The sequence below is a fragment of the Bubalus bubalis genome, chromosome 4, assembly GCF_019923935.1.
Source record: "Bubalus bubalis isolate 160015118507 breed Murrah chromosome 4, NDDB_SH_1, whole genome shotgun sequence".
NCBI classification, from domain to species: Eukaryota; Metazoa; Chordata; class Mammalia; order Artiodactyla; family Bovidae; genus Bubalus; species Bubalus bubalis.
In genome coordinates this window covers 24,339,522-24,605,640 of record NC_059160.1, presented here as the reverse complement: position 1 = coordinate 24,605,640, position 266,119 = coordinate 24,339,522, and the positions used below count along the sequence as shown (strand labels likewise).

General features: G+C 38.3%; 3 protein-coding genes, 2 non-coding genes and 1 pseudogene across 16 annotated transcripts; 3 read left to right on the top strand and 3 right to left on the bottom strand.

Annotated features, from left to right (window-relative positions):
• Positions 1-35,897: 35,897 nt before the first annotated feature.
• Positions 35,898-124,145, top strand: PLBD1 (phospholipase B domain containing 1). The gene is made up of 11 exons (XM_006055151.3): positions 35,898-36,246; positions 66,023-66,242; positions 85,888-85,971; positions 87,675-87,813; positions 92,612-92,752; positions 93,356-93,500; positions 111,908-112,108; positions 112,216-112,356; positions 120,280-120,465; positions 121,153-121,259; positions 123,849-124,145. Exons 1-11 carry the CDS (start codon positions 36,141-36,143, stop codon positions 124,014-124,016), a joined length of 1,638 nt encoding a protein of 545 aa, XP_006055213.2. The 5' UTR covers positions 35,898-36,140; the 3' UTR covers positions 124,017-124,145.
• Positions 55,450-59,694, top strand: LOC112577619 (hyaluronan synthase 2-like). Its single transcript, XM_025283296.2, has one exon. The coding sequence runs from the start codon at positions 57,647-57,649 to the stop codon at positions 59,303-59,305; it is 1,659 nt and encodes a 552-aa protein (XP_025139081.1). The 5' UTR covers positions 55,450-57,646; the 3' UTR covers positions 59,306-59,694.
• On the bottom strand, positions 76,843-78,072 carry LOC123465733 (annotated as a pseudogene).
• LOC112584867 lies at positions 111,011-111,117 on the top strand. The gene has a single exon (XR_003109251.1). It is a non-coding gene; the product is annotated as a U6 spliceosomal RNA (small nuclear RNA).
• A 690-nt stretch (positions 124,146-124,835) lies between the features above and the next one.
• Positions 124,836-240,423, bottom strand: LOC102404182 (activating transcription factor 7 interacting protein). 12 transcript variants are annotated; one of them, XM_006055144.4, is made up of 17 exons: positions 240,247-240,423; positions 238,599-238,631; positions 185,326-186,809; positions 177,020-177,103; positions 175,530-175,675; positions 174,022-174,159; positions 166,716-166,781; positions 157,982-158,055; positions 157,306-157,394; positions 154,562-155,200; positions 148,445-148,509; positions 139,726-139,804; positions 138,006-138,161; positions 135,413-135,595; positions 135,257-135,283; positions 133,391-133,503; positions 124,836-129,465 (listed from the first exon to the last, which is right to left on the bottom strand). In XM_006055144.4, the coding sequence occupies exons 3-17, from the start codon at positions 186,800-186,802 to the stop codon at positions 129,046-129,048; spliced, it is 3,756 nt and encodes a 1,251-aa protein (XP_006055206.2). In that variant the 5' UTR covers positions 186,803-186,809; positions 238,599-238,631; positions 240,247-240,423; the 3' UTR covers positions 124,836-129,045. The 12 variants fall into 12 exon arrangements, 10 of the variants coding, with proteins under 10 accessions (XP_006055206.2, XP_006055204.2, XP_006055207.2 ...); XM_006055142.4 differs by lacking the exon at positions 238,599-238,631; XM_006055145.4 differs by lacking the exons at positions 238,599-238,631; positions 240,247-240,423 and adding an exon at positions 220,939-221,377.
• On the bottom strand, positions 153,958-154,063 carry LOC112584763. The gene has a single exon (XR_003109170.2). It is a non-coding gene; the product is annotated as a U6 spliceosomal RNA (small nuclear RNA).
• Positions 240,424-266,119: the final 25,696 nt, after the last annotated feature.

The window sequence follows — 266,119 nt, the reverse complement described above, 5'->3', positions numbered from 1 at the left end:
GATTGAATATCTGGAAGTTCATGGTTCACGTATTGGTGAAGACTGGCTTGGAGAATTTTGAGCATTACTTTACTAGTGTGCGAGATTCGTGCAATTGTGTGGTAGTTTGAGCATTCTTTCGCATTGCCTTTCTTTGGGATTGGAATGACAAGTGACTTTTTCCAGTCCTGTGGCCACTGCTGGGTTTTCCAAATTTGCTGGCATATTGAGTGCAGCACTTTCACAGCATCATCTTTCAGGATTTGAAATAGCTCAACTGGAATTTCATCACCTCCACTAGCTTTGTTCGTAGTGATGCTTTCTAAGGCCCACTTGACTTCACATTCCAGGGTGTCTGGCCCTAGGTAAGTGATCACACCATTGTGATTATCTGGGTCTTTAAGATCTCTTTTGTACAGTTCTTCTGTGTATTCTTGCCACTTCTTCTTAATGTATTCTGCTTCTGTTAGGTTCATACAACTTCTGTCCTTTATTAAGCCCATCTTTGCATCAAATGTTCCCTTGGTATCTCTAAATTTCTTGAAGAGATCTCTAATCTTTCCCATTGTACTGCTTTCCTCTATTTCTTTGCGTTGATCACTGAGAAAGGCTTTCTTATCTCTCCTTCCTATTCAAAAATGACAAAATGATCTCTGTTCATTTCCAAGGCAAATCATTCAATATCACAGTAATCCAAGTCTATGCCCCAACCAGTAATGCTGAATAAGCTGAAGTTGAATGGTTCTATGAAGACTTACAAGACCTTCTAGAACTAACACCCAGAAAGGATGTCCTTTTCATTATAAGGGACTGGAATGCAAAAGTAGGAAGTCAAGAGATACCTGGATCAACAGGTAAATTTGGCCTTGGAGTACAGAATGAAGCAGGGCAAAGGCTAATAGAGTTTTGCCAAGAGAACACACTGGTCTTCTTAGCCAACACCCTCTTCCAACAACACAAGAGAAGACTCTACACATGGACATCACCAGATTGCTAACAGCGAAATCAGATTGATTATATTCTTTGCAGCCAAAGATGGAGAAACCGTATACAGTCAGCAAAAACAAGACCAGGAGCTGACTGTGGCTCAGATCATGAACTCCTTATTGCCAAATTCAGACTTAAATTGAAGAAAGTGGGGAAAACCACTAGACCATTCAGGTATGACCTAAGTCAAATCCCTTATGATTATACAGTGGAAGTGAGAAATAGATTTAAGGGATAGATCTGATAGACACAGTGCCTGATGAACTATGGATGGAGGTTCATGACATTGTACGGCAGACAGGGATCAATACCATCCCCAAGAAAAAGAAATGCAAAAAAGCAAATGGCTATCTGAGGAAGCCTTACAAATAGCTGTGAAAAAAAGAAATATGAAAAGCAGAGGAGAAAAGGAAAGATATACCCATTTGAATAAAATGGGAAAGACTAGAGATCTTTCCCAGTATCAAGGCCTTTTCCTATGAGTCAGCTCTTTGCATCAGGGGCCAAAGTGTTGGAGCTTCAGTATCAGTCCTTCCAATGAACACTCAGGGTTGATTTCCTTTAGGATTAACTGGTTTGCTCTCCTTGCTGTTCAAAGGGACTCTCAAGAGTCTTCTCCAGCACCACAATTCAAACGCATTAATTCTTCGGCTCTCAGCCTTCTTCATGATCCAGCTCTCACATCTGTACATGACTACTGGAAAAACCATAGTTTTGACTAAACTGACCTTTGTCATCATAGTGATGTCTCTGCTTTTTTAAAAGAAACAACAGACCCAAAGTGGAGTCACTTGTTCTAAGCCCATGTACACCAAAGTGAAACTAAATATATATCCTAATTATAGCCCCAACCCCTGAGGAATCTTCAAGCAGTCAACCCGGAATTACCTGGTCAGCACTGAGATAATCTGCCCTGTAGGCGCTTTCACTCCCTTTCGGAGGATAATCTTGCCTGAAATAATGCATTATTTGCTAACAATTTCCCTTTCCTGCCTTCTTTCTGCCTTTAATGGTCTTTTCTTTTTTATGCCTTAGAAGAGGTCCCTTCTATTTTCAAGGATGGATACTGCTCAATTCATTACTTGTTGAAGAAAGCCGATTTGATCCTTAAATTCACTCAGTTGAATTTTTGTTGTTTAACAGTGTGATGGCAGCATCAGGACTGAAGACTCTCGACAGCTCGGAAGACAGTCAGAGACACAGGTGGCGCCCTGTGAGCTGCCTCAGTTCAGTCTTTCTCACTATTTCTGAGGCCCATGGGTAAGTCCCTTCTTGGTTCTCAGCTCTGCCCTCTTTGCACTGAGCTGCTGATCTATTTAGATTTCCATAGTTACTTATTTGATTGGAAACCCCAGCCCTTGGTTTTGTCCCCAGATCCCCAGATTCCACATCAAACTATGGGTGGTTATTGACCAGAGTCGGACTGGGTCAGACTTTTAAAAACCAGACTTGGTCTGGATTCAGACTAGGTCTGATTTAAACTGGACTAGGTTCAAGTGTGAGGCCTTGAGTGGATAGATTTTATGTTAAGGCTATTGGTATTAGGAATCTCAGAAGAGAAAAGTCACAAAATTGGTGGGTGTGGGAAGCACATTTAAAAGCTGTTAAAATATTCACCACATAACCCAAGAGTCTGGTGTTAGGACAGTTTGGTCATGAAAGGGGATAGATCAGCACTCGGTTACCTAACAACCTCAAGAAGACTTCTGTGCAGTGAAAGTCAAAGTTGCTCAGTCATGTACCCATGGACTATACAATCCATGGAATTCTCCAGGCCAGAATACTAGACTGTAGGCCTTTCCCTTTTCCAGGGGATCTTCCCAACCCAGGGATCAAACCTAGGTCTTCCACATTTCAGGCATATTCTTTACCAGCTGAGCCACAAGGGAAGCCCAAGAATACTGGAGACAGTAGCCTATTCCTTCTGCAGTGGATCTTCCCAACCCAGGAATTGAACCAGGGTTTCCTGCATTGCAGGCGGATTCTTTGCCAACTGAGCTATCAGTGCAGTGAGGTACCCTGCAAAACACCACACAGTTCCCAATCCAACAGTACATTCCTTTTAGGAATTATTTTGGCCCTGAGAAACCCAAAACCTTCTCTAAAATAATAACAACAACGGAATCCTTAAAAATTCAAAGAGTTAAGCATGCCACCTTCCAGCACACCTGCTTAAAAGCTATGGTCCTAGAAGCTGTAATTATCTACCAAATGTGGTCAAAATCTTACTAAAGGCAATCTAAATTTTGTGTCTTGAGAACTTGCCTTGGTAACCATCAGGTTCATTGTTATTCAGTCGCTCAGTTCAGTTCAGTCAGTTCGGTCGCTCAGTCATATCCAACTCTTTGCGACCCCATGAATCGCAGCACGCCAGGCCTCCCTGTCCATCATCAACTCCCGGAGTTCACTCAGACTCACGTCCATCGAGTCAGTGATGTCATCCAGCCATCTCATCCTCTGTCGTCCCCTTCTCCTCCTCCCCCCAATCCCTCCCAGCATTAGAGTCTTTTCCAATGAGTCAACTCTTTGCATGAGGTGGCCAAAGTACTGGAGTTTCAGCTTCAGCATCATTCCCTCCAAAGAAATCCCAGGGCTGATCTCCTTCAGAATGGACTGGTTGGATCTCCTTGCAGTCCAAGGGACTCTCAAGAGTCTTCTCCAACACACAGTTCAAAAGCATCAATTCTTTGGCGCTCAGCCTTCTTCACAGTCCAACTCTCACATCCATACATGACCACAGGAAAAACCATAGCCTGGACTAGACAGACCTTTGTTGGCAAAGTAATGTCTCTGCTTTTTAATATGCTATCTAGGTTGGTCATAATATTCCTTCCAAGGAGTAAGCCTCTTTTAATTTCATGGCTGCAGTCACCAACTGCAGTGATTTTGGAACCCCAAAAAATAAACTCTGACACTGTTTCCACTGATTCCCCATCTATTTCCCATGAAGTGATGGGACTGGATGCCATGATCTTCGTTTTCTGAATATTGAGCTTTAAGGCAACTTTTTCACTCTCCACTTTCACTTTCATCAAGAGGCTTTTGAGTTCCTCTGCACTTTCTGCCATAAGAGTGGTGTCATCTGCATATCTGAGGTTATTGATATTTCTCCCGGCAATCTTGATTCCAGCTTGTGTTTCTTCCAGTCCAGCATTTCTCATGATGTACTCTGCATAGAAGTTAAATAAGCAGGGTGACAGTATACAGCCTTGATGTATTCCTTTTCCTATTTGGAACCAGTCTGTTGTTCCATGTCCAGTTCTAACTGTTGCTTCCTGACCTGCATACAGATTTCTCAAGAGGCAGGTCAGGTGGTCTGGTATTCCCATCTCTTTCAGAATTTCCCACAGTTTACTGTGATCCACACAGTCAAAGGCTTTGGCATAGTCAATAAAGCAGAAATAGATGTTTTTCTGGAACTCTCTTGCTTTTTCCATTATCCAGCGGATGTTGGCAATTTGATCTCTGGTTCCTCTGCCTTTTCTAAAACCAGCTTGAACATCTGGAAGTTCACGGTCCACGTATTGGTGAAGACTGGCTTGGAGATTTTTGAGCATTACTTTACTAGTGTGTGAGATGAGTGCAATTGTGCGATAGTTTGAGCATTCTTTGGCATTGCTTTCTTCGGGATTGGAATGAAAACTGACCTTTTCCAGTCCTGTGGCCACTGCTGGGTTTTCCAAATTTGCTGGCATATTGAGTGCAGCACTTTCACAGCATTATCTTTCAGGATTTGAAATAGCTCAACTGGAATTCCATCACCTCCACTAGCTTTGTTCATAGTGATGCTTTTTAAGGCCCACTTGACTTCACATTCCAGGATGTCTGGCTCTAGGTCAGTGATCACACCATCATGATTATCTGGGTCATGAAGATCTCTTTTGTACAGTTCTTCTGTGTATTCTTGCCACCTCTTCTTGGTATCTTTTGCTTCTGTTAGGTCCGTACCATTTCTGTCCTTTATCGAGCCCATGTTTGCATGAAATGTTCCCTTGGTATCTCTAATTTTCTTGAAGAGATCTCCAGTCTTTCCCATTCTGTTGTTTTCCTCTATTTCTTTGCATTGATTGTTGAGGAAGGCTTTCTTATCTCTTCTTGCTATTCTTTGGAACTCTGCATTCAGATGCTTATATCTTTCCTTTTCTCCTTTGCTTTTTGCTTCTCTTCTTTTCGCAGCTATTTGTAAGGCCTTCCCCAACAGCCATTTTGCTTTTTTGCATTTCTTTTCCATGGGGATGGTCTTGATCCCTGTCTCCTGTACAATGTCACGAACCTCATTCCATAGTTCATCAGGCACTCTATCTATCAGATCTAGGCCCTTAAATATATTTCTCACTTCCACTGTATAATCATAGGGGATTTGATTTAGGTCATACCTGAATGGTCTAGTGGTTTTCCCTACTTTCTTCAATTTAAGTCTGAATTTGGTAATCAGGAGTTCATGATCTGAGCTACAGTCAGCTCCTGGTCTTGTTTTTGTTGACTGTATAGAGCTTCTCCATCTTTGGGTGCAAAGAATATAATCAATCTGATTTTGGTGTTGACCATCTGGTGATGTCCATGTGTAGAGTCTTCTCTTGTGTTGTTGGAAGAGGGTGTTTGCTATGACCAGTGCATTTTCTTGGCAAAACTCTATTAGTCTTTGCCCTGCTTCACTCTGTATTCCAAGGTCAAATTTGCCTGTTACTCCAGGTGTTTCTTGACTTCCTACTTTTGCATTCCAGTCCCCTATAATGAAAAGGACATCTTTTTTGAGTGTTAGTTCTAAAAGGTCTTGTAGGTCTTCATAGAACCATTCAACTTCAGCTTCTTCAGCGTTACTGGTTGGGGCATAGACTTGGATTACTGTGATACTGAATGGCTTGCCTTGGAAACGAACAGAGATCATTCTGTCATTTTTGAGACTGCGTCCAAGTACTGCATTTCTGACTCTTTTGTTGACCATGATGGCTACTCCATTTCTTCTGAGGAATTCCTGCCTGCACTAGTAGATTCAGTCACTAAGTGTGTCCAACTCTTTGGGACCCTGTGGGCTGCAGCACTCCAGGCTTCCCTGTCCTTCACTATCTCCTGGAGTTTGTTCAAACACATCTCCATTGAGTTGGTGATGCCATCCAACCATCTCATCGTCTGTCGCCCCCTTTTTGTCCTGTATTCAATCTTCCCCAGCATCAGGGTCTTTTCTAATGAGTCATCTCTACACATCAAGTGGCCAAAGTATTGGAGCTTCAGCATCAGTCCTTCCAATGAATATTCGGGGTTGATTTCCTTTAGGACTGATCAGGTTAGAGGGCCTCAAAATATTTCCAGAAAGAAGTCTGGGTTGCATGAATCGGTGGCCAGCTGTGGCTGGACAGAAATGTGGGTTGAACTTATTTGGTAAGTGTCCTGCCAAACTGCTACCAACAGTCAAGGAACTTAGTAGTGACCATTATGAGGAATGTTCCAGTTGGATAATATTATTTAAGAAGTGTATTAAAACACAAGGGGTACATATTTTAATTGGTAGGAAGAAGCCTCCAAAATGTTTCAAAATTCCAAAAAAGCTCATTAGAAGATTCATTGTAAAAGGCCAGAATGAAAACACTAAGGACATAAAAGGTACCTAAAACAAAAGATCTTAGGACTGATATAATTCCTGCTGCTCCCCTCTATGCTCCTTTGAGTACTTATTCTAACAATCCTCTGTCTGAATTGCCTTTCTACACTGAAAAGACTATTAAACAGTTACCTTTAAAGTAATAGCTTGGCTTGACTTTCTGCCTCCCTGGGACAGGCAGGCTATTGGTTCCTTCTTTTGGCTATCTTTGGGAATGACTCTGATCTTGAGAAGGTAGTAACTTTTTCACTCTCTTTGAAAATACCTCTAGGTCCATGAAGTTGTTTAATTCTGCTAGAAATATGTACTGTTTGTCCTGGCTGCAAACATAGAAAGACCCAAGTGAGAACATTTCAAAAGGTTAATTCTTTCTCTTTATAAAATGAGAGATGTTACACTAACTAGGCTTATTTGGCATATTAAATTATATGAGAGACATTGTTAAATAAGTGATGATCAACCTTAGGTTATATTATATATTATATATATAATATTATTATATGTTATTAATATAATTTCAATTTTATTGAATGTTATTAATATAATTTCAATTTTAGCAAATAATTTCTCCTGCAGAATTCAGGCTGGCGAAGAGAATCACAAATTCATGCTATGAGGTTGTGTCTTTGGGGTCATCTGCTGACCTCATTCCATTTGATCTAGGCTTTGTGCCTCATGGAAACTTCTAACGGCTACATGTGATGCATACTTAGGACCTCTCTTTGATCATTTAAACTGTGACTACAAAATCCACAAACAACAGAGGTCTTCTGTATATTAAAGGAAACCATTTTGGATCTTCCTAATTAAGATCTTACATGGAGTAAAAGTGAAAGTGTTAGTTGGTCAGTCGTGTCCCACTCTTTGCGACCCCATGGACTGTAGCCCGCCAGGCTCCTCTGTCCATGGAATTCTCCAGGTAAGAGTACTAGAGTGGGTAACCATTCCCTTCTCCAGGGGATCTTCCCAACCCAAAGGTCAAACCCTGGTCTCCCACATTGCGGGTAGATTCTTTGCCGTCTGAGCCACATTGAGTAAAGGCTATGTGCCCAACAAATCTTCTTAAGTTAGTGAGTCTTCATATTTAATCAGATTCCCAAGCCCTGCTGTAGAAATTCTGATGTCATAGAGACCAAGACTCTGTATTTTATAAAGTTTTTGAAATATATATATGTATTTTTAAACTTTTTATTTTGTACTGGGGTATAGACAATAAACAGTGCTGTGATAGTTTCCTGTGAACAGTGAAGGGATTCGTCATACATACACATGTATCCATTCTCCCTCAAACTCCCCTTCCATCCAGGCTGCCACATAACACTGAGCAGAGTTTCCTGTGCTATATATTAGGTCGTTCTTGATTATCCATTTTAAATATAGCAGTGTGTACACAGGACTCTGCGTTTTTTATAAGGATCTCAGGTGATTGTGATGCTGGTGGTTGTTAGAACTGATATTTTTTGACACAATCAGAAATTTCCTAATGATGCTTACTTTTAAAATGACACATACCCTGAGAGTTGTGTCTAATCTTCTATTTTCTTGCTACAGTTTCATCTTAGTTCAGTGATCATTCTTTCCTATGTCCTGTAGAGTCCTCTTTTTTTATCCAAGGCAACTGGATTATTTTCACTTGGCTCCAAAGCCAAGGAGAGGATTTTAAAGGAGAACACAGGATGGCTTTAAGGACAAGGGAAATATCTCAAGCATGAGCTCAAAGATACATCTGTCCAGCATGAGTTCCATCAGCCCAGGGTGTAGACGTTCCACCTAACTCCCCTTGACTACCTGGTCGCCTGCCTTTTCACCAGGATGAGGATCCCCTGGGCTCACCCCAGGTATGAGGGCCCAGAAGGTCCAGTGCAGGATGTATTCCACTGCCACACTGTCAGGGGACGTTCAACTTTAAGGGATCCAATACGTTCTTCTTTTGTGTGCTGTTTCTCAAGGACTCTCTATTCCTTATCAGTTCCTGGCAAACAGGAACGAGCAGAGCTGCACACTGCTGTCAGGACTGAGATCATGAGATCTCACCTGTTTGGATTCCTTTCAGTGACCCCCTTCAGTGACCTTTTCAGTTATGCCCTTCTTATGCAGGATATTGAATGCTTTCTGGCCCTTTGAAGATTGTTATTTGCTTGGCTTTGTTTTTGTTCAATTTTTTTACTGCCTAAAGCTGCCTTGTATGAAGATATATAAACATGTGTTTCTGCAAATAAAGTACCCTTGTTTCACTCGAGACTTGGGTCCCCTGCATCCCTCTTCTCTTCGACTCCAATCCCCAGGTCCCAATCTACAAAGACCGTGACACTGCACAGCCTTTTACAGCCTGGGTTCCTCATCCAAATCACAAGATGCAGAAAATTATTTGACTATTTTCTTAATTCCCCCAAAGATGTACATAACTAACTCTAGTCTACATGCATAAAAGAGATTAACTTGTTACATACAAAGGATGTCTTTGGCCATTTAGGGCTAGATTTTCTCAAGGAATCCTGTTGAAAAATTCTGAAAGATGTCTGAGATACAGTCATGCTCACTCACTCCAGCTAGGCTTCTATACTCCTTTAGAAATGAGTCCTAAGAGAATACTCACCCCCATCCTGACTCCTCATGAAAAACTTCAACAGTTAGCTAATTGTCATACAACTTCTAACTGAAATCAAACTAACATCTGTAAATTGGCCCTTAAATTAAAATTATTTTTGTTTTATGGCCATGTCACACAGCTTGTGGGATCTGAGTTTCCCCACCAGCAATGAAACCCATGCCCCTGCAGTGGAAGACAGGAATCTTAACCACTGGACCAGGGAAGTCTCTAAAATTCATTTTTTAACTTGGCAAAGCAGTAGATACTAGGTTCCACTTCATACTAAATGTAAATACTGTAGAAAATGAAATTGATGTGCCCTAATTTGAATGCTTGCCGAATTCAGACTTAAATTGAAGAAAGTAGGGAAAACCACCAGACCATTCAGGTATGACCTAAATCAAATACCTTACTATTATACAGTGAAAATGGCAAATAGATTCAAGGGATTAGATCTGATAGACAGAGTGCCTGAGGAACTATGGACAGAGGTTTGTGACTTGTACAGGAAACAGTGATCAAGACCATTCCCAAGAAAAAGAAAGGGAAAAAGGCAAAATGGTTGTCTGAGGAGGCCTTACAAATAGCTAAGAAAAGAAGAGACGCTAAAGGCAAAGGAGAAAAGGAAAGATATACCCATTTGAATGCAGAGTTCCAAAGAATAGCAAGAAGAAATAAGAAAGCCTTCCTCAGTGATCAGTGCAAAGAAATAGAGGAAAACAATAGAATGGGAAAGACTAGAGATCTCTTCAAGGAAATTAGAGATACGAAGGGAACATTTCATACAAAGATGGGCAAGCAGAAGATATTAAGAAGAGGTGGCAAGAATACACCGAAGAACTGTACAAAAAAGATCTTCATGATCCAGATAACCACAATGGTATGATCACTGACCTAGAGCCAGACATTCTGGAATGTGAAGTCAAGTGGGCCTTAGGAAGCATCACTATGAACAAAGCTAGTGGAGGTGATGGAATTCCAGTTGAGCTATTTCAAATCCTGAAAGATGATGCTGTGAAAGTGCTGCACTCAATATGCCAGCAAATTTGGAAAACCCAGCAGTGACCACAGGACTGGAAAAGGTCAGTTTTCATTCCAATCCCAAAGAAAGTCAATGCCAAAGAATGTTCAAACTAATGCACAATTGCACTCATCTCACACGCTAGTAAAGTAATGCTCAAAATTCTCCAAGCCAGGTTTCAACAGTACATGAACCGTGAACTTCCAGATGTTCAAGCTGGTTTTAAAAAAGTCAGAGGAACCAGAGATCAAATTGCCAACATCCTCTGGGTCATTGGGAAAGCAAGAGAATTCCAGAAAAAAACATCTATTTCTGCTTTATTGACTATGCCAAAGCCTTTGACTATGTGGATCACAACAAACTGTTGAAAATTCTTCAAGAGATGGGAATACCAGACCACCTGACCTACCTTTTGAGAAACCTGTATGCAGGTCAGGAAGCAACAGTTAGAACTGGACATGGAACAACAGACTGGTTCCAAATAGGAAAAGGAGTGCGTCAAGGCTGTATATTTTCACCCTGCTTATTTAACTTATATGCAGAGTACATCATGCAAAATGCTGGACTAGGTGAAGCACAAGCTGGAATCAAGATTGCTGGGAAAACATCAGTAACCTCAGATATGCAGATGACACCACCCTAATGGCAGAAAGTGAAGAAGAACTAAAGAGCCTCTTGATGAAAGTGAAAGTGGAGAGTGAAAAAGTTGGCTTAAAACTCAACATTCAGACAACTAAGATCATGGCATCTGGTCCCATCACTTCATGGCAAATAGATGGGTAAACAATAATAACAGTGACAGATTTTATTTTTCTGGGCTCCAAAATCACTGCAGATGGTGATTGCAGCCATGAAATTAAGACACTTGTTCCTTGGAAGAAAAGCTACGACCAACACAGACAGCATATTAAAAAGCAGAGACATTACTTTGCCAACAAAGGTCTGTCTAGTCAAAGCTATAATTTTCCCAGTAGTCATGTATGGATGTGAGAGTTGGACTATAAAGAAAGTGAAAGTGAAAGTCACTCAGTCGTGTCCGACCCTTTGTGACCCTATAGACTATACAGTCCATGGAATTCTCCAGGTCAGAATACTGGAGTGGGTAGCCTTTCCCTTCTCCAGGGGATCATCCTAACCCAGGGATCGAACCCAGGTCTCCTGCATTGCAGGCAGATTCTTTACCAGCTGTGTGACAAGAGAAGCCCAAGAATATTGGAGTGGGTAGCCTATCTCTTCTCCAGAGGGTCTTCCTGACCCAGGAATCGAACTGGGGTCTCCTGCATTGCAGGCGGATTCTTTACCAACTGAGCTGTTAGGGAAGCCCCATGAAGAAAGCTGGGTGCCAAAGAATTGATACTTTTGAACTGTGGTGTTGGAGAAGACTCTTGAGAGTCCCTTGGACTGCACGGAGATCCAACCAGTCAATGCTAAAGGACATCAGGCCTGGATATTCATTGGAAGGATTGATGCTGAAGCCCCAATACTTTGGCTATCTGATGCAAAGAACTGACTCATTAGAAAAGACCCTGATGCTGGGAAAGATTGAAGGCAGGAAGAGACAGGGATGACAGAGGATGAGATGGTTGGATGGCATCAGTGACTCGATGGACATGAGTTTGAGTAAACACCGGGAGTTGGTGATGGACAGGGAAGCCTGGAGTGCTGCAGTCCATGGAGTCACAAAAATAGGACATGACTGAGTGACTGAACTGAACTGGACTGAAAGGCACACTGGAAGCACCACCCCACAGCTTCCCTAAGGGAAGCACACATAATAAAAGGTCGTATCCCACAGGTGGTGAGAAGCAGCATTTTCAGTATTATGAGTTCTAAGTGTTGTCCGAGTTCCCTCACGATTTATTCTGTCATCCCTGAATTACTTAAATGTGTATTTTTAAAATTTTTAAATGTTTGGGGGAGTATTTCGTTACCTTTATCTAATTGATTCTGTTTTCATTTTATTGTGATGTATACACCGTTAAATTTTTTTAAGTTGTGGATACTTGCTTTATAGCCTAGAACATAAATGACATGAGTGTGCTCGAAAAATAATGTGTGCATTCTTTATGCAAGACAAATATTTTTGTGCCAGTTGTGCCAGTGGGAGGGGCATTAAAAACACTCCTACCAAAAATAGTCCTTCCCCGTTTTTTAGTCCAAACCAAAAAGAAATTCCTTTTTGTGCAGCACCACGGCCCTCGCTATGTGCCACTCTCCTCAGTGTTCCCTACGATCTTAACCTGTTCACATCTAACACCATCCCGGCTGCACCACTCTTAGTCGTTCCAGTGAATGTAGAAGACGGTCTTTTTTTTCTGATGCTAATTTTTCAAGCTTTCTTATACAATATACTTATTGTATAAGTAGTGCATTTTTATTCTAAAAAAAATAGAAATCACAGATAAAGTGAAAAGAAAATAAAGAATACCCCATGCTTCCACCTAAGTTTCTTTATGTAGGAAAACCACTCATAATATTTTATATACACATCCATACTTATGCATCTATGCATGTATACACAATTATTTTATTTAAGTGGATGATATGCCTAATACATGCATGCATTAGTGCTCAGTTGTATCCAACTCTTTTTTATTCCATGGACTGTAGCCTGCCAGTCTCCTCTGTCCATGGAATTTTCCAGGCAAGAATAATGGAGAGGGTTGCCATTTCTTCCTCTAGGGGATCTTCTCAACCCAGCGATGGAACCCATGTCTCTTGTGTCTCCTGCATTGACAGGTGGATTCTTTACCAATGCGCCACCTGGGAAGCCCAATTTGCATAATACTCTGAGTTTATGTTAATATGGTTTATCTAACTCTCAAAGGTTCAGAGACACCCCAATTTCACAGCCAGTGCTGCACTAATAATTTGGCAGGTGTATGTTCCCATGATAATTTTTTTCCCCTGATGTCTTAACACGACCTCAGCTCATGATGCTTGCTCAGCAGGTACTGTTTGTACCAGTTCCAAAAGGCATTCTCATTTGATGCTTATCAGTCTGAGACCTGGCCCTGTTTCCCAAGCTCATCTTTCACATAACCATAGTCCTGAGGACTTTTAAATCCAGGGAATCATATAGATTAAGAACAGGAAATCAGGCCCACGTTCTCAACCAGGCAGATGCCTGTTCTAGCTAATTCCTTTTGCTCTGACTTCAGGCTCTCAAGACAACTGTTCAGCCTGCCTATATGGAGCACATGTACCAGTCATGACAACACGAGTGTTTCAGTTTGCATGACTTTCCTATTTTTATTCTACATGAATGCATTGTCACTTTTATTGTCATCTCCTGTTTTTAAATTGAACCAGTCCATAAGAGATTGTTAGTCACTCAGTCATGTCCTACTCTTTGAGACCCCATGGGCTGTAGCTGACAGTCCATTTTAAATTTAAAAAAATTTTTAATTATTTCTTTATTTTTGGCTGCACTGGATATCGCTGCTGCTCAGGCTTTTCTCTAGTTGCAGAGAGTGGGGGCTACTCTAGTTGCCACGCAAGGGCTTCTCTTGTTGCAGAGCACAGGCTCTCAGGCACACAGGCTCAATAGTTGTGGTGCATAGACTTCATTCCTCCATGGCATGTGAGGTCTTCCCAAGCCAGGAATTGAACTTGTGTCTCCTGCATTGGCAGGTGCATTCTTTACCACTGAGCCACCAGGGAAGCCCTACATTTTTCTTTAAATTAATTAAAGCATGTAATTCTCTTGCTTTTGAGTTGAATTGTGTAGACAGAGGAGCTTCAAAACCTTTCCCCTGTCTGCCTCCTCTCTTTCTTCTGCTCCCAGCTATTCATTTTAAGAATTAGCTCAAGTTCACCTCAACTAGGAAGATTTCTTTGACTCACTTCATCCCAAGATACATACTTCCTTCTTGGAACTTCCCAAAGTACCCTGTGTTTATCAGTCACTACACTTACCACAGTGTATTATAGTTACGTGGTTATCCCTTAACTTCCCTAAGACTGTGAGACCATTGAAAACAGAGATTTTGCCTTATTCTTCTTTGTAATCCCTAAGGTCGGAGAAGGCAATGGCACCCTACTCCAGTACTCTTGCCTGGAAAATCCCATGGATGGAGGAGCCTGGTAGGCTCCAGTCCATGGGGTCGCTAAGAGTCGGGCACGACTTAGGGACTTCACTTTCACTTTTCACTTTCATGCATTGGAGAAGGAAATGGCAACCCACTCCAGTGTTCTTGCCTGGAGAATCCCAGGGACAGAGGACCCTGGTGGGCTGCTGTCTATGGGGTTGCACAGAGTCAGACATGGCTGAAGCAACTTAGCAGCAGCAGCAGCAGCAAGGTCTAACAAAGTTCCTGATACATATGCTTCTTTATGAATGAGTAAGTGAATAACTGAAGCACTAGTCAAACTTGAAGGTCAAAGACAGCTGTATTACTTTATACTTATTTCCATATTGAATATATATACTTTGATATTTAGTTGTAAAACCTAGCCTTCTGACAACATAATTACAATAACAAAAATAATAATAGGTAACATTTACTGGGCAGGCAGCATGGTAAATAGCTTTATATGCATTTTGTTGTTACTGTTGTTGTTCATTTGCTCAGTGATATTCAGCTGTTTTTGACTCCACGGACAGCAGCATGCCAGGCTTCCCTGTCCTTCTCTACCTCCTGAAGTTTGCTCAAACTCATGTCTTTGAATCAATGAACCCATTAGCTCATTTAATTCTCAAGACAGTGCTTCAAGGAAACTGTTGTTATTTTAAATTTTCAAATAAAGAAACTGATTCCAAATCCACATGTAGGTTGTACTGCTTATATTGCTAGTTGTTATTCCAGTTTTAGTCTGTCCTGCATCCCTAATCCTGGTTTGTAAATTATATATATTTTCTGAGTAGATGAAACCTTAATATGGTTCTAAAGTTCAGGGCTAGAATGTTATACCCAGAGAAATGTCACACCTAGCCTCCCTTCCCTTCTGGTGTGTGGGTTAGTCGCTCAGTCGTGTCCAACTCTTTGTGACCCCATGAACTGTAACCCACCAGCCTCTCTGTCCATGGGATTTTCCAGGCAAGAATCCTGGAGTGGGTTGCCGTTTCCTTTCCAGGGGATATTCCCTACCCAGGAATCAAACCCGGGTCTCCTGCATTGCAGGCAGATCCTTTACCTGTTGAACCACCAGGAAAGCCCTCCCTTCCCTTCTGCTGCTGCTGCTGCTAAGTCGCTTCAGTCGTGTCCGACTCTATGCGACCCCATAGACGGCAGCCCACCAGGCTCCTCCGTCCCTGGGATTCTCCAGGCAAGAACACTGGAGTGGGTTGCCATTTCCTTCTCCAATGCATGAAAGTGAAAGTGAAGTCGTTCAGTTGTGCCCGACTCTTAGCGACCCCATGGACTGCAGCCCTCCAGGCTCCTCCATCCATGGGATTTTCCAGGCAAGAGTACTGGAGTGGGGTGCCATCGCCTTCTCCACCCTTCCCTTCTACCTTGCTCCAATTCCCACATTTTTTACACTCCATCCCAGTCTATCCCCTGGGATAGACTATTACTAGGTTTTGGTTTATCCCTCCTATTTCTTTTTTATGAATTGGGAGGACACTCTCAGCTCCCAGCTTCTCCCTGGGGAGGGAAGGAAAGGAATGGATGTTACAGCCAACATGTTGGTTGTTCTGGAGACTGCCCAAGGCACTTTTTTTTTGGTCTTATCTGAATCTGAGCCTGGATAGCAGGGGATGCCAGATCTAGAGACACAGAGAACAAAGACAACAGCTTGTACAAGCTGGCAGGCATTTGGCATCAATCATCCTCCTGGCTTTGTGTAGGGTGAGCAAATGGAAATCCTCCTATCCTAGCTTCTCCCTGGGGAGGGGTAGAGAGAGAGAGAGAGAGAGAGAGAGAGAGAGAGATGGGGGCTTCCCAAGGGACAGCCTTCTATCTTGCTTGTCTCGGAGAGCTGATGAGAGCCAGTGTACTCTCAAAGCCTAGAGGCTGCTGAGAATAAGGCAGAAGTCTGAATCAGCATGTCCTCTGCCAACAGAGTCCCTAACCCTGACTCAGCCCAGCCCAGTCAGGAAGACTCAGCACCTGGCTTATCCCTGAGGAGAGAAAGAGAAGACCTAAACACACAGATGACACTCATACTTTTCAGGAGACTGCCTGAGGGCTGATTTCAGTCTCACCTGTCTCAGAGTGTGAGTGGAACTGACATAGGTCAAAACATGTTTACACTTTAAATTGTACGCTTTCGGTCTGTGCCGTTTATAGTGTATCAGTGATACCTCAGCAATGCCGTGTCTGTCTCTTATTACAGTCTTTGTTTAAGTTGTTTTTTGTTTGTTTGTTTGTTTGTTTTGGCTTCTCTGCATCTTCATTGCCGCACAGGTTTTTCTCTAGTTGTGGCTAGCAGGGCTACTCTCTAGTTGCAATGGATGGGCTTCTCGTTCCAGTGGCTTCTCTTGCTGCAGAGCACAAGCTCTAGGCACGTGACTCAGTAGTTGTGGGTCCTGGGATCTGAGCACAGGTTCAAGGGTTGTGGTGCACAGGCTTAGTTGTCCTGCATCCAAGGAGGGTCTTCTCAAACCACAGATTGAACCTGTGTCCCCTGCATTGGTTCAGTTCAGTTCAGTTCAGTCGCTCAGTCATGTCAGACTCTTTGCGACCCCATGAATCACAGCACGCCAGGCCTCCCTGTCCATCACCAACTCCCGGAGTTCACTCAAACATGTCCATCAAGTTGGTGATGCCATCCAGCCATCTCATCCTCTGTCATCCCCTTCTCCTCCTGCCCCCAGTCCCTCCCAGCATCAGGATCTTTTCCAATGAGTCAACTCTTCGCATGAGGTGGCCAAAGTATTGGAGTTTCAGCTTCAGCATCAGTCCTTCCAATGAACACCCAGGACTGATCTCCTTTAGGATGGACTGGTTGGATCTCCTTGCAGTCCAAGGGACTCTCAAGAGTCTTCTCCACCACCACAGTTCAAAAGCATCAATTTTCAGCGCTCAGCTTTCTTCACAGTTCAACTCTCACATCCAGACATGACCACTGGAAAAACCATAGCCTTGACTAGATGGACCTTTGTTGACAAAGTAATATCTCTGCTTTTTAATATGCTATCTAGGTTGGTCATAACTTTCCTTACAAGGAGTAAGTGTCTTTTAATTTCATGGCTGCAGTCACCATCTGCAGTGATTTTGGAGCCCCAAAAAATAAAGTCAGCCACTGTTTCCCCATCTATTTCCCATGAAGTGATGGGACCGGATGCCATGATCTTCGTTTTCTGAATGTTGAGCTTTAAGCCAACTTTTTCACTCTCCTCTTTGACTTTCATCAAGAGGCTCTTTAGTTCCTCTTCACTTCTGCCATAAGGGTGGTGTCATCTGCATATCTAAGGCTGTTGATATTTCTCCTGGTAATCTTGATTCCAGCTTGTGCTTCTTCCAAGCCCAGAGTTTCTCACGATGTACTTTGCATATAAGTTAAATAAGCAGGGTGACAATATACAGCCTTGATGTACTCCTTTTCCTATTTGGAACCAGTCTGTTGTTCCATGTCCAGTTCTAACTGTTGCTTCCTGACCTGCATACCAGTTTCTCAAGAGGCAGGTCAGGTGGTCTAGTATTCCCATCTCTTTCAGAATTTTCCAGTTTATTGTGATCCACACAGTCAAAGGCTTTGGCGTAGTCAATAAAGCAGAAATAGATGTTTTTTTGGAACTCTCTTGCTTTTTCAATGATCCAGCGGATGTTGGCAATTTGATCTCTGGTTCCTCTGCCTTTTCTAAAACCAGCTTGAACATCTGAAAGTTCACGGTTCACGTATTGCTGAAGCCTGGCTTGGAGAAATTTGAGCATTACTTTACTAGCATGTGAGATGAGTGCAATTGTGTGGTAGCTTGAGCATTCTTTGTCATTGACTTTCTTTGGGATTGGAATGAAAACTAACCTTTTCCAGTCCTGTGGCCACTGCTGAGTTTTCCAAATTTGCTGGCATATTGAGTGCAGCACTTTCACAGCATTATCTTTCAGGATTTGAAATAGCTCCACTGGAATTCCATCACCTCCACTAGCTTTGTTCGTAGTGATGCTTCCTAAGGTCCACTTGGCTTCACATTTCAGGATGTCTGGCTCTGGGTGAGTGATCACACCATTGTGATTATCTGGGTCGTCAAGATCTTTTTTGTACAGTTCTTCTGTGTATTCTTGCCACCTCTTCTTAATATCTTCTGCTTCTGTTAGGTCCATACCATTTCTGTCCTTTACTGAGCCCATCTTTGCATGAATGTTCCCTTGGTATCTCTAATTTTCTTGAAGAGAAAAACCTTTCCCATTCTATTGTTTTCCTCTATTTCTTTGCATTGATCACTGAGGAAGGCTTTCTTATCTCTTCTTGCTATTCTTTGGAACTCTGCATTCAAATGGGTATATCTTTCCTTTTCTCCTTTGCTTTTCACTTCTCTTCTTTTCACAGCTATTTGTAAGACCTCCTCAGACAGCCATTTTGCTCTTTGGCATTTCTTTTTCTTGAGGATGGTCTTGATCCCTGTCTCCTGTACAATGTCATGAACCTCCATCCATAGTTCATCAGGCACTCTGTCTATCAGATCTAGTCCCTTAAATCTCTTTCTCACTTCCACCGTATAATCATAAGGGATTTGATTTAGGTCATACCTGAATGGTCTAGTGGTTTTCCCCACTTTCTTCAAATGTACTCATAATTTTGATGTGGGACAAGGTGAACCTAGCATCTCTCTACTCTGCTGTCTGTCTTCTATTGAGAAAGACTATCCCTAGTCTCTCAATACATCCATTTACTGCTTATTCTTTTTTTACCCTGGCCGTGCTGGGTCTTTGTCGCTGTGCATGGACTTTCTCTAGTTGTGGTGAGTGGGGGCTACTCTCTGGTTGTAGTGCATTAGCTTCTCATTGCAGTGGCTTCTCTTGTTGTGGATCCCAGGTTCTAGAGAGAAGGCTTCAGTCATTGTAGTGCATGGGCTCAGTAGTTGTGGTTGTGGTCTGCAGAACATGGGCTCGTTAGTTGTGGCCTACGGGCTCAGTGCCCCCACAGCATTTGGCCTCTTTCCAGGCTGGAGATTGAACCAGTGTCCCTTGCCTTCAGCTCAAAATAATTTTTATGTCAAAAAAGGCATATTTTAGGGTGACATTTTGGTTTCTTCAGTATATTTTGGAATACAGTATTAGAATACAATTAAGTCAAACTAAAACTGTAAAGATTTTTCTATCGAGATTAGCTCCAATCTAAAGGTTAAATAATTTTAACTCTTTTTTTTCTTTTCTTTTATAATTGTGCATACTGTCCTAGTTGCAGCATTCGGAATCTTTAGCTGTGACATGGAAACTCTTATTTGGGGCATGTGGAATCTAGCTCCCCAACCAGGGAGTGAACCCCAGCCCGTGTATTGTGAGCAGGGAGTCTTAGCCTCTGGACCACCACGGAAGCCCCCATGAATTCTCAAAAGGAATAGTCTTGCGATATTTTCATGCATAAAACTTTACATAAATTGGGAATAGAAAGCCCTTTTTTTTAAAAGGTAAAAGTTACAGAGCTCTTAACATGAACCAGGTTATTTCATAATTACATGATATTAGACATGATTATAGGTTCTTTGGATAGCTGGACATAGCCAGTGACACTTGGATGAAAGGCTGATTTTTTTTTTACAGCTCCAAACTAGGGAAGGATACCATGCAGGGCCACATAGTAGTTTTTGCCTGGAGGCATGGTCAGCAAGCTGGAGCTGTAATGGTAGTTTCATAGCAAATGGGGTGAGGTTAGCTAGGTTTTGTGGCTTCCCAGAGATTGGAAATTTGAATACTTCTGAGGGCTGGAAGAAGAAGAGGCCATTCCTAGGTGTTAAATATCTGAGGTTTCTGGCAGTTGGGTACTGAATACTGTAACCCAGAGGTGTCAGAACCTGATAAGGAAAGAAGTTGAAGTGTGGGTTTAGAAAACTGCCTCTAAAAGGTGTGAATGGGTTTTGTTTGTTTGTTTGTTTTTAATTTTAGAGACAGTTTTACTTTACTGAACATTAGGAGCATAAACAGAATCAAGCCTTAAGGATTTATCACTCAAATAATGTGCAGAATGATATAGTATCCGTTAGAAGGTTTCCAAACCTATGCTAATTGTGAACTTTTTTTTACCAGTGTTGACTTCAAGGAGATCCAGCCAGTCTATCCTAAAGGAGATCAGTCCTGGGTGTCCATTGGAAGGACTGATGTTGAAGCTGAAACTCTAGTACTTTGGCCACCTGATGTGAAGAGCTGACTCATTTGAAAAAACCCTGATGCTGGAAAAGATTGAGGGCAGGAGGAGAAGGGGATGACAGAGGATGAAATGATTGGATGGCATCACTGACTCAATGGACATGAGTTTGGGTAAAGTCTGGGAGCTGGTGATGGACAGGGAGGCCTGGCATGCTGCAGTCCATGGGGTCGCAAAGAGTTGGACATGACTAAGCGACTGAACTGAACTGATAATAGTACAAGTCATGTTATAGTTTATAATAAAATACAGAAATGTTTCTTACGAATAAGTCAAAATTTTCATTAATTCAACTGAGTAGACTTCCAGTAAGTGCAAACTGATAGATATAATAAAGTTTTTAAAAATAAAATTATATTAGATATAATGAAAGAAAGTGAAGTCACTCAGTCGTGTCCAACTCTTTGTGACCCCGTGGACTGTAGCCTATAATGAAGACTGTTATATATAGAATCAGGTTGGTTTATTCAGGTAGACTAGAAACTTAACTCTGAAGACTTCTAATTCTTTCACATGAATGGAGAGTTTTTAGCCCTGACTTAGAAACTGGATCAAGAGAGCACTTGTGAAATCTTCTATCACCTGACCCAGGGATCGAACCTGAGTCTCCTGCATTGCAGGCAGATTCTTTACCATCTGAGACACCAGGGAAGCCCCTTTTATCACACGGGTATTGTTAAATCACCTTAAGTCTATTCACTCTGATACTTACGATACACATGTGAGGCAGGTACTAGCATTATTATTCCCACTATAAAGGTGAGAAAATAAAGATATGGAGCTATGAAGTTACTTGCCTAGTTAGTGGCAAAGTGAAGATTTAAAACCATCTGATTTGGTTCTAGAAACAACATACCCATATGGGTTACATTATGTGTCACTGACCAGAATAAGAGAGGTAAGAAGGAAAGTAAAAATAAGTCATTCCCTAGGCCTTCAGACCCTAGTGTCAACAAGAGTTGTTTGATAGAAAATATAATGTCTTAAAAAAAATAAGAAGAAAATATAATGTCTTAAAAGGGAGAGAATCATGCTCTTAAGAGCATCAGAATATATACATACGGAGCTAGTGCAGCAATGTGTCTGAGAGGAAGAGCCAGGGATCAGTCTTGGAGATCAAAAAGCAAGCTCATTGCTTTTACCAAGCTGATTGTTTATTTGGAGAGGCTTAGTAGAGTCTCTTCTTCAGAGCTTGGGGCATTTCAGTTCAGTTCAGTTCAGCTCAGTTGTGTCTGACTCTTTGTGACCCCATGGACTGCAGCACGCCAGGCCTCCCTGTGCATCAACTCCCAGAGTTCACCCAAATTCAGGTCCATTGACTCAGTGATGCCATCCAACCATCTCATCCTCTGTCATCCCCTTCTTCTCCTGCCTTCAATCTTTCCCAGCATCAGGGTCTTTTCAGATGAGTCAGTTTTTTGCATCAGGTGGCCAAAATATTGGAGTTTCAGCTTAAACATCAGTCCTTCCAATGAACACTCAGGACTGATCTCCTTTAGGATGAACTGGTTGGATCTCCTTGCAGTCCAAGGGACTCTCAAGAGTCTTCTCCAACACCACAGTTCAAAAGCATCAATTCTTCAGTGCTCAGCTTCCTTTATACTCCAACTCTCACATCCATACATGACTACTGGAAAAACCATAGCCTTGACCAGACAGGCCATTTAACCAGTTCTTAACCAGAACAGTAGGTACAAACTTTCTAATTGGAGCTCTTATAGCATCTAGCATAAACCTATTTTTTTACCAGGTGTTCCAAAATGCTTATTGAAAATATCTGATTTGGACCTAGAGTTGAACCTTACATGATAGATTGTTTTTGTTTTATTTATTTTGGGGGCTGCACTGAGTTCTCTAGTTGTGGCACATGGATTTAGTTGCCCCACTGCATATGGGATCTTAGTTCCCTGACCAGGGATTGAATCCATGACCCTTGAATTGGAAGGAGGATTCGTAACCACTGGACCAGCAGGGAAGTCCCAATAGATTGTTTTTTAAAGAAAGAGAGAACAAGAATAAGCCAGGAGAGCAATCACATCAAAAAGGGAAAGGAGAAGATATTTCAGACAAACAGGAGGGGATTCACCCAGGAGAGAGATAATGAGGTAGAAAGGCATACTGAGTCATATTTGTGAAGGCTAAGTTATGAAATTCCAACTTTCTCATGTCAGCTGGTGACTTTTAATAGTGCAGGCTAGGGGAAGTTCAAATCTTCTGAGGTGGTTTTTGAAATCCCAGCCCAGAGAAGATCAGGCTGATAGGGTAATAAGCAACCATGATGATTCTGAAAATGCTTCCTAGATGGTTCATACACACAACTATTGCTTCTGATAATGGAAAGGCTTTGGTGGAAAAAAAAAAAAAAAAAGAAAAACTATGGAAATGATATGAACAGAACTGTTAATTAAAGTGTTTGTTCAAAGTGAAAAGACTTGATGTGAAATATATGTTTCAAAGTGTATAATAGCCAATTTAAAACTTCTGATTCGATTTAGATGCAAGTAAGAGGATTTGTTGTCAAGACACCTTCAAATATTTTTTAAAATAAAATGATATTTCCTATGGATATTTCAAAATAAAAATTTTAGATGAGAAAACTACCATATTCTTGTCATTAAATTTTGGGAAAATACTGACAGGTGAGGGAAAAAAATCAACCCCAAGCCCACAACACAGAGACATTCACTATACTATGCTCATGTAATTCTTTCCTTTGCTTAGCCAGCTTTGTTTTCCCAACCCCACTTAAAAGTAATACCCATTTGAGTATAACATTACTTTGCCAACAAAGGTCCATCTAGTCAAGGCTATGGTTTTTACAGTGGTCATGTATGGATGTGAGAGTTGGACTGTGAAGAAAGCTGAGTGCCAGAGAATTGATGCTTTTGAACTGTGGTGTTGAAGAAGACTCTTGAGAGTCCCTTGGACTGCAAGGAGATCCAACCAGTCCATTCTAAAGGAGATCAGTCCTGGGTGTTCTTTGGAAGGACTGATGCTGAAGCTGAAACTCCAATACTTTGGCCACCTGATGCGAAGAGTTGACTCATTGGAAAAGACCCTGATGCTGGAAGGGATTGGGGACAGGAAGAGAAGGGGACAGCAGAGGATGAGATGGCTGGATGGCATCACTGACTCGATGGACATGAGTTTGAGTGAATTCCGGGAGTTGGTGATGGACAAGGAGGCCTGGCGCACTCCAGTTCATGGGGTCGCAAGGAGTAGGACACGCCTGAGCGACTAAACTGAACTGAACTGAACTTCCATTACCTTCACTATAGTTTGGCCTCAGGTCAAACAACAGGGAGGGCACACAGCCCTGCATATCAACAGAAAATTGGATTAAAGATTTACTGAGCATGGCCCCACCCATCAGAATAAGACACAGTTTCCCCCTCATCAGTATCTCCCATCAGGAAGCTTCCATAAGCTTCTCATCCTTATGCATCAGAGGGCCAACAGAATGAAAACCACAGTCACAGAAAACTAATCAAACTAATCACATGGACCACAGCCTTGTCTAACTCAATGAAACTATGTGCCCTGTAGGGCCACCCAAGATAGACAGATCATGCTGGAGAGTTCTGACAGAATGTGGTCCACTGGAGAAGGGAATGGCAAACCACTTCAGTATTCTTGCCTTCAGAACCCCATGAACAGTATGAAAAGGCAAACAGATAGGGCACTGACAGATGAACTCCCCAGGTCAGTAGGTGCCCAATATACTACTGGAGATCAGTGGAGAAATAGCTCCAGAAAGAATGAAGAGACAGAGCCAAAGCAAAAACAACACCCAGTTGTGGATGTGATTGGTGGTGGAAGTAAAGTCTGATGCTGTAAAGAACAATATTGCATAGGAACCTGGAATGTTAGGTCCATGAATCAAGGCAAATTGGAAGTAGTCAGACAGGAGATGGCAAGAGTGAACATCAACATTTTAGGAATCAGTGAACTAAAATGGACTGGAATGGGTGCATTTAACCCATTATATCTGCTAGTGTGGATATGAAGAAGAATGGAAGAAATGGAAGTAACCTTAGAAGAAATGGAGTAACCATCATAGTCAACAAAAAATCTGAAATGCAGTACTTGGATACAATCTCAGAAACAACAGAATGATCTCTGTTCATTTCCAAGGCAAACCATTGAATATCATGGTAATCCAAGTCTATGTCCCAACCAGTAATGCTGAAGAAGCTGAAGTTGAACAGTTCTATGAGGACCTACAAGACCTTCTAGAACTAACACCCAAAAAAGATATATTTTTCATTATAGGGGACTGGAATGCAAAAGTAGGAAGTCAAGAGATACCTGGAGCAACAGGCAAATTTGGCCTTGGAGTACAAAACAAAGCAGGCTAATAGAGTTTTGCTAAGAGAACACACTGGTCATAGCAAACACCCTGTTTCAACAACACAAGAGAAGGCTCTACACATGGACATCACCAGATGGTCAATTCTGAAATCAGATTGATTATCCTCTTTGCAGCCAAAGATGGAGAAGCTCTATACAGTCAGGGAAAACAAGACCGGGAGCTGACTGTGGCTCAGATCATGAACTCCTTATTGCCAAATGCAGACTTAAATTGAAGAAAGTAGGGAAAACCACTAGACCATTCAGGTATGACCTAAATCAAATCCCTTATGATTATACAGTGGAAGTGACAAATAGATTCAAGGGATTAGATCTGACAGAGTGCCTGAAGAACTACGGATGGAGGTTTGTAACATTGTACAGGAGGCAGGGATCAAGACCATCCCCAAGAAAAAGAAATTCAAAAAGGCAAAATGGTTGTCTGAGGAAGCCTTACAAAACGCTGAGAAAAGATGAGAAGCTAAAGGCAAAAGAAAAAAGGAAAGATACACCCATTTGAATGCAAAGTTCCAAAGAAGAGCAAGGAGAGATAAGAAAGCCTTTCTCAGTGATCAATGCAAAGAAATACAGGAAAACAATAGAATGGGAAAGACTAGAGATCTCTTAAAAAAAAATTAGAGATACCAAAGGAACATTTCATGCAAAGATGGGCTCGATAAAGGACAGAAATGGTATGGACCTAACAGAAGCAGAAGATATTAAGAAGAGGTGGCAAGAATACACAGAAGAACTATACAAAAAAGATCTTCATGACCCAGATAACCACAATGGTGTGATCACTGACCTAGAGCCAGACATCCTGGAATGTGAAGTCAAGTGGGCCTTAGGAAGCATCACTACAAGCAAAGCTAGTGGAGGTGATGAAATTCCAGTTGAGCTATTTCAAATCCTAAAAGATGATGCTGTTAAAGTGCTGCACTCAATATGTCAGCAAATTTGGAAAACTCAGCAGTGGAAAACTCCAGCCACAGGACTGGAAAAGGTCAGTTTTCATTCCAATCCCAAAAAAAGCCAATGCCAAATAATGCTCAAACTACTGCAAAATTGCACTCATCTTACATGCTAGTAAAGTAATGCTCAAAATTCTCCAAGCCAGACTTCAACAGTATGTGAGTGGTGAACTTCCAGGTGTTCAAGCTGGATTTAGAAAAGGCAGAGGAATCAGCAATCAAATTGCCAACATCCACTGGATCTTCGAAAAAGCACAAGAGTTCCAGAAAAACTTCGGCTTTATTGACTACTCCAAAGCCTTTGACTGTGTGGATCGTAACAAACCATGGAAAATTCTTCAAGAGATGGGAATACAAGACCACCTGACCTGCCTCCTGAGAAATCTGTATGCAAGTCAAAAAGTAACAGTTAGAAGGGGACCTGGAAAAACAGACTGGCTCCTGATAGGAAAAGGAGTATGTCAAGACTGTATATTGTCACCCTGTTTGTTTAATTTATATGCAGAGTATATCATGCAAAATGCCAGGCTGGATGAAGCACAAGCTGGAATCAAGGTTGTGGGGAGAAATATCAATAATCTCAGATATGCAGATGACACAACCCTTATGGCAGAAAGCGAAGAAGAACTAAAGAAACTCGTGATGAAAGTGAAAGAGGAGAGTGAAAAATTTGGCTAAAACTCAACATTCAGAAAACTAAGATCATGGCATCTGGTCCCATCACTTCATGGCAAATAGATGGGGAAATAATGGAAACAGTGAGAGACTTTATTTTGGGGGGCTCCAAAATCACTGGAGATGGTGAGTGCAGCCATGAAATTAAAAGACGCTTGCTCTTTCCAAGAAAAGCTATGACCAACCTAGATAGCATATTAAAAAGCAGAGACATTACTTTGCCAACAAAAGTCTGTCTAGTCAAACCTGTGTATTTTCCAGTAGTCATGTATGGGTGTGAGTTGGACTATAAAGAAAACTGAGCACCAAAGAATTGATGCTTTTGAACTGTGTGTTGGAGAAGACTCTTGAGAGTCCCTTGAACTGCAAGGAGATCAAACCAGTCAATCCTAAAGGAAATCAGTCCTAAATATTCATTGGAAGGACTGATGCTGCAGCTGAAACTCCAATACTTTGGCCACCTGATGTGAAGAACCGACTCATTGGAAAAGACCCTGGGATGATGCTGGGATACATTGAAGGCGGGAGAAGGGGATGACAGAGGATGAGATGGTTGGATGGCATCACATCACTGACTAATGGACATGAGTTTGAGTAAGCTCTGGGAGCTGGTGATGGACAGGGAAGCCTGGCATGCTGCAGTCCATGGAGTCAAGACAAGAACTGACAAGAGTCAGACAGAACCGATGACTGAACTGAATATAAGAATATGCATGCAGCAAAACAAATTTGGCTATAATACAATTGGTGATTGATTCCCTTCCTCCTCCCAGTCACCATTTTCATTTCAGTGGCTCAGACAGTAAAGAACTGGCCTGCCAATTCAGGAGACACGGGTTTGATCCCTGCATCGGGAAGATGCCCTGGAGCTGGGCATGGCAACCCACTCCAATATTCTTGCCTAGAGAATCCCCATGGGCAGAGGAACTTGGCAGGCTTTGGTCTGTAGGGTCACAAAAGAATTGGACATGACTTAGAGGCCAAACAATAGCAACAATCTTGCAAAAGGGTGTCCGTGATGTTAAACTAATTTGGGAGGGCTTCCCTGGTGGCTCAGATAGTAAAACATCTGCCTGCAATTCGGGAGATCCAGGTTTGATCCTTGGGTCAGGAAGACACCCCTCCTCCTCCCCTGGAGAAGGGAATGGCAACCCACTCCAGTATTCTTGCCTGGAGAATCCCATGGACAGAGGAGCCTGGCGGACTACAGTCCATAGGGTTACAAAGATCAGACGCGACTGAGTGACTAACACTTTCAGTTTCACTCATAGCATTATCATAGGGTTTTTCCATATATATGCACTTTATCTTTACCAGTGTCAGTGCAGTTTGGCCCCCTTGCAGTTTTTACTTGTGGAAGCCATGTTTCTTCTCTCTACTCCATGGCCCATGTGTCACCCGGCATCAGAACAACGCTCTAATGGCTCCAAGTCTCACAAACGCCCTGAAATCTGTTCCTTCTGCATGAAGCCCCTTTCTCTTCAAGCTTGGAAACCAAGTTAACAAGGCAGGCAAATTATGAAAGAGGCACCATGCTTTTCTCTCCACCCACTCATCTTTCTCCCAACTTATTCTGCTTTCCCCCAGGTACTCAACACAAACCTACTTCTCCAGTTTCCTTCCTCAGTACAACTCAATTCAGGGAGATGGATACATGTGGACACATGCATTCATCAGACATGTTCAAACATGAATCCTAGTTTTGCTTAGCTAAGACCCCACACCACTAAGTGTAATGAATAAGATTGATCATTCCCTAGAAGAACAATAAGAGATTGGACTTCACAACTGCTAACCGATTGCCCCTGACTAATCCGTTTTTCATAGCCAGTTTAAAAAGAAAAAATAATAACACATTTTTGAAGAGGAGTTGCCAGGATGTAGAAAAATCATTGCTCAATTTATTTGGCAATGAAAAGAGCCATTATGGGTTTGTTTTTTTTTAAATGCAACTTGACTTCTGTTAGGTAATTCTTGTTGACACAGCGTTTCAATCAAATTGCATGGTAGGGAGAGATGAGCAGAAAAGCACTTACAAGCTATCAACCACAGCAGGGACTCAATCCACATTGCACTGTATAAAATGCAACCTGAGAAATCCACCTTGTGTCAGTGGGCAAGAAAGGGAAGAGGAAAAAAACACAGTCTTGCTAATGGAAGCACAGAAGGGCAAGCTGCCACCTTCCTAGCAGAATTCACTGGAGAATACAGAACCCCTTTGATTCCTGAATGTGGGGTCCTGAAGTTACTAAACCACGTAAAAGCTTCTCTAAATTTTTACATTATAACTTCCCTATTTTTCTTAATTTTGACTTGTCATCCAGTCTGTTGAACTGTATCAAAGTAATTCTTTCAAAAATGATTCATGCAAGTTCTATTTTCTGAGTCCTTGAACACTGGTTACCTTAACACATGAACTAAAATTAACTCAATATAAAATTTCATGGCCACAACCTTTTCTCTCAACAAAGGCTGTAGAAAATTCTTGAACGGCGAAGTTGATCTGCTTTTTTTTTTTCTTTTCAACTACATTGTAGGTAACAGTTTCCATTTTCCCTTCATTGGAACAATCACAGTTCTTGATTTTTTTTTTTTTCCCCTCTTCTTATATACCATTCAGAACCTGTTTTCTTAATAGTTGATAGGCAGTTACCCCTAGGGAGAGACTTACCTTTTTTGAGTGAAGACTTTGATAAGTTTAAAAGGTAAAGTTTTAACCTCCAGGACCAGGGCCCGTAGGTTGATGAATTCAGGCTTGAGAGCATCTGTGTTTAAAAGAAGTCATCTGCTGGTTGCTGAAAGGGCACAGGGAGGAGATGCCCGGACTTAGGTATTAGTGGCACCATGGAAAGGGAGACTCTGGAGATGTAAACCAATTAGAAAGTCAATGGACAAATACTCTTTAAAAACTCCCCCTTAGAAAAGAAGTTTGCTGAGAGGATTATTGTGGGAGTTCTTTGGTCATATTTATTTTATTGTGTCCATATATGCATTTGGGCTTCCCTGGTGCCTCAAAGAACCTCCTGCCAATGCAAGAGACGTGGGTTCGATCTCTGGGCTGGGAGGATCCCCTGGAGATGGAAATGGCAACCCACTCCAGTATTCTTGCCTGGAGAATCCCATTGACAGAGGAGCCTGGAGGGCTACAGTCCATTGGGTTCCAAAAAGAGTCAGACAAGACTTAGCGACCAAACTACATGCATTTATTTTTACCAAACCATTTGAAAGTAAGTTGCAAACATCATGACACTTGACCATAACCTGTATTGGCTAAAAACTAGGACCTCCTTTTGCATACACAGAATGCACTTTTCATGCCCAATAAATGTTTAAATGTACAATGTCATTTAATATATAGTCCTTATTTATTTAAATTTTTCCAAATATTCTCCCCTAAAATGTCTTTTGTAGATATCCCCCCATCATACACATATACCCACTCAAGATCCAATTAAAGCTTACACATTATTAATATTAATATTTTGGGTCATCACATCGCCTTAACTGCCTTTAACCTGAAAGAGTACTTCTTCATGCTTTTTCTAGGGCAATGGGTTTTTGAGGGGTGGGGAAAGGGATATCTATTAAGTAACTGACATTTTAAAAAATAATATAGGCCAGTTGTCTTGCAGAATGTCCCACAATGTGGATTTGGCAGATTCAGGAATGGCTGTATGATTTGTGATGCCCCACATGATGAAAATGCAAGACTGTCTGTTCAGAAATTAGTAAGAATTTCAGGATAAGTGACAGCAGGGTGTTAAACCAAATGTGGGTCCCTTCTAAGGATGATGATGATGATGATGTGTGTGTATATATATTTTTTTTTGCGGGAAAATTGCTGAAACTTTTATTTTTTATTTTGCTTAGAGCAAGTTAGAGATTGTAAGATTATAAACTGGTAACTTACTATAGTGTTCATTTATAATTTATATTTAGAACACATCTTGCTATTTTTAACAAAAAAATTTTTTTTACTGTTATAAACTGGCTAGATTTAAATTATTTTTCTATAACCTGAAAGAAGATCTGGGACATTTAATACAGAAATGTTTTGCATCTGTAGTCCAGATGCAATAAAAGTCACAAAATATAAAACCTACTATTGTAACCCTATTTAACTGTCCGGTTCAGTGGCACTAAGTACATCCACATTGCTGTGCATCTCTCACCATCGAGGATGGGGGATATTTCACCACACAGGTCATGTGCCCATGGAGCTGGCCCCAGCCAGATATGATCCCCATGATTTGATTTAGGCAAAAATGTAAGTGATGTTGTGCACCTCCCATCACATCATATCAGGAAAAGCACTCAGCTCAGGAAAGTTTTCCTGATAGTGTTTTGATCATTGCTTCTGTTTGATTTTATTTGATCTTAATTTTCAGTAAGAATATCATTCTTAGGTTGGACTGTAGACTCTTTTGTGTCTCTCACCTTTACCTTCCTATTCATTTCTATCTTTCCCCTGTATTTTTTGGAGGGCCTCATCAATTTTTCCATCAAATTCCTGACTCCATTTTCAATGGTGTCAGTTTCTGCTCTTCATTCATAGCTTCCAATGGAAAGTCAATCATACAATGAAATTTTTTGTTTTCTATCAACCCTCTCCTATTCTATCCATCTCCCATTTCATCTCATGCCTTTTCTTCTCAACCTGTTTTTCTTTATAAATTTTCTTCTCTTGATAGAGACAGCCTATCTTCTCATATCCTATAGAAGATGCTAATATTATTTTCCTAAAATTTCTTTGGGTTCCTAAAATTGATAGTTTTTAGAAATTTGAGCTTCCTGGATGATGTTCCTTTTCCCTCATATGGCAATATTTCTAAAAGACTCCATGTTGTACTGGTTCTTTTTTCTGATTACTCATCTTTACATTGAAAGTGCTAGCAGACAATGTGTTTCTCAACAGAGAGAGTATTCAAATTTCTCTTGGCAATGCTCCCTAGTATTCCTTTTTCAGACTGCAGTTTTCTGGAAGATTGATATGCACAGTTGAGAACACAGTTCTCTGTATCCAGGGGATGTTCATCTAGTTTACTCAGCTAGACTGAAATAGGATCTTTTCCTAGTAACATTTTCTTGTGTTTTGACCCTGGGTTTCATTTACATGTTAATTTCTATCCACTTTCCAAAAGTTCATTGCCTAAGACTTGTATTCTTGTTGTCTTCATTTAAAAATATCAATGGCAACTAGACCAACCAAATCTTGATCAAATACTTTTCATTTATTCACTGTTACACGTGGTTTAGGCTTAAATTCTTTTTTATAATCTGAAAGAAGATCTGGGACATTTAATACAGAAATATTTTGCATCTGTAGTCAAGATTAAACAGAACTAAAAAAGGGTTGCATTTTGTTAACTGTTTTTACTTGGCATTGGTATTTCTGTCTGTAGAAAGAAGAGAAAATACTAAGATAATTAAGAATGGGGGAAGGAAAGTAAATAGAGAAATTGGTGGCATCTACTCCAGTAAGTCGGACACTTGATGTGAAGAACTGACTCACTAGAAAAGACCGTGATGCTGGGAAAGATTGCGGGCTGGAGGAGGGGGAGACAACAGAGGTGAGATGGTTGGATGGCATCACCAACTTGATGAAGATGAGTTTGAGCAAGCTTTGGGAGTTGGTGATGGACAGGGAAGCCTGGCATGCTGCAGTCCATGGGGTCGCAAAGAGTCAGACACGACTATGCGACTGAACTGAATCAAGGAGATAGCCACTGAATTTAGAAAAGAAATGGAAAAAGAAAAATTATGAAAAAAGAACCCCAGGCAAAAAAATTGCATCTCTTAAACAATGAAGAAAATGTGCTTGGCCTCAAGGGTGTTCAGCCTTTTTTTCAGCCTCTTTGGAATGTAAAGATGGGGACCAAGATGTCTATCAGCTGGCTAAAAAGTTTATAGTTATCTGTAGAGAAAGATAATGATACTAAATCATCTACTCTATCCCATCTACTCGACTCTACTAAGCATCTACTCTAATCAGTATTCAACTTGTATAGCAACTTCTCTTTTAAACTCTGCTTCATCTACTTCAGTCAACCCATGCCTGATTCACGTCTCATCATTATACTGTGGTCCCAAAGCTAAGATGTGCTAGTGGCCTTATAATCTCTGACCAATGGCAGCTTCTCTTTTATGTAACCAATTTACAAAACACCTGCAGTCTGGAAATTACAATGGATGGTAGCTTATATAAAGTCCGAGCAAGTGAGTAGAAGAGAGGATAGGGATATAGTACAGTTGTTCAGTTGCTATGTCATGGCTGACTGTTTGCAACCCCCATGGACTGCAGCACACTAGACTCCCCTGTCCTTAAGTATCTCCCAGAGTTTTCTCAAATTCATGTCCATTGAGTCGGTGATGCTCAGTACAGAACTGTGTTATAAGTGAGCAAAACAAGCTCCGCGGGCATCAAGCTTGAGCCCAGGAATGTCCATCTTTTCTTTGGTTCTGTAGCAGTCTGAACTCAATAATCTGATCTCAAAGTACCAAGTGGTAAGTTCAACTACCAAAACAATCTGCACAAAAATGAATGTAGGAAAATAATAAATAAATACAAGAAAAATTAACTACAGAAGTAAATATACAGAAGGAAGTTGAATATTACCCTACACATTTAGTAAAACTTAGTAAATTTTCCAGTAGTAGATTAAATCCAAAAAGCTAAGACTTGTTTCTCAAGGAAGGAGGAGACAAAAGTAATGAAAAAACCAAAGAGTAAAGCTTGTGACTTTTTGAGGTCTTGTGTAGACACAAACCATAATATTCAAAGTCATTCCAATGTCAGATGTGTGCATTTGGGAGAGAAAAATATTTTGAAATATTCAACAGTTGATTAAAAGGCACAGATTGAAATAAAGTGGTGTGAAAAATATTCAAGAACAATAAATTGGAATAAGAAGAATACACAATAAGGTATATAGTAGATAATAAATGTTTAAAAGATAATAATGTATAAGAATGTATAATAACTCTTATACAAACATCTAAAAACTTTGAAGAGCTGATAAGAGAAAGACTCAGTGGGTTGATGCAAGGGCCAGCACCACCCTTCCTCTAGGAGATGAGTCGCCTATTTGATGGGTGGGGCGGGATGTGGGAGCTTGGTAATAGAAACTCCAAATAGGTCTAGAGTTACCAGAGCAGAGGAGGCTGTGTTTAAACTTCTCAGAATGTAGCTCATGAATTTGCAAGGAGTTATGTGCCCTACAATGACATGTGAATTGCAGATAAGCAGTGATAGAAGGCACTGTTTGGGGAGGCTGACTAACACACCCCAAGTCAGAGGATCTTTGTGTCCCCACTGCACACGCCCACCCCACCTTCCCACCCTCCACCCTGCCACATCCCCCACCCCCACCCCCCCACACACACATAGAGGTATCGGAGGGGTCTGAGAATGAGCCAGAGGATCCAGTAGAATCCAAGTCTGGATGGAGAGGTTGACGAGAGTGCCAGAGACAGCCAGCTTCCTTCCCCAAAAATGTATGTTTTCTTTCCATGCTGAGAGGTGACATCTGAGCCAGAGGCTGCATTTCCCAGTCTCCTTAGCATCCAGGTATGGCAATATGTCTAGTTACTGTTAATGGAATGTGAGTGGAAGTGAATAAGAAGTAAGAGAGCTGTTCCATATTCTTTCCTCTTCTTCTGGTTAGAAGAAAACATTCCAAGTCCCTTGGGTGATGGTTCCTGTATCCAGTTTGACAACCACAGTGAATTCACAAAGGCTACCCAAGAATGTGGGCTTCCCTGGTGGCTCAGACAGTAAAGAACCCACCTGCAATATAGGAGACCTAGGATATGCTAAATATTCACAGTAAATAATAGTATCAGTGGAAGATACCACAATGAACTAAAGGGAACATTTGAGATATTATAAATCTTTGAGGAAAACATAGTACCATCTAGGACACTGAGGAAATTACTACTTATAAATTGTTTGATCCTAACTAATTAATAAAAGAAACTGTTAGATATTTCTTTTGCCCTGCAGTCCCAAGATTCTCAGGGCACTATGAACCAAGAAAGATGGGGACATCTGCCTTAGGGAATGGTGGAACCACAAAAGAAAGGATACCGGATTCTTAATTCCCACATGAAAGAAAGCCACCAACCAATAAAGAACTCCCACATTAGACTGGTATATGAGTCAGGAATACATTTCAGTTGCATTAACCATCGAACTTTGGGAGTTTGTCATTACCTAACTAATATGCAGAGCATGTAGGAATCCAGGTGTGAGGCCAAGAGCCTCAGATGTCAACATTGGATTCCTGCCACTGCTGTACCACAAGGAGGACCAGAAGAGATGAACTACATCTCACTGGAAGCCACCAAGCCCAAAAGATGACTCACAGAGTAGATGCCTTCTACCCAGTCAATGCATAAGCTCCCTGAAACAAAAATGAACCTTAAGTAAAGGGGCAAACAATATGGAGGAGGTGAAGAATGCTTAAAATTTAGCCCAAATGAGATTGAGTAACAAATTTGTCATGCTAAAATTTTTGCCATCGGTGCATAAGTGTTTAAATGCTGTTAATTACACCTTTTGGAAAGAAATAGGCTTACTTGATGTGTTTAACAATTTGCATAGAGATCTGATGTAATTGTTTTATATCTTTCCTAGCAAGACAATCGAGGGAAGGTGTCTCTTTCCCTACCTTCCCATCTCCCCTCAACAACTAGGGTAAGCTCAGAAGAAAGATGGAGAAGGCGGTGCCTTGGTCCCCAGGTGGATGCAATCATAGGTAATCAGGGCTCTGTTACACACTGATGGCAACTTCCGGTACCTGTTTATTTATAGGGCTTTGTCGCTCCTGGCCTGCTGTAGACCGTGGTCTTAATGGTCTTTATAACACCTGTACGGGACACACAAGGTGGGCTTAACAGAGGTCTTATTGGATGAATAAAATGCCTTTTGCCTACTTCACAATGTCACCTAGGGCACCTTCTGCCACCTTCACAATGTCCCCCAAGGCACGGTGTTGCCTACTTCACAATGTCACTTTCAACTGACCCCGCACAGAAATGGGGACTTCACAGGAGTTTTCTGGGATATTACTGGTTTCAGCCCCATCTAATCTGAATCACTCGCCAGTGGTGGTTCCAGCCAATGAAGTTTTGAAAAACAAACGATCCGAAGTCCTGAGCGGCAGCAAATGGATTTAGGTTCAACAGCGGGGATGGAGAGGGGCACTAAACCCTGAGTTGTAAGCACTTGGGAAGCCCTCTCCGAAAGGGCGAGGAATCGGAGCTGCGTGTAGGCAGGGGTATGCATTTCTACACCGCCCAGGACGCCCCCTCTCCGCTGCTGCAGACCAGTGGCCGGCCCTGGAGGCCAGCGGTGTGGACATGAACTGATCTGTCCCAGCCCTGGGTCGCCAAACCGCTCGACGGAGTGCGGAGAAAGCAGCAAGTAGGTCCCAGGAGTGTAGGAAGGGAACCGGCCCGGCCCGGCTCACGGGGCGCTAGAGGGTCAGAAAGGACCCGCCCTTCCCAGACGGGCCCAGCAGGGAGAAGGTTGTCCTCAAGACCACGTGAGGTTTCCTCGCCCCTAAAAAGCCCGAAACAGGCCGGGCTTATGAGAGAGGAAAGTTAAGAAGGACGCCCGAACCTCCGCGTCCGGGCGCCCCGCTGCCGGCCCCAGAGCCTCTCTGCCAGCAGCTGCCTGGTCCTGCCGAGCGGAGCGGAGATCCCGGCCGCCGAGCAATGTCCCGCCACAGCCAGGATGAGCTCCTCGGGCTGCCCCAGCCACCGGCCCGGCTACCGCTGCTCCTGCTGCTTCTGGCCGCCGCGGTGCCTCTGAGCCAGGCAGGTGAGCCGCGCGCCCAGTGTGCCGTCCCGGCTGGGCGCGCAGGGAGGGACCCTTGGAAGCCTGCGCTCTACCCTCTGCGCGCGTGCCGCCCTGTGCGCTCGAGTCCACTCAAGTTGACTTCCCGCGGGTGTCCGTCTGTTTTCTGGGTGGAAGCCAGCTTCTGCCGGGGGGGACGGCCCGGGTTGTTCCAGCCCTGCTGGCGCTCGGGGATGGCCCCTGACGAGGACTTGGGGGTGTGTTTCTCCGAACTTAGAAAGTGCTGGCCGGAATTCTTGGCAGACAAACAGGTTCTCTCCGGCACGGCTCTTGGCTTTGCTGATTCTTGGCTGATCATAAAAGCGTCAGCCAAAGGACATCTAAATATATTTATTCTCATCATAGAGTGTGATCCAGGTTGCCACTTTTTTTTTTTTTTTTTTTTTCAAATTGACAATGGCTTTGGTTTAAAGTGTTGAGAAGAGCAACCTGGTATTGTTAGCTTGAAATGTGCTGGCAGTGTACCCAAGGATTTATGTTCTTTCATATACTGCTCACTGCAGTCCTAAATGGGCTTCCCAGGTGGCATAGTGGTAAAACAGAATCCGCCTGCCAATGCAGAAAACGCAGGAGGCCTGGATTTGATCCTTGGGTGAGGAAGATCCCCTGGAGAAAGAAACCCACTCCAGTTTTCTTGCCTGGGAAATCCCATGGAAAGAGGAGCCTGGCAGGCTACAGTCCATGGGGTGGCAAAGAGTTTGACACGACTTAGCCACTAAACAACAACAATAACACGATCCTAAATAGGTTTATTATCCCTATTCTACAGATGAGAAAGTTTGAGACTGAGCAAGTTCAATGATTTGCATAACGATACACAGCAAATGGAGGCAGAGCTGAAATGCAAAACGGCATGTACTTGGCTACTCCCCTCTTAATAAAACAGGTTTTAAACAAGGTTTTATCCCTACAGGTATTGACACTGAACAGTACCCTTTGCTTCAAAAGTAAAAGGAGTGGGTGTGTTTGTGTGTGTGTGTTGGGGTGGGGGTGGGGGGAGGTCTGGGTTTTGTCTGTTTCACTCCCAATGAGTAAAACTAAGATTAATTAAAAAAAAAAACAAAACCTGAAAAACTTCAAAAGTAACGCGTAAGAAACAATTTATTTAAAACGAGAGAGGATTCATTTTATTTCCTAATCCCCTTTCTGTGCTGACCTTGCTCGAGACTAGGGTGGGGTTCAGCAGGGCTATCCCTTCCTAAAAGCGCCTTATGGGTTCTTGTTCTACTGTCTTCCATCAACCAGTATGTGCAGTTACCAGATTTCAAAGCCTTCGCTTTCGCAATGTGCCCACTTATCACTCTTAAATTTTTCCAGTCTCTGAAGCTGCCTCAGCTTCTGAGCTCAGAAGTGATCACTCCCCGGCTCCTGATCCGTGATTTGTTTGCACATTCTGGAGGCGGTGGTGTCGATGCCGCCTTGTGGTGGCGCGCTGAAACCGCTCATTTTTGAACACACCTGGGACAGGCTGGGGAGTGCCCCGGAAACGGAAATGGTGGTAGTGTCTGGAAGGATGGCAGAAACTTTTCTCCCTTTCCTGGTCTCCTTTTAGATTCTTGGGATTGTTTTAAATGTTCCGGTAGATGGAGTGGGCAGCCTAAAGAATGAGATGGAGACATTGTTTTTCTGAAGATGGGGCACTGTTTATTTAGGAAAATATCACCCTGCAAGAAATAGCTTCTTAAACTGAGTCCCCGATTCTGGCTCGGTCTATTATAGACTTCAAACATAATCACATTGCATTTATCTTTCCAGACCAAAACTCCCACGTGTGTTTTAGGATGCCTTGTAAATTTTTCTTTTCTTTTTTTTTTTTTTGCCCAGCAGCTTGTGGCCACAACCAGAGATTGAACCCAAGCCATAGACAATAAAAGCATGGAGTTCTAACCACTGGAAAACCAGGGAATTACCAGTTTTTCTAGTCATATGTATAGGGAAGTCAGGTTGTCACTAGGGAAAGAGATGGGTTGGTTGCCAAGACACTCATAAAGTGGCACGTGCCTTGGTAAAGTGAGTTTCAGATCTGGCCCTGGGTTTCTCAGGGATAGACTCTAGAAATTCATTCTTTGCAATTCTCCAGAGCTGATCAGATACAAGGAAACTGATTTTTAACAATCTGGTTATTTGTGTAGCCTGCTCTGGGAACATTCTCACTGTAATCAAACTACCTGGGATAAAAAATATACCAGAGATTCTCAGGCTGAGGACCTGATTCATCTACCTCTCACTAGGACTGGGCATTTCAGGCAGTACATAACTGCTCCTTACCGGTCACTGCTTGCTCAAAACAGCTGGTCACAGACTCCTTTTCCACTCTCCCATGGCTTACCAGTACCACTTGAGACTAACTGACTGCCTGTCTAGATTAGCTAATCCCTTTAAGTGGCTGTCAAGGAGTCTACAGTCCTGGGAGTTGTTCAGGCTCCTTAATTGACAGCAGACTTGTGGTTGAGGCCAATCTCAATTGATCCTTTATCTCTGAGGGCTTCCTTATTTCCAGATTCCCTGTGGAAGTTGCACCATATGTTCACTCTTTCCATGGCAGGTCTTCATTCTTGGAAGTCAAATATTAGAGAGATGGGTTGGAATTCCAAGCAGAAGCCATGGGGCCAGACTGCCTATGTTTGAAGCCTGGCTCCAATACTGACAAACTGCATGACTTTTAGCCAATTATCTAATCTCTCCATGCCTCAATTTCCTCATCTGTAAAATGGGTATTATAATAATACCTATATCGTAAGTTTGTTATGAGGAACAGTGCCTGGCACATAGTGTGAAAGTCCATCAGTCATTTCCGACTCTTTGAGACCTCATGGACTATACAGTCCATGGAATTCTCCAGGCCAGAATACTGGAATGGATAACCTTTCCCTTTTCCAGGAGATCTTCCCAACCCAGGGCTCAAACCCAGGTCTCCCACATTGCAGGCAGATTCTTTACCAACTGAGCTATCAGGAAAGCTTAACTAACTAGGGCACATAGTAGGGGCTATATAATTGAGTGTCTATTATGACCAGCCATGGGAGTTGCTTTTCTCTGAAAAGGCATCGTGGATCTCTTGATAAGAAAGTGAAAGTGAAGTCACTCAGTTGTGTCCGACTCTTTGCGATCCCATGGACTGTAGTCTACCAGGCTTCTCTGTCCATGGGATTTTCCAGGCAGGAGTACTGGAGTGGGTTGCCATTTCCTTCTCCAGGGGATCTTCCTAACCCAGGGATCGAACCCAGGTCTCCTGCATTGCAGGCAGACGCTTTATCCTCTGAGCCACTTGATAAGGCAACAGAACTGCTGATGATAATTCCTGTTCAGTGAAGTAATAACTTGTTATAAAGACAGATTTTCTTAATCATGGCCTAACATTTTAGGGAGTTGGGGTGCCTACCAGTACATTAAGCAGCTCTTTCAGAAAGCACTTTCCTGGGTTATAAGTGTCTGAAGTCATCATGATTATTTTTGCCAAAGTGCAATTTTATTATCCAAGGCTGCTTTAGAATTTCCCAATACTTTCCTGTTTTTCGGGGTTCCCTGGCGACTCAGCTAGTAAAGAATCCACCTGCAATGTGGGAGACCTGAATTTGATCCCTGAGTTGGGAAGACCCCCTGGAGAAGGGAACAGCTACAGTATTCTGGCCTGGAGAATGCCATGGATTGTACAGTCCCTGGGATCACAAAGAGTCAGACAGGACTGAGTGACTTTAACTTCACTTCACCTCACTTCCTGTTTTTCTGTACCAGTTTTTTTTGGTTTTTTTTTAATGTGGTAATGTATTGTCTTTTTTAAAAACACACACACACTTTTTATTTTACATTGGAATATAGCCCATTAACAATGTAATAGTTTCAGGTGCACAGCAGAGCAACTCGGCCATACATACACATGTATCCATTCTCCCCCAAACTCCCTTCCCATTCAGGCTGCTACATAATATTGAACAGAGTTCCCTGTGTTATACAATAGATCCTTGTTAGTTATAAGCTTTAAATACAGCTGTGTATACATGTCAATCCCCAAACTCCCTCATTATCCCTTCCCTTCACTCTTTGCCCTGGTAACCATAAGTTTGTTCTCTAAGTCTGTGACTTTGTTTCTATTTTGTAAATAAGTTCATTTATATCATTTCTTTTTAGACTTCCCATATAAGCTATATTGTATGATATTTCTCTTTCTCCCTGTCTGACTTACTTCACTCAGTATGATAATCTCTAGATCCATCCATGTTGCTGCACGTGACATTACTTCATTCTTTTCAATGGCTGAGTAATATTACATTGTATATATGTACCACAATTTGTTTATCTGTTCCTCTGTCAATGAACATTTAGGTTGCTTCCATGTCTTGACTATTGTAAGCAGTGCTGTAATGAACATTGGGGTACATATATCCTTTCCGATCATGTTTTCCTCCAGATATATGCCCAGGAGTGGGATTGCAGGGTCATAGAGTAGCCCTACTTTTAGTTTTTAAAGAAACCTCCATACTGTTCTCCATAGTGGTTGTATGAATTTGCATTCCCACCAACAGTGCAGGAGGCTTCCCTTCTCTCCACACCTTCCCTAGCATTTATTGTTTGTGGATTTTTTGATGATAGCTATTTTGACTTGTGTGAGGTGATATCTCATTGTAGTTTTGATTTGCGTTCCTCTTATATGGCTGGATGGCATCACCGACTCGATGGACATGAGTTTGGGTGAACTCCGGGAGTTGGTGATGGACAGGGAGGCCTGGTGTGCTGCAATTCATGGGGTCACAAAGAGTCAGACTCGACTGAGTGACTGAACTGAACTGAACTCTCTTAGTCCTATATTAATTCAATCACATCCCAGTTTTTGAACTGGATCAGGCAAAGGCTGAGAAGTCAGTCCTGTGCTAATTAGACCATCATGAGTGACAGCTGTGTGACCACAGAGGCTTCCACATCTGCCACGTTGACGAGGAAGGATGCAGGGTGCAAGCATAAAAGCATCTCATTTTTATCCCCCCCAGTCCCATCAAGCTTCTTCAGTGGAGCCAGAAACTTTCTTGTCTCTTGGAAGAAATCTAGATCAAGTTTTGACTTTTCTTGTCACTCTGTTCATAATAGCAATGCCCTACTCCCTGTAATGGTGAAAATCTCCAAACTCATGAAGAAAAAATCTCTTTCCTTAACTGCTCATTTTTGACTTAGCTGTTGGCATGGACAAGTGACACTGCCACCTACCTCTTAGTCTTCCTAATGCAGCTTCTCCTTCTCACTGGGCTGCACTGGCCCCTCCAAGCTGCAGGAGCTGAGGGGAGCACTGGAGGTGAGAGCAGCTGGCCCCACCCAGGCAGTCTGGATGCTCTCTGGGACTAAGAGCATCAGAAGGACTTTGCTGGCCCACAGTCACTGATTTTTAACTTCCACATGCTACCCCCATCATCACATGGGTAAGTGCAAGTCCTGGGATGTCATGTCGGACTCCTTTCACCCCTGGAATTTCAGGAGCCCACCTGCAATTCCTTTTGTCCATCTAAGCAGAAGTCAGGGAGAAGGATATGAAGCAATATTCTCTGATTTGTTTTTCTTTTTTAGGAATGACTGAAACTTTGTCCTAGTAGTTTGGTTACACTTGCTGACTCTTTTGGGGTGTAAAAACAGCAAGGTATCATTGCAAATACAGTAAGAAAGCAGTAATAAATTTGTGGGCATCTGAATATACCAGCTCCCCATCTAGTCAAGGCTATTTTTCCAGTGGTCATGTATGGATGTGAGAGTTGGACTGTGAAGAAAGCTGAGCACCAAAGAATTGATGCTTTTGAACTGTGGTGTTGGGGAAGACTCTTGAGAGTCCCTTGGACTGCAAGGAGATCCAACCAGTCCATTCTAAAGATCAGTCCTGGGTGTTCTTTGGAAGGACTGATGCTAAAGCTGAAACTCCAATACTTTGGCCACCTCATGCGAAGAGTTGACTCATTGGAAAAGACTGATGCTGGGAGGGATTGGGGACAGGAGGAGAAGGGGACAGCAGAGGATGAGATGGCTGGATGGCATCACTGACTCGATGGACGTGAGTTTGAGTGAACTCCGGGAGTTGGTGATGCTCAGGGAGGCCTGGTGTGCAATTCATGGGGTCACAAAGAGTCGGACATGACTGAGCGACTGAACTGAACTGAATTCTTAGCAATGTTGAATGTCTTTTCATGTGCCTCTTGGCTATCTGTACGGACTGGAGAAATGTTTATTTAGGTCCTCTGCCCATTTTTTGATTGGATTGTTTGTTTTTGATGGTCAGATCAGATCAGATCAGTCGCTCAGTCGTGTCCGACTCTTTGCAACTCCATGAATCGCAGCATGCCAGGCCTCCCTGTCCATCACCAACTCCCGGAGTTCACTGAGACTCACATCCATCGAGTCAGTGATGCCATCCAGCCATCTCATCCTCTGTCGTCCCCTTCTCCTCTTGCCCCCAATCCCTCCCAGCCTCAGAGTCTTTTCCAATGTGTCAACTCTTCGCATGAGGTGGCTTCGCATCATTCCTTCCAAAGAAATCCCAGGGCTGATCTCCTTCAGAATGGACTGGTTGGATCTCCTTGCAGTCCAAGGGACTCTCAAGAGTCTTCTCCAACACCACAGTTCAAAAGCATCAGTTCTTCAGTGCTCAGCCTTCTTCACAGTCCAACTCTCACATCCATACATGACCACAGGAAAAACCATAGCCTTGACTAGATGAACCTTTGTTGGCAAAGTATTAAGTCACATTAGCTGTTTATAACTTTGGAGACTAATCCCTTGTTGGTCACATAATTTGCAAATATTTTCCCCAATCTTTGGGCTGTTTTTGGTTTTGTTTATGGTTTCTTTTGCTATGCATAAGCTTCTGAGTTTAATTAGTTCCATTTGTTTTTGTTTTTATTTCCACTACTCTGGGAGGTGAATCAAAAAAGATATTGCTGCCATTTATGTCAGAGAGTGTTCTGCCTATGTTTTCTTCTAGGAGCTGTGTAGTGTCTTTAATCCATTTTGAGTTTATTTTTGTGTATGGTATTAAAGAATGATCTAATTTCTTTTTTTTTTTTTTTAACATGTAGCTCTCCAGTTTTCCCAGCATCATTTATTGAAGAGACTATCTTTTCACCATTGTATAGTCTGGCCTCCTTCGTCATAGATTAATTGAGCACAGGTGCATGGGTTTACTTCTGGGTGCTCTATCCTGTTCCATTGATCTATATATCTGTTTTTCTGCCAGTACCGTACTCTTTTGATGACTATAGTTTTCCAGTGTAATCTGGAGTCAGAGAGCCTGGTCCCTCCAGCTCTGTTTTTCTTTCTCAAGATTGTTTTGATGATTTGGGATCTTTTGTGTCTCCATACAAATTTTAAGATTTTTTGTTCTAGTTTTGTGGGAAATGTCATTAGTAGTTTGATAAGGATTGCATTTGATCTATAGATTGCCTTGGGTAATATAATTATTTGGACAATAGTTATTCTTCAATCCAAGAACATAATATGTTTTTTCATCTGTGTCATCTTTGATTTCTTTCATCAGTGTCTTATAGTATTCCATGTGTAGGTCTTTTGAACCCTGGGTAGATTTATTTCTAGGTGTTTTACTTTGCTTTATTTTTTTAAAGTAATGATAATGGGATTATTTCCTTAATTTCTCTTTCTGATGTTTCACTTTTAGTGCAGAGAAATGCAAGAGATTTCTCTGTATTAATTTTGTATCCTGCAACTTTACTGAATTCATTGATGAGCTCTAGTAGTTTTCTGGTAGTATCTTTAGGGTTTATTTTTTTGTATAGTATCATGGCAGTTTCACTCCCCCCCACCCCCCAATTTGGATTCCTTTTATTTTCTTCTCTGATTGCTGTAGCTAGGACTTCCAAAGCTATGTTGAATGTAAGTGGCAAAAGTGGACATCCTTGCCTTGTTCCTGATCTTAGAGGAAATGCTTTTAGCTTTTCACCATTGACTATGATGTTATCTGTAGGGCTGTCCTCAGTTCAGTTCAGTTGCTCAGTCATGTCTGACTCTTTGTGACCCCATGAATTGCAGCACCCCAGGCCTCCCTGTCCATCACCAACTCCCGGAGTTCATTCAGACTCACGTCCATCGAGTCGGTGATGCCATCCAGCCATCTCATCTTCTGTCATCCCCTTCTCCTCCTGCCCCCAATCCCTCCCAGAATCAGAGTCTTTTCCAATGAGTTAACCCTTCATATGAGGTGGCCAAAGTACTGGAATTTCAGCTTTAGCATCATTCCTTCCAAAGAAATCCCAGGGCTGATCTCCTTCAGAATGGACTGGTTGGATCTCCTTGCAGTCCAAGGGACTCTCAAGAGTCTTCTCCAACACCACAGTTCAAAAGCATCAAATCTTCGGCGCTCAGCTTTCTTCACAGTCCAACTCTCACATCCATACATGACCACTGGAAAAACCATAGCCTTGACTAGACGGACCTTTGTTGGCAAAGTAATGTCTCTGCTTTTCAATATGCTATCTAGGTTGGTCATAACTTTTCTTCCAAGGAATAAGTGTCTTTTAATTTCATGGCTGCACTCACCATCTGCAGTGATTTTGGAGCCCCCAAAAATAAAGTCTGACACTGTTTCCACCATTTCCCCAACTATTTGCCGTGAAGTGATGGGACCAGATGCCATGATCTTCGTTTTCTGAATGTTGAGCTTTAAGCCAACTTTTTCACTCTCCTCTTTCACTTTCATCAAGAGGCTTTTTAGTTCCTCTTCACTTTCTGCCATAAGGGTGGTGTCATCTGCATATCTGAGGTTATTGATATTTCTCCCGGCAATCTTGATTCCAGCTTGTGCTTCTTCCAGCCCAGTGTTTCTCATGATGTACTCTGCATATAGGTTAAATAAGCAGGGTGGCAATATACAGCCTTGTACTCCTTTTCCTATTTGGAACCAGTCTGTTGTTCCATGTCCAGTTCTAACTGTTGCTTCCTGACCTGCATACAAATTTCTCAAGAGGCAAGTCAGGTGGTCTAGTATTCCCATCTCTTTCAGAATTTTCCACAGTTTATTGTGATCCACACAGTCAAAGGCTTTGGCATAGTCAATAAAGCAGAAATAGATGTTTTTCTGGAACTCTCTCAATTTTTCGATGATCCAGCAGATGTTGGCAATTTGATCTCTGCCTTTTCTAAATCCAGCTTGAACATCTGGAAGTTCACGGTTCATGTATTGCTGAAGCCTGGCTTGGAGAATTTTGAGCATTAGTTTACTAGCATGTGAGATGAGTGCAATTGTGCGGTAGTTTGATCATTCTTTAGCATTGCTTTTCTTTGGGATTGGAATGAAAACTGATGTTTTCCAGTCCTGTGGCCACTGCTGAGTTTTCCAAATTTGCTGGCATATTGAATGCAGCACTTTCACAGCATCATCTTTCAGGATTTGAAATAGCTCAACTGGAATTTCATCACCTCCACTAGCTTTGTTCGTAGTGATGCGACTTTACATTCCAGGATGTCTGGCTCTAGGTGAGTGATCACACCATCGTGATTATCTGGGTCATGAAGATCTTTTTTGTACAGTTCTTCTGTGTATTCTTGCCACCTCTTCTTAATATCTTCTGCCTCTCTTAGGTCCATACCATTTCTGTCCTTTAACGAGCCCATCTTTGCATGTAATGTTCCCTTGGTATCTCTAATTTCCTTGAAGTGATCTCTTTTCTTGAAGAGCCCGTTCTGTTAGGGCTGTCTTATACAGCCTTTATTCTGTTGAGGTATGTTTTCTTTATGGAGAAGGAAATGGCAACCCACTCCAATATTCTTGCCCAGAAAATTCCATGAACAGAGGAGCCTGGAGGGCTACAGTCCATGGAGTTGCAAAGAGTCAGCCTTGACTGAGTGACTGAGCATGTGTTTCCTTTATGCTCACTTTCTGGAGAGGTTTTTTTCTTTTTTTTTTTAATAAACCGGTGCTGAATTTTATCAGGAGCTTTTTCTGCTTTTATTGAGATGATCATATGGTTTTTATTCTTTAGTTTGTTGATGTGGTTTATCACACTGCTTGATTTGTGAATATTGAAAAATCCTTGCATTCCTGGGATAAATCCCAGTTAATCATGGCATTTGAGCCATTTAATGTATTGTTGGATTAGAATTGATAGTATTTTGTTGAGGATTTCTGAGTCTGTGTTCATCAGTGGTATTGGCCTGTAATTTTCTTATCTGTGTGGTATCTTTGTCTGATTTTGGTATCAGAGTGATGGTGGCCTCATAGAATGATTTTGAGAGTTTTCCTTCCTCTGCCATTTTTTCAGAACAGTTTCAGAAGAATAGGTGTTAGCTTTTCTCTAAATGTTTGATAGAAGTCACCTGTGTCCCGGGCTTTTGTTTGTTGGGAGTTTTAAAATCACAGTTTCAGTTTCAGTGCTGTGATTGGGCTATTCATATCTTTTATTTCTTCCTGGTTCAGTCTGTGTCTTTTTAAGAATCTGTCCATTTCTTCCAGGTTGTCCATTTTATTGTCATACAGTTGCTTGTAGTAGTCTCTTATGATATTTTGTATTTCTGTGGTGTCAGTTGTAACATTTTTTGCATTTCTGATTTTACTGATTCGAGTCCTCTCTCAATCTGGCTAAGACTTTATCAGTTTTATCTTTTCAAAGAACCGGCTTTTAGTTTTGTTGATCTTTGCTATTGTCTTCTTTGTCTCTATTTCACTGATTTCTGCTCTGATCTTGTTTTCTTTTCTTCTACTAACTTTAGGTTTTGTTTGTTCTACTTTCTCTCATTGCTTTAAGTGTGAGGTTAGGTTGTTTATTTGAGATTATTCTTGTTTCCTGAGGTAAGACTGTATTGCTATAAATTTTCCTCTTAGAACTACTTTTGCTACATCCTATAGGTTTTGGATCATTGTGCTTCCATTTTCATTTGTCTCTAGGTATTTTTTGATTTCCCCTTTGATTTCTTCAGTGATCCATTGTTTGTTGAGTAACATATTGTTTAACTTCTATGTGTTTGTGTTTTATTGTTTTTTTTCTTGTACTTTATTTCTAATCTCAAAGTGTTGTAGTTGGAAAACATGCTTGATATGATTTCAGTTTTCTTAAATTTACACTCACTTTGTGGCCAGGCATGTGGTCAGTCCTGGAGAATATTGCATGTGTACTTGAGAAACATGTATTCATCTGCTTTTGGATGGAACGCTCTATAAATATAAATGAAGTCCATCTAGTCTAATGTGTTATTTAAGGCCTGTGTTTCCTTATTGATTTTCTGACTGGATGATTGATGAAAGTGGGATGTTATAGTCCCCCACTATTATCGTGTTACTGTCAGTTTTTCACTGTATGGCTGTTATGATTTGTCTTATGAATTGAGGTGCTTCTTTGTTGGGTACATATATATTTGCAATTGTTATATCTTCTTCTTGGATTGATCCCTTGATCATTATGTAGTGTCCTTCTTTGTCTCTTATAAGTCTTTAAAGTCTATTTTGTCTGATAGGAGTATGACTACTCCAACTTTCTTTTGATTTCCATTTGCATGGAATACCTTCTTCCATCCCCTCATTTTCAGTCTGTATGTGTCCCTAGGTCTGAGGTGGGTCTCTTATAGACAGCATATGTACAGGTCTTGTTTTTGAAGCCATTCAAACAGTCTCTGCCTTTCGGTTGGCACGTTTCATCCATTTGCATTTAAGGTAATTATCAGTATGTGTGTTCCTATTGCCATTTTCTTAATTATTTGGGGTTTGTTTTTGCAGGTATTTTTTCTTCCTTTCCTCTTTTATTTTCTTCTCTTGTGGTTTGATGGTCATCTTTAGTGTTATGTTGGGTTGCTTTTTCTTTTTTGTGTGTATATCTATTGTAGTTTTTAGGTTTGCTGCTTCTATGAGGTTTTGATATAGCAGTCTATAGTTGTACAGGTTGTTCTAAGTTGCTAGTCTCTTTCCTACCTAGAGGAGTTCCTGTTGTATTTGTTGTAAAGCGTTTCTGATGATGTTGAATTCTTGACTCTTGCTTGTTTGAAAAGCTTTTGGCTTCTCCCTCAAATCTGAATGATATACTTGCAGGGTAGAGTATTCTTGGTTGTAGGTTCTTCCCTTTCATCACTTTAAATACGCTGTGCCACTCCCTTCTGGCTTGCGGAGTTTCTGCCTGGAAGTCAGCTCATAACCTTATGGAAGTACCCATGTATTTTTTTGTCATTTTCCCCTTGTTGATTTTCATATTTTTTCATTGTCTTTAATTTTTGTCAATTTGATTACCATGTGTCTTGCTGTGCTCTTCTTTGGGTTTATCCTGCCTGGGACACTCTGCACTTCCCAAACTTGGTTGAGGGGGTTTCCTTTCCCATGTTCGAGAAGTTTTCAGCTATCGTCTCCTCAAATATTTTATTAGATCCTTTCTCTATTTCTTATAATTTTTGAACCCTTATAATGCAAATGTTGGTGTGTTTAATATGTCCCAAAGGTCTCTTAGGTTGTCTTTATTTCATTCTTTATTTTGTTCAGTGGCAGTGATTCCCACCATTCTGCCTTTTAGGTCACTATTCCTTCTTCTGCCTCATTTATTCTGCTTGATTCCCTCTAGTATCTATTTAATTTCAGTTAGTGTACTTTTTGTCTCTGTTTGTTGTTCTTTAGTTCTTCCAGGTCTATATTAAACATTTCTTGCATCTTCTCAATCCTTGCCTAAATCATTTATCCAAGATCCTGGATCATCTTCACTATCATTATTCTAAATTCTTTTTCTGGAAGGTTGCCTATCTCTACTTCATTTAGTTGCTTTTCTGGGGTTTTATTTTGTTCCTTCATCTGAGACATAATCCTCCACATTTTCATTTTCTCTAACTTTCTGTGATAGTGGTTTTTATTCAACAGGTTGCAGGGTTGCAGTTCTTGCTTCTGCTGTCTACCTTCTAGTAGATGGAGTATCTAAGAGTTTTGTGCAAGTTTCCTGATGGGAGGGACTGGTGGTAAGTAGAGCTGGTTCTTGCTCTTGTGGACAAGTCTGTGCTCAGTTAAACTTTACCCCACTTGTCTGCTGATGGGTATGGCTGTGTTCCTTCCCTCTTGGTTGTTTGGTCTGAATCAGCCCAACACTGGAGCCTACAGGCTGGTGTGGATAATGGTGACCTCATGGAGGCCTCATGCCAATGAGTACTTCTGAGAACTGCTGCTACCAGTGTCCTTGTCTCCATGGTGAACCATAGCTGCCCCCCCATTCTGCAAAGACCCTCCAGCTCTAGCAGGTAAGGTCCAGTTCAGTGTCCTATGGGGTCACTGCTCCCTTCCCCTGGGTTCTAATGTGCACCAGATTTTGTGTGTGCCCTCCAAGAGTGGACTCTGTTTTCCCCAATCCTGTGGAAGTCCTGCAATCAAATCCCACTGGCCTTCAAAGTCAGGTTCTCTGGGGATTCCTTCTCCTGTTGCCAGACCCCCACATTGGGAAGCCTGACATGGGGCTCAGAACCTTCACTCCAGTGGGAGAAGTTCTGTGTTATAATTTATCTCCAGTTTATGAGTAGCCCACCTGGTGATTATGTGATTTTATTTTATCATGATTGCACCCCTCCTGCTATCTCATTGCAGCTTCTCCTTTGTCTCTGGATATGTGGGACAGCTTTTTTGGTTGGTTCTAGCATCTTCCTGTCAATGATGGTTCAGCAGTTTGTTGTGATTCCAGTGCTCTCTCAAGGAGTGAGTGCACATCCTTCTACTCTGCCATCTTGAAGCAATTCAAGGGCTATACCAGTTTATCAGAATATATACAAGATAATTCCCAGAAATGGGAAAAGCCTTAACTAAAGTGATACATAGGAAAGGAAAGGAAGTAGATAAAAGCGTGAGGACTTGGTAAATGGCCAGAAGGAACAACATCAATTTCGTTTTTAGGGTAAGAGCATTGGGGTGCATGTATCATTTCCAAGCATGTTTTCCTCCAGATATATGCCCACAAGTGGGATTGCAGGGTAGTATGGTAGACCTATTTTTAGTTTTTAAGAAACCTCCATACTGGTCTCCATAGTGGCTATATCAATTTACATTCCCACCAACAATGCAGGAGAGTTCCCTTCTCTCCACACCTTCCCTAGCATTTATTGTTTGTGGATTTTTTTTGATGATAACCATTTTGACTGGTGTGAGGTGTTATCTCATTGTAGTTTTGATTTGCATTTCTCTAATACTTAGCAATGTTGAGTTGAGAATACCCAGATCAAAGCGGGTAGATGTTTCTTGCCTTCATCATGGTAAGAACTAAAGGAAAAGGTGTTTATTTGAGGGTTGGGAATAGGGTGACTTTAGTTTGGGATGTGTGGAGTTTGGGATATTTTGAGAAAATTTAGGGAGGTTCTCTCATAAAGACTAACATACAAATATTTTGACTGAACATTTATTATAGCCTCTGACAGGGCAAATACAAGCATGGCATCACATTTATTGATTAGACCTTAGCTAAAAACATTTTTTTAATAGATAAGTTCAGAAGAATTTCTGGGAGAAGTATTAATACTTATTAATCTTTATCATTAAATTTTGTTTCCTGGTCCTGAAACTTATAGAAAAGATCAAAACCTTTCTCCAGAAGAAAATTGAAAAGACCCTCCTCCTTCAGTCCTGAAATTGGGGTATGTGTGTGTTAGTTGCTCAGCTCTGTCTGATTCTTTGTGATCCCATAGACTAGCCTACCATGCTCCTCAGTCCATGAGATTCTCCAGGAAGAACACTGGAGTGGGTTACCAGTCCCTTATCCAGGGGATCTTCCCAACCCATGGATCAAACCCAAGTCTCCTGCATTTAGGCAGATTCTTTACCATCTGAGCCACCAAGGGAAGCCTCAAAATTGGGGTAGAAAATTTTAAATAACTATTTCTTGGTGATTTACTTTCCATAATATTTGAAGTTTTTATCCATGAACTTCATCTTGGGTCTTGGTTCTGACACACAAAATAGAAACTTTAGTTTTCACACTTATTTAGACATTATTTTCACTTGTGTCACCTGTTATGTTTTGTTGGATTCCAAATTACAATGCATTAACTATTGAAATAGCAGAAAAGGTAGTAGCAGCAATAATGTAGTGAATCTCAAGAAATTAATTTTGTTTAACATTTTAAGAATTGTTTAAGAATACATTTGTTTTACCTTTTTTTTAAAAAAAAAAAAAAAAGAGAAGGTTCCAGTTGCTTCTACAACTTAGGTCTCACAATTTTTTGATAACTTAGCTTTAAGATGTGACTAGAAAATGTATTAATAATGTTATTATGTAGGTTTCTTATACTACAATGAAACAGGAATTTACTTAATGTGGTTAAAAAAATGAAACTAAGAGGTAGTGAAATTATGAGGAAACTTGAGTCTAACACTTGCAACTCCATGTCTGTATAGACAGCAGATATGTTATAATCTTCTTGGGAAAAATTGTGAAAGTCTCTTGATTGAGAGAGACAGGCTTGCTCTGAAGTTTGTCCTGCAGCCTTGCAAACACAGCTACAGTTCTAATATAAAGTAGTGTCAAGTTACTCAAACCAGACCTAAGATATCAAAATTCTAATTTACAGTGAGAAATCAAGAATTAATATACTGCAGATGTGATGTGAATCTGTCTCCAATGGTAACCTTCCAGCCAGTGTAAAAGCTGAGGATTTGAGTGGCCATAGGATAAAACATTATATTAAGCCCAAGGGAGTCAATACAATGAGATACATGATGCCACCCCTCATTCTTAAGAAATTTATAGTCAAATTTACTGCAACAAATACACACAAATTCATATAACTAAAGAGAGATCTAGATGAGCAGTGAGCTTAGTGCTGAATCAGAATGGGGCAAAGTTGACTTTCTGTTGATAAGACTTTTGACAAGAACTCTGAGTTAAGCCAGCAGTGAAGAACCAGGTACACTTCTAGGAGGTGAAGGAAAGAGATCATTCCAGAGCCAAGCAAACCTGCAGCATTTTTATGTACTAGTATTTTGTTTCCTTGAAGCTATTTTTTTTTTAAGCTAATCCGTTTCAACCTGCTTTGTGTATTAGACACATTATTCAACGCACCTTTTATTCTAGCTTCACTCAGGTAAGCTGAGGCACCTCACCTCAGCCAAACTGCAAGAGCCGCCACTTTCTACCTCAGAGCTCCTCTGAAATCATAGCTGTTTAGCACTGGAGCATGTGCATAACTGGGAATGGTCAAAGGCCACCTTTGACCTATGCAGGATGTGAGTAAGTGGATAAATGCTTCCTCTTTCCATCCCTGGGGTGTGGTCTTCAGAGGCTTATTTTGCATACCTCTTTGGACCATCTTAAATGCACCCTGCTGCTTTCCCTCCCTCTGTGTTTCACTCTCCTAGCCCCCTACTCCTGTTCTCCGGAGCACTTTGCCAAATGATTCTCTTTTCATCCAGAATCCCAGGCTCTGATTTCTGGAGAGAGTGAGAGCTAAAATACCAACTTATGATTTTGTTGCCTGGAGATTGATTATTCATTAGTTAGTTATTTTCTTAGTGACTCTGATGAAGAGATAAAGCAAATCTAAAAACCAGGTATCCATTTATTTTAAGTTCTTTCAGAGAAGGAAAGGTGCAAAGCCAGGGTACAGAGAAGGAAGTTGAATGATTGTGCTCATTGAACATGAAAGAGAAAAGTAATTTGAGGATCATAGTAAACTATTAGCTAAAACTAATCTGAATAGATTAAGTTGAAATTTTGCTTTTATATTTTCTCTGACATATGCTCTGCTTTCTCATGTATCTTTTTTCCCTCTATCTGACTGACTATATAGGGGGAAATTGTATTGCTCAGGGTTGAAAACCACTTCCTCTTTCATAAATGAAGTGCTAGCAAACTTAGGTTCCAACTATGGGAAAAAGTGATTTCGGCCATGTATTACCGTTTTACGGATTCTAAGACAGTGTGACAAATTTTTTTTTTTAACTGAAAACAATTAACTTATAGAAAATATTAGAATACATAAAGAAAAGAAATTCAATTTGGGTGTTTGGGTTTTTACTTAGAAATCAAAAATTGATGGGGCTTCTTTTCATCTTTATTTGTGGAAGAAAAAACTTTTTTAGAAAGTAATATTCTCAATCATTCAATAAATATTTATCAAGTGCATTGATTCTAAGGATGTTACTGTTATAAATGTTTAAATCTCATTTTCACGAAGATGGCATTTGCCCCTTGGACATCTGAATGTCCTCTAGGCTTCTTACCCGAGCTTGAGGACATAACGACTTGAGTTATTTTAGACTAACTTCTGTGAATGTTCAGATAAATTTCACTTTGGGGTCAGGAACACGCACATGTAATCTAGATCCATCACAGAAACATTATTGTGCCAGCTCTAGCATTCCCAGGATATGGGGTCACAAGCAAAAGTGGCCCCTACCTTCACAGAGCCTGCATAAAGCAAGGTTGAGATTAGAATTATGTGATATTTTTCTACCTTTTTGCTATTACAGTTTCCACACCAGTCACTTCACAACATGGGGATTTTTTTTTTTAATAGAAAAGCATAAGGCTTAAACTAATCAAGTATTTAAGAAAAAAAAATTTTTTTTAAAGGCATGAGACTGGACAACCAGGAAGAGTTGATATATGGAGAAAACATTGAGGAACGGAGGACATCAATTAGGGGTAGCACAAGAAACTCAGATTTTGGCTTAATTCTCAAAGCACTTGCTAAATTGTTCAGTGTGTTAGCAGTAAATTTTTCTCACTGAATTCTCTTGAGGACTGGGTAAAAAAAAAAAAATTTCCCATATATGGGGGCACATAAATGTCAAAAAAGCACAGATTTGCAGAAGTTTATTATTTGTGGTAAGAAAAGGGGGTAGTACCAGTAACAGTGAAACAGCCATCCTTTCTCATTTCCCTCCAAGTTCACTGGTGGTAAGGGTGGATGAGAATGCAGGAGAAAAGCTGGGAAGGGGCTGAGGCTGTAGCATTCATGGTCCAAGATCAGTTTGGAAAGCATATTTATTATATTTGGGAGGAGCAGAAAGGACGTTTCTGTAGATGTTGCCCACAATTATCCAACTGTGGTCAATTGACTCAGTAACAATTGGACTCTCTTTCATGACCAGAGGTTCCCTGGTGGCTCAGATGGTAAAGCGTCTGCCTGCAATGTGGGAGACCCGGGTTCAATCCCTGGGTTGGGAAGATCTCCTGGAGAAGGAAATGGCAACCCACTCCAGTATTCTTGCCTGGAGAATCCCAGGGACAGAGGAGCCTGGTGGGCTGCAGTCTATGGGGTCGCAAAGAGTCGGACACGACTGAGTGACTTCACTTCACTTCACTTCATGACCAGAAACCTGGTGAATAGGTATTCTGCACCTGCCTATGTTTATCACTGCCATTACTTCCACTTTACCATTTTCAAAGAAAGTCCACAATTATGGTCATGACTTGACTGAGAATAATTGACTTTCCTGCTCAAGATCTTTCTTTAACAGTTATAACACTGGCTGATTAGTGCAGCTTGACCAAGTCCCAGTCTATCACCTTGTTGGGCCAAGGTGCCATGATGCTCTAACATTAAGATTCTAATTTTAGTGCTTATTTCATAGACAGTTTTCCCTGGTGGTCCAGTGGTTAAAACACTGCACTCCCAATGCAGGGAGCCCGGGATTTGATCCCTGGTCAGGGAACTAAATCTTATGTGCTGCAACTAGGAGTTCAAATTCTGCAACCAAAGATTCCACATGCCTCAGCCAAATAAATAAAATACTGAGTCAGTTTTGAATGTTGAAAGCAGATAACTGTATTTAAATATTGTATCTGAGCTTTCTAGTATCTTAACCACTAAAAACTTAGTATGTCCAAAACTAAACATATGCTCCCTCCCAGACATGTTTCCCTTCTGCTCCCTCTCTCAAGTGATGATACAATACCCATCTGCTGAGTCCCAGCCCAGAATCTGAGTCATTCTGGCCTCCTCCCACCTCCCTGATGACCTGAATATAAAGTTTCTCTTTAACCTGAGCAGCTGTGCAATGGTTTCTTAGGCAGAGAAATGAATGCTGTGTATACCATTTCTTTTCTTCATTTTGCTCTCTTCCTATGTCCTCCTCCCTTTTATAGATATTTATTGAATACCTATGGCTTCCCAGGTGGCTCAGTGGTAAAGAATCCACTTACCAATACAAGAGACATGGGTTCATTCCCTGGATTGGAAGATCCCCTGGAGAAGGAAATGGCAACCCACTCCAGTATTCTTGCCTGGAAAATCCCATGGACAGAGAAGCCTGGCAGGCTACAATCCATAGGGTCGCAGAAGAGTCGGACATGACTTAGCGGCTAAACAGCAACAAAAATTGAGTACTTGTTGTGGGCCAGACACTGTATTAGGTACTGAGGAAACAAGTTCACAGACTGGGAGCAGGAGCAGATGTGTAAGTTACATTAGACCAGCAGACCTACATACAGACCAGCAGACCTACATACAAGGTACATAGAGCTTGTAGAGCGAGTCAGTCCCTATAAAGGGGGTGCTGCTTCCTGAGTCTTAAATAACAGTTTTGAGATTACTCGGTAGTCAACAAGGGGGCAAATCTCAGGCAGAGGAAACAGCATATGCAAAGTCAGAGGTGTTGTTGGACCAGCTCATGGTAGGCCGGAGAACTGTGTGTAATCGTTTCGAGATCACATGGAGTGCAAGAGGTGGTGGATGAAACTAGATAGGTAGGCAGAAACCAGGTCATGAAGGACCAAGAGGATAAGTCAAAGAATTTTAATTCTAGGAAGTAGAAGCTGTTGACAATTGAGGGTAATCAAGTAAACAAATTAGTTTTGCATTTTGGAAAGGTCACTCTGGCAAAGTATGAAAAATGGATTAAAGTCAGAGAGACCTGAGGGAAAAAAACCTCTTCAAAGTTTAGGCTAGTTGTGATATCGAAACTAGCATAGAAATGGTCTTCCCTGTGTCTCAATAGTAGAGAATCTACCTGCCAATGCAGGAGACACAGGTTCGATCCCTGGTTCTGGAAGATCCCACGTGCTGTGGAACAACGAACCCTGTGCACTGCAACAATCGAGCCTGTGCTCTAGAACCCAGAAGCTACAACTACTGAACCTGTGTGTGGCAATTACTGAAACCCAAGCATCCTACATGCTGTTCTCTGCAAGAAGAGAAGCCACAATGAGAAACACACGCACCGCAACTAGAGAGTAGCCCCTGCCTGCCACAACTAGAGAAAAGCCAGTGTGCATCAACAAAGACGCAGCACAGCCAAAAACAAATAAATTTATTTTTTAGAAACTAGCATAGAAAGGTAGAGCTAAGGAGGCACTTACTAATGGGAGCGCTATTCAGGAGGTTTTGATTAAATATAAGTTGTGGAGGAGAGAGGAGACCTGGATGGACTTGGGTTTTAGGCTGAAAGACACAGAGCTAGAAAGCAGATTGGAAGAGAATATGAGTTTTGCTTTGGATATTTTTAATTTCTAGTGCTAAAGGAATCATCCAGAAGGTATTAACCATTGTGCTGTTGGGGATAAAGTGGAACTCCTGGGAAAAGTAAGGAAAAGGCAAGTGGAGGAGGTGGTGATTCAGGAGTGATTGTTATTCCAGAGGCCATGGGAGGAAAGAGCTTTAAGAATAAGTAGTCACCAGGGACATGTGCTTTTGGAAGTTCATGTGACATTAGGATTCAAGAATTTCATTTGTGATCCAGAGAGGGCTGCTGTGGTTGGTTAGCTTTGAGCTGCAAGACAGTGGAGCACGTTAATATCCTGAATAGGGATGAACCACTGCAGAGAGGGAGCTTTAGGGTACATGAGCAAGAAGATATAGGGTGCAGTGAAGTTCCTAATGAAAGTGACAGATCCACTTAAGGAAAGTGGTGGGACTCAGAGCATGGGTGGAGGGATGGAGGAGACCAAGATTGGACACAGGAGCTGTGAGGATCAATTCACAAAATTATCAAGAACTTGAGGAATCCACAGGTGATAGCTTCTATCATTTCTACAAAGTCAGAATCTAATGTCATTTGTGAAGAATTAAGCAGGAGACCCCCTTCCATTGAAGGAGGCAGAAAGGCCACAGCCAGAAGGAAGAAATCAAGGCATCTGAAAAGAGTTAACCAGACCTGGCTTCCAGCAACCCACTGACTCAGGACTTGAACCAGGCCCTGTCAAAGACTTTCTCCCAATTCTACACTTCCTGGGTTCTGTTGAGTTTTCACCAGGCCTCTTTTTTTTTTTTTTTTAATACAAAAGAGAGAAGAGACTTTCCAGTATTAAGGGAGGGGAACTAGAGAATAAAATAAAAAAACTCCTCAATCTTTTTTAAATGTTGTGTTTAAAAAAATTTTTTTTGGTCCATTGTCTCAAATTTATCTGATCTCCTATTAGCTCAGTTTTGGATACTGACTGCCGCCGACCCTCCAGGACAGACAGGCTGAGGACAACTTTATGACCCAGAGCCGAACAAGATGCACTGTGGGAGATTACTATGTATCCTGAGAATAATTGGAACCACACTTTTTGGAGTTTCTCTCCTCTTTGGAATCACAGCTGCTTATATTGTTGGCTACCAATTTTTCCAAACGGATAATTACTATTTCTCTTTTGGGCTATACGGTGCAGTTTTAGTATCACACCTCATCATCCAAAGCCTGTTTGCCTTTTTGGAGCACCAGAAAATGAAAAAATCTCTAGAAACCCCTGTTAAGTTGAACAAAACTGTTGCTCTTTGCATTGCCGCGTATCAAGAAGATCCAGGCTACTTACGGAAATGTTTGCAATCTGTGAAAAGGCTAACCTACCCCAGAATTAAAGTTGTCATGGTCATAGATGGAAACTCAGAAGATGACCTTTACATGATGGACATCTTCAGTGAAGTCATGGGCAGGGACATGTCAGCCACATATATCTGGAAGAACAACTTCCACATGAAGGGTCCTGGTGAGAGAAATGAGTCACATAAAGAGAGCTCACAACATGTCACCCAGTTGGTCTTGTCCAGCAAGAATATCTGCATCATGCAAAAATGGGGTGGTAAAAGAGAAGTCATGTACACGGCTTTCAGAGCACTGGGACGGAGTGTGGATTATGTACAGGTCTGTGATTCAGACACCATACTTGACCCTGCCTCATCGGTGGAGATGGTAAAGGTTTTAGAAGAAGATCCCATGGTTGGAGGTGTTGGAGGAGATGTCCAGATTTTAAACAAGTATGATTCCTGGATCTCTTTCCTCAGCAGTGTGAGATACTGGATGGCTTTTAACATAGAAAGAGCCTGTCAGTCTTATTTTGGGTGTGTCCAGTGCATTAGCGGACCCCTAGGAATGTACCGAAACTCCTTACTGCAGGAATTTGTGGAAGACTGGTACAATCAAGAATTTATGGGCAGTCATTGTAGTTTCGGAGATGACAGGCACCTAACAAACCGAGTGCTGAGTCTGGGCTATGCAACGAAATACACAGCTCGATCCAAGTGCCTTACTGAAACACCTAAGGAATATCTCAGATGGTTAAACCAGCAGACCCGTTGGAGCAAGTCCTACTTCCGAGAGTGGCTGTACAATGCGATGTGGTTCCACAAACATCACCTGTGGATGACCTATGAAGCCGTCATCACTGGGTTCTTCCCTTTCTTTCTCATTGCCACAGTAATCCAGCTCTTCTACAGGGGTAAAACTTGGAACATACTCCTCTTCTTGTTAACTGTCCAGTTAGTGGGTCTCATAAAATCATCTTTTGCCAGCTGCCTTAGAGGAAACACCATCATGGTCTTCATGTCCCTCTACTCCGTGTTATACATGTCAAGTTTACTTCCCGCCAAGATGTTTGCAATTGCAACGATTAACAAAGCTGGGTGGGGTACTTCTGGAAGGAAGACCATTGTTGTTAATTTCATAGGACTCATCCCTGTAACAGTTTGGTTCACAATCCTCCTGGGTGGTGTGGTTTTCACCATTTATATGGACTCTAAAAAGCCATTCTCAGAATCGAAACAGACAGTTGTAATTGTAGGAACATTGCTGTATGTATGCTATTGGGTCCTGTTTTTGACACTGTATGTGGTTGTCATCAAGAAGTGTGGCAGGTGGAGGAAGGGACCACAGTACAGCGTGGCGCTTGATGTATGATCTTACATTTGGTGTTTGCAGTTATAGATGCAGACACATGCACACAATCTTCATCCCTCCAGGGGACTGCACGGTATCTTGGCATCAAATATTGCCACCAAAGGAGACATATCGCTGCTGCTAGGACTTAAACAAAGACATTTGTATGGGTTTATTTTAATTCTGCCAAAGTAAAGTGACACGTCAAGAAGGATGAGTCAGATTTAACCTGATATTTCTATGAAAATGGGAAGAATTCTTTGTTCATGCACTCTTTCTTTACTTTACATTTGCCTAACAGTGTTCTGCCCTATAAGAGAAGGCAATGGCACCCGACTCCAGTTCTCTTGCCTGGAAAATTCCTTGGGCAGAGGAGCCTGGTGGGCTGCAGTCCATTGGGTCGCTAAGAGTCAGACACGACTGAGTGACTTCACTTTCACTTTTCACTTTCATGCACTGGAGAAGGAAATGGCAACCCACTCCAGGGTTCCTGCCTGGAGAATCCCAGGGACCGGGGAGCCTGGTGGGCTGCTGTCTATGGGGTCGCACAGAGTTGGACATGACTGAAGTGACTTAGCAGCAGCAGTAGCAGTTCTGCCCTATATACCTCACTAGTGATGACTTACTTGGGTTGTTGTTGTTCAGTAGCTAAGTTGTGCCCAACTCTTAGCGACCCCATTAATGGCAGCACACCAGGCTTTCCAGTCCTTCACTATCTCCTTGGATTTGCTCAAACTCATGTCCACTGAGTTATTATGGAAGAAAAGGATTTTGAAACTCAAGGGAAATTTCTTTCAGCATATACAACCCTAACTTATGGACTGTGTTGGTAGCTATTTTTTTTTTTTTAGAAAAGTTTTCTGTTTAACTACCAAGTGAAATGCCAAAGGATATTTTACAGACTGTACTTTTATATAATTGTACTGTTTTAGAAGTTTGTATGCCAATCTTAAAACAAATTGTGCATATTTTTATATTTTACTCCTCTGCCAAAATTCACCTATTCTTCCTTTTTTAAAAATAAATAGATTCTGAAAAAATTCACACTTGAAAAATGTCTACCCAAAATGTGAAGCTTGGTTGACTGATATTATTCATGATAGAAAGAATAAAGTGTTTCTTTCTCTCTACTTTTAAAATTGAATAGTTAATTTCTGTGAAAAGGTGTTTAAACTTTCAATATTTTAATTTTTTTCATTTATTTTTAAATATTTATTTATTTGGGAGCTCTTGTAACTGTTTATTTAGTTGCAGCACATGGGATCTTCCAACTTCATTGCAGCACGTGTGATCTTTAGTTGAGGCATGTGGGATCTAGTTCCCTGAGGAAGGCCCCCTACATTGGGAACAAGGAGTCTTAACCACTCCCACTGAACCACCAGGAAAGTCCCTTTCTTCATTTGTCTTCAGTCAGTTCAGTTCAGTTCAGTCGCTCAGTCGTGTCCAACTCTTTGCAATCCCATGAATTGCAGCACACCAGGCCTCCCTGTCCATCACCAGCTCCAGGAGTTCACTCAGACTAATGTCCATCGAGTCAGTGATGCCATCCAGCCATCTCATCCTCTGTCATCCCCTTCTCCTCCTGCCCCCAATCCCTCCCAGCATCAGAGTCTTTTCCAATGAGTCAACTCTTCGCATGAGGTGGCCAAAGTATTGGAGTTTCAGCTTTAGCATCAGTCCTTCCAATGAACACCCAGGACTAATCTCCTTTAGAATGGACTGTTTGGATCTCCTTGCAGTCCAAGGGACTCTCAAGAGTCTTCTCCAACACCACAGTTCAAAAGCATCAATTCTTCGGCGCTCAGCCTTCTTCACAGTCCAACTCTCACATCCATACATGACCACAGGAAAAACCATAGCTTTGACTAGACGGACCTTTGTTGGCAAAGTAATGTCTCTGCTTTTGAATATGCTATCAAGGTTGGTCATAACTTTCCTTCCAAGGAGTAAGCGTCTCTTAATTCCATGGCTGCAATCACCATTTGCAGTAATTTTGGAGCCCCCCAAAATAAAGTCTGACACTGTTTCCACTGTTTCCCCATCTATTTGCCATGAAGTGATGGGACCAGATGCCATGATCTTAGTTTTCTGAATGTTGAACTTTAAGCCAACTTTTTCACTCTCATCTTTCACTTTCATCAAGAGGCTTTTTAGTTCCTCTTCACTTTCTGCCACAAGGGTGGTGTAATCTGCATATCTGAGGTTATTGATATTTCTCCCAGCAATCCTGATTCCAGTTTGTGCTTCTTCCAGCCCACCATTCTCATTTATCTTAGAAAAGGCCAATATATCTGTCACACTTTGGAAGTAGAAATTCATACTTACATGTACCAAAAAGAAGTCCTTGAAAAGCAAAGCCAAGTGGGTAGAAAAACACAATTTTTTCATAAGATTGAAAAAAAAAAAAGCGAGTGCTTGATCTCAAAAGAAAGCACTAGGTATCCAGCAATAGATGAAATTTATGTATCAAAGATAGTCTTTGGGGATTCTCATAGTGTTTTTCCAGGCCAAGAAGAAGGAAAGTGGGAAAAATTATCTGTGTAATTTGGACAAATACAGTACAGTTCATCATTTTGTTCTGTGACCTATATTCACTGGATCCTGTCCATATGTTGAACATACTTCACCTACCTTTTTTTTTCCCCAAAGTTTTTTTTTTTCCCAAAGTTCACTTTGTTGTTGTTTAGTCACTAAGTTGTGTCCGACTCTTTGCGACCTCCTGGACTGCAGCATGCCAGGCTTCCCTGTCCCTCAACGTCTCCCGGAGTTTGCTCAAATTCATGTCCATGAGGTTTATATGGGTGAGTGGGATAAATTATAACCAGGATAAAGCATATAGTATGCATAAAGCACACTAGTAAAGTAATGCTCAAAATTCTCCAAGCCAGGCTTCAGCAATACGTGAACTGTGAACTTCCAGATGTTCAAGTTGGTTTTAGAAAAGGCAGGGGAACCAGATATCAAATTGCCAACATCTGCTGGATCATCAAAAAAGCAAGAGTTCCAGAAAAACATCTATTTCTGCTTTATTGACTATGCCAAAGCCTTTGACTGTGTGGATCACAGTAAACTGTGGAAAATTCTGAAAGAGATGGGAATACCAGACCACCTGACCTGCCTCTTGAGAAACCTATATGCACGTCAGGAAGCAACAGTTAGAACTGGACATGGAACAACAGACTGGTTCCAAATAGGAAAAAGAGTATGTCAAGGCTGTATATTGTCACCCTGCTTATTTAACTTATATGCACAGTACACATCATGAGAAACACTGGGCTGGAAGAAGCACAAACTGGAATCAAGATTGCTGGGAGAAATCTCAATAACCTCAGATATGCAGATGATACCATCCATGGCAGAAAGTGAAGAGGAACTAAAAAGCCTCTTGATGAAAGTGAAAGAAGAGAATGAGAAAGTTGGCTTAAAGATCAACATTCAGAAAATGAATATCATGGCATCTGGTCCCATCACTTCATGGCAAATAGATGGGGAAACAGTGGAAACAGTGTCAGATTTTATTTTTGGGGGCTCCAAAATTACTGCAAATGGTGATTGCAGCCATGGAATTAAAAGACGCTTACTCCTTGGAAGGAAAGTTATGACCAACCTTGATAGCATATTCAAAAGCAGAGACATTACTTTGCCAACAAAGGTCCGTCTAGTCAAGGCTATGGTTTTTCCAGTGGTCATGTATGGATGTGAGAGTTGGACTGTGAAGAAAGCTGAGCGCCGAAGAATTGATGCTTTGAACTGTGGTGTTGGAGAAGACTCTTGAGAGTCCCTTGGACTGCAAGGAGATCCAAACAGTCCATTCTAAAGGAGATCAGTCCTGGGTGTTCATTGGAAGGACTGATGCTAAAGCTGAAACTCCAATACTTTGGCCACCTCATGCGAAGAGTTGACTCATTGGAAAAGACTCTGATGCTGGGAGAGATTGAGGGCAGGAGGAGAAGGGGACGACAGAGGATGAGATGGCTGGATGGCATCACCAACTTGATGGACATGAGTTTCAGTGAACTCCTGGAGTTGGTGATGGACAGGGAGGCCTGGTGTGCTGCAATTCATGGGGTTGCAAAGAGTCGGACACAACTGAGCAACTGAACTGAACTGACAGCATATAAAGTCAAAACTGGCAGAATCAAGCTCCACCTATTGTTATTTAACTTTCTAGGAAAGATTTTTTTCTGAATTATACAGATAATTGCTTCATCTCTTCTGTTTGGCCTACATAAATATGTTCACATAGTAGACGTGGTATCAAGGTTTAATATTAATAGCTGTATCAAGAATTGGCACATAAAAAATTGATGGACCAGGTACCCCCAGCCCGGTTCATTTAGCTACTCTGGGATCTTATTTATCCATTTTGATTTTTGAGATGACCCATCTTGCCTTGTAGCTCTGTAGACCTGTGTTAAAAACACAACTGAACACATGAAGAGCTGAATAAAAAGTATTGTAATGAAGCAGAAATGTGGAGAAGTGTTCAACCATGAAGTTCCTGCCTTTCTACTTCCTTTTTATGCAGACACCTATATTCACCCATCTTGCCTAAGAATAAAACTGCACGGGCTACCTTCAGAGTACAAAAAGGATAATGTTCTACAATGTATACTTGCACTGATTGGAGAGCTTGTGGGAAGCAAACAGACCATACCATTAAGTGAGACAAAACCTTGAGTTTGCCTTTCTATTTATGTTCCAAGTTAAACTTTCAGTTCAGTTTAGTTCAGTTCAGTCCCTCAGTCATGTCCGACTCTTTGCAACCTCATGAATTGCAGCACACCAGGCCTCCCTGTCCATCACCAACTCCCGGAGTTCACTCAAACACATGTCCATTGAGTCGGTGATGCCATCCAGCCATCTCATCCTCTGTCGTCCCCTTCTCCTCCTGCCCCCAATCCCTCCCAGCATCATAGTCTTTTCCAGTGAGTCAACTCTTTGCATGAGGTGGCCAAAGTACTGAACTCCTTATTGCCAAATTCAGACTTAAATTGAAAAAAGTAGAGAAAACCACTAGACCATTCAGGTATGATCTAAATCAAATCCCTTATGATTATACAGTGGAAGTGAGAAATAGATTTAAGGGACTAGATCTGATAGACAGAGTGCCTAATGAACTATGGACGGAGGTTCATGACATTGTACAGGAGACAGGGATCAAGACCATCCCCATGGAAAAGAAATGCAAAAAAGCAAAATGGCTGTCTGAGGAGGCCTTACAAATAGCTGTGAAAAGAAGAGAAGCAAAAAGCAAAGGAGAAAAGGAAAGATATAAGCATCTGAATGCAGAGTTCCAAAGAATAGCAAGGAGAGATAAGAAAGCCTTCCTCAATGATCAATGCAAAGAAATAGAGGAAAACAACAGAGTGGGAAAGTCTAGAGATCTCTTCAAGAAAATTCGAGATACCAAGGGAACATTTCATGCAAAGATGGACTCAGTAAAGGACAGAAATGCTATGGACCTAACAGAAGCAGAAGATATTAAGAAGGGGTGGCAAGAATACACAGAAAAAACTGTACAAAAAAGAGCTTCACAACCCAGATAATCACGATAGGGTGATCACTCACATAGAGCCAGACATCCTGGAATGTGAAATCAAGTGGGCCTTAGAAAGCATCACTGTGAACAAAGCTAGTGGAGGTGATGGAATTCCAGTTGAGCTATTTCAAATCCTGAAAGATGATGCTGTGAAAGTTAAGCTTAGTAACATTCAAATGTCAAATTCTCTGCTTCTTATAAAAGATGAATTAATTGCCTGAATTTATTTTAGCAATTATTCAGTGTATTTACATTGAATTTTTTGTAATATTTTTGATAAGAAAAAAAAAAAGAATTAAGAAGGAGAGATAGGGTAGAAAGTGAGAGAATGTGGATGCTTTGGCCCAACTATTGAGGGGGATGAAAAGGGCTGCAGACCAGGGTTGAACCCTATTCTGTTTTGAAAAACTATTTATTTTATTATTTATTTGGCTGCATTGGGTCTTAGTTGTGGCATGCACGATTTTCAGTGTGTAATGTGGGATTTTTTTGTTGCAGCACTTGGGCTCAGTAGTTGCAAAGCACAGGCTTACCCGCTCCAAGGCCTGTGGGATCCTAGTTCCCTGACCAGGGATTGAATCCAAGTCCCGGGCATTGCAAGGCAGACTTTCAACCAGGGAAATCCCAGATCTTATTCTTGGTTGAATGGCAAGGAGGGTGAGAGGTCCAGCTCCTGCCTTGCCCAGAATTCCATCCCTAAGGTTGAAGCACTTAGACCTCCTTTCTGATGCTCCAACTACACCCCTACCTTTGACCTAGTTCTTTGTGCTCTAGGCTAATTGCCTTTGATCAAGGCTCTGGTTTTCCCCCATTTGTAACAAGGACAAGGGCTTGCCAGGTGGCTCACTGGTAAAGAATCCACCTGCCAATGCAGGGTACATGGGTTTGATCACTGGGTCAGGAAGATCCAGTGAAGAAGATGACAACACACTCCACTGTTCTTGCCTGGGAAATCCCATGGACAGAGGAGCCTGGAGGGCTATAGTCCATGAGGTTGCAAAGAGTCATACACGACTTAAGAGATTAAACAACAACAATAACAAGGATAAACTACGGTGTGACAGATTTCCCAACTCTAATAGAATGAAACTCTTTAAAAGCAGATGTACTAGAATTGTTGGTTACACAGAAAAAGAAAGCCATCGGCCACTCAGTTCAATCGCATCCTAGCATTATTCCTTTTTCTTTTTTTCCAGGGGTCTACTATGCAACTGTGTACTGGATGCCTACCGAGAAGACAATACAAGTCAAAAATGTCCTAGACAGGAATGGGGATGCCTATGGCTTTTACAATAACTCTGTGAAAACCACAGGCTGGGGTATCCTGGAGATCAAAGCAGGGTACGGTTCTCAATCCCTGAGCAACGAGATCATCATGTTTGCCGCCGGCTTTTTGGAGGGCTACCTCACTGCTCCGTAAGTACCCCAGTCATGGTAGAGAACTGCAAGGCAACCTCTGTCCCTTTCTTTTTTCAGCAGTATCATTTTTCTTCCTAGCATTGTACACTAGAATTGAAAAGTTACTGTGGTCCTTCTCATATGATAGAAACATCAGAATTACATTTACAGGGACTTCCTTGGCAGTCCAGTTGTTAAGACTCCGAGCAGGGGGCCTGGGTTCAATCCCTGCTTGGGGATCTAAGATCCTAAGTTCTGTGCAGTATGGCCAAAAGTTAAAAAAAAAAAAATCACAATTACATTTGTATCTATAATCATGCAGCCTAGAAGGAGCAAAGCCCCCAGTTGTGACATTTAAAACATTTCCCTCTCATGAAACTGTTGTAAAGACAGCTAAGTCATTTCATCTCACTAGTCATTTATTGTCAGGGAGAAAGCAAAAGGGAAGTGGAGTGGCTCTTTGAGAAGCACAAAACAGAGAGGATTAACTAAAATTTAATTAAAAATAAAATGTAAGAGCATTTATTTTTAACTGTTTCTTAGAATGATACTTTCAAGTGGGCAAATATTTTAAATTGAAATTTTGATGTCTTATCATGAATGTTCTATTGTTGTTTGATTCTTGAGTTCTTCCTTTGTCTAATGAAAATAACAAAAATGTAGTTATAATAATGCAATCATGATGCATCCTTTTTGGAGAATGCTTCCTTGAGGAAAGGAAAGTTGCAAATTATCAAACAAGCCTCATTCTTCCTTTGATATAAAATATCTTGAGGACTTGGCTTTCTTCTTTTTATGCTCTGTGACCTAGATCGCTGAGTGCAAGTTTAACCAAACCTCATTTTCCCCTGTTACAGCCTTAGTCATAGTAAACACAGTGCTGGTCTTAATCTGTTTCTAAGTGCTGGCAATTATATCAAATGTTGAATGGTTAATTACTGGGCTCTGGCTGCTGTGTGTTTTTTTTTTAATCTTAAACTAAAAATTCCTGTTTTTATCTTTCTACCAAATTTTTATTACCTTGCCATACAAATCCCCGTAGTAGGGAACTCTCTATTTGGAGATGTAGAAAACTATAAAGTGAATACGATGTTTAAAAACATGTTTAAAACTGTTATTCTGCATATAACAATCCAGACTTTTTTCTTTTTCCCTCCAAATCCTTATCTGTTTCTGGATCCACTGAATTCTCATTGCATTCTCTTTTTAAAAGTTTTTATCTATTTATTTATTTTTGGCTGTGCTGGGTCTCATTGCTGTGCAGGGTTTTCTCTAGTTGCGGAGAGCAGGGTCTCCTCTCTAGTTGTGGTGGGCAGGCTTCTCATTGTGGTGGCTTCTCTTGTTATAGAGCACAGGCTCTAGGGCCCTCAGGCTTCAGTAGTTGGGGCTCCCAGGCTTGAGAGCACAGGCTTAGTAGTTGAGGCACATGGGCTTAGTTGTCCCTCGGCTTGCGGAATCTTCCTGGATCAGGGATGGAGTACAGGTGGAATCTGTCTGCATTGGCAGATGGACTCTTTACCACTGAGCCACCAGAGAAGCTCCTGATTTCAGACTCTGAATCCGCCTTCCCTAGGATCCTGTAGCAGCAGCCTGGGGACCGGGGATCAGGAGTGAGGGAGGGGCCAGCCTAGGAAGCTCACTTATTACAGGATCCTTGAGGAAACGTTGGGAAATATTCTTGGCAGCATCTCTGCTGCAGAGAACACAGAAAAAGTGATTCAATCATTAATCCTATGGGAGTCTGAGAGGAAGGCACCCCTGTAGACCAGAGCAGCCAAGGGAGGCTTTGTGGAAGCAGTGAGTGATGAGAACCCTTAGGCTTTAGCCAAAATCATTCAAGGTGGAAGGTAACAGAAGGGAGCACTGAAGAAAGGCACTCAGTCTGAAGAAGTTGCATTTACAGTGACCAGGAGTGGAGGCTCCAAGTGAGGAAGCAGGGACATCTGGTTTGAAAAGGCAGATGGCAGCCATGTCATGGAAGCTCTGGGTAGAGGCCCATGTGACAGTGGTCATTCTCTACTTCAAGCAGAGTTTTCTTGAATTGGAAAGACAGCCTCTCTGTTCATCTCCATCTAGGATTTGTGAGTGTGGAAACTCTCCCCAGCTGCTCATGATGGGCTTCCCCTGTAGGTGGTACTAGGAGTCTGAGAGGAGCTCTGCTCTTCGCAGGACTTTGTTGTATCTCACGGAGCCCGAGAAGATGCTGGTGAGCAGGAAGTTGCCTGATAAAGGATAGAAGAGGGTGGAAGGAAGAGTGAGATTAATATTTGTACGTTTGAAGGAGAAGAAAAAGAAAGAGAGGAGGAGAGGACAAAAAGAAAAGAGGAAAGGAAGAAAGGAAGGATGGAACAGAACAGGAAAGAGGAGAAGGAGGAGGAGGAAGAATTACAACCAAGGGATACCCCTGGCTGTTCAGCGGTTAGGACTCTGTGCTCTCACTGCCGAGGGCCCAGGTTCAGTTGCTGGTTAGGGAACGAATTGCCCATGAGCTGCACAACCAAATAAATAAATATATGCTACTATTTTTTTTTTTTATTATAACCAAAACCCTCTTTTTATTTATTTTTTTTCAATGTATGTTTTGGCTATGCTGGGTCTTCACTGTGGCACACCGGCTTAGTTCCCCAACCAAGGATCAAACACAGGTTCCCTTCATTGGAAGGCAGATTCTTAACCACTGGACCACCAGGGAAGTCCCCCAAACCTATCTTTAGAAGGGCATTTCCCATAAGCTCCTTTCAGAGGCTGTCATTCTGACTGCATTACTGAGAAGTTCAGTAAGTAAGGGAATTTCTGAATCAGCACACATTCCAAGGCTCTGCTCTGTTCCTTGCTCAAAGCTCGGAGCCACGGGATACGATGCAGCAAGTGTCAAACAGACCCCTGGCAATGGGTTGGGGAAGAGGGAGGAGAGGGAAGAGGTTACCAGTTTCCTGCTTCCTCTCTGATATGGTCTATGGGGTGAAGGCTTAGTACACATTCTGTGGTGCAAGAGTTTAATTTGAAGAAGTGCCAAATGGAGTAGAGAGCTGGGGCTCACAGAGACAAGAGCTTTTGCAGGGAGATAGGGTGGGAGAGGCGGGGCGGAGGGTGGTGGTGGTATGGTTGGTGAGTGGCAACTGGAAGGATTCCTGGAATCGAGACTCTTAGACTGAAGGCCCCATCAAAGAAGGACTGCAGCAATAAGAGCTCCATGCACTGTCTCAGCTGAGCAGGAAGGCAGTGGGGCTCCCTCTGGGCAAAAGTATCCAGCATTCTCTGAAGCAAAGCAGAAGTAGCTTAAAATATCAACCCTCTGGAAGGACTGTAGCCACAAACCAATGGTGGAGAAACAAGTCACAGGCTAGAGTCTTTTGTTTTCAGCTACACTGCTGCTAAGTCACTTCAGTCGTGTCCGACTCTGTGCGACCCCATAGGTGGCAGCCCACCAGGCTCCGCCATCCCTGGGATTCTCCAGGCAAGAACACTGGAGTGGGTTGCCATTTCCTTCTCCAATGCATGAAAGTGAAAAGTGAAAGTGAAGTCGCTCAGTCGTGTCTGACTCTTAGTGACCCCATGGACTGCAGCCTACCAGGCTCCTCCGCCCATGGGATTTTCCAGGCAAGAGTACTGGAGTGGAGTGCCATTGCCTTCTCTGTTCAGCTACACAAGGGAAGTTATATGAGAAGCAATAGCATCTTCATACCCAGGCATCATTTCATCCACTTAAAACATATACTGCTGGAGACTGTTTTGCAAAGTACAGTCCCACGTACCCAAACACAGCCTTGGTGCTAGGGCAGAGAAGGTGAGTTTGTGCCAGAGGCCAGAAGAAAGAGCTGCCTTGTTTCCCTCTCATTTTACAGAGTTTCTCAGGCAGCTACCAAGAGCAGTGGAAGGTATAGGCCTACCACTTTCTTCCACGTTTAAAATGGAGTGTTCCTTATAGTCTCCTGAACCTCCTAAGGGCAGAGGTGTGTGGAAGGTTGGAGATCGTGGAATGAATGACTTGAGATAGACAAGGATGTTGGTTTGACGACCTCGGAAAATATCATTTGAAATATGAAATATGCAAGAAACCAAATCAAAATGCAAAGACATATCCTCATATGCTCCATCATCGCCTTTGAAGCATTCTGCAATTTGCTGCTTCTCTGAACTTTTACAACATTCTCCTGGGTCCAGCCCTTTGTATCAATACTTTATCCTGAAGCTCACGGCCATCTACCTGCGCTGCTTCTGCAGGGTGATCTTGTGTGGAGCAGCGGCACATCAGCTTAGAGCAGGCACTCACTGTTTTCAGGGGTTTCTCTCACTGGTTTGCTCTTCTTCATGCTATACTCTTCCTCTTCTTTCCCTGCCCCACTCCCATCCCCCGAGGAACCCCCTCCCTGTGTGGTGCACCACGCATTTCACATGTGCCCATGAGCCGTGCCGTGATGCTCCTTCTGCCTCTTGCTCATCCCCTTCCTAGCAACTCTTCGAACTATGATTCCTAAGAGCCAGATGCTACTCTTCACATCTCTACCGATCAAAATACTGCTCAACCTCCAAGACCCATCTCAGATGCTGTCTCCTTGACGAAGCTCTTTCTGACTCCATTTCTACTGGGTCAAAGCCCCATCTTTCTCCTCCACCATCTGTTAGTGCTTTGAGGACAGGGTCCCCATCTTTCATCTGTGCATACCCAAGAAGCCCAGCACAGCACTTCTGCCACCAGCACTTACTTAACAGGCTTGTTAAGTTGAACTGAATCCTGTTGTTGTCCCAGTTTTATTAGAGATGAATCAGAAGTGTGAGCTACCTATTTCCATGTAATGCCCTGTCTAGCAGCCTTGGCCAGATGGAATTTTTTCCTCCTTTTTTCTTTTTTTTTAAACTCTACTGGGGTGGCTCCCTAAGAGTTGCAAATTAAGAGTCTCTGATGGCTCACTAATGAGGTAAAAGCTGATAAACAACCATAGATTGGTTTTTAATAAAATGAGTCATGAGATCTTTGTGGAAAGAATGGTGATGAGGGTGTGGGGACCTGGTCTGCTCTAGTTTTTAGCAAAGCAGCTGATCTCGTGCATTGCTGGAGCAGCTGCAGAAATGACTTCTTCAGGGTTTACGCAGCTTGGGTGCGTGAATTCCATGCAGCCAACACTTGTGAATACTACCTTGTGCTGGGCTCTGGGAACAGAGAGACAGTGGGGAGTGAGTTCCTCAGTACTTTGCTCACTCTTTTTAAGTTAATGTGTTGACACAAGAGTTGCTGAAACTATGATGAAAAGATACTCTAGAAAGATTTTGACACAAGGAGAGAAAGTAGGGAAAGCAGTCAAAAGGTGGAACCTTTTCAATGTTTGTCTTACCATCAAGAGATACTTCAAGAATCTCCTCCATATCCCTAAACTTGCTCCTTCTGATATTAGAAACTGACTATGGCTTCTGGTCAAGGCTGTAGACACAGCAAAGATAAGTAAGACACAGTTCCACCCTCAAAATTATCAAATGACACATCAACCAGTAATTATTTGGAACTTAACATGAACCACAAAATGGTGATGATGATGATAACGACTGGCATATATATATAATTTAAAATATGTCAAGCATTGTTCAAAACATTTTATATATATTACTTGTATGAGGTGTGTGTATGCTCAGTTGTGTCCGACTCTTTGTGACCCCGTGGGCCGTAGCCCACCAGGCTCCTCTGTCCATGGGCTTCTCTAGGCAAGAATACTGGAAAGTGAACATGAAAGTGAAATCACTCAGTCGTGTCCGACTCTTAGCGACCCCATGGACTACAGCCCACCAGGCCCTCCGTCCATGGGATTTTCCAGGCAAGAGTACTGGAGTGGGGTGCCATTGCCTTCTCCGTTAACAGTGGCTAGGCATATTATATTTACTTGGAGCTGGTATACTTGGTGACAGCCTTAGTGCCCTCAGACACGGCGTGCTCGGCCAGCTTCCCAGGTAGCAGCAAGCTCACGGCGGTCTGGATCTCCCTGGAGTGGGTTGCTATTTCCTCCTCTAGGCGATCTTCCTGACCCAGGAATTGAACACACGACTCTTGTGTCTCCTGCATTGGCAAGTGGATTCTTTACCACTGAGCCATCTGGGAAGCCCATTAAATTATTTCATCCATAACAGTGCTATAAGATATATATTATTATTATCTCCCTGTCATTGATGAGAAAACTAGGGCACAGAGAAGTTCAGTCACAAAGCTAGTAAGCAGAAGCCAGGTTTGGAAACAAGCTATCTGGCTATGGAGTCCACGCACATGCACACAACACGTACAAACACAAATAGATTAATCACAATGGGAAATACTAAAGGAGCCCATTCCTGCTAAAGGAAGTAGGAAATCAAAACAGCTAGGAAAGAGTAGGAGAGAGCTCCTGACAAGCACTAAGTGAAACTCACTCAGTAGTGTCCAACTCTTTGCGACCCCATGGACTGTAGCCCACCAGGCTTTTCTGTCCATGGCATTTTCCAGGCAAGAATGCTGGAGTGGGCTATACCATATCAAGTGATATGGTATTAACATAATGCAGATAGATTCAAGGAAAAGTGGGCATACGAGTGTGTGAGAGATGGAAAGGTGGGTGAAGTCTCCGCCAGCTTAGAGGGAAACTTACTGACTTTACACACCATAGGAGCTGGAGCTAAATCTAACACATCCTTGACCTGGAGACTGGTGTGGGTTCTGTTTGATGAGAATTCAGAGACATGGAGAAGCTGGGAGTCTTTCATATGGCCGAAGAGCCCAGAAGGAGTGGGTCGAGCTTTGAGCTCAGAATTCAAAGCCTCTGCTCTTATCTGCTGTCCTGTGTTGCTATAACACACATGAAATATAGAGTCCTGGGGCCAAGGGTCAGAGAAGGGCCTCAGCCTTCTGAGGGGGCTGTGAGTGGACTATGTTCCTCAGGGCCCCTAGATGGGGCAGAATCAGGCGAAGCCTCCATTTCTGATCTCAAGGTACAGGTTTCTCTTCACCTGCTCTGAATGTCAGAATCAAAAAATTTAGCCCTCACCCAAAAAAGAAAGAAGCAATTTTAATAATTCTAGCCTAATTACCCTCCTCTATCTCCATCTGTCCTGTCTACTGTGATGTGGACCTCCTCAGCTCCACCCCCAAGTCAGGATGAATGTTCCTCTGTTTCAGGGTTTCTCAGCCTCAGCACTCTGACATCAGGGATTGAATTATCCTTTGTTGTGCATTGTAGGATGTTTAGCAACGTCCTTGCTATTTACCCACTAGATGCCAATTGCACCTTCCCTCCCCCTATTGTGACAATGAAATATGTCTCCAGACATTGCCAAATGGATGGAAAAATCACCCCAGTTGAGAAACATGGCCTGTATTGAAATAGACTGAAAAGTAGAGAGGATCTGGAACTCTGAATGGAACTGGGCAAGATGCAGTGGTGGAGACCTCAGCTAAAATGTATGACTTTTGTTTCTTTACCTGAGTGACCACTGTGGGTCAATAGCCCACAAATTATTTTTTTCCAAAAAAATAGAACTTCATTTTCACTTAAATCATTTTAATGTTAAGAGCCCATTCCTCCTCGTGGCAAGAAATGTGACCATAGTTATTTCAATAAGAACAAAATAATTTATCATTGAGACTAAGTCAGTTCAAAATAGGCTTCCCAGGTGGCCCTAGGGGAACGAACCTGCCTGCCAATACAGGAGACATAAGAGACATGAGTTTAATCCCTGGGTTGGAAAGATCCCCTAGAGGAGGGCATGGCCACACACTCCAGTATTCTTGCCTGGAGATTCCCATGGACAGAGGGTCACAAAGAATCAGACTTGACTGAGCACGCACCCACAAGCAGTTCAGAATATTACACTCCTGTCCCAAACACTTGTCTCCAGAATGGACTGGTTTTACTGAGGCATCATGGAGGGAGGGGAGATGTTTAAGTAGTGATTGTCTGTCTTGTGTCCTTCTCTGGAGCATCTACTGAAGTGGAAGGATCTCACTGAGTCTTTAGCTTTGGTGTTTCCCCACCTGACATCAGATGAGGCTTCCATGGTCTCCCTGGTCTCCAGTTGCACAATCAATGCCATTGACGCTGCGATAGTCACCCCAAGTGTTAGTCCTCTGCCCTGAGAAGGTTCATCAGCTCCCAATGTCCTCTCATTCCACCCTAGATCTGACAAGAGCAACTTTGGCTGCCCGCTAAAACTCAAGGTGGGTGCAGGGTTTGCTGCATTTAACTCATGAGCCCAGACAGTCCAGGAAGCCATCTCTGCTTCCCCAGGCAACCTTGGAGGGGAAACTTCAGGGCTCTTGCTTCTAAGCAACTAAATCAAGTCACCCAGCATACCTGTAGTTTCTGCATTCCATTCCCCTGAACTATGAGGCCAGGGCAGATGATCTCTTACCTGTCACCCACATACCTGTCTAGCTTTATTGCTGTTCTCTCCCTCCATTTTAGAGGTGATAGAAAAGGCATCAACTTGATAGAGGAATATGGCAGCATAAGAGATATATAAATAAAAGTTAAATGCAATTCCTCAATTAAAAAAAAAATATTTACAAATAATTTGAAGGAAATGGCCTCATGAAGTTTGTTGAAGTCAAGGACCATAAGAGATTTCAAAGGATTTTAATGTTTATTGCCTGGATCTGCTGGGCCCTTGTCCTTGAAACAAACACTTTAAATATGCTTAAGGAAAACTTGAAGAATTGTTTTCTTTTGCTTTGTAATCAGTATATTAAAGAGACATTCATACATTTCAAGAATTGCTTAAATCCTGATACCCAGTTGCAGTGCTGGAAACTCTTAGATAAAGGATATCTAGATTTCCACTGTGCCGAGGGCCAAATTCCCATTTTTGAAAGCTGAGTCATGGCCTGCTTACAGTGCTGAACTCTAGGTCAACAAAAGCCTCAGGCTTCCCATGTGGCGCAAGTGGTAAAGAACCCACCAGATAATGCAGGAGACTCAAGAGATTTAGGTTCAATTCTTGGGTCAGGAAAATTACCTGGAGTAGGAAATGGCAACCCATTACAATATTCTTGCCTGGAAAATTCCATAGACAGAGAGGCCTGGTAGGCTACAGTCCATGGGGTCACAAAGAGTTGAACAAGACTGAGCACAGGACAGCACAGTAAAAAAGTATCAAATGAAAACCAGAACTCAGACTTTAGGTAAACTTCCAGTCCAGAGAGTGCAAGGGGCTCACAATTCGACCTACTCTGCTATAAATTTAGAGCAAATGGTAGACAAAATGTGCCACAAGAGAGCTTTGTGGTAATATAGCTGGTCCCCCAAACAGGGTTGAACAACTCTAGAACCAGAAATGGGGCAGAAAACAAAGAGAGGGAGTATGGATCTGCTGGGCCCTTGTCCTTGGAACAAACACTTTAAATATGCTTAAGGAAAACTTGAAGACTTGTTTTCTTTTGCTTTGTAATCAGTATATTAAAGAGACATTCATACATTTCAAGAATTGCTTAAATTCTGATACCCAGATTTAAGCTTGTGAACATATGATTTTAAAGATACAGTTAAAGCTATTCATCATAATTTGCTATACTACCAACATTAAATTACAGTTACTCTGGAGTATAAGTTCAATGGTTTAAAGTAAGCCTATAACATACCTACAAAAACACCTTCCTATCTCATACATGCAAATCACTTCTCCATGTAAAGGTCTCATCACTCTAAGTTTCCCTGCTCCAGAAGTCACTACTCTAAGGCTTACTGTGGTCTGAAGAGAAGGGGGAAGAAAAAAAAGTAACAAGGACCAATAGCTATATATATTAATAAAAGACGACACAGCAGAAGAGAAGGCAATTCTGCAAATGCAAGCTCTCAAGAAGCAGCATGTTATGATAAACCCCTTCTTTAGAAAGGTATCATTTCTATCACTGATAGCACAGGCTAAATTAAATTGTACAGCATGCCATCTTCAAATAACAGTTGAGGCAATAGAATAAATATAGAAGCATCACAATGAATCCCCCTTAATACAACTATACAGACCAACACTTCTCTACAAATTAAGTTCTTTGTCTGACTGCCAGTTAAATACAATTTTAATTTCATAGCTTAACAATTAAGGGTCATACCCTGAAGTCAATACATATACCTGGCATTTCAGTCTAAGCTGTTCCATGTACATAGCTGAAATCAATTACAAAGTATGGCCTAACAAATGCTATGCTAAGTCACTTCAGTCGTGTCTGACTCTGTGCGACCCCATAGACAGCAGCCCACCAGGCTCCTCTGTCCCTGGGATTCTCCAGGCAAGAACACTGGAGTGGGCTGCCATTTCCTTCTCCAATGCATGAAAGTGAAAAGTGAAAGTGAAGTCGCTCAGTCGTGTCCGACTCTTAGCGACCCCATGGATTGCAGCCTAACAGGCTCCTCCATCCATGGGATTTTCCAAGCAAGAGTACTGGAGTGGGGTGCCATTGCCTTCTCCGAACAAATGCTAGGGGAAATTTTTAAAAGTAGTTTTTACAAGTATTAAACTTATCTTGCACACTGAAGTCATCATACATACAGGGCAAAGTCAGAGCTTTTATATTCAAGTTTATTCTTCATTTAACTTTTAAAACACTATTATAGTTGAATATTAAAACAAAGCAAGTAGTGAGCATATTATGATTATAGTCCTTCACTCAATCACTACTGCAAATAAAACACCCACAGTGAGTGTTATTCACGGGCCCTACTAAGAGGTCTGACACTGAACACCACCCCTAGGATGATGTTCATCATCCACATATGCTTCTCTGTTGTAATGGTGCCATTGTTCCTGATTTGGATCAAAGTCCACTAATTCTACCTGGTCCATTTCATCAGTCTCTTCTACCTCCTTCCTCTCAGGCAGAAATTTTTCCAGCAAAGAGAGTTTATCGGGAGAGAGAAAGCCATTCTCAGGAAAGTTTACCTTAAATTCAATGATTAGGCGACCCTTTTCATATGGCCTATGATAAATTGGCATGCCTTCATTTAGCACACACTTGAGATCTCCATGGGTAACAATCTGACCTGGATGAGAAGTGATGACTATGATTCAGTTGTCAAGAGTAGATATTGGCTTCTGGAAGCCACACAATGCCTCAGTCAACTGTATATCCATACACATGAAAAGGTCTTCTCCTCGTTGAGTAAAAACAGCATTGTCCTTCTGATCTAAAGCAAGGATAATATCTCCTGGCTCCAGTCCTGGTTCTTGGTCTCCTTCACCATGGAATGTTATCTTCTGGCCATCTTTCACGCCTTTGTCAATATGAACTTCTAGAATTTTCTTTTCTTAAACTATCTTCCTTCTGTTGCAGCTTTTACATCTATCTTTAGGACTGATCCACTCGCCATGGCCCTGGCACTCCATGCAGACAGACTGAATTTGCTGAACCATTCTAGGTCTTATTTGATGAATTCTTATTTGTATTCCAGTACTTTGGCAACTGGGACAGCATTCTGACACTCCTTTCTTGCCACTTCAGCCTTCACATTTGTCACAAATCACATTCTTTTGCAGAGCCACTTTCTTGTTGCACCATTATATAAATTCTCCTAAGGTTACTGTAAGTTGACGCACAACGTTTTTACCTCCCTCTCTCTCTCTGCATCCTGTCTCCTCCTCTGAAAAACATATCAAAGATGTCCGTGGGGGAGCCCAAACCACCACCTGCTCCACCTTCTTTAATTGCCTGTTCTCCTCCTTTGTCATATGATTCCCTTTTCTTTGCATCAGAGAGCACTTCATAAGCTTGAGAAATCCATTTAAACGTCTCACCTTCATTTGGATTCTTATCAGGGTGGTACTTCAAGGCCAGTTTCCTGTAAGCCTTTTTCAATTCTTCTTGGGTGGCATTGGGTTTGACCCCCAAGACATCATAGGAAGTGGGTTTTTTTCACCATTTTCACCTGCCAGTTGGCAGGCTGATGCCAGTGTCAGGGAGTGGGGAGGAGCGAGTCGCTGTGCACAGCTCAGGCAGCCACAGCTCCTCCGCCTCTCACTGGGCCCTTGTCTTTGGAATAAACACTTTAAATATGCTTAAGGTACTCTAAGTTATAAATGAAGGAAAACTTGAAGAATTAGTGGAACAAGAAGGAAGATAAGAAGACAGGTAGACATTTAATAAGAACTTGTTTGAAATATCATAAATGAAAATTAGGGAAATTAATTTTTTAAATATCAATAAGTGGGTAAACCTTGGCCAAGACAAAGTCAGAGAAATAATTTCTGAATCAAACACTGGTATTGAGGGATTTACATAGTACACTGCCCAGAGAGAGAAAGGGGTAAAAATAACGAGAGAGCTGTTGTTAAATACAGAGTTTTGATTAGGAAACTCCAACATATGTCTATCAGAAGCCCCAGGGGAAAAAAAAAACAAAACTGGAGGGAATTTCAGATAAGGAGGAGTTAACAGGGTAGTAGTTGAGAATTGATCAAAATTGAAAAAGACGTGAAGGGAATTCCCTATGGCCTACTGGTTAGGATTCCAGGCTTTCACTGCCATGGCCCAAGTTCAGTTCCTGCTTGGTGAACTGAGAGCCTGCAAATCACCCAGTACAGCCAAAGCAAAGAAAGGAAAAAAAAAAAAAAAAAAAAAAACACTTTCAGTGTTCCCCAGCAATCCAGTGATTAGGACTGAACACTTTCACTGCCATGGGCCCAGGTTTGGTTCCCTGGTCAGGGACCTAAGATCCCACAAGGTACGTAGTGCAGCAAAAACACAACAAATAAATGAAAGAGTCCTTGGTTAGAAGACACAGCCTATTAAATTGCTACAGCCCAGAGGGTGAAACTACAGAGAACTGAGGATAAAGGGAATAATTTTATCTTTATCAGCTGAGCTATCAGGGAAGCCCAATATTTTAAAAGTACTAAGGAAAAATAACGAGAGTTTTAAAACCATTTAAATTATCCAAGACCAAAGGCAAAATAAGGATATTTTTAGATAAATAAAATATTTCACCATGCCCAGACTTCTATTAACCTATTGATATTATAGGACACACACTGACAAGAATAGCAGGAGGGAATATTTGGGATATAAGGAACAATCATTAACACAAGAAAGAAAGAAAATAAGATTTAATTGTAAAACTTTGAAAAATTTTAATTTTTTTAATTGAAAAGGTAAAACTAAATCTTCGAACAATAACATGATGGATGATGTCAATGGGTAGGTAAAGCTTGCTAAGATGTGTATGTTTGGAGGAGAGAAATATAAAATTCATTTAGATTTTATATGGGAATTCCCTGGTAGTCCAGTGGTTGACTCTGTGCTTCCACTGCAGGGGGCACCGGTTGCCCCCTGGTCAGGGAACTAAGATCTCATCTGCCACTTTGTGCAGCCAAAAACAAACAAAAATTCACTTAAATTTTATAATAAAATGCATAGTTATGAATGTTTTTGAAATTTTTAATGATGGTTGCCCTCAGGATTGGAGAAGGCAATGGCACCCCACTCCAGTACTCTTGCCTGGAAAATCCCATGGATGGAGGAGCCTGGTAGGCTGCAGTTCTTGGGGTCACGAAGAGTCAGATACTACTGAGCGACTTCACTTTCACTTTTCACTTTCCTGCATTGGAGAAGGAAATGGCAACCCACTCCAGTGTTCTTGCCTGGAGAATCCCAGGGACAGGGGAGCCTGGTGGGCTGCCGTCTATGGCGTCGCACAGAGTTGGACATGACTGAAGCGACTTAGCAGCAGCAGCAGCAGCCCTCAGGGTGGACATACAGCTGACCCTTGAACAATGCTGGGGTTAGAGGCATTGGTACACCCATCCCCAGCCCTACGCAATCAAAAACCCTCATGTAGACTTATAATTGGCCCTCCATATTTAAAGAGTATGTATTTTTTTTTAATCCACAGGTAAATGGACCCTTGTAATACAAACACATGTTGTTCAAAAGTCAATTGTACATTTTATGGCTTCTAAATTAGCAGAAACTAAAAGAAGGATAATAAAATGTTATCTAATAGGGAAAATATAAAAGAATGATGAAGAAAGGGATGGTAATTGGAAAACAGGACAGATTATAAAATGAATATTATAAAAATGAATCCAAGTATATTAAAATCACAATAGATGTAAAAGGATTATTTTCATTAATTAAAAATGTTCAATTGAGGAGATGTTGGTCAAGGACACTAACATGCCACCAGTAGGTAAATAAGTCCTAGAGATCCTGATTATAAACTTCAGAGCTGCTAAGAGATTAGATCTTAATTGTTCTCATCACAAAAAATGAAATTATAATTATATACCATGATAGACGGAGAAGGCAATGGCAACCCACTCCAGTACTCTTGCCTGGAAACTCCCATGGATGGAGGAGCCTGGTAGGCTGCAGTCCATGGGGTCGTGAAGAGTCAGACATGACTGAGCGACTTCACTTTCACTTTTCACTTCCATGCATTGGAGAAGGAAATGGCAACCCACTCCAGCGTTCTTGCCTGGAGAATCCCAGGGACGGAGGAGCCTGGTAGGCTGCCGTCTGTGGGGTCACACAGAGTCGGACACGACTGAAGTGACTTAGCAGTAGCAGCAGCAGCAACCATGATAGAGGTGTTAACTAATACTATGGTGGCAATCATATTGAAACAGATAAATGTATCAAATCATACACAATGTTATATGTCAAGTATGGCTCACCAAAAATGCTTACTGTGTATCATATGAGGGACATTTAATTTTTTAAATACGTTTTAAAGAAGCTCAAATAGCCAATAATCCTGAGGGGAATGGAAATTAAAACAACATATCATTTCAAATACATCAAATTGTTGAAAATTTGAAAGTCTGACTAGGCCAAGTGTTGGTGAGGCTATGGAGCAAAGAGAAATCTAACATGTAGTTCAGAAGAATGTAATTTGGTACAATCGCTATGGAGAACAATTTGGCAATATCTATAACTCTAGGTATATAGAATATTCACCCCAGCATTTTTATATGTGTGTGTGTGTATATATATATATCCATATATGTGTATATATATATATCCTAGAAAAACAAATGTATAAAAAAAGATATTTACAAGAATGTTTGAAGTTGTATTATAATAGTGAAAAATTAAAAACCAGTTAAATGTTTATCATAGGACTGCATAAATGAATTTTTACATAGTCATAGTATGGAATACCATCAGCACATGAAAATAATAAATTTAAGCTGATAATAACATAGATAATTCTTTTAAAATGTCATATGGAGGTGTGGGAGGTGTGAAGGAGGTTCAAGAGGGAGGGGATGTATGTATACCTATCACTGATTCATGCTGATATATGGCAGAAACAAACACAATATTGTAAACCAATTATCCTCCAACTAAAGCATTTAAAAAGAGAGTTGACCATGTCATTTGGACCACTTCCAGAATAAATTATATTAATGTAATTTAATACTATCAGATCAGATCAGATCAGTCACTCAGTCGTGTCCGACTCTTTGCGACCCCATGAATCGCAGCACGCCAGGCCTCCCTGTCCCTCACCAACTCCCGGAGTTCACTGAGACTCACGTCCATCGAGTCAGTGATGCCATCCAGCCATCTCATCCCCTATTGTCCCCTTCTCCTTCTGCCCCCAATCCCTCCCAGCATCAGAGTCTTTTCAAATGAGTCAACTCTTCGCATGAGGTGGCCAAAGTACTGGAGTTTCAGCTTTAGTATCATTCCTTCCAAAGAAATCCCAGGGCTGATCTCCTTCAGAATGGACTGGTTGGATCTCCTTGCAGTCCAAGGGACTCTCAAGAGTCTTCTCCAACACCCTAGTTCAAAAGCATCAATTCTTCAGCACTCAGCCTTCTTCACAGTCCAACTCTCACATCCATACATGACCACAGGAAAAACCATAGCCTTGACTAGACGAAACTTTGTTGGCAAAGTAATGTCTCTGCTTTTGAATATGCTATCTAGGTTGGTCATAACTTTCCTTCCAAGGAGTAAGCCTCTTTTAATTTCATGGCTGCAGTCACCACCTGTAGTGATTTTGGAGCCCAGAAAAATAAAGTCTGACACTGTTTCCGCTGTTTCCCCATCTATTTGCCATGAAGTGATGGGTCCAGACGCCATGATCTTCGTTTTCTGAATGTTGAGCTTTAAGCCCACTTTTTCACTCTCCACTTTCACTTTCATCAAGAGGCTTTTTAGTTCCTCTTCACTTTCTGCCATAAGGGTGGTATCATCTGCATATCTGAGGTTATTGATATTTCTCCCAGCAATCTTGATTCCAGCTTGTGTTTCTTCCAGTCCAGCGTTTCTCATGATGTACTCTGCATATAAGTTAAATAAACAGGGTGACAATATACTATAGATTTGTATTAAATAAATATTATGACACTAAATGCAAAAAAATTTAAAAATGTCATGTGGAAACAAACAAGTTAGAGTGGTAAATAGTATGATATTATTTACTTGTTTATATATGTTCTGAAACATGATAAATAATGCTATACATTCAGTTTAATTCAATCCCTCAATCATGTCCAACTCTTTGCAACCCCATGAATTGCAGCATACCAGGCTTCCCTGTCCATCACCAACTCCCAGAGTTGCTCAAACTCATATCCAGTAAGTTGGGGTGCCATCCAGCCATCTCATCCTCTGTTGTCCCCTTCTCCTCCTGCCTTCAATCTTTCCCAGCATCAGGGTCTTTTCCAGTGAGTCAGTTCTTCACATCAGGTGGCCAAAGTATTGGAGCTTCAGCTTCAGTATCAGTCCTTCCAATTCAGGACTGATTTCCATTACAATTGACTGGTTTGATCTTGCAGTGCAAGGGACTCTCAAGAGTCTTCTCCAACAACACAGTTCAAAAGCATCAATTCTTCAGCGCTCAGCTTTCTTTATGGTCCAACTCTCACATCCATACATGACTACTGGAAAAACCATAGCTTTGACTAGATGGACCTTTGTCGGCAAAGTAATCTCTCTGCTTTTTAATATAATGTCTAGGTTTGTCATAGCATTTCTTCCAAGGAGCAAGCATCTTTTAATTTCATGGCTGCAATCACCATCTGCAGTGATTTTGGAGCCCCAAAAAATAAAGTCCCTCACTGTTTCCATTGTTTCCCCATCTATTTGCCATGAAGTAATGGGACTGGATGCCATGATCTTAGTTTTCTGAATGTTGAGTTCTAAACCAGCTTTTTCACTCTCCTCTTTCACTTTCACCAAGAGGCTCTTTAGTTCCTCTTTGCTTTCTGCCATAAGGGTGGTGTCATCTGCATATCTGAGGTTATTGATATTTCTCCCTGAAATCTTGATTCCAGCTTGTGCTTCATGCAGCCCAGCATTTCACATGATGTACTCTGCATATAAGTTAAATAAGCAGGGTGACAATATACAGCCTTAATGTACTCCTTTCCCAATTTGGAACCAGACCATTGTTCCATGTCCAGTTCTAACTGTTTCTTCTTGACCTGCATACAGATTTCTCATGAGGAAGGTAAGGTGGTCTGGTATTCCCATCTCTAAGAATTTTCCAGTTTGTTGTGATCCACACAGTCAAAGGCTTTCATGTAGTCAATAAAGTAGAAGTAGATGTTTTTCTGGAACTCTCTTGCTTTTTCGATGATCCAACAGATCTTGTCAATTTGATCACTGGTTCCTCTGCCTTTTCTAAATCCAGCTTGAACATCTGGAAGTTCACGGTTCAGGTACTGTTGAAGTCTAGCTTGGAGAATTTTGAGCATGTGAGATGAGTGCAATTGTGCGGTAGTTTGAACATTCTTTGGCATTGCCTTTCTTTGGGTTTGGAATGAAAACTGACCTTTTTCAGTCCTGTGGCCACTGCTGAGTTTTCCAAATTTGCTGGCATATTGAATGAAGAACTTTCACAGCATCATCTTTTAGGATTTGAAATAGCTCAACTGGAATTCAATCACCTCCACTAACTTTGTTCATAATAATGCTTCCTAAGGCCTACTTGATTCGCATTCCAGGATGTATGGCTCTAGGTGAGTGATCACACCATTGTGGTTATCTGGGTCATGCAGATCTTTTTTGTATAGTTCTTCTGTGTATTCTTGCCACCTCTTCTTAATATCTTCTGCTTCTGTTAGGTCCATACCATTTCTGTCCTTTATTGAGCTCATCTTTGCATGAAATGTTCCCTTGGTATCTCTAATTTTCTTGAAGAGATCTCTAGTCTTTCCCATTCTATTGTTTTTCCTCTGTTTCTTTGCATTGATCAGTTAGGAAGGCTTTTTTATCTCCTTGCTATTCTTTGGAACCCCACAGTCAGTCTCTCCCATCAGGAAGCTTCCATAAGCCTCTTAACCTTATCTATCAGAGGCAGATAGAATGCAAACCACAGTCATAGAAAACTAACCAAACTGATCACATGGATCACCGCCTTGTCTAACTCAATGAAACTATGAGTCATGCCATTTAGGGCCACCCAAGATGGATGGGTCATGCTGGACAGTTCTGACAAAATGTGGTTCACTGGAGAAGGGAGAAGTGAATGGCAAACCACTCCAGTAGTCTTGCCTTGAGAACAAAAATATATGACACTGAAAGATGAACTCCCCTGGTTGGTAGGTGCCCAGTATGCTACTGGAGATAAGTGGACAAATAACTCCAGAAAGAATGAAAAGATGGAGCCAAGCAAAAACAACGCCCAGTTGTGGATGTGACTGGTGATGGAAGTAAAGTCCAATGCTGTAAAAAACAATATTGCATAGGAACCTGGAATGTTAGGTCCATGAATCAAGGCAAATTAGAAGTGGTCAAACAGGAGATGGCAAGAGTGAACATTGACATTTTAGGAATCAGTGAACTAAAATGGACTAGAATGGGTGAATTTAATTCAGGTGACCATTATATCTACTACTATGGGCAAGAATCCCTTAGAAGAAATGGAGTAGCCCTCATTGTCAACTAAAGACTCTGAAATGCAGTACTTGGGTGCATACATTATTTATGATTAAATATTTAAATACATATATGTATTAAAATGTGTATGAGAATAATAAATACTGATTCAAGATTGCAGTTGCCTCTATGGAGAGTGAGTGAGTGAAGTCGCTCAGTCGTGTCTGACCCTGTGTGACCCCATAGACAGCAGCCCACCAGGCTCCCCTGTCCCTGGGATTCTCCAGGCAAGAACACTGGAGTGGGTTGCCATTTCCTTCTCCAATGCATAAGAGTGAAAAATGAAAGTGAAGTCGCTCAGTCGTGTCCGACTCCTAGCGACCCCATGGACTGTAGCCCACCAGGCTCCTCCATCCATGGGAGTTTCCAGGCAAGAGTACTGGAGTGGGTTGCCATTTCCTTCTCCAGGGGATCTTTCTGACCCAGGGATAGAATCCAGGTCTCCTGCATTGCAGGCAGACGCTTTACCCTCTGAGCAACCAGGGAAAGGCCAGGAAGAAGGGAGAAGGGAGGACAATTAATGTCAGCACTTCAACTGTAGCTTATGTTTTATATCTTTTTTAAAAATATGAAACAAATATAGTAAAATATAATGAATGATTTAATATAGTTGACTAGTGGATCCTTGGGTGTTTGTTATAGTCTATGCTTTTCTATACATTGAAAATATTTCCAATTTTAAATTGTATGTTTGATTTATTAAAAAAGGTAGGGAAGGTTTGCAATAGGAAACTTCCCACTTAGCCAAAATATCAAGTAATTTACTGTGATGGGAAAATCCCAGAAGAAAAATGGAAATGTAACGATTTTCATCTGTCCTTTCAGACACATGGATAACCACTTCACAAACCTCTACCCACAGCTGATTAAGAAACGTTCCATGTTGACTAAAGTGCAGGACTTTTTAACGTACGTATGATTAGCATCCTCTTTTCATTGCTGCTGAGGCTTCAGGGATTGAGTCTGTCATTTCATACAGCCGTTTTCCCTTAACCAATTTCTTTTCCATTTCTAAGGCAGGACTCCGGAGTGGTTCTTATAGCTAAGTGTAGCACCTCTTGGTGATAGCGTAAAAACTGGTTGCAGACAAATGCCTTCTAATTTATGCCCTTTCAGAGGTCAGGTTAATATATCACATTGTCAGCTGTGACACAGCTAGAGGAAACCTCACAGTACAAGACAGGCAAAACCAAACCCCTGGATCCCTTCCACTTGGAGGCTCCTCTCCTTTATAAATCCCCCTCCTCCCTCTCTAAGGTGCTTCCTTTTTATGGACCTAGTGACTCATGCTAGCTGGGGAGTTAGTGCACATCTTAAGTTATAATTCCTCACATCCTTCGAGAATATTTTTATTTTAGTAAAGCTTTCTGGAGACTAATAATTCTCAATATTCAGAATTTGTTTTACATTTGTGGGAAGGACAGACTGAGACTAATTTGGGGATAGAAGAACTCTTGCTTTGGCCCTCTAAAATATACACCTAGCAACCTGTTTGCCAGATGTGAAGGTCCTTCAGAGCACCTAGGCTAGATCTCATGAAGCAGTGATACTGTGTTTTTAAATTGATCTGGAGATAGCCTGAACAAATCAGAAACTGCTTTTAGTATACAAAGTTATGTCAACTCATCTTGCATAAAGTGCAGACAACTAAAACATGAGATAATGAAAGGAGTATAAAACAACAACAAAAAGACTTTTTTGTAGGCCAGTCACTGAGGCAGTTATTGGCAAAAACTGGAATACAACAAATCATAAACTATGAAAATGATCTGAGAGAAATATAAGCAAATACAAACAACTATGTCCTTATGGATTTAGTGAAAACATTATAATGTTATATGAGATGCATTTGAATAGTCTGTCCTCAGCTTTCTTAGGTCTCAATATCACAGATAAATAAATAAATAAATATCACATCTGTGTTTCTAGATAGTTCTAGGTAAAGCATGCGGAGTTATAAAGAAAGAGTCATAGTCCTTGGGGCTTCCCTGGTGGTTCAGATGGGAAAGAATCTGTCTTCAGTGCAGGAGACTTGGGTTCAATCCCTGGGTCAAGAAGATCCCCTGGAAAAGGGAATGGCTATCTACTTTAGTATTCTTGCCTGGAGAATTCCGTGGACAGAAAAGCCTGGCAGACTGCAGTCCACGGGGTCATAGAGACTTGGACATGACTGACTAACACGTTCACTTTCATAGTCCTTGGGAGAAGTCAAAAATCATTTAGAATTTGCTCTGATATCTTTTCAAAATGACTGGAATGTTACAAGAGCCAGAATTTAAATTATACTAGCCTTTGTGTGGGCTTAGTTGCTCAGTCATATCTGATTCTTTGGGACCGCATGGACTGTAGCCCACCAGCTCCTCCGTTCATGGGGATTCTCCAGGCAAGAATACTGGAGTGGGTTGCCATGCCCTCCTCCAGGGGATCTTCCCAACCCAGGCATCAAACCCAGGTCTCCCACATTGCAGGCAGATTCTTTATCATCTGAGACACCAGGGAAGCCCTATGCTAGCATAGGAATCTGAATATATAATCTTTAAGTACTTGGTTTTAATTTGGCTTTGGATGAACAATCGTAGAGACCACTAGTACAAATCTAATTTGTCTTCCAGGAAGCAAGATCAGTGGACCCGGGAGAACATCAAATATTACAAGAATGACCCATTTTGGAGACACGCAGACTATGTTATGGCACAGATGGATGGGCTGTTTGCAGGGGCAACAAAGAGAGCTGTATTAGAAGGAAAAAAGGTAAGATTTCTAGAAAGCTACTCAGGATTTATATGGTATGGCAAGAATACTGAAAATGGTCTTTAAAATTACATTCCAGTTAAGGAGAAGATCAAATTAGGACTAAAGAATAAATTTCTTGCATAGAAGTACTGTCTTATCTATCTCATTACTAGAACCTGACTCAATGTCTTAACACAAAATCCAAGCCTAACACATAAATAAACCAGCTTGTTTCTGTATCCTCTCCGTCTCGTTCATGTGCCCTGGGTCAGGTTAAAGTCCGATATGAATGTACTGGCTATTTGATTAACCTACTAAAGCTAGAGTTTTAGACAATATGATAAAGAAAAATGTATAAGTTTTTAAAAGTGTACAAGTACTATGATTTCCATCCTCCACAGCACTTGGACACACATACACACACATAAACACACACACGTCATAATTTTTTCTGAAAAGTTTACTGAATCATTGAGGATAGAAAAGTACTGTTTAATATACTTCCAAAAATTAGGAGGATTTTATTTCCTGGGGGTAATATATATACCACACACACACACACACGCACGCACGCGCGCACGCACACTGGACAAAATATACAAAATGACAGTTTATAGAAAATAGGTGCAAAAAGTATTCTTTTTTTTTTTTTGCAAAACAGATTTTATTTTATTTTATTTTTTTAAACTTTACATAACTGTATTAGTTTTGCCAAATATCAAAATGAATCCGCCACAGGTATACATGTGTTAAGTATTCTTAATCACATGAGCTCGGCCTTGGTAATAAAACTAGAAATACAAATTAAAACCATACTGAGAAATGCTTGTTGTTTAGTCACTAAGTTGTGTCCACTCCCTTTGTGAGCCCATGGACTGTAGTCTGCCAGACTCCTTTGTCCATGGGACTTCCCAGGCAAGAATATTGGAGTGCATTGCCATTTCCTTCTCCAGGGGATCTTCCCGACCCAGAGTTCAAACCCATGTCTCCTGCATTGGCAGGTGGATTCTTTACCACCAAGCCACCTGGAAAGCCATACTGAGAAATCTTTTTTTACTTATCAGTTCGGCAAACATTCCAAAGTGTGAGAGCATACTGTGTTAACAGGTAATGGCGGGGAAAAGACATTTTCCTAAAAGACTGGTGGGAATACAAAATGGCATATCTGCTATGGACAGTTTGGCACCCAGCACCAAAAACACATACTCATTTATCCTCTGACGCAAGATTTCCAGGATTATCGCAAAGGTTCACTGGCAGCAATATAAGCCTATTCATTGCAGATAATTTACAGTAGTGAAGAGACTGAAAACAGCCAAAGACATGAAGATTGGCTGTACGAATGATGTGGCTGAAAACAGGAATGAGGTGAATCTCCATATACTGCTATGGACTGACCTTCAGCATCTGTTATTAAGTGTAAAAAGTAAAGACCGGTGTATATCATGTGCTGCCTTCTGCATAAGAAATTGAGATAGATAGATAATAGATGATAGATAGATAGATGATAGATTTACTCATATTTTCAAGGAGAAACAGCAATGAAAGTGTAAACCAATAACTAAAAGATAAATGAAAGGAGAATGGAGGGAGCAGAAATGAAAGCTACATTCCTCTGGATGTAACTTGTTTTCTTACATTTGACTTGAAACCATGTAAATGCTGTTCATACTTACACAAAATTTTTGAAAGCAAAGTGATTCCTAAGACCTGAAAATGAATGCACACAAATATACTTAATGGTACATCAAGTTCATGGTATAACCATATGAGCAACAGTCAGATGACGTCAAAACAGAGTTATTGAACTTCCCTGGTGGTCCAGTGGTTGGGACTCCACACTTTCAGTGCAGGGGGCATGAGTTCGATCCTCGGTCAGGAAACTAGGATCCCACATGCCACACAGCATGGCCAAAACAAACGAGCAAAAAACAATTATCCTCACAAAACAGTGCATCCTCAGTGGAACAGATGCTAAGGATAAGAAAATCACCAAAACAAAAATAGACAGCCTTGACTTGTAATCTTACTTTAGTAAAAATATTATATTGCTATTTTGAAGTCTGATAGATTTTGATAGATAAAGATAAAGCAAAGAAGTATATTAGATAACAAGATTTTCAGCACAAGAAAAGTTAATGAAGTAAACATACTGTGTATTTTTTAATTAACATATAGGTAGGAAATCATTACTTTTGGCTTCCTTAATTAAAAAAAAAAAAGTACATTTCCTTTCTTTGTCCCTTGAAAAAGCCTAGAAGTAATGACAATAGCCTTGACCCAGCAGCATTTAGTCTTCCCCAGGAGAATATGGTCTATCTTAAACAAGACATAGAAGCACTAGCCATGGAGAAAAAGATTGGGAAATTTAACTAATTAAAATAAGAATTTCTTTTTATCAAAAAACAATATAGAGAATGAAAAGATAAGCTGCAAACCAGGGGAAGATATTTGCAATGCATTTAACTAATAAAGGATTTGTATCTAAAATACATAAAGAATGTCAACAAATTTTTAAAAAGAACATACCCAGTAGAAAAATGGGAAAGGGGCACAAAACATCAACAGGAATTTCACAGCAGAGGAAGCACAAATGACCAATAAACGTGAAGAAATGCACGATTTCAAGGTAATGCATCATAAAGCCACAGTGAAATCCTATTACACACCAGAATTGGGAAATCCCAACCACTATTGGTGTAAGTAAACTCTTACAACCACTTTGGAAAAGGATGGGACATTACTTGAAACATTTGAGGTTAATACATATTCTGCAACCTGGCAGATCCACTCAGAGATTAGATACAGTCTTGAACATGGGGTCCACATATGTAAAAGTTCACAGCATCATTGTTTACTGTGAACTGTAAACGTCTCAAATGTTTATCCTAAGCATATTGTGATACCATATGTTCATGTAATGTGATACCATATGGGAATGAACATGAATGAACCATTTCCACACTGTTGACATTGATCCATGTCAAAAAATAATTTTGAGCAAGGGAATGCACATGATATGATTCTATTTATCCATATTCTAAACCAGGCAAAGTTTTAAAAATATATTGCCTAGGGATTTATACATAGATGATAAAATGATAGGAAAGCAAGTAATGAACAACATGAAATTTAGCAGAGTGGTTACTGCTGGTGGGGAACAGAAATGAGATTGGTGACTTTCTAAGGCACAGCTGATAGTCTATTTAAAACAGTCTATTTTTTAACTGGGATGCAGGTACAGAGGAGTTTATTTTTATTATTTTTTCTTAAAATGTGCATTTACGTCTTCATTCTTTCATATGTATGATATCATTCTTGATTTTTAAAATAAATGCAAAAAATTTAAAGGCAAATTACAAACTGAAAAAATCTTGCAATTCATATCGACTTAAAGAGCTCTTAAAAGTAGATAAAAAAGAATAACCTAGTAGAAAAATAAAGCATGTTAACAGTTCACAAAAAGTAAATCCAAAGATTCTTAAATACATACTCAGCTGTATTCATAAATGCCAAGATAAACTACAGTGAGGGGACTTCCCTGGCAGTCTAGTGGCTAAGACTTCATCTTCCAGTGCAGGGGGTTCGATTCCTGGTTGGGGAACTAAGATCCTACATGCCTCATGGCCAAAAAAAAAACCAACACATAAAACAGAAGCAATATTGTAACAAATTCAATAAAGACTTTAAAAATGGTCTACATTAAATGTAGCTACCAGATACTGTTTTTTCCTTATCAAATTGGAAATAAACGAATTGTTTAATTCATTGTTGAGGCTGTAATAGTATAATTGAAATAAGCCCTGTGAAGATAATATGAAAATATCTATTAAAATCAAAATCATCTCTAGAAATCTGTTCTACACAAAGTCACACACATAGGAAATAATGTGTCCAAGGCTGATTATTGGAAGATTGTCTTTAATAGTAAAAGACTAGAAACCACCTGACAGTCCATCAATAAAATACTGATTAAAAACATTATAATGCATCCATTCATTGACATACTGTTTAAAACAATGAGGAAGATTTTTACATCCAATATGGAATGGTCCCCAAGATACCAAAAGATACGAAGAGGAAAAAAAAATCAAGGTGAAAAGAAACACATAAAATATATTATCATTTATGTTTTAAAAAATGTATTTGTAAGACATTTTAAAAAGCTCCCTTGGAGAGGGCATGGCAACCCATTCCAGTATTCTTGCCTGGAGAATCCCCATGAACAGAGGAGCCTGGTAGGCTACAGTCCATAGGGTTGCAGAGTTGTACACGACTGAAGCAACTTAGCACAGCACAAGGCATTTTTAAAAGTCTAGAGAGATACAGTAGAAACCAAGTGGTAAGCTGGAGATAGGATTGAGGTTTGAGCAAACAGAGAAGAGGAGTGAAAAGAATTTCCACTATAAATCTTATGGCAACCCATTCCAGTGTTCTTTCCCAGGAAGTCCTATGGACAGGGAAGCCTGGCAGGCTACAGTCCATGGGGTCACAGAGTCAGACATGACTGGCCATGCACACATGTACATATGTATCACTTGTGCCAAGACTGAAAAAATTTGCAGTAGAGAAATGCAAGCAGAGTGCTCTGTTTTCCTTTCCTAGGACCCACTCTTCGAATCTGTGGATAAAAGGCTAACACGTCTCGTAAACTATAAAGTAATAAAAATTATTTTATAAAGTATAAAAAAATCTTGGTATCTGTTACATGAGGGACTCTTCACAAAGAAATACCTAACAAGGGGAACCCTCCCAATAGAAAATGACATGTGATAGTAACAAATCAATGTTAAGTGCAGGCTTTGTCTTTTCCCAGCCCATAACCCGGTTCCAGATTCAGTTCCTGAATGCTATTGGAGACCTGCTGGATCTGATTCCTTCACTTTCTCCCACAAAAAACTCCAGCCTGAAGTTTTTTAAGAGATGGGACATGGGACATTGCTCTGCCCTTATTAAGGTGAGTCACTTGGTAGCCTTTCTCTTTGTCCTTCTTCTGGTCCGTGGAGATTCTTTCTATATGTCACCCAAACATGGCATCTCATCACCCCTGCTGTAGTTACCTATCACCTCATGGGTTCCTCTGTCATGGAAGTTAAGAACTGGAAGGAACTGATAGAGGGAATTGGATGTACATGATGTTACCTCTGTTTGGATGCTAGTGGTAAAGAACCCACCTGCCATTGCAGGTTCAATCCCTGAGTCAGCAAGATCCCCTGGAGGAGAGCATGGCAACCCACTTCAGCATTCTTGCCTGGAGAATCCCATGGACTGAGGACCCTGGCAGGCTACAGTCCATGAGGTCGCAAAAAGTCAGACACAACTGAAGCAACTTAGCATGCACACAGCACTTCTGTTTCTTCCATCATTTTTCTCATGCTGTATGTACCTGCCACTCCTACCTTCCAGAATTTTCCATTTTGGAAGCTAGGACATAATCTGTCTTGTGTACATTAAAGGTTAATTTTCCACTACCAAATATAGCAATAAACACCTCAGTAGATGTACATTTCCCACATTTGCAGTCAGCTATCTGTTTACTTCACTGTGATTCTGGCTACAGGTTCTCCCTGGATTTGAGAACATCTTTTTTGCTCACTCAAGCTGGTACACATATGCAGCCATGCTCAGGATATATAAACACTGGGACTTCAACATCGTTGATAAAGACACCAGCAGCAGTCGCCTTTCTTTCAGCAGTTACCCAGGTAACTAAATTTAGAGAGACATCTCAGTACTTTGAGTCCTATTTCCAGATGAAACCTTGGTGATTCAGAGTAACTGGAATGGATGAATAAATGTTTAGTGATTAGCATATATTAATGAAAATTGGTTTTTAGAGTGCTGTTTGAAGATATATAACTCTATTACTTTTACTTAAAGTACTATGTCATAAACTATGTTAAGAGGATTGCCAGAAATTCACTTCTACAAATGCCAACTGAGTATTAAGTACAAGTCACTTTCTGAGGCTCTGCAGTGGAAGCAAAGATGAGCAAGAAAGATCCTGATTGCAGTTTCTCCTTGAGAGCCTGTCTCCAGTTCTCTTTTTTATGATTTTTTTAGTCAAAGTATGGTTGATTTACCCATTTCTCTTATTCTTTGCAATATCCACAGGACTTTACCTAGCGTGTGGCAACATGTACTTAAATAAATTTTTGCTGAATGAATGAGTGAATGAATGTACAAGCTTATAGGTATTATACTAACAAGATAAATAAAATACAGATAAGAATAATATTACTGCTGAATACTGTATAGGCTACAAAAGCAGTGTTAGAAATGTTGTGAGTATTCAAAATAGGGATAACTCACATCTGATTGTTGGGAAAAGGAAAAAAGTTGAGATTTGAGATGAACCATGAATGATGACTAGAATTTGAGCAAGTAGAGATGGATGAGAAGGGACAATCTTTGTAGAATAGGAGTTGCAAACTCCTGTGCCTAAAGCAGGGGGCTTCCCAGGGGGCTCATGCCTGCAATGGGCTTCCTAGGTGGTGCTAATGGTAAAGAACCACTTGCCAATGCAGGAGACATTAGAGGTGTGGGTTTGATCCCTGGGTTAAGAAGATCTCCTAAAGGAGGGCATGGCAACCCACTCCAGTATTCCTGCCTGGAGAATCCCATGGACAGAGGAGCCTGGTCGGCTACAGTCCATGGAGTCACAGAGTTGGACATAACTGAAGAGACTGAGCATGCACATATGCATGCCTAAGGGAGACAAGAAGATGATATAAGTGAATAAAAGGGATCAGTAAAAGTAAATAGAAGTGGAAACAATTGTAGCAAAGACAGGGTCCATTGAAAGGGAGTCAGCTGTTCAGCACCTACTAACCGTTGTCACCCGGACATGTCCTGGAGATCAGTATTTCCATATCCTCTAGCTTCTCAAGAGAGAAATATGGATTTAAAAAACAAAACCCACTGTGTAAACCCCTAAAATTGTATCTGATAGCTGGAATTGCCCCCAACAGCTGGTTTGCAACCTCTTCAGGAAACATCACCAGCAAAAAGACAAGGGGGAAGTTCTTACCAAACATCCAAGTGTCCTATAGGGATATGATGTGGATACTAACCTCTAATTACAAATATGCAACTTATAGGGTGGTTATACCAACCACCTGTCATATCTACCTTTGAAAGAGTATTTTTGTCTGAGTATTATTGCCTCTTCTGGTTTTGTTGTTCTTGATAATACTAGCTTTACCCTATCAGGAATTCTGACCAGGGGAATAGTGGTCTGTTTTACTGTCCTTGTGATCTGATCCTTCCTTTGAGATCACTTGGATTTCATCTTTGTTGTTGTTTGCTGAATTGTTTTAGTATTGAGGGGGACTGAGGACTCCTTTCTGCAAGTTAGACCATGATTTGATTCTTTGTTCCAAAATTTAAGGACAGCAAGATACTGAGACAATGAACCATTCCTACTCTTCCTCCTATTTTTGATAAAATGCAAAATTCAACAGCTACCTGAAATCTTTGCTTTCAAAACTCTCCAATCTTAACAGTCCTGGATCCCAAAAGTAGTGAGGGAGAAGGACATGGAGGAATTTCGTATGAAAATGTTTGGCTTGCTAATATTTGCATATATTATTGTTGTTTGATCGCTTACTTGTGTCTGACTCTTTGCGACCCATGGACTGCAGCACACCAGGCTTCCCTGTCCTTCCATCTCCTGGAGGTTGTTCAAACTCATGTCCATTGAATCGGTGATGCCATTCAACCATCTCATCCTCTGTTGTCCCCATTCTCCTCCTGCCTTCAGTCTTCCCCAGTATCAGGGTCTTTTCCAGTGAGTTGGCTCTTTGAGTCAGCCAAAGTATTGGAACTTCAGCTTCAGCATCAGTCCTTCCAATGAATATTCAGGGTTGATTTCCTTCCAGAATAGACAGATACAGAAGTATACATATAACTGAGAGAAAACAAAAGACATCTTTCTTACTCCAAGATGTTTTTATAGGAGCCAGTGGAGCAGTGTAATTCATAATTTCTCTAACTAAACTGCTTTGTTCTCAACAGCAAACATGAAAACCATGTAGAATTTTATTTATATTACAAAGAATTGTTTAATTAAGGGATCAGTCACATCGGATTCATTCAATAGGTGTGGAACTAAGCTTTGCCGTGAACTCTATGCTATGTGAAGGTGCTGTTGATCCCAGAAAAGAAGCTGGGTGACTAGTATTTTTTTGGTGGAGGAATGCCATGGTAGATTGAGTGAATTAGGATCATGATGTTGGTTTTGTATTCAGAGTAGCAGGACCTGGAAGTTCTTCCTAATATGGATAAATATACTAAGAATTGTTGAGTCAGAACTGATAGATCAAGTCATGATATAATTTATTCATCTACAATTTTCCATTAAAATGTGCTAGACAGAGTGTTTGTGATGAAAAACAGGACAAATGGTCTCTATTCTAACAAAATTTTACCTTCTTGTAAAAAATAGAGACAAATAAAAGAAAGCAATGCTTAAAGTGTGATTTGTGTAATAATAGGGAAGAGTAGTTTGGGGATGATGAGAAAACTTTTAAGAGAAAGTAAAGTTTATGTTAAGACACAAAAGCAAGTATAAATTAGGCAGACCAATCGGGATATGTGATGGAATGTGATGGAATGTTCCACATGGAACATAGCACATGTAAAAGCCTGTAGGCAAGAAAAAGTTCAGAGAAGCCCAGAGGGAGGGAATGAAGGGCAATGCAAGACCATTAAAGTGACATTAATAGATTTGCATTTTAAAATTACAAAATGCCAAGCTCCTGAGCGCTGGACAAGAGAGGCTTCCAACAGAACGTGTAGAAGGGTGAGGCAATAATCCAGGCAACTCAAACCATGTAACGTGTTATAGCTCAATATATGGAGAGAAGATTGATATTCATCTTCAAGAAGAAAAAAAATATGACTGCTGAATTACTAGAGCAGATCTTGGCTTTCTGTATATTCCTGTTGTTCCTGCCAAAATCCTTGAGGGATAATTGCCTAGTAAGAATTATTACAAGGGCACTCTCAAAACTGTCCTCCAGCATAGGGGGATAGGAGGAGCATTAGTAATCCTTCACAGTGCCTTGGTCAATATTGCAAAAGGATTTGCTTACCCAAGCACACCCAGACTTATTCAAGCCAATCTCATGCTCTGGGTTCACCAAGAGTCCCAGCTGACTTCATAAAAATAGAGGAGGTTATTCAAGGAAACAAATTAATATAATATCCCCTATTTTAATCTAGAAAGGTTTTAAGGCAGTGTCCAGGGTGACAGAGTAGAAAAATCTGAACTCATGAGCTCTCATGGACACACTAAATCTATAGCTAAGTATGGAACATTTCCCTCTGAAAAAGATCAGAAAACTAGACAAAATGCTCCCCACAACACAAAATAAAAGAAACACACTGAGGCAGGTAGGAGAGGCAGAGACATGGTCTTGCAAAAGACCTCCCCTTATTGTATGCAGCAACACTGGACAAGGAGGACTCTCATGAAGCTACCGCTTCTCCAGGAGGAGTAAGGGATTGGAGCTCCACCCCAGGCACCCCAACCCTTGGGGTCTGCCCCTGAAAGATGAGCCCCCAAAACTCCTGGCTTAGAGACCCAACAGGGCTGAGCTCCAAGGGTTCCAAAGTGCTATAGGAATGTGAAATTCTCCTATTAAAGGATTTTGCATGTGGTCTTACCCCCAGAGCGAGCAGAATAACAGTAGCTTGGAAAGGGCCATACGTGAAGGAGATTCATTGTCAATCTAAAGGCATCGGCTGGAGAGGCAGGGGACAATTGAAAAGCTCCTGGGCTCCCCTGGTAGCTCAGTGGTAAAGAATCTGCTTGCCAGTGCAGGGGATGCAGTTTCGATCCCTGGTCTGGGAAGATCCCACATGCCGCAGAGCAACTAAACCTGTATGCCACAGCTACTGAGCCTGTGCTCTAGAGCCAGGGAGTCACAACTACCAAGCCTGTGTGCCCTAGAGCCCGTGCTCCACCAAGAGAGAAGCCACAGCAATGAGAAGCCTATGCACTGCAATTAGAGAGTAGCCCCCACTCGCCTCAATTAGAGAAAAGCTTGCACAGCAACCAAAATCCAGCACAGCCAAAAATAAATAAACAAGAGCAAAAAAAAAACCCTCCCGAAGGCAGAGGCACTGATGGACCTGGTTGTTGCACTCTCCACCTAGCATGCTAGAACAGGTTGGTGGGCTTGGATACAACACCCTCCCAACTGCCTAACTAAGCAGGCAGGGCTGGATGGTGGTGACAGCGTCCCAGGTCCTTGCTGAAGTCTGCAGGTACAGTGGTTGCACCACTCCCCCACCTCCTGGCTGGGGCTGGAGAGCTGTCTTTCTGAAGCCAGTGAGAGTGCTCCAGCCACTACACTCCTCATCAGTCTTGCTAAAGCCGCTGAGCACGTGCAATCCACACAGGAGACACCCTTTGATCCCTCGGCCTTGCTGGCCAAGGACACTGGCATTCCTGAGCTCCACAGGGCTGTAACCATCAGAAAGATAATTCTCAGCAGGCAAACACCCCTAGGGCACTGCACAGACAGCAAGTGGAAATAAAACCCAAGTATTCCTGTGAAAAAGACCTATTTACTTAGCCTGGAGCTTCAGCTTCAGACAGGCTTCAGGTTTTCCACCCCTCTAGAGGCTCAGGAGACATAGCCAGGGAACATAAGCTGGGAGACATCATGCTGGCACACCCCCTTGGCCTCACTATAGCTCGGGAACACTTCCCAGATAAAAGGTTATACACTGGGACTTCCCGGGTGGTCCAGTGGATAAGAATCTGCTGTCCATGCAGGGGCAACAGGTTTGAGCCCTTGTCCAGGAAGATTCCACATGCCACAGGGCAGCTAAGCCTGTGTGCCACAACTGCTGAAGCCCATGTGCCTAGAGCCCATGCTTTGCAACAAGAGAAGCCACCATAATGAGAAGCCCAAGTACTGCAAATAGAGAAAGCCTGCTTGCAGCAACACAGACCCGGCACAGCCAAAAAATTAATTAATTAATTTGAAAAACAGTTAAAAAAAAAAGCTTATATACTTGTCTGGAGCCTTAGTTTCTGCTACCATCACTAGGCACTTCTGGAGGAGGAAATGGCAACCCACTCCAGTATTCTTGCCTGGAAAATTCCATGGACAGAGGAGCCTGGCAGGCTACAGTCCATGGGGTCGCAAAAGAGTCAGACACGACTTAAACAGACAACACATATGTAAAATAGATGACTAATAAGGACCTTCCTGTATGACACAGGGAACTCTACTCAATATCTCTAATGAATGTGGGGAAAAGCGAACCCTTGTACACTGGTTGGTGGAAATCTGTACTGGTGCAGCCACCATGGAAAACAGTATGGAAGTTCCTCTAAAACTACAGCTATCATATGACCCAGCAATTCCACTCCTGGATACATATCCAAAAAAAAAAAAAGAAAGCCAGAAACACTACCTTGAAAAGATGTGTGCCCTCCAGTGCGCATAGCAGCATTATTTACAATTTCTAAGACATGGAAGCAACCTAAGTGTTCATCAACAGATGACTGATAGAGAAGATGTGGTATATATATTATACACACACACACACACACACACACACAATGGAATACCACTCAGCCGTAAAAAGAATGAAATTTTGCCATTTGGAACAACATGGATGGACTTGAAAGGCATTATGCTAAGTGAATTATTTCACTTATGTCAGACAGAGAAAGACAAATACTATATGAAATCACTTATATGTGGAATCTAAAACAATATAAATTAGTGAATATAACAAGAAAAGAAGACTCATAGATGTAGAGAACAAACTAGTTGTTACTAATGGGGAGGAGAGAGGCTTTACAGAGGGTAGGGGGACTGGGAGGTACAAGCTATAGGGTGTAAGATAGGTTACATTTTACAACTCAGGGAATACAGCAAAGTGTAACCTTTAGAAATTATATTAAAAATAAAATTTGTTCATGTCAAAAAAAAGATCTATTGATTTCTATTGCATTGAAGCTTTAAATCAATCAGAGAATCAACATGTCAGTAAACCTGAGTCTTCCCATCCACAAACATTGTTTCTCTATTTATTTAGGTCTTCTTCTTTAATTTGAGCAATTTTTTGTAGTTTTTAGTATATCGGTCTTACATACCTTAAACTAATTTGAATCCTAAGTGAATTTTGATGCTACTGTCATCAGAATCAGTTTTTTATTCCCTTTTCCAATCGTTCATTGCTTGTATGTATGCATTAGTTATCTATCACCATGTAACAAGTCAGCCCCAAACTTGTGACTTGAAGGCATGACAGTAATTGTTTAGCATTACATAGTCTCTATGGATAAGGAATTTAGATAGGGCCCAGTTAGGATGGCTTGTGTCTACGAAGACTCGGAGACTGAGGGGCTGAAATCTCTGATAACCTAACTGAAGCGAAAGGATGTACTTCCAAGGTGACTCAGCTCCATGGTCAACAAGATGCTGCTGACAAATCGGTTCCCTTCCACGCGCGTCTCTGTAGAACGGCTCAAGTACTCCGGAAACAGGCTCCTGGTTCCCCCAAGCCAGTGATCCATAAGAAAAGGCAGAAACAGCAGTGACTATTACGACCTAGTCTCAGAAGTCACATGCTGTCACTTCCATCACATTCTATTTATTAGAAAGAGGTTGTTAATGATTAGTCCACACTCAAGATGAGGACGTTAGAATCTATCTGTTTAAGGGAAACTTGCCAAGGAATTGTGGAAATTTAAAAACCATCACAATATTGAAATACTATTTTTTGTATATTTACTTTTTATCTTGAGAACTTTCTAAGTTCATTTATCATTCTAATAGCTTTTTTTTTTTTTTTTTTTTTTTGGTAGATTTCTTGGGATTTTTCTAGATGCATCATCAGCCCATCTCTGCAGGAAGACACTTTTACTTCCCCCTTACCTTGTCTGTCTTTGTTTTCTTCCATGAGTGCACTGGATAAGACCTCCAGGACTGTAGACTATAGACTAGAAGTGGCATGGAAATCCTTGCCTAGTTCCTGATCTTAAGTGAAAAAGTATGCAGTCATTCACCATTAAGTATGATGTTAATTGTAGGCTTTTTGTAGATACCCTCTATAAGGTTAAAGAGGATTCTGTCTCTTACTACTTTTCTTTATGTTTCTATCAATGAATAAGTGCTGCACTTCATGCAATTCTTGTTTTCTATTAAAATGATCACCTGATTTTCATCTTGTATTCATATAGTGAGTTCCATTGATTAATTTTCAGATGTTAAATCAACTTGGCATTCTTTGGGTAAGCCCCAATTAATCATACTGCACCCTGGAGAAGGAAATGGCAGCCCACTGCAATATTCTTGCCTGAGAAATCCCATGGAGAGAGGAGCCTGGCGGGCTACAGTCCATGGGGTGACAAGAGTCAGATGTGACTGACTAAGCCACCACCACCATACAGTTTACCATTTTTACTTGTGGGAAGAATCATCCAATTTCTTTGTGTTACTATTGGAATGTTCACCCTATGAGCATTTTTATTGCCTTTTAATGCATCTTACCTAAATGTTTTCCATATTAACAAAAGTCTCACAAGCGCTCCTCTTCGAAGCCTTCCCTAACTTTCAGGCAGAGCCAGCTATCCCTCCTTTCAGCTTCCCTGGTGCCTGTGGGTAACTTCTTCAAAGCCCATGTTCCGTATTCATGTCTGCATCCCCAGGGCCAGTACAGAGGCTTGCATATGGTAATCATGGAATAAATATTTATGGAGGCAAGGAAGGAGGAAAAAGATAATGGAAAGAAAAAGGAAAGGAGACAGCAGACAGATTACAGGCAACCCATCCTGATGTGGACATGTGGAAACTGGAGAGAGAAAGATGGGAAATTCAGTGAGAGGTGGAGAAGGGCCTGCTGAAGCGAGCATCATCTCTATCACAATCTCATTGACTTCTCTTCATCCTGCCCTCCCTTTTTTTTTTTTAATAAACTGCATGTTTTAAAAACTAATTTATTTAGCACCCTCCCTTTATACTGTTGATTTGAAAACAAGAGTCTAAGATGTTCAGGAATTGTTATCAAGGCATCTCAGATGCACACCTGGACAGTGTAGGGATTGGACCTGTAAGTTGATCCTTTGTAGCCACCCAGGTGGCACTAGTAAAGAACCCGCCTACCAGTGCAGGAGACAGAGGAGATGTGGGTTCCATCCCTGGGTTGGGAAGAAATGGCAACCCACTCCAGTATTCTTGCCTGGAAAATCCCGTGGACAGAGGTGCCTGGTGGGCTACAGTCCATAGAGTCTCAAAGAGTCAGACACGACTGAAGCAAGTTAGGACCTTAATAGGAATGACATGAATAGGACCCAACTAGTTGTATGGGAATTAGGCAGCACCCAAGTTTTAAGTAAGTTACTTTAAACTCATTTGTGCTTAACCTGTCTTTGAAATAAAAAGAAAAACAAAAAGCCCCCAAAACTAATGTTTGTTTAGTTCCTACTTATGTGTCCGGCATTATAACTGACACTCAGTGTATGCATAATTCACATTTGGTGTGTTTTATGTCACTTAATTTTCATAAAGACCTAACAAGGAGGGTATTGTATCAGTATTTTTCAAATAAACAGGTTCAGAGAAGTTAAATAGCCTTTTCAGAACCATACTGCTCAGAGGTTGGGAAGTGCGGTTCAAGCAAAACATATCTGACTACAAAATACCCATTTTTTGGTTTGTTTGTTTGTTTTCAGAAATGGTTCCATTTGTATCTAAGTTAAATGGTTAAAACTAAAAGAGACCGTGGACTCAAAGGGCCTCCTGGGATGCGGGTGGGTGGAACTTTTGCGTGGGAACCAAAGCTGGAACCTATTCAAAGTGTTCTAATTGAGGAGTACAGTAAATAATGATGATGCCTATGAGGCTGAGGCTTCCCGCTTAATTATCTGTAGGTGGAGCTCTCCAGAGCGCACTCAGTATGTTTCACCAAGCATGCATGTGTTCCTACTTTGCATTACATCTGGGCGTTCCATTACCTCCCACACACATGTTACATACCCCTTACAGTTTCCTCTGGAGCTTGTTAAAAATGCAGATTCTAAAGTGCCATCCATAGGAATTCTTAACCAGTTGATCTGGGTTGGTACATTTGAACAAGCACCCTAGGCGTTTCTAACTTATTGGGTTTCCACGTCTATCCTTTTAGACTCTGGCAGCCCTTCGGGTTTGGGTAGACATGATTTTGCTCAGCCTTCTTCTGTTTGAAGTTCCAATACTTGAAAGTAGGAAGATAAAAGAATACCCTCAATGCCTGGGGAAAATGTAGCCAAGTCTCCTTCATAATCCATAATATTACTACTTTCATTCATTATTAAATTGCCTTTATAGTTGTAAACATTTTTAATGAAGTACAATCACTTTTATTAATTTCATTTTACCTCTTTTATCTTAGATACTTTGATCATAAGGCTGAAACATATACAAACTATGATTTAACACATGCCAAGATCTATATCTTCTGCCTTTAAAAAGCAGAAGAACCAAAGGAGGAGAAGAAATAAAAGTAGAATTAAATAAAAGTAGAACTCGGTCACTTATTCCAAAGAGTGTAGGTAGATTTTGTAGCACTTCATTCCTGCTTTCCTATGTGCCTTTCTTTTGTTTTATGTTCCTCTTTGATACCATCCCAGGATACTGAGTGGCCACCCAGGTGGCGCTAGTGGTAAAGAACCTGCCTGCCAATGCAGGAGATGTAAGAGATGTGGGTTCAATCCCTGGGTCGGGAAGATCCCCTGGAGGAGGAAATGGCAACCCACTCCTGTATTCTTGCCTGGGAAATCCCATAGACAGAGGAGCCTGGAGGGCTACAGTCCAAAGAGTCGCAAAGAATCAGACAAGCTGAAACAACTTAGCACTGGGATGCTGATAACTTCTGCCAGGCCACCCCTGCCTTGAATCTTGCCCCACCTAGCCAAAGAAAGCTTCTTCCCTTCTATCTTTACAGAAATTCCACCTTATTCTCCACATTTTGCTTGATTGACTGGTCATAAGGTGATTTTCCCCACCTCCACCCTGTTTAAACATGCAGCTCCCCATGATTCACCCTCTCCTTAATTGCTTCTAATGTATTTGCTCCATTGTGCGTATGTGTCGTTGCCCTTTGCATGACTATTCCCCTCAATTTTGTCAGATGTATGTTAAGGTGGAAAAGGCATGTGTTGAGATTCAGTTCTAGATTTATCCCTGACAATGCTGTTTATAAGCTTTAAAAAGCAAAATACTTAAAAAAAAAAAACAAACAAAAAAAACAAACCTCATCTAAGTGCTCTTTTTGTGAAGATCAAATGAAAGTATCCATCCTTCTAAAGCAAAGTTTCTGATGTGTAGTAGGTACTCTATAAATGTTAGTCACCACCATCTTCTCCTTCTCTCTTGTACGTAACAGTTATTTACTGAGTACCTACTATGTGTCAAGGGGCTTCCCAAGTGGCACAGTGGTAAAGAATCAGCTTGCCAATGTGGGAGATGCAAGAAACACAGGTTCGATCCCTGGGTCTGGAAGATCCTTTAGAGAAGGAAATAGGCAACCCACTCCAGTGTTCTTGCCTGGAGAATTCCATTGACAATCCGTGGGGTCACAAAGAACTGGACACGACTGAGTGACTGAGCACAAAGATACTACATGTCAAATCCTTTTCTTGCCACTGGAGTGAATAAGACAGAACAAGTTCCTTACATGCTATGGGATAGATGGAAAAGGAAACAGTAAACAAGTAATATAACCTAAAGGAAATAACTTCTTATTGAAGAAAAGCAAACAATTTTGATTGTTTGAACACTGATTAAATGTACACCCACCTCTTCATATTTACTCTGTATAATCTTTGCTGTTGTTCAGTCACTAAGTCATGTCCAACTCTGCGATACCATGGACTGAAGCACGCCAGGCTTCCCTGTTGTTCACTATCTCCCCAAGTTTGCTCAAATTCATGTCCCTGAGTCAGCAACATGCTATCTAACCATCTCAGCCTCTGTCATCCCCTTCACCTCCTGCCTTCAGTCTTTCCCAGCATCAGGGTCTTTTACAGTGAGGTGGCTCTTCACATCAGGTGGCCAAAGTTTTGGAGCTTCAGCTTCAGCATCATCCTTTCAATGAATATTCAGGGTTGGTTTCCTTTAAGATTGACTGGTTGGATCTCCTTGCAGTCCAAGGGACTCTCAAGAGTCTTCTCCAACACCACAGTTCAAAAGCATCAATTCTTCAGTGCTCAGCCATCTTTATGGCCCAAGAGATTATTATTATCTTAGAATAAGAATTATACTTATTGTTTTATTTGAGCTACTTCAGGATATTCAGACTCCAGAGTATGGTCTTCATGTGCCTGAATATCTAATAGTATGAATCTTTCATTGATCACATTCCTATTGCAGGATAAAGCAGAAATGTGCTGAAAAACAAAAACAAAAACCCAGCCATACTTGATTGAAGAATAATTACTGGAAAGTGAAGGGGGAAATTGGTTGGTACCAGTTAGGTTCTTAGCAGAAAGAGAAGTAAATGAATGCCATTCTGTAAGGAAGGAAGACTGAGTCCATTGTAGAGTAGACAGAACAAGTGACTGGAAGATTTCACGTTGTGGGATGACATGAGAGCATATTTTCTTAGGGAGGAAGCAGAGGTTTTTCCCGCTGCAGTCACCTTAGTGCAGGGCTCCTGGTGGAGACTCAGAGTGGAGCAGAGGTGGGCAGGGAGAGCAGTCTGGGCATGTGACTTTTGGAGAAGCTGAAGGAATTCTACTACAGGGGTAGTAGGCTGGGGTCATTGCACAGCTTGGAATCTGCTGCTGCTGCTAGGTCGCATCAGTTGTGTCCGACTCTGTGCGACCCCATAGATGGCAGCCCACCAGGCTCCCCCATCCCTGGGATTCTCCAGGCAAGAACACTGGAGTGGGTTTTCATTTCCTTCTCCAATGCATGAAAGTGAAAAGTGAAAGTGAAGCTGCTCAGTTGTGTCTGACTCTTCACGACCCCATGCACTGCAGCTCACCAGGCTCCTCCATCCATGGGATTTTCCAGGCAAGAGTACTGGAGTGGGGTGCCATTGCCTTCTCCCACTTGGAATCTAGTAGGTGTTAAATAAAGTTTTAATGAGTATCAGATAGGCTTTGAGACATCAGACAGCCCAGCATAGGTGATTGCCTTCCCCAAGGTCTGAGAAGTGATATTGCTCCTCTTTAGCTGTGGAGAAAACCTGAGCAGAAAGGTGAGTATGGTGCTAAGATATTACTTTGTTTTTTTCCTTTTAAAAAAGGAAACTATTCCAGAAGTGTCACATCCATCTATGTTAAAATCAAATGGCAGTAAGACATTTGAAAACAAAATACGTTGTGTAACTGGGTTACTATTATTATACTAGCTACTGCTGAACCTCCAAAAGTTTGTGCTGTAAACACATATGTGATTAGTATTGCTTTTGAGTGTACAGGACAGTGTCTCAGCTGGGCACATCCATGCATCCATGGTTGGCTGGGGTTGGGTGGGCAGCTCTGTTGATCTTGGATGAACTCTGTCGCACTTTGGGGGCTGCCCAGCTAGAGGCTGGGCCTCCTGCACTTTGCTTCCCATCCCAGAGACTAGGCTAGGCTGCACTAATTTTCTCAGCTGTAACAGGGTTATAAGAGAGTGAGAAGAAGTGTGCAAGGTCTCTTGAGGCCTAGGCTAGAACTGGCACCTTTTGTTAAGCTAAAACAGTTCAGATTTAAGAGGTGGGGAAGCAGACAATGCCTCTTGCTGGGAGATGCTGCAATGTCCCATTGCTAAGTATGGATAAAGCGAGGGGTGAAGACATGCAGCACAGATATTTTTACAATCATGATCCTCATGCCTGACCCTGAGTTGTATGTCATTCATGTCCTTGGCCAACAATGAGTCTACTCTTTTGGAAGGAAGGAAGGTTTTTGGTCTTCAGAGTGTTGCTGAAATTCAGCCTCTGTTCACTGGTGCTGAATAGAAATGCAGAGACCGAGTTTGGGGTGAAGTAGAAAAGAGTAGCTTTTATTGCTTTGCCAGGAAAAGAGGGCCATAAAGGGCTAATGCCCTCAAAACTATATGACCCACCCTGAAGAGGGTAATGAGGAGTTTCAAAGTGTGAGGAGCAGGGCATGATCAGCTAATCGACAGTTCTTGGATTGTGTGGCATCAAGGTGAAGCTTCAAGCACCATCAGTCTTCTGATTTCAACCAGTCTAGGGTCTTTGTCCTTGTGGTCAGGAGTTTTCATCTCTCCAGATGAAAGGGGGAGGGGGTCTGCTTCTTGTAAAAACAACTTAGGAATGTGTGTCAGGCCTTTATCTGTGTCTTTCAGGGAACTGAGAGTTCAGTGATTCTTCTGTGTGGCAGAATTATAGCCTAAATTGTTACCAGTTCCCCAGCCCAACAGCTATTCTTTCTTCTACATCTTCACATTTTCCAGTGGTTAACTCTTGAGTCAATATTTTGCTTCAGAAGACAAGGACACAGGGGCTTATGGTTTCAAAAGCTTTGGAGCAGTTAATGCATGTGATGTGCAAATGAACACATTTTAAATTTTTAATGGTTTATAACATTATCTAAGTGATAGAGAATTTGGATACCTGTGAAGATACCCAATGAGCTACAAGAAAACTTTGAAAGGCAATTCAGTGAGCTCAGAAATAAAATTAATGAACAGAAAGAATACTAAAGAGAAACTGGTATTTTCTGAATACCAACTGAAATTAAAAAATAGAACCAAATAAGAACTTAATAAATGAAGACTGAATTAGAAAGCACTGGAAATACTGGAGACCACATGGAAGAGAGAATTAGTGAGCTCAAAGACAAATCTAGAAATGATATAGATAGAAGAGAGGAAATTAAGGTCTACAAAGAATAAAATCCTATAGAACTATCTGACTCCATTAGGAAATGTATCATTAGGGTAATGGGTATCCCAGAAAGGATAAGGGAGAGTGTATTGAAAGAAATAACAGTTGTGGACTACCCAAACCTGGGGAAAAAAACTGGACATACAAGTCTATGAAGTTAAGCAACTGATGTGTCTTTTTTGTGCCAGTTCCATACTGTTTTATGACCGTAGCTTTGAAGTATAGTCTGAAGCCAGGGAGCATGATTCTTCTAGCTCTGTTCCTCTTTCTCAAGATTGTTTTGGCTATTTGGGAACCTTGCAAGTATTATGCTAAATGAAGTAAGTCAGATGGAAGAAGACCCATATCATATGATTTCATTCATATGTGGAATACAAAAATAAATTAAAAATAAATGAACAAACCAAACAAACACAGAGATACAGTGAACAGATTAGTGGTTACCAGAGAGGAAGGGTGGTAGGGGGAGGGCATTTTGGGAATGAGCACACTGGAGTGTATACAGGAGGAGAAATATAATCTTTATATATACAAAAATTTATATAATGTTCAGTTCAGCTGCTCAGTCATGTCCAACTCTTTGAGACCCCATGGACTGTAGCACACCAGGCCTCCCTGTCCATCACCAACTCCCAGAGTCCACCCAAAACCATGTCCATCGAGTCGGTGATGCCATCCAATCATCTCATCCTCTGTTGTCCCCCTGTCCTCCCACCTTCAATCTTTCCCAGCATCAGGGTGTTTTCCAGTGAGTCAGTTCTTCACATCAGGTGGCCTAAGTATTGGAGTTTCAGCTTCAGCAGCATCATCCAATGAATATTCAGGAGTGATTTCCTTTAGGATTGACTGGTTGGATTTCATTGCAGTCCAGGGGACTCTCAAGAGTCTTCTCCAACACCACAGTTCAAAAGCATCAATTCTTCAGCACTCAGCTTTCTTAATAGTCCAACTCTCACATCCATACATGACTACTGGAAAAACCATAGCTCTGACTAGACAGACCTTTGCTGGCAAAGTAATGTCTCTGCTTTTGAATATGCTGTCTAGGTTGGTCATAGCATTTCTTCCAAAGAGCAAGTGTCTTTTAATTTCAAAGCTGCAGTCACCATCTGCAGTGATTTTGGAGGCCAAGAAAATAAAATCTCGCACTATTTCCATCGTTTCCCCATCTATTTGCCATGAAGTGATGGGACCGGATGCCATGATCTTAATTTTCTGAATGTTGAGCTTTAAGCCAACTTTTTCACTCTCCTCTTTCACTTTCATCAAGAGGCTCTTTAGTTCCTCTTCGCTTTCGGCCTTAAGGGTGTGTCATCTGCATATCTGAGGTTGTTGATAGTTCTCCCAGCAATCTTGATTCCAGCTTGTGCTTCATCCAGTGAATTTGAAGTGTCAAATATTTCTTCTTTAGGTAAAACTTTTTTTCCCCACCTCTTGAGTAACTCTGTTCAGTAGTTTAGTAATTGGGCCTTCCCTCATAGCTCAGTTGGTAAAGAATCCGCCTGCAATGTTTAGTAATTAGATGCCTTTCTTTTGCTTTCCAGTAGGTGGCGATATAGCGCAAGTTGGTTTTGTTGTGGTTTTTTTCCTTTTCTTTTTTATTTTTTGCGACGGGGAGCGGTCGGGGTTCTTTTCCCAGAGCTGCCTCTGGTTATTTTTGAGAGCTGTCACTTCCCACCCTCTACTGTCTCTGTCAGGGATGTTGCCCTGGACCCTTATTGTCACCGGTGCTGTTGGTGGGGCACCTCTGAGATAGCAGGTTCCTCGGCTGTGTGCAGTTCCCTGGGTATGGGAGGGAGAGAGTGAAACGGAACCGGGGTCGCAGGCGTCTCTGCCTTGACTGGGGTTGTAGGTGCTGCTGCTGGAGGCAGTGGGGGAGGGGAGGCTGAGTCGTGGTGCCCTGTAGCTTGAGGAACAGGCTTGCAGGGCTTGCTGCCGCTGCCTTCCAGCTCCCTGTTGGCTGGGGGTGCTGTGACCAGGCCACCAGACTCGTGTGTGCCACCTACCCAGCTATTAAGGCTTCTCCGGGGCTCTGGGCCCAGCTATTGTGGCCAGGGATTCAGGACTACAGGTACTGCCTTCATTGTTCCTCTGGTTCTTCCTCCTCCATGTGGTCCAGTCCACCCACCTTTAGATAACAGATGTGTGGAATTCTCCAGCATCCTGCTGTGTGGGGCAGAGTCACCTTTGTTGAGTTACGGATGCTTTACTGGTTTTACTGGTTGTAGATTGAGGGGGAGAGATAAAGGGAGTGTCTCACACCCCTGTGATGTTGATGTCACTCTTCCAAACGGGGCACATTTTAAATACACTTGGTAGGATAATAAGGATAAACTCTTCTGGGTTGTACTAAGCAAGAGATCTAAATAGAATTAGAGGAGAGTGGTCATTGTTTATAATTCAAGTGGCTATTTTAAAAAAACCTTCTGAAAGTCCATTTTTAAAAAGATTTTATTTTTGTCTGCACTGGATCTTCGTTGCTTTGTGCAGGCTTTCTCTAGTTGCAGCAAGCTGGGACTACTTACTCTTTGTTGTGGTGTGAGGGCTTCTCATTGCAATAGCTTCTCTTGTTGCGGAGTATGGGCTTTAGGGTGCACAGGCTTAGTTGCTCCACGACATGTGGAATCTTGCTGGACCTGATCTGTGTTCCCTGCATTGGCAGGCGGATTCTTATCCACTCTGCCACCAGGGAAGACCTCAGGTGGTTATTTTCTAAGTCCTGGAAGTAACTGTAAGGGTTCTCTTTTGTCTCTTAATTAAATTTAGTAAGAAGCTTACTATGAAATGTAATTTGCCAGCTGGCTTTCATCCCAGATGTTTCACTCTATCCTTATCTAACACAGAGTGCCTTCTGAAGTTGCTAGTGAAAGATTAGAGCAAGAATATAATTTTACATATTCAAAGAACACTTGTTGCTCTTATAATGCTATATTTCAGGACTTTGTCCCTTCCCTGGGCCTTTTCTTTAACTTTAAACTCAAAATTATAAAATTAGACTCCTTGACTAAAGTTTTTTGTAAGACAGTTTATCTTCTTTGTTCTACAACTCTAGATGGCCTACTTTTTTTTTTTTTGGTCTTCTATAAACAGTCTTGCTCTTGAATGAAATACTGTTCCTTTCATGTTAGTATTAGTCACTTACCTATACATATTAAAGAACGCCTGCCCTCTTGTGTCCATCGAGGCTGCTACAATAAGGAGTGAATTAGCAAGAGTATCAGGCCAGAAATACAGCTTTCCATCCTGTGGAGATTTTCTATCAGAGAGCTTGCTCAAGGCTGCCAGTATGGTTGTTCAGATGAAATATTGCAAAATAACTCCAGCCCAAGTGGTGAATGAATAGTCATTAAAATTTGCTTGTATAGTGCTCGCTTCGGCAGCACATATACTAAAATTGGAACGATACAGAGAAGATTAGCATGGCCCCTGCGCAAGGATGACACGCAAATTCGTGAAGCGTTCCATATTAAAAAAAAAAAAAAAATTTTGCTTGTATATAGTCATTAATATGACTATATAATCATATTATGACTATATAGTCATTAATACTTTGCTTGTCAATCATGCATCCTTAGGTCTGGTTCCTGATTTAATGTATTTTCATCAAATCATAAAATCAAAATTTTTCAATGGAGAGCCCAGGGATGGAGGTTCACCGGCATCTGCTGCCGAGGTGAACCAAAGCTGGAGGAGGGCAATGACAACTGACACCCTAGAGCTCGTTATAAACAGTGAAGCAAGCCAGAGAAACACAATTATTGCATATTAACACACACATATGGAATCAAGAAAAATGGTACTGATGAGCCTATTTGCAGGGCAGGAATAGAGTCGCAGACAGAGAACAGACTTGTGGACCCAGCGGGGGAAGGAGACAGTGGGATGAACTGAGAGAGTAGCTCTGAAATATATACGTATTATATGTAAAATAGATAGCCGGTGGGAATTTGCAGTGTGATACAGGGAGCTCAGCCTGGTGCTTTGTAACAACCTAGAGGGGTGGGATGAGGTGGAAGGTAGGAGGGAAGTTCAATAAGGAGGGGATGTGTGTATACAGATGGCTTATTCATGCTGATGTATGGCAGAAACCAACAACACTGTAAAGCAATTATCCTCCACTTATAAATTTTTAAAAACCCCCCAAAGAAATAATAACTAATACTCTGCAAAATGCATTGTATATGTGAAGCTCTACATTAACAATGATGGTTTGATATTTTGCATATATGTATGCTGATTCATATATTCATGTTTCCTGTAGGGTTTTTGGAGTCTCTGGACGACTTTTACCTTCTTAGCAGTGGTTTGGTATTGCTGCAGACCACAAACAGCGTATATAATAAAACCCTACTGCAGCACGTGGTACCCCAGTCTCTCCTGGCCTGGCAAAGAGTCCGGGTGGCCAACATGATGGCTAATAATGGCAAGCAGTGGGCAGAGGTCTTTTCAAAATACAACTCTGGTAAGTGGCCCTGCAGAATAACGTTTACGCATGTATGATTTTTTTAGATTTTGAGTTAACCAGCCAAGCAATACCCATGCCCTGTCTTCATGTCTTCTCTGCTTCAGGCACATATAACAATCAGTACATGGTCCTAGACCTGAAGAAGGTAAATCTGAACCACAGCCTTGACGAAGGCACTCTGTACATTGTGGAGCAAATTCCTACATACGTAGAATATTCTGAACAAACTGCTGTTCTGCGGAGAGGTACTTTCTTCATGCTAGAAGTCTGATGAGCGTGTGTGTGTCTGTATATGATGGATAATGTGTGGTGTGTGAATGTACTATGGGGGGTGTGTATGATGGGGATGCAGGGGTGGGAATGCTGTTGCTTGTCACGCAGGGAAAGAATGACAAGGTTCAGCACATGTAAAACCTACACCTCAAACTCTTACATGACAATGTACTCTTTTTTGTACTATTTATTTAAAAAAAAAGTGTTTTGTACTCTTGATTTATGACCTGTGTTGCATGCACTGGTTAAGTCACAGTGATGATTTTTACTAGTACAGAGTAGCAGCTCAATTAATACTTATTTTGGCCGCACCATGCGGCATAAGTGATCTCAGTTCCCCGACCAGGGATGAATTGAACCTGCACCCCTCGGTGCGTGGAGTCTTAACCACTGAACCACCAGGAAAGTCCCATGACAGTGTACTCTTACATGTGTGTGCATGTGTGCAAAGCCACTTCACTTTAGTCATGTCCGGTTCTGTGTGACCCTAGGGGCTATAGCCTGCCAGGCTCCTCTGTCCATAGGATTCTCCAACTAAGTATACTGGAGTGTGTTGTCATGCCCTCTTCCAGGGGATCTTCCTGACCCAGGGGTTGAACCAGAGACTCTTAAGTCTCCTGCATTGGCAGGTGGGTGGGTTCTTTACCACTAGCGCCACCTGGGAAGCCCATCTTTGCAATTTCACCGGGTTTTATGAAAATGAATTGAGATAATTTCTATCGATTCTTAAGCATATTACCGGTCCATAGCAAGTCCTAGCATCTTGCATTGAACATACTGCTCAGCACACACAGGAAGTCCTCACTGGATATTTGTTGAATAAATGAAAGAGAAGATGATGTCTGGGTGGAAGTTTACAGGCTAGAAAGTTCAGTTCAGTCGCTCAGTCGTGTCCAACTTTTTGCAACCCAACTTTTTGGACTGCAGCACGCCAGGCTTCTCTGTCCATCATCAACTCTTGGAGCTTACCCAAACTCATGTCCATCGAGTTGGTGATGCCATCCAACCATCTCATCTCTGTCATCCCCTTCTCCTCCGGCCTTCAATCTTTCCCAGCATCAGGGTGTTTTCCAGTGAGTTATTTCTTCGCATCAGGTGACCAAAGTATTGGAGCTTCAGCATCAGTCCTTCCAATGAATATTTAGGACTGATTTCCTTTAGGATTGACTGATTTGATTTCCTTGCAGTCCAAAGGACTCTCAAGAGTCTTCTCCAACATCACGGTTCAAAAGCATTACTTCTTCAGTGCTCAGCTTTCTTATGGTCCAACTCTCACATCCATACATGACTACTGGAAAAACAATAGCTTTGACTAGATGGACCTTTGCTGCAAAGTAATGTCTCTGCTTTTTAATATGCTGTCTAGGTTGGTCATAGCATTTCTTCCAAGGAGCAAGCATCTTTTAATTTCAAAGCTGCAGTCACCATCTGCAGTGATTTTGGAGCCCCAAAATAAAGTCTCTCACTGTTTCCATTGTTTCCCCATCTATTTGCCATTGAAGTGATGGGACCAGATGCCATGATGTTAGTTTTCCGAATGTTGAGTTCTAAGCCAACTTTTTCACTCTCCTCTTACTTGCATCAAGAGGCTCTTTAGTTCTTCACTTTCTGCAATAAGGGTGGTATCATCTGCATATCTGAGGTCACTGATATTTCTCTCTGAAATCTTGATTCCAGTTTGTGCTTCATCCAGCCTGACATTTCACATGATGTACTCTGCACATAATTTAAATAAGCAGGGTGACATATACAGCCTTGACGTACTCCTTTCCTGATTTGGAACCAGTCTGTTGTTCCATGTCCAGTTCTAACTGTTGCTTCTTGACCTGCATACAGATTTCTCAGGAGGCAGGTAAGGAAGTCTGGTATTCCCATCTCTTCAAGAATTTTCCACAGTTTGTTGTGATCCACATAGTCAAAGGCTTTGTAGTAAATAAAGCTGAAGTAGATGTTTTTCTGGAATTCTCTTGCTTTTTTGATGATCCAACAAATGTTGGCAATTTGATCTCTGGTTCCTCTGCCTTTTCTAAAACCACCTTGAACATCTGGAAGTTCTGAGTTCACGTACTGTTGAAGCCTGGTTGGAGAATTTTGAGTATTACTTTTTAGTGTGTGAGATGAGTGCAATTATGCGTTAGTTTGAACATTCTTTGGCATTGCCCTTCTTTGGGATTGGAATGAAAACTGACCTTTTTCAGTCCTGTGGCCACTGCTGAGTTTTCCAAATTTGCTGACATATTGAGTGCAGCACTTTCACAGCATCATCTTTCAGGATTTGAAATAGCTCAACTGAAATTCCATCACCACCACTAGCTTTGTTCGTAGTGATGCTTCCTAAAGCCTACTTGACTTCGCATTCCAGGATGTCTGGCTCTAGGTAAGTGTGATCTGGGTCATGAAGATCTTTTTTGTATAGTTCTTCTGTGTATTCTTGCCACTTCTTCTTAATATCTTCTGCTTCTGGTAGGTCCATACCATTTTTGTCCTTTATTGAGCCCATCTTTGCATGAAATGTTCCCTTGATGTCTCTAATTTTCTTGAAGAGATCTCTAGTCTTTCCCATTCTATTGTTTTCCTCTATTTCTTTGCATTGATCGCTGAGGAAGGCTTTCTTATCTCTCCTTGCTATTCTTTGGAACTCTACATTCAAGTGGGTATATTTTTCTTTTCTCCTTTGTCTTTGGCTTTTCTTTTCACAGGTATTTGTAAGGCCTCCTCAGAGAACTATTTTGCCTTTTTCCATTTCTTTTTCTTGGGGATGGTCTTGATCACTGCCTCCTCTACAATGTCACAAACCTCTGACCATAGTTCTTCAGGCACTCTATTTATCAGATCTAATCCCCTGAATCTGTTTGTCACTTCCACTGTATAATCATAAGGGATTTGATTTAGGTCATACCCAAATGGTCTAGTGGTATTCCCTACTTTCTTCAATTTCAGTCTGAATTTGCAATAAGGAGTTCATGATCTGAGCCACACTCAGCTCCCAGTTTTGTTTTTGTTGACTGTATAGAGCTTTTCCATTTTTGGCTGCAAAGAAGATAATCAATCTGATTTCGGTATTGACCATCTCGTGATGTCCATGTGTAGAGTCTTCTCTTGTGTTGTTGGAAGAGGGTGTTTGCTATTAACAGTGCATTCTCTTGGCAAAACTCAGATAGCCTTTGTGCTGCTTCATTTTTACTCCAAGGCCAAATTTGCCTGTTACTCCAGGTATCTCTTGACTTCCTACTTTTGCATTCCAGTCCCCTATGATGAAAAGGACATCTTTTTTGTGTGTTAGTTCTAGAAGGTCTTGTAGGTCTTTGTAGAACCATTCAGCTTCAGCTTCTTCAGCATTACTGGTTGGGGCATAGACTTGGATTACTGTGATTTTGAATGGTTTGCCTTGGAAACGAAGAGAGACCATTCTGTCATTTTTGAGACTGCATTCAAGTACTGCATTTTGGACTTTTTTGTTGACTATGAGGGTCACTCCATTTCTTCTAAGGGATTCCTGCCCACAGTAGTAGATATAATGGTCATCTGATTAAATTCACCCATTCCAGTCCATTTTAGTTCACTGATTCCTAAGATGTCAGTGTTCACTCTTGCCATCTCCTGTTTGACCACTTCCAATTTACTTTGATTCATGGACCTAACATTCCAGGTTCCTATGCATTTTTGTTCTTTACAGCATCGGACTCTACTACCATCACCAGCCAGACCCACAACTGGGCGTTGCTTTTGCTTTGGCTCTGTCTCTTCATTCTTTCTGGAGTTACTTCTCCACTGATTGGAGGGTTTAAACAAAACATTGTGCACACCAGAGAACCCACAGAGACTGAGCTAGACCTGCCTTTGAGTGTTTTGTCTCCTGAGGAGGTATGGGTCAGCAGTGGCCTGCTGACCAGGGGCAGCAGGGGCTCTGGGTACAGCAGACCTGGGTATGGCATAAGCCCTCTTGGAGGAGGTCACCATTATCCTCACCACAGAGCCACCAGAACTTACACAGGACTGGGGAAACAGACTCTTGGAGGGCACAAACAAAACCTTGTGCACACCAGGACCTAGGAAAAAGAAGCAGGGACCCCACAGGAGACTGACCCAGACTTGCCCGTAGTGTCCAGGAGTCTCCAGCAGAGGCGTAGGTTGGTGGTAGCCTGCTGCAGGGTGGGGGGCACTGAGTGCAGCAGTGCATGCATGGGACCTTTTTAAGGAGGTCGCCATTATCTTCATTAACTCCACTATAGTTTGGCCTCAGGTCAAACAACAGGGAGGGAACACAGCCCTGCCCATCAACAGAAAATTGGATTAAAGATTTACTAAGCATGGCCCCACTTATCAGAAGAAGACCCAGTTTCCCCCTCAATCAGTCTCTCCCTCAATCAGTCTCTCCCATCAGGAAGCTTCCATAAGCCTCTTATCCTTATCCATCAGAGGGCAGAGAGAATGAAAACCACAATCACAGAAAACTAATCAAAGTGATCACATGGACCACAGCCTTATCTAACTCAGTGAAACTATGAGCATGGGTCATGGTGGAGAGTTCTGACAAAATGTGGTCCACTGGAGAAGGGAAAGGGAATGGCAAAGCACTTCAGCATTCTTGCCTTGAGAACCCCATGAACAGTATGAAAAGGCAAAATGATAGGACACTGAAAGTTGAACTTCCCAGGTCAGTAGGTGCCCAATATGCTACTGGAGATCAGTGGACAAACAACTCCGGAAACAATGAAGAGACATGTGAGAAAGGAGCTCAGCAGTTTGACAAGAGGACAAATCAAACAGAGAGAGACACGAGACCATGGCATGAAGGAGAATGTATTGGCCCAGGATGGCTGGAGAGGAGGCTGTGATGTGGAAGATAAGGTAGTGATGGGAAAACTACAGCCCTTGGATCCTGCTGAGCAGTTTAGCCTTTATCCTTTAGATTATCAGTCCCCAGCCTTTTTGGCACCAGGGGCTGGTTTCGTGGAAGACAATTCTTCTACAGCCTGGGGTGGGGGTTGGGGATGATTTGGGTTTGGGGATGATTCAAATGCATTATATTCATTGTGCACTTTATTTCCGTTATTATTACATCAGCTGCACCTCAGATCATCAGGCATTAGATTCCGGAGGTTGGGGACCTTGCTTTAGAAAACCAGAGTCTTTGTAAAGGGAGAACACACTGAAGGACAGAGAGAAGACAGGAGGTGAATTAGGAAACTGTTGAAACAGGTCCACTGAGAGATGAGTAGGTACAGAACCAAGATAATGTGTGGATCCTGGGGATCAGGGCTGGTCCTTCATTTCCCAGGTCCTCACATTCATCTTGTAATGACACCCAGGGGGAGATGCCTCACTCCACGGTGGCTCCCGCCAGTGAAATGCACACCACGTGCGTAAAACAGAATTGACTAAGGTAGAAACTTCAGTTGCCAAGAAGATCAGGTGCTACCAAGCAGTGGAACTACCTCCACTTCTTCTTGGGAAATCTACCTGAGAAGTCAGATCACTAGGTGGTTACTTGGTTAGCACGACAGTTCAAAACTGAGGACCCAGCTATCTGACTCTGAAGACTGGTCCATCCAGCTCCTAAGAGCCTGATAGTAATAGCCAGCCTCAAGAGGGAGATGCTTGTTAAAGTGGACTAGTTACCCCAGGCCTTTTCTTCTTGGGACTGCTGCTGATATGATGGGATTTGGGCTCTTTGCAATCCCATTTTTAGATCCCATGAAGAAATCTACCCTGGTATTAAATAAATTGATGATGATGTCTGTAGTTTGGGGGGTTTTATGTTTTATTTTTCCCCCAGAGGCAGAAAATACAGAGTTAAATTCAGAGTGTCTACTGTATACTTGATGTATCTTTTATTTTCTTTTGTTTGACCTTCATAACGTGTTTCCAAGGGCTTCCCAGGTGGCACAGTGGTACAGGATCTGCCTGCCAATGCTGGAGCACAGGAGAGTTGGGTTCGATCCCTGGGTTGGGAAGATCCCCTGGAGAAGGGAATGGCAACCCACTCAGTATCCTTGCCTGGAGATCCCATGGAGAGAGGATCCTGGCAGGCTACAGCCCATGAGGTCACAAAGAGTTGGACATGACTGTGCAACTGAGCACACACACACAACATATTTCCAGATAAGTAGTATTGTTACTGGAGAAGGCAATAGCACCCCACTCCAGTACTCTTGCCTGGAAAATCCCATGGACCAAGGAGCCTGGTAGGCTGCAGTCCATGGGGTCGCTAAGAGTCAGACACGACTGAGCGACTTCACTTTCACTTTTCACTTTCATGCATTGGAGAAGGAAATGGCAACCCACTCCAGTGTTCTTGCCTGGAGAATCCCAGGGACGGGGGAGCCTGGTGGGCTGCCGTCTATGGGGTCGCACAGAGTCGGACACGACTGAAGCGACTTAGCAGCCCCAGCAGCAGTATTGTTACCATCTTACTGAAAGGGAAGAAAAGCTGAGGAAGAAACATATGATTTTCCCAAATAAGTGATATCATACAGCCATTTTTTTAAAAGCACCACAAACCTAGTATTTAGAAGCCACAGTGATGTATCGATAGAAGTCCTGGGTGCTTTTAGTCAGAAGGAAGGCATTCAACCTCTCTGAACCTCTGTTTCTTCCTTTAGAAGGAAGAATGGTAATATTTATACATCAGCAGGTGATTTTGATACTATATTGGGTTGGCCAAAAAGTTCGTTCAGGTTTTTCTATACATTGTGATGGGAAAACCTGAAGAAACTTTTTGGCCAACCCAATACAAGATACTTTTAAATGCTTTTTTAATCATAAAGCTTTATGAAAATGTAAACAGCAACCATTTTTATTATTCATTTGAGCTATTCACATAGAGAACTGTAATAGTTAATGTTCATCTAGTGCTTACAAAGTACCAGACCCTGTTGTAAGCTCTGCCATCCATTTGAACTCACTCAATGCTCACAGCCGTGATCCTTGTGAGGTAAGACATCATTGTTCACATTTTACAGATGAAGACGTGAGCCACAGAGAGGTTAAGTAACTTCTGTAAGGTCACATACCAGGCAGTCTAACTCCCCAGTCTCAATTACCTAGATATACTGCAATAGTAAATGTGATTTTTAGCCTGTACTTTCAATGTTCTTTGTCTGCCTTCACCCTGATGCTGGCTCCATGCCCCAGAATCAGTGAGGTTGAACGTTTTGTCATTTGTTTTGTCCTAATAACTTCACCCTGAGCAGCGGATCCTATAAAATAGTAAGGAGAAAGGAAGTAGACAAGGGCCAAGAGAAGATGCGAGTGGATGTTAAACCCTGAATGGTGAAGGTGGTCCTACATTGGCTGACAGTCCTGCAGCAATACCCGAGGCTACTGTAATCTGAGATGTTCCTGAAATGGTGATTTTATTAAAGTTGTGTCACGTTTGATGCCTAGTGATGAAGGGCTGGCACTGTGAAGCTTCGAATGAAGCTGAGCCTTATGAATGTTTAGGGTCAGAGAAGTTACAAGTCTACTGGAATCTAAAGATCATCTCCAATCCCTTCACAATATAACTTTTCTTTTCCCTCTTCCTACTAAAAAAAGAAAAAAGAGGGGGCAGAAATGAGGTTAACTGACAAAGGCCTAATTATTCAACTCTGAGCCTAGAAGTCAGGTTTTCTTCTGCTTAATAGATTGCCTTAAGACTCTGGGGTGAAAAACCAAAGAATTCTGATGCTCTTCTCCCCCTAATGGAATAATCTAGACTATACTGGTTCTGTAAATTTCTGAGGATCTGTGTGATTACCAGGGTTCACAGGCATTATTTTCTGTGTAATATTACTTTGTAATTACACAGGTGTGCTGATGTTCAAAAGAAAGTACCATTCATGACACTTCGTTTCCTCTCTCTTCTGTCTTCCTCTCAATCCCACCCTTCTCTCTCTTCGATTCCAAATCAGGATATTGGCCCTCCTACAACATTCCTTTCCATGAAAAAGTTTACAACTGGAGTGGCTATCCAATACTGGTCAAGAAGCTGGGTTTGGACTACTCTTATGATCTGGCTTCCCGAGCTAAAATCTTCCGGCGTGACCAAGGAAAAGTGACTGATATGGAATCCATGAAATATATCATGCGATACAACAGTACGTAGCACATTTCTCAGGAATCATTCTTCAAAACTCCTTTTCTTCCCCATGGATAAAGAATCCATGTAAGTTTATCACCTCTGTATAAGAAGGCAGTCTAAGAAGTTATTGAATTATTTAGTATTCAGTTGATACTATGCATATCATATGTTCAACAAACAGCATCTTGTCCTTCTTTATAAAAATGATATGGCAGAAGATTCTATGGATTTAATTGAAAAAAGTCTTATGTAAAACACAAAAGAAATAACCCATACTGGGTACCTTTTTTTTTTCTTTTCTTTTTTACCCTACCATCCCAAACACAGATTTCCTTCCAAGGACAAAAGCAGCTACTAAAACAAAAATTACCCATAAACACTTTGTTTTTGATGAACAATATCAAAGTCAGATTCATATTTGGTTAAAAAAACTGGACACACACTTGTGCTCTGTTATTTCTCTTCTGTCCAGTCATCACTGTGAAGGTTTGTGAGTGCAGGTTGAGCCTGGAGTGGGGGCTCGAGGTTGCCTCCCCCCTGTACAAGCCACAGGGGCCTTCCGTATGTGGGAGCAGGCTGAGCAGAGGAGGCCTCTGGGGTGTATGCTCTGGACACCTAGGCTTGAATAGGGCCACACGGCTTACTGTGAAAAAATGCATCTCAGAATGGCCAGCACTCACTCTGTCCCATCACTGTTCCCTAGATTACAAGCAGGACCCTTATAGCAAGGGTGATCCCTGTAATACCATCTGTTGCCGTGAGGACCTAAACTCACACAGTCCGAGTCCTGGAGGTTGCTATGACACCAAGGTAATGTGCTGTTGGGTTCTGTCTGCTTTATTTTGGCTGTGCTGGGTCTTTGCTATTTGGGGTTTTTTCTACTTATGGTGAGCAGAGGCTACTCTCCAGTTGCAGTGCCTGGGCTTCGCACTGCAGTGGCTTCACGGGCTTCAATAGTTGCAGTTCCCGGGCTCTAGAGCACAGGCTCTGTTGTGGCCCATGGGCTTAGGTGCTTGACAGCACGTGGGATCTTCCTGAACCAGGGATCGAACCCGTTCTCCCACATTGGCAGGCGGACTCCTTCCCACTGAGCCACCAGGGAAGCCCCACCCTATTGGTTTTCCAGTGCCTAGGCCTATTCGAAGGCAGAGCTGCAGAGATTTTTGTGGCATAAATCACAATAACGTCTCTTAACTTACTGTGCCTGTGCTCTGTTGCTAAGTTGTGTCTGACTCTGCAACCCCATGGACTGTAGCCTGCCAGGCTCCTCTGTCCATGGAATTTTCCAGACAATACCCGAATGGGTTGACATTTCCTTCTCAAGGGGATCTTCCTGACTCCGGGACTGACCAGTGTCTCCGGCATGGGCAGGAGGATTCTTTACTGCTGAGCCACGTGGGAAGCCCAATGTCTCTTAAACATGAACTCAATTACAGAATCAGCTTTTTCAGGTTATAGTGGTAGGTCCCTTGGACTAACTTCCAGTCCCTGCTCTGTCACTTCATCACATTATCTCACAGTGCTTCTGTTTCCTTATCTGAAAAATGGAAAGAAGAGTACTTGCTTCCTAGGGTTGTTGTGAAGAATGAACAATTTAATATCTATAAAATGTTTACAACAGTACTTAGCATGTTATTTGTAAATGTGCATAACCATGATGATGATGGTGATGATGGTGATAGTGTTGCTGTCTTAAGTTTTCCCAGACTGGCCCAAAGTCCAAAGAACATATTGAGAGCACAGTGATATCACTTTAAACAGAAATTGAACTGAGCTGAAGGAATAAGTATTGGGCCACATGCTCAAGCACTAAAGGGTTTTCACTACACTACAATTGTTAAGCGCTGTAATGTGTCTCACAATATAGGTAATAAGAAAGTTTATAGTGGGGTTGAAGCCCACTCATATAGGCTTGTGAGAACCAGTTGTTTAAAATGTCAACACCAGTTTGATAGCCTGAAATGGTGGAATATTTACATCATGGAAATCAGCAAACACTACAAATTGGGGTCTTTTTTCCTGAGAGAGCTAATTGTTAACAACTTATTGGCACAGGACTGCATCTGGACTGTCCAAGATTATGTGTTAACTATCTAGTGGGTGGAAAAGAATCATTCTACCACATCTTTTTGTACTTTTGGGCTTGGGCATGTGTCTTTTCATTTGCATCTACGGTCCTAAATTCTGAAGAAATCTATTAGATTTAAGAGCTAACTGTTCTATCTGATGCTCTGAAAACTATTAAAAATGCCAACCCCCTGACACATTATTTTTTCTATCAGCCTAACAGCTAAACAGAAGATGGTTTAGAATGGTTTGAGCCAAGCTTTAGTCTTTAATGACCAAGGTTTTGTGTAATGTACAAAAAATTTAGTGGATGTAGTGAGCCTGGCACACATGAAGCCCCAGTGAATGCTTTTGTATTTATTTCTTTTTAATGGTATTTGCAAACATTCAGTAAAGTGTGTAAAAAGTGTTATATCCATTCCAGAGTACACAAAGAGAATTACTTGAACTGGGGAGAAACCAAGCCAAGCTTTCATCTGCCAAATTTTACCTTTTTCAGGAGACAAGAGCCTGCCAATTTTTCATCAAAAAAGGTTCTGTTGAAGCACATATTTTAAAAATATCACTTCTCTTGAGCCATTTTGAATGAGGAAAATCTGAACTTATGAGACATTTTCTGCTTTCCTCTCTAAGCTTAAGTTCTGCTGCGATCCAATGTTCAAGTGTTTTTAAGAACCATGGACCTTATTTTTTGATATCAAGTTCCATCTACTTTAATACTCTTGTTACTGCCCTGATTAATAACAACTTTTACTGAGGAATTAATATATTCTAGGCACTGCTTCAAGTATTTGCTCTCATTAATCCTCATGACAACTCTTCTATGAAGTAGGGTTATTAGTCTAATTTTACAAATAAGAAAACTTGAGTCAAAATAAATTTTGGAGGTTGAATTTTAAATATGAGTAACCTGACTCCAGATCTCACACTTTGGGCTGTTAGTTTAATACTCTTCTACGAGTCAATGCAGGGCTTCCCAGGTGGCACAGTGGTAAAGAATCCACCTGCCAAGCAGGAGACATGGGTTCAATCCTTGGGTTGGGAAGACCCCCCCCACCCCGAACAAGGAAATGGCAACTCACTCCAGTATTCTTGCCTGGGAAATGCTATGGACAGAGGAGCCTGGCAGGTCATGACTTAGTGACTGAACAACTAGTCAATTCACATTTGGATGCCAAATGGACACAGAAGAGCATATTGTGGAAGCTGCAGGATTTTAAGGGGAGCTAATATTGTGACTTTGGACAAAGAGCAGGGACCACATCCAAAGGGGCTTAGTCGTGTTTTTTTCCCCATGGTTTTCTAAAACATCCCCCTCCTCTCTCTCTGCAGGTGGCAGACATCTACCTGGCATCCAAGTACAAAGCCTATGCCATCAGTGGGCCCACTGTACAAGGTGGCCTCCCTGTTTTTCACTGGAGCCGTTTTAACAAAACTCTCCACGAGGGCATGCCAGAGGCCTACAACTTTGATTTTATTACCATGAAACCTGTTTTGTAACTTGACATAAAATGGAGGGAGATAAGGGAATAGAAGGCTGCAAGTAAGATACCAAAGGCACTATTTTAGCTGTTTTTCCATTCAGAATTAGTTTTAATGAAATATATTCAATTCAGTCTATCACTTTCATTTTCTGCTGCTGATTTTGTCATTTTTAAAACAAGCGCCTACAACTGGGTGGGGCACCATACAAGAAACATATGATAAATAAACAATACCATTTCAGCACACAAGCTTATACACTAGAAAGTATGTAGAAACTGCTCCCTCGCCCCGAGATCCACTGTCTCCATGTATGCCTGGCTGCACAGGCCGCACCTCCCAGCTTCCCTTGGGCAGCTATGCCATGTGACAGAGTCCTTGGGGGGGACACCGAGTTGAGTGCTGCTCCCAGGCCCCGCTCCTCAGACCCTGACTCCCTCATGCTCTTTCCCTTTCTCCTCACTGGATGGTTTTCATGACAAAGCCCTAGGGGATGGTGGAACCTCCAAGAGAAATGCAGTTAGTATGTTTTTGTTTTTTTCTGGTCATTAACAAGCAACAGTCAAAGTCCTTCTCTGGTGCACATACATAATACAGCAGACTTTAATGTTGTCACCTATTAGTTAAAAACAGCTTGTCTAACCTAGCAGCAGCTCTGCCTAACGACGTTTCTTTCAAAGCTGGAGGATTATATGTTGTTTGAGTGCCACGGTGTTGTCAAATTAAGTAAACCATACTGAACAGTCTAACAGTGACTCTTAACAAGGTGAGAGACTCACAAAAGAAAACAATACTCATAAGGTCTGAGGATAACAGAATGAATCAGAGTACTCAGAATGTTAAAAACCCAGTAGTTTATTTCAAAGTATAAATTTCAGGCTTGCTGGACAAAATCCCACTACAGTTAACACTTATACAGACACCACTCTACTGTACATTTAAAAAAGAAAAGAAAAAAAAAACCCACAAAAACCTTCAAAACCTAATAAAAATAGGGCAACTCGCTACAGCCCAGTTTCTATTAGACATCAGAAGGTCTTACATTGTCATTATTTACACTTTCAACTGTAATAAAGAAATATTAGGATGCAAGTTTCCTACAAAGGAATTATTTTTATACTTAATTTTGAAATGGCTGATAAAATTCTAAAGCCAGGATTCCCCAAATGATGTTTGATTGCCCAGTTACCTTATTTACAAAAAAAGAAAATTTTAAGGTAGCAATTAAATATAAAGGGTGGGTATTTGACTCTACAAGTAAAAAAAAAAAAGAATGACAAACTTAGCATGATGAAACTGAAGATGTGTTTGTATCGTTCTATTCCTCCCCACTTGGCTGGCTCAAGGGAAGTAAGTTTTTGGAATTGGATAAACCTGCCACACTAATGAAACACTTTACAGGAATTGTTCTAACCTTTTTTGTTTGTCCCAAAATTTTCAGAAAGGGGAGGGGCCATCATTTACCCAGTAGAGAATAAGGCAGGCACAATTATACATTGGTTTTAAATAGAGTTATTTGCAATAATCTAATACTGGGACATGGTCTTTCTGGAAATCAGAATAAAACAGGTCAATGACTGGTCAATGATTAAGTTAAAATAATGAATAAATCACAGGATATTGAAATAGCCCAACAAAGAAAGTCTAGGAGAACACTTGGAAGTCTTTGCGGTAATGTGCTGTGCCAACATTACAGTGTATATAAGTGAGAGAGGAGGATAACGCAGGTATTATTCTGTTAATCTAGTACAGTACTGGAAAATTTGTGGAACAAGATAAATGCATATCATGCAATATTAACACCTTGCTGCATGAACAATAATTTGGAAAATACAAGCAAAAGAGCAAACAAACAAAAAAACCACGTAAACACTTATTGGCTACAGGAAGAGAACTGTATGGTGCAGCCTGCCTAGGGAGTTCTGCTGACAGGTGGTCCTAAGCTCCTTGTTTGAGGTCATTTTATTCAATCAAACTTTTCATTTCTTATCTGGCAATGGGGGTTGGGACAGTGGGGAACACATGTCTGCGAGGCAAATGGCATCCCAACAAACATTCACTTTTCAAGGAAGCAAGCTCTGCTCTTCACTTCTCTCATCAACTTCCACTTTGTTAAATAGCACACAGTATTCTGCATGTTTTAAAAAGTGAGTCCAGAGAAATAGAGGGATATAGTTACCTCATAAAGTTACCTGTTACCAACAGATGTCTTTGTATGTACTTTATAAATGTACTGGCAAGAATATAATTTTAAAATGTGAGGCTTGCTCACACTTAAAATTGGGTGAAAATTACTCTGACAAAGTACAAAGTAGACAGTAACAAACATCACCATTACCTTTAAACGTCGTATAAACATCCTCTATTTCAGGTTGAAGTATCAGAAGTTTCCAGGATTTCCAATAAGGCAATACTTACACAAGTATTGTCAGACTAAAAAGGTAGCAAACTTGCATTCCCAAAATGGGATTATTAAGCTTATTTGTAATACTCTGTGAAAAGATACTGTGAAATTAAAAAAGGTACCATGAAGTGTGATTGCTATTAAAAAATATGTGACCAGTAGCTATTTCTAGTTGAGTCCTCCATTCTCTGTCTCTAAAGAAACAAACCAAACAGAAAGCTCTCTTCAACATTAAAAAACCTGCCTGAAATAAAAACCTAGAGTTCAAGTCTAGCACCCATTGGTAACTCCAATATAACTGTTGCCTATAAATTCTGTGGCAGGCTAATGGAAAGAAACCATCTTATAATATCTTTTCCCTCAAATAATTACAATCTCTCTTTGTACCTTCCCTCCACCACGTGGAATAAAAAGTTTTATTTTACTGTAGTAAATCTATTTTTTAGGGTTACTATTTATTTCTTTTTTCTCTGACAGAAATCACACAGTATAGGTCAAAATAATATTTTCATTCTACTGGGCTTTCTTCACCTGATTATATAATGCTATGAAAGCTTTTTCTTTAAAAAAAAAAAAAAAGGATTAGTAAACATAAAGTACTCACCAAGGGAAGCTTTCTAGGCTAGGTAAGCAAATTATCACATGACCATAAAACCGGTCAATAAAGAACAATTTTGAACATGGGCTTTCTATTCTGTCAACTGAAATGCTCTTCAACACATAATCGACACTGCAACCATTGCAGGTAAAAACATATGTACATGCAGATATAAGACAGGTGCTCACATACATCTAGAAGATCATCAATTTCTCCCTTTAAAATTTTTCATTGGCATGACATTGGCAATTTCTTTACCATCATCATTAGACCCACAATGAATAACGCCTACATAGTTGGTTGGCAAATATGACTCATGGAAATTTTAATTCTCATTGTGGCCTATTTTCTGAAAGCAAAAGGAAGATTTTGGAGCATTTACTTTTGGCAATCTGTAGGCTTTCTTCCACATCAATCAAACTTCACATCCAACCTGACAGTACAGTGACCAGTAAAAGTCTCTAAAGAGAGTTTCTTTACAAGTAGAGTGTTTCCTATTATAAGCCATTGAAGTTGCAAACAAAGCATTAATATGGAAATGACAATTCCCTCTTATAAGTCCAGAATACATTAATGACTTAACTCATTTAAGAAGGCAGGACTATGATTTCAAATATGATATGGAAGATGGCTTGAAAATGTATTCCACAAACTCCACAAATTCCTTTCCAAGTATCGCCAACCCCACTCTCATCCCCCAAATTATGCCATCTCTCCTGTCTTGAGCTACCTACACTCCAACACATACCTGATACCAGTATAACTGGCACTCAAATAGAAAATCCATGATCAAAGTTTGATTAAAACTTTGAAGAGGAACAGAGATGCACAGAAGTTGTAAAGTCATTCTTACATAAATGACCCCAAAGGATATACTTTAAACCTTATCCAAAGCTGACATGTGGTGAATCAGATAAAATTTAGCACCATCAAAAGAAAGATTAATAATACAGGAAGAATGATATGAGGATAAAGAAGAAATGGAGCTTTCCCTTTGATAGTTTAGCTTACTGTATTTTGTGAATTTTACTATTTACTTTCTTTGAAAGAATACTATGGGTGATAAGGTATGCTTTGGGTGATAAGGTAAACCAGAATTGCTTTCATAATCTCTAAGACAGTGTGCAACATAGATATAAAATATATTTGAAGGGAAATTGGCTTATATAAATGTGGTCTTCTTTTGGTTCATTTTACAGAGTTAAATAGTGACCAGAAATAAAGAGCATTAATTTTCTTGGAAGAAAAGAGAAAGTTAAATGTAATGATGTCACTGATCAGACTACATATAAAAGCCTTGGTCTATAATTTACTTGAGGGAAATGTGCTACATTTGGTGGAGAAAAAGGAGAAATGAGGATGAAAGGTTGACAGAGAAGAGTAAACCACAATGGAAAAATGGCCCTGTTTACTTTTGCAGTTAATCTTTAAGGCACAAAAATAAATGGAAAAAATCTCAGATTAGAAAAGGGAGGGCCCACTGCAATTCTTTTTCATCGAATTGACAACCCAGAAAAGACAAAAGAAAACATGAAAAGATCTTTTCCTGTGTTCAAATTAACCTTTTTAAACTATTTGACCATTTTGCTTTTTATTTTTTCTTTGGGTTCCATTTAGAGTCAGTTTAAATCATCTATCTATAAACCTACAAATCACATAGAAGCAGAATCATGCCAGATACATACCTCAAATCCTTTGATCTACTTGCTTCACATTGGAAGAGAGGTAAATTTGAGAATGAAAATGGGAGATTCCACTGTAATAAACATATAAATACAGAAAAGCACACACCACACATATACTCCAGCCTCAAAACTAAAGCAAGGTGCACATTTACATTTCAAAACCTTGAAGCCTGAATTGTTCAGGAAAAGATTCTGCTTTATGGGCTGACTTTATTCTGATTATAAACAAATGTAGTGTATATACACATCGGTCCAAGAAATCTTGCACAATGTGCATTTTACAATGGGTATCATGCACAAGATTAAAACAAGACCAAAAAGTAGAACTTCTGAAAGAGGAAGAGGGAAAGGCTCCAAGGTTTAACTGCTCTGCGAAGAAGAGATCACATCTGTTGACTGAGGATCACAGAAAGGTCCAAAACGCCCATAAATATCCTTGGCTCGTACTGCAAAGTAGTATTTGCTGCCAGACACGAACTGGGTGAGAGTGCATGCCATGGGCAAGGGAAGTGCCTTGACTTCGCCAATCTTCTTCCACTGTGAGGGTACAGTGGCACTGGGTTCCTCGTGGTAAGCGTACAGGTGGTAGCTGTCAACAGTGGCGCAGCTTCTGTCCACCTCCAGAACACTCCAGGACAGTACAATGCCATTTTGACTCTGAACTCGTGCTAACTTCAAGTGAGGCTTCTGAGGCAGAGATGTGCTGGCAGCTTCAGGGGGCAGACGCTGTGGTTGTGGGGCTTCTGGTAAGGGTGCCGGGTGCACAGGGCGTGGGGGCTCCTAACAAAAAAAGAGTCATGTTGATGGATAATGATTGGAGAAAGGACTGTTTGTTAATGCGAGAACTGTAACATCCTAGAAATCACTTACTTTTAGAGAGTCTTCATTTTACATCAAGAATACTGGGAAATAGCAAATATCACACATCTGGCAAGTTCTCCCTGATGATTTGAAATCAGTTCATGACCCAGAAGATGAGTGTTGAGATTATTCCCTCTGTGCTTTTTGGGTCTGAGATACTGAGTTTCCCTTAGGAGACAAAAGCCCTGGCTGATGGAACATCATCTTGACAGACACTGAAATAATCGTCTACTTCTGATAAAATAATTAATGATTTAATGATCTATACCACAGACTCTTGTTTTAATATAACATTTTTTAATAACATATGTTGGCAGTCTATCAATCATCTAAAATTTGAGTATCAACTCTACTTTCATTTTCAGACTGTTTCTCCATAAAAAGACTAGCATATTCTTGTAAGTTAAGTACGTATAACACTGACTGTATATTATGTTCTTGGTCAGTCTGCATGAAAAAGGTGACATTTATACCAGACTGTGAGAGAGAGAATTTAGAAATGTAGAAATAGTTGTGAATCTTTCTGCTAATAGGTAAAAGCATGAACAAGAGCATGGGGATAGGCAAGTGAGGGGATTTATGGGCAAAAACACGGAGAACATGAAGAAGAACATGGAAGAAGAAATTTGGAAAGGTAAGTTAAGGCCAGATAATGAAAAAGCATGAATACTAAGCTTACAAACTGACTTAATGCTGGACATTATTATCATCTGGTTTTAAGATTACAATGATAACAGGTTTTTCAAAAAGATTTAAGTAAGAGCCAGGAAACAGAGATATAAGTGGTCTTTTTTTCCCCCCAAGTCAAACATTATTGCTCACTGACCTTAGTTTGGAAGTCATGAAAAAAATAAGATTTCCTTAACTGAAATTCATTTAACAAAATTATGTTTTAATATGTATTTCATTAAATGGATAATTTGCATATACTAAATAGTGAATTCTGTGAAGATCTGATATCTTCTAAATCTCCATGCCTTTTCAAAGTTCAGCGCTAGTAATGTGCACGTAGTAACAACTCAAAAAAGGATCTGCCAAATAATCTCAAGGAATGAAAATATGCTGAAATTCATGTGTGAAGTGGAAAAAAATTCATATACACATCTAGAGAAAAGCATAATCCACAGTTTAAAAGCTAAAATAGATACAAAGTTAGAGGGGGAAAAAAGGCAAATGCAAATACATGAAACATGGAAAGCTGAAGAAAAACAGATTTGAATACTGGCCATCTTACTGTATTACTTCTCTCAAATTAAGTAAATAACATTAAATAAACATACAACTAGTAAGATCTATGAGAAGGCTGAAGTCATGAACTTGACTGGAGAGAGTAGGAATTTAAGGAGTGTGATAACAGCTTACAGCCTATAACAGCCCTTTCTAATTCTTAAAATTCGAGGCTACCAAATCCTCTCATATCTTAAAACAGTTAAGTCAACTGAGTTACTGTTTTGTTTCTGCCACTGCAATGGAGGTTTCTATTGAAGTTTTAGAGATAATATATCAGGGATTTGCTTCAAAATATTCCAGTGCATACACAGGTTTTAGGAGTTTGTGGGTGGCAATACAGAAGAAAGAAGACTGGCTATGACTGCTGAAGACTGATGACTACTGAAGACAGGTGATGGGTATGTAGGGATTGCTACACTAGTCTTTCTACTTTTATATATATTTTTGAAAATTCCCAGTTAAAAATATTATTAAAATTAAATTAAAAGGATGTTTCTTCTATGAGATACTGCTGCTGCTGCTGCTAAGTCACTTCAGTTGTGTCCGGCAGCCCACCAGGCTCCACCATCCCTGGGATTCTCCAGGCAAGAACACTGGAGTGGGTAACCATTTCCTTCTCCAATGCATGAAAGTGAAAAGTGAAAGTGAAGTCGCTCAGTCGTGTCCGACTCTTTGCGACCGCATGGACTGCAGCCTACCAGGCTCCTCCGTCCATGGGATTTTCTAGGCAAGAGTACTGGAGTGGGTTGCCATTGCCTTCTCCGATGAGATAAGTGTATTTATTGTAAGACAATTCATATGGAATCATGTGTTAAAAAAAGCTCTGATGGATCATCACATTTGCAAAACTGTGGCATAAATAAGAGATTTTTACTATATATTTCTCAAAGGAATATGGGATGAAGTAAGTTATTTGTAGTTGCAAACAACAGTAATGAGATATTTGCCACAGATCCTATAAAGCTAGATCTGAAGCACTGTGACAACATGCTGGAGGTGCTGGGACCAGAAAAATTTGAGTTTTAAAATGGCTCTGCCTCTGACACTAGTTTGGTAATGACACTGAGTAATCACTTAATGATCTCTAAGACACAGTAGCCTCTTCTATCAAATGGACAATATTGATTCTCAAGGGCTTCCCTGGTGGCTCAGACGGGAAAGACTCCGCCTGCAATGCAGGAGACCTGGGTTTGATCCCTGGGTTGGGAAGATCCCCTGGAGGAGGACGTGGCAACCCACTCCAGTATTCTTGCCTGGAGAACCCCATGGATAGAGGAACCTGGTGGGCTACAGTCCCACTGTATGGGGTCACAAAGAGTTAGTCACAACTGAGCGACTAAGCACACAGCAGGGTTGGGAGGAGTAAATAAAATAATGCAAGTAAAATAGTAGACTGCCTGGTGTATGTGAAGTGCTCCATTAACGTGACTTTTTTTCACTGCAGTGGGACAGTAAAATAACAGCTGCTAAGAGCACAGGCTCTGGAACTGGAATGTAATGGGTTTTATGAGGTATGACCTGGGGCTGGTTATTCAACCACTCTGTACATTAGCTGCCATACCAATAATAAAGGATAAAAAAAGAAAGCTAGAGTTCTAAAGAATTTCTGTGTAAGGACCACATAAATTTACAGTGCCTTGTGCATAGAAAGCACTTCACAAACTTAGCCATTATGATGTATATTTTAAAAAGGATGCATTGCTTGGTAAAAAGTGGTATCAGCCTCAATCTCCTACCACCATTAGAGCCAGCATTTCCATTCACACACTCTATCATACCAAATACTATTACAGTCAGGTCACAGGATAATGTGACATTGATTTGGAGACTAAAACTAAGGAGAAATCTTTGGTTTTCTCTATTATTTCTTAACCAATGAGTTCCCAATACCACTGGATGATTAAAAGTAGTAACTGATAAGTCAGAAAAAGACAAATATTATATGATATCACTTATATGTGGAATCCAAAAAACACAAATGGACTTCTTTACAGAACAGAAACAGGCTCACAGACACAGAAAATAGTTATGGTTACCAAAGGAGAGGGGAAGGGATAAATTAGGAGTATGGGAGCACCAGATACACATCACTATGTATAAAATAGATAAACAACAAGGATTTACTCTATAGCACAGGCAACTCCATTCAGTATCTTATAATAAACTATAATGGAAAAGAATCTGAAGCTGTACACCTGAAACTACCACAATACTGTAAATCAACTACAGTTAAATTAAAAAAAATCTTTTAATTAAAAGTTTAAAATAAAACCAATAAAATGATAGCAATGTAACAGAACTAGTATAAAATTCTGAGGAAAAAAATAAAATTAAACATGCAATAATATTTCTTAAAATATTCAATACTTTAAAAAAATATTCACTACTCAAGAATGCTCTCTTTAACCTAACCATAAGTTTAACATGGTCTATTTCACTTCTCATGCCCCAGACGTGGACTCTTTTATATGCTGCACACCACCACAAGCAAACTCTATACTCCCCAACCATCATTACCCAGAAGTGGTTCTGGGTAATGGTGACAGTACCAACCGCAGTGGTATCTGACAGCATTATAGGTGAGAATTTTGTGAAGCCAAGGGTCCTCACTTACAGTATGCACTTGCGGTGGTCGGTGATGCACTGTGAGCTGAGGTCCCGTTGATCCCAGGGTTAATCCATTGTTTACAACATATGTAGTTGCTTGAGGCACTCGGACTGTAACACCTATAAAAGAAAATGAAGTGATAGAATTAGAGTTCTATTCTCAATTTGGTAGAACACTGAATTAAACATTTAAAAATCAGTAAAGTGATGTTTTTAAAATTCAAAAGAAAAAATATATCTAACCTAGAAGTCTATACTCAGCTAAAGTATCATTTGAGCATGAGGATAAAGAAATTCTCCCATATGCAAGCTACCAAAATAAATAGTCTACCTCCATGAACTTTTCTTCAAGTAGCCACAGAGAGACAAGATCAATAAAGGACAACAGGAGACACAGTGAACAGGAGATCCAGCATAGGAAAGAAATCAATGCAATCCATACCCAAAATCCTAGCACACTGAAACATTGGAGGTATGCAGAACATAGAAGGCAGACAGGCCAGAACGGAGCACTGGGACTCTAAAGATAGAAAACATGAAGCTCTCTTCACAAAGATCTCTGCTGCCTCCAGAACAGGCAAGTTAATCTTGCCTCATTTTAACAATGTTCCTCTCTTCCTTTCCATGCTCTGCTGATCATCTGAGGATACTCATTTCATCCAACAGAAAACTTTATACAGACATTAGGGCAACAAAAGCAGAAAATTTAGAAGCAGACTTCCTCAGTGGTACAGTACATAAGAATTCACCTGACAATGCAGAGGACACAGCTTTGACCCCTGGTCTGGGAAGATCCCACATGCCACGGGGCAACTACTGAGACTGCTCTAGAGTCCAGTCTACTCTACAGCTGCAACTACTGAAGCCCGAGCCCCTAGAGCCTGCACTGCACAAGTCACCGCGATGCGAAAGCTGAACACCACAACTAGAGAGTAGCCCCTGTTCCCTGCAACTACAGAAAGCTCATGTGCAGCAATGAAGACCCAGTGTGACCAAAAATAAAATAATTTTTTAAATTAAAAAATGGAGAAAATTTAGAAGCCTCTCATCGCTCAACCATATTTCTGCAATATATCCAGTACTGTGGGTACCTTGCCTGGGGTGAGCCCTGTTTCCCAGAATTCATTTAAGACACTGCTGACGGATTTCCCCAGAGAAAGCTCTTGTAAACTTGAGAAAGCTAAAGCCAGAATGTGAACTAGAGACTCTGTTTAGTTTATTTTCTCCTATAGCCATCACCTAATAATGGCATGACTGAAGTTTCAGTAAACAGCTGGATTTGTCCCTGCTTGTTAAGTTTTGCAAAACTAAATATTTTTAGTGATACCTATAGAGATTGCAAAACCATATAGAAAAACAGAAAGTAAGGGTGATGGTTACCTCTGATGGAAAGGGAGAAGGATGCAATTAAGAGCAGGCATACACAGACTTATGGATTCTGATAAAGTTCTATTTCTTAGCCTAGTGGAGAGTTCATATGTGGTTCATTTTGCTATTTTTCTTTAAGCTTTAAATATATTCTTTATAGAAACTTGTTTGTATATTTTGCAACTGAAAACATATATATTTCATATATATATGTGTGTGTGTACACACACACACACACACACACACACACACACACACACACACACAGAAATTACAAGTTACCTTAAACATTTTCCCATCTTTTATTTCTCAGCCACTTTCCATACCTTTAAGACTCTCATTGGAGGCTATCCTTTACCATTATCTCCATCTGGGCTAAGTCACAATTGATCATTCCCATTTTAATTAGGCAAGTTGTCTCTAAAGTATGGTACAGACCAACATCAAATCAAGTAGGCCATAAATAATTAAACTGAAGACAACACACAGAACACAAATTAGATACCAGTCCATTTTTTTCTGGTTAACTCTCCTAAGAAAAGAAAATGAATGAATAATAGTTTTAGTATGATATTGAACACTTTTTGTTGCATCTAACATCAATATAAGCCACTCCAACTACATGCAAAAGAACAACATAAACAGGAAAAAGGTCTCTTACTGTTTTGGGGATTGACCTGCCGAACAGCAGGAGCCTGCATAACAGTCCCTCGCAGGGGAGCCTGAGCTGGTGGTGCGGGCAGGGTTGTATAAACGACCTGGTGGTTTGCAGGAGCTCTCGGTACAGGGAGTCTTGTGGTCACCTGAGTCACTGGACGATGTGTTACATTCACGGTGGTTGGAGCTAATGAAAAGCAGAGAAATAGATTTAAGATGCAGTAAATTCTATGTTAAGTAAGCAATATTAAATAACAATTCACTTTATACAAAATCTAATTTACTATAATAGACAAGAGTCTCCTTTTGTAATCATGAAAAAGTTAAGAATGACAGGCTCAACCAAGGTTAATATTAGTACAATCCAAGTTTGAGAAGAAAAGAACACCTCAACCATGTCCAAGGCCCTTCCCACTCTAGTCTGTCTAGATAAATAAACATGTGAAGATGAAGAAAGGGTTTAGACTTTGGGGAGTATGATCCTATAGGAGTGACTTGGAAGGGTGAATTTTCCCTTCCTCAATGTTAAATTATTCTTAGCAGAGTGGAATTTTAGGCCCTCCAGGCTTTCTACTAATGGGTATAAATCCAAAAGAATAACTTGTGGTCCCATAGCTCAAAAAACTGACTGGCTATTATAACTGACAGGTTCTTCAGATAAGTCAAATCACCTCCTATTCCAAACAATAAAATACCTATTAAAATATAGGCTTCTTCGTTCTCTATCATGGCCTTGAGTGATATTAACATATATTTATCAATAATAAGTTTTAAAATGCTCACCGACAGCATGGAGTACAAATAGTGATTTTAAGGAGTTAACAATTTTTTGTTAAAACTTTCTGAATTAGAACTACATTTTACAAATGATGTGTTAGCTATATAAAACAAATCAATAATCAATATACTTTCCTATGGAAAAATATGTTCTACAATAAAACAAATTTGGAGGTAAAAACTGTATACAATAAAGAGACTCCTTAGCCTTTATATATCCTAACTTTCAATGTGAGTCTTTACAAAGAAGAAGAAAGTATATAAGGAGGAATACTTAGCTCTTCATCTTTTTATTCCCCATTTTATTATCTATACTATTAACACTTCTTTCTAAATCATCTAAATTGACTGTCATTTTATTTCACTGGATAAAATTTGATGTAAGCTCAATGCTTTCCTTAATGAGAAAAGTGTTTATGTAAGCATTTCACAGATAAATTTCTTAAGCAATGGGCTATTTTATGAAGAAGACGACCTGTCTTAATTGGCTTCCAAACAGATTAGGGGAGAAGGCAATGGCGCCCCACTCCAGTACTCTTGCCTGGAAAATCCCATGGATGGAGGAGCCTGGTAGGCTGTAGTCCATGGGGTCTCTACGAGTCGGACACGACTGAGCGACTTCACTTTCACTTTTCACTTTCATGCATTGGAGAAGGAAATGGCAACCCACTTCAGTGTCCTTGCCTGGAAAATCCCAGGGACAGGGGAGCCTGGTGGGCTGCCGTCTATGGGGTCACACAGAGTCGGACACGACTGAAGTGACTTAGCAGCAAACAGATTAGGAGATACAAACTACATCTTGAAAATGTCTAATTAATAGCTTCTTGAGAGGTAGCAGGGAAAATATTAATGGTTATCTTCTGACAGTAGTGTTAGGCCAGTTAAAACAATTTCTAGTTAAGAATCACTGAAAAACTCTTATTTGATCAATTATAACATCTTGGTTATAATTAGAATGAATCATTATATTCATCCCTTCCAGAGAAACTGTATTCATTTCTGCTGTTTACACTGCCAGATGACAAAGACATATATAGTTTAACTCTTCTTTATAACCATTCTGTATCAGTGCTGCTAGTTAAAAGACTGTCTGCAAAATTAAGTTACACTGCATTCAAAAACACACTTTGTCTTCAAAATGACAATGAGGAATATGCCAATACAATTTTTTAAAAAATAAAAAATAACAATGATTATTCTTAATCTTCTAATCTTTTAAAAAAATAATTATAGCTTTTATAACTTATTACTAACATAATTAGGGTTAAAACAAGTTCATCTCAAGGGAATGTGAAGAAAAGGACAAAATATCTGCAAAAGACATTATTTGGTAAAGGACTCATCCAAAACATACAAAGAACTAGAACTCAACAGTAAGAAAATGTACAACCCAGTTAAAAAGTGGACAAAGGATCTGAACAGACACCTCACCAAAGAAGACGAACAGATGGCAAACAAGCACAGGAAAAGCTGCTCAACATAATATATCATCAGGGAGATGCAAATCAAATAACAGTGAAATTCTACTATCCCTATTAGAACGGTGAAAATCTAAAACACTAGCAATACCAAATGCTGGTGAGGATGTGGAGCAACAGTTCCTTCCTCACACTCACTGCTGGTAAAAATGCAAACTGGTACAGCCACTCTACTCTGGCAGTTTCTGCAAAACCATACTCTTCCTGTATGATCCAGTAATCATGTCCATTGGTACTTACCTAAATGACCTAATTTTCTGTCTAACCTTTCCACTCAGTTTCACAGTCATATTTCACAACAGGCAAAACTAAAGTTTCAGCTCAGTGATTCAGCAAGTTTACCTGTAGGTAGCAAGTGTATGGTTGTCTGAGATGGTCCACTTGTTGGCACTCCAGATGGCTGAAGAGGTGGTGCTGGCTGGATGGGTTGCAACGGTCGAGATAAAGCCTGAGAAGAACTCATGGTTGACACAGGGGTATGATTTACCTTTTTAGGGTCTGTTAATTAAAAGTGAAGCAATATGATTACTGATAGAAAAATATTAGATATACAAGTTTATCTTTGCCATTCAGTCACATTTTACCACTAAGAGAACAATTTCATTGTATTTTAATTAAGTGTACTTCTGCCAATGTGAAAACCAAGTCAGAACCTTAAATAATTCACTGTTGGTTCTACCATAGATTTTAAATCACGTTTAAAGAAAATATAGTTGTAATTTTTTTAAAAAAATGAAAAGAATCCTACTTTTAACTTAATACAACAAGCTTACGGCTTTAGCAGCAGCTACTTTAATATTTGAGTGTTAATGAAGAAAATGCACATTAGATGGCAGAATTTAAGTAACACTCAATGGTGGGGCAATGGAGAGAGATTCTAAGAGGCAGGGATGCTACATAGGGAAAAGGCAAGAGTACAGATGACAAACTTTTATTTTACTTTTTAATCCAAAACCAGCCCTATCTGTGTCCTCTTACAAATAACCAGTATTTACTTTTGTGCTCTAGGAAATTTCTTTAGGATTTGTGTATTAAAAAAATAGTAAAAGCAATACAGAAAATTTGAAATGTTTAAACAGTAATCAGACAGGCATAAATTCAACCCTAACAAATGATGACATAAATCTTCCAATTTTATATCGGTTTTATACAAAAAACCTGACCTTACTGTCACATAATGAATTGTATGGCTACTTAATTTTGGTTTTCTTAAAACCAACTGAACTATCTTATTCCCTAAAACATAATTTCTTAAAATCTCTAGTATTTTTTTTAAAAATTAATGTCTTAAAGGTATAATAACATCTGATTCTACTAGATTTTTCACATGCATTATATAATTACCACCACAAAGTTTTACAGATATGTCTATGAATAAAGTCATTTTGTACAGTCAAATAAATTTGAGAAATACTCTATAAATCATTCTTGGAGATTTACATTGTAAATCAGCACAGTAAAGGTTCAGAGATATCTGTATTAAGGAAAAAAACCCATATAATTTTAACTCAGCATTTCCCAAGCATATTTAACCATGAAAGTTTTTATTTATAGAACACCTATTAACACTGTGGAAGAATAACTTGGAATATTGTTCAATGGCTAACCAATATAATTTCTAAATATTATAACTCAGAATAATACTGAGAATTCTGGGTATACATGCTTTTTAACAATATCTTGATTTAACACCTACATTAAAATATACATATACACATATGGAAAAAACGTTTAAAGTCTAAAGACCTAGATTTAATTCATACTCTAAATCTATCCTCAATTCTAAAATGGGCATTACAGGGTTATTGTAAGGATCAAGTGAAATAACAGATATAAAAAGAGAAGTATTCCATAAGTTAAATATTCTCCTAGTTGCTCTGTTTTCCTTTATGCTTTGTTAATATTCTCCCAAGATTTGATTTCTATTTTTTACTTCTAATCTTAAAAACTCTTTCTAAAAAGGACACAAACAATGCTGTCAAGATTTGTACTAAGTATAATGAGTTAAGAGAGAAAAATGGTACCAAAGCATTCCTTAATATGATTACTTATATTTAAGTACCTTGTAAAGCTCCACTCTCTTCATCATCCATTGTGAGATCAATGACACCACCTGAATCGTTGCTTGTGGCTTTTCCACTCTAAAAAACAAAATATTTGCATTTTGCTATGGGAACTCTGGTAGGCATAAGGAAAATAAAATTATACTGAGGGGAAGCAATGATAATGCACAGCCTGGTTCAATCCGGACCCCTAAATGACTTTACCTAAAGAGCATTTGTCAGATGAATGACCCAAGGATACTCAAGAGTCAAATATCTGCCACACACACACAAAAAATCTTCCACAATAAATTATTTTTTTAATTATATTGTCAATCGCATAGAGCTATGCTCTAAGTACTTTAAGTGATTAAATGTAAACATAATTCATTTCTAATATTTAAATGTTGACCAAACCTACACTAAATTATCAACATTAATTCACAAAAAGACCAAAGGCAACTTTAAAGTCAGAATTAGGTTACATAAAATAATCTATTTTTCTCCCTAAAGAATGGTATGGTATCATAGGATGTAATGTGCTATAATCAGATGACATCCAATTTGACCAAAGTCAACTCATTGTCCAAAATTATTAGAAATGTAGTTAAAAATTTTTTTAAAACTATATAATGGCAACAAAAAAAGGAAAGCAGTACAACATAGACCTAAAGAGCCAAGATCTTCAAGTCAAAAAGAATAACTGAATCTTTTAGTTCCAACACTTACGAGTTATATGAACTTATGTTAAAATGTCATTTTTTAAATTTCAAAAAATTGGATATGAAGTCTATTATAAGGATTAATACAAATATGCATTCATAAAGCTTAACACCAGGCATGACACACAGTAACCACTCAATAAATGCTAATCATAATTACTTTATGGTATATTTACAGTCATGTCAACTCCAAATGATTACGGTTTTCATCTATAATACTAAAGTTTTACAAAATTAAAGAAAATGATATCTTGATGTTAGATATACAGGCCAAATTCAAAGACCATGATGTAACTCTAAATCTTACAATTATAAACCTTTTCTATGATAATGACTTCACAGAAAATGACTTGTTAATAAACATCACAAACCTGTAAATCCGAAACTGAAAAGTTCTTAACAAACCCTTGAAGAAAATAACAGAATCCACTTGCTACAACAGATCTATAAGATCTACTTGTCCAACTAAAGTCCACTTTTAGAATTAAATTTTAAATTCATCAAAAATTACTAGAACAACAGGCAAAGACTAGTAAAGTAGAACCCAACTAGAAATAAAAGATAGTCAATAAAAATAACTCCAAGTGGAGCCAGATGTTGAATTTAGCAGACTTCAAAGCAGCTGTTAAAAATATATTCCAAGAATTACTAGAACAAATAATCCCAAAACTTACGTAGGATCATAAAAGACCCAGAATTGCCAAAGCAATCCTGGGAGAATAGAACAAAACTGGAGGCCTAACACTCCCAACATGAACAATACAACAAAGCTATTGCAATCAAAACAACATGTGGTGTTGGCATAAAAACAGACATGGATCAGAACAGAGCACCCAGAAATAAACCCACACACCTATGGTCAACTAATCTTTGACAAAGGAGACAAGAATGATAACAATGGACAAAAGACAGTTTCTTCAGCAAGTGGTGCTGGGAAAGCTGGACAGCCACATGTCTATCAATGATGCTGAACATTCCCTCACACTATACACAAAAGTAAACTGAAAAATGGCTAAAGACTTAAATATGTAAGACATGACACCATAAAGCTCCCAGATGAGAATGTGGGCAAAACTTTCTCTGCCATAAATCACAGCAATGTTGTCTTAGGTCAGTCTTCTGAGGCAATAGAAATAAAAGCAAAAATAAACAAATGAGACCTAAAAAAACTCATAAGCTTTTGCACAGCAAAGGAAACCATAAACAAAAAGACAACCTACAGACTGGGAGGAAATACTTGCAAACAAAACAACTGACAAGGGCTTAATTTCCAAAATATATAAACAGGGTATACAAATCAATAACTAAAAAACAAATAGACCAATCAAAAAAATGGGCAGAAGGCTTAAATAGACATTTCTCCAAAGAAGATGGGCAACAGGCACATGAAATGATGCTAATACAGCTAATTACCAGAGAAATGCAAATCAAAACTACAAGGAAGTATCATCTCAAACTGGTCAGAAGGATCATCATTGAAAAGTCTACAAACAATAAGTGCTTGAGAGTATGTGGAGAAAAGGGTACCCTCCTACACTATGCAACCACTATGGAGGAAAATAAAGAGGTTCCTTAAAAAACTTAAACTAGAGTTACCACTTGATCCAAACATCTCATTGCTGGGCACAGATCCAGAGAAAACTCTTAATTCAAAAAGATACATGAACCTCAATGTTCACAGCAGCACTATTTACAATAGCCAAGACTCTTGAGAGTCCCTTGGACTGCAAGGAGATCCAATCAGTCCATTCTGAAGGAGATCAGCCTTGGGATTTCTTTGGAAGGAATGATGCTAAAGCTCAAACTCCAGTACTTTGGCCACCTCATGCGAAGAGTTGACTCACTGGAAAAGACCCTGATGCTGGGAGGGATTGGGGGCAGGAGGAGAAGGGGACGACAGAGGATGAGATGGCTGGATGGCATCACTGACTCGATGGATGTGAGTCTGAGTGAACTCTGGGAGTTGGTGATGGACAGGGAGGCCTGGCGTGCTGCGATTCATGGGGTCGCAACGAGTCAGACATGACTGAGCGACTGAACTGAACTGAAGATACGAAAGCAACCTAAATGTCTACTGACAGATAAATAGATAAAGATGTCTCTCTTACACACACACACACGGAATATTAATCAGCCATAAAAAAGAATGGACCTAAGGATTATCATGGAGAAGGCAATGGCACCCCACTCCAGTACTCTTGCCTGGAAAATCCCATGGACAGAGGAGCCTGGTGGGCTGCAGTCCATGGGGTCGCTAAGAGTCGGACAGGACTGAGCGACTTCACTTTCATGCATTGGAGAAGGAAATGGCAACCCACTCCAGTATTCTTGCCTGGAGAATCCCAGGGACAGGGAGCCTGGTGGGCTGCCGTCTATGGGGTCGCACAGTGTCGGACACGACTGAAGCGACTTAGCAGCAGCAGCAGCAAGGATTATCATACCAAGTGAAGTAAGTCAGAAAGATATATGATATCACTTATACATGGAATCTAAAATATACAAATGGATTCACTTATAAAACAGAAACAGACTCACAGACATAGAAAACAAACTAATGGTTACCAAAGGCCAAAGGCAGGGAGGGATAAATTAAGAGTCTGGGATTAGCAGATACAAACTACTATATATAAAATAGACAACAGTAAGATTCTACTATATATCTAAGGGAACTATATTCATTATCTTCTAATAACCTGTAATGAAAAAGAATATATACATATGTATAACTGAATCATTTTGCTGTACACCACAAATCTAACACAACATTGTAAATCAATTATACTTCAATTTTTTAAGAACAGACAACAGAAAAATTAAGAGCATTAAAAATCAACACAAAATTAAAGTAGGGGGAAAAGTACCCCAAAACAAAAAACAGATGATATATTTTTTAAATTATAAAACAGACCTAAATTCAACCATATCAATGACTAAACCAACTGAATGGAATGAAATTTCCTATCAATATTAGGGATTGTCAGATAAAATAAAACATCAAAAAATCAATAAATAAGTAGTTTTTTCCTCCTAGATACTCACTTTAAATACAAATACACAAACACACTGAAAAAAACTGCTGTAATTACATTAATGTTAGAGAAGATACAAAGAGTAAGTCTTATAAAGATAAAAGGGTCAATTTGTCTATTTCTTTTTATTGTTTTAATGCTCTATTATAAGGTGCCTATTTTTCAATAGTGTATAATCTATAATAGGAAGAGAAGGTCTATAATCAATGAGCTAATCTACTGAATTATATTTTTATTTATCCTAACTTGACTGATAAAGTTCATCTATTATCACATACTACAGTAGTCTCCTGTTTCTATTTTCTTAAGAAATAAAATCTGATTATTTCAATAATTATTAACAGCAAATAAAAGATAGTCATGATAGCTGGAACTATTTCTATCAGGCTCTTCAGTGTTCTACATTCATTAACAAATTTCATCTACAATAATCTGTGGCTGAGATCAGCATTAACCATATTTTATACGTAAGAAATCAAATCCAAGGTTTAGATAACTTACTCAAGCCTTACATATTAGGTAAGTTACAGCTGCCAGAGTGTCTGACTCAGCTGTTGCTGCTGCTGCTAAGTCACTTCAGTCGTGTCCAACTCTGTGTGACCCCTGAGATGGCAGCCCACCAGGCTCCCCCACCCCTGGGATTCTCCAAGAACACTGGAGTGGGTTGCCATTTCCTTCTCCAATGCATGAAAGTGAAAAGTGAAAGTGAAGTTGCTCAGTCATGTCCGACTCTGAGCGACCCATGGACTGCAGCCTAGCAGGCTCCTCTGTCCATGGGATTTTCCAGGCAAGAGTACTGGAGTGGGGTGCCACTGCCTTCTCCATGTCTGACTCTAGATCTAATTTCTATGTCACTAGGTTCATGTTTTTCTGCCATCAATTCTGAGAAAACTTATGTAATCAAGAAACATTACATGCATATATCTGCATTTATAATATTACCAAAGTTCTGAAACTGCTAAAAAACATCTTGTGTCAAATAGGTTTTAATACTAAGAATCTATTTTATTAAAAAGTTATTTAATCATGTGCCCTTCCCCCAAATGACCACTCTCATCACATGAACACTAAGAAAATTTCAAGAAAGCAAAGATATTGGCTTTGTAGGGTATTTTTTTTTTGTACTAAAACAAATAATAAGATCATATTTAAAAGGCAATAACAAAGAATATATTTGAAAAGCTAGAATAGGGTACTTCGACAACTGCAGAGAATGCCAGTACAGAAGACCTGGCTGTTCCCTCCACACACATCTCTCCAAAGGAACTTGGGAACTACCTTAAGGTTTGGTTGGCTACCAAAAATGTGGCCCTTAGAAAGCTTACATAAATTATTGATAATTTTCTTATGTCCCTTAAACATCTTAAACAATGAATTGTGTCATACTGGCTTATCAAGGTTGATCTGCACAAACACCAAGACTGATGATGCACATCTGGTTTCACTGTTAGGAGTCCTGCATTTTGACTGCCATAGCTGGTTACACAGAAAGAAGCAGCTGTCCAATCAGCTCAGGCCGTGATACTCAGTCAGGCTTACCTGGGCAGAGACTTTTGTCACTTGTTACTTAAGGTAGTAACCAGAGAAAAAGCCCCTCCTGTGCAGTGCTGGTTAGGGAAGAACATGGAAGCCTCAGCCTGACCGCACTTGATCCCACTTGATGCTTATTTTTTTTCCCTGCTGGTTTGGTTCTCTATTTTTTGCTGTGATAAACCATAACCATGAGTATAACCAACCTATCACAGGTTTTATGAGTCCTTCTAGCAAATCAGCAAAATTGAGGTGGATCTCAAGTCCCTCCAAACAGTAATATAAAACTACAGATGCAGCACAAAATGATTTCTACACTGTCTTACAACATATGAAGGTAGTTTCAATAAATAATGTTTTACCACATAAAATATATTAGTAATGTACTACATGAAATGAGATCTATGAATAAAATATGTCATAACAATTATATGGAATATGCTAATAAATACTTATTTGGAAGACATTAGAGAAATCTTCATTCAAGGACTACAAAAAGAGAACATTTTATATCTTTAATTATTTTCTCATTAGGTATGAACAACAATCATTTCCATACATGCCATCTAGATTCCTTCTAAATTATGATAGTCTTAGAAGTGTTCAGAAGTACAACTAAGACAGACTTGGCATAGGAAAAAGAAGTTATCTGAGTGGTTAGAAAGCTAAGAGTGTAAAGAATCATAGGCTACCTATTTCACACCAGATTCTATTTGCTACCAAGTAACATACAGGGTCGGAGAAGGCAATGGCACCCCACTCCAGTACTCTTGCTTGGAAAATCCCATGGCCGGAGGAGCCTGGTGGGCTGCAGTCCATGGGGTCGCTAAGAGTCAGACACGACTGAGCGACTTCACTTTCACTTTTCACTTTCATGCATTGGAGAAGGAAATGGCAACCCACTCCAGTGTTCTTGCCTGGAGAATCCCAGGGACGGGGGAGCCTGGTGAGCTGCCGTCTATGGGGTCGCACAGAGTCGGACACGACTGAAGTGACTTAGCAGTAGCAGCAGCAGCAGCAACATACAGGGTAAAAAGCTAACAGCAATTTCTTAACATATGTTTTAAAACAACTGTAGTGTTACATTATCAAAGTATTTTTGCACACAAAACTTTTATCTATAACCCAAAAAGCCAATAAAGCATCAATTTATAACTAGCAGCCCATATATATTTCCATAATAATTTCTTATTATATAATAAAACTTGCATATTACATTTACTATTTAAATCCATAACTGGAACTCATTCAAACCTTTGATCAGGTGTGACTTTAACAGATTAGCTGCCTAGTCATGCTTCTTGTGTTTTTTATACAACGGTAGTGAATTACTGTTCCTGTAAGCCAAATAAAATATTCATTGAGAAACTTTCCTGGTGGTCCAGTGGCTAAGACTCCACGCTCCTAGGCACCCAGGGGGCCTAGGTTTAATCCCTGGTTAGGGAAGTTAAAATCCCACATGCCACAACTAAGACCTGGTACAGCCAAATAAATTCATTAAATAAATAAGAAGAATTTTTTAAAAAATATTTTTTGAGAACTTAGAATTTGGTTGTATAGTCTCTTTGCTAATCTGATGCAGACACTTCAGGTGTCTTTTGGATCTACTAGAACAAGTTGCTTCATCAAAATAAAAGTTATAGAATACAATGTAAACTAAAATAGTTAGGATTCTAAAACTTGTGAAGTGGTAATACATGTCTTAGAATTTCTAGAACATAATAAGTAGCTGAGTTTGACTAAATTTTATATTATTTTGTTTTTTTTTTAATTTAAAAAGAATATTTTTAAGTAAAGAATTTTAAAAGTATGGGCAAACTTTTATATCAATTTTAATTTCACTGAAATGTTTACAATATTACATATACTTTATTTCAGCAATCTAATATAACTTTAAAAATTTTTTTATTTTATACTGGAGTATAGCCAATTAACAATGTTATGCCAGTTTCAGGTGGACAGCAAAGGGATTTAGCCATACATATACATGTACCATTCTCCCCCAATTCCTCTCCCATCCAGGCTGTCATATAACATTGGAGTATAACTTTTTGCAATGATGAAAATGTTCCATATCCTTGTTTTCCAATATGGTAGTTACTATCTATGTGTGGCTTTTGAGCCTTGAAATGGGCCTACTGTGATAGAGGAAGTAAATTTTTTATTTAAGGCTAAATTAAATCCATTTTCATTTAAATAGCCTACATGCGATTAGTGGCTACCACATTAGACAGCACAACTCTAGAAGAATCACCATTTATAACAAGATGAAAACACAGCCATTACAGTGTACATCTTCCTCTCCTAAAACATTACCTAGTATGTCCAAACAAACAAGAAAAAAATTACTGAGAGAAATGAGGATGTTTGTAATTTCTTTCTTTAGCTTTGGTTTTACTTTATAAAGTAAAGCTAGACTTCCTATGTTACATAAAAGTCACTGAATATATCGATGTTTCCTATACTACATGCCTCCCAAAAAAGTACTCCATATACTTTTAATTAAAAACACAGCTACAAGACATCCTCAGAAACAATCAAAACTTTGACCTTTAATATCATATAAAAAGCCTGCTAAAATTTGTAAGAAATAAAATATTTCTAATAGCTTTAGTTTGAGCTATACAGCATGGGGCGTGCTGCGATTCATGGGGTCGCAAAGAGTGGGACACGACTGAGCGACTGATCTGATCTGATCTGATCTGATCTATCTATCTTTAGTCAAAAATCCATCATTTTAATAAAGATGAATAGTCAAAATTAAAGATCACTATGTTCTTGTTTTAAAATTCACATCATTTATTCATGCCTGACTTATTCAAGATTTTTTCTCTCACTAGGAAAATATATGAGTTTCCAGGTATGACTAAGAGGAAGGGAAGAAATTAGACCATCAAACATGCAATGACTTCCCTATGAATCTATTATACCTAAAGCAATGTAGAAGAAGAATCGTGATGAACTTTATTAATACAGGAAAAATGGAGTTACTCCACTCCTGGGTGACTTAAATTTAACATGAAAAAGTACCAAGACTGGCAAAATGCTAATAAGCCAGAAAAACCAAAATTTTCTTTCCATAAAACTATTTCTGATCAGCTCAGAACAACCTAAAATGGTGTCTCTGTGTGTGCTGGCTATGGCAGGACAGAGAATGGGGAGGCGTGGGGAGAGATAAACCAGGGAGACCTTCTTAAACAGATGGGCCAGGAAGCAATTACATGTGGAGACTAAAACTTCACACTGTATGAAAGAAAATAACCAGACTGTCCGTTATATACAATCCAATATCACTAAGAGAATTACTAATCAAAAAAATTCAATTCTTGTCAAACAACACAGAGAAGCTGAAAAATTCTGGACAGTTGTAAAAAACAAACTTGGAATAATTTTCATTTTATCAATGAATATCAACAGAAATCCATCTTTTCGTTTTCAAACAGTAGGAAACATCTTACCTGTGATGTGCTATCGGCTGCTTTCTTATTAACAGAAGCATCTACTGTTTTGTTTGTCTGGTTTTCTAAGGAGTCAAAAAACAAAACAAAACTCAGAGCTATTTTTAAAGGAACCTACAAAATGTGAAAGGATAGGCTTCTTTATGTACAACAATTCACGTTAATTTTCTCCAATAGTTTTTTGTCTGTCAACATGTTACATATGTAAATTACTCTCTCAGAGACCACTGCTACAAATCTTTCAGAAGGACAAATTGATACTAGAAATCCAAACATTTCATATACCCATTAAACAGAAATTTTAACTCTAACCAAAGGAATATTGCAGGGAAGCAATTTAAGATGTGTATAACCTAAATGCTATAACACAAAAAGTTAAATAAAATATAATCCTTCCCTACTACATACCTCTGGAGATAAAAACTTAGTAACATGCCAAAAATGTAATAAATTCACTAGAAAAATAAAGTGATCCTGATGAAACATACATGCATAATCTCAATAGCTCAATCACAGATGATTTTCCTTTATTCATTTTTCAATACACTTGTATTGAGTATGTACACACACACAAACATACATATGAATTTTGCATGTATAGAACTACAACTATATAGTTGTATAAAAGATAGCTGAATGAAAAAACAGCACAGAAAATAAAGTATGTTTTTCTGCCTCAATTTCTAAAAGGTATTAAGTTTTGTCAAATGTCTTGAGCATCTACTGAGGTGATTAATCAGTTTTTTCTCTTTGGTAATGTGGTCAATTACATTAATAGGAGTTTTCTAATGCTGAAACATCCTTATCCACACTTTCTGTCAAAAAGACTTTAGTCAAAATATGGCACTCCTTTCATTTGTAAATCTTCATAACATACATACAAAGTAAATCATTTATCAATACATTTAAAAAGAAAAAACCAGATATGATAGATACAATTATTTCTACCTATACATTAAAAAAAATGAGGATAAATATCTACCTGTTAAAAAGAGGGTTTTACAGGCTAGGTTAAGTAAAAGGGGCCCTTCCAATTTCTGCCTACCCTATCTGAATTATCTTAGTTCTTTGCATAGCAAGAAAATATACATATATACACATACATATATGTACATATTCCTGTGTGTGTATATATAACCTAAGGAATCTCCCAGGTATATTTAAGATGTATGTAACTTTAAAAAGACATATACACATCTTTAATATCTTAAAATTACTTCATTTATAATGAATCAGCTTCATTTCTGGACTGCAAAGTTCTTGAAATACTACTTAATAAAAAAATTTTTTTTAATTAGTACTTCTTAAAAATACTACTTAATAAAAAAAAAAATTAATTCCAGGTTACTGACATGCAGAGTATTAACACACACTCAAGACATTGCCAAAACATAAGTAATTTACTACCAGTTTTAAAAAATATATATACAGCGTTAGAATACATTCATTTTGATTTAAAACACATTTTTCAAGTGAAAATAAAAGGTACGTCAAGAAGCAAAGCAGGTGAGGGAGTTTCACTTTTATTTTCTGTTGATTGGTTGGTTGGCTGGTTTAGTTCTAAGTCATGTCGGACTCTTGCAACCCAAGGGCTGTAGCCCACCAGACTCCTCTGTACATGGAATTTTCTGTGGAATTATCCTCATACAATTATTCTCAAGATTCAGGAAAAATTTAAACTGATTAATGAAATGTTTTATTTCTACACACACACACAAATACTAATAAATATGAGAGTTTTCTTATCCAGCATGATTCTCTCTTTGACTTAATTGTCTCCGGACACAAAGGTAATTATTCATAAAGCTGTAATAATACTCTTTATCCTAGATTTTCCATTAACTTCTCCTACCCTTTTATTAGATTGTTGTCTTGATTCTCAATGTAACATTTTATAGTTTCAATGTATCTTTTGTTTTCTTTTACTACTTCAGATGAATTTTGAAAGTTAAAAGTTACGAATCAATCTATCAAGCAATAAAATTGGCAGGATATAAAGTCAAAAATTGTACAACAAACTCTTTCTATCATATAAGAAACATCTCTGTCTCTTTATTCTTAAAAGACACTGTCACTTTTAACCAACACTGAATTTTTACCAGCATCAAAAAACGGATGCACATATGTGCACAGGACATCATGAGCATCACAGAGCGGATGTGCATTACATGCATGTGATTTTTACAGGCGTGCGTTAGTGGTGTACCTTGGTAGGTGCTGGATAACTGAATGAAAATAAACGGAGTGCAAAAACTTTTAAGTCATTTTTACAACTCTCTCTCTCATCTAGAGCATTCCCAAGTGCCTGTAACTCCATTTTCGCCCCTCCTGTAGTCAGTGTTTGTGGATGTCACACTCCTTCCTCTCTGTAAAAATCCTTTAAAACTCTACTTCCCACCATCTTGCCATTCACTCCATTCTCGTACCTTCCCAGAGCTCCCATATTCTCTCACAGAAACCTGAATATATTTACACTCATCACATTTATAATTATTTAACATTAAGTTCCCTATTTGACTATGAGCTTAGTTAGAATAGGGACTATTTTGTACATTTCTGTGTGTCTGCATGATTTTAGAACAAAACAGGCATTCAATGTTTTATGAATGAATGCATGCATGCTAAGTCACTTCAGTCGTGTCTGACTCTGTGCGACTCTATGGACAGCAGCCCACCAGGCTCCACAGGACTCTCCAGGCAAGAATACTAGAGTGGGTAGCCATTTCCTTCTCCTATGAATGAATGAGATAAACTATAATTTGGTCTCTAAATTTCCAAGTAATCCTTAGGACAACTTTTATTTTACACTTTATAAAAAATATTGACTTACTCTATGAAGATATATGTATATAAATATATACAAATGCATGCTGTCTAGTTATACATTATGTAGACAACATATTAAAAAGCAGAGACATTACTCTGCCAACAAAGGTCCATCTAGTAAAGGCTATGGTTTTTCCAGTGGTCATGTATGGATGTAAGAGCTGGACTATAAAGAAAGCTGAGCACTGAAGAATTGATGCTTTTGAACTGTGGTGTTGGAGAAGACTCTGGAGAGTCCCTTGGACTGCAAGGAGATCCAACCAGTCCATCCTAAAGGAGATCAGTCCTGGGTGTTTGTTGGAAGGATTGATGTTGAAGCTGAAACTCCAATACTTTGGCCACCTGATGTGAAGAGCTCACTCACTGGAAAAGACCCTGATGCTGGGAAAGATGGAGAGCAGGAGGAGAAGGGGATGACAGAGCATAAGATGGTTGGATCGCATCATCGACTCGATGGACATGGGTTTGGGTGGACTCTGGGAGTTGGTGATGAACAGGGAGGCCTGGCATGCTGCAGTTCATGGGGTCGCAAAGAGTCGGACACAACTGAGTGACTGAACTGAACTGAACTGAAATAAAACTTACATAAGCATAGTTTCCAAAAAGTTTTAATTAAATAACTAATTAATTCATCACTTTATGGATGTATTAAAGTTTGGCTTCAACCTTCATATTCAGCCAAATTTTGCTATTTGACCTCAGCTTAGGTTTTTGCAAGCCTCAATAGCTAAATGCTTACTTTCATGCCACTTATGGCATCCTTAAAATTATGCATAATCAGAGAATATATCATCTCATAGGACCTCCTTCTAATTAACATGGTAAACAAAGCCAAGCTTATCATTAATATTTTTGGTTAATATCTAATAATTTACTTTCAAATATATGTAAGCATTCCAAATAGAACTCAAAATGAAGATCTCCATAATATAATTTTTATATTAAAGTATATATGTTAAATATATATGTTAAAATATAGTTTTAAGTATAAATATAAATGTATTATCACAAAAATAATAATTACTAAAATTATTAATTTTATATAAAAAAATTAAAGACAGTCAAGAAATTAAACAAAACAGACTGACATTACAACTAATAAAGTGTATTAAGCTAGATAATTTTGGGAAAAACACACCTTTTGGGTCAACAAATGTTCATACAATGTTAACAGGATAATGAAATTAAATTATAATTCTGATGTGTGTGTGTATGCTCAGTCAGGTCCAGTTGTTTGCAACCCTATGGACTGCAGCCCACCAGGCCTCTCTGTCCATGTGATTCTCCTAGCAAGAATACTGGAGTGGGTTGCCATTTCCTCCTCTAGGGGATTTTTCTGACCCTGGGATCAAACCTCCGTTTCCTGCGTTGCCTGCACTGACAGGTGGATACTTTACCAATGAGCCACCTGGGAAACTCATAATTCTGCTACTGTGTAAGTATTTAGGGAACTTGCAATCATAACATTAGACAGAGTAATCTCTCAAGTTATTTACTTCTTTTCAGGCTATGGTCTTTCAGGGAAAGTTCTATATTTAAGAATTTACCTTATCTTGTAACCATGATTTAAAAACAATGTCAACTAAGCTCAAAATTTCAAAAGAAAAACTCCAAAATCACAGAAAAGAAGGTCCATGATAATCATCTTCCACCCAACATGGTAAAAAACAGTAATGACTGGAAGAAATGTAACCCACCCCCTCAAAAATCTTGCTCATTCACTGAACTCAATTAAAAAAAGGCATCTAAGGAATGTTGTGACAGCAGATACTGCTAATAAATATCATTACTGTACCATGCAAATATTTAATTTTAAATACTAATAATAACTGTATTTTAAATTTCAGATCCCAGATGTTAATTGTATGAGGGTGATATTCAACTTCATTCCAGTATGAATTTTTATCTACCATTCATTTACTCTTAGTAACTCTATGAAACTCTATTTTATGAGAATATATACTCAGAAGACAAGTACTCTACTGAAGATCACATAAGAAATTAGAAAAACAAGCCCTGTATATCTCACCTGTAAAAAGTAATTTTGTACTTTATAATTTTTTCTTATATTTCAAGTTCAACTATATCAAAAGGACAGCTACTACAACAATTTCACTATATACATGATGCCCAGGTACTCTTTCCTGTCTTTCCAAAAGTAGTGGGGATAAATATAAAATCAGAAATGAAGAATAAGCAAGTTCAAGAATGTATATATAATCTATGCTTTCTAAGAACAAGGAAGACAGAGTTCTACAGATTTTAAATTAGGAACAATCAAGTTCTCCTTCTTGTAATACTACAAAGTATATATAAATATATAAACATAATCATGTAAAATATGCCATATGGGAAAATATATAAGAGAAAACAAGAAGCAAGGAAACGTTCTGCAGTAAATTAAAGAGGGAAGACCTAGTATAAAACCATTCAAATTTGGAAGATAGGAGTGAAGAATGCACAAAGGATTTTCCCAAATGGGATAATGGGCAGGGGCTTCCCTAGTGTCTCAGATGGTAAAGAATCTGCCTTCAATGCAGGAGACTGAAGTTTAATCCCTGGGTTGGGAAGATCCCCTGGAGAAAGGAATGGCAACCCACTCCACTATTTTTTTTAAAATTCATTTATTTTTTAATTGAAGGATAATTGCTTTACAGAATTTTGTTGGTTTCTGCCAAACATGAACAAAAAATACGGAACACTTCACAAATTTGCGTGTCATCCTTGTGCAGGGTCATACTAATCTTCTCTGTATCATTCTAATTTTAGTATATGTGCTGCCCAAGTGAGTACCACTCCAGTATTCTTACCTGGAGAAGTCCATGGACAGAAGAACCTGGCAGGCTACAGTCCATGGGGTCACAAAGAGTTGGACATGACTGAGCGACTAACCCTTTCACTAGAGAAGATGTGTGGTTGTTATTTTCCTCTTATTAGCATATATTATGTCACTTAGATACTTTAAAACATACTGTTTTCTGTATATTCAGATATATCTGCAAAATGTATTATGAAAGTAATTCACAATGCTTGCTACAAAGCCAAAATTAAAAATTTGCCCAGGTTAGGAAAACTAGTAAAAGATGAATTACAAATGGTAACTTCTGTCAAAATAAACTCTCAGATCTCACTTTAACATCATTCCTCTTGGGTAACTAAAATAGACTCGGTGAAATTCTATTCACTCTGTCTTCTAATAATGTTTGTCAACTACATACACACACAAATTCAATTATCTACAGACTATTAACAAGCTTGCATTTCTATTATTAAATCTACTTGTTGACTTACCAATTCTTGTGGTGGTAGTGCTGCTCTGTTCTGCAGGAGATGAAGTACTAAAAGCAGAAATTGGAATTTTCATCTGTATAGGACCTCGATTATTTGACGGACTATAGAGTCCTGATGGGCCTACTGTAGGTAAAGAAGTCCTGGTGGCTTGTACAATAGAGTGTGCTGTTGGAACAGCCTGTACAGCAAGTGTTGTTCCTAACGGTGCAGCACTGGCAGGAGAATTCCTTTGAATACTAGGACTGGGCACAGAAGGAACATTGTTTGGTTTCGTGGGGTTTGGCAAAGATGGCAAAGACACTGGATTTTTGGTAAGACCACTCACTGTAGGTGGGCTTTGTACAGAAATGAATTCAACGTTGCCTGATGGTTGATTGGTCACTAAAGTCCCTGGATGGCTCTGGAGGAGCTGAGGCTGGGAGGATACAGCAACAGGTACATGTAAAATCACTGGTAAAGACTGTAAAGAGATTGTAGGTTGGGGATTTCCACTAGGCACCTGAGTAGAAGCAACTACTGTAGCTGTGTTAGGTGCAGGAAGAACTGACGTGGCTGTCAGAGAACCTGAAGTCACTGGAGGCTGCAATTTAGGTTGACTACTGACAACCGTTGGAGGAGTGACAAGATTGGTTGAAGATACTATAAAAAAAAAGAGAGAAGTTTCAGTTTAAATAGCTATCTTTATCAGCTAAAATAATATAATACAAAGTTGATGTACTGCAATATATAGTCTCTGATATCTTTTAATCTGATTTAAATTCTTGAATTCTTAGATTATTTGCAGAATCATTTCTGCATCTACATTTGGTACATGATGAAAATAGCACGTTTTATCATTAAGATGGAGGACTGCTATTTCTGTATCAAGAGTCTCTGAAAATTAGCATACTTACTTCAGAGTAACTAGCGGGAAATACAACTATAAAACAGTTGAAAACTAGGCAAAATTGTAAAGACAATTTTGAAAGTACATTAAGAATGCCTTAGAACACTGGCAATATATAAACTCAAACAGAATATCTAGAAAGAGTATCATAAATTCATAATAGGTGAACTTAGTGATGGTATTTTATGATATGGATAAAGTGAAACCTGTACCTGTGGATCCAATTTTACTGAACTCCCTGGGAGAAGAACTAGTGAGGAGAGGCTACTACCTCTATTAACATTCTACTAACATTATGTGATATGGAAAATAACATAGGGAAGATGGGAGAAGAATTAAGGAGCTGACAACAAAGAGCAGAGTAAATCAAAATGTTGGTTGCTGGAGTTTTATAGTCTTTTTAGTTCAGCCATTTGTGTATCTTCTCATTTGAGCAGGTTTAATAAAAATCAATGACTAAGTCTCCTTCTTACTGATTTGTAAAGTCTTTCCAAAATCACAGGCACACATAAAGCATTACTGCTGCATACCAAATAAGGCTGGCTGGCTCAAGGATGAGTGCTCGGACGACTGGCTGAGCTGTAAGCTGAGCTCACAGCCCATTTGATGGAATACCACTTTTACTTGAAAGACTGACTTATAAACATACTATGGTTATTCACACTTGGGTATCTGGCAAATTTTTTCTTGAAAATAAACCAAATAAGGTAGAGACTTCAAAGAAAACAACCAACAGTATCGACTGGCAACAGTAAAATCTGAGTTTTAAAAAAAAACTTAGAACTCGGGAAAATACATCTACCTGCCACCCTGAGAGCATGGTTAGCTTCCCAAATCTTTAAAGGCTCTTCTGAGAATAACGATAACAAAGTAAATAAATACAATTAAAAAAAATTATTAATGAAATGTACCCGTGTTTGGAAGACTTAGAAAACTCGGCGAATATTTTCCAAGTGATCAATGAATGATATTAGTAAAAGACCCATCCAAGTACGAGAGAGAGAAACGAATTTAGTGAAAAATTTACAAACGTTTATTGGTGTGATTTCTGATTTCACTTTGCAACTAACCTTTAAGAAACCATTACTTGCTGTGTCAAAGAATAATACCCACATTCTCTCTAGGCCTTTTCCAACTACATATTTGTATGAGGCTGAATTTTCTTCACATAATTCAACTAAAACAACAAACTGCAACAGATTGAATACAGACACAGATATAAGAATCCAGGTGTGTTTGGCCATTTTAATGTTTTAAGTGAAGTATAAAAGAGACATAAAAATTTAATATAATAATACTCTTTTTGCTAATTTTTTAAATTTTGGTTAAGAGCTACTTTTCACTAAAACTTGCGACTTATGGTATGTAATTCTGTTGTTTAATTGCTAAATCATGCCCAACTCTTCTGTGACCAAATGGGCTGTAGCCCACCAGGCTCCTCTGTCCATGGGATTTCCCAGGCAAGAATACTGGACTGTATACTGATACAAAATATAGGTTTGCAATTATTTTTAAGTGAATTAATAAACATTAAAAGATTATATGTTTTAATTTCTACCATAGTAAATATCAATTATATACTCACATAAACAAAACTCTGTAGATTCTTAATAATTTTTAAGATTATACAGGGATGTCAACACCCAAAAATTTGAGAATCACTACAGCAGAAATCTGAATTTCTGTATTTTTATGCACATCCGTGATCCTACTTTTTAAACAAAATTTTGCTCTTAGCACTCAATTTTACATAACTGTGTTCAGTTTCTTAGTCCATTTCAAGCTCAAAAGTGTGTAAGAAAAGAGAAAAAAAGCCTTCAATTCCTAACAAAATGTATTTCAGTGTTAAGAATATTACCTGTATTCACAGGGGTTTGAAAAGATGGCGGTGCACTCTCACTTATATTTCTTTTGGACTCCAACATCTGTCTCACCGTGTTTGTATTTCTATGAAATAGATACACACACAATGGTCACTGGCCATGCCGTTCTAGGGGATATCTACTTATGCATACAGAAAGCAGTGGCTCATAGGAAGAAAGGGTAGCTAGACTTGGATATTAATTTAAAGCACTAAACTGGGAGTGAATGCAGTGAAGCAAAGCTGGTACGAAAACACTGGAATGTTGGGGTATAGGGCGTCAGGGGAAGAGTCTTCCTTTTATATTCTATGTTCTTAATACTTTAACCTGAAAACCAAATATGGGTCCGAATATCTGCAACACATTAGTTTTTATCAACTCTGACCAAAGAATTTCTCAAATACTTAAGTTAATACTATTTAGCACAAGTGGTTAAAGAAATCTGCAATGACAAAAGAAAGCCTTATAAAAAAACTAGCAAAATCAATATCCATAGGAGAACAATTAACAGCAAAGCAAAAAGAAGCAAATATACTTAATTCAGTATACCAAACACTTATCTCTACAAAAATATATAGCATCACATTCTAAGATCTTTCTGCACAATAAGGAAAATCAGAACCTTGTTCTCTTAATGAAAAACTTGATAAACAGCCTGTTTACAATTCTCACCTGTAGGGCACACTGTTATTGCTGATGACATCAACTACAGACTTTCCTGGTGATACAGGTGGGTTTGGTGGGTTCTGGGGAGAAAAATACCAAGGTAAAATAAAGCCCAATTCACAAGGAATCTTTCAGTCCTCTAAGTGCTTTGTTAATATGTTATCTGTTATTTCTATGTTGCTGCTAAGTCGCTTCAGTCGTGTCCGACTCTGTGCAACCCCAGAGATGGCAGCCCACCAGGCTCTCCCATCCCTGGGATTCTCCAGGCAAGAACACTGGAGTGGGTTGCCATTTCCTTCTCCAATGCATGAAAGTGGAAAGTGAAAGTGAAGTTGCTCAGTGGTGTCCGACTCCTAGCGACCCCATGGACTGCAGTCTACCAGGCCCCTCCATCCATGGGATTTTCCAGGCAAGAGTACTGAAGTTGGTTGCCAGTGCCTTCTCCCAGCTTATTATCTAAGAATGGTTATAAATACTGTTACCTCATAAGACCCCTTTAGAAATGGCAGAATTGACTGCTTTACTGTGGAAATAGGGCATTTGATGACCAAAACGTGTAAATTAATCATCACTATCCTACGAAACAAGACTTAGAAACTTATGTTTCTTGCCACTTACTTACAAATCTGTTGCAAATTTTAAGTCTTTTTGTAGGTGTAAAATAAAAGGATTAGGGAATTAATGGTATTAGATCAGGAGTCTGTGAACTTTATGAAGGGCCAGATTGTAAATATTTTAGGCTTTGCAGCTACTCAGCTCTGCCACTGTAGCACAGAAATTAGCCATAGATGATATGTAAGTGAATAATCATGGTTGTGTTTGAACAAAATTTTATGTATGGACACTGAAATATGAATTTCAAGTTATTTTTATAGTACAGGAGAAAATCTTTCTAAGAAAAAAAAAAACCTTGGCATTGGCACATATTAAAGTGCTGACACAAATTAGTCTATTGTCACAACTACTTATTGTATGAAAAGTGAATAATTCCTAGACCTCAGTTTTTTATGAGTAAATAAATAATGTAAAAATAGTTTATATGCTAAAAGTGTTCAGTAAGCATTAACAATATGAATCTAAAGAATAACTAGATACTCATTTAATAAACATCTAGTAAATGCCTACTAAATACCTAGCAGAGGAAGCACCAGATTACAAGCAGAAACTCAAGAAACAAGGAAAATATTTGTTTATCCTCAGAAGTAACTGATTACCAATTAAGTGGTATCCTAGGTCACAAAATTATTTTTATAATTTTTGTTTAAAAAAAACTACTTGTCACTATGTGACATAATTTCATAAAAAGATGCCCCAATTATAACTTCAGTACAAACTAAGCCTTTTTCCATCCTCCAAAACAGGGACTATAGAAATACAGTTGTAACATTTATATGCTAATTATCATTATTTGGGCCTCCATTATAATTCTTTCATGTATTTCTTAAACTGAGAAAAATAAGTCTACTCAAGTCTTAATTAAATATAATACATATTAAACAAAAGGTGATAAACAGAATTATATCAAGCAGATGCCACTAATCACTCTTCTCAACAACAAATATATTTTGCTACTTTTTATAGGATAAAAGAATGATTTTATCTGTGTAGAGGAGGAAAAAAAAATAAAGAATTAAGATAAACTGCTCTGACAGAAACATTTGAAATATCTAGAAAAGAAAATGAAAGTAACATTGTAGCCTCATTGGGAAAAGTTTTAAAAAATTTTTAGGGGAAAGAAGTGCATCTTCTAATAAGTCTTTGAGTAATCAATACACTCAAAACACTTAAAATGAAGGTAAACATTTCAGAGGGAAAAAATATAAAAGGAGGAGTATAAGCATAATAAATAGGTATAAATAAGTAAAGTATGGCTTAGTGTCACTGGATGGAGGACCTTAAACACTACAGTGTGGTGACATCAGCAAGATGGCAGAACTGAAAATCCTATAGAATCCTTCCCTTATGAAAACAATGACTTAACAACTTAAGGATCAAATTTCACTTGTAAGAAGTCAAGAAACCTGTTGAGAGATTAGAGCACCCTAAATGAGAGTAAGCCCCAAAGAGATAAATAGTACAAAGTCTGTTGCACTTAACCATCATATCCCACCTCCTTCCTTACACAGTGTGGTAAAATAGAAAAGAAAAAGGAAAAAAAAAAAAAATCCCCCAAAGTGTCCTCTTTTTCAGGAAAGAAACACTGGAATTTGCATGCAACACTGACTTTCGGGGGACACTGATCAAGGTACTGGCTTCAGTCTCACCCAACTTGGAAGCAGCAGCACACATTGGGTGTCTTGGGGGGTAGATGAGAAGAAAGGCAAACCCCTTGGCTTGGTACTAAACCAGAAAACTGGCAGTAATACAGAGAGACAGCAGGGGTAACTCCAGTATAATGGTTTGCTAAAGCAGCAGCAATTTGAAAGACAGATACCAGGTCGGGGATGGGACGTTCCCAAATAGAACCAGACAAAACTCTGCAGATTGGAGATACATGCACATACGCCAAGAAAATGCCATCTCTGAAAAAAGGTTTGAAAGGAGATCAGAGTTATCTAACTTGACCAACTAGTAAAGGTCTTCATCTGTACAAAGATATTCCAAAAAGATGGGAAGTGTACTTTTTCAAATGCCTAATTTCAGCAAAAGAGAAACATACCAAAAAAAAAAAAAAAAAACAGAGAAATATGGATCAATCTATGAAATTAATCTCTAGAAACTAACCTTAAAGAAACAGATCTAGGAACTACCCAACAAAGAATTCAAAATGACTATCATTAAGATGCTCAATGAGACAGAAAGAACACAGAAAGAAAACTAAATGAAATTAGGAAAACAAAGCAAGAAGAAAATGAAACTTCAGAATAGAACCAACAGAAATTCTGGAGCTGAAGCCTACAACAACTGAATTTAAACATTTACTAGAAGGGATAAAAACCAGACTGTATCAAGCAGAAGAAAGAATCAGCAAACCTGAAGATAAATCATTTGAAATTATTGAGTTAAGAGAATCAAACAGAAAAAGTGAATAAAAAAAGTAAAGACAGACTAAGAGATTTATTAGACACCATCAAGTGGGCCAATATACAAATATGGGAAAACAAGAATGGAAAGAAAGAAAGTAGGCAGAAAGCCTACTTAAGTAAAGGCCAAAATCTTCCCAAACTTAAGAAAGAAAACTGACAAATTCAAGAAGGTGAAAGACTTCCAACTCAAAGAGACCTACACTAAGAAACATTATAGTCAAGTTGTGAAAAGTCACAAAGAATGTAAAAGTGGCAAGAGAAAAGGGACCCATCACATGTAAGGCTGCTCCCTTAAGATTATCAGTGCTTTTATCTCAGAAGAAACCTAGCAGGCCACAAGGGAGTGGAATGATATATTCAAGTGCTAAAAGAAAAATACTGCCAAGCAAGAATATCATAACCAGCAACACTATCATTGCAAAAATGAAGGCAAAATTAAGATTTTCATAGTAAATACAAAGCTGAGTGCATTTCTCACCACTAAATCCACCATACAAATGTTAACCAGAGTCCTTCAAGTAGAAATGAAAGGACACTAGAGAGCAACCTGAAAGCAAAGAAAAATATAAAACTCTCTGGTAAAAGTAAATACAAAAATAAATACAGAATACTGCATTACTAGAAAGTGGAAACAGAAATCCCACCTAATTCTAGTACAGAATTTAAGTATAAAATATAATTGTAAATCTATGTTAACGTACACACAATACAAAAAGATATAATGTATGATATCAATGAAGTGGTGGGAGGGAAAAAGTGACCTGAATTTACTTCCAGTTTAAAACAGTTGTAAACTTAGAGACGTGCAAATCAAAACTACAATGAGGTATCATCTCACACCAGTTAGAATGGCCCATCATGAAAACATGTATAGTATTATTAAAATGTCCATCCTACCCAAAGTGGTCAAAAGTTTCAATGCAATCTCAATCAAAATTCCTGTCATTTTTTGCAGAAATAGCAAAAGGCATCCTAAAATTCAAACGAAATCTCAAGAAATTCTGAATTACCAAAACAATCTTAGAAAAGAACAAAGTTGAAAGCTTATACTTCTAATTTTAAAACATGTTACAAAGCTACAGTAATCCAAACAGTATGGTGCTGGAATGCAGACAGACACATAGAAATGTCAAACAGAATACTGACCCCAGAAATAAACTCTTAATGTATACACTCAAATGATGTTCTACAAGGGTGTAAAGGCTACACAATGGGTGAAGAACACTCTTTTGACAAACTGTGTGAAACTGGATACACAAATGCAAAAGAATGAAGTCAGACCATTAAATCATATATAAGATTTAATCCAAATGGATTAAAGACAAAACCTAAAACTATGAAATTCTTAAGAGAAAACACAGAGGATTTGGCAATGATTTCTTGGATCAAAGCAAAGGTAACAAAAGCATTAACAAGACAAAGAAGATTACATCAAACTTAAAATCTTCTGCACATGAAAGGAAACAATCAACAGAGTGAAAAGGACACCTACATGATGGCAGAGAATAACTATAAATCATGTAACTGGTAAGGTGTTAATATCCAGAACATAAAAAGAACTCCTACATCTTAACAATTAAAAGATAAGTAACCAGATTTATGGATGGCCAAAGGACCTGAATAAACATTTCTCCAAATAAAATATGCAAAATGATCAATAAGCATGTGAAAAGATGCTCAACATCACTAAGCAGAGAAATGCAAATCAAAACCACAATGAGATAAGGCCTCACTTCCATTAGGGTGGACACTATCACAAAAGAGGAAAAAACAAAATTGTTGCCAAAAATATACAGAAATTGGAACCCTTGTGCCATGCTGATGGGAATGTAAATGATGTGACTGTTCAGTTCCTCAGTGTTACTTGTTCAGTCGTGCCCAACTCTGCAAGCCATGGACTGCAGTCCACCAGGCTCCTCTGTCCATGGGATTTTCTGGCAAGAATACTGGAGTGGTTTGCTATTTCCTTCTCCAGGGGATCTTCCAGACCCAGGGATGGAAGTGGGGTTTCCAGCACTGAGGCAGATTCTTTACCGACTGAGCTACCTGGAAAGCCCTAAATGTGACTTTAGCAGTGATGTGACTGCAAAAGAAAACTATATGGAGGTTCCTCAAAAAATAACAGAATTACCAAATAACCCAGCAATTTCACTTCTGGGTAGAAATATCCAAAACTTTGACCTCAAAGAGGTATCTGCACACCAATGTCATTGCAGCATTATTCATAAGAGCCAGAAGTTGAAACCAGCCCAAATATCCATCAATAAATAAATGGATAAAGAAAATGTGGTATATACATACAATGCAGTATTAGCCTTAAAAAAGGAAATCCTGTCATATGCAACAACCCAGATGAACCTTGAGAACACAATGCTTTGTGAAATAAGATAAACAAAACAAATACTGTATGACTGCACTTATGAGATATCCAGAGAAGTCAAAACCATGGAAACAAAGTAGAATGATCATTTCCAGGGGCTAAAGGGGAGAGGAAATGGTAGTTGTTCTATGGAGGTCTTAGTTTTGCAAGATGAAAAATTCCTAGAGATATGTTACACAATAATGTGAATATAGTTAACACTACTGAATTGTAGAATTTAAAATGGTAAATTTTATGTTAAGTTTTTATCACAATTAAAATAAAAAGAATTATTTTTAATAAAAAATTGAAATGCAGAATTTAGATTAAATCTAAAATTTGAGAATCAACTATAAGTCACTGATTTCCATAAAGGAGAGAAATATCTTGATATTTCTTTTATAGTAAAAAAAAGATAGAAAGGATGAAAGTTAAAGATATCAGTCATAAAGCCCTAAAATAGATTAAACATGAATATGGTCTTAATAGCAAACTGCTTATGAGGATTTTCTTTTCTTTCAGAAATTAATAGAAAATGTTTTAAGCCAAATCTGAATAATGGGGTTTGTTATTAATTATGTTATTTGTTATTAATTATGTTATTAATATCAGAGGACCAAGGAGCAAATCTAAACAGAAGAAAAGAATCTGAAGTGGTATTGCTTGTTTAGTTATTTTGGTAAGGGGGATAATTCTCAATATTATTTTATGTGTCTTGTTTTTAAAGACTAGAAAGACATATGTAAAATTATAGTGGAAATTAAAACATGGAAGAACAAAATCTTTTGACATTTCTCTAGAAATTTCTCTCATAAGAAGAAAACAATAACAAGAATGAGTTAGAAAGATGTCTAAGTTTTGAAATTTAAAACTGGCCTTACAAACTAAAAGAAGTAACACAATTTGAAAGACTGAACACTACCTTAACATTTTCTTCAAGTGCCACACACACTAATTGTTCAAATTAATCTTTTCTGATTTTTAGGAATTACACAGTATTTGTCCTTCTTTCCATACTTATTGTAGCTCTTCAAGACAAACTTTTCAGGGATCGTAATATTTTCATCTGTATATCTTAAGGTCTCTGCCTATCTCCTTTAACTAAACAAGTAAGACCTGGAAAACAGTTCTGATAACAAATGAGATATGCACAAACACTGGAAAAGTACAAGGTGGGCAGCACTACTTAGTTCAGACACAGGATGAAAAGAAAAAAATGGAAAATCATATTGTAAAAAACAATGGAAAAATTTCAAACCCCTATGTTTGGTTCAGGCATAGCAAATAAAGGTTTATACCAATTTTCTAATAGAAGAAATAGTTTTTATAGTGTGACCAAAAAAAAAGAAAAACTTTTTTTAAAAGCTGAGAAACTAGAATTTAAAATCAGAAATGTAATTACATCAGTGAAGAAGACCATAATAAAAAAATCTCTGGGTGTGGCCAAATGAGGATTTGATGATTAGCCTGTGTAAACAAACTGTCAGTTGCTCAAGAAAAGATAAATCAGAGCTTAAAAATTTAAGTTCAAAGAATATAAAGATGCAGAACAGATTTGTAGCTGCCAGAAAACAGGAGGTAAGGGTAGAGTAAAGGCAAGGTTGAAATTGTAAAAGAGAAGCAGGAGGGTATCCCTGTGTGGTGTGTATCTTGAACTGTGGTGGCAGGTTACATAAATCTATACATGAGATCAAATTGCAGACAAACACACAGATAAACATAATTAATTTATGTAAAACCTGAAGGAAACTGATAAAGTCTACAAAACTATCTGATAGAACTGTACTAATCTCTTGGTTTTGACAATGTACTACGGGTATAGGTTTCACCAATGAGTGAGGCTGAGTGAAGGGTTCATAGGAGCCTGTGTGTTATTGTTTCAATTTCTTGTGTATCTATCATTTCAAAATGAGTTGCTTTAAAAAGTCAAGTAAACAAGATATGAAAATGATTCAAGACAGAAATATCTATAGGAATAATGACTACTACTGAAAAAAACTACTATTGGAAATTACTATGTACTAGGCAATAAAGTACGATTCATGGGGTCTCAAAGAGTCGGACATGACTGAGCGACTGACTGAACTTAACTGAGGCAATAAAGTTATCAAGACTCAAAGAAATGTAACTTGCTCAAATGAAAAAAAGAGGAAAAGAAATTCAACTAAAAACAATACTGCAATGTACAATGCTATACTAAAAATCCGTATTACAGAATAACTAAGGAAACAACAGAAAGCAAAGCCTAACTGCAGACCACAGTTTGTGCTATGCTATGACACCTGTACTAAACTACATGGAGGAAGAAAGGAAGAGGAGAACTGGGCTACTTGAGGCCATGTAATACTGAACTGTTTTGCAGGACATAATAGACTAAACCACTACACTGGCAAATACAGGCATACCTTGCTTTAGGGCACCTCACAGACACTGCATTTTTAAAAAACTGAAGGTTTGTAGCAACATGCGTCAAGCTTGGTACAATTTTTCCAATAGCATTTCCTCACTTCTTGTCTCTGTGTTACATTTTGGTAATTCTTGTAATATTTCAAACTTCTTCATTATTATTATACTGCTATTTGTTGTTGTTTTAGTCACTAAGTTGTGTCTGACTATCTGTGATCCCATGGTCTGTAGCTTACCAGGCTCCTCTGTCTATGTGGTATCCCAGGCAAGAATACTGCAGTGGATTGCCATTTTCTTCTTGACCCAGGGCTCAAACCTGTTATCTTCTGCATTGGCAGGTAGATTCTTTACCATGTAGCCACTAGGGAGACCCTATTATAGTCTACAGTGATCTGTGACCAATGATCTCTGATGTTATTGCGATTATTTTATATTTTGCATTTTTTAATTAAGGTATGTACATTAAAACGTATCTAAACGATTTTTCAGACCACTGCTCACTTAATAAGACTACAGAATTAACGTAACATTTATGTATTTTTTTCTTTAATGAAAAAAACTTTTTTTTTTTTTTTTTTACAAATTTGTGGCTTGCTTTATCACAATAATTGCTTTACTACAGTGGTCTGGAACTGAACCCACAGTATCTCCAAGGTATGCCTGAGAGAAACATGGTAAGGCAAATCCCCAAAGCTTAATTTTAAAGATGGATAGAAAATACAATTTCAAGAATGCCTTACATATACATATTACATGTACTGATGTTCATATGAAAACAATGAGGATTAGAAAGGGTTAATGACTAGTTCTAGAGCAGAAGTTCCAGAAACAACATGCAGGAAGTACATAGTATAAAAAAAAATTTCAGACTTCTTTCCTCCTAGGTCAGCACCTCCTAAGATTACCACTTAAAGCTAAATATCAACTATCCAAGAATAGAAATTCTTACTTCTTGTCTTTTCTTAAGATCTTCTTTGGCTGCTCCAAAGCGTTTGGTTAACCTGGCTATCTTGGCCTAAAAAAAGCAAAAATGAGACAGAAATCAAATGGCATTATAATATTAAAAAGGAACCTGTGCATACATAACAAGAAATCTATGGGTAATAGGATCCTCAGAAGACAGTCAACAGCTAAGGAAATAAGACAAGTTGTTATATAATTCTTGACTTCAAAACCCAAAGTAAACACTCTTAAGTTTTAGAAGACTGGCTTTTTTCCTCCTTGCTCACAAACCAGCGTATTTCTGAATATATGTGCTTGCATTTCTTATTATTTAACATAGTTGGAACCACACTTAATTTTCTCACTGAGAATTCTATATTAATAGTAAACATATCTATAAGTCACAGAAGATCCCTAACCAATAGTACATATGAGTCTGGAATTCTCTAGGCCAGAACACTGGAGTGGGTAGACTTTCCCTTCTCTAGGGGATCTTCCCAACCCAGAAATCAAACCCAGATCTCCTGCATTGCAGGTGGATTCTTGACCAGCTGAGCCACAAGGGAAGCTACATCTACAGTAATCAAATACTTCTTTTCAACAATTAACCTACTGGCAGATAAATAGCAGCAAGATCTTTTTTGACCCATCTCCTAGAGTAATGAAAAATAAGTAAATAAACAAATGGGACTAATTAAAAGATTTTGCACAGCAAAGGAAACCATAAATAAGATGAAAAGACAACCCTCAGAATGGGAAAAAATATTTGCAAACGAAGCAACTGACAAAGGATTAATCTCCAAAATATAAAAACAGCTTATCCAGCTCAATATCAAAACAAAAAAAAATACCAATCAAAAAATGGGTAGAAGACCTAAATAGACATTTCTCAAAAACGACATACAGATGGACAAAATACACATGAAAAGATGTTCAACATCACCAATTATTAGAGAAATACAAATCAAAACTACAATGAGATATCACCTCACATTGCTCAAAATGGTCATCAAAAAAAATCTACAGATAACAAATGCTGGAGAAGGTGTGGAGAAAAGGAAATCCCTTACACTCTTTGTGTGAATGTAAATTGATACAGCCACTGTGGAGAATGGTATGTATGTGTGTGTAAGTCGCTCAGTCGTGTCCAACTCTTTGTGACCACATGGACTGTATACAGTCCATGGAATTCTCCAGGCCAGAATACTGGAGTGTGTAGCTTTTCCCTCCTCCAGGGGATCTTCCTAAACTAACCCAGGGATGGAACCCAGGTCTCCCTCATTGCAGGCAGATTTCTTTACCACCAGAGCCCCAAGGGAAGCCTGGAGAACAGTATGGAAGCTCCTTAAAAATAAACTACCATATGACCCAGCAATCCCACTACTGGGCATATACTCAGAGAAAGCCATAATTCAAAAAGACACATTCACCCCAATGTTCAATGCAGCACTATTTACAATAGTCAGGACTTGGAAGCAACCTAAATGTCCATTGAGAGAGAAATGGATAAAGAAGATCTGGTACATATATACAACAGAGTATTACTCAGCCATAAAAATGAATGATATAATGCCATTTGAAGCAACATGGATGGACCTAGAGATTTTCATACTGAGTAAAGTCAGACGGAGGAGGAGAAATATTGTATGACATCTCTTACAAGCAGAGTCCAAAAAGAAATAATACAAATCAACATTTACAAAACAGAAACTGACTTACAGACTTAGAGAAAGAACTTATGATTGTCAGAGGGAAGGGATACAGGAAAGGCTTAGTCAGGGAGTTTGGGACAGACATGTACATACTGCTATTATTTAAAATGGATAACCAACAAGGTTCTACTGTATAGCACAAGGAACTCTGCTCAATGTTATGTGACATCCTGGATGCGAGAAGTGTTTGGGACAGAATGACAGATGTATATGTATACCTGAGTCCCTCAGCTGTCCATCTGAAACTATCACAACACTATTAATCAGTTATACTCTAACATAAATAAAAAGTATTAAAAAAAGAAAAGAAATGCCTGAGATGGAAAAGGTTGGGAAAAAAGACACATGGCAGAAGGGGGCTTTAAGAGCTCTCACCCATCTCAGGAAATTGAGAAGACTATCTGAATGTTCAGGACAGAATGCAAGCTCACAAGTGGCCTGAAAAGGCCCTAAGCTGCCACCTCAGACTAGCTTTCAGAATTTATGCAAGCAGGAAGAGAAGAATAAGGCAAGTGTGATAAAACAGGTTGTAAATGGTCTAGCCTAAGTGTTGAAAGAGTACCCCAATGCAGTTAATCTGCAAAGATTTGGGAGAGTAATCATTTTACTTTTTTAGGCTCCAGGCATTTAAATGAAAGTTGCTCAGTTATGTTTGACTCTGCTACCCCATGGACTGTAGCCTGCCAGGCTCCTCTGTCCATGGAATTCTCCAGGCCAGAATACTGGAGTGAGCTGTTCCCTTCTTCAGGGGATCTTCCCAATCCAGGGATTGAACCCAGGTCTCCTGCATTGCAAGTGGATTCCTTACTGTCTGAGCATTTACGTTAACTGTCAAAATATCAGCTGACCACTAAGCTAATAAAACATAGACTTCAGTGACCATACACAATAACGAATATATCACTTTCCAAAAATTGTTTAGAAAACCCACTAATCAAGCAAACAACAACAAGCAGCAATAGCAAATCCTGGATAGAAGGGGAAAATCTGATTTTCTGAATTGTCACATTGCAATATTCAAAATATCCATTTAAACAGTAACAATGAACAAATTAGGGCATATACAAAAAAGTAAGAAAGTATGGTTTATTCACAGAAAGAAAAAAAATTAACAGAAATATAGCTCAGGCATAAGACTTACTAGACAAAGACTTTAAATAAATGGTTTTAAATCTATTCAAAGAGCTAAAGGATACCATTGAGAAAAAACTTGAAAAAAAAAAAAGGAAAAAAATGTCTCACCAATAGAGAGAATATGAGTAAAGAGAGAGATATTATATATTTTTAAAAAAGTATAAATTCTGTAGCTAAAAGTACGATAACTGAAATTAAGAAATTCACCAGAGAGATGGGAAGACAAGACTGTGAAAGAAAAGTTCTGTATACTTTTTTGCACAATAGGTATTAATTCAAGAGGTTAAGTTTAATCCCCAGAGTGATCACTAAGGAAAAAGTAAAAACTTTATAGAAAGAGAAAAATAAAGAGAGTTTAAATGGTTCACTAGAAAAAAATCACAAAAGAAGGCAATAATGTAGGAATTAAGCAACAAAAAAGGTGAAAGACAAGTAAAATGGTAGGACTAAGTCTTTCTTTATCAATAATTTAAATGTAAAGAGATGAAAAACTCTTCAGTTAAAAGGCAGAGACTGGCAAAGTGGATAATAAATCATGACCCAACTCTATGTTGCCTACAAGACTTCATCAAAATGTAAAATTTCTGTGCATTAAAAGACATTATCAAGAGAGGAAAGTGAAAAGAAAACTTACAGAGTGGGTGAAATAGTCATAAATCATGTACTTTAAAGTGTTCAATATCCAAAATATGTAAAGAACTCTTACAGCTCAACAATAAAAAGGCAAAAACAAAAAATCCAGGAATAAAAATAACTTAAATTTTCTCTAAAGTAGATACACAAATGTTTAAACAACACATGAAAAGATGCTGAACATAAGTAGCCACTAGGAAAACAAACCAAAATCACAATAAAATACCACTTCATATCCATTAGGATGTCATAATTATTTTTAAAAAACACAGACAGTAACAAGTGTTAACAAGGAAATGGGAGAAATGGAACCCTCAACATTGCTGGTGGGAATATAAAACAGGAAACAACTGACTGTTCTACAATCAATTAAAAGAATTACCATATGACCCACAATTCCATGCCCAAAAGATTTGAAAACAAGTATTCAAACAAATACTTGTATACAAATGTTCACAGCAGCATTATTTTCGATATTCAAAAGGTAGAAAAAACTCAAATGCTCATCAAATGTTCATCAACTGAAGAATACATAAATAAAATATGTGTATGTGTGTGTATGTATACACAAGTTAACATCTTGAATTAATTCCTATTTATTTTCAACAGTATAGAAAGATAAATATTACTTAGCAATAAAAAGGAATATAGTAGTGATACATGCTACAACATGTATGAATCTTAAAAACATTATGCTGTGAAAAAACAGGCCAGACACAAAAAGTCACATATTGTATAACTCTGTTCATATGAAATATGCAGTATAGGTAACTCAGTAGAGACAGAGAGCAAATTAGTGGTTCCCAAGAGCTAGAGGGAGAAGGAAATGAGAAGGGACTATTTAATGGATACAAGGTTTTCTTCTGGATTGATAAAAATGTTCTGGAACTAGATAAAGATGATGATCATACAACAGTGTGAAGGTACCAAATGACACTGAACTGTAAACTTTGAAAGTAATTGCTATCCAAATTTTACTTCCATAAATATCTAAATATCAGAACAACAAAGAAAGAGATGGGAACTAAATTGGGCTGAGTAAAATGTAAATAAATGGCATGGTAAGGACAGATCATAAATGAATGGAAGCTACAATATGAAATCAAATGGCTGAAATAAAAATACTGTGAGCATTAACACTCTGCAGTGGGCTCTCCTGGTGGCTCAGTGGTAAAGAATCCGCCTGACAATACAAGAGGTACAGGTTTGATCCCTGGTCTGGAAAGATACCACATATCGTGGAACAGCTAAGCCCGTTCACAACAACTACTGAGCCTGTGCTTGAGAGCCTGGGAACCACAACTACTTAGTCCATGTGCTGAAATTACTAAAGCCCGCACACCCTGGAGTCCATGTGCAGTAACAAGAGAAGCCACCACAACTACAGAGTAGCCTCCACTCGCCTCAACTAAAGAAAACCCCACACAGCAATGAAGACCCAACACAGCCAACAAATAAATAAAATTATTATTTTTTTAAATCTTAAAAAAAAAAGTACTCTGTAGGACAGTGAAGCAACTGGTGGGATTAGGAAAAGTGGATCAAAAACTAGGAGATCTAAATTACAAATCAGAAAATGAACACAGGTTTAAACTGGTACACAACTGAGGAAACTGAACTACATAGAAGAGAATTAACATGCAGCATTTTAGAAAGATGAATACAATGCTTGAGAAGGACCAGTAAAGATGTAAAAAGCAGTACCAAAGTGGTCGTGTAAAAGGCTGCTATTATAATCAAGGAACTGGGTAATGATGGCCTTGTAGAAAGTTAAAAGATGTAAAAGACAGACTTTTATATAAGAAATTTAAAAGTTTTAATCTGGCAACTCTCTGTGTATATGTGAAGTGATACAGAGGAATTAGTTTACAAGAACTAAAAAATTGTGAATAAAAGGAACAATGGGAAGACATTTCTTGCAGATTTTTCTGAGAATTTAAGAATTTTGAGTAAGGGGAACAATGTGCAACTCCGCAACATGACTTATTTGTGGAGAAGATGATTGATTTGATGTTGGAAAGATTAAGATTCTAAGGCTACAAAGAAATATCCAAGTGCAAAGGTTTATTAGAAGTTAGAGACAGACTTGTATCTTAAAAATATGAGTTAAAATCTCAGGTTCTAAAAGCACAAAATCATAGATGCAGCCATGGGACTGATAACAAACCATGAATGAAATTATTCTCTTAAATCTTCCAACCTTTTCAGTTCTAATTCAACATTCTAAATAGTACTAGTAAAATAAAATGTAATAATTAGACAACACTATCACTAACTATATAAGGACCCACTAAAGGTAAGAAACAGGAATACTGTTGTCCTAAATGATGCATTATAAAATAACTACAATGACCTTATTATTAATAAAGTCTCACTTTAAATAAAATTTTCAATATGAAATTAAAAAACTAAACTTGTTGGCTGAGATATATAATTCCTAAAATCTAGTCACAGTTGCTTGCAATTTGCTTTCAACTGCGCAACTTTATTGTCATGAACCACTTCTCCCTTATTTGTAAGTAAGGCTCTATAAGTGGTTTTCAAGTCAGCATCTGAGACAATGCTCATTTTTCAGACAACCTACCAAATAGAAACCACACATTCCCTTCTGACAGAAAGAATGCATTGATGAAATTCCCCAGTTTCTTAATCTCGGAATGAAATTATTTACTAACACATGCTACCATGTGCCCATTTCAACTAATCAGAAGCTCAAGTACTATGTGTTAATATACAGATATATTCAATAAAAAATTAAAAGTAGCAATTATTCATAAACACAGATCAACAAACTAATGTCTTTAAAAATACAATTCATTGGAGGAAATAGATTAATATAAAAAGAATCACAGCAAACATTATTTAGTACTTAACAGCATTTTAGATGATGCCAGCCTTTCTTCACTGACTGAAGAAATACTGAAGATGCACCACTAAGATTATTTCTGAGGCTTGGCATGGGTTGATACATATCTCAAAAGTATGTTGAAGTCTGAACCCCAAGTATTAGAACACAAACTTATCTGGAAATAGGTAATTGTAGAGGTAATTACAGTTGACCCTTGAACAACATGGAGTTGAACCGCATGGGTCCAATTATACATGGAAATTTTTTTTCAATAAATATACTATTCATATTTTCATTTTACAGATCTTTAAATTGAGTGAGAGTCTGTGTTCAATTAGAGATCACCATAACTGAAATCAAAGGAACTAGGGTTTGAGTTCTGATTCTATCCGAACTGTTCACTGCTGTGGGTGAGTCATTTACGAATTTCTTCTTTTTCTGAGGCAGGTACCAGTACACAGATTTTCAACTGCAGGCAGTGGGGACAGCACCTCTAACCCTTATACTGTCCAAAAGTCAACTATAGTTAAGATGAGGTCCTACTAGAATAGTGTGGGTCCTAATCCAGAGTGACTGGTATCCCTAGAAAAGGGGGGAATTTGGAAGCAGACACACATACAGACACAGCACTATGTGAAGATGGAGCCAGAAATCACAATGATACTTCCACAAGACAAGAAATGCCCAAGACTGTCAGTAAACCGTAGGAAGCTAGAGGAGACAAACGGAACAATTCTTTCTTACAGCCTGATGGCAGCTTGACCTTGGGCTTTTAGCCTCCAAAACTATGAGACACTACATTTCTGTTTTGGAAGTCACCCAGTTGATGGTATTTTTTTTAATGGCAGCCTGAGCAAACTAATAGCAATTCCTTTTATTCCTAATACTTAGAAGTTAAATATACTTTATTGTCAACTTGGAAAACATATACTAGAAAGTAAGTTATGAGAATGATGACACATGGGTATGCAATTTACTGTACAAACCTGTAGTTCAGCAAGAACTGTTTTATGCCTCTTGTTACACTCAATCTTTTCCACTCGTGTTTTCAATTCTGCCAATGTCTTATCAAATACAGCACACTGCAGTGCACACAATTTTTCTTCCAGTAACCACTGTACAACCTAAAAATATATATTTCTTTGTTACAAAAATGGAATTTCAAGCAAGCAGCAAACAGTAAATATTCTGAAGTACTCAGAAGACAGTACTAATACATTAGCTAGTTTGTTTAAAAAATACTGGCATCCATAACACAATGATATCTGTCGAAATCCTCTACTTCTGCCTACATATAATATCTACTGTAACAGAATAAAATGTACTAAAAATAGAAAATTTCCAGAGGGTGAAATTTTTAAAACATTTTGAAATTGAAGTTTTAATATTTTCCTCCCATACCCTCTATTGTGATTTGAGGAAACAAGGTGAAGGACCAGATTTTAATATTTTCTAATCTGTTACAGATGATATTTTTAGCAGACACTAAGAATCTCACTGCTCTATGAAATTTACTCACAGTTTTTATATTTATCTCATTATGGACCCATAAAGAGGACACATGGTGTGTATCCATGGACCACACTTGAATAACACTTTCCTAGAGGAGTAAACCCTCAGTATACACAGATGTTTTCAAAATCCTTTCACATAGCTATCTTCATATTTCTAATAGCTCTAAAAGAAAGACTAAACTGGCATTATTATCACCATATGATAAAAAGATCCAAGAGAAAAAAAGCTACTTTTTTACTGTCTCTGTTCCTTTCTCTAATGGGGATATTTACACTTTGAGGCCTAGGTTATTTATAATTTCACCATTAAATCTGTAAGGCTTTGAAAAATTAATTTCACCCAAGTCTCCTATTCTTCTCTTAAAAAAAGATTTGTCGACATTTATGAACACATTTTGAAAACTATATTAAATACTTCATATTTTCATTATTTTTATCTCTAGTCTAATACATATAGTGAGAAGTTTCCAACGCCTGTACTTTAAATATTCCTTTTCCCTAGTCCTTCCAGAGCCTTGTTCATACCATTTTTAATACTAACCCTAAAACACATAACAAAGAGCTTAGAATGCAGGGACTTATAGTCATGAAATCAGCTTATGAAAAAAATTATAAAAGCTAAAATGTTAACGTATGAGACTCTAATGTTCCTACTAGAATGAAGTTGAGTGTAGAAGGGAAAAAAAGCTGAAAACTGATACTCAGTTTTGTATAAAGCAAATAAGAAGTCATAATTTCTCTCCCATTTTGATGATTATTATCGTATCTTTAGAAAAACAAAAACAATTTAGCTTCAAAAGAGTCACAAGGAATTTTAGAATTAAATTAAGGGTAATAAGCCCAATCACTTTCTTCAAGTTCTTTGTTTCTATGAGAAATCTGAATATGTCAATAAAATACAGAGTAAAGTCAAAAACCTAGAAGAATAAAGATGGTGGTGCCTTTTATTTAATATGGTTTTAACTTATAATCTCTAACACCTTTTGTAGCTTCTGGTTTATATCTCCTTTGGCTGTAATCTTTACTTGAAATTCTGCCTCATATTCCTCTTCCAAATATCGACGGCGTTTGGACTGTATATTGTCCATGTCCTCTGACTTAGAACGTTTTCTTCTAAAGAATTCACCTGAAAAGAAAAAGTAGGTGTTTTTATTAAACACCAATTAGATGCTTTTATTATAGACTTTAATGCTTATTTTCCATCCTCAGAAAAATATTATTTCTATCTACAAAACAGCATTCTCAATCATTTGCTTTTGTGATCAGAAAAGTTAGTAGATAGCTTTTAGCTTTAAACTTGAAATGATTTTCAATATGCTAAATAAGAACTTCCTAATGGCTAAATAAGCAAATGGACGAACAACATGAACAAAGAACATTCTTTCCTCAAAATCTTCCTATTAAGATGGAAGATGAACTAACAATATGAGATCATCTCAAACTCATTCCTTTTAATAAATTCTATATACAACATGAATTCTGACAAAATACAGCGTTCATTCACAAGTCACAGATTTCTCAGCATGCATTCTCATATCACATACTTCTACAACTGTGCATAGCTTTAATTATTTAATTCTTTCCCCTCAGTAATATTTTTTCCTCACTAAATTTAGGAAAAATTCTTCCTTAATCATTAGCCTTAGGAAAATAACATATCAACAGTTACTCTTAACATATCTTAAGAAATTGCAAATACATATTGATAAAAATAATAAAATTAATGTTATTAGGAAAGCAATTTGGTAAATAATAAATATTCAAAGACCTTCACTTAGAAATTTGTTTTAAATACTGACAACACTCATGAGATCATAAGCAAGTTTTATCTGGTTTCTTTTTGAAAGAAAAAAAATATAAGAAAGAAAATATTAAAATCTCCACACTTATTAAAGAAAAATGGCTATATGTGACCATAAATTTTCCTCTCTACCTCACCCTATATCCATATCTATGTGCCTGACTTAAAATCCAATTCTATTCCACAACTTTTCTTGTATTATAACTTACACATGTACAGATGGAGAGCAGTAAGACAGAGAGTTACAGAATACCAATTTCTTGACTTCTGGTTCAGTGATCTTTCCGTAAACCTAATGACATTCAGTTACATTGTTTTCCCCTTCCCATAAAGCTTAAGAACTTTAAATAAACTGACATACATACTTTCATTAGCCATATAGGAATTGATCTAAAAGAAAATCTAAAACAACTTCTCTCAAGATATTCAGATAGTATCTTACTAAATAGTAAGCTTAAATCTTTCTTATGGAACAATGGAAAGAATAAACAAAACAATAAAGCACATGAAATAATTAACATTGAGTTAACCATCAACAAAATGATTTTACTGTGGCTTACTTAAACTGAAAAATTTTACAATCATTTCATGGACAGAAGAGTATTTTCTACAGCCTTAAAAGCAGAAACAATTTTTAAAACAATTTCAGGTTTGCTTGTACATGCTTACTTTTCTCAGAAGGTCTTTCATCTTCACGTATTACTTGTTCTTCCTCCTCAGGTTTGCTGTCCTTTTCATTGCTTTCTACTTGTTCTGTAACAAAAATAGAAAAGGAAAATTTCTTCCAATATAATTTGTCAACAGTTCATAATAATTTATATTTTTGGTGTAATTATCCAGCTAATGATATTTTATGAAATCAGTCTCAAAATGTAAAATATTGGGAATTAAAAAAGGAGCATGAACTGGTGGAAATCAATGACCAAGTCTAGCTTTAAATGTTCTTGCAAGTACATAATAAACACTTAACATGGAAAAAAAAAAATTTCGATTTTAAAACAAAATATCTTAATAATTTACTGTCATCAATAGATGTGAAAACAACTACTATAGTGCATTTAGACTCCTTTATATTCAGCTATTAAAACTAAAACATTAGTTGTGACTAATTACAAAAAAATACACAAAAAATTACAAATTACTGACAAACTCAAAACACCTAATATTTTTGACCACATAGGCTGAATCACTATTTTAATGGTTATGGATAGGTAAAGTCTATCCTAAAGATATCTTTTATCCTAAAGATAAAAAAAATGTTTTACTAAAAAGTATTAGCTACTTCAATACCAGTGCCAACAACTAAATTAGCTAGGTGCTTGACATACATTACTTCTTATCCTCCAAATAATCCTACACGATAAACAGTATTTTTGCCATCATGTAGATAAGGAAAGTAACATTCAGAAAGGTTAAGTAATTTTTGGGCTTCCCAGGTGGCACCAGTGGTAAAGAACTCGCTTGCCAATGCAGGAGAGTAAGAGATGCAGGTTCAATCCCTGGGTCAGGAAGATCCCCTGGAGGAGAGCATGGCAGCCCCACTCCAGTATTCTTGCCTGGAGAATCCCATGGACAGAAGAGCCTGGCTGGCTTCACAAAGAATAGAACATGACTGAAGCAATGTAGCACAGGTAATTTTCACAAGAGGCATATAAAAGCTAACAATTAAAGAACGTGACCAAAAAATATTTATAAAGATATCTATACAACTGCAATGTTATAACAAAGAAAATTCCACAGGCACCAGAAATGGCCTTTGGTCAACCAATTTATAGCTCCTCAACTAACTCAATCATTTAGGGGAGAAGAACGAATCACTAATATACTTGGGTTCTATTTTTCTCCCTTATATCCTTTAGCTTCAATAAAACATGCCATATTTCATCATATACTGCAACCAAAATTAAATAAGCAATGATGTGCATATAGCACTATATAAAGATTCCGATAAGGCATTTCTGCTTCAAACACCAGGATTTTAGTTTCAACAGCCCTGAGTAGTGTGTGTGTGTGTTAGTTGCTCAGTTGTGCCCAACTTGTGATCCCATGGACTGACTATAGCCCTCCAGGCTCCTTTGTCCATGGAATTCTCCAGGGAGTAGAAGCTGAGGTTAAAAAAAAAAAAAAAAAGGAATTTTTAGGTGAAATTCAACAGGCAAACACGAGGATCACTGATGAACCTATTACAATATTTTTCACACTAAGATATTAAAACAATAAATCTGTAAAACATGACAGTAGTAAAAATAAGAATGTTAACACAGTACATATAAAGATTACTGAGACTATTTTTAAACTTTAAAGTTTAAAGTATTAGAAAATTAACTTCCTATTTACCACCCTATGCTCATGAGAAATGTTTTTCAGATTTCATCCTTCAACCTCAGTTCCATGAAATCAAAGTTTGTTTTGCTCCCTTGTAGACTACACACTCATTACCAAGCATTTACTGTATTTACTTTTCCAAGTTTTCTTGTCTTTAATACTAAGGGTGGTGACTCCCATAGTTTCCTAGTTTCCAGAGTAACTGGGTTGCTTAAGATTAAGATTTACAGTCTTAATTCAGCAAACCATCATACCACCAAAGGACAAAATTAGCCTTGTAACTTCAATCGATCAGAAAACAGCAGAGCAAACTGGCCTGGTTTGGTCTGCCTGTCTTATGTGTATGTTACTCTCCCTCTTCTCCAAGAGAGATGTCAAGCTAAGCTTGCGGTTCCTTCATTTTATTCAAAAAACTCCTCTTATCATCCAATTCCCTTTTTCCAAATTTGTTTAGAAGATGAGACTATATTCTCAATACTTAAAACACTTATTAGGACTTAAAAATAGACAAAGAGAATTAAACTTTAGGCTCGAGTTTGACTTTATTAATAAAGAATCTGGGATTAAAAAAATGGTATTAACAGAATCTACAGAAAGGAATAAGGCCCTATTTTTCTTTAATTTTTGTTGTTGTTGTTGTTTACAACGCCTATACAGAATCTAAGTGAACTTGCATCAACTCAGAATAATAATCAAAAGCCTATGTACACAGGTTTATATATAACTTAGAGTAGTTTCTGGGATTCCTAAAACTTCTCCAAATACTTAGGTTAAGACTGTTTTTGTTTTTTAGAAGCTGTCCTCATCCACAATTTCTGCTGTAATCCCTCCCATCTTGAGTACAGCCTCATATATTGGCATGCTTTCATATGCATTTCTATCTGTGCTATTCTTTCCTTTCAACCAGATGAGACAGTAAATTCCCTAAGAGCAGGTACCAAACCTTGTAATTTTGGTAATCCTAAAAACCTTGGGAGAGAGCTGAGACAAATCTTTCTGATGACAGTTACCTTTAATATAATTCCATTAAATTACAGTAGAAAAACTGTGTTGTAGAGGATAAGAAGACAGAATTTATATCAGGGGTTACTTCCCCATTTTCAGAATTACATGGAATAGAACTCTATTCCAAAAAATATGGACAAAACCATTGCCCTGGGTCACAGTTGACAAACATTTTCTGTAAATGGTCAAAACATAAGTATTTTCAATCTTGTGGGCTCTATGGTCTCTGACACAACTGCTTGATTCTGTGCTTACGATGGGAACTACTGATAAAAAAAATATGTAGTACCTAAACAAATAGATGTGGCTATGTTCCAACAGAACTTTATTGGCCAAAACAGTTAGGGCTTATAAATCATAGTCTGCAATTCCCCGCCTTAGATTAATGTCTATGAGAAACACTTAAAACAAAAAGTTCCTACAGACTAACTAAAGACAATATAATCCACACACACACACACAAAATGGGCAAAGAAGATAAAACAAGCAATTTATAGATACTAGGAACATAAATTGGAGAAGGCAATGGCACCCCACTCCAGTACTCTTGCCTGGAAAATCCCATGGATGGAGGAGCCTGCATGGATGGAGGAGCATGGCTGCAGTCCATGGAGTCGCAGAGTGGGACACGACTGAGCGACTTCACTTTCACTTTTCACTCTCATGCATTGGAGAAGGAAATGGCAACCCACTCCAGTGTTCTTGCCTGGAGAATCCTAGGGACGGGGGAGCCTGGTGGACTGCCGTCTATGGGGTCGCACAGAGTCGGACACAACTGAAGAGACTTAGCAGCAGCAGCAGCAGCAGCAGCAGGAACATAAATAGCCAATGTAAATGTCAACCTCACAAGACATATTAAATGTCAGAAAAATGTGGCATTACTGGTAAAATGTCTTTTTCAGAACATTTTTAAAGGCTTTGTTTAACTAATACAAATTTCCAAATAATGTATCTTCCACAGTAAGTTTTTCTGCTCCCTTTTAAAGCAAAATTGGGGGGCAAACTTACATTTTATTATCTTCAATTCTCCCATTCTCTCTGAAATTCAACTTCAAATAGGCTTTCAACTCCACTGCCCCTTGTCAAGGTGACAAATGACCTCCAGGTCATTAAATATTTCTCTTCCACCTTAACTGAACAGTTTGTTTGTTTATGTATCTATTTGATACATAAATAGAGCTAGTTCTTCCTTCCTTCTCAGAACATTCTTTACTTGACTTTCTAAGACAACAAAATCTCCTAATTTTCTTTCTAGCGGAAGCTCTTTCTTGGTACTCTTTGCTGGTTCTTCCTCATCTCCTCAATCTCTAATCACTTGGATCTCCTCTCACTCACTTATGTCTATATGGTCATATAGACATTATCTATGTGTGCATGCTTGGTCATGTCCAAATCTCTGAGAACTCAAGAAGTGTAATCTGCCATGCTCCTCTGTCCATGGAATTTTCCAATCAAGAATACTGGAGTGGGTTGCCATTTCCTACTCCAGCCATATAGTAATGTATCTACTCCTAAGTATTCCTAGACAGTCCAAGCTTCTGCCCTAAAATCCAGATATATATCTAACATGGGCAACAACAGCCATCTGAATCTGATCTTCCTCTCACATTTCCCTTTCCAAAACTGGTTTTATCTTTGATCTTCCTCAATGTCTTGATAAAAAAATCTGCAACTTCCACACCAATGTATAGGAATATGAGGTTCCATAAAGAAAATCCAAATAGGTTAAGACAGTTGAATATTAATGGGCTGAGATAATAAAGAATTTTAGCTGAACACAGTAAACAGTGAAAACAAATTATCAATAATTTTAATTGTCTAAACCATGGCAATTCTTTTACTTTCCCTAAAGCAAAATTAGACAGAAATCTTAAATTCTATTCCCATGCAATTATCCTGATTAGCATTTATGATCACTTAATTTATCTTATAAATAAATTAACTGAAGATGAGATGGTGGATGGCATCATTGACTCAATGGACATGAGTTTGAGTAAGCTCTGGGAGTTGGTGATGGACAGGGAAGCCTGGCGTGCTGCAGTCCATGGGGTTACAAAGAGTTGGACATGACTGAGTGACTGAACCAAACTGAATTTATCTTAAGGATTCAGTAAAAAGGGAAAAACAAATCAATCAGATATTTTTAAAATCTGAAATAATATCTGGAACGAAATTATGTCAGAACTTAGTATAAAATCTTATTTACTCTCAGATTATTCTCCTCAAAAATATTAAGAAATAACAATGTTTAAAGAATTTTAAAAAGCCAAGTAGTCAGAAGAGCTCTCCCTTTCATTTCTCCATAAGAAACAGAATGACAAAGGCAAAAATGGAGGGAAAATTTGAGAATACAGTAGCTTGAAAGCTAAGGAGAATTTCAAGAGAGAGGGACTGTTATTAAGAGATCATTTAAGTATGAGAATAAAATTAAAAAAAGGATGCCCCTGGATTTAACAACAGGACCATCAACATCAATCCTCTGAGAACAATTAAGTAGGAGGCTGCTGCTGCTAAGTCACTTCAGTCGTGTCCAACTCTGCAACGTGGAAATCACAATTCAACTAAGTTAGAGAGTAATAGGAAGAGATGAAACTGCTAGCTTTGTTAATGTAACTTGAAGAGTGCCAGTGAAGGACAGGAAAGATAGAACAGTAGCTAGAGGAGAGTATAGGAGGAAAATACATGAAAGGCGTAACTAATGTGTACACCTCCTCTAGTGTTGCTGCAATGTTCCCACAAAGAAACCTTTCTTTTCCTAGCCTTTTTACACAGACTATGATTTTAAACATTTAGTGAGTATCAGTTATTATACAGTAGGAATAGCTGCAATCGTTTTAGGTTTTTCTATCTTTGTAAATCTGAAATAGCTTTTCTATTTGCTTTCTGATATCATTCATTATTTTTTATTGATGCTAATATACATCATAACTGCTACATTTAAAACAAATTTGCTAAAGAAGTGTCTGAAATAATAAGAGTTTTATGTTTTCCTACTAGTACAGCCATAAGCATTAGTACTTAGAGGGAAAAGCCAGATTTACAATTCTGTGTTCTGAAAATACTAAAAATTAGTCAAGAATAAAGAACCTGAAGAAAGCAATACCTCGACAGATGAACAGCAACAAATATGACATGAAACAGATTCTACCACCACATAAAAAGAACAAAGAACAGATAAGAAACTATACTTTAATCTACAATAACAAAATTTCCTTTGGATTCGGGGACAGAAAATAAAAGTTCAGTTACCAGCTAAGAAATTAAATCTATTACTAAACTTACTCTGTTAACAGCATACAACCAAATAAAAGTCTAAAAGTAAGTAACCAAAAATAAACCCAACTCTGAATTTTCAAAGTATGCAATAGGGATAGCTGAATATTCATCTTGCTGCATTTAACAGCACTGTGTGGGAGGGATAGTCTCCAATAGCCTAGATTCTGGAATAAAGGTAAAACATATAAAACCATTAAAGCTTCAATTTGCTCTAACTTTCTTATATTCACTACCAAAAGATATTTTTAATACTACTCTCTCTATACTTACTGAGAAATGAGTGAAGTTCACCCTAAACACTGTTACTTATTATCTTTCCAAAACGTAAATTTGATCATGTTATTCTCCTCTCCTTGAACTCATTCAATGGTTCTCCAGTGCTAGTATGTTTTGGCATTATATGCAAGGTCCTCCATGATACACTTTTCTTTATATTATTTAAAATATTCTTATATTTCTTATATTACAAATTACTTACTTAATTCCACAAACATTTACTGAGCACTAACTGTGACCCAAGTATTATTTTGACCTGATTATGATGGCTCAGAGCAGAAGTGATAGCAGTGAAGATGACGAGAAGACACTCCATTCTAGATCTACTGTGCAGGCAGCAACAACAGGATTTCCTGACAGACTGGATATAGAACATGAGCCAAACAAAAAAAGAATCGTTCCAAGATCTTTGACCTGAGCAAGTAGGATGCAGTTGCCATTAAGAGGGATTATCTTCATTAAAACTCTACGTTACACAGATAGTGAAAGGAAAGTGCTTCCCTGAATACATCTGTATCTCATAAAGTTACTCTCCTCTAAACTCCCAGCCTACCAATTTAACATTATTACTGTATTCACAACCTTGTATTTAATGGCCTGTGGTTTAATTCTTGTCAGAATCCTCAGGGCAAGTAATAAATTTTACCTTTAAATCCCCAAGCCAAGAAGAACCTGGCCTTTCTATATATACAGGTTTAATAAATGAATGAATGCTCTTTGGAAATGAAGTCATCTTTAATAAGGGGAAAGTTTCTACCTCCAAAAGAAATGTAGGTATGATATATTGGAGTGGGGTGGGGGAATCCTGTGTCTTGTCTTTTTTTTTTTTCTTCAAACAAACTAAAACCAAATGCTATGTTTCTTGTTACAAGGTCACTCCACTCACAGGGCTCTAAGGCTAAGAGAATGTGACACAATGGAAACATAGAAGTACTCATGCCAGTGTGAAAGTAACTGAGAAAGTTTCACATGGGAATGACGCTTGAGTTTGACCATGAAACCAAAGTAGGATTTTCTCATTCTCCCTTTTTCTCTAGCAATAACAAAAGAGATGGGAAAGACAAGCATTGACCAAATCATGAAGTTTATACAGTTTTTATATAAGGAGTCTGAAATAATCCTAAATGTAATAGGGATCTAACCAAAGAGAGGAACATAATCAAATAATAGAGATGTAAGTTATTAAGAGATCATTTAGAAAATGAATCAAACATTAGGTAGAATCTAGAATGCTTAGGAAGCAAATGGATAGTCTTTATCAAACATATAATTAGGCCTCCAGGTTTCTGAATTCCAGCAGTGATGGTATCATTCCCTGGACAAAGAATATTAAAAAAATCAGATTTCAATTGGAAAATTGTAAAATGGAATTTGTCACACTTGAAGAAAATAAATTAAATAGTAGGCCTTTATAATAGATTCAAAGTTATTCAGTTGGTAAATGATAGCAAGAACAACTTTTAGAATTTTGATTAATTATGTACTGGAAATTGTTATATTACAGTGTTATATTGGTCCATCTTATCTCTATTTCCAGTCTACAAGCTTCTTACGGGCAAGTGTAATATTTTCTACATTTTTTATCTCCCTTCTCAGCACTTTACATAATGCTGCTCTCAGAGTGCATCTTTGTTAATTCTGAATTCTGTGAAGTTAAGAACCTGTCAAGTTAGAGTATTCTGCTGCTGCTGCTGCTAAGTCGCTTCAGTCGTGTCCGACTCTGTGCGACCCCATAAACGACAGCAGCCCACCAGGCTCCCCCGTCCCTAGGATTCTCCAGGCAAGAACACTGGAGTGGGTTGCCATTTCCTTCTCCAATGCATGAAAGTGAAAAGTGAAAGTGAAGTCGCTCAGTGGTGTCTGACTCTTAGCGACCCCATGGACTGCAGCCTACCAGGCTCCTCTGTCCATGGGATTTTCCAGGCAAGAGTACTGGAGTGGGGTGCCATTGCCTTCTCCAAAGAGAGTATTCCAGTCACCATCATTCTCAACTTCCTCTGTAACTAAAAGAAACTTAAAACTTTATGAGAATGTTTAACTAAGCAGTTTATTAAAGCTAATCAAAATCTTTAAAATTTAAATAATATGCTAACCTGGAGAGCATGTCTCATTTTGTGATATAACTTCAGACTCATCCTTTTCACCCGAGATATCCTCTTCATCAGAGAGGACCAAGAAGGCTTCTTTTGGCAAGCTCTCACTACTTTCTTGTTTAGATGGTGAACCAAAAGAACCTTCCATCTTTTCTTCCAAATCTGGATTTGACTCATCAATTGGAAGGAGAGAAGCTTTAGAAAAGCAAGTGAGTTCATCTTCAGCAGGTGCAAGCTTTTCCAAAATAGGAATGATTTCATCTGTCTCCATAGAATCTGTATTTTCTAGGATATTCTCATTTTTGTCATCTTTTATAACATCTTCACTAATGGTTTCTATAAGGTCTGCAGAATTTTCTTCTTCATTCTTTTCACTGTGGTCAATCTCCACACTGCTAGATATAGCCTCCTCTCCAAGAGCAGATTCTGTGATTGCATCTTCTTCTAACTTCTTTTCAGGAGACAGATCTGAACAAATAATTGTATCATCTGTTTCGAGAGCTTCTGCATCAGCATCACTATTACTATCAGCTTTATTTTTCTCATCAAATGAGAAAATTTGATCTAACTTTTCATCGTCTCTATTTTGTTGAAGAAAATCATCACCTTTATTGCTACTGGGCTCTGTACTATCAGTTTCAGGAACTGCTTCACAGGCTGGTACCGAACTTGGGTCAAAGGTCGGGTCAAAGGCTGTCTCAGAAGTTGGTTTATCAGAGGCTGGATTACCAGAGGCTGAATCACCAAAAGCTGGATCACTAGAAGGCAGATCACCAGAGCCTGGATCATTAGAGGCCAGTGATTCAGAGGCAAGATCACCAGAGGCCGGATCATCACACGCTGAATCACTGGAGACTGGTTCAGTGGAGACTGACTCACCAGGGACTGGTTCACTGGTGACCTCTTTAGAAACTGGCTCACTGGAGACCAGTTCACTGGAGACTGTTTCACCAGAGGCAAGATCACCAGAGACAGGGTCATCAGAAGCAGGATCACCAGAGGTTAATGTTTCAGAGGCCAGGTCTCCAGAGACAGGATCTCCAGACCCCAGACCTCCAGTAGCCAGATCAGAAGCTGGATCACCAGAAGATGGTTCAGCAGTCAGTTTAGAGGCTAGATCTGGACTTATATTATTTGCAGACAAAGGTTCACATTTTAAGTCATCATCCTGCTTGCTTTTTACATGAACATTTAAGGTACAGGGTGTTTCTTTCCATTCTGCTTTACTTTTTTCAGGGTCAAAACAAAGATTCTCAATGCCATTCACCTCTTCCTTGTCATTAAGATAGTCCATATTTTCCAAAGGTGAGGTTGGGTCCAAATCTCCATTTTCATGGTTGCCATTTAACAGCTTGACATCAGTTTTCAATAGTTCTTCCTTGACCTTGTACACTGCTTCAAGTTGCTGACGATCACTCACTCTCATTGTTTTTCGAGCCTTAAAGACTTTTTTTTGAGGTTCTTCTATACTATCCATTTTGAATCTTTAAAAAAAGAAAGAAAAAGAAAGAGTTCAACAATTGAAACCAAAGCCACCTAATTATAGACTTATTGCAAATTGATCTTAGAAGCAAGCACCACTTTATGTAATTTTAAAGTAATTATAGAAAGCATAATTATTTATGCTAATTTATTTAAAGCATAACACATATAATGCTGTGTATTAATTTTTATATTTATTGAATTTATATAACATAAAATTGATAATAGGTACAGTTCATAAGAAATTAATTACTAGGCAATGTTAGGGGGAAAGTAGTTTTCATTCTCAGTAAGCTAATGGATTCAGAGTATGGAGGAGAGAGCGTTAAAAAAGTACATGAAGTAAAAAAGAAGTTGTCATAGGAATAATAAGAGAATGAAAGCAATAGAGGAATGGGGGAGAGGTATAGAGGTAGGGGAAAAAAGAAAGGAGAATTAAGGAACATAAAGAAATATTACATTTGCAACCAGAAATATCTAAATAACTGTTAACATAATGTAACAGATTATTACCTAGAAAGTGAAAAGACAACTTACAATAGAAGAAAATACAGTTGACCCTTGAATAAATGTGGTTTGAACTTTAGGGGTCCTCTTAAAACTTGGAATTTTTTTTGATAAATACATACTATACTACTACCTGACCCACTGTTGGTTGAATCTGCAGGTACAAAGGGCTAACTATTAAGTTACATGAGGATCTTCAACTGTGCAGGGGTTCAGCACCCCTAGTCCCTACATTTTTCAAGGGTCAACTGTATTTGCAAATCATATATTTGCAAATAATATATCTGATAAGAGATTTACATCTGGAAAATGTAAAATACTATTGCAATTGAAAAATAACAACAACAAAAAAAACAACTTAAAAATGGGCAACAAACTTGAACAGACATTTCTCTGAAAGATACAAAAAAAGACAATAAGCAATGAACATAAACAGATGCCTCACATCATTTAGTCATCAGAGAAATGCAAATCAAAACCAAAATGAGGTAACATCTCACACACACCAGGATGGCTATTATCAAAAGAAATAATGAGTGTTGGTAAGAATATGAGCAAATTGAAACTCTCATACAATGGCAATGGGATTGTAAAATGGTACAGCTGCTTTGGAAAATAGTCTGGCAGTTCCACAACATGCTAAATATTACGCATTAAATTTAATCTTTCTTTTTTGTAATGTATTCATGTAAAGCTATAAATTTCCCTCTAAGCGCTGCTTTAGCTGCATCTCACATTTTAATGTGTCATATTTTTCACTGTTCTATTAAAATATTTTCTAATTTCCATTGTGATTTCTTCTTTCATTTGTGAGTTATTTAAAAGTATATTTCTTTAAAAGGTAGTAACACACAACTATGTGAGTAGGCTCTTTAAAATACATATACATAAAGTCAATTTCATTAATAAAAAAATGAGGCAGTGTAGATTTATAAGTCACTAAGCATTGCAGATTTTAGGCCTAATGAAGATGTCCACTTGAAAAATAAATTAGCACCCTAAGACATAATTTCTCAAATTGTAACCTTATTTGAATAGGGGTCTTTGCAGAGATAATAAAGTTAAAATAAGGTCATTAGGGTGGGTCCTAATTCCATATGATGAGTGCACTTTTTAAAAGAGAAAAATCTGGACACAGACACATACATGTGAGAACACTGTGTGGTAACTGGAGTCAGTCACAAGCCATAGCTAGGAGAGAAATACGGAACAGATCCTTCCTTGGCGTCATCAGTGAGGGCATGGCCCCCTCAGCACCTTAATTTCAGACTTCTAACTGCCAGAAATGTAAGACAATACATTTCTGTTATTTAAGAAAAGAAATTTTTCTTTTTCAAGCAATGTGATTTATCATATAAACAGAAGGTAAAAATAAACAACAGATTATCTCAACACAGAATATTCATTCTACAAAATTCAAAACTGAGTCATAATTAAGCTCTCAGAAATCTAATAGAAGTAAACAACTAAAATCCAATACAGGTTATCTACAAAAGAAAATTGCAAATATCATACTAAATGGTAAAATAGATCAGAACTAAGATAAGGATGCTCTCTATCAATGTTTCTGTGTGTGTTAACATCTGGCCAGTTCACATTTGGTCCTAGAAAAAGACAATGTTGCCACTCTACAGTGGAATAAAACAAACATCCTTTTAAGGACTAAGATATACAGGAATCATGAATATTGCTTTTAAATGGATATTCACTTAATATCACCATTACCAGTATGAATGATGCTAGGATATACTTGCTTGGAGAAGGGAAAAAAGCAGCTCTGAAATCTAGGAATTTAAGGTTCAAAGCTCAGTGTTATTATAAATTGATCTGATGCTTATAGCTAAGCCATGTTGGACTTAACAACCTCAGCATTTAAATTAGACAAGGTCACTGTGCAACCCAGCAACACATAAATTACTAAATATCTTCCCCTTTGACTAAACAAGTGATGGTTACACTTTTTTTTTAATCACTTGTGGTTTTACCCTCACTGTAGTTTGTCTTCCTTATAGATAACAGTTACTGAGATAGTTACTGAGCACAGAATTGCTCCTCCCCTCCATCACTTTCTGACAGTACCTAATCCAGAGTAAGGCTCTCCTGCCTCAAACCCTTCCAGCAAAACCCAACCTATACTATAAATAAACCCTTTACCAGGTTTTTTTCTAATATCCTCCTACTGATACGCCTCAGTTTCCCCCGAGGTGAGCATTCTCTCTCACTGCAACAAATAATAAACCCAACTTTTCAATTACAGGTATGTTCCTGATATTCCATCGTTCCTCTAGCTGAAAGGCACAAAACTATGGCCCAGCCTATTTGCTGGAGGCCCGTAAAGCTTGAGAATCAACCATTTTATCACAGCACTTCTAGACTGCAGTATAAAATCTGCATTCATACTATTACCGTAGGCCAACTACTTATATTTCTTAGTCTTCCTAGGTTTTTAAGTTATACAGCTGAGTAAAACTATTTATAAAAACTACCTTAAAATGAGAAGAAACGTCAAAGCAAAATTATCATAGCACTATTTTTAAGGATTATTAAATGCAGCTACAATTTAAACTTCAAAATTTTCCCCACCTACAATCCATTTTAAACTCACTTACTGAAAAATGTTCTGCAAAGAAGATACAATGCAAGTTTTGTAGACATTTTCCTTGCTGACTCCAAACATAAAAATGATTAAATTTATAGTACTAGGAGTGTGGTTACCCTTTAAATATTTTCAAATACTGAACTGCAGTTCTTCTGGATTTTGACATTGTAACAGCCACATTTCTCAGCCGTTATATACATAACTGGTTGCTGTTGCCAGATGCATTAAAAACAAACATTCCTCTTTTTTAAAAAGCATATTTTCATAATTTTTAGTAATTCCAGTAAGAACATGAATTCTGCCAACAGAAACATGTGCTTTAGTTCTAACTCTATGTACTTACTGTGTGACACAGGGCAAGTTACCTAGCATTTCAATGTTTAATATCAGCCACCTTAAAAAGGGAATATCAGTACCTGACACAGAGGTTGCACTAATGATTATGAGATTCTACACATTAAGTGTTTGGAAGGCAGTTAGCACTCAACAAATGTTATTGTAATTGTCTATGTACATTCAGGATGTTTTTAGGCATACAGAATCTGAAACAAGTTTCTCTTAAATATTTTTGGTAGTTTGTATATGAATTAGAAAGTCTACCATGTACACATCATGTTCAATGTTAATTGCCACCAAGTAACATTTAATAAAAATAAATGTTATCAAAGCAAGCTGGTTTTATCAACAAAATTGCCATCAATACAGTAAAATAAAAGACTATACAAAGAATTACAGAATAACTACCATCTATACCCACAAGGGCGCACACTATAGCCATTTACAGGATCTTTTAAGGGTTCTAAGTAAATATAATAAATAACAAAGCAAGAAGGAAGTAGCATGAACAACCAGCTCAAACTAGTTCAGCCATATCTATGCAAACCAATCAGCAGTAAGTTTTTTTAAATCTATTTTGCATAAATAATGTATATTTAAGAAAGACACACAGCAGAGAAGGGTGTGTTACCTGCAAACAAGTCTCCATTACTATATGACTGGAACAAAACATTTCTAAAGATCATTTTAAATATCGTCATCTGGAACTGACATATCATTCACAAAACTATACTACAAAAGAAATACTACTTTTTTAGGCGGCAACACTACAGTCATGAAACTCTCACAGGACTGCAATTTATTTTCATAGGAAAAGCACTTATATTTTACAGCAGAAAGTGTCTGCCATATCTAGAAGCAAATGTGTAAAATGTAATGAACTACTTCCCCTGAAAACATTTTTCATAAGGAATATAGTAAGAAAAAAATGTTTTAAGTCCTTACTTTAATGTTTAGATTCAAGAATTGTGGGGAAATATCACCACTTTAAAAAAAAAATCTTTTTCTACAGCATTAACAAGAATTTCACCTTTACTAAAGGAATTTATATTTAAATAACCAAGAAGGGTATGTTACCTGCGAATAAGTCTCTATGGCTTGGGATTTTTTTTTTTTTTTTTTTTTTCAAATTTTGGGTAAATTATTTTTAAGGAAAGCCCAATAAGCCTCTTCTTTAAGTGAAACCATTATTTTCTTCTCTGCTTCATCCCCCTCCACCCATTCCTTTCACACTCTTCTTTCTAGCAGAGATTATAGCTATGAAACAACAAAGAGAAGTATTACCAAAAGCTGTAATGTCTTAGCCTACAATCTGCCTGCTCAAAAAGCTCAAGAATTTAAGTGGCTGTTCAAGAGCTGCTCACAAACTCAGCCAATCAGCAGCCAGCATTCTGATTCCTGCCCAGCAACAGGAGTGAGACAATAAGGTCAGAAAAACATAGTTAAAACCTGGATTCACAACACTTCAGTGAGGTTCTTTGTCTGATAAAAGTAATCTAGAACATAATTGCATAAAATTCTAAACCTATAATGTGCACAAAATATACCACATAAATAAAACAGAATAAAAGGTGTAAATCTTATTTATCTTCATTTAAAGAATGTTTCCAGAAATATAAATCCATGCCCTACCTGGGGAATGAGTCAAATATGGACAATACATAACAAGAACATACATCTCTACACAATGGGTTAGAATCTGCAAGATTCAACTGTAAATTTCTTTTTAAAATTCCATAGTCTTTAACGTATATAAAACATTTATACTAAAAATCCAGCAAAATCTTAAATCCAAATAACTAACAAGATTATTTTCATATCCATCTATCCTTATCGTTATAGATTTCCAATTCCAAAAGCTAATTGTATTCTGGACCCAAAGGTTAACTATGGATAGCATTATAAAGTGTTTTGCTGTCTACTGCACTGAACTGACTTAGTTTGATTCATTTAATGAAATTAAAATGTGATTCTTAATAACCTGTATTAAGTGTTTTAAGTACAATTACTATATTCTTTTCACCTTAACTGCCTTTGGCAGCAGGTTACAAAAAGGTTATGAGCTCTCCCCTTTTAAAGAAATAAAGCAAATATATATACTACATAATAAATATTCATGTAAATTGAAGGGAAATTTTTTCTACATGGTATCATTCTAGTCCTTTAAATATAAAATTATAAAATAAAAATAGGAAATCTGTTATCAGAATATTTTTTCTCAAATTCACTACCTATGAGATTTTTAGTAGTAAATTTTTTAAATAAACTTCATTTTTTTCTCTTTCAATTACAGAGGAACCTTGTAATTTTTCAAACATACCCAAGAGGGAGCTTGCTGCAGCCATACTCTTAGTTTATATAATCTCACCATAGGAAAAATAAATCAGCAGCTGCTTGAATGCTTCAGTCTTGTGAGAGAACTGAAATTCACTGTTTGATTGGCTTAAAGCCATAGCTGCCTACACCAATCAGACATCAGCATCACAAACCTTGCCCGGCAACAAGGGAAGCAGATGAGGGCAAGTGCTCTACCAAGAATTCAAACGGGGTAAAATTAAAGGTGAACTATGAAATTGACACATATTTGTAACATACCCCCAGATTCTTATTTCAATAACAGGTCCATAGCAGGGTGTTCCTGATTAAATAAACAAGGATCTATACTACTGCTTTCCAAGAACTGCTTTAACTAACAAGACAACAGGAAGTACCAAAACTGTTGGGTCAAAGCGCACAGACACATACACAAACACTATATTAATTCAAAGTATGGATATGTGATGAAATATATTTAAAAATAAAATTTTAGCAAAAACTTGCAAAATGCTAAGCAAAGCCATTTAAGTGGACTTGACATTTCTATGACACAGGTACTCCAATTAAATTCATGCTTTTAACTGATAGTACTATAACATTATTCTGAATAATGGGATGCTGAAAATAATTTTTCAGATTTGAGTTTATGTTAAATGGATTAAACAAACATTAGTCAGTAGGCTTGACTAATGATGGCTTACTCTTAAATAATCACTTTATGCTGAGGATTCCTAGCCTCTGTAGAAATGCAACTCAGTTACTGTGCTAAGAATTCCATTGTCAATTGAGAACTGTGTGATTTTATTCTGCACTTCTAAATTTTACTTGAGAATTCTGCAATAGTCCTGGAAATAAAATCATAAAGAATAATCACTCTGCTAATCTGCATACTGTTTACTGTTCATTAGTGAAGACTGGTGAAACTGCGAGTGAAATGATTCATCCTCTTGATATTTATCTGCGCAGATTTAATATAGTTTCTAAATTTTTATCTTAAATACTAGATATCTTGTCAACTTTGTCAATAGCTATTTTTCTAAAACTGTAGTAAAACATAATCACTACTCCTATTAAAACTTACACAAGGATTTTCATCTTGTTTCCAAACTTCTCTTGAAGTCACTCACAAAGCATTGGCAATATTTACTTGAGAATCCAGAATCCCTTACAGTTCACAATTCTTCAATTCTACTATGCTATGGTTCTTCCCTCAATTGCAAAAAAACACTACTGCATTAAAAAAAAAAAAAAAAAAGGAAACATTAACTGGTGGAAATCCATTCCTTATCTAATACTCATGAGTTTGGTATGGTTTCATGTGCTCATAATATTTGATGCAACAAATAACCCCTTCTGCCTCTCAGCAACCTCATGATATCAGCTGAGATATCAAAACATATAATAGGATATCCGTTAACTAAATGTTTAAAACTAATCAGCAACAAAGGAAACAGAAGTTTGCTTTACCAACAATCCCTTGGACAAAACAAGAGCAAGTCAATATTGATTAATAAGCACAGCAAACCAGAACAATCACTACAGTCTAATTTGTTGCATTCACTGATATATTTTGAAGAATACTAGAATATTCTACATGAAAAAATGCAAATGCAAGATACCTTAAAATAACTTCTTCCAGTGTATTTTGGCGATCATTCTGTTACATATGCAAAGTCAAATGAATTGACCTGATCCAACAAACTCAATTATAGAACACACTTATTAAATTACATCCCCTCAGAAAATTAGCCAGTTATCCATCAGGGCCCACTAGCTTATCCAACTCATCAAACTCCACCAGCACCTGGGCAGCAATGAGTAAAGTTACAGACGGCTATGTATTTTATTTCCTCAAGAATTTAAGAACCACTTGTCCAAAATTTTTCATACTTTACTTGGATGAATTAAAATACCCAGAATGATTTAGGAGCGCAACATGAAAGATGTGAATCCTTCAAATGATAGGAAATAGCACTTACTTTTCTTATCGACTCAATCTAAGGAGAAAGGACAGAGAGCTTACTTTCTGCGTCAGTCAGCTTTCACTAGGTAATAAAGCAGTAAGGAAAAAAAAATGTTTTTTTACTGGCTAATAACTAACAATCTTCTTCATTCTAGGTCATCAGCAGAAGAAGCAGCAAATGCTTCCCCAGCCCCCACAATTCCAGGTCTTGTGGCATACAGAAAAGCCCATAATGACCGAGAAAAAAAAGCCCACAATGACAAAACCATACAATATACAATGGATTTTAAAGCTTTTTCTTAGACACAGTATACACCACTTTCACTCACAGCCCATTGGCTAAACCCAAGTTAAGAGGGTAGAGAGAAAAAAGCTCTCATGGGGAAACATTTCACGTCACATGGCAAAACGCAGGGATAGGTAATCTTACCAAAACAAGAATAACAGTGAACTATATAATTTACCCACTGGAGTAGGAAATGGCAATCCACTCCAGTATTCTTTTTTTTTTTTTTTTTTTAGTTTAAGAAAAAGCTTTATTTTACAAGTGAAAGTTTGGAAAAGTAACAAAAATAACATAGGTAACAAAATAGTAAAATGGGATATTTTCTGTGATTGAAAAATATGAAAATGTACAAACTGTATTTGTTGGGCAAATCAGTATTTAGTTCTTAATTCTTTAGAGCAACACTCCAGTATTCTTGCCTGGAAAATTCCATAGACAGAGGAGCCTGGGAGGCTACAGTACATGGGGTTGCAAAGAGTCAGACACAACTGAGCATGCATGCACATATAATCCACCACAACTCAAAAATACATTATTATAAAAGCTTGGCAAAACAAAGATTTCTGAACTAACAAAACCAAATCTACTCTGTGTTCCAACATTAGCATAATAGTTGTCACAGGATAAATCACCCAAACTCTCCTGATTTCATGTCACTCAACAGTAAAACTGAGGAGGTTAGACTAGATGCTTGCTAAGTTTGATTCTAGCTTAAATTTTGAATTATTTTACTAAAGTCTAGCTATATGGATGTTCTTTTATAATTAATTTTTCATTATTAAATACAGAGAACATGCAGCAAGATGTAAACTCTAATATAATGAACACATGTGAACCCATCATCCAGATAAGAAATTAAAAACAAAGCCTCCTGTATAACACTATCAGATAGCATGCTACTCCTTCCCCATCCCAACTCCTTAACTCAAAGATAAACATAATCTTGAATCTGATGTTTATTATTCCCAGGTATCTCTTATACTTTTTTTCTATACTATAAAGTCCCCATTTTATTAATGAAACAACCCACCTTAAAGAGATAAAGAAACTGACACTTATCAAGGGGTAATTATATGTCAGACCCTATACCAAGGCATATTTTTTCCCATTTAAGTGACAAGTTATACAAGTTCAACTTTACATCTGAAATAATACATCAATAGCCATGCTACTATCATTCATTACATGGATAATAATTAACTTAGTAAAGTAAAAAGACACTTGATTCAGCATGAAATTGCTTTCTTTGCATATGTACACTTCTTATGCATTTTATCCTTTAAATTTTGCAACCATGGGGGTCTTCCAGAGTTCAAAACAATAAGCAATAAACTATACTGTATTTGCCACTATTTTCTTCTCTCTTTGAAAATGGAAAAGTCATTTAATATAATTGCTAAGGCCTATTCACACAGTGAATGAGTTCTGACTGTTACAGCCTCAATTTCATCGGCCTACAGACTGGTTCACATATTAGCTCCAACATTATTACAAAGAAGCTCTTAAACATCCAAGTATCTTTTTAAAAGTAACTTTTCATTAAGTCATCCAAGCAAGTAACAATAGAACTAGCTCAACAAACCACAGGGAACTTCCTCAATCTGATAAAGAGCATCTAGGAAAAACCCATAGCTAACATACTTAATTGTCCAAGACAGAAAGCTTTCACCCTAAGATCAGAAACAAGACAAAATGTCTGCTCTTATTACTGCTATTAGGCACTGACTAGAGGTTCTAGCCAGGACAATTAGGCAAGAAAATGAAATAAAGGTCATGTACCTTGAAAGGAAAAAACTGAAACTATCTCAATTTGCAGATGATAAAATCCTATGTACAGAAAATCCTAAGAAATCCATCAAAAATTTTATTAGAACCAGTAAATAAGTCTAGAAGGTTGCAAGATATAAAATCAATATATTGAAAAATATAATAAAAAATACTTGCAAAAACAATTTCAGAATGAAATTAAGAAAACAGTTCCATTTACAATAGCATAAAAAGTAAATTTAACAAAAAGTACAAAACCAATACTCTAAAAAATTACAAAGTGTTGAAGAAATTAAAGATCTAAATAAACAGAAGGACACCTTATACTCTTGAATCAGAAGTCTTAATATTAAGACGTCACTACTCTCAAAACTGATTGACTGATTCAAGGCAAAGCCCTATCAAAATCTCAACTATCTTCTTTGTAGAAACTGACAAGCTGATTCTAAAACTCATATGGAAATGCAAGAAATTCCAAATAGCCAATATGGGGGAGGGGGGGTGCAGCGGGGAGAGACAGTGAAAGACTTACACTTCACATTTTCAAAACTTATTATAAAGCTACAGTAATCTTTACAGTGTGGTACTACTAGGGCTTCCCAGGTGGCTCAGTGGTAAAGAATCCACCTGCCAATGCAGGAGATGCAGGTTTGATTCCTAGGTTGGGAAGGTCCCCTGGAGAAGGAGATGGCAACCTACTCCAGTATTCTTGCCTGGAAAATCCCATGGACAGAGGAACCTGGTGGGCTACAGTTCATGGGGTTGCAAAGAGTCGGACACAACTTATCAACTGAGCATGCACTACTAGCAGGACAGACATAGAGAGCAATGGAATCAGTTCAGTTCAGCTGAGTCGCTCAGTTGTGTCCAACTCTTTGCGACCCCACGAATGGCAGCATGCCAGGCCTCCCTGTCCATCACCAACTCCCAGAGTTCACTCAAACTCACGTCCATCAAGTCGGTGATGCCATCTAGCCATCTCATCCTCTGTCACCCTCTTCTCCTCCTGCCCCCAATCCCTCCCAGCATCAGTCTTTTCCAGTGAGTCAACTCTTCACATGAGGTGGCCAAAGTATTGGAGTTTCAGCTTCAGCATCAGTCCTTGCAAAGAACATCCAGGGCTGATCTTCAGAATGGACTGGTTGGATCTCCTTGCAGTCCAAGGGACTCTCAAGAGTCTTCTCCAACACCACAGTTCAAAAGCATCAATTCTTCGGCGCTCAGCCTTCTTCACAGTCCAACTCTCACATCCATACCTGACTACTGAAAAAACCATAGCCTTGACGAGACGGACCTTTGTTAGCAAAGGAATATCTCTGCTTTTGAATATGCTATCTAGGTTGGTCATAACTTTCCTTCCAAGGAGTAAGCATCTTTTAATTTCATGGCTGCAGTCACCATCTGCAGTGATTTTGGAGCCCCCCAAAATAAAGTCTGACACTGTTTCCACTGTTTCCCCATCTATTTCCATGAAGTGATGGGACCAGATGCCATGATCTTAGTTTTCTGAATGTTGAGCTTTAAGCCAACTTTTTCACTTTTTCCCTTTCATCAAGAGGCTTTTTAGTTCCTCTTCACTTTCTGCCATAAAGGTGGTATCATCTGCATATCTGAGGTTATTGATATTTCTCCCAGAAATCTTGATTCCAGCTTGTACTTCTTCCAGCAATGGATTAGAACAGTCAAAAAATATACCCTCACATTTATGGTTAAATAATTTTTGACAGGAGTGCTAAGACCATTCAATGAGGAACAAACAGTGTTTTCAACAGATAGATAGTGCAGAAACAACTGAATAGCCACATGCAAAATAATGGCTTTGGACCCCTTATCTCATACCATAAATAAAGACTAACTCCAAATGGGTCAAAGACCTAAATCTAATGGCTAAAATTTTTAATCTTAAAAGAAAACAGATATAAATCTACATGACCTTAGAATAGTCAATGATTTCTTACCTATAACCCAAGAGATTAACAAAAGAAAAAAAAAACTGGACCTCATAAAATTAAAAAATTTTTGTGCTGCAAAGGTAACCATCAAGATAGTGAAAAGATAACTCACACAATGGGAGGAAATATGTGTAAATAATATACCTGAAAAGAGACTTGTATCTATTAGAATATATAAAAACTGCTATGACTCAATAATAGTAAAACAATCAATTTAATAATGAGCAAAAGACTTGAATAGATATTTCTCCAAAGATAAGCCAATAAGCAACAAACATAAAAAGATGCTCAACATCATTAGTCATTAGAGAAATGAAGATCAAAACCATAATTAACACTTCACACACAACACAATGGTTATAACCAAAGCAGAAAATAACAAGTGTTAGCAAAAGATGGAGAGAAATTGGAATCCTCATACAGCTGATGGGGCTGTAAAGTGGAGCAGGTGCTTTGGAAAAGAGGCTGGCACCTCTTGAACAGTGCTGCTATAAAAATCTAGCAATTCTACTCCTAGGTATACATATCCACAAGAAATAAAATCACATCCATGCAAACACTTATACACAAATACTCATAGAAGCACTTCTCATAACCTCCTAAAAGTATCTATTCATAATAGCCATAGTCCAGCATAGTCCAGCAACTGATAAATAAAATGTGGTATATCCATTAAAATGAAATATTACCTGGCTATAAAAAGGAATGAAGTACTGATAAATGTAACTTCATGAATAAACCCTGAAAACATGCTGAGTGACAGAAGCCTATCACAAAAGGCCACACACAGAGTAACTTTATTTATATGAAATGTCCAGATAAAGAGAGCAGATAAGTAGCTGGCTAGTACTGGGGGTTGGGGAAGAAATGAGGAATGGCTCCTGATGGATACAAGATTTCTTTATAATATAATAAAAAATGTTCTAAAATTAATTGTAGTGATGGTTACACACTGTGTGAATGTTTTAAAAATCAAATGAGTTGTATACTTTAATCATGTGGATTATATGGCATGTGAATTACATTTCAATAAGCCTGTGATTTTTTTTTTTTAACAGCAAAACTAGAGTTGAATAATTTTTCATTTGTTTTCAACCTATGACTTTTACTGGGTCACACTTTCAACACAGACAAAGCAACAAAAACAAAAAGAACTGAGAATTGGTTCCCACTTAAGGGAATTAACACTTCTAGGTCAACAAGTATACCTGTAATTACATTAGTATACTTCTATAAAAGGCAATATGTAGAAAAAACAGCAACCTTGTTCTCCATGTGTTCCTCTCAGATAAGCCAGTTACTTTTTTCCCCCCTGTCCTAAATGGGACATAATTCTGTAGTGTGTTTATCTCACAGGATGTAATAATGGACATGAGAAGATAAAAGAACAAAACAAATTTTACTAACAAGGAAACAGTACTGAGTATGGTGCAAATGAACACTCCAGGTACATATATGAATCAAGTATCTTATACATAGAAAATGCAATCAACTGCCTTTTCCAAAAGGACTAGGGCGTCCTAAGTGAAACAGGAGCATTCTCTTTTACTATAAACTGGTACTATAACCAAGAGGCCTTACATGTAATTAATGATAAACTTGCTTATAAACAAGGCTTATTTACTGAACTTTCTGGTGTTACATAATGCTTTGTCACAGGTTCTCAGTGCTGTCTTTATTCAATATGAAGTGTCTTGCCACTGTATTTACCAGTACGTTACATGTATCTTTCTAGAAATAATTATTAGGGGAGGCAATGTGGGGAATGAGTGAAACAGGTGAAGGGGATCAGGAGGTAGAAACTACCAGTTATAATATAAATAAGTCACAGGGAAGGAATGTCATAGCACAGAGAATACAGTCAGTAAAATTGTAATAACTTTGTATGGTATATAACCATAATAACATTGAATCACATTTTACACCTGAAACTAATATAAAACTGTAAGTCAACTATACTTCAATTTTTAAAATAAATATTATAAATGGACTATAATACCTACATTTATGTCTATTTTATGAAATACTTTGGCACATCTCATCATGTATTTAGTATAAGATTAATACATTTTAAATGCCCAAGTTTTGCTGTCAGAAAACATCTTAAAAATATGCTGGTATCACTATGACGTACTTCACAGGTCATTTAACAAAAGAATAAAAAATAAAGTAAATATCTGGGAATAATATTAATAAGCTACACGGTGTCTGGAATATAATATACACTTAGTGAACACCGACTAAAAGAATGATGGGCTATATACATATAACTAAAATAAAAAATGATTCTTAAGCGAAACAATGAAATTATTTTATAAAGCAAAGGTAGTAATCTAGAATATCTCTGACAGAATTACACACTAACATGTTGACATGTTTACATACAGCAGGTTTACATAGAAGTCAACCTTCCTTTGTGAAGTCAGGATGTTTACTAACAAAAAGTAACATATACCCACTGACACAAAATGCTGCCTCTAACAAGGTTCAATACAGAACTCCATTAAAATTAACCTAATCTGACATAAGAGGCATTTTTCAAGGCTTATAAAACTTGTTTAATTAGTTGATTTCACATTTCAAAAAATAAAATACCATTTTGAAAAAAAATCTACTTTTGCTTATTACATAATGATGAAAATCCTCTTTAGAATAATAAACATACCCCAAAGGAAAACCCCTGCAGCCATCTTATCAGTTCTCTCACTGCAACAGAAACTGAAATACAATTTGCATAGTCACTATGGTTGGCTAAAGAAAGCAGGTTCATGTAACCAATCAGAAAACTAGAAAGTGGGCAATCCTAAGAGGAGAAATTTTTAATCTGCCTGGCAACAGCCTAAAAATAGAAACAATGTGCTAGTATGAATCCCAGAATAGACGTGAATATAAGAGGAAAACCACCAGCAAAAACACTTTATTTTCCTGGGGAAAATTATGTACCTTGCATTTCATCTAGAATATTAACTTGGAACTTTTTCTTACTAAGTGGCAATTAAAGAAAAATGAATTCTAAGCTAAATTAATTGACCAATTTCAAGTTACAGGCCATTGTCCATACCATTTTACTTATATATGTACACATGTATACATGTACATAAATATTTAAGTGTTCTTTTTTCAGGAGAAAAAGTTAACACTTTAATCACAGTTCTTACATCTCTAAACTTCTAAAATCTGTCAAAATCTGAACAGTGCTGCATTTTTTTTCTAACACTTTTCCCATGCAATCATTTGAGAATCTTACTTAAGAGTAAAAGATTTTACTGTGTATTAAAAATATAAAGATTAAATATTAATCAAAGCAGATCTCTAAACAGGTGGGGATTAGGCCTTATTTTTTGACACAAACTTGTTCCAACATATAGGGCTTTCCACACAGTCAACATTCAGTAACTGTTTCTTCAATCAAACTACAACAATTCCTGAGGAAAACAATCTTGTTATTCATGTCAAGTAAAAGTTAAACATATAAATATTTAATCTTTACAATACCGCTATGTTTGGTTTTTCAGTTTTGTTTAATGTGGGATAATATTAAAGTTGACAACATGTTTCTGTTGCCCAAATAAAAGAATGTTGTCATCATTCTAACTTTCCAACCTAATTATGCTTCAGTCTCTCTCAGCATTAGTCGCTCAGTGGTGTCCAACTCTTTGCAACCCCATGGGCTGTAGCCCACCAGGTTCCTCTGTCCATGGAATTCTTCAGGCAAGAATACTGGAATGGGCTGCTGTTTCCTTCTCCAGCGGATCTTCCTGACTTAGGGATCAAACCTGGGTCTCCTACATTGCAGGCATATTCTTTACCATCTGAGCCACCAGGGAAGCCACATTTATGTTTAGTATGCATGCTTATATGTATATAACACATTTACTCTGGAGAATCATAAAGATGCCAAGCAATGTGAAGTCTAATGTAATTAACTATGAAGCTCATGAGCTTCTAAAGAATGACCAAAATTAAAAATAACTAAATAAAAGGAAAATAAAGAGAAAAGGTAAAAGGGGAAAAAATTTGTTTTTATTTTCAAGACTTTAAATTATAGCTGTTGAAATGAAAGGTTGGTTACAATCAAATCATATTAAAACAAATGTGGCCTATCAAAGTTCATGTTTTAAATATCTCAAACCCTCCATTATGTTTTAATAAAGTGGTAAATTAACTTTTAAAATGTTTTCTTTGGTCAAAAAAGGAATTCATGTATTTGATATGTGGAAAGTCTAAAAACTTCATTATGAAAATTACATGTAAAAGACTTGTTTTTAATAAAGCTTATAAACAATGTGTTTAAGACATAAAAATGCAGAACAGTTTTAAGTAACAAAAAGAGCTCCAGTGAAGGATGAAAATACATCAAAAAAGCAATCCATTGGTAGTATATCCTTTTAAGGATAGCTAGATTCTAAAATTAAGTTTAACCAAGCCTTTAAAAACATAAATATTATTATTTTAAGCAGTGTTCCGAATGAAAGGTAACTTAGCTTATTGTTTTACTTATTTTTCTTAATGTTGTATTCACATGTGACTTGGATATTCAGATCTAACTTAGAACTGTATCCACATCTTTAAGACAATTTAAAACTTAAATGTAAATTCATCTTGTTCACTTACCTGAACAAACTATGATCCTCATCAAAAAAAAAGATATGAATTAACCTATGAGTTATAATTAGAGAGGAAGAATGTAACAAATGGGTCGAAATTTGATAACAAGGCACAACAAGTGGGAAAAAGTATTTTACAATTCCAGATATGTAAGTCAAATTATCACTTTAAATATATATCTTAGCACTTCATATTTCCTTAAAATTATTTAAAGCAGTTATTATACATTTTAATTTTACTGACACCAGTTTTATATTTAAGGGAACAAAAAAAGCATGAAATTTTCAAAGTAAACATTTTATCACACACCAATTGGAATTTTGGGAGGACTGAACTATCAATGGCACCTTAGTGTTAAAAATTAGTACAGCAAGTAAATACTCTAGCGAAGTTTAGATACATGCCAGAAATGTCAGCCTCCTCCATATCTCTATACTCTTACCCATCTCTAGACCCTGACCTCCTACAACCCACAGGAATTCAAAATGTCATCTGAGAACCAGATATTCTGTGGCCATAGCCTATGTGTACAGAAGTTTAACTCTAACAACAAACATAACTAAATTTAAAAAAGAAGCCTAATCTTTCATTTCAAAGAGCAAACTCAAATTCTTTGTACCTATAATTTTTCTCTTTTGTAGCAAAGCAATATTTGCTAGTATATTATCATTGAATAGATTTAACTAAAATTATGTTTACTGCAACTTTCTGAATTGATCTTATTTGCAAATCTGTTTTTCTTCTGTTAGAATTTAAGAAAAAACTTATGCTTTTGATAACAAGATCTCTCTTGGGCATACAACTCAGAATGGACCAGCATTCTTCCAGGGAGCAAAAAAAGAAAAATTACATGCCCACTCTGAAATCTCCCTGGCAAACAATGCATATAAGAGAATATAATCTACTTGCGTTAGGCAAATGTTCTTAAAAAGCTTACTTTCACAAGTTGGGCTACCAGAAGCTACTACAAAAATCTTGTGATATATTTTAAGAAAACACAGTTCCTTTACCAAAAACTAAGGATTATCACTTTGTTTTCTTTCAGAACCTAAAAAAAATCTGCAAATCTCACCAAAATATTATACTTTGAAAACTCCCTTAATCTCTCTCCTACTAACCGTTAGACCAAGGAAGCCAATGTTTTCCACCCATTCTATAAACATATTGACTGATGACCAGAAGTATTACTGAGATCTCATGTTCTTCTGTTCTCATCTAAATCTGCTCATATTAGTTGTGCTTGCTTACTGAATTCAGTTTATGTTTTTATTTTAAATTACAGACTACAATTAAACTTTGTATAAACTGATGAAATATGAGTGCAAAAAAAAAAAAAGCTTTTAGATCTGCATCAGTAGAAGATAATAATGCAGGAAAAAAACACAGATTGGAGAGAGTTGGCTTGGGCAAATCATTCAAGACCTTTAGGTCTAAAGTTTTCCATCTGGAATAAATGGAAAACAAAGGACCAAGAGGATCCTTAAATTTTGACTCAAATAAAATTTTAATAAATTCCTCTTGAAAACCCATTGCTCTACTGAGAAATGGCAAAGATAGCTTGGAGTACTTGTGTATTTATCAAATGCCTACATGGTCACTATTAGGACAGTTTTTAAGACACTAAATAAACAATGTGATTAAAAAGTTTTATAGAATTATAACCAAAAATTTGTTACACATGTAAATTTTAACATAAATGTGGAAAAGAAATATAGGCAGTAATACCATCTGTAGAAACTTTTCTACATGAATAACCATGAAAATTAGGAGAAGTACTCTATTTTCCATTTACTGCTATCTCTCCAGTAGACTATTTAATCCTAATAATAAAAACAGGCTTTCAAATGTGTAATTACAAACAAGACCTCTACAGAGCCCTGTCTTCCTGATAGGGTTAGTACACCCAGTTTTTATAAGCCAGATTTCTGAAAACTAACTCTACATAAAGAATAACTCAAATTCAAATGAGGGGTAGGGGGAAAGAGTACGCCTTTCTTACCAATCTCAATTCCACTTCTGCCCATAACCCTACTTATAATTCAGTTATATCCACAAGACTTCACAAGTAGTTGCTAAGCAACAGCAACATGCTGAGTTCAGGACTATTGGAAATCTGGCTGTCTGCCACATTAAAATATTTAACTGAGCCTAGAGCCTCCAGAATTTTAAAAAAAAAAAAAGAAAAGGAAAGAAAAGGAAAAGGAAGGGTTTGGGGAGGGAAACCCAAAGAAATACAATCATAAATGCAATACACCACCAAGTTCTTTTCAAGGGTTCACAAATTCAGATCAAAGACCTTATTTTGGTATTTTCAAATATTTATCATAGTTCGCTACAAAATTTTTTTATCATCCTTTAAATATTGGAATATACATTCTAAAGTTATTCTACTGGAAAAGACGTGATTAGCCAGGTCACTGTTAATGGCAATAACAACTCTCTCAATAATATACTGTGCAGAGAACAGTCCTTGGAGAAACTAGAAGGGCAGTCTCTATGAAACGACTCAGACTTCCTATTAGATCTTTAAGGCTCAGAAACAAAAAATTATACATTCTCATTAGAAGCACTCTATCCCTATAGGCGTGGCTAACTACCAAATGAAAAGAATTTTCTATCCTAAATTGCACATTTTAAACACCTCTAATACCTTAAAAATTAAGCATATTCAGATATGTATTAACAACCATAAAACTAACTGTCATTTTTCAACAGAAACTGAAAAGGCATTGAGTATGTTCCCTGACTCATTCACTGGTAAAAATGAAAATTAAGAACATAAAGACTGCTTGTTTACCTGATAATGGCAACTTCAAACCAATAGGAAACTTCATATTTAGTAGTAAAACATCACAGATATTTCCATAAAAGGCAAAAACAAGAAGTGTGGTATTACTGTTCTAGAAATCTTGACAAAAAGAGTAAGACCTCAGAGAAGATATAAAGAAGAAAACATTTAATTCAGAATAGCAAGAAAAATGGTATCTATAAACATCAAAATATAAGAAAAAGACTGACAAAACAATGAAAGTATGTGAAACATTAGAACTATGCTGGGTATATGACTCAATGTAGAGATATATCAAAGGCACAGAAAAGTAACAAGTAACCACAAGTTTTGAGAAACACTTTAAACCTAAAAAGCATAGTGGGCTCGCACCCCAGCCCTTCTCAGGTGCTAGGCCTCCTTCCTCCGCTCCTCCACCTGCCAGTCTTCTGTGGGAGCCAATCTCGGCTTATCTTCCGGGGAGGACAGTGCACTGAGTTGGGGTGCCTCGCACCAAGGGCATGCCAATCAGTGGGCAGCAGCCTGCCAGCCTAGTGGCTGCACCGCCAAATAGGCGGAGCTTGTCCCCTGGGTGGGAGGCGGGCCTAACACGCAGCTGTGGTAGCAGAGCAGCCCCCAGTTCAAAAAAAAAAAAAAAAAGCATAGTGCTAATAGGATTAGTACCAGAATAAAAGAGTATCTATTAGTGAATATAATAAAGACAAAAAACTCAAAAGGACAAAAAAAAAAAAAAAAAAAAATCAAATAAGCAATTCATAAAAGGAACATAAGAAAAAATATTCAACTTCGATAATAATCAAAAAAGACAAAACAAAGAGAAAATATTTTGTTTACATCAGATTGGCAACTACTTGGGATTCGTGGTGGCTCAGACGGTAAAGAATATTGTTAGCGATAATGTACAGCAATGAGTAGCATCATACACTGCTGATATAAGACTTCAGTGTCATAACTATTTTCAGGGGCAAATAAGCAGAACTGTGTATCACTTTGATACAACAAAGGGCTTCCCTGGTGGCTCAGATAGTAAAGAGTCTGCCTGCAAATCAAGAGACCCGGGTTAGATCCCTGGGTCGGGAAGATCCCCTGGCAAAGGGAACAGCAATGCACTCCAGTGTTCTTGCCTTGAGAATCTCATGGACAGAGGAGCCTGGTGGGCTACAGTCTATGGGGTCCCAAGGAGTCTGACAAGACTGAGCCACTTTCACTTTCACTTTGACACACCAAAGAATACATTGAGATATCCATCTTAAGTATTACTAATAATATATTTTTAAAAGGTAATGTATCAGGATATCTACTGTTGTACTATAATAGCAAACAACAAACAAACAAATTAATAATCAATCCCTAATAGTTAAAAAATACTGGAAGATCCACTAAAGAATAAAGAACAATAAGAGAAATCAAGAACACAGTAGATACTTTTTATTGGTGTGAATATTAAGTATACAAGTAGCTACAGAATTCAATATACTTAACAGTATAAACTTTGAAGTCAGACATACCTCTTTGAATACAGGTATGATCATTTCCTTCTTAAATAACCTGTCCAAGATATTTATCCTCTCCTTGACTCAGTATCTTCATCTATGAAACTGAGACTATTATAATGCCTGCCTTCATAAAAATGTTATGGAGATTAATGAGGACATAAATAGAAAATTCTCAGACATATAAGTAGTCAATAAGTATTCAAATGCAAAATAATATATTTCTAAACATTTATATATGCATATAAGTGATATTTCAAAGTCTGGAAGGATAAATGCCAAACTAGTTACACCAGTTCCCTTGCGGAGAAAAGACAAAAGATAAAATTTATACTTAAACCTGATATTTCAGTTTCAATTTTCAAATGACAACATATTTGTGTGATTTATCTTAACAGTTAAGCTCATTCCACTTTTCCCAACCTCTTTCATGCTAATGCTAAACCAAGGCAGCAGTGACGTGACGTTTATGAATGTAGACAGTGTAGTGACTCACATAGACACTAAGCTCCCGAAGAGACAGGGAAAGAAGGCCACCACTGAAAACACAAATTCCCAGCTTATGCCATGAGCAGCAAGCAACAGCTCCCTCATAATCACCTCATAATCACAGCATACACACAAAGTAAAACAGGAACTCTCAAGCACAAAGATGAGTACAATCAATTAAAAATTTCAGGGCAGGCGGAGGTAGGGATTATACAAAGGACAAACAGAAAGCTAAGAGATATGAGGGATATACCCAGAAGCAACTACATTCATCCAAGAGGAAGTATAGAAAAAAAGAACTGAGGGGAAAAAAAGGAGAAAAGTAAGAAAAAAACTTCACAGACCTAAAAAAAAAATTTTCCAAAGAAAAACTAATTACCAAAACAGACTAAATTAAATTTTTTAACACTTAGATAGACATGCTATGTTAAGATTTCAGAAAACCCGTATGAAGAAATACTAATAACTCAGAATTTTTTTAAACATCATTTTAATTACAAAGGAATAAAAATTACTGACATCAGACTTGTCATCAGCAATACTAAATGCTAAAATAAAACAACAATATCCCCAAAGTTCAGGGAAAAGTTATTTTTAGCCTAGAATCCTATTGCCAGAAAATCAACAAGGATAGAAAAAATAAAAGTATTACTTGTGAGCAAAGACTGAGTTAATAAATTATTGTAACATATATAAAGATATACTTACAGATAGAAGACAGCAAAAGACCCTAGAAAGAAACTCAGTTAAGGGAAATAGCAATGCTCCACAAAACAAGTAAAACTCATGAGCAGACTAAAATAATTGAGGACCGACCATCTTTAAAACAAATATTCTGGAACAAAATACAAGATAATTACAAAATGGGAATTAATGGACTTTAAGATTGTGGAATAAGGAACAAAGGAATAAAGAAAAAAATCTAAAAGTTACTAATAGTTACCTAAAAGTTGCTAATAGTTACTAAAAGTTGCTAATAGTTATCTATAAGTTACTAATAGTTACTAAAAGTTACTAATAGTTATCTAAAAGTTACTTAGGCTTCAAACTGGGTAAAATGACAAAAATATCATCAAATAAATATGTGCTATATATTACCTTATAATAAAATAGAGTAGAAAGGTTGAAAACAGGTTAAAATGATACATTAGGCAAATGCCAACCAAAAAAAAGTTAAGTATATGTATAAAACCTACATGTAACATATAAGAAAAAATTCAAATTTAAAATCCAGTAATGGAACAAAAAAGATATTTCTAATTAATAAAAGGTACAATCCACTAGAAACATTATGTCTGATATACCTAAATAATACCACTTCAGATCACATAAACCAAAAATATATTTTTAAAAATTCAAGGAAAAACTAATAAATTCAGAAAGATAGACACACCTCTTTCTAAACTCTACAGATGAAAAAAACAAATATTAAAAATACATTTCTCAATTAACATGCTGAAGTGAAGAAGTGAAGTCGCTCAGTAGAAAAGTAATTAGAACTGTATATCCAAAAAACCCAGAATACAAATTTTTATGAACAAAAATCAACATACATTAATATTGACTGTGCATATGGTGATAAGGAAATAGTAATAAATTCAAAGACCAACCCCCCCCCACACACAAAATTCACACAAGGCCACATTCTCTAGCCATAACTTAATACAGTTAGATAAACAATAATGAAATGAGAGGCAAAGTTATCTCCTTATAAATTAAAAAAAAAACTTTAGATTAAGGAGCAGTCAGTGGCTAAATAATATAAACAACAAAGTATTAACAAAATACCACCCAGGGAATTCAACTAAAATGATACTCAGGAGAAAACCTAAATGCACATATTAATAAAGAAGCACAAACTCAAAAATGCAAGTAAAAGTTATAAACCCAAAGAAAGTAACTACAATAAAAATTGAAAATTATCATGGGAAACTCAATAAAACAGCAAGCAATCAATGAAATCTAAAACCAGCTCTTTGAGAGACTTCCTAAAGGGGGAAAACAAGCAAGGAAAATCAAAAGAAAGCATAATAAACCACATTAGAAATTAAGAAAATATAATTATAAGACAATACACTTGGTTCAAATATTTAAGTATATTACATGTTATCAATGGAATACATGAAAAAGACTAAGGGATTTTAACTTACTGCAAACTCAATAAAATTCAGCAGTGGAAAGTGGCTACCAAAAATGTCAATGCAAACTTAAAACTGGAGAACAGAAGTACACTGTCAGAAAAAAGGAACATTCTTTTTAGTAATGTATTTACTTATGAGCATCACAGATAAAAAGAGACTTTTAAAAACAGTAGAATATTAGCGAGGGTGGGATGATTTGGGAGAATGTCATTAAAACATGTATAATATCATACATGAAACGAATCACCAGTCCAGGTTCTATGCGTGATACAGGATGCTTGAGGCTGGTGCACTGGGATGACCCAGAGGAATGGTATGGGGAGGGAGGAGGGAGGGGGGTTCAGGATGGGGAACACGTATACACCTGTGGCGGATTCATGCTGATGTATGGCAAAACCAATACAATATTGTAAAGTAATTAGCCTCCAATTAAAATAAATAAATTTATATTAAAAAAAAAATAAAAACAGTAGAATAAACAAGAGGATGACCAGGCTAAAGAATAACCTACAACAATGCAGTATATGAGCAAACGTCAGAAAAATGGTGGATATTTAGCCTATAAAACACAAGAGAATTTTAATGGCTTTCTTTAAATAGTGCAGATTTGTCATGTAAAAATTACAGAGAGATACACAGAGAAAGAGACAGACACAAGGTAGAGGGCAGGAACAAAACAATGAAAGGCCAATTTTGTTTCAAAATCTGCAAACGTTCATTGTTTTGGATGTCCAACAAAAGAAGGAACTGCCTTATAAAATTAGAGCCTTTCTTTTCTGTCACTAGAAACGTTGATGTAGAAGCCAGATAACTACCTGTCAGAAATAACAAACAGTAGACTCCAGTGCAAGGTGTGATGTTAGATCACTCACGTCCGTTTCACTTAGAAGATTTTCTAGGTCTACACTGCTTGCTAAACAAAAGTTGTTGCCTAAGAGAAGCACCAAAACTAAAACTTCAAATTTCATTCCCTAGATTTTTGGATCATGCACACTCAAGCTTAACAGTCTCGAAGACTGCACAACTTTATTATGCTCATGTCCTTTATTTTTGTCTTATATGCCTCTTTTTAGGTTTTTTTCTCTATAGATAGAACACTCTTTTTTTCCAACATCTTTCTTTGCCGTGACCCTGAACTCTAATAGTAATCAATAAATGTCTCTGTTTTGGTCTAACAACTCCTTGCCTCTTTATCTATATACATATATAAACCAGTCTATCTCCACTGTCTTCCTAGCCCAACATTCTCCCAAACATTGCCTCAAAGAGAAGTCTGAAAACATTTCCCAGCTGTGCTCTCTACACCAAGAGAACACATCCAGCCTCATTCTTCCACTGAACCTCAAGCACATTATTCAAAATTAATATATTTCTACTATCACCATTTCTCCAATTCTAATGAAATTCTTTACTTGGAGGAAATATATCCACAAATATACATTTCTATACTTCAACAGAACATATATTAAAACAATCATTTTTAAAATCCCAAGCAACACAGTCAAAGGGCAATGGGAAATAGTTTGGGCCCCTGAAACATGAGTGTGCCTTTTATCACAGTTGACCTCTAGAGTTCAAGTATTCAACTACACAGTAATAAAGGACCAACTACCCTTCATCTAAAGAACTGAAGTCCCAACTAAAACTAGCACTTTCAGGTTACAGAAAGAACCTGCTATTTAACTCCCAGAAAGAATGCAAAGGCAGAGAACTGCCTATTCTAATTCCTTCCCTCCATTTCTCTAAACTAGCCTCACTACCCCTTCTCAGCTTCATTCAACTTTACCTCCCCACTCTCATCCCTCTACAACTATTATATCAATCTGTAGTATATCTTATCATTGGCCATACTGATACAGTGTGAAAGAGTGAAGGACAGGAAACCTGGCATGCTGCAATCCATGGTGTCACAGAGTCTGACAAGACTTAGCAACTGAACAGCAATACTGATATATCAGTATGCATTTCTTTATAAACATAAATCTTCATATCTTTTCATGCGTGCTGAGTTGCCTTTGTTATGCCTGACTTACAATAATGGTTACCATATTCATTATTTTATATAGTTATTTTTATTTCAATGAGATTTTTTTGTATGCAATTTTTCAGACACACACACACAAAATAATAAATGCTCATGTACCTTTCAACAAGCTTAAGAAATAAAATTAGACTCAACAGAATTTCTAATTAATACATTCTTGTTAGTTTTAGATTCTTAAATTCACTTCATAAAATGGTCATGAATTTAAATATGTGGAAATGGAAATGATAAAGGTGGTAGGGAACACTTGACCATGTTATATGTATAAATATACATTATCTAATATATGTTAATGAGTCACTTGTGAAAACAAGCATTCTGATTTTGAAGCCAAAGGGGTACATTTAAACTAAAACTTCATGTTTTGTAAGGTTACAAAGTCATCGCTCTTTATGTACCAGTTGGTGTCACTACAACTGAGAACACAGTAACAGGACTATGAAGAGACCTAAAACTGATTTCTATGTAATAAGAACATATTGTATGCATGAATAATACTCATATATGAAGCCTATTGTTATTTTCAATTTAAACCTGAGATAAATTAGAGAAGATGAAAATATTTTTAAGAAATCAAATCCAAATATGACATTCAGAATCTCCTGAAAATTAACATTAAACAATCTAGTAATCTTGGTATTAATAAAACTAAAAACAAAAAAACTTCTCAAAGGTGAGAGACAGATATAAGGCCTGAGGAGGTAGGGGAGGGAGAAGAGTTATCATAGAAAACGGACCTGAATCTCTTACCTGTGGGCAGCTTGATACTGTGAAAAAGACTTCCTCTTCTGTTAACCACTGCTACTCAGTTCATTTGTGTAAGCATAAAAGCTAATGCAGATTTCTACATCAGCTTTTTTTGAGCCTAAATTCCTTGTTTGGTACATATTCATTAAAAAAAAAATAGGAATACAGTAGACTGGCTACATATTAAAACTCCTTTCAGTGGTTCACATCTGTTGTGTAGTTTGTGCAGCAAACATCCCATCAACCACAAAAGCCAGAAAACATCAGACAGCATGTCAGTGAAGCTCACAGAACACTCAACGTACATCTTCCAAAGGACTGTTGCAAGTGAAGATGCCTAGAATCAGAATTCTTTTGTATAGCTTTCTATGCTGCCAACTATTAGGTCTGCAGCAACTGTGTGCAGTTAAGTACCTCCCACATATTACCCAATAGTATCAATAGGTACAAATCTACAAAAGCAGAACAAAAACTTAAAAGGCTTATAGCTTCTCACTATTTCACTTATTCACTGGCAATTGTGGAGGTCTCAGTACTCCTATTCTAATGTATCAACTCTGTTCTTTCAGTCCATAAGGCTGCATTCTTATACATTCCAAACAGAAAATCCATGACACATATTATTTGCTACCCTAGCACAGCCAGACTGCAGTTACAGCTAGCTGGCGCCAGTAAGAACAATTTACATAAAGCAGTCCTCATTTCATGACCAAACTGAAGAATACTGCTGAGTAAACCCTCCCCTATTTGTTCCCCAACAGGCACTGACTGGTTCTAGAATATATCTAGTTATCTATTTACTAACATGATTTAAATCCAGGTAATAAGAAAAAACCAACTTAGAGTTCTTATATAACTGAAATTCTAACCCCACTACATCAAGAATATTTTTAACCCCCAGAGATATTCAAAAGCCTTAATTTGTGGCATAAATCAACATGATTACATAAATCCAATGATTGCAACTTTAACAATCATTAAAAATATAAGCTATAAGTCATATTAGCTAAAAGCTGCCCTTATTCTACTCTACAGCTGCCTTTCAAATTTTAATTAATCACTTAAATAGTAAATGATCATTAAATAGACGTGTTCTTAGAATGATATTGCTTTATGTTTTACCAGATAATAAGATAATACATCTTCAAGTGTCACTATTATGATGTTTAAATTATTCGACATATTTACCACTGGTGAATATTACAAAAGTATGCACTCAATATCAACACTCAGGTATGTTACATTACAAGTATCTACATATTTTGTGTGACATATTCTTTTTGAACCTAAATCACTTATGTATTGTTTTATTGGATCAGATCTGACTGGGTAAAAATTGAGTCATTATCTATGAAGGTGTTAGTTGCTCAAGTCATGTCTGACTCTGTGACACGATGGATTATATAGCCTCTGTCCCTGTAATTCTCTAGGCAAGAATACAGGAAAGGGTTGCCATTCCCTTCTCCAAAGGATCTTCCTGACCCAGGGATTGAACCCAGGTCTCCTGCACTGCAGGTAGATTCTTTACCATCTGAGCCACCAGGGGAGTCCATTTAATATGCTAACTAAGGGTTATCCAAAATATGTTCCTTATTTTTTAATCTTATGTTCAGTTGTCTTAAAACACAGGTCTTAAATTATCCCTACGTGCAATAAATAAGGCTCTAAATAAGGAAATGATAAAGCTATATAAAAACAGGAATTGGTAGACTTCTAATATGTGGATAATCCTAAATGCTACCCACATTATCTCTGATAAGAAGCAGTAGATTTCCTCAACTATATTCTCTTCTTAGGATCTGTGCTCCACCAGCATCATATGAAGGAACAGGGACAAGTATATAAGATTGTGTGACTTCATATAGTAGACATTGTGCAAATTAACACTTGGTGGGAGGAAAGATTTTATACCAAAAGAACAATTGATCATAAAATCTCAGAGTCGGAAATCATCTAAGTATTGTATTCATTCCAGTTTTAATTTTGGTTCCTCCCTCTCTCTTTCTACTTTATACACCCAACTCTTTGAATAAATGTACTTTAAAATCAAAGGAATTAAAGTCCTTTAATCCAGCATAAAATATAATGTTAATAACAAGTAGGGACTGTTTTTTAAAGCAAAATAAATTAATCCCAACAATGAATTAATTAACTGTAAGAAGCTCAAATTTATCTAAGTGCCAAGAATGGAAGTTACCACACTAAAATTAAAGTTGAGAAACATTGAGAAACAATGTTTCTCAAACTAACAATGGTAAAGAATCAAGGTTTTATTTCCAATCCATTACAGATTAGTATTCTTGTAAAACACAATGAAGATGAGTTATCTGGGGGTGAGGGAAGCATATAAAATATGTGATTTTTATTCTTTGATCTGATATAAAATTATTTTCTTAGATTGATGTAAAATTTTCTAGACATTCTTAATTTTAGTTATCTAATGGAGGACCAGGAACAGATAAACTGATAACTGACCCTGAACTGACCCACAGAACACATTTTGAGTAGGGTTCACCTAGCTAGTCACTACCCCATCCCACCTCCAGCATTTTCAGTTGAGCATCTCTTATTTACTTCTATGCTCCTTTTTTCCCTGCCCCAGTGTAAACTCCTTGAGAGCAAAGGATCTTGTATTCCAGCCATCAAAACAGTACCTGGCAAATTAAGAGGGGCATAATAAATATTTATTAAATTTGTTGATTCAACTGATCAATTCACAGTACATTGTTGTTTCACTGTATCATGCTGCCCTAGCACAAATAAAAACTCTCTGTTTTGTCCCCTTCGGGCTCTTGAAGGTCTTCAATTTGAGATTTAAACACCTTGCTCTTGGGCATTGTTACTGTGTATCAGCCAGGGCCCTAACAATCCTCTCTCCCTAAACTCTTTTCTAGAGTACCTAGTACCCCAGACCTCTCAATATCATAATGATTAAAAAAAGAAACACAGAGCAAAACAATTCATGTTGGAGGGAACCTTGTGAGGAACAAGCAACCAATCTTGCTCATACTTTATTTGTATCATACACTACACTAGGTACTTTGTTTTGCCCATTTAAATCCCAGTATCAACTCTATATGGTACTTTATCCCCATTTTAAAGAAAACTGAAATTCTGAAAATAAGCAAATAGCCAGGACCAATTGAGCACTTACTATATATAGGCATTATATTGATACTCTGAGCACTATTCTAACAAATGAGTGGAAGAACATGAATTTACCTTGACCCTGTTTGATTCTAAAGTTTGTATTCTTACCTGTGGTCCAACCACCTTCCTCATTTAATGATCACAAAATGGCATCTAGAGCTTAAATAATTTATTCAAACTATGCAACTACTCACTAGCAGCACCAAAACAATCACTTCCTGACTTCTACATTAATACTTTCCGCTCTGCATGACATGATGCTTGTATGTCAGAAAAAAAAATCAGTCAGATGACTCCACTGGGCAGTACTGTCTGGTTTACTTCAGCAGAGAAGGCAGACATCCTCAAGAAGATACAGAAGCAACTCTCAGTTTTTTTTCTTGTGTTAAACTCCCCCTTCTCATTAAACTCAAAGATTTATTGAGTAAGCATTATTTTCATCATTTCCATACTTAAACATTGATGTCCAATAACAGACTTACAAATTACTAATAGAGAACACTCAGTTAAAGTTCTAACCTGAGCAATTTATTAAAAATCCCTTATGTGAATAAACTTTATGCTTTCTTCCAAATGACTTTCTCTTTCAGGAGTGTAAGAAGTGGGAAAAAAGGGAGTCAATCAATGTTTCCTGTGCAAGTTAACTGGATTTTCAATTTTCCCTAAAGCTTTCTCTCTAATTTGAAACTCACTTTCTAAAAATGAGTAACATTCTTCTAGTACATCACTGGAGTTACCAATGCCATGGCATTACATGAACACTAAGAAGTTGGCTTACTCTGGAAAATGTGGAATTCAAATTCACATCAGATCACAATTACACACTACCATATTTCATGGATCATCAAGGAAGTCTTCACATAGCTGAGATGGTAAATCTTTTATACATGGAAGTGAAATATTAACAAAAACAAGTATATATAATGGCCTATGAAATTATGTAGTCTAGTACAGTGAAGAGAACTTTCTATTAGGAACTTACTTATTTTAAGTGCTAATATTGCTTAATCAATTTAAGCAAAACTCTTTTATAAAATTCATTCCACTTACCTGTTCAGTAAATTGCACATCGTGAATGTAATTTAACATTTTTTATTCAATATCATCATTAAAAACATCAATAATGATATAACAAATAAATATAGTGATAGATTTAATACAGTGATAACATGTAAAGAGAATTTATTATCACATTAAAAGACTTTGAGGAACTTAAATGTTCCTAGTTTGTATTTTTTTAACCACTTTACTTTCAAATGAATGTCACTTTTTGCTGATGTCAGTGGATCTCCTTCAATCAGTAACCATGGTACTCTACCATAAAATCCAGGACAAGACAAATGTGCCGTATCTTCTAAAGAGTAAGCTGATTTTACATATGCTATCTCTCCTACCACATGAAGTAGGTTAGATTTTACTTATGTTTACTTTCTTCTGGATGAGAAGCTGTATTTTAGATATTAATGGCCGCCAACAATCTGTGAAGTAAGCAGGATAGGGATTTGAAAGGAACAGCTCACAGGAGCCCAGAAGGTAATGTGAATCAATGAAGAGGACCAGCTGTGAGGAGGAGGCCCTATAGGAAGGAGACTATGTACTAAACTGTAGATTATTTTTCTCCAGCAAAATACATTTCTAGCACTACCTAATATTCTATTTTCTAAAAGATGAGACATGCAGATTTTTGTTTAAAATCTGGCAACTTTAAGTATTAGAGAAATAGAGCAGTGGTTAAAACATTAAAGAAGTCTGCTCGCTGCCAGTTTGTGGCCACTGAAAGAGAACTATACTGTAAGGACTCTCATCTGTACTGAAACATATAAAACTCTTAGGCCCTGAATTCAAGTTATCTCTTTAGAAAAAGTTATTTTCTCACTGCATGTGTGGACTACTCAGCCAGACTGGAACCGAAACATTTCTCCTACTCTAATTCTGCAATGACAATATTCTATATTGGCTTGACTTAATAAATACATCTGCCACTACCCACATACAGCAAAGGAAGGCTAATTTATTCAACAGAGAGGACCCAGGAGTACAAATATGAATATATCAATTACCAGGTGGATATAATGGTGTTAGTTACCACTTCTGAGCATGAGTTCTATGAGAAATTTCCCCTTCTTTCTAAACATAACACATTCCCTGATCCAATCCTATTTGATATAGTATGACATCTGAGAAAAGAAACTGAAGAGCATTCAAGTACTACAGGAAAATTAGTATGCTAGGTATTTGTGGAGTATTTTCTGGTATTATTCAAAAACATGTAAATCGCCAACATATCCTTGCCAAATAGATAGGATTTTTTCCTCCATTTTATAGATAAGGAAATGAGAATCAGAAAATGTAAGTTAGGCAATATAAGAAAAAGGTAGCAAAAGTATAATTCAAATATAGGTTTGAACTCTTGGTCAATGTTCTTTCTGCTACCTCAACATTTCTCTTGAAGATTTATGCTAGCAAAATGGCTTGTGAAAAGGGATAAACAAATGAGGAGGGCAAAAAGTGACAAAATAATAATGTAACATGCTAATTAACCAGCACCCAGATTTATTATGCCCTCAATTATTGGGCATAATAGCTAACATTCAGCATAGAAAATTTAAAAACTGTGACTAATCCTAAAAGTAATAATCCCAGTGAGGTCAACTTTATGTTTATAGTTGCTTATGTTCAGAGCTGCAAAAGTGCAACATGGCACTGAAAGAATCAGAAATGAGTAACCACAGTGCATTGGTGTTTCCTCTTGTCTAAGTAATAATCAGTGGATTCATCTTGTGGAGGGTAAGGTGGATGTAAATTTTATAGTCCACAATAGAAGGCAAGAAGAATGGATCATTAAAATTTCCCTGAGGCCCTACTCTGAAGGTTAACAGAAATTAATCAATAATTTCAACCTAGTTAGTTTCTCTCCAGCAATAAAGAATATAAAACCAAGTAGCTGGTTTACATCATATGCAATTTTTGAAATACACTGAGCTGTTTGTACTCTAAGAAGCCAAAAAAATAAGAATGATTAGAGTCACAGCACATTCACTCTCCTATTTCATACTCTGGGGCAAAACCTTACTGAAACGAAATGCACAATGGATAGGATCGCTCACATATATTGGATTTGTCACACATACTGGATTCGTAGTTCTTTTACTTTTTCACAGGCAAGCTCATATGTACATTTACATAAAGAAATGTTCAGATTATGAGAATTCATTACGGCACACAAAAAAGTCCTAATAACTTTACAAAGTAATAAATTAATACATAAAACGAACATGCTGCAGCTGTTGATAAAACTGAGCTAATGATCCCAAATACATTTTAGGCCACTGAATAAATAAACACTGATTAAGTTAGGAAAAACAATAATGTTGCTTAAAAAGTTTAAAAATAAGAACAAGTAAAAACAATTTGAGGGCAAGGCAGCAATTTTAAACTGTTAAATCATGCAAATATAGGTCTTATACACTACTTTCATGAAAATTTGTATATCAGAAAAGAAATGAAGGATATATGTTCTAGAGTATTTTTCAAGCTGAATTCCACAGTCCCTTAGCACCTAGACGTCTACAAATAGGTGACCTAGATCCTAAAGACCATAATTGTCATACATGATCTGGTTTCAAACTTTCATTTTTATCATAACAGCCTAATTGTTCTCATTTTATTAAGTAAGTTTATAATAAGTAAATGTCATAAGTTCACATTATAAAATACTTACACAATAAATACACCATTCATATATCCTTTTTATATGCTAGGATTCTTCATAACAACTTAAGGTGCAAAAAGTTGCTATTTTTTAGAAGCTGCTGTATTTAGAAAGTTCAAAACTTACTGTTTTATGTCATATTAGTCTGGGATATATTCATAATACTCTATTGATAAAGATAGAGGGATGCACTATATCATTTAGAAAAAAAATTTTACGTACTGCGATTCAAGTATCAGCGCTTTAATTATAAATAACTGTTCTGCTATCTGAAATAATACAGTAACAAAAATTTAATTCTCCTACTTTCTGGGTCACTACCGACTTACAATATCTCAATAAAGTTTTCTACTTCAGAACAACGTTAAGAAAGCTTTTTGAAAATTTTGAAACTAAATTAACAAAGTTACTGAGTCATTAATTTAAGTATACTACAGATTTTAACTAAGGTAAACTGGGCACACATCACTTAATTAACTAAAAAACTGAGATTTATTTCAGTCCTGTTGCATAAGAATATACTAGATACAAAGAAAAAGGTATTCAGACCTAGAAAATGTGAGCTATTTCTAAATTCAAAATCTGAATCTCAATGTCAATTTAAGCAAAAAATATAATGATAAAAAGTTAGCTCCATCAAAACTGAAAGAACTGGGTGGCCAGGAAGAGGCAGCATAATAATAAAGAACTGGAACGCACAGTACAAAAAAAGTAACAGTGCTAAAAATTTTTTTAAATTTTTGTAACTGTGATTTATATCCAGAAAATTAACCTTCTTCCCAGAAAGCAAACAATACCTCCAAAACATAAGATACACACATACAAACTTAGAAAAATCACAATTTTTGTGCAAAACAAGACTTATTTATGGCTTCTTTAAAAAAAAAAAATCTGAGATAATATACTGTTCTTTGTTTCTACAAATAAATAACAAGCACACTGAATTTTCCAACATAAAAGGAACATGAAGTTAATCAGGGCCAGAAAAGCACTACTGTGGTGATCAAATGTTCTGGTAATGACAGAGCATAAGATGGTGAGAAATTACAGGAATTTAACCTTTGACCTCAGCATGCTATGTACTATTTCCATAAAAGAGGCTTATAGGTTCTATTAGCAAACATTTCAACTTCTTAGCCAGCAAGCTCTAAGTTCACCTTTCTATATAAACTTAGTAAAATGCAAATATTTTTTAATTAAAATGTTCAGAGATAAAGAGTAATTGGTTCTTACCTCTGGTCCTGATGCAAGTGACAGGTCTCCTTAGTGGCATAGTGGCTGCCTAAGCAGTTACAAAGACTAGGTTAGCAGCCATTTTGAGACAGCTGCACTGTCTCAGTTGCACTAAAGTGTAATTAAGATGGCTGCAGTGTGCACTCAAGAACTCACACAGTGGAAACTCAGCTATGTATCAAACAAAGCCCCTCCCACTATGTCAGCCTGCAGGAAACTGAACACTGACAACAGCTAATGCATATACTGCAACAAACAATGCAGCTACTCAGAACACAGAAAACAGAAGGCAGCAAGCCAGTTGTGTAACATAATGCCTGCGGATCCCGACTTGCAATACAGAGTTTGGGTACATCCTGATCCCAAACAGCTTAAAGTCCATGCCACATATTAGCAGTTACAGAGATAGAGCCAAATCACACACAGCAAACATCAGGGAATTCGCTTGAAAGAAAGCCTCCATTTCAGTCCAGAAAAAAAAAAAAGTCAAACTCTGCTCAAGGTCTTTTTTTTTTAACTCTTTTATAGTACTTTTTACATGAAAAGAGTGCCAATTTTTATAATTTCTAGAAAATTAAGTTTTTTAAATCCTGATAATCAATTTCAATTTATAGAAGGCTAGTTAAAGATTTTCCCACAGAATCTAACTTCCAAAGTGCTCAAACCTAGCCAATGGTTAAACCTTCCAATCAGATTTTTCACTCTTGACAATAATTTTAAATAAGTACTGGGGAGGACTAGAGACTTTACAGCTGAAATGGCAACAAAGCTTATTTTAAGTAACCTGCAATAAAGGTAAAAAAAATTTCTTCTAGTCTGTAGTCCAGATGGTCACAAAGACATCTCCAGGTGAGTGGTTGGTCCCAGGGCAAATTTAATTTCATGCCCTGGCACAGACCTCTCAACATTTTAACATGGGTGAAAAGCAAATAAAAATAAAGAATGTAGACACCCTCAGGGGAAAAAACAAATAGGAAGAACAAAAGGGTGAAATTCAGTCTGAAAGTGGGTGTATTAACAACAAGAATTAGTTTTTAGCATTAACCAACCATTAAAAGAAAAAGGACAAAAGCACAGAAAGAACCTGTTTGCTTGATAACTCACATCAGCTAGGAAATCCATCTTTTCCTTTTCTCTTACTTGGTTTACCTTCCTAAATTTAGCTGCCTTGTGCTCTCTTGTCTCTATCAACCACTAAAGGTAAGTATTTATGAAAACTTGCTAAGGGTGTGGTAGGGATTAGCCAAAAGAAGATTGGCCCCCAAAACTAATGATTGCTTAAGCTGAGTGATGGGCACATGGAGCTCATTATTTCATTCTATTTCTCTATACATTTGAAATTGTCCATAATAAAGGTTAAAAAAAAATTCTGCTTTTTAAAAGTCCTTATTTATCCTTCATGAGATTAGTCAGACAATGTAAACTGCTTTAAGTCCTGCATTAGGGGAAGAAAAGTTGATATTAATACTTGATCCAAGCCACATTAGTTCTTCAAAAATATAATGGATTCTCTGAGGGTAGCTCAGATCTATTTGTTAAAAGCAAGAAATTGGTAAACTGGGAAAGATTCTAACAGGACAGACATTACTGTAGCACCAGAATGTGGCTAAAGTTAATGGCGAAACAAACAACCCAAACATTTTGAGCTGCCTGATGAACAGCAGTTGATATTCAAGCAGCATTCTTTTGGAAGCTTGTTCTACAAAGATTTACATTGTGTAACATACCTTCAAGGGTAGGGTGCTGCCCCGCACTCCTTAAACCTCCTATGTCTTGCCAAATACCTTTCCAATGTAAATACTAAATACTTTTTTCTCAATCTAAGCTTTCCAGGGCAAGCTAAGCTGCTGGCTATTGGCTATTTGTGCTTAGTCGCTTCCTTGTGTCCCACTCTTTGCAACCTCAGGGACTGTATGCAGCCCGCCAGACTCCTCTGTCCATGGGGATTCTCCAGGTAAGAACACTGGAGCAGGTTGCCATGCCCTCCTGTAGGGGATCTTCCCAATAGCTCTTATTGGCTATAAGAGCCACCTTTTCACCCAATTTAGATTTCAAAATAAGAAACATAATCTAAGTTCCCTCCTTATACCAATCCTCCTCCAGCCACTACAACCAATTTACTACCGATGGCAACCCACTCCAGTATTCTTGCCTGGAGAATCCCATGGACAGAGGAGCTTGGTGGGCTACAGTCCATGGGTCGCAAAGAGTCGGACACAACTGAGCAACTTCACTTTCACTTATTTGTATTCTATTATCCCAAGACACTTTGAGTCAAATGAATAAATATATCAATTGTCTACATGCAAGGGGCTTTAGAAGACAAAGGAGTAGAAAAGTATATTAACATAAATCAAGATTTCATGTAAGTTTTATATACATTGTTTAAAGTAATTCTCACACTAACACTACAAAGTAGCTTTTTCTCCAATTCGTGATTGAGGAAACAGGCTCAGAGATTAAATAACTTCATGAAAGTGCTAATAGCTAAAATATTGTCTAGGCTACACTCAGCCTAAGCCTACTTGAGCTTTGTCCATCCCTTCCCACATTGGTTCTGTTTCTGTGCAACACATAAACAACTTAGAATAATGGTTAGGCTGCTACTCAGAGAACTGGTGTCATTGCCAGTTTCACTCCTTATCCCAAAGAAACTATGCTGGTTTACTCAATAAATCCTATTCGTAATTCAACCTAAATTATCTTATCACTGACAATCCTTTTTTTGCTCTCCTTTCCCCTTATTGTGGCACAAACCCCAAACCAGGTATACTTGCTCTCTCAAGATCTTTTATACATACCACCAACATACTCAGCATCTTTTGTCATTGACATCTTTACATATGAGTCCTTATAGGACAGAAATCACAACCTAATTCATTTTCCACTCACTTCCATAGTGTGAAACACAGTATTTATTTGCTCAATATTTGGTGAGCTGGAATTAATTCCTTGTGGTTTTTAATTTTTTAAAAATGCATTTTATTGAAGTATAGTTAATTGACAGCATTGTGTTAATTTCTACTGTACAGCAAAGTGACTGTCATACACATATATAACTTCTCATATTCTCTTCCATTATGGTTTATCACAGGATACTGAATACAGTTTCCTGTGCTACACAGTAGGACCTTGTTGTTTATCCATTCCCCTACTAACCCCAAACTCCCAATCCCTCCCCCACCCCACTCTACTCCTTTGGCAACCACAAGTCTGTTCTCAATGTCTATGAGTCTGCTTCTGTTTTGTAGATATGTTCATCTGTGTCAAAATTCAAAGCCCATATATAAGTGCTATCTTACGGTACCTGTCTTTCTCTTTTCTTGTCTTTTAAATTATGAAAGTACTATAAAACATTTACAAGAGACTTGGAACATACAGAACATAAGTTATATATAGTTCCACTATATATTACAATTATTTTAAGTAAATGAAGATTTTTAGCTGGAGTTTCAATATCAAACTCTCAAAAATTAATAGAACAGACAGAGAAGTAGGATATAGTAGACCTGACAAGCACTATGAACCAATTCAACATAATTAAAAGACTTACACAACTTTACACACAACAGCAGGATACAAATTCTACTCAAGTTCCCATAGACTATAAACCAGGAGGCACTTGGTAATTCCCTGTGTTTTCATTTCTTCCACAAAAATCTCTGAAAATTCTACATCTTTAAGAACCTTCATTTTTAGGATCTCAACTCTTATTCTCTAGGAAGAATATGTCAGTTAAGTTTTTAACTGTCAACTTAAAAAACTCCACTTCAAAACCCAAGGTGGAAAAAATATCTTTTGTAGAGCATTTTTCAGTTTTTAAAGTGTTTTTTTAATAGGCACTATACAGGAGAGAGATAACACATGCTTAGAATAGCTGAATTCTGAAAAAAAATCTATAGAAAATTACAAATATAATCATATTATCTACTTTAAAAATTTTCAATACTACTAAGAAAGAGTACAGCTTGATTATATAATGTCAGAGATTATAATCAACTTGTTTTAGGTAGAGTGAGTCTTAATAAACCCAATTAATGTTAATTTGTAAAAGCAAACACATCTGGAAGGCATTTCTAATATAAGGTAAACATCTCCATGACTACTCAATGTTTTACCCTTTTCCTAAGTAAAACTAGCACTCTCATTTCCCTCTTACTATGACCATGTAAAATAATGGTACTATAATCTCAAACATTTCATGACTAGAGAATATAATCATTTGCCAGGGGTCACACAAGTAGTAATGAAAAAGAACTATAAGAGAATTAACTTTAGTCAACTACTATAGTTTTAATATATCACATATCACACTATTAGAAAACTTTGCATATGTAGAATGTTGAAACTTCCATGGAACCTAAACAAATGGCTTCACTGTATTAAGTATAAAATACATTTTTATTAATTTTGTTAATACACTTTAATTACACAGGTTACTATCAACATTAAAAGTAACATTAGAAGGTTATTAAGATGGTAAACTGAAAACACCTAACTTCACTCCCTCAAATCCCACTAACCTACACTGGAGGTATTTTTTGAAGGCATGAATCCTCAAGAACAAAGAGAAAAGTAAGAGGGACAATAGCTACAAAGATTTCTGGGAACTGGAAAATAAGCAGAATCACTGGTAACTAACTAAGCCATTCCCAAAACACTACATTCTAAGTTGCATAGGGGATAAGTTAGGAACCAATTTGATTTACATGGCAGAAACTTCAAAAGACATAGAAACCAGAAGAACTAAGCACTTTGGAAATTGAGGTGAAGGGAGCAAATAGTAGGATGGCATGACTAAAAAAGAGAATATTAGTGAAAGCTGTTTGTGAAACAGTGAAATCTCTAGATGTCCTTACCACATTCTACTGAATGCCTGCTCTCCCCAATCCTAGCAAAGATCTGAAAACAACATCCACAGTTTAAAAGGAGAGTAGTAACTCAACTAGTAAAGAATCTGCCTGCAAAGCAGGAGACCCCAGTTCGATTCCCGGGTCAGGAAGATTCTCTGGAGAAGAGACAGGCTACCCACTCTGGTATTCTTGGGCTTCTCTGGTGGCTCCCATGGTAAAGAATCTGTCTGCAATGCAGGAGACCTAGGCTCAATCCTTGGGTTGGGAAAATCCCCTGGAGGAGGGCATGGCAATCCACTCTAGTATTCTTACCTAGAGAATCCCCATGGACAGAGGAGCCTGGCAGGTGACAGTACACAGGGTCACAAAGAGTCAGGCATGACTGAGCTTAAGCACAGCACAGCACAGCCAATGTTATGTGGCAGCCGGGATGGGAGTGGAATTTGGGGGAGAATGAATACATGTATATATATATATGGTTGAGTCCCTTTGCTGTCAACCTGAAACTATCATACCATTGTTAATCAGCTATACTCCAACATAAAATAAAAACTTTTTTTAAAAACTGAGAGTAGCATATGAAAAAGAGAGGGATTGAGTGCTCACTGAAGACAATCCAATCCTCTTCCTCCCATTTATCTTTCAGAATGCTGGCAATATCCTTACTCTCCATGTATGAAAATGAAAGACTACTTTCTAAGGGTATTTAACAAGCACAGGACACAAGACCTTAGGTCTTGAGAACTCTCCAAAAACAGCCCACCCAGACCAGCCCATAATGAAGTCTAAAACTGACAAATTTAGATATTCTAATCAACTTTTTACTCTGCCACAATATATTATACAGTCAGACAAGAAAGAGAAAGACAACTAAGAAAAGTCTAATATGGAAGACAAACAAAAAATAAAACACATAGCAACAGACTACACAGGGAGAACACTTCAAAAATAAATTAATATCCACATATATTAAAAGATGCTGCATTCATGTGTCAAGAATAGAATACTACAGGCAAAGAATAAACAAGAGAAATTAAGAACATGACAAAAAGAAAAAAGAAAAAGAAGGTCCTTCAACAGAAGGACTTCATGATAAAAAATCTACCTGAGCAAAAAGACAAAGTTGTAAACAGAAGAGAAAAAAAATTTGAGTATCTACCCGAAAATTCACCTTGGAATGATAGAATAGCAGAAGATATCACCAGTAAAATCATTTAAGAAAAATTCCAGGGTTGAAAGACAACAGCTGCTAAACTGAAAGGGACTGATGAATTCCAGGAAACAATAATAAATAGATCAATATCAAGGAATTAAAGTGAAATTTCAGAAAACCTGGAAAGTAATAACAGATTCTACATGCTTCCATTGAGAGAAAAAAATCAAAAATAAGAATGGCCTCAAATTTCTCAGTGGTAACAGAAGCAAGAAGAGAATGGAGTGCCTTTAGAATTCTAAAGTAAAATGATTTCCAACCTAGCCTTGTATACCTAGCCAAACTATCAATCAAGCATAAAAATATAAAACAACAATTTTCAGACACACATGATCTCAAAAAACATATTTCCCATATACGCTTTCTCAAAAAGCTACTAGAGAATGTGGTCCACTCCTCCTAATGACAGAGTAATTCAATAAAAAGATATAACACACAGAAAACAAAAGACCTACACAAAAGAGGGGTGAGAGAAATCCCCACAACAGTGAATAAAATTTTAAGGATGAAAGTAGTGTACCAGATGTAGAAAGTGAGTAGGCAACCCAGAGCAACGAGAATTAAGAAACAAAAATGAATCATGATCCTTCCTGCCACTGAAGCTGGATGGGTAGGGGAAGGCGGGTGTCTTCTTAGCAAACATAAAAAAGTCCTTAGTAAAGAACTGTACCAATTGTACTATCAGACTTCCCAGGTGACGCTAGTGGTAAAGAACCCACCTGCCAATGCAGGAGACACAAGAGAAGTGGCTTTGGTCCCTGGATGGGGAAGATCCCCTGGAAAAGGGAATGGCGATACACTTCAGTATTCTTGCCTGGAGAATCCCATGGACAGAGGAGCCTAGCAGGCTACAGTCTGTAGGGTTGCCCAGAGTCAGACTGGACTACATCTCAACTATTATACAGATGAGATTCATGGATACACACATCCTAGTATAAAGTTACCTTCATGATCAACTTCTGTCATAACTATATCAAGAAAATGAGTCAGGATTTCCACAATTCTATTAGTTCAATGTAGAAAACTTTAAGTAAGTAAATTACTTAACCCTAGAACAGAGAGTAAGAATTACCTAGGACTAAAGTTTAATTTAATTTACATTGTAGTTAACTAATTGCAGTTAACATTTTATTTTTAATGGTCATATAAGAAAAGCACTATCTTCTTAATCTACCTTTAACTCTTAATTTAAGATATATTTTGTACAAATGATTATTTAAATAGTCTCTTGATCCAATACCCTCAGAATTCAGGAGAAAAAAATATTCTATGAAAGATCTTAATATAGGTTGTAAGTTAATAAACCATCAGGTTATTTTAAGCACAATTCTATAGAAAAATACTAAATATACTGATTGGCCTTGTTTAAAAACTACTTAGAAGAATGATTAAATCTTGTATAAAGTAGCATAACTGAGTCTCTCTACTTTTTATGAACTCATATACATAGTCTCAATAAGAATTTGTTTTCCTTCCTTCCAGGATAAAACTGGATAAATCAAATTTGTAACCATGACCACAGAGACAGGTGATATTTAAAAACAAATCTCTTTTAATTAGCTATGACAGGGAACAAGGACTGCACCTCAAGCATAGAAATGATGCCTTGTAAGTCTTCACAGGAAATCAGTATAGTATCTCTTTCATAACTTAACAGATTCCCAGCTCAGAGGAATAAAGAATATCACTTGTTGACAGACAAGGAAAAATGTGGGAATCTTAAAGAACCATGACACAGTACAGCTTTAAGTACTCCAGGTGAAAACTCACTGAAATAAATTAGATGGCTCTTAGCTCCTAATCTTGTAATCAAGCAGATAAATAAGTAAATTATTATACTTTATAAAACAACTAGACAAGTTAATTCATATCAAACATATATAGTTTTGTTAAGCAGATAAAAGGAAGCCCTTCTATACTTAACAGTACTGTGTTAGATCAATAAAGTAGTCAAATAAAGTATCAAAATAAAATAATCAGAAAAGCATTAAACAAACTTATATGGTCAAGTCTATGCCTTATAGGGTAGAAACCTGGTCACAGGAAGGGTTATGGAAGAAAACTGACACTGGGTTTTGCCTCATTTTTAAGTTAGCATGTCCAGCAAGGTAAATAAGCAGTGAGGGATCACACTCCACCCTAAAATTACAAAAAGAAAACAGGATAATTTTGTATGGACCTAGCCCCCCAATTAAATGACTTCATTTCTAACTTTGACAATGACGACAGTCTGAAGAATTATGATAAACCTTGAAGATAAATAACTAATGTGAGAAAATGGCTGCTTTTTCATCATGAGGCTGGTGAATTCAATATCCCTGAAAGATTTTTATTCTTTAAATATTCTAGTGGTGTTTTCTGTTTTTTTGTTTTTTAATTTAATGAATAAATCCTAAATCTGGACTCTCTTACAAACCTTTGCAAATAAACTACTTTTCTGAATGCATATTTTTCCTACTAGGGAGTGGTATTATCAAACTTACTCTTTTAAGTTGTTTCTTAAACACATTTAAAGTTCTAACTCCAGTAATCAAGAATACTGTCATTTTCTATATACCTCCTTGTACTTCAGTTCAGTTCAGTCGCTCAGTTGTGTCCAACTTTTTGCGGCCCCATGAACTGCAGCACGCCAGGCCTCCCTGTCCATTGCCAACTCCTGGAGTTCACTCAAACTCATGTCCATTGAGTCGGTGGATGCCATCTAGCCATCTCATCCTCTGTCATCCCCTTTTCCTCCTGCCCCCAATCTTTCCCAGCATCAGAGTTTTTTCCAATGAGTCATCTGTTCGCATGAGGTGGCCAAAGTATTGGAGTTTCAGCTTTAGCATCAGTCCTTCCAAAGAACACCCAGGACTGATCTCCTTGCAGTCCAAGGGACTCTCAAGAGTCTTCTCCAACACCACAGTTCAAAAGCATCAATTCTTCCACGCTCAGCTTTCTTCATAGTCCAACTCTCACATCCATACATGACCACTGGAAAAACCATAGCCTTGACTAGACGGACCTTTGTTGGCAAAGTAATGTCTTGCTTTTGAATATGCTATCTAGGTTGGTCATAACTTTCCTTCCAAGGAGTAAGAGTCTTTTAATTTCATGGCTGCAATCACCATCTGCAGTGATTTTGGAGCCCCAAAAAATAAAGTCTGACACTGTTTCCATGGGCTCTCTACAGCTGCTCATGGTTGCCTCTTAGTAAATATTCATGTCTTACTAAAAGATTCATCAACTGATTGAAGTCAAATCTGAAAAGTATGTCAGGAACAAGTGCTAAGCATTTTATATAACTAATCTCATTTAATCCTCAAAATAAGCCTACCAGGTAGGTGGTATCACCATTTTGTGTAAGAAATACTGCTCCGAGACACTAGTTGGCCAGGCTCCAAGACAAAATTACTATATGTTCCATTTCACTGTGTTACTAAATGGCTTTAGGAAAATTCTTTGCCTTTTCTTCTTTTTCTTCTTCTTAATTTGCTTGCATATTTTTAATCTTCCCACTATCACTTAAGTTTTACAGGGAAGAAAACAATCACACAAACAACACAAAATTAAGTCATTCCACCTTTTCATCAAACCCTTATTAATTTGCATACATCTGTCCTTCAGATTTATATTTTAAAAACTTACTAATAGGTAAGCAGAAGTGTTTTCTTAATTTTTTTTCTATTTCTTAATGAATGAAACTCAAGATTTTTTTTCCAAAAGTTATTTCACTATTTATAATTTTGCAGATGCAAAGTGTCTGTCAAATCTTTTGACAATTTATCCAGTGGGTTTGAAACTTCATGGTTAATTATTCTCTGAAAAGTTCTGACATCTGTGGATTATCATGAGTTAAATGAAAGGAGTTAAAACACCTTCTTCGCCACCACCCCCCTCCTTTTTATTTGGCACCTAAAACAAAGGGGTTCTGTTCTTTCAATAAGCAAATATTTACTGAATAATAAGGTAGGTATTGTGGAAAGCAACTTTATAATTTTAATAGCAGTCTTATACCTAATTAAAAGGGCTTGTCTTTAAAATGTGATACTTGTCAAATACATCAATAAGATAAAATTCCTCACTGCAGGATGCTTATAAAGTTCTACACAAGTAATTATAAACATAAAAGTTGAAAGGAATAAAAGCCTTTAAAAGAGATACAAAGTAGAGCAAAGTAAAAAGAGAAATTAGAGACTCCTAGCTCAGGATAACAATATCCTTTATTAGGCACATTATGAGTATATTCTCCTAAACATACTACTTTCCCACCTCTGGGATTTTGAATACCCTTTACTAAGAATATCCTTCTAATTCTTCCTTTAAAATACAAATTTTCTAAAGTTTTCTTGACCTCCATCTAACAGAGTCCCACTTTTTGTGCCTCACACAAATATCTATTGTGTTATATTTATCATCTGTAGACAACTACTTTTACTTACTTATTACTTACCAGTTAAGTTTTACCTGAAAGCAAAGAATTTATGGCCACATTTTTTTTCACCTGTGTATATTACAAAGCCCTCAAAAATGACATTTTCTATCTTGAAAAAAGAACTATAGTTCACTTATATAGTTATAAAGGAAGAAAAATAGTATCTGGATAATTCAAACATAAACTCAACTTTGAAACTACAAGAAGCAGTTCAAACAGTCAGAGTTTACCTACAGTCTTTCATCCTTTTAAAGTAAGTTAACTGGCAAGATTCAAAGATATTACATTGAGTTCTTGCAAAACTCATCATGATTTAATGTTTTTAGAGGCAAGTAGAAAGAGAAAGAATTCTACCTAATAAGATATTCATAGTAACTAGAATCTCAGTCAGGAATCATGACTGTAAAGCTCTCAAAATTTCATTTCAAAGGAAGATGTGTATGTGTATGCATGTGTGTTTACTCAGTCAGGCACATCTGACTCTCTGCGAAGCTTTGGACTGCAGTCCACCAGCCTCCTCAGTCCATGGGATTCTCTTGGCAAGAATACTGGAGTGGGTTACCAGGCCCTCCTCCAGGGGATCTTCCCAACCCATGGATCAAACCCATGTCTCTTGTGTCTCGTGCATTACAGGTAGATTCTTTACCCACTGAACAATCAGGGAAGCCCATCAAAGGAAGCTATAGAGAGTTATAATTGGATTTAAGTCTTAAAACAGAGAGTCAGTTTTCAGTATCAAATTATGAATTAGAGGCCACTTCTCCAGCTTCCTTTAGTAGAAAATGCTACCTTCTCTAATATCCATTTCTTTCCTTCTTTTATAAAATTTTCTAACTTTAGCTAAATGAATGGTTGTCCAGCCAGATACTACATTTCCCAGCCTTCCTCTCCCAGCTATGTATGTTCCAATGATTACATACAGATCCATAAAACATGCATCAAACCAATATATGCCACATCCATATGAGGCTTTCAAAAGAATGATTGTGCACTCCCATTATTCTTTCTCCCTTGTCCCTGGCTGGTGAAATCATCTATGTTCAACCTAGAAACCATGTTCGACATACGAAAACGACAAATATTAAGCCAAAGCCACTTACACACCTGAAGAGTTTTCCTCTGTATTACTTTATAAGAAAAATAAACATTCATTATCCTTAATACTAACAGTTTCTCAAAAAGTTTAGCCTTTACTGTACTCCAACAGTTCCTGACATTTACTACCTAAAAGAAAACAAAAGTGAAAGTGAAAGTAAAGTCGCTCAGTCGTGTCTGACTCTTTTCGACCCTGTGGACTGTAGCCCTCCAGGCTCCTCCGTCCATGGGATTCTCCAGCCAAGAATACTGGAGTGGGTTGCCATTTCCTTCTCCAGGGGATCTTCCCGACCCAGGGATAGAACCCAGGTCTCCTGCATTGCAGGCAGACACTTTAACCTGTGAGCCACCAGGGAAGCCCCAAAAGAAAACAAAGGAAGTCAAAAAACAGCCTCTTTTCCATTCGTTTCCCCATTTATTCCTTTTCTTGAGACATTTAATATAATACAGGTAACAGGGCAGGTACACACCTAAGCTGAAAAGTCTTAACTGAGAAAGAGCTGACACAGTAAAGTCATTCATTATTGTTTCACCAATATCTTTTTCTTTTGTCCCTGGTCCTCAAAAGAGCAGAATCTTTTCCTAACATCTAAGTTTACTCTTCTACAAAATGGAAGACATCATCTTTGACAATTACTGACTCAAGGAGAGATTCTTTCACAGCTCTTTTAGTTCCAAGAATCTCCATTTTTACATCCAATTCAAGCTCTCTATGCTATGCTAAGTCACTTCAGTCATGTCCGACTCTGTGCGACCCCATAGACTGCAGCCCACCAGGCTCCCCCGTCCCTGGGATTCTCCAGGCAAGAACACTGGAGTGGGTTGCCATTTCCTTCTCCAATGCATGAAAGTGAAAAGTGAAAGTGAAGTTGCTCAGTCGTGTCCGACTCTTAGTGACCCCATGGACTGCAGCCTACCGGGCTCCTCCGTCCATGGGATTTTCCAAGCAAGAGTACTGGAGTGGGGTGCCATTGCCTTCTCCAAGCTCTCTATTAGAATGTAAAAGTGCCATACACATAATTCCTGGGTACCTACCAAAACAATGTTTCACAAAGTAGCATAGGGTTACACAAACAACAAAGAGAGGGAGAAAGGATTATATAGTTCAACGTAATGACACAACTACCTCACATCATCATCACAGAAAGGGGCTCTCCCTCCCTCTCAAACTAAAAGGGATAAAGCCAGTTATTCATAGTTATCTGATACAAAATAACACAAAACTTTTTAATAATATTCTGAACAATGAAAAATTGCAGATGCGAATAAAGTATTTCTGACAGTAAAGTGAATAGATCATCTTCATTTCCCAGACATTTGTGTTTATATAAGTCCAATTATTATATAAAGACTGTCAAGCAGACACAATCAACTCTACCCTTAGGCCAGCCACATTTTTTAGGAGGGGGACCAACGAGATGTCCTAGTCATTCTCTTAAAGATTAAAAAACCCAAAGATCAGAATTCAAACCTGGAAACATTCCATTATAAATCAATACTAATACCCTGGTTTTCTCATTTTGCAGCACTTAAAAACACTGAAAATGCTGCCCAGCACTCATACTGTCTCCAATACAAAATGGATTTCAGCATACAACTTGAAGCATATATAAACATAGTTTAACTTTGGAATTCACTTTTCTGTTTTGAAAAAAACTATAACGACAGAAAAGACCATTGAGTTATTCCCTAGACTGCATGACAGTCTGAGAAAGACTACTGAGAAGTAATTTCTAGTCTTGCAATCTCCAAAGAACATAACAAGATCAAATGGGCAAGAATTTGAAAAGAGAAGCTCCGCTAATGGATAGGCAATTTCTGTGTACTATAAGAAACTAAGAAGGACAATACTCCCCAGAATTACTCAATGATACTTATAATTTACTGTTAAAACATCACCCAACTTTTCCCCATAATGCCTCACAGCTGTTAGGAACTCGAAAGTAAGATCTTTACTCTCAAACTTCTTTCTGCATGTGACTCCTTTGAACAACTAGGTATGATAATATATGAATTTCCCTATATCTCAAAACTTAAAAACAAAGTAATAGAAGTTTTTTTAAGCCAAATCACATCTAAACCTCTTTGCCTTCTTGAAAAAATTTAAAATCATTAGATATCCTCTATAATTCAGAATTGTTAATAAGGTCTTCAGTTACCATAATGAACATTCTATAAATACTGATTTGTCTCTAGGAGTAACAATTCCCAAGCGAAATAACCTCAAAACTAACTTTGCAAATTTTTGTTCTCACACTTGATACCTAACCCCAATTCACAATCAAGATGCCAGCCATCACTTCCTGACTCTATCCATATGCATTTTTCTAGTAGCATTTCTCTCCTCTCCCTAATTTACTACTGTGCTGTGTGCTTAGTTGCTCAGTTGCACCCAACTCTTTGTGACCTCTTGGCCTGTAGCCCATCAGGCTGCTCTGTCCATGAGATTTTTCAGGCAAGAATACTGGCATGGGTTGCCAGTGCCTTCTCCAGGGGATCTTCTTGACCCAGGGATCAAATTCATGTCTCCTGCGTCTCCTGCATTGTAGGCAGACTCTTTAATTTACTGCAACTTATATATTATAGTCTGGAAACATAAGAATCACAATATTGAGAACTAGGAAAAATTCTCAAGGGCAAAGGTCATACACAAAAAAGTAAAAATATGCAAACTTCTATAAGTGGATTTGCTTGAAAAATACCCAAAGACAAAATTTCCCATTAAAAAGAAAATACTGAAGAAAAGTAATTTAGTATCTTAACACAATTTCTAACTTGTCCTAGATTCACTTTTATAAAGCCGATATTTTACCATTTGATTTTTATCTTTATTTCCTTGATTTCTCCTTTACACACATGCCACGAATTTTTGAGTTTCACTATATTCAACATAACTATTTTGGCAATTATTTTATATTCTTTCCTGTACTTATTATAAAAATATTTTTAAAAGTAGAATTACAACTGAAATACACTATTAATCAAGATTATATTTTTCACTGCAATCAGCAGAAAGAATAGATTTAATAGAGAATTAATTTATGCTAATAATTAGGGAAACATCCTTATGAGAGAAATAGTCAATGTTACCAAAGAGATTAAAAAGAAAAATTTTAATCTTTATTACATATTATTTACTAGGCTCCATACTGACCAAAAAACGAATCAGATAACGTTTCAAAATTTTCCCTTTTAAAAAAAAAGGTCTATGTTAAACAAAGAAGAAAAATTGTTTTTAAATATTGTAGAACACTTTACCTCAGCAAGCTATTTCTCTTACTTCTAACTTTATACTTACACTATTAACATGATGTTATATCCTAAAGCAGATTAAAAATGAAAATGAAATCCTACATTCTCTACCTTATCATCCCTATTAACATTATACCATTAGAGGAAACCAGTAAAGTAACACCTTAATAAAAAGTAACAAGTACCATAATTTTTCCTAGAGTTCCTAAAAACAGTACATTTTTGTGGGATCCACAGGAAATGCATCATATTCCTGAATTAAAAACAAAACTGTATAAAGATGTAAATTATCCTAACTTAGGTTTCATGCAACTCTAAACAAAACTTCAAATATTTGTGTTTTAAAACTTTGCCAAATTTATTACAAAGGCAGGGAAAACTCACTTAGAAAATTATGAAAAGGAATGCTATGTATTTTCCCTTCATATATTTATATAGTCTATAGCACTACAGCAGATAAAGTATACTGCTACATAAACAAGGCCCAGTTACAGTGTTGTTAACCTGCTTTTAAATTTTACATAAAATATTCCTGTGAGAAGCTGATAAAACTGTAACTCTTTCCCCAGAAAAACTTGCAAATTATGTTCACTCACATAAAACTGTGTATATCATGGAACCCATGCAAGTTTTCAAACCTATCTATAGATCCCCCAAAGGTCAATGGGCCTAATTAAATAGCCCTAGTAAATGAAGCAGAACTGACAGCTCAAACCTAGTAATTTACGGTCAAAGAAGCATCTTAAAGCAATAAGAAATGAATCACCAACACAAAATTCAAAGAAAATTAGGTATTTGGAAAAGATTGAAACTAGCAACCCATCTTTACCCAATGTCAAAATAAACTCTATGTAGATGCAAACGTATTTTTTTAAGATAATTAAAACACCTGGAAAAAATAAACAGAACAATCATTTAGTTCATCTTGTAACAGGTAATATTTTTTATGCAGAGAAGTCCTGGAAAAATAATAAATGAAAAAGCAGTGCACATCACTACATTAAAATATAACAATTCTAAGTGGGTAAAACCACGTCCAAATCTGCAAACCAATAGATTGTAGACAGCCAGGTTCTTCCACCCATGTAATGTTCTAGGCAAGAAATACTGGAGTGGGTTGCCACTGCTACTCCAAGGGATCTTCCCAACCCAGGAATCGAACCCATATCCCTTGTGTCTCCTGCATTGGCAAGTGGATTCTTTACCACTGTTCCACCTGGAAGCCCATAGCAATTGTTTTTAAAAATTTAACTGAAAAAAAAAAAAACCTGCAAAAAATATGAAAAGCAGTTTTCATACTCACAAACAACTGTTGCAAACAAATAAGAAAAATATTAACATTTACCACAAAAAAAGATACACAAAATATCCTCAAACAGCAAAGACAAGAAAAATGAGAAAGTTGCATATATATTAAACATTTAAAAGTTCAATTTCACTAGTTACCAGGAAAAAAAGTTAATAAGCTACTATTTCTCAACCACCAAAATCATGGTGGCATGGGAAATGCTTTTCAAAAAAACTAAGTGTTTATCTATTTTGTAAATTACTTTAAAAGCCCTTTGAAACAGTAATTTCAAAGAAATAAGATATAGATTGTGATTCACATACAAGATGTTCACTGTAGCTTTATTTATAATACAGAAATGCAAAATGAACAAAATGTTCAATAAGGAAAATCACAGTACATTCTTATTAAAAACACTGATTATGTGGCTGTTCAAAAACATATTTCAAGAACATTTGATAATTTAGGATATTTTCACAAAATGAATATTATGCAATCATTTTTGAAAAACATACTTCTAAAGAACAATGAAATGGATAAATATCCACAATATAACACTAGGTTGTGTGTGTGTGCATGCTCAGTTGTGTCCAACTCTTTGCAATCCCATGGACTGTAGCCTGCCAGGCTTCTCTGTCCATGGAATTTCCCTGGCAAGAATACTGGAATGTGTTGCCGTTTCCTCCTCCATGGGATCTTCCCGACTCAGGGATCAAACCCATGTCTCCTATACATCTCCTGCATTGCAGGTGGATTCTTTTCCGCTGAGCCACCAGGGAAGTAAATAGCCACAATACGACATTGTGTGTGTATGTATATGCTCAGGTTAAGAGGCAGAAATGAAATTATGATCCAAAACATAAACTAATTGATCAATCAATAAATAATAATCAAAAAACATTTAGTGTGTTTATTTCTAATTAATTTTCGACACCTTCTAAACATGCTAAAACAAGTAAAAAGTTTTAAATATCAATATTCAAATCACAATTTAAAGAAAACACAAACTTTAATGGCTTTGGCTTAAGTATTCCGATCTTTTTTTCCTGAATTTTTTGTTTAAAATGTACAAATCTAAAAGGATTTTTTTTCACTCTCAGTAACAGAATTCATTCAGTATTCATTCAATCTTAATAGTAACTTAAATTCCAAATCATGCCTGTTATTCACAGAGTACTAATGAACAAAAAATACTAGATGTTCAGACAGTACATTATTCTTAGTTTTAAGTTTATAGAACTATACTTGCCTTTCTAACAAACGTTTAACAGCAAAACTGTCCTACCAATACATATTTACATAGTTCGTTATGTTCTTCAGTGTTGTCAAGTGCCTCTTATAAGCTTCAACATTAACCTGAGGCAATCATTTGTATATGCAAATGAAAACATAAACTTAAATATATAAAACAAAATATTTCACTTTTCTGGAAGTGCAGAATGAAACATGCCCTATGACAGAAGTTCTTTTCTTAACCTAACTATGTACGCATACACAGACACAGAAAAAAACATGTTTCAACTCTTTAAATATTTGAAATTATACCTGGAGATGGAAGGGGTATGCTGGGTAATCAACCTGGAAGCATAAAAGGGGAAAAAAATCACACAACTGCCCTCTAAATATATTTCTGTGTAAAAGACTTAGGAGGTTCAAAAATTATATCACAACAACAAATACTCTGTTCAGAAAAAAAGAATTATTCCTATCATTGCATTTTATCTCCTGTGTGATGTCATTTTTTAAAAACCCATCAACCAAAAGTACTCCTTTCAACTACATCTATTTAATTCTTATTAACAGTACCTGTAGGCAACAAAGTCCCTAAACCAACCAAGATTATAAAGCGACAGCCACTTCTTCATTTGACAGGTGACTAATTTCGGAGTTACATAACCAACCAAGAAAACAGTTGTTGTATATACAAGCCAAAGATGACATTTATGACAACCATTTACAAGTCTTCAGGCCAGTAAGAAATAATTTGCACAATGGTAGAATTATATTAAATCGTATAAAACTTCTCCCAGAGGCTTACCTAAGATTTAAATATAGTGACACTACCATTTTAAACTAAAATAATCAGGATACTTGTAAGTACTTTAAGAAACTAAAACCTGGAACAGACAACTTAAAAAACCAAACACAAACTATCTTACACACATTTATATATAGCAGGCTGTTTTTTTAATCAACTGATTTATTGATGATTCACAATCTCCTCAGGCCTCAGGGTAGTTGGGAGTTTTTGTAGAATTCTTTATCAGGAACATTTATCGAGTTTAAGAGTTATATTTTACATATCATTACAATTTTAAAAGTCAAAGTAACAAATATAATCTAACTGAAGCAGTAATAGACATGCAATCAGAAATAGAAAAAATGTAAAACTCAAATGCAAGCAAGGTTAGAGGCACACCACTGATTAAAACTCCACCGACTGAAGATCAAATTATTTTAAAAAATATAAATACTTAAGGAGATTGAGATTTCTTTTAAAACAACATTATATAGATTCTTCCAATGTCCCCTCCCTCTCATATTTCTAAACCTCAAACTGTTTCTATTTTGAAAACATTCCATAATGGAACTGGTAAGGATAGGGTTAAAAATGTATTTGCAAATATGCAGTTCAAATAATTGCACTTCCCGTGAGAACACCACTAGGTGCTGATCTTTAGCTCCCTAAATATAAACTTGAATCCAGAAATACACTTAAAGTGAAATTAAAATCGAGAACCACAAATGGACAATTATTTTTACACAAAATTAAGTCCACAGCTTCTCAGAGAATAGGAGAAACACACACACACACACAAAACTCTTAAGTCGCTACAGGAATACAGCATAAAAGAAACGTTTTCCTTGAAAAATACAGGAATTCCAGCGTAACAAAACGAAACCCCTCAAGAATGAAAAAAATTAAATCTAGAACCCGAATGGCGTCCAAGAACATTAGATCTTGAAAATGAATATTGCGCTTGCGCAGCCACCGCCCCGCCAGCTGCACAACTGCAGCTAGAGCCCGACCCCGCAAGATCACGTGCTCCCATGCAGCGCCCGCCCGCAGCTCCGCAACCGCGCAAGCGCAAACACAACTCCCGCAGCCGCCATAATGCGGTCTTGACTCTTAAGAAATACAATAGTAATTTAACAAAATGTGGTTATAACAGCCCCTGGGACTCACATATACCTTTCGGGGCGGGAGATGAGGCTGGAGGAACCAAGTTCCGTCCTAAAGAGTCGTCCCGCGCAGCCGTCCCCACCGCTGCCGCCTCAGTCTCGCGCTCCCCACTCGCCGCGCCGCCGCTGCCTCCGCCGCCGCCTCCGCAGATTCAAAAACAAACCCGCTTCTCCCCTGCACGCGCCGGGGCCGTTATGCAAATTATTGTAGGCGGGGCTTGGTGGTCGTAATATTGGCCACGCCCGCCGTGCTTTCAGCCAATAGGCTCCCGGATTGGCTGTTCCCCATGCAAATCTCCAGGGTTTTAATTTGAATGAGAAATATTGGCCCCGCCTCCTGCCGTGGAAAAGAGAAGCTAGTCTGAGGTGGTGGCGCTGCGCCCTTTAGTTGCAGTGAGGTGTGTTTTTTGAGTGGCGCATCGCTCAACCGGTGAGTAGCACTTTGTGAGCGCCCTCTATGAGCCTCAGGAAAGAAGGAAGGAAATAGGTGGGTGAAAGTTAAAAAAGCTAGGGCAAGGTTTTCGAAAAAGACTGTAGCATGTTACTTTATCGTTTATATGAAAAACTCGGAAAATATACTTTAAACTGTGTAAGTCACGAGAGAATGGCGCAAACACATCTTTTCTTTCAGTTGTTCTCTGCCAGAACAAGCGCTTCTAGTTACACCTTTCCACCTGTTGTATCCCTGTTATTCAGTTTTTTATTGCGAGCCAATCCCTCATGAAGGCCACGGAGTGCAATTAAAAAAAAAAAATGCTCCTCGTGTTTTTTGAAGAATCTGGGCTTACGTCCAGTTACTCCTTCTTACTTGCTTGTTACTTGGAATAAGTGTGTTAGTCAGTTTTCTCATCTCCAAAATGATGATAATAACTGTAATTCAAATCAGTTGAGGAGGCTAAATGATTGGATAAATGTAAATGTGTTCTGCAAAGCAAAGGCAGACTGATAAATTGATAGTGAGGTTTGGTTGTTTTTTTTTTTTTAATATCATTAGTAAACCCTAACGCTTAATCTATTCATTCAGTATTTATTTAGCAATGAGTGTGTTCCAGACCTATATTAATTTGCCCATCTTTAAGAAATCTCTGCTACAGTGGAGGAGACAAAAAAGTTAACAGGGAGTTTTTATAAATAATTAGAAATTAATGTGGGGTGGTTAATATTTATTTCTATAACTTGATTCTGTCCTTAGCACAGAATATAGTACATTGGTGCTCAGTAAATTACAAATAGAGTCTCAATTATAACAAATTATGTATTATAATTTACTTAACACATAGTGCTCAGTTATAAAATAGATGCTCTGCAAATTACAAATCTATCAATATTTAAAATTCTATAATAAGAAATGAGGTTGGTATAGTAGAGTTCATTAGCTTTCTCTTTGTCTTCTATAAGCAAATAAAAAGGAATCATTTTCATAATAGTTAATTCTTAATTGTCTTGGCTAATGACAAATAATTGAACATGAACTCACCAATTGGTCAATTTTCTTTCTTGCTCATACTCTAGACTTGCCTCTCTAAAACTCCAATTAGACAGTTTTATTGTATTTGAATCTTCTCCCGTATATCCTCAACCACATGTTTATAAGCGCTTTAGCCATTCTACCTGCTGGTTAATCTAACCAATCATTCATTGTTTCAGTCAACAAGTACATCGTTTTTTATTTTTTCACACACTTTCCTAAGCACTAGAGATGCCCAGAGGAAATGACACTGCCTCTAATCAGGAAGGAGTCATATATACAGATTCCCATTATGAGATCATTACAATCATGAGATTATATACTAAAAATAAAAGAAATATAAAACAAGAGAACATAAATCTTCCTTGTGGAATGTAGGAAAATTTCACAGAATAGGTGATGCTTGATCTGACTCATAATGTAGAACTTAAAGTGGCTGTCAGAATAGGTACAAAAGAAAGAAGATTCAAGTTAGGTAAAACAGAAACACAAAGGCATTGTAAAGGGGAAAAGGTGTGGCTTAAATTTATAGTAGGATGATACTTAGAATATTTATCAATCCTTGTGGTACCAGGCACTGACCAATTAGAATAGAGAAGTTTGAAGATCCCTAATTTACCAGATGTTAATCTTCTAGTTATAGGTTTGTGGAGAGGTCCAATGATTCTTCAGCTGAGCATTGAGACAGACTGGATGGTAGGAGGAATATTTGGTGTAGGGCAGCTACTTACCAGTAAGTACTGAAGGATTTATATATTTTACCCTCCGTGATGGGCTTATTTATATATACAGACTGAATAGTCTTCTAGAAAAAAAGTGGAGGAAAGCTATATCACAGAAAAAATTCCAAAAAACAAAAAGGAAAAAAACCTAAAATAGTCAACATTTTAAAATGAAGCAATTGAGCAACAATTGAACAAGGAAAATAAAACTTTTGAAAAACAATATAAACTTGAGAAAGGAACAGTTAAAGAGGAAAGCTGGAGTTTCTAAGTACTGTTAGAAACAGTCTAATTTAGTGCTTATAAAAATGGGCTCTGAAGATACACTACCTGAATTAAAATCTTGTGTCTGCCTGCAATGGAGGAGACCCTGATTTGATCTCTGGGTTGAGTAGATCCCCTGGAGAAGGATATGGCAGCCCAGTCCACTTTTCTTGCCTGGATAATCCCCATGGACAGAAGAGCCAGGCATGCAGCAGCCCATGGGTTCGCAAAGAGTTGGACACAACTAAGCATCATCTACTCAATGGACGTGAGTTTGAGCAAGCTCTGGGAGTTGGTGATGAACAGGGAAGCCTGTCCATGCTGCAGTCCATGGGGTCACAAAGAGTCTGACACGACTGAGTGACTGAACTGAACTGAACGTGTGAAGCACACATGCACGTTCAGCTTCTTACTACATGTTCTAAACTTCTCTATCCAAATGGTTTCAGAAATAGGAAATGTGCTTGGTAAAAATTGCCCTTATCTGGTAATGTTTTTACAAAGATTAAATTATGATAAAACACTTTGAGGAATGCTGACTATATACTAGCATTAATAGCTTGATGAGTGTTAGCTAATAGTAATCATAGTATCAATAGTAGTATTAGTAGTATTTGTCTGAGTAGTAATAGCACAAACGTAGATCACTTTGAGCAGTTTCTATCTATATATCTTATACTACCATTAAGATAGAATATGAATGAACCATAACCTGATAGTTCTTGTTGTCCTCCAATTTTCAGAGTAGTTTACTGAGGTGTTAAATAGGAAAATCTGGAAAAACTTAAGAAATAACTTCTTGGAATAGGTGTATAATAAAAAAGAATCTAAGATGATCTTTGGAAAATTCTGAAAGAGATGGAAATACCAGACCACCTGACCCACCTCTTGAGAAATTTGTATGCAGGTCAGGAATCAACAGTTAGAACTGAACATGGAACAACAGACTGGTTCCAAATAGGAAAAGGAGTACGTCAAGGCTGTATATTGTCACCCTGCTTATTTAACTTCTATGCAGAGTACATCATGAGAAACGCTGGGCTGGAGGAAGCACAAGCTGGAATCAAGATTGCCAGGAGAAATATCAATAACCTCAGTTATGCAGATGACACCACCCTTATGGCAGAAAGTGAAGAGGAACTAAAAAGCCTCTTGATGAAAGTGAAAGTGGAGAGTGAAAAAGTTGGCTTAAAGCTCAACATTCAGAAAACAAAGATCATGGCATCTGGTCCCATCACTTCATGGGAAATAGATGGGGAAACGGTGTAAACAGTGTCAGACTTTATTTTTGGGGGCTCCAAAATCACTGCAGATGGTGACTGCAGCCATGAAATCAAAAGATGCTTACTCCTTGGAAGGAAAATTATGACCAACCTAGATAGCATATTGAAAAGCAGAGACATTACTTTGCCAACATAGGTCCGTCTAGTCAAGGCTATGGCTTTTCCAGTGCTCATGTATGGATGTGAGAGTTGGACTATGAAGAAAGCTGAGCGCCGAAGAATTGATGCTTTTGAACAGTGGTGTTGGAGAAGACTCTTGAGAGTCCCTTGGACTGCAAGGAGATCCAACCAGTCCATTCTGAAGGAGATCAGCCCTGGGATTTCTTTGGAAGGAACGATGCTAAAGCTGAAACCTCAGTACTTTGGCCACCTCATGTGAAGAGTTGACTCATTGGAAAAGACTCTGATGCTGGGAGGGATTGGGGGCAGGAGGAGAAGGGGACAACAGAGGATGAGATGGCTGGATGGCATCACTGACTCGATGGACGTGAATCTGAGTGAACTCCGGGATTTGGTGATGGACAGGGAGGCCTTTGTGCTGCAATTCATGGGGTCGCAAAGAGTTGGACACGACTGAGCGACTGAACTGAACTGAACTGAAGATCTCTATACCTTTGCATTCACACCCTGTGTAATCATTTCCTCTTGAGTGTGGACAAAACTCATGACTTCCTTCCAGCCAATGTTGTTATTGTTCAGTCACTATGTCATGTCCAACTTTTTGTGAACCCATGGACTGCAGCATGCCAGGCAACTCTGTCCTCCACTATATCCCAGAGTTAACCAATAGAATATTGCAAAGGTGTATAAATTTTTCAGATGTAACCAAGGTCTCATAAAAATTGATTTTGAATAACCAAAAGAGATATTATCTTGGATGGGCCTGACTTCATCTGGAAAAAGCCCTTTAAAAAGGAACTGAGCCTTCCGTGAGGAGAGAGATTCTCCTTGCTTGTTTGCTGAAGTAATCAGAAACGAAAGAGAATAAATTATAACTGTACTCCATAAATACAAAGGCTCATAAGACACTACTATGAACAATTATACATTAACAAATTGGACAGCCTAGGAGAAATGGATAAATTCCTAGAAATGTATAACCTACCAAGACTGAAGCATAAAAAAATAGAAAATCTGAATGCACCAATTAACCAGTAAGGAGACTGAATTGGTAATCAAAAATTTCCGAGCAACAAAAGGCTAGGACCAGATGGTTTCACTGGTGAATTCTACCAGACATTTAAAAGCAAGCTAATACCAAATTCTCTTCAAAATCTTCCAAAAAAAATGGAAGAGGAAGAAACAAACTCATTTTAGGAGGACAGCATTATCTTGATACCAAACCCAGGAAAGGATGCCACCAGAAAAGAAAATAACAGACCAGTATTCCTAATGAACATAGATGAAAAATCCTCAACAAAATATTAACAAACAGAATTCAATTAGCAAATAATACATCAAAAGAATGGTACACCAAGATAAAGTGGGACTTATTTCATGGATGTAAGGATAGTTCAAGATCCAACCAGTCCATCCTAAAGGAGATCAGTCCTGGGTGTTCATTTGAAGGACTGATGTTGAAGCTGAAACTCCAATACTTTGGCCACCTGATGTGAAGAGCTGACTCATTTAAAAAGACCCTGATGCTGGAAAAGATTGAACGTGGGAGGAAAAGGGAACGACAGAGAATGAGATGGTTGGATGGCATCACTGACTCAATGGACATGGGTTTGGGTGGGCTCCGGGAGTTGGTGATGGACAGGGAGGCCTGGCCTGCTACGGTTCATTGGGTTTCAAGGAGTTGAACACGACTGAGCGACTGAACTGAACTGAACTGAAGGATAGTTTAATACCTGTAAATCAATCAGTATGATATACCACATTAATAAAATGAAGGATAAAAATTATGATCAGCTCAATAGATGCAGAAAAATGTTTGACGAAATTCAACCTTATTTATGATCAAAAACTCCCAACAAAGTGGTATAGAGAGAATATACCTCAACATAATAAAGGCCAAATATGACAAGCCCAGAGTTAATATCATTCTCAAGGGTAAAAACCTAAGAGCTTTTCCTCTAAGACCAAGAACAATACAAAAATGCCTACTCTTGCCACTTTTATTCAACAGCATATTGAATGTCCTAGCCAGGACAATTAGATGAGAAAAAGAAATCAGTTATCCAAATCAGAAAGAAAGCAGCAGAACTGTCATTATGACAGTTTTATTATGCAGATTACATGATATGATATGCAGAAATCCCTAAAGACACAAAGAATCACACACACACACATACACACACACACACCCCTGATCAAAGCAATCTTGAGAAAGCAAATCTGGAAACATAATGGTCTCTAGTATCAAACTATATTACAAAGTCATAGTAACCAAAACAGTATGGCACAGGCATAAAAACAGATATATAGATCAGTGAAACAGAATAGAGATCCCAGAAGTAAATCCACAAATATGTAAAATCAACCAATATGTTAAATATAGTAAGTTAATTTACAACAAAGGAGCCAGAAATATACTATGGGGAAATGACAGTCACTTCAATAAAAGGTGTTGGAAAATCAGAACAGCCACATGCAAAGAAATGAAGCTGGACAGTTGTCTTATACCATATACAAAAATGAATACAAAATGAATTAAAATCTTAAATGTAAGACCTGAAGCTTTAAAACTCCTAGAAGAAAAAGATGTTATACTCACTGACATTAGTCTTAGTGAGTTTTTACACTTGACACAAAAAGCAAAGGCAACAAAAGCAAAAAGAAACAAGTGTGACTACATTAAACTAAAAAGCTTCAGCATAGCAGAGGACACTATCAACAAAATGAAGAGGAAACCTACAGAATGGGAGAAAATGATTCATAAATTGTGTATCTGATAATGGATTAATATTCAAAATATATAAAGAACTCATACACTCAACAGCAAAAAAATATTGAAAAATAAGCACAATATCTGAATATACATTTTTCTAAGACATACAAATGACAAGCAGATACATGAAAAAGTGATCAAATCAGTAATAATTAGGAAAATGTAAATCAAAACCACAATGAGATATTACTTCACTCTTATCATAATGACTATTATTGAAAGGACAAGAGATAACAAGTGTTGATGAGGATGTAGAGGAAAAAGGAACTTTTGTGCACTGTTGCTGGGGATGTAAATTGGTGCAGCCACCATGAAAAACAATTAGAGGTTTCTCAGAAAACTTAAAAATAGAACAACTATCAGATCAGATCAGATCAGTTGCTCAGTCGTGTCCGACTCTTTGTGACCCCATGAATCGCAGCACGCCAGGCCTCCCAGTCCCTCACCAAATCCCAGAGTTCACTCAAACTCACGTCCATCAAGTCAGTGATGCCATCCAGCCATCTCATCCTCTGTCGTCCCCTTCTCCTCCTGCCCCCAATCCCTCCCAGCATCAGAGTCTTTTCCAATGAGTCAACTCTTCACATGAGGTGGCCAAAGTACTGGAGTTTCAGCTTTAGCATCGTTCCTTCCAAAGAAATCCCAGGGCTGATCTCCTTCAGAATGGACTGGTTGGATCTCCTTGCAGTCCAAGGGACTCTCAAGAGTCTTCTCCACAGATCAAAAGCATCAATTCTTCGGTGCTCAGCCTTCTTCACACATCTTCTCACATCCATACATGACCACAGGAAAAACCATAGCCTTGACTAGACGGACCTATGTTGGCAAAGTGATGTCTCTGCTTTTGAATATGCTATCTAGGTTGGTCATAACTTTCCTTCCAAGGAGTAAGTGCCTTTTAATTTCATGACTGCAGTCACCATCTGTAGTGATTTTGGAGCCCAGAAAAATAAAGTCTGACACTGTTTCCACTGTTTCCCCATCTATTTCCCATGAAGTGGTGGGACTGGATGCCATGATCTTTGTTTTCTGAATGTTGAGCTTTAAGCCAACTTTTTCACTCTCCACTTTCACTTTCATCAAGAGGCTTTTTAGTTCCTCTTCACTTTCTGCCATAAGGGTGGTGTCATCTGCATAACTGAGGTTATTGATATTTCTCCCGGCAATCTTGATTCCAACTTGTGTTTCTTCCAGTCCAGCATTTCTCATGATGTACTCTGCATATAAGGTAAACAAACAGGGTGACAATATACAGCCTTGACGAACTCCTTTTCCTATTTGGAACCAGTCTGTTGTTCCATGTTCAGTTCTAACTGTTGCTTCCTGACCTGCATACAAATTTCTCAAGAGGCAGGTCAGGTGGTCTGGTATTCCCATCTCTTTCAGAGTTTTCCACAGTTGATTGTGATCCACACAGTCAAAGGCTTTGGCATAGTCAATAAAGCAGAAATAGATGCCTTTCTGGAACTCTCTTGCTTTTTCCATGATCCAGCAGATGTTGGCAGTTTGATCTCTGGTTCCTCTGCCTTTTCTAAAACCAGCTTGAACATCTGGAAGTTCACAGTTCACATATTGCTGAAGCCTGGCTTGGAGAATTTTGAGCATTACTTTACTAGCATGTGAGATGAGTGCAATTGTGTGGTAGTTTGAGCATTCTTTGGCACTGCCTTTCTTTGGGATTGGAGTGAAAACTGACCTTTTCCAGTCCTGTGGCCACTGCTGAGTTTTCCAAATTATGGTCCAGCAATTACATGTTTAGGTATTTATTGAAAGGAAATTCGAACACTAACTCAAGAAGATACATGCACTTCCATGTTCCTTACAACGTTGTTTACAATAGACATGGAAGCAACTTAAGTGATCATTTAATGGTTAAAAAAATAAATAAGATGTGATATATATATATATAATGAAATATTATTCAGTCATAAAAAGAATGAAATCCTGCCATTTGCAACACCGTGGATGGATCTTGAAAGCATTTGGCTCAGTGAAATAAGTCAGAGAATGTCAAATACCATATAATCCCACTTAGATGTGGAATTTTTTAAAAAATCAACAAAGTAGAAGCTAAACTCATAGATCCAGAAAACAGGCAGACACTTGCAAGAGATGTGGGATAAGGAGGTAAGTGAAATGGGTGAAAGGAGTCAAAAAGAACAAATTTTCAGTTATAAATAAGTCATGGGGATGTAATGTATAGCTTTGTTTCTAGTTTAAAATAATGTATTATATATTTGAAAATTGATAATAGAGTAAATCTTAAAAGTTCTCATAAAAAAAATTGTAACTATGTGTGGTGATGGATGTTAACGAGACTTATTGTGGTAATCATTTTGCAAGGTATACAGATATTGAATTATGTTGTATATCTGAAACTAATAAAATATCATGTTAATTATTTCTCTATTTTTTAAATTAAAACTTTTATATCTCAAAGGACAAGATCAAGGAAATAAGAAGACAACCCATCTAATGGGACAGAATCATTGAAAATCTGATAAAAGTCCAGAATTTATAAAGAATTCTTATAACTCACAAGAATAACCACAACAAAACCCAGTTCAAAAATGGGTGAAGTACTTAAACAGACTTATCTACAAGAAGATATACAAGTAGCCAATAAGCATACAAAAAGGTGCTCCACAGCATTAGTCATTCAGTTCAGTTCAGTTCAGTTCAGTTTAGTCGCTCAGTCGTGTCCGACTCTTTGAGACCCCATGAATTGCAGCACACCAGGCCTCCCTGCCCATCACCAACTCCTGGAGTTCACTCAAACTCACGTCCATCGAGTCATTGATGCCATCCAGCCATCTCATCCTCTGTCATCCCCTTCTCCTCCTGCCCCCATCCCTCCCAGCATCAGAGTCTTTTCCAATGAGTCAACTCTTCCCATGAGGTGGCCAAAGTACTGGACTTTCAGCTTTAGCATCATTCCTTCCAAAGAAATCCCAGGGCTGATCTCCTTCATAATGGACTGATGGATCTCCTTGTGGTCCAAGGGACTCTCAAGAGTCTTCTCCAACACCACAGTTCAAAAGCATCAATTCTTCGGCACTCAGCTTTCTTTATAGTCCAACTCTCACATCCATACATGACCACTGGAAAAACCATAGCCTTGACTAGACAGACCTTTGTTGGCAAAGTAATGTCTCTGCTTTTCAATATGCTATCTAGGTTGGTCATAACTTTCCTTCCAAGGAGTAAGCGTCTTTTAATTTCATGGCTGCAGTCACCATCTGCAGTGATTTTGGAGCGCAAAAAAATAAAGTCTGACACTGTTTCCCCATCTATTTCCCATGAAATGATGGGACCAGATACCATGATCTTCATTTTCTGAATGTAGAGCTTTAAGCCAACTTTTTTACTCTCCTCTTTCACTTTCATCAAGAGCCTTTTTAGTTCCTCTTCACTCTCTGTCATAAGGGTGGTATCATCTGCATATCTGAGCTTATTGATATTTCTCCTGGCAATCTTGATTCCAGCTTGTGCTTCCTCCAGCCCAGTGTTTCTCATGATGTACTCTGCATAGAAGTTAAATAAGCAGGGTGACAATATACAGCCTTGACGTACTCCTTTTCCTATTTGGAACCAGTCTGTTGTTCCATGTCCAGTTCTAATTGTTCCTTCCTGACCTGCATACAGGAAAATGCAAATTAAAAATCACAATGACACACCACATTATAGCAATTAGGACTATCACCAAAAACAAGCAAACAATAATAACAAATGTTGATAAGAATGTGAAGAAATTAGAATTCCTATGCATTACTGGTGGGAATGTAAAATGGTATACCTCTGTAGAAAACAACAGACATTTCTCCAAAGAAATGTCTTTGTTCAGTTCAGTTCAGTCACTCAGTCATGTCTGACTCTTTGTGACCCCATGGACTGCAGAACACCAGGCTTCCCTGTCCATCGCCAACTCCCAGAGCTTGCTCAAACTCATGTCCATTGAGTTGGTGTTGCCATCTTATCTTCTGTCAGATGGCTAATAAACACATGAAGAGATGCTCAACATCATTCATTATTAGAGGAATGCAAATCAAAAACTACAATGAGATATCATCTCACACTGGACAGAATGACCATAATAAAATTAAAAAAAAAAAAAATTCACAAATGACAAGTGCTGGAGAGGGTGTGGAGAAAAGGGAACTTTACTGCACTGCTGGTGGGGATGTAAATTGATACAGCCACTATGGAAGACAGTATGGTGATCCTTAAAAAACCAGGAATAAAACCACCATATGACCCAACAATTCCACTTCTAGGCATATACCCTGAAGAAACCAAAACTGAAAAAGACACATGATGTACCCCAATGTTCATTGCAGCATGATTGACAATAGCTAAGACATGGAAGCAACCTAGATGTCCATCAACAGATGAATGGATAAAGAAGCTGTGGTACATATATATAATGGAATACTACTAAAACATAAAAAGGAACACATTTGAGTCATTTCTAATGAGGTGGATGAACCTAGAGCCTATTATGCAAAATGAAGTTAGAAAGATAAAAACAGTGTATATTAAAACATAATATGGAATCTAGAAGGATGATACTGATAAACCTGTTCACAGAGCAGCAATGGAGACCCAGATATAGAGAACAGACATAAGGACAAAGGTGGGAGAGAAGAAGGAGAAGGTGAGATGAATGGAGAGAGTAGCATGGAAGCATATACACTAACTTATGTAAATATATAGCCAATGGGAATATGCTGTACAACTCAGGGAACTCAAATTGGAGCTCTGTAATAACTTAAAGGGGTGGGAATGGGTGGGAGGGAAGGGACATATGTACACCTATGGTTAATTCATGTTGATGTGTGACAGAAATCAAACCAATATTGTAAAGCAATCATCAATCAGTTAAAAATAAAATATTTTAAAAAATCACAATGACATGCCACATTATAGCAATTAGGAGGGCTATCACCTAAAACAAACAAATAATAATAACAAATGTCGACAAGAATGTAAAAGAATTAGAACTCTCATGCATTACTGGAAAGAAAAAGGGAAGTTGCTCAGACGTGTCAGACTCTTTGTGACTCCATGGGCTGTAGCCTACCAGGGTCCTCTGTACATGGGATTTTCCAGGCAAGAATACTGGAGTGGGTTGCTATGTCCTTCTCCAGGAGATCTTCCTGACCCAGGGACTGAACCAGGGTATGCCGCATTGCAGGCAGATGCTTTACCCTCTGAGCCACTGGTGGGAATGTAAAATGGTATAGCCTCTGTGGAAAAGAGGTTGACATTTCTTCAAAAAGTTAAACAGAATTACCATAGGATTCAGCAATTCCATTCCTGGAATATAAACCCGAAAGAAATGATAGAGGGAATCTGAGATAGGCTTGTACCCTCAAGCAAGACAGACAGAACACTTAAGAAATCCATACCCCAAGACCCATATTTACAAGCCTGCTTAAAGCTGTGGCTTAATCTCAACATTATATCCCTGTCCTCCTTCCCCACCACCTCATGCTAAAATGATTAGATTTTTAAAATAACATTACAGTACAGCTGGGAGAGCTAAAAATCACAGTGATAGAGATGATGAATGCCTTAAATGAGCTCATCAGTAAATTCAACATAGGTAAGCAAAGAACCAATAAACTTGAAGGTAGGTCAATAGAAATTACCCAAACTAAAATCCAAAAAGAAAAGCAAGAATCAACAAAAAAATAGAACAGAATATTCAAGAGATGTGGAATAATATCAAATGGTCTGATATTGTACCTAATTAGAATCCCAGAAGGAAAAGAAAGAACAAAGTAGAATATTTGAATAACAATAGCCAAAAATTTTCCAAAATTAATTAGAGAGTAAATCTCATATCCAAAAAGTTCAGAGAACCAAGTAGGATAAATACAAAAGCCCCACAATTTAGGCATATCATATTTAAATAGCTGCAAATCAAAGACAAGCAAAAATCTTGAAGTCACCCAGAGAAAAAGATATATTACTCATAGAGGGACAAGGCTTAGAATTATAACATATATGTCTCATCAAAAACAATGCAAGTCAAGAGACAATAAAGTGACACTTTTCAAGTGCTGAAAGAAAAAAAAACAATTCTATACCTGGCAAAAGTATCCTTTAAAATGAAGAAGACATAAAAATACTTTCAAACAAATCAGAACTGAGGAAATTCATTGTCAGCAGAAATACTCTAAAAGAAATGTTAAAGAAGTTCTCAGGGATAAAGAATATTAGATAGGTCAGAAACATGCATCAACATAAAGGACTAAAGAGTATCAAAAATGAAATAAATGAAGGTAAAAGAAAATATTTTCAATTACTCTAAAAGATAACTTGTCTTTAAAGCAAAAGGCCATTCTACCATTCTATTAGGACAGTTGTCTTAGATAATGAGAACAGGTAAGACTAGTGAATTCTATGAAATAAGCATATCAACATACTTTGCCATAAAATGAGTTAGTTCCTTGGTTGAAAATTATATTCTTTGGAATATTGTGCTTAAGGCATTCTGTAAATCCACAGGTTGTGGTGGGTTTAGAAGAAGTATTGTAGATAGGAAAGGTAAATCTTCTTCCAAATTATATTAGTCTGAAATAGTCTATATCAGTGAGAACAAAGTATACCCTTTGAATGATGGAATTAATCTAATGTAATCAGCCTGCTGCCAAGATAGACTTATCTCCAGGAATGGTCTCAAAGCAGGAGGGTCATTGTTGGTCTGTACTGTTGTAGCTTGGGCTCATTGCAATGGTTTTGGTTCATGGAAAGCCATGTTGTTAAGTCCATGCATAATCTCCATCCCTGACCACATGACCACTTTGTGCAAAACCCCATTTGTCAAGGAGAGGGATATCTGAGGAAAAATGATGCCTAATATCTATAGAATGGGTCATCTTTTCTGCCTTATTTTAAATGTACTCTTTTGCTGAGGTTGTTCTTAGGTGATATTCACAAGGAATACAAATATCTCCATACTCTGTGCTCATTTGGAGGGGTCCATTCACATACCTCTACCCCAAACTGCTGTGTCATCAGTCTTCAAATTCTGTTTTGTCCCTGACCATCCAGCCAGATACCAGCAAATGCCCATTAATAAATATAGATCCATACTTCTAACCAACTCTTTGGTCCTGATACAGTAGACAACTGAATGTACCAGTTGAAATCCCACCAAATGAGGTTTTTCCTTCACCCATATTCTTCAAGTCTACTCCAGAGTGTGACTGTGGTACTGTAGCCATCCAGTTTCAAATGATGCCAGTATATAATTCAGAACCATCTTTAATCCAGGCCCACCCGAATTTTTCTTAGTTATAGGAAGTCCCCATGTATTCACAGGTGCAAAAGAGAGAAGAAGTGTAGCAGAAAACAGAAGCAGACTCATACAACTTACTACTTCCAGTACGAATTTCTCAAGACCGATCTATACTGATGATAGAATGCTGCTATGCATACTTAATTTTATGCTTCTATGTATCGTACAATACTCAGTTCATGACAGGCAACTGAGGTTACATGGTAACTTAGTGGCTTGTGGTCAAGCTGTCAGTCTGTATTAGGACCTATAGTGGGACAGAAGCTATTTCTCAAAGGACAGTAGTCATCCACAGAAGATAGTGTACTTCTGCCTCAAAATCCTATAGGAGTCAGCCAGAGGCTCCATATAGTAGCCCTATCTACCAAAGAAAGCACAAGCATAATCATATCTGCTGAGTTATATGGCCCAAATGACAGAACAGATTGTGCAGAAGACTAGATCTGATGCTGAGGTTCTTCCAGGATCCATATCAAACCAGCAGGCTTTGGGTTATCCAGTAAGTGCATCATCAGTTCAGTTCAGTTCACTCAGTCGTGTCAGACTCTTTGTGACCCCATGAATCACAGCACGCCAGGCCTCCCTGTCCATCACCAACTCCCAGAGTTCACTCAAACTCACGTCCATCAAGTCAGTGATGCCCTCCAGCCATCTCATCCTCTGTCATTCCCTTCTCCCCCTGCCCCCAATCCCTCCCAGCATCAGAGTCTTTTCCAATAAGTCAACTCTTCGCATGAGGTGGCCAAAGTACTGGACTTTCAGCTTTAGCATCATTCCTTCCAAAGAAATCCCAGGGCTCCTCTCCTTTAGAATGGACTGGTTGGATCTCCTTGCAGTCCAAGGGACTCTCAAGAGTCTTCTCCAACACCATAGTTCAAAAGCATCAATTCTTCAGCGCTCAGCTTTCTTCACAGTCCAACTCTCACATCCATACATGACCACTGAAAAAACCATAGCCTTGACTAGACAGACCTTTGTTGGCAAAGTAATGTCTCTCTTTTTCAATATGCTATCTAGGTTGGTCATAACTTTCCTTCCAAGGAATAAGCATCTTTTAGTAGTAGCTTAACTTGTCTCTAAAATCCAAAGCGACACAAAAGGCATCCTGTCCCTTTCTTACTAGTAGAAGGGATCAAATGAAACAACTTGCACTTTATTTTGGAAGGGACACCTTCCAAGCCCATTCCGTGGATCATTGGACCCTATTAAGCAAACAATTCAGGAAAGGTCGTTACTGGTCCTTCAGACAAAAGAAAAGTAACTAACAAAGACAATACAAAAGGCTGTTTCTGATGCAAAAGATGCTTCATAAAATGTGGGTTCTTAGCCTAATTGGAGTCTTCTCTATGTTCCAGCCCCAATTCTCTCACTCCTCCTAATCAAAGTGCTAACATTAATAAAGAGACCATTTGATGTTATAATTTTAATCTGCATTGTAACTTAGCCACTCACACATCTAGACTTTGGACTTGGTCAGAAACCTTGACACTCTGCAGATAAAAGAGATAGAGGTTTATTTTAGGGCAGTCATAGAAGCCATCTTGTTCCTTATCTGGATATAAAGCTGGAAATTTAAGGTTCTGAATTGATAATTTTTGTTCAAGTTCTACAGTGCCTCTGGAAGCAATCAGCCAACACTATTGTTTTTCCCATGAGATAATCTATGGTAACAGCTATTTCTATAGGCCATTGATTGCTCATGACAATGTGTTATAATTTAAGTATCTTGCCCACTTCATGCAATAGGCTACCATTTTATTACTGGCAACAGGGTCCTTAATCCCAAATTTAGGCAGATCAGAGAATCAGTTCAAAAGTCCCATCATTTTGTTTCTGTTCCCTGGAACCAATTGTTAGTACCAATAGAAATATCAGTTAGTATTAAATAAGAGAAGTTAAGATCTAAATGAGTCTTGTGAAGTAAGAGATTCTATATGATTTAAACCTTCTACACCTGTAGTAGAAGCTAGCAAAATAACAGCTAGAGAAGGCTAGTTGAAGGAACAGAGAAGGAGTCACTAACTTCTCTGAAAAGTAAGGGTTGTATAGCTGCCTAAGTGGGACTGCAAAGGGAAAGCTATTGCCTCTGTGTAGTTAGCTATGGCTTCTGTGTCCTAACCAAGTGTCTGTTGCTCATCAACAGGTTTCACAGATAGGAAGACAAGGTGAAGTGAAGGAGAGTGAGGACCATCTGGAAGTTGACAAGGTCAATATTTGACCTCTTTGTTCACCAATTTTGACTAAGATGACCTTTAGAGAGCAATGGCCAGTGCTTCACTTCAGGCTTCTGAAGTACATTTCAAATGGTATTAATAAAAAAGAAACCTGTATTTTAAAACATTTTATCAGCATATTTGACTAATAGGCAAGATAAAAATCCTATAACCTTTAGCTTGAGAGGAGCTTAAGAAGGTATATATGCCATGGGTGAGTCTTTGGTGGGTGGATAAAGAATAGAGATAAAAAACGTTATATTTCAAGGAGCAAAAATCAAATTGACATCAGATTTCTCCTCTGTTGTATTAATACCAAATACTTAATTGAGCAATATCATAATAGTTTTGAGAGGGGAAAGGATGGGACATTAGAATTTATGTTTAAATTGTCTTTAATGTAAAAAAGTAAATAACAAATTTATTCTTAGATACTCAAAAGTTCAGAAAATATATGACCTATGTGTCCTTTTAGAAAAGCTACTGACAGTTATAGGCCTATTTACCTAAGAGATTAACCAAAATTAATACCTCCAAAATTAGAAGGTTTGGGTATTAGTTAAGCAGATTTGTTTAAAGGAACTATAGGCACAGCACACAACTCCCAACAAAAATTCTGAGAATAATAATTTAAGAAGCCACTCTGAATTGACTTTACCACACTAATGATCTTGCAAGAATGCAAAAGTGTGGATGTCTCCTTCTCAGAGAAAATTGGACAAAATGTAAAAGCAAGCAGTCTCATTATAAATATTATTTTCCTTTAGGTTTTGACCAAAAAAAAATATTTCTTAGGTAGTCTCACCCTCAATCAAAGTATACATTTATTTTTAGTATTTCAATTAAATAAGGAGACAATTATAAGCTATTAAACCCCAGTATAATTTCTGTAAGAAAATACATCAAAATAATGATGAAATTTAATTGAAGTGATGGTACTTTGATTGAGTTTTGTCTTTTTATTTGGAATTATTTTCCAAATTGTCTTCAAAAGCAAGTATAAATTTGTTAATTGTAGGAGTTTGCTTCCCAGTAAGATGTAGCCAGTCTCGCAATGCCTAATCTCAAAGTCCTACTAGAGGAATGGATATGCTATACACACAGGAGACAACTCCAAGTTTCACGCTCAAGATACTTGAAAACTGAGGCGAACTCAAACAAAATAAATTTGTAATAATCCGAACCCAACAGTGGGCTTCCCTGGTGGCTCAGAGGTTAAAGCATCTACCTGAGTCTGCCCACAATGCAGGAGACCGGGGTTCAATCCCTGGGTAGGGAAGATCCCCTGGAGAAGGAAATGGCAACCCACTCCAGCATTCTTGCCTGGAGAATCCTATGGAAGGAGGAGCCTGGTGGGCTACAGTCCACGGGGTAGTAAAGAGTCAGACACAACTGAGCGACTTCACTTTCACTTTAAACCCAACTGAGCATAATCCCAATTGGATCAAACCAATGCCTCTCAATCTAACTTCCTGACAGTGGAAAAGATACGAACTCTCTGGGATAAAAACAATATTTCAGTTCCCATAAGTTTTTGGATATACAATATTCAACATACAATTTTTTAAAAATGAGACTTGCAAATATGAAGGAAAGATATAGCCTTTAAAAACAGACCTCTAGATTACCCAGATAATGCATATATCCAAAGAAAAACATGATCTGAAAGGATACATGCACCTCAATGTTCATTGCAGCACTGTTTACAACAGCCAAGACATGATAGCAACTGAAATGTCCATCAATGAGGAATGGATAAAGAAGATGTGGTACATCTATATGATGGGATATTACTCAGCCAGTAAAAAGAATGAAGTAATGCCATTTGCAGCAACATGAATGGACTTAGAAATTGTCATGCTGAGTGAAGTAAGTCAGACAGAGAAAGACAAATATTGTATGATATCAGTAAAGTACCTACTACATTCCATTTATTGAAGGTTTCCAGTGTGCCTAGTATGTGCCAGGTATTTTAAATATTTTTTGTCATGTAATCTTTACATCCCTGGTAGGCAGACATACTCTTCATAGTGGAGGATATTACAGATCAGAGACATTACCTGAAAAAGTTAGTAAGTAGTAGGAATGAGATTTAAATACTTGACTCAGTATACCATAATCTTTTCAATACAACTGAGATCTCCAATTAGGAAACAAATAGGGACTAGTATAAAGCTAATATTAAAAAAAAAAAAAAAGCCTCAGGCCCCACCCTAGAATGTTAAACCCAAAACTCTCTGCTAACTGGTAACCTCCACATTTCAAACTCCATAGTCCAAATTACAGAGGAAGCTAGGGTGTTTGTCTTAGATGTTTACAATCACATTTTTAACTGGTCATCTCATAGGATGTAAACTAGCTTCCCTCCAATCACATACCTACCCTCATCTAATCACTGATCTGGAATGCAATTCAAGGTAGCTTCCCTGAGCAGGGCTTGAGTTAAAAGATGACAGTGGGGTGGGTAGGGGGAACTTCTCTGGTGGTCCAGTGGCCAAGATCCTGCACTCCCAATCCAGAGAGCCCAGGTTCAATCCCTGGTCATGGAACTAGAGCCCACATGCCACAACTAAGCGTTTGAGTGTCATCACTAAAGATCCTGCATGCCACAACTAAAGATTGGTTTAAAAACCAATTATTAGACATAGTGGAGGAAACATGAAATGTTACTGCATAAATTAAAGTTAGGCTCAGCTAGTTTTGTTAGTGATGAAAAATCAATAATACTGACACTTTTTAAAGATACAAGTTTATTTCTCTCATACATAAAACATAGGCAATTCAGGGCTGTCACACCCCATCATTATGTAAGGAATGCAGGCTCCTTTTAAATTGTTTCTCCTTCTATCTGAGAGCAACACCATCCTGAGCATGGACCTTGTGCCTCATGCGACCAAAATGGCTGCTTGCATGCTGGACATTATGCCCACATTTATCTTGTGAGAAATTTCCTTGATGCAACAGTAAACTCTAAGTACACTAACATGCAAGCTATCATAGAGGTTTTGGGACAAAAAGGTCTGCAGATGAAATGAAGATGCTCAAATTATGTGGCTTATTAAATCAATTTATAACACAGAATGAGAAAACAAGGAAAAAGAAACAAGGATAATAGTTTCATACACTTAGGATGCAAGTAGATGGAATCACCACATTAACTGAATCCTTGATTACATAATGTTTATATATTCTCTTTTTCTCTCTACTACATCACTCTTCCCCTTTGATGGTATGATTTTGATAAGCAGAACTAGGATTTGAGCAAGGGAGTTTGGCAGACAGGTTTCTGGAACCAACAAACTTATATGTTCTATCAACAAGAGGCAGGGATGAGTATGCCTGGCTGCAAGTGTAGCTCCCTAATTAGCTTACTGGGCAATTATGAGTGTTATCTATGCTTGTAGGGTAGAACGTGTGTGAGGCCAAAATGGTACTGTGATAAATATCACTAATGAGTAGCTGTATTCCTTTTCTAATGCTGTGTCACAAATTATCACCAATTTGGCAGCTTAAAACAACACCCATTTAGTAGTCACAGCTCTGGATACTAGAGGTTCTGCATGACTAGTTTCTCTGCTCAAGGCATTGCAAGGCAGAAACCAAGATTCATCCGGGCTGAGTTCTTATCTGAGGTTCTGTGGATGAATCCACTTCCAAGCTCATTCTTCCTGTTGACTGAATTCAGTTGCTGAAGTTGCAGGACTGGGGTTCCCTTTCCTCACTGGCTGTGAACTAGGGGCTGCTCTTAATTCCATGAGGCTGCTGATCTTCCCTGCCCTGTGGCCCCCTCCGTCTTCAAGGCAAGAACAGTGCATCAGCTCCTCATGTTTTGAATCTCTAGCTCTCTGTCTCTGATCTTTATGCCTATATTTACAGCCTTCTTAAACTTAGGTCAGGCCCACCTGGATAATCCCCCTATAATAAGATAAACGGATTTAGGATCTCAAATACATCTGCAAAATCCCTTCACAATAACACCTAAATTAATGTTTGATGAATAACTAAGTGAAGGAGCAGCAGCAGCAGCACAGGAGAAGGCAATGGCAACCCACTCCAGTACTCTTGTCTGGAGGATCCCATGGGTGGAGGAGCCTGGTAGGTTGCAGTCCATGGGGTCGATAAGAGTCAGACACGACTGAGCGACTTCACTTTCACTTTTCACTTTCATGCATTGGAGAAGGAAATGGCAACCCACTCCAATATTCTTGCCTTGAGAATCCCAGGGAAGAGGGAGCCTGGTGGGCTGCCGCCTATGAGGTCGCACAGAGTCAGACACGACTGAAGCGACTTAGCAGCAGCAGCAGCAGAAGTAAAGGTGTATATACACTGGGGGCCAGAAATTTAGAGGACCATTTTACAGTTCTTCCTACCACAGCAGCTGCTGTTAGCCCAAAGATATACCTGTACCTTGTGATTCAACTTTTACCCCTTTCTACCTATGAAAATTCTTGTTTGTCCTGTCATATACTTCATTTATTATATGTAACTTAAACATGTTTTATAGATTACTTACTTAAAATATGTATTTAACACATTTTATGAAATTTGCCTACATCTCATAAGCTATCTGCCTACACATATCTATAGCTAACACCCTCCATGAGTTTCACCTTTATTTTATAGCTTACCCAGTATCTAGACTTAGTACTTCTTATGAGTTTCAAATATCATTTATTTGCTTTATCCTGAATGGAAGAATTGAATATTCTCAAATAAGACAGCACACATACATTCTTTCAGTCAGCAAGTAAAGAAAGAAGTGAAAAGGGTATGTCCCAACCACCCCCACTTAAGGAATTTCACAAACATTTCTGCTTACGTTTCGCAGGTCAGAACTGAGTCATGTGAACATACAATCAGGTAGATGGCTTCCCCTACCCCTCTCTCTAATTTCCTCTTAATTGTTCATGGATCATTATGCCTTGCCAATTAAACCCTTAGCAATACTGGTGGTTTAGCCACTATGATGTCCAACTCTTGCAGCCCCATGGACAGTAGTCTGCCAGGCTCCTTTGTCCATGGGATTTCCTAGGCAAGAATACTGGAGTGGGTTTGCCATTTTCTTCCCAACCCAGGGATCAAACCCAGGTCTCCTGCATTACAGGCACTCTCCTGTATTGCAGGCAGGTTCCTTATCAACTGAGCCACCAGGGAAGCCCTAGCTGATGAGTTAGCGATGGTGAAGTCAAGTCCAGGTGATAAATGGAAATGATGGTCTTCTTCACTGCCACCATTGTTACTTTGCTTATGGATGCATTGAGCAAGAACAAGGTCGAGGGTGATTGACAACCATAATGTGGGTCATATCATCCAACTAATAACTAGCCATCATATTTTAAGCAAGGGCTATCAGAATGAACTCAGAATTTGACTGAAGCCATTGGGCAACAAATTCATATATCTTATTATGAATATATAATATATCTTATCATTTTCCTATTTTTAGGAGATCCAACCAGTCCATCCTAAAGGAGATCAGTCCTGGGTTTTCAGTGGAAGGACTGATGTTGAAGCTGAAACTCCAATACTTTGGCTGCCTCATGCGAAGAGTTGACTCATTGGAAAAGACCCTGATGCTGGGAAGGATTGGGGGCAGGAGGAGAAGGGGACAACAGAGGATGAGATGGCTGGACGGCATCACCGACTCAATGGACATGAATTTGAATGAACTCCGGGAGTTGGTGATGGACAGGAAGGCCTGGCGTGCTGCGGTTCATGGGGTTGCAAAGAGTCAGACACGACTGAGCGACTGAACTGAACTGAAAGCCCATATTCTGATAAGTGGAATTAGTGATGTCCTGGGTCCTAAGAACTTGATATATTAGGTCAGGCCAATATCCAAAAGTTTGCCATTTGCCCTCTCCCAGTGTGTGATGTTATATCATTCTTTCTGTGGGATTTCTCATCTCCCATTATTCAGATATTTTACTTTTATAAACTTTTTTAAGCCTGAGAACTGCCTTAGTGCCTATAATTCTATTGTCATGGCTTAAATCAGTTTTTGTTACATCCAGTGTCTTTTTGAAATATACATTTAGCAACATCTTAGTAAGCTGGTTGTCAAATTTTCTTGCAAATTCCACTGCTGCTGCTGCTGCTAAGTGACTTCAGTCGTGTCGGACTCTGATTGACCCCATAGATGGCAGCCCACCAGGCTCCTCCGTCCATGGGATTTTCCAGGCAAGAGTACTGGAGTGGGGTGCCATTGCCTTCTCCAAAATTCCACTGCAGTGAAGCTAAAACCATTGACTTCTGAAGTGAAGCATCTTTTGGCAGAATTCATAGTACACTGTCTAAATAGCTACTGCCTTTCTTTTAACCTCTGCAATTGCTATGCCTAGATCACTTGGTTGTTGTTCAGTCACTACATCATATGTGATTCTTTGGAACCCCATAGACTGCAGCACACCAGGCCCCTCTATCCTTCACTGTCTCCTGGAGTTTGCTTAAATTCATGTCCATTGAGTCGGTGATGCTATCTAACCATCTCATCCTCTGCTGCCCCCATCTCCTTTTGTCTTCAATCTTTCCCAGCATCAGGGTCTTTTGCAATGAGTAAGCTCTTCTATACCTGTTTTATTTCCTTAAATAGTTGCCACTTGGGCCTGGCTAACCCCAATTTCTTCCAACACTATAGTTACCCAAAATTGTATTTTGTTTTCTGCCTCTATATCAGTTGGTATGGAAAATTAGCTTTCAAAGCCTATTTTCAGCTTTTTCAGTTTATCATTTCAACAATGTGTTCAGGACCTTGTGCTTAAGAATTCCCTGGGAGATCTGAGTGAAAATTCAGACTCTTCAGCTGATCTCAGTCCTACAGAATCAGAGTATCTGAGTACAAGGCCAGGAATCTTCATTTTAACAAGCTTCTTAGCTAAGTCTTGTGTAAAATAAGAATCGCTGCCTGGTTGGCCTTCTCTTATCAATTGAATCCTAATGGCTACAGAGATGGGTGAATAATCAAACCTTGATGGATAAATTTGATGGGGCAGTGAAGAACTAGTATAATATTCCTTCTTGGGGAAGAATTTATTTTGCCTCTCAACATAAAACCAGATAAATAAAGTGGGGCAAAAGAGTTAATGTATTTATCCAAGATCACAAAGATAGAAGGAGTTAAGCTGCTTCTTATGCTCCTGTTCTATGCTGAAAGGCATAAGATCTTGGAGTAGACCATAGAATAAATAACCTGAAAACATACAACTAAACTATAATTGAGTGAAACAGGCAAAAGTAGATTTTGTATATTATACACGCACTGTTGTTTTAAAGTCGCTCAGTCGTGTCAGAGTCTTTGCAATCCCATGGACTGTAGCCTGCCAGGCTCCTCTGTCCATGGAATTCTCCAGGCAAGAATACCGGAGTGGGTTGCCATTTCCTTCTCCATTATACAGGCATAAATAAACGTTTAAAATTATTCATAATTATTTTTGGGGAGACCTGGAATGTGGAAGTTATGTTAGAACTTGATCCACTTCAAACTCCATTTCTCCATTTTTAGAAGCTCAGCTACAAGTGTTCCTATTGAAGAAATATTACCATTTATTTGCTTAGAAAGAAATTAAAGGTGATAGAATTCTTGCTTTTGCTAATAAATTAAGGAAAAATTCTCAGTGAAGATAGAACATGTGGCTGTTGCTCTAGGCCATTACCCACACCCACTCTGTTACCAAACAACAGTTACCATGGGACTGTTAGTGGTCCTGCTAGCCATTGGTCAGCACAGCAGTGGGCCCCTCCCACAAGCAACCAACTGTCAAGGAGTGACCGTTAGTCATCCTGCTCAGCCATTGGTCAGCACAGCAGTGGGCCCCTCCCACAAGCAACCAACTGTCAAGGAGTGACCGTTAGTCAGGTGCCCAGGCAACCATCTGTCACAGAGCCAACCCATTAGTGGTCCTGCTCAGCTATGGGGGGCCCCAGGCCCCACCCACCCCACCCACAAACAACCAACTGTCAAGGAGTGACTGTTAGTGGTCCTGCTCGGCTATTGGTCAGTGCTGCAGTGGGCCTGCCCACAAGCAACCAACTGTCAAGGAGCAATAGGTGGTGAGGGGATTCGGACAAGAATCTGTGGAGTGGTGGTTGGCAGGTGGAGAGTGAGATAAAAGGCAGAGCCCTGTCTTCTCCCCAGGGGCTCTCCAGCTCACCTGGCCTTGAGTGAGTGGTGAGCTGAGGGCCCAGGGAGCAGGCTGGGGACTATGTCCTGAAAGGCTTCAGAGCCCCTGCCAAGGCCGCCTACTGGCCAGCCCAAGGCCTTGAGGTGGCAGTGAACCTCTTCCCCATCCCCACCTCTGTGACCTCACAGCTACCTCTGTGACCTCACAGCTATCTTTCTGGGACACAGTCTATGGGACCTGCCCTTGCCATATGAGGGCCTGAAAAGTCTAAGGGTCAGCTGGGTCCTGGGTGCCTGGCTCCCTCAACAATGATGATGATGGCTGGGCAGGGTCTGGGGACCTGGCCCTGAGGGAGCCTCCAGCTGAGGTCTGCCTCCTCTTAGCCAGGACCGGGACTTGGAGGGTGGAAGTCATGCCTGGGGACCTGGCCCTTTCTTGTCAGAACAGAGAATAATTGTTTGGTAGAGATTTATAGGAACATCCTTATCTGACCATGACCTGACCTCCAGAACAAAGGCTTTCACCACGCACCTCCCTCAACTTTCCTAGAAGAGGGCTTTGCTGAAAGCTTTTGGGGAAATCTGGGTTTTTAAGACATGAGCCACTCATCTCCTTGCATGGCCCTCAATAAACTTTTCTCTGTTTTGAACTCCAGTGTTTAGGTGTTATTTGGCCTCACTGTGCACTTGTTACAAGGCCTTGTGTTTTGGTAACAAAAGCAATTTTAGGTCACCTACAGAATCCCCTGACTTGGGATCCCAGCAATATACAAAAATGTGGCAGAAGTAACTAAGAAATAAATGAAAGTCTAGAGAGGAAGTAAATTTGAACTAATTTTTTTTCATACTTTACTTACATTCTCCTTGTTAAAAAATGTATCTAAAAATTAGAGCTAAAGAAAAAGGATGATTGAATGTTCTTTCAGTGTTATATTTCATCCTGTAAACAGGTTCTCCCTAGTTCTAGGATTAAGTACTATGGTTTAAGACTGTAAAGGTACATATCACCTTGTAGATTTTTTTCCTCGCAGATATATGAGTAATAAATGGGAAGAGATATCATCATAGGTTATATTAGTCTTATTGGATTTTGATCACTTTTGTCCAAATTTATTTTTGTATGTCTTTCTTGAGGGCTTATTTTATAGTCCTTAGTTTCTCTAATTCTCCTTTAAATCAGCTTTACAATCCTGCTAGTTCCCTCAGAATGAAATAAATTGTTGAGGGTGTCATTATATATGTGTTTCAGTCATTTTAAACTTTATAGAAATAAAATTTAACTTTCACAGTTATGGAAGTTGTTCCACCTAGATGCCAACCTGTACTCACCCAGCTAGAGCCAGTGAAACTGCCTTGTTCAGGAAGTACATCTCATGGAATACTTAAGGCATTACTCTTTTTGGTCTTTGGAGTGAATTCCAGGCAGCAATATAATTTTACTTAAGCTGACCTCTTCTGTATCTCCTTTTTTGTTTCTAGTTCTTGGTCAGGTTTGGTCCCAGTTCTGATGTGCACATAACTGTTCCCATTGGTAGCAGCAAGGACTGGAAATCTGGTTTTATGATCTGAATCATTGGTGATTTCTGTTGATCTGGTGGGATTCTACTCTCTGTTT

What these genes read in the sequence shown, in the direction of transcription:
- PLBD1 (XM_006055151.3), top strand. Translation starts at nt 36,141, where the DNA reads ATGTCCCGCCACAGCCAGGATGAGCTCCTCGGGCTGCCCCAGCCACCG. An exon ending in TTCTTTCAGCAGTTACCCAG is followed by an intron (nt 93,501 to 111,907) that starts GTAACTAAATTT and finishes TGTTTCCTGTAG; the next exon opens with GGTTTTTGGAGTCTCTGGAC. An exon ending in ATATATCATGCGATACAACA is followed by an intron (nt 120,466 to 121,152) that starts GTACGTAGCACA and finishes ACTGTTCCCTAG; the next exon opens with ATTACAAGCAGGACCCTTAT.
- LOC102404182 (XM_006055141.4), bottom strand. An exon ending in ATCTTAAGAAAAGACAAGAA is followed by an intron (nt 158,056 to 166,715) that starts GTAAGAATTTCT and finishes TTTTCTCCCCAG; the next exon opens with AACCCACCAAACCCACCTGT. An exon ending in GACCACCGCAAGTGCATACT is followed by an intron (nt 129,466 to 133,390) that starts GTAAGTGAGGAC and finishes TTTTTTTGTTAG; the next exon opens with GAGCCCCCACGCCCTGTGCA.
- LOC112577619 (XM_025283296.2), top strand. Translation starts at nt 57,647, where the DNA reads ATGCACTGTGGGAGATTACTATGTATCCTGAGAATAATTGGAACCACA.